This window comes from Plecotus auritus, assembly GCF_963455305.1.
Source record: "Plecotus auritus genome assembly, chromosome: 5".
NCBI lineage: Eukaryota > Metazoa > Chordata > Mammalia > Chiroptera > Vespertilionidae > Plecotus > Plecotus auritus.
In genome coordinates, this window is record NC_137776.1 from 50559461 (window position 1) to 50847818 (window position 288358).

Below are 288358 nucleotides of genomic sequence, written 5' to 3' on the forward strand. Positions count from 1 at the left end.
ACAAATTAATTGTTTATAATGCACTCTGGTGTAGTGCTAGAAAGCTTTCACAGCAAGTGAGACTGCATTCTGGGAGCTTCTCTTTTCATCCGAATTAATTCATTGACCCAAATGGGTCTTATCACTTCATAAGTCCAAAAATAAAATGACACCTTCACTGCAGAGATTTGAAATTGGACACTATATTAGGTCTTTTATAACTAAAAACAAAACTTCAATCTTTAATGAAGCTTCTTTGAAATAGCTGACTACATGGATAATTCTTTAACGACACCTTCCCCCACTTCCCTGCCCTTTTAGATTTGTTTTTTATGAGACTTCTTGAGTACTAAAAGTTAATAGCCTTTGTCATTGATTTCTTTTTTTTTTAATATATTTTATTGATTTTTTACAGAGAGGAAGGAAGAGGGATAGATAGTCAGAAACATCGATGAGAGAGAAACATCGATCAGCTGCCTCCTGCACACCCCCTACTGGGGATGTGCCCGCAGCCAAGGTACATGCCCTTGACCAGAATCGAACCTGGGACCTTTCAGTCCACAGGCTGATGCTCTATCCACTGAGCCAAACCGGTTTTGGCTGTCATTGATTTCTTATCCCAATAGTCACATACTTAGTTCTTGGGCCAGAGAAGTATTTTTGAACAAAGGTTTACAGATTTTTGAGGAAACTTTGGAAGATCTAAGGGCATTAATTGCTCCACTCTCAGCTGTGGAGACCTCAGCTATAAATATAAATACAATCCAGCTTGTCTCTAGCTCAACTAAGTAATAGATAGATGCCTCTAGTCATAGAGCTCTACCCTGTTCATCCTTCTTGAAAATTCAAAAAGGGTAGACCTTTTCTGAGGTTATTATACTTCATGAAGGATGCAGTGGGGTTGATGAATGGTGGTAAGAAAAGAAGCATGGAAATAATGAAAAATGTGGGGTCATTAATAGAATGGACTCTGGGAAAGACAGAAGACTCCTTGACAGAAAGAGAAGGGTGGGTATCTTGGAGTTCTCTGAGGACTTACATAGTGGAGCCATCAATAATAACTGAGACTTACTAATCCTCACAAAAACTGTATGGGATAAACACTATTATTAGTCCCATTTTGCAGATACTGAGTCACTGGGAGGTTACCACCCAAGGCGGTGTTGCCAAAGTCACACAGCTAGGAGAGTAAGAGTTGGGACTCAGGCAATGTAGTTTTTAATTGTGATGGTTGCCTGTGTAGGCGCAGGAGCTTTATTTTTGGGAGGCTCTGGAAGGAGAACTTGCTGAAAATACTCTTTTTATAACATCAGAAAGGCTCCCCTGTGCAGCGCTGCCTGCCCAGCCAAGCTTGCCCATGAAACGCCTTACACTTTGAATATGTACAAAAGCAACAGTAAGAGCTAAACATTTCCTTTTTAAACCTCCCCTGTGGTTTATGAAGTAAAACAGTTACCTTAATCATCTCAGGGTCCAAGGGTAGGAACTTCGCTTTTTCCTAAGAGATTGTAATCTGGGAAGGTTCTTAGCTAAGAAAACACCTTTGCAAATGGGTAAAAAATTGACTACCTAGTGACCATCAATCCAGGGCGCTCAGGACCTTTGGATTACTGACACAGTTCATCTATTTTGGCAGTCATATAGGATTTCTGGAGACTGGCACATTTTTGTTAGCTGCCTTTTAAGTCACCATCCATGCAGATGTAGACTTGACATATTAAAATATAGTTTTAAAATGCTGATGTTTCTTTGGGTAGAGTGACACATCCAAGAACAAATCATGCAAGTTCATATCCATTTTATTCAAATCACCAATGGTGTGGCTACTGACCAATGCAATCAAGTGTCTCCTATTTCTCAGACTATGCAATTTCTTTTTTTTTTTTTTTTTAAATATATTTTATTGATATTTTACAGAGAGGAAGGGAGAGGGATAGAGAGCTAGAAACATCGATGAGAGAGAAACATCGATCAGCTGCCTCCTGCACACCCCCCACTGGGGATGTGCCCGCAACCACAGTACATGCCCTTGACCGGAATCGAACCTGGGACCCTTGAGTCCGCAGGCCGACGCTCTATCCACTGAGCCAAACCGGTTTCGGCGATGCAATTTCTTAACACACTTTGCGCTAATAGTTTTTGCAATGCACCGAATTCCAGATGAGAGTGTTAAGAATTAAAGTGTTACAATATTTAGCTTTTGATGTTTGTGATTATTAATGATTTTTAGCATGTAATAAAGAGGGGACATCCACCGGGGTATTCACATTTTTTGCTTCTAATAATGCCTTTTGATAGTACAGTTGGGGTGTCTTATCCCCAGAGCCCTTTCCAGCTTATACTTTCCCTTCTCCTTTCTCTGTGAAACTCTTGCCTTGGTTAACAACCTTCTTTTCTGAATTGTCACTTATTGAAACCCTTCCTATCCTTCAAGGACCAGTTTGAAAGCTGCTTCCTCCATGATGCCTTCTTTGGTCTCCCTGCTCTCCTTCGCAGCCTCCCAGCACTCAACATTGGCTGAGCATCACTCACATGGTACTTGGCCCAGCCTGCCTGAGTTCACAGTTATAGCCATATGCATTCCACTTCACTTTCTAGATCAGAGGTTGGCAAACTCTTTCTGTAAGTGGCCAGATAGTAATTATTTTAGGCTGTGTGGGCTGCATTGTCTCTGTCATGACTCCTCAGTTCTGCTCTTCTAGTAGGAAAGCAGCCATAATCAGTACTTCAATGGATTAGTATAGCTGTGTTCAGATAAAACTTGAATTCTGGGCAAGGAAATTTATTTTTAGTATTAATTTTTATTTATTGATTTTAGAGAAGAAGGGAGAGCGAGTGAGAGGGAGAACATGAGAAAGGGAGAGAGAGAGAGAGGGAATGAGAAATATTCATTCGTTATTTCACTTATTTATGCACTCATTGATTGATTCTTGTATGTGCCCTGACTGGGCATCGAACTGCGACCTTGGTGTATTGGGACAATGCTCTAACCAGTCAGGCTGGGCACTGAAATTTGAATTTCACATGTTTACATGTCATGAAATGCTATTCTTCTTTGGATTTTTTTTCCAACCATGTAAAATTATAAAAACTATCCTTAGCTTGTAGGCTGTACAAAAAAATAGGCAGCTGGTGCATTTGGTCTGCAGTTTGCCAAACTCTGTTCAAGATTAGTAGTCCCTGGAAGGTAAGGACCACGTAATTCCACACTCTGTTCTAGGAATCTAGGAGGGAAGGTGGGGGAGGGTGAGTGGATGGGAAGTAATCAACCAAGGACCTTGTATGCATATATACATGGCCCATGGCCACAGAAAATGGGGCGGTGAGGGCCTGGGGTGGGGGTAGGTTAGGTAGGGAGAAGGGTAGGGTGGGTTGAGGGGGTGGGGGAGTAGGCAGGGGTCAATGTGGGAAAAAAGGGGACACATGTAATACTTCCAACAATAAAGAATTATTAAAAAAAAAGAACATTAGACAACTTTGTGTCTATTTCATACACTTGCTATAAAACATTTTAATAGCCAAGTCAACGTTACTTGTGGAATTAATGTGATGTGAAAAAAAGACATAGCTGCATGCTTAAAAAAATCAGAAAACTTAAGTGGTTTCTGACCATTTTATTTATTTTCTTATTCTTTTAGCTTTAAAAAAAATTGGAGGAAAAAAGCGATGGATTTGCCCTGGCCGGTTTGGCTCAGTAGAGTGTTGACCTGCAGACTGAAGGGTCCCGGGTTCGATTCCCTTGTTTAGTTATGTAAGGGCATGTACCTTGGTGTGGGCACATCCCCAGTAGGGGGTGTGCAGGAGGCAGCTGATTGATGTTTCTCTCTCATCGATGTTTCTAACTCTCTATCCCTCTCCCTTCCTCTCTGTAAAAAAATCAATAAAATATATTTTAAAAAATGATGGATTTGCTTGTGCAACTTTAAAAAATATATACATATTTAATTTATTTTAGAGAGAAAGGGAAAGGGAGAGATCAATAGAAATATCAATGATGAGAGAATCATTGATTGGCTGCCTCCTGCATGCCCCCAACTGGGGATTGAGCCTGCAACCTAGACATGTGCTCTGACCTGTAACCCAGGCATGTACCCTGACCAGGAATCGAACCGTGACCTCCTGGTTCATAGGTCAACACTCAACCGCAAGCCACACTGGCCAGGCTGATTGTGCAACTTTACATAAGCAGAGTCAACTCATTGAAATGCTGTTGTCATGAAAGGGCCTAATGCGTAATGTGGCAAACCCTTTAGCTGAAGGTTTACACAAAAAACCCTCCTGAGTTAATTTGGGGTATAAACGTTTTAAATTACATATTTACTTTTGAAAGTTGAGTAAATAGGGGTTTTATCAGTTTTCAGGAAAAAAAGGAAGAAATCTGGAAGCCCCAAAGGAGGACAAAAGCATGGGATGATCTGGAGGAACTTTTCAGTCTATGTTGATTGCCAAATAGATTTTCCCATGATAAGAAAGTAGAGTAAAGCTGGCTCTCTATTGTTGACTTCCATTTCTCTTTCTCTTATTGTCAAATGTTTATTTTTTATCATTTACATTTTTGTAAATTACCCTCCTGGTAAGTCTAGTACCCACCTGGCACCATGCCTAGTTATTACAATGTTATTGACTAGATTTACAGGAGGGGGATCATTTTGTAAATTATATAAATGTCTAATCACTGTGCTGTACACCTGAAACTAATATAAAATAGTATTGAATGTCAACTGTAAATCAGGTTCTGGCCATGTCACTTGCTTGTTGGTGACTTTAGAAAATTTCCCAAATGTTCCGTCAACATAAGGACATTCAAACTTGTAAAGAATTTGTATGAGCTTATTTGAACCAACTGTTAATGTCTGCCAGGGAGAAAGATCTCAAATGCTCTGGAGAATAGCAGTTTGAGGTTTCATTTATGATTATGTGCTCTCTTGAGGGTGGTCGCGCTTTAGAAGGAGGGGTCTGAAAGGGGGTATTTCAAAGTTGTGTTAACCTAGATGCACAGAAACAATGGACAGGGCTTTGGTTAAGGCAAATATAAGCCTTTTACTAAAGAAGTTATAGGCTTGGGGCATGACTTTCCACTATGATCTACCCAGTTAGGAATTTATGATCAGATCACTGTGAGGTTACTTTTCATAGAACCCAGTTCTTAAGCTATGAAGAATAAGGTAGGTCATCAAAAAAACTTCGGAAACTGTCTTATGGCCAATAATAGTAACTTAATTGTTTTTTTTTCCCCTCTTTTCATAAAGATAACATGTGTTCATTGTGGATAATTTAAGCAATATAGAAAACCTACAAAAACTATCCCAAATTCTACCATTTGGTGCTAAGCACTCTTAATGATTCAGTGATCATTCTTTCAAGTAGAATTCATTCTCAGTCTTGATCTTATGCCTCTCTCTCTCTCTCTTTCTCTACACACACACACACACACACACACAAACATCCTTTAACAAAACAGCACATGCTACTCTGCAAACTGATTTCATAAACATTTTATGAAGATAAAAATGTTTAGTATTTCCAATAGGCTAATATTTTGAATGTCTAGTAACTAAAGTGATATGGCAGTGAAATTAGAGTCAAATTATAAGTAAGAGGGTTTATGAAAGGCAAATGAAGTTTTTTTTTTTAATTCATAAGGTCCTAGTTCTCATACTTTTTCTTTTCTGTTATAATTGAGGCAATTAGTTAGTTATTGGTTGACATAACTAAACGAGTTAGGACAATAGAGAGAAGATTTCCCATGACTGGTTAGTGAAGACAGGAGCCCAGATGAAAACCAGCCCACTCTGAGGCAGCAGCAGCAAAGGCTCTCAGGTATGGAAAATATCCTTATCTTTCTCCATCTACTGGAAGGGGCAGTGCTGGAAGAAAAGAATTTGCAAGTCTCTCTTCTAGAACCTCAATTTCCTTTTTCTTTTTAGATCCTCACCCAAGGATATGTTATTTTAAATTGATTTTTAGAGAGAGGGGGAGAGAGAGAAAGAAAGAAAGAAACATCAATGTGAGGGAGAAACATTGATCAGCTGCCTCATATACTAGTACACGCCCCCACCAGGGATTGAACCCACAACCTAGATAGGTGCCATGACCAGGAATCAAACCCACACCTCTTGGTGTACAGGTGGATACTCCAACCAACTGAGCCACCTAGCTAGGGCTCTAATATTCCAATTTGAAAAATAGTAAGGACTTTTATCATAGAGTCACATAAGTAGTAAATCAATCTTAAAAAATGAAATTTGTAGCTACTGGTCAAAAAGTGTTCCACCAACTTACCCAAAATTCTCATGGTCAGTGAAATCAGATGGCAGCAGAATCAATGCCTTCCAAACATTGCTAATGGTAGGTTGTATTTTGATTTTTATCCTAATTTTGAAAAGTTTCCTATTTAACCTAATTTCCTTTTAGGCTGAGATATTTCTAGGCTTCAATATTATTTTTATAAGTTGTCACCTTTATGTTGATAGAATGTACAAATTCTGAAGTATTGCTACATTTTAATTTAAACTGTAATATATCATCCAAATGTTATCTTGCAAGATATTCAAATATAGTGAATTTTTCTTTTTGTGATGTATTTGTTACTAAAGAGGTTCCTGTAACAGTAAGGTGCCCTGCAATCATTAGTCAGAACATATTATGCTCTCAACTGGAAATTAGAATTTTGGAAAACTTATTATCTGTGACTGGAAGCTTGATAGCTTAACAATACATAAAGACTTTGTTTGGATGAGTTTTGTGGTAATATTAGTCAATGTAATTTTAAAAATTTCTTTTTTTTAAAAAAATACATTTTATTGATTTTTCACAGAGAGGAAGGGAGAGGGATAGAGACTTAGAAACATCGATGAGAGAGAAACATCGATCAGCTGCCTCCTGCACACTCCCCACTGGGGATGTGCCCGCAACCAAGGTACATCCCCTTGACCGGAATCGAACCTGGGACCCTTCAGTCCGCAGGCTGACGCTCTATCCACTGAGCCAAACCGGCTAGGGCTAAAAATTTCTTAATAAATGTATCAACTTTTAGAAAAACTACAGAACTGTGAACTAATATTTTCCAAGAGACCAGTGAATAATATTACAAAATTCATTCAAAGTGATAGACCAATGGATTTTAATATAACTGAAGATGAAAAGTTCATTGATATGGTTTCAGATTCCATATTATAATTAATCTTGAAGAAACTACAGATTTTTGAGTTTTGGTGTAGTATCAGGGAATAGTCTCAACTATACAAAAAAAAATTAAAATATAAAACAACTGTTTAAAGACATTGGAGAGCAACAAGTCATCTAGCAGTTGAGAGACCAAGATAGGAAGGGAAAACATCGAAGTAAGCCCGAAATTCTCTGCTACTTTTCTTCTCAAGGCATTTTCAATTTGTAAACTGCCCTGAACTAAGATGTCTAATGGAAACTGGATGATAAAATGTTAAAAAAATTAATCATAGCTTTTGGTAGTATCCTGGTGTTAGTGAGATAAACATTGGCGTTTAGGCCACCAAGAAGGAGGAATGACTACATCTTGTAGTAGAAATACACCAGATGAACCTGGAACATCTTGTAGTGCCAGAAAGTAAGGAAGTGCTTAAAACAAAGACAAAAACAAACCCCCCCACAATGATGGCTGTATGCCAAAGAGACCTAGGAGCCAACTGAAAGAGCTCCCAATGACCAAAGCTAGAACCACTTGAGCAATAAATTCAGTAGTATTGAGTTATAATCCAAACTATAAAATAAATATATATTATTCCATATTGATATAAATAAATTATTGAATAAATAAATAAATAGGGGTGAATAGTTAAATCTATCCATGAAGAAGCATTCCCCCACTTCACCCTCAGGAGATGGGGTATAAAACTTCCTACTCCTTAAGTGTGGGTTGGCCATAATGACTTTGTTTTAAAGGCCTGGGGTGGGGCATGAGCTGGGTGGAGGGGGGCAATGAGGGGAAAAAAGGAAGGACATCTGTAATACTCTCAACAATAAAGATAAATTAAAAACAAAAGAGTACAGAATGAGAAGGAGGAAAGGAATGACTACTATGGATAAATTTGACAAACAATACTTCAGCCAGGTGATCAAGATTAACATCGACATGGTAAGTCATGTTGATGGTATGCACTCTTGATAAAATGTGAGGAAAATGGCCCTTTATCTTTGTAGTCTTGCCCCCAGGACCCATAACTCCATTCTAATCATCAGAAAACATCAGACAAATCTCAATTAAGGGGTATTATTCAAAATACCTGACTAGTACTCTTCAAAACAGTCAAAGTCACCTAACAGTCAAAGTCATCAAAATACCTGACCAGTATTCTTCAAAACAGTCAGTCACAAAAACAAAAACAATGCCTGAGAAACTGTGACAACCAGGAAGAGCCAAAGGAGGCATGATGACTACATGTAATGTAGTATTCTGGATGGGATCTGGGAACAGAAAAAGCACATTAGGTAAAACTAAGGAAATGTGAATAAGGTATGGACTTTAGTTCATAATAATGTATCAATAATGACTAATTAATTACAAATGTATCATAGTAATGTAAGTTGTTAATAATATGTGAAAAGGTGTGTGGGATATGTGGGAGCTCTTTGTACTGTCCTTGCAATTTTTATGTAAATCTACTCTATAATTAAAATGATTATTTAAAAAAGAATTTTGAAAGTACAAAGTTTATTGGAGGAGATATGAATGTGGCCAGTATCCTAATGAAGGTTAGTGTTTGGTGGGATGGGGTTATGGAAAAGAAAGAGGCCTCTGGGAGAGTTGGAGGAAATTTTACCACAAAGGAGAAAACATTTGACCTGAGGCTTGAAGAAAAAATAGCAGTTGGTCCACCAGAGAGAAGAAGGGAAAGAAGTACTCTTCCTGTTTAGCTTGCATTTACTTAAATGTCACTAAAGCATGAGAGCTGATATGCCTCCTCTCCATGCTTCTTGGCATGCCCATGTTAATGTCTGTTCCTCCTGAATGGATTCTAATCTATGGAATTATAGTCCTTTGTCCAATGGATTGCCCAGTTATTAGGAAAATGAAATGAGCAGAAGTGTTTTTTAACTGGATTTTATGATACTATTCTTGATCTAAAGGTCTGAAATCCAATGTAAAGATTTTGTTGTCACAAATCAGCGTTTCTTGACCTTGAACTAGTGAAATGATGGCAGTTAATTTCTTGTGGTGGTGGTGGTGGGGGTTGTCCTGTTCAGTGTAGGATGTTTAGCAGCATCCCTGGACTCTACCCCCTAGATGACAATAGAACCCCCATCCCCAACCATCAAAAAGGTCTCCAACTATTGACAAATGTCCCCAGGGAACAGAGATATACTGATCCTTTTAAAACTTAGATTGTTTTTTTGTTTTTTTTTTCATGTGTGTGTTGGATATTGAGGAATCCTTACAATTTTTAAAAAATATTGTTGGCAGTATATGTCCCCTTTCCCCCCCAATGACCTCTCTCACCCCCCCTCTCTACCCCCAGGTCTTCACCATCCTATTATCTGTGTCTATGGGTTATACATATATGCATATGAGTTCCTTGTTTGATCGCTTCCCTCTAGCCCCCCTCCCCTGCCTTCCCTCTGAGATTTGACAGTCTGTTGGATGTTTCCATGTCTCTGGGTCTATAGGTCCTAAAGGCAAGTACTGCTAAGGAAAAGTTAAAACTTTAAAATACCCTGAGTATGTTTTCCATAGTGTATAAGATCTCAAGATCTCAGAATAACTTGCATCTTGTAAGGTCTGATTTGAAAGCAATGCCAGAAACCAAATGCAGAGTTTATGCCTGCCTTAGGCCCACCTGCCTCCCAAGGATCGAATCTTTAAGTCATTGTATCTCTTTATTTTTTTAAAATATCTTTATTGGTTTCAGAGAGGAAGGGAGAGGGAGGAAGGGAGGGAGGGAGGGAGGGAGAGAGGGAGAGAGGGAGAGAGGGAGGGAGAGAGAGAGAGAGAGAGAGAGAGAGAGAGAGAGAGAGAGAGAAACATTAATGATGAGAGAGAATCATTGATTGGCTGCCTCCTGCATGCCCCACACTGGGAGTTGAGCCCACAACCCAGGCATGTGCCCTGACTGGGAATGGAACCATGACCTCCTGATTCATAGGTCAACACTCAACCACTGAGCCACGTGGGCTGGGCTAAGTCATTGTATCTTTAAGTCATAAGAATTTCAGGAAAGTCCTAATTTTATTGAATTTTTTTTCCAATCAGTGAGACTTGTTTGATTTCCTATTGTTTTTTTAAACCTCTGCCAAGACTTTTCATATGACTATATTTGCCTATCAGGAGGATTTCCTTGTCATAGTATATCTGGTGTCTCCATTTTTGGTTTGGAAAAGATGGCTGCTGCACTGATTGTCCCTTTAGATCTTAGCCCTGGCTATGCACCAAGAAGAGGCAGCTGGCTCATGACTCAGGACCTACCTGGTCTTGAAGCTGGCGAGTCAAAATAAATACAATGTTCTTCCCTTGTGGATTGCATTGTTACTACATCAGAAGTGTACTGGGGCTGGTTGGTCGGTGAGATACCTTGATGTCTTTTATTTTTACTTATTTAATTTTTTTAAAAAATAATTCTTTATTGTTGAAAGTATTACATATGTTCCCCCCCTCCCCACCTCCCCTCATCTACCCCTCCCACGCCTTTACGACACTATTATCTGTGTCCATGGGCTATGCATATATGCATATAAATTCCCTGGTTAATCTCTTCCTCCCCCACTCCCCTCCCCCACCTTCCCTCTGAAATTCATCAGTCTGTTCCATAGTTCTATGTTTCTGGATCTAGTTTGTCAGATACCTTGATGTATTTTGGCACTTTTTTTGATGGTTTCAGTCTGGCTCTGTTTTGTAAGGGGCAGAGATCCACACAAGCTTGTTCAAGCAAAAGGAGGATTATTGGTTGGATATTCTAGGTTAGGAACTAGACCTAGAGCATGATCAGGAATTTAGGCAGCCCCATGAACCTCTGCCTGTCTCTCCCCTAATCTTACCCTCAAAGTCGGGAAAGTAGATGGTATGTTTGAGGAACTAAGTGGAGGACAGTATGTCTAGACTGTCATATGAGAGTCAAAAGATGGCCATGGGCCAGATTGTGCAAGAGCTCGTAGACCATGCTAAAACCTTTGAATTTTATTTCAGGAATAATGGGAACACTGTTGGAGTGTTACAGCCAAGTGACTGATATGGTCAGCATGACTCCCCCAAATTGTTCTGACAGCAGAGGGAGAAGCTTTGTGGAGGCCAGGGGAAGACAAGTGTGACAAGCGTTGGGTGAGGGGAATAAAGAAAGCTATGAGGGCATATAGAAGGGCTGCCTGGCTGGCCAGGTCTCAGAGGAGCCCATCCAGCTAAATAAAACACTGCAGAATTGCTGCCTAATTCATAGCAACCGTGAGTAAGAATTCTGATGAAGATCAGGCCAAAGATTGGCTTGAGCAGTTGAGATGTATGTTAAACTTGGCTAATTGAGGACACTGAAATGCCTGAATTAGAAAAAAGGATACTCAATGACACTGAGTTCTTAAGACACCAAAAACCATGTGAGAATACAAGCACCTACTGGCCTGAAACACCTGAAAGGCCAGAAGAGGAAGTCCTGGAGAGCTTGAAAAAAGTTGAAGATGTAATCCAAGGAGAACATGCCAACCAATCAGACATGAGAAGGCTGGTTACCTAGGGCAACTATGCCAGGCTGTATTACCACCTGGGCAGGCTGGCAGAAGCCCAGATCTACCTGAGAAGGTGGAGAACACTTGCAGGAAGTTTGCCACTCCCTCCTGCTATAGAATGGAGTGTCCTGAAGTGGACTATGAGGAAGAATGGTGGGTCTTGCTGAAATGTGGAGATGAACAGGTCAGGGCTCTGGAAGTGGTCCTGAAAACCCTGAATTCAGCATTGGGTATGCAATCACCACCTATGGTCTGGTCAGCTTTAACAAAGTATCACAGATTAGTGCGACTTTTTCTGCACCTCCTTAAAAAGGCCATCAGGCTAAATCCAGAAGATGCATATATTAAGGCTCTCCTCACCCTGAAGTTTCAGTTTGTAGGGCAAGAAGCTGAAGGAGAAAAGTACATTGAAGAAGCATGGAACAAGTCCTAGCAGACCTATATCTTTCAATATGTGGTCAAGTTTTTTTTTTTTTTTTAAAGACTCCTAGATAAAGCTCATTGGTTCTTAAAAACAGCCTTGCAGGCAACACCCTTCTCTGCCTTCCTGCATCACCAGATAGGGCTTTGCTATATATATATTTTTTAATGTTTTTCTTTATTCCTGAATTATTTTGATACATTTCTGATTTAATTATAAGTTTTTTCTTTTTTTTTTAAATATATTTTATTGATTTTTTACAGAGAGGAAGGGAGAGGGATAGAGAGTTAGAAACATCGATGAGAGAGAAGCATCGATCAGCTGCCTCCTGCACACCTCCTACTGGGGATGTGCCTGCAACCAAGGTACATGCCCTTGACCAGAATCGAACCTGGGACCCTTCAGTCCCCAGGCCGACGCTCTATCCACTGAGCCAAACCAGCTAGGGCAGGGCTTTGCTATAGATCACAAGTTTTTCAAATATAGAAAGCTACAAACTGGCAGTCTAGAGGACAGGATAGAGAACATGTTGACAGAATGACAGGACTAACTGGAGCTCATTTTGAATTTGCTCTGGAGGAAACTCCCACATTTGACATGGCTTATATACTCCTGGTAGATAATGTACATAGAAGCAGGCAACTATAGAAATGCTGAAGACACTTATCAAAAAGTGTTATGCATAAAATCCCTTGAGGAAGAAAAACTGCAAGAGATATATTTCTACTATGGATGGTTTCAGGAATTTCAAAGGAAATCTGAAGCCGATGCAATTATCCATTATTTAAAAGCACTAAAAATAGAAGAGGCATCATTAGCAAAGGATAAAAGTATCATTTATTTGGAGAAATGAATTAGATGAAGAAAGCTTGAGCATCTTGGGATCATGTATAAATTGAAAGGAGAAATGATGAAAGCACTGGAGAATTATGAGTGGGCCTTGAGGCTGGCTGCTCACTCTGAGAACTCTGAGGGACATGCTTGTTAGGGCTGAAATATAGACCACTGTCACATTTCACTTGATTTTAGGTTAACATGTACTAATAATCTTTTCTGCTTATTGCTTTCAGAAGCATATGAAATCCACAGTGAATTATGATGATGTAATTTTTGAACAGTCACTTAAACTTGGTAAAATATTAATTGTATTCAGAAAATAATGGACAGCACTGGCTGGTGTGCCTCAGTGGATAGAGTGTCGGCCGGTGGATTGAAAGGTTGTGGGTTCCATTCTAGTCAAGGGCTAGTACTTTGGTTGTAGGCTCAGCCCTGGTTGGGATACATGCAGGAGGCAACCAATGGATGTGTCTCTCTCACACTGATGTTTCTCTCTGTCTCTCCCACTCCCTTCCACTCTCTAAAAATCAATGCAAAAAATATATTTGGGTTAGGATTAACAAAAATAACAAATAAAATCAATGAAAATATATCCTCAGGTTTAGGATTAATTAAAAAAAAACAGTGAATATATATGTCTTTGTGGGTGAGAGAGGAGGAGGAGGACAAAAGGAGGAGAGGAGGAGGAGGAGGAGGAGGAGGAGGAAGAGAGAAATTATTTCTCTGTGAATGCTATATAATAGAAATAACAGTTTTCCCCCCAGTAGATTTGTAGCAAATAAAACACTATATTTACATTAAAAGAAGAGGTGGGAGCTTGGGAAGAGATTAACCAAATAACTTGTACACATACACTGAGTGGCCAGATTATTATGATCTCTGAATGCATAATAATCTGGCCACTCAGTGTATATCCTATATAATAAAAGGCTAATATGCAAATTGTCCCCTTGACCAGGAGTTCAACCAGCAGGCAGGCCGGCCAACCGCCCATGTCCCCTCCCACTGGCTAGGCTGGCCGGACCCCACCCATGCACAAATTCATGCACCGGGCCTCTAATACACACACACACACACACACACACACACACACACACACACACACACACATATACACTGAGTGGCCAGATTATTATGCATTCAGAGATCATAATAATCTGGCCACTCAGTGTATATGCATAACCAATGGACACAGACAATAGTTTGGTGAAGGCCTTGGGTGGGGGTGGTTTCGGGCTAGAAGGGGTCAAAGGGGAAAAAAAGGGGATATTTGTAATACTTTTAACAATAAAGATTTTTAAAAAGGGGCCTCATAATTCAGAATGGGGAATTAGGGAAGACTTCCTGGAAGAAGAGACATTTTAGACGAGACTGGAAAGTTGAATAAGAGTTAACTAGATGAAGGAAAGTTTTAGGAGGGGAAGAATGTTCTAGACCCATGGTCGGCAAACTGTGGCTCGTGAGCCACATGCGGCTCTTTGGCCCCTTGAGTGTGGCTCTTCCACAAAATACCACGGCCTGGGCGAGTTTATTTTGAAGAAGTGGCATTAGAAGAAGTTTAAGTTTAAAAAATTTGTCTCTCAAAAGAAATGTCAATAGTTGTACTGTTGATATTTGGCTCTGTTGACTAATGAGTTTGCCGACCACTGTTGTAGACAGTAAGAATAATAAGAACAAACACTGGGAGATGAGAGGAACTGTCCCCATGGAACTTATGATTTAATGCAAAGTTTCACAAACTTAAAAAATAATTTCATTTTACTATAATTTCAAGCTTACAGAAAAGTTGCAAGAAACTCCCACATACTCTGCCCATTTGTTTCCTCTTTCTCCCTAAAACACACACACACACACACACACACTCTCTGTCTCCCTCCCCCCTCTCACACACACACTTTCCACACCCCCTGAATTATTTGAGAATAAGTTGCAAAAATCATGTTCCTGAACCCCTTAATAGTATTTCCTAGGAACAAGGACATTCTCTTACAATCAATATCAGACAATTTAATATTATGGTACTATTATCCAAATTATAGTCCATATTGAAAATGCTACTTATTTTCCCCAAAATGTCATTAGAGCTTTATTTTCCCCAGTCCAAGTCCAACCCAAGGCCATGGGTTACATTTAGTTGTCTCATCTCTAAAAAGTTTCTCAGCCGCCGAAACCGGTTTGGCTCAGTGGATAGAGCGTCGGCCTGTGGACTGAAGGGTCCCGGGTTCGATTCCGGTCAAGGGCATGTACCTTGGTTGTGGGCACATCCCCAGTAGGAGGTGTGCAGGAGGCAGCTGATGAGTGTGCAGGAGGCAGCTGATCGATGCTTCTCTCTCATCGATGTTTCTAACTCTCTATCCCTCTCCTTTCCTCTCTGTAAAATATCAATAAAATATATTTAAAAAAAATAAATGTTTAAAAAAAATAAAAAGTTTCTCAGCCTTCTTGTCTTTCATGACCTTGCCAGTTTTGAAGAGTACAGGTTGATTATTTATAGAATGGCCCTCAGTTTATGATTGTCTAATGCTTTCTCATGATTAGATTCAGGTTATGCATTTTTGTCAGGAATACCATGTGGTTTCTGTTGTGTTTACCGCATTTCTGAAATCTTGATGCTTTAACATCTGCCCTACGTGCATATGCTGGACACACCTTGTTCTGGGCAACCTGACAAAATGTCTGAGTCCCCTTGCCTTGACCTTTTGACTCCCTCATTGTCTCCCCATGGGAATTCTCTCCAGGGAGTGATTTTCAAAGACAAAACTAGCTAATTCTAAACCTGCTTACCCTGTCTGCCTATTCCTTCCCTCTGAAACCATAGTGGAGGTGCTTGTCCACAGTTCCCCCCTTTCTCTCTCCGAGTGAAGATTTCAGTGGTTCATGGTGTGACCTGTAGTCCCTCTCTTGGGATCTGTGATGCTTTCAATGGCAATTGTCTCCTGATCTGTTGACCTTCCCATACCTAAATAATAATAAAATCTATTAAAACATCTGCCAGCTTCTATTTTTATTGTTTTATATTTTTTAGAACATTAAATACCTTTATTATATGATCTAAGATAGGAGGGAGGGAGGTTTGTTTGCGTTTCCAAGCCTTGAATTTCCTCAGCTAGAACTCCATCCAGCCCCTTGCCCTGTAGCACAGAGCCATCTGCCCCACCACATTGGCCTGGTGTTGGAGCCATGCACGCAAGATGCTTGCCCTGCTGGAATTGCTCCTCTAGGAGACTGCTGATTTTGGCAGTCTTTCTCCTTTCATCATATTTCTTCTGACTTTTCTTTGATTGCTTTTTGTTTAAAATCTCTTCCTCCTCAGAAGTCAGCTTGGCTCCCTTCTTGGGGCCCAGGGGCTGTGATAGCAAGACTCATAGCACTATGGATATGGTATGCTGTCAATGAGTACAATGCAGTTCTTTACTAGGGTCTTGTGCGGACCAGTTTGTTATTGGATGCGCTGTAGATAACACCAGTAATCTTTGTTTTGCATGTAAAATATTCTGAGCCCAAGGAGAAATTGTCTATGTCCAGCCTCAAGGCATGGTGCTTCCTGTTGCCTCCCTGCAAGCGTGTATGTGTGGCAGGAGCTAATCTGACTGTGGGCAGCAGGACACCCTCCTTGCCCATATTTTGCTTCTTAGGGTAGGACTTTCTCTTGTCCCCAGTCTTGCAGTGCTTGTCAGTTGTCCAGAGAGATACCCACAACTGCAAAGAGCATTGTTTCAATTAATAAGTAACTTGTGGGGAGATACTTCAAACTTTTTAAAAAACACATTTTCATTGATTTTAGGGAGAGAGGAAGAGAGAGTGGAGAGACACACACACACACACACACACACACACACACACAGAGAGAGAGAGAGAGAGAGAGAGAGAGAGAGAGAGAGAGAGAGAGGAACCTCGATGGGCTGCCTCATGCACGCTCCTTACTGAGATCCAGCCTGCAACCTGACATGTGCCCTGTCAGGGAATTGAACCTGGTGACCTTTGGTGCATGGGACTATGCTCAACTAAGCCACACTGGTCAGGGCGTTCAGACTATTTTTTTATTTTTATTTTTTACCTAGATGGATAATAAGAAATATATTTTATATGGTGACACATACATGTACATTTATCTGAAACAAGAGTTTAGTGAAACAATACATATCCTTTTCATATGAAAGTTATTTTAGTTCCTATTCTATTTCATTTGAAAATAATTCTGTATGACTTACTAAATTGATTTCATAACCCTCTAATAGGTAATGACTTTTGTTTGAAAGCACTAGTCTGATGGAAATATCACTTTGAATCATTTGCTTGCAGAATGGAAAATAGATGGAGAGATGTGTGTGTGTGTGTGGTGTGTGGTGTGTGTGCGTGTGTGTGTGTGTTGCTCAAGCAGGTGCATGCAAAACTGACAGCCAGCAGCCCATTATAAGGCTCTTGCCATAATTCAGATCAGAGAGGTTGGTGACTACAGATAGAGAGGTTGAGAGAAGTGGGTGGGTTTGAGAGAAAAATGAGTGGATTAATGAATGTGAGTTAACAGAATTTCTGGGTAGAATTAATAGAAAAACTGAAGTTGGATTTTAGTCAAGGAGATTTTGCAACTTCATTACCATTGCAGAAAGCAGAAATTGGCCCAGGATAGGGAAAAATGCTCTGAAAATATTTCCGTTGATATGCATAAGTAAAATAATACAGTGAAAACTCTATCAAGGATGTCAATTAACATGAATTTACTAGAATAAATTTCACTTTCAGCACTTTCTTCTCTCTTTTGGCTAACCACTCTGTCAGGTCTTACATACACCCATGCAGAGAGACATGTGGAAAATAAAGATATTACACTTTCGCATTATATAGAAACAATGCTGGCCTAAATCACAACTGCGCTAACCAGGGCTTTCTCAGATGCTGATCTTTAGATTTAATCCTCCAAATTCAGCAACTAGCCTTCTCACCTGTGGACACCGGAGATAACACTCGCATGGTGCGGGCTGCAAAAGATGCCTGTTTTCAATGGCACGAGTTTGAGAAAATATTTTTTTTCCTCGTGGAAAAGAGTATGAATGTGTGAGTTTACATACACAGTGTTGGAAAGGATGGACCTCGTTGTTAGTCGTCTCTTATCCCCAACCTTTATCTCCTCCCCTCCCTCCCGTCTTCCCTCCATTCTTCCCCCTTCCCCGGCGTTATTCTGGGATTAACGGCGGGGTCGGCCCAGTACACAAACGCAGCTGGCTCCGGTGGTCAGCCCGAGCCCCGCTGCGCAACCACGTCAGGAATTCCAGTAAGTTGGCAACACAGGAGCACAAAGACAACAACAATGAGGAAAACCCTTCAGTGCAGAAAGGAATGTTTGGAGCCCCGGCGGCTACAGTGAAAAGACGTACGCGCGCGCACACACAAACTCGCGGCCGCGCTCAAGCTCTCGCATCCACGTGCGCCCACGCGGGTCCTGGGAGCGACCCCCCTTCCGCGCATGCGGCCCCCGCCGGCCCGTGGACCCAGGCGCGCGCCTCCCCCGCGCCCGCCCGCCGCCGCCGCTCTTTGTAACCCGCGGGTGCGGGGACGCTCATTGACTATGCAGCAGCCCCCGAGAGCGCTGGATTGGCCTGACCCCGGCGCGGTCTCGTACCATCGCCCCGGCCGCCCGGAACCGGCATAAATCACCCGCGGAGACCAAAGCGCAGCTTTGCGCCCCCTCGCAGTTTCCCTCCTCCCACCCGACTCGTCCCCCTCGCTTCCCGGCCCCCACTACCCCCGGTCCCCAGTCCTGCCTCCTCCTCGGAGCAGCACTGCGCTAAACAGTGCTGCGAGCCTGGGAACGTTTCAGGGACTTTGAGCAGGGAACTCTGGATTTCCAAATTCAGACACTTCGAAAAGAAAGCCACGAACTCTCTCCGGCCCTTTCTCACATCCTACTCTTTTGAAATCTTAGTTTTCTCTTTCTTGTCTATTTGCCCCTCTCTGTGTGTTTCAAAAAATATTACCTATCGCCGCCCCTCTTCCTCCACCACCACCCGCAGCTCCGCAAAGCTTCACCAACCTCCCAAGCCCACGGAAGGTACACGATCCGAGCTATTGGGAGGAGCAGAGCCCCAGATGATCCGTGCTCTGGAGAGAAAGGGTGGCATTAACTGCCAGGTTCTTGCCCCTGGGGAGGGTGAGGTGGAGGGACCCTGCCCGGGGATTTCGTGGAAACAGGGCTGCCGCCACGGTCACTGCCCCTTTAGCTGACAGAAAGGGCTCCTCACTCTTTGGACCAGGACCCAGTGCCTGGGGCCATGGGGCGTAGTTGGCCCAGAGACCGGGGCCGGAGATCCTGGGGCGATCCTAGGCCCGGAAACATCCCCTCCTCACACAGGGCTCCCAGGGCCAGGAACTAGGTTGCACCAGCCCTTCTTTTTTTCTGTCGCCTCTGCTGTCGCGTACCGAGTGAGGAGGATGCTCTGAGGGTGAGTGCAAGGTTCACTTGAGTGCCCTTGGGGGTCGCCCTCCCACCCGCCAACCAGTCTAATGCTGCCCAAAGAAGGGAGCCGCGGGTTTCTCTGAACCTCTTATGTGTTTCTCCTTGCTATACCAGGGACGCCAGCACGATGGAGAAGATGTTCATTCTTTTCACTTTGCTTCGAAATGAACAGACTTGTAAGAAGCGCCGTCTAGCTGTGGCACCTGTAGCTCTGGTACTTAGGAAAAACTAAACAAGGATCCAACCTCCTCCCCAACCTGGATTCAACCCCCTCCAGAAACACACAGAGCACCCCATCTCAGCGCCTCAACGTTCTGGGGGAAACCAGGGTGTCCTAGAGGACGTAGGAATTGCAGACCGGAGAATGGCCCCAGATCTCTCCAGCAGGCTCTTGACTGCTTCCCTTCCTTCTCTTATTCTTCTTCCTTTTCTTAGACCGTGTCGGTAGCACATTTCAGAGGCAAATCTTGCGGAGAGGCCGTGCCGCCGTGTAAGTGTGTCGGTGTGAGTCTTCGCATGTGAGTGCGTGACTGTGAGGAGTCTGTGAGCGTATGAATGGAGGCGTGTAGCGGTGAAGTGTGTGTGCACGTGGACTGAGGAGTGTGTGCGCGCGCGCGAGTGTGTGAGGCTGCGTGAGTTTGATAGTGAGCGTGTGCAACGGTGTGAGTGTGAGGCTGTATGAGTACGTGTGTGTGTGCGCATATGTTCGAGTCCCACTCCTCCCAGAGCTGCAAAGTGCAGGGGGCGGGCCGGGCGGCAGGGGGCCTGCCCCGCCGGATTCCCGCATGCTAGTTCCGGGGCGGTCTGGTCTAAAGGGCTTTATGCTCTGTCTGGAGGGTGGGGACTGGCGCGGGTAGAAAAACGGGACGCCCTGGGCGGGCCAGTTTCCTGCCACTTGGAGCCCGCCGAGGTGCGGGTCTCACCGAGCGCTCGCAAGCGGAGGCGCAGCTGCAGCGCGCGACGCGCGCCCACCTCCCGGGGAAGGAACGGCGAGGCCGAGGCCGAGAGCCGTCGGCGGGATGGAGCGCGGGGCGGCGGTGGCGTGCACGCTGCTGCTGGCTTTCGCCGCCTGCCTGGTGCCGGCCAGCGGCCAAGGTAAGCGCCTGCCAGGCGGAGCTCTGCTCGGGGCGCCGGACTTCCCTGGCGGTGGCCGGCGGGCGGAGGGGAGCGAGGCAGGGGGTGGAGGGTTGTGGGGAGTGGGCGGCAGGACAGGGCGGCGGCTCCCCATGGGGCGCTCAGGTTGCCCAGAGAGGGGCGAGTGGGAACCCCCTTCCTTGGCCCGCTTTGGAACTGAGCAGCCACAAACTTGAGAAAGCAGTCCCGCTGGTTTGGGTGACAGCGCACCCCACGGGAATCCCGTCTTTGTTCCCACGGGAGTTTGTCCCGACCCTTCTGGAAAGCACTTTGAGATTGGACCCCGGAGAACGGAGGTCGCCCCCGCGAGTGCGCAGCCTGCTCCCGCCATGGACTTATTCTATTCGGCGCTGCGCGGTCCTCGGCGCTGCTCTGTGCGGTTTTCCACCTGCAGCGCCCCGCCGGGGAGATCCCTTCGCGCGCCCGGGCTGCGGGCTAGAGTACCCCCTCCTTTCACCAGGGAAACTTGGTCCCGCGGTGACCCCCAAGAGACCGCATCTTGATACAGGTCGTTTACGAGCCAAGATAAGGCCGGGAGGCGGGATTGGCTGAGAGTGCGGCAGATATACTGGAGCATTTTCTTGCAGGGTTTTCCTTTCCAAACCGGTGGTGGGAGCTTTTGTGTTGATGAATGGGGCGCGTCTGCGCGGCCAGAGTTTTGAGGGCTGGAATGGGGAAAGTTTCTGGTTTGAGCGTCTTAAACTTCTCCCAAGTTGTCGGACAGTTTACGTTTTTACAGACACAGAGGCAGAGAAAGAGAGAGATAGAATAAAAACAGTAAGAGGGGAAGAGGAGAGAGAAGACAAGCAAGTAGAGAGGATAATGGAGAGAAGAAGGGGAGAGAGAGCTTGAAGATAGAGGGAGAGGGAAAGAGGGAGAAGGAGGGAGGGAGGAAGAGAGGAGAGGAGAGGAGAGGAGAGGAGAGGAGAGGAGAGGAGAGGAGAGGAGAGGAGAGAGAGAGAGAGAGAGAGAGAGAGGACACCAGGGATGAATGGGAAGGGCTAGGAGGAGGCTGGGGAACCCGCGAGCTCTCTCCTTGGCTTTGCGTTGCTAGGTAGCAGCCAGGAGCCGCGTGTGACCGACCACCAGACAGACAGCGGACGCTGCTGCCTCCACGGGAACTAATCTGTCTGTGGGGATGGGAGAGACCCCTCTCCCTATTTCCCCTCATGTTCCTTCTCGTTGGACAACTTAATTGCCCTACAATGAAAATGAAACCCCTATTGTTGTAGGATTAGCGAAAGCAATAAATTGATTTTCCTGGATCACGTATTGGGGGTTGACGGATGGGGAGTGTAGAAGCCCCCATTTATGGTGGAGCGGGAGGGGGGGCTTGTGGATGGGCCGTGACATGTATTCAAATGGTTAATCTGCTTTTTTCCCCTCACTTCTTAACTTAAGCTCCTTAGAATCAACTAAGTAATTATACAGCAACTCCTAGCAGTGCCCATTTCAGACTTCCTGGGAAGAAGATTGGAAAGGCCAGCAAATCCCACCGGTCTTGTAAAAATCTTTAGAAAGGGAGGAGAGGCAGGAGGAGACTGTTAATTCTTACTTTGAACACCTTTTCTGGGTCGGTAACACAGAGAGGATTTATTATTGTAGAGGGTTTGCACCCCCTCCGAGGCACTTAGGGTTATATATATCCCATGTCCAAAATATAGCCATAGGATTTACTATATGTCCCTGTCAGTGCCTGGCAAAAGGAAACCTTGTCTGGATTCATCTGGGATACATTTGGATAACCAAACATAAATTCTCTCACCTCCATTGGTAGTTTAGTTATCAAATAATCGGTACTTACTCTTCTTGGTAGTTTAGATCTCTCTCTCTCTCTTTCTCTCTCTCTCTCTCTCTCTCTCTCTCTCTCTCTCTCTCTCTATATATATATATATATATATATATATATAATAACATATCTATGTGGCAGGTTTTGTTCTAAGTAATTTATACTTATTGACTCATTTAATCTTCATAGTACCCCTTTGAAGTAAGCACTCTTACTCTCCCTGTTTTACTGAGGGGAAATGGAGGCACAGAGCAATTAAGTAACTGGCCCAAGATCGCACTGCTAGAAATTGACAGAGCTGTGGGGCAAATCCAAGAGATTCTGACTCCAGAGGCTATAATTTAACTGCTATAGGATGGCCTTCTCCTTGTTTCTGTTTCTTCTCTCTTGTACTAAAAATGTTATGCTCTCTAAGTTATTATCGATGTGTGAGATTACTAAAGAAGCTGAGGGGCATTTTGTATGTCTTTGCCATGTATGATAATATCCACTTGCTGCTCTATATCTGGATATTTTTTTCAGCAATCCTTTCCAGGTTTCTATGACCCAAATCCAAGTATCCTCACTCCTAGTCTTAACTACTTGATCATTTTTACTTGCTTGTTCTCTAAATGTCCTCAACCTTGAAGATTAAAGAGATTTTTAGATTCCTGTTATATTGATTCTAACTGATTACATTGTAGATGCCCTTATGCTAGCACCACATTTTAAGTAAGATCTTACTGCAAACTTTGCATTATTAAAAATTAGAAAAGAACTCTGAGTATTTTATGCTTATTCTTTTAAAATTATAGTATATCTGTAGCTTAAAATTATTTGCATTTTCCTCATATTTTGTATAGTGCTTTTTTTTTTTTTAAAGTCCTCACCCAAGCATATTTTTTTTCCATCGATTTTTAGAGGGAATGAAAGGGAGGGAGGGGGAGAGAGAGAAACATCGATGTGAGAGAGACACATTGATTGGTTGTCTCCCAAATGCAGGATGAACCTGCAACCCAGTGCTCGTGACCAGGAATCAACCACTGAGCCATGCCGGCCAGGGCTGTATAATGCTTTTTAAGAAAAAAACTTGGGAAAGCCTGAACTCTGGTGTCAAGCTGCCAAGCAATGACTTTGTCATTTTCTAGCTGTGTGACCTTGGGGAAGCTACTTCATTTTGCATGGTTCAGCGTGATTATCTGCAAAATTTATATGATAAGAGCCCTAGCTGGTTTTGCTTAGTGGTTAGAGCATCAGACTGGACTGAAGGGTCCCGGGTTTGATTCCAGTCAGGGGCACATGCCCAGGTTGTGGGCTTGACCCCCAGCAGGGGGCGTAAAGGAGGCAGCCGATCAATGATTCTCTCTCATCATTGATGTTTCTATCTCCCCTCTCCCTTCCTCTCTGAAATCAATACAAAAATATTTTTTAAAAATTGATATAAGTTATTCTGTGGCATTTTATCAACCTAAAGAGATGAAAGTACTTTGAGTGGTGTAAGGTCTAAGGCATGTAGACATTGATCATAAACTAGAAATTATATTTATTTATTATATTGACCAGGATTTAAAGTAATGTATTCTTTTATTTACTATTCATATTCCCAGTTTCCAAATGCACACAGGAAAGTCTTTAAGTATTTTTCACTAACATTTCTTTGAGGAATTCCCAGATCCAAGGATTTGATTTGAAACTTTTTGAGACAATGGTATTGATCTTTAACTAAATTATATTCTTTTACCCAATAAAAATTTGGTTATACCCTTTATAGTTAGTATCAGCTTTTATGACAATTCCATCTTCCAGTGACATTTATATGTTTAAAAAGGTTGTGGGGCCAATAACAAACATGCAACCTTTGGATTCCATCACATCTCATACCTCTGATACATTGCTGCTGCTTTTATTTCACAACAGTTGGCTTCTCTTTCTCTGCTTGAAGTTCTTCTTTGCCTGTCTTTATTGGGTGTCTGCTTAAACTCCCTTAAATCATGTTTTAATAGAAACTTACACTGTTATAGCTGGAAGCAATCTTAGATATTAACTGATCTACTTGCATTTTTATAGGTTAGTAAACCCTGGAGGGTAGGGAGGGGACTGAAAACAGTGAAAGGAAGGGTAGGTTAAATGTTTTGCCCTCAGGGCTGGTGGCCTTCAGTAGAGCTAAAATCTGATCTCAAGGTTCCTCATTTTGTTTTTCCACTTGACAATGTTTATATACCTGTTCTTTGAATATCCCCAGCCTGGGTTTGGTTCTGACTTATCAGGTGAAACAAAATATGTTGAAAAAATAACCTTGGTGAATCTTCTTTTCTTTGTTTATTTTATTTTAAATCTTTATTGTTGAGAGTATTAGTTATGTCCCTCCCCATTGCCTCCCTCCACCCGGTTCCCGCCCCGGCTTTTCTCTTACTGATGTTAAGATTCTCTCTTTGTCTTTAACCCATTTTAATTATGATGTGTCTTAGTGTGGGCCTCTTTGGGGTCCTATCTTTAAAAAAATATATATATTTATATTGATTTCAGAGAGGAAGGAAGAGGGAGAGAGAGATAGAAACATCAATGATGAGAGAGAATCATTGATTGGCTGCCTCCTGAACGCTCCCCACTAGGGATCGAGCCTGAAACCTAGGCATGTGCCCTTGACAGGAATTGAACCCGGGACCCTTCAGTCCGCAGGCCAACGCCCTATCCACTGAGCCAAACTGGCTAGGACGTGGGGTCCTCTTGTTTGGGACTCTGTGCTTCCTGGATTGTAAGTCTATTTCTTCCATTAGGTAGGGGAAGTTTTCTGTCATTAATTTTTCAAATAGTTTTCAATATCTTGCTCTTTCTCTTCTCCTTCTGGCACTCCGATAATGCAAATGTTGGTATGCTTGAAGTTATCCCAGAGGCTCCTTACACTCTTTTCATATTTTTGGATTCTTTTTTTCTTTTTGCTGTTCTTATTGGGTGTTTTTTGCTTCCATGTATTCCAAATCGTTGCTTTGATTCTCGAAATCCTCTATTCTATTGTTGAATCCTTGTGAATTGTTCTTTATTTCAGTTAGTGTATGCTTAATTTCTGACTAGTTGTTTTTCATGTCTTTGAAATTCTCCCTAAGATCCTTGAAAGTCTAAGTCCATTGAAGCTCTCATTAAGTCTCTTGAAGCTCTCAGTAAGATCCTTGAGTAACCTTATAACCATTGTTTTAAATGCTGTATCCAGTAGTTTGCTTCCATTTCTTTCATTTGTGACAGATTTCTTTGTCTCTGAATTTTGGCTGCTTCACTGTGTTTGTTTCTATGTATTAGATAGAGCTTCTCTATGTCTTCTGGAATTGGTAGAGTGGCCTTGTGTATTAGGTGTCCTGTAGGGCCTAGTGGCTCAGCCTCCCCAGTCATCTGAGCTGGGCACCTAGGTACACATCTGTGTCTTGTTGTAGTTGAGCCTTGATTGCTGTTGGCATCACTGGGAGAAACTGACCTCCAGGCCAATTGGCTGTGAGGACCAGCTGCAACTACAGTGGAAGAGCAGCTGTGCAGGAGACACCCCTATGGAGCAGGACTTGCTTCAGTGGGGCTTTAGTGCTCACTGAGTCTGCCCCTTGAGTGTGTCGCTTGTGGATGTGTAGAGTTGTAATCTGGTATGGTCTGAAGCTGTTCCCTTGGTGAATCTCCTTAAAAAAAAATGGAATGAGTCACTTGTCCCAAGCCTAAGAGGAAAACTATGATAGATTAATGCAGCTATGAATCATGTGCTCTTAGCTTGGTCCAGAACTTATACTGTGACAATGCTCCAACTTTCAAAGACCACGCTTCCAGATCCACTTTTCAAAATCTTTGGCCATCAAAGCCAATTTCTGAAGATTTCTGGATTCATAGTGCAGGCTGCTACATGACTGGTTTTTAGTCTTATTCAAGATAATAGGTCATGATTAATCGTGTCCATGTTCTCTAGGCAGGCACTCTAAGAACACTGAGGTTTAAAACATGTTTAATTTTAAAAATGTATCATAATTTAAAATAATGATGTCAAGAACCTAGACACATTTCCTTTGTGAATAGAAGCACATTGTAATGTTGGCTTTGGAGTTTCTGTTAAGTCCTAGTAACTAGAAGAAGGTATGTAGGAAGTAGAGGTCCGGTTGGCATGGCACAATGGTTGAGCGTCACCTATGAACCAAGAGGTCATGGTTTGATTCCCTGTCAGGGCACATGCCATGTTTGCAGGCTCATCCCCAGTAGGGGGCGTGCAGGAGGCAGCTGATCAATGATTTTCTCATCATTAATGTTTCTATCTCTCCCTCTCCCAAATCAATTAAAAATATTAAAAAAAAAAAAGCTGACAATGGGCTGGACAGTTATCACATTCTGACCAATTGTTATCACATTCCTCCATAAAGAAAGCAATATAGTAAGCACCTAACTGTAGATGTTTCCCTACAAGAACTATACCATTCCTATACCTTCAAGGTTGTTTTTTTTTTTTTTTAAAAAAAAGAAGTAGAGGGTGCTTACAAAAGTTAATTGAATTGAAAGGAAAAAGATTCTCATGGCTGACTGCATGATATAGAACAACTAGAAAGGTACTAATTGTGAAGCTCTGTTCTAATATGGGGAAAATAAGTTTGGAGCCTTTGTTGGTGTAACTCAAATAGTTGTATCATATCTTATTAACTTTATTAATAAACTTGAGTTTTAAAAAATGTCATCAGTGTGGCATTCCACAACATTTATTAAGTGTCTCTAGTGTGTTAGGGAGTCAGTAGTATAAATACTAGAGAAAGGTTAAGGAGGATGAGAAATGAAAAAGTGGCCTAGATTTCATACTTATATTAAACTGCAACTTTGTATTTAAGATTCTCAGTCATTCACTAGTTTCTAATAAACATGGGCAGGATTTCATCAACATTAAAAAGATTTGACATGTAGAATTATACACCTGAAACCTCTATATAATTTTATTAACCAATGTTATCCCAATAAATTTAATTAAAAAAGATTTTACATGTTTCAGCCATAGTTTTGGGCTTCTTCTTCTTTTTTTTTTTTAATATATTTTATTGATATTTTACAGAGAGGAAGGGAGAGGGATAGAGAGTTAGAAACATCGATGAGAGAGAAACATCGATCAGCTGCCTCCTGCACACCTCCCACTGGGGATGTGCCTGCAACCAAGGTACATGCCCTTGACCGGAATCGAACCCGGGACTCTTCAGTCTGCAGGCCGACGCTCTATCCACTGAGCCAAACCGGTTTCGGCTGGGCTGCTTCTTTAAAATGATCAGATTGGTAGTTGTTTTGAAATGAGACATTTATTTGATGCCTCATATGTTCCATAAGGGCCTGTGCAAATGTTTCCTAAGTGATTTATCAACAATCTCAGCACTGCGGCATCCCAGTGGGAGAAGAGTGAGATTTTGGGGTTAGATCTGGGTTTGACTCCTGACTGCCACTTACTACCTTGGAAATTCAGTAAAACATATATTTTAATTTTTTACAAGTAGTCGTTTGAATGATGCACTTGTGTATGTTGACATGCTATTTTAGTGGCTACAACAACTTCACATATTAATCTGGACTCATGTTTATAAATGACAGAAACCTAAGTTAAAGTACTTGAAACCAAAAAGGAAGTTTATTGAAATACATAATTGAAAAGATAGGGCTATTAGGTGGAACCTTATGGGATTGCTGTGATTCTAGATTATAAATAGTCAAATATTGGCAATTTCATTTGGTTCAATGTATTATAAAATGCAGGCCCAGCCTGTATCATACTGATCTGGTTTCTCTATTTCCTGGTTATGAGATGACTCTGTTTTCAAATGTGTTCCCTCTGGTGTTACAAGATGATTGTCTGTGGCTCCTGGAGCCTCACAGCCTTTCATGTCATGTTTTCTAGGAAAGAACAAGAGTTTTTGTCTTAATTATTCCCAGCAACATTATTAGTTGCATCTTAGGGGTTCTGCTTAGGTCGTTGGAGAATCAGTCATCCTATCCAGCGACATGAAGTGTGTCCATGGCTTAGGCTTGGGTCACATGCTTGGTCCCTGAATTCAAGGACTAAGGATGGACCCCAGAGGAAAACTGGGGTAAAGCTACCAAGAGAATGGTAAATAGATATTGGTATGCAAAAACAACAAGTGTCTAGGTGTGCTCTCCCTCCAGGGAGCACACCTGTGCCATTCCCTCCCCTCTCCCTTTTCCCCACAGGCACCATCCCCTAAGCTCTAAGGGAGCCCATGAGACTTGCAACCAGGGAAGTAATGAGCAGCAGCAGCTTATCCTGGGCTAACCCCCTGAACCTGTCTCCAAGGCTCATTTCCCCCCCTTTTCTCTGACTTCTCAGTGAGCTAAGGCAGCCCAGCCTAGGCTCTCCTGTTGCTTCTTTTAAGCCCTTCCTTGTTTCACTCTCCTAAGTATATTTTTACTGTGGCCAATAAATTCTTGCTTGCTTTTCTTCTCTTTTTTTAAAAAATATATTTTTATTGATTTCAGAGAGGAACGAAGAGGGAGAGATAGATAGAAACATCAATGATGAGACAAAATCATTGATCAGCTGCCTCAAAACCATTGAGCCGGCATCCCAGGCATGTGCTCTGACTGGCAATTAAACTGTGACCTCCTGGTTCATAGGTCAACACTTAACCACTGAGCCATGCTGGCAGGGTTTGCTTGCTTTTCTAAACACAACAACAACAACAACAAAAAACACACAAAGAAAACAAATGTCTAGAACACCTTAACAGATAAAACAAACATGTTATTTGAATTTTATATAAAGACAGACTTGAAAAGGCCATAGACATTTTTGAAAAATCTGTTAAAAAATTTTTTTAATTGATTTAAGAGAGGAAGAGAACCAGTGATCAGCTGCCTCCTGCACACCCCTACTGGGTGGGGATGGAGCCTGCAACCTGCCATGTGTTCCAACTGGGAATAGAACACTGATATCCTGGTTCATAGGTTGACACTCAACCACTGAGCCATACCAGCCAGGCTAAAATATGTTTTGATTGCTTTTAGAGAGAGAGGAAGGGAGAGGGAGGAAGAGGGAGGGAGGGAGGGAGAAGGGAGAGAGAGGAGAGAGAGAAAGAGAGAGAGTGTGAGAGAGAGATAGAGAAAGAGAAACATCAGTGTGAGAGAGAAACATGGATCAGTTGATCCAGACCGAACCTGCAAGCTGGGCACGTACCCTAACAGGGAATTGAACCAGTGACCTTTTGGTGCATGGAGAACACTTAACCAACCTTACACTAGGCAGGGCAAAATTATTAGCAATTAGAAATTACTCAAGAGCAGGCAGTCCTGGTATAGCTCAATAAATTGAAGGGGGAAAAGTATTGGAAACATTAAGACAAAAGACATGGTGCTTATGTTCATGTGATCAGGTTGCAACTTTAAGTTTATAAGGAAAACAGGAGAAAGGAGGAATTCTAGAAGGTTTATTTGTAGCATAGAGGGTTCTTATTTGAAGTAGACCTTTGTGATGGACAGGAAAGTTCTGGAAATTGAGCTGAGAGATCAGAATACAGGTGCTCTTGAATCTATTGTATGATTTCATTTTTTAGTGAATCCTAGGCCCTTGCTATTTCTCCTGCATACTCTACTTCACTCCCCTGTTTATATTCCTAATACTTTGTCCCTTTTCCGGGCACTAGACCTCAGCTATGAGATGGAGTAGAGAGAAGGGTTTGGAGACATTAAGATGCTTCTATGAAGACAGAATACATCTTGGTGCAAACCCAAGAGTCCCTAGCATTTACCCTAGAGATTTTTTTCCAAATATGGTAGAACAGGTATCTTTCACACATTCCAGGATTAATTCAGAAATGCCCAATACATACACTCTATGCTGATTGTTATTCTGTTTTAATTTATATCTGTTTCTTATAGTATGTGCTGGGAAACTAGAACATCATTCCAAAAGTGAGATGGTTAACTGGTATATTAGGATATTTCTGACTTAGGACAATGCCAAGGCATAATGCAAGAAAATGTAAGTCTCTCTGAGAAAATGTCAGGTTAGACAGTGCGAAGTTTCATGTTGAAATTCCTAAGCTTTTGGTCATTAACCCTCAGGTCATGCCTGACCCCTAAGGTGATTGGAAACAGTGAGAAATGAATGAAAGGAGGAAATGTGATTACCATTCTGTTCACTGAAAAGTTAAACCACTGTTACCATGGACACAATGGCTTGTTTATTGTCCAGATTTTGAAATCAAAGTTTGTAAGACACTAGCAGCCGTGGGCAAACTACGGCCCGCGGGCCGGATCTGGCTGTTCTATCCGGTTCTCTTGCTCTCCACTCCGCTCCTTTACTTTGAATTTATATTAGTTCACACAAACACTCCATCCATGCTTTTGTTCCGTCCCTCCGGTCCAGTTTAAGAACCCATTGTGGCCCTCGAGTCAAAAAGTTTGCCCACCCCTGCACTAGAGGTTTCCTTTAAGTTTATGTACTATCAACCAATAACACATGAAGGTTCTTAGTAACTTTACTCACTGATCTACTGACTCACATTTCAACATATAGGCAGTCCTCGGGTTACTTCGGACTCGACGTACGTTGTTTCGTGGTTACGTCGCCATCTCACATTTATTTATGTACATATGTGCTTTATGTTTTTTATTATTTATTTACCACAAGTGAAGGTCAGGAATTGTTATCTTTTAAAAAATTTTCACTGTTTCACTTCATTACTGCTATGTATGTGCTCCATGTGAGTGACGTAGGTGCTTACGTAGGTGGGTTCTGACTTATGGCGAAAATCGCATTACCTCGCGCCGTAGGAACGGATCTCTGACTTAACCCGAGGACCTACTGTATTTATTTTTGAGGCTCCAATGGGTTTTGAGAAAACCTGAAAACGGGGAACAAGTAGCTACAATTCTAAGTTCTGTTATGCTAGACTTTCTTGGGTTCTTATATAAAAACATCCTGTCTTAGAGTGTCAGAGATCTGCTTGTCACTTTGGGCCCAATTCTTTGGTTTTTAATCTCATTAACAAGGAGAAGCTTTTCCGAGTAAAGGTCAAAAATAAAAAAAGAATTTATTTCATAGGGAAATTCTCAAATAAAGTTAAATTTAAGAATGAAAAGTGTTTTCTCTGAAATATGTCAATCATACCTGCATTATAACCTTACTAAAAAGGAAAATCCTACTTGTACTTCCACACCAATTTAATTTCAATGTGGGGAAGGGTGTGGAGGATACTTTTGTTGAAAGAAACAAGAAATAGAAAACCCACGGCAAAGTGGCTTAAACAATCCAGGGTATTTATTGGCTCATGTAAGTAAAACTTCTGAGGCAGTGAGGGGTTCAGGTGAGGTGCAGTCAGGGCTCCAGTTCTCTTTCTTTGTGTTTTCCTTGACTCTACTCCCCTCTAGGTTTCAGTTTTGTTTTCAGTCTGATTTTCCATATTGTCATTATAGCTGCCAGGTCAAATGGGGCTACATGTTTGTTTAATCCAGGGGCAATTTAACTTTGAGAAGATTTCAGTTATGTTCTCAAAAACGTTCTTTCATCACAACCTATAGAATATTATAATTGCTATGGACCTTAGATAGAAGTCAGCTAGCTCCCCAAACTTGGCATATCATCAAAATTACCTGGGGAGCTTTAAAAAGTATATAGATTCTTAGGCCAAAACCTATACTTATAAAATCAGCAGTATGGGATTTTTTTCTTTTAAGCTTTTCCAGAAGATTCTGAGGGCCAGACAGTTTGGGAACAATATTCTAGATAACCTATCATTTTTATTTTTGTAAACTGAAACTCAGAGATGAAATAACGTGGCACAGTAAATTCCTTACAGTGGCATTGAATTATACTGTTAAATCAGTTCTTTCTTTCTTTTTTAAATATTGATTCCAGAGAGGAAGGGAGAGGGAGAAAGAGATAGAAACATCAATGATGAGAGAGAATCATTAATTGGCTGCCTCCTGCATGCCCCACACTGGGGATCAAGCCCGCAACCCAGGCATGTGCCTTGATGGGTAATCAAACCTCAATCTCAACCACTGAGCCACACTGACCAGGCAGTTCTTTCTTTTGGTTGTTGACATTACAAGGTAGTTACAGTAACAAGGAAAACTACTTTTCTACATTTGAGGTTGATATAAAGTACTGGCCTCATTCCTGGCCAGCTCCTTTCTTGGCCAAGATGACAATCCTTCCTTTAGCCACTGTTCATGTCTTAATTGTATGTTTTGCTCTTCGTTGACTCCACTTGAGACTTATAGTCTGTTGATACTACCATCTCTACATTGTCCTTCAAATTTCTCATTTATTTACTTCCTCAGCTTATGTTTTATGGCCCATCATTAATATCACTTCCATGTCTACACCCTCAGCAATCTGGCCCTTGATCTTTCTTTGTTGTGCTCTGTAAAAGCCCACTACTGCTTAAATCTAATTCTCCATATCTGTATTGTTGTAGCTAAATGTGGCAGGAAAAAAACACAAGACTATGCTGACTCATCTCACTTTAAATTCATGAACCTAATCTCAAATGTAGGGACTGATATCTGACTAGGCCACTCACTCTCCTACTTCTCTTTTTTTCAAACCTCCATTACCACCTGCTCAGATGATGTTGCTTCCTATAAATGTGACAAAATAGAAGCAATTGAAGAGAACTCTACAATCCTAACTCGGCCATCATCACCTGTACTTCAGCCTACACCCATAGTCTCTTGTCTTACAAAATCTTCTTATACCCACGTGTTCTTCTGGCTATTACTCTATTTTCTCTGTTCCTCTTTATAGCAAAATTCTGTGGCATTTTTGTCTATATCCACTGTGATTTCTCTCTATCAATTTTTCTCAAGTCACACCATTCAAGTCCCCATCCACCTGACATATTTATTTTGCCAAGATCACTGATGACCTCCATGTTGTTAAATCCAATGACCCATTCTTGGCTCTTGAATTACTTACCTGTTCAGCAGCATAAGACACAATGTATCCTGCCTTCTTCCAAGAAACACTTATTTTGGCTTCTCAGAAACCACATTCTCCTGGTTTCCTTCCTTGTTGGCTTCTCCTTGGTATTTCCTTGGAAACTCATGCTTGTTCCTGTCCATCTCCCTGACTACTTTTCATCTCTAGCTATACTACTAATGCGGTAGCCTTATCCTCTCATGGCTTTAAGTACTATCTATGCAGACAACTTCCAAATTTATAAATTTAATCCACACCATTACCCTAAACTCCAGACCCAATATGCAACTGCTGATCTATACTAATAAAAGAGTAATATGCTAATTAGACTGGGTGACCTTCTGGAGACCTTCCGGACGTCCTTCTGGACAAAGCTGGGGGCTTGGCCGGCCTGCAAACTGCCCCCAAATGGCCCTCAGCCCCTTGCCCTGGCTGGCCATGCCCCCCAGTGGGGACCCTTACCCGACGGGGGTGTGGCCAGCCTGTAAACCACCCCAGGCCGGCCCTCCCCGCAAGGGGACCTCCACCCTGATCTGGGACCCCCTTCAGGGCAGACCAGCCAGCCCCCACCTGTGCACCAGGCCTCTATACTAATAAAAGGGTAATATGCTAATTAGACTGGGAGACCTTCCGGGAGACCTTCCCAGACGTCCTTCCAGACAAAGCCATGGTGGTGGGGCCAAGGCAGAGGCAGTTAGGGGCGATCAGGCCAGGAGGGGAGGGCAGTTGGAGGTGAGCAGGCTGGCAGTAGGGGGCAGTTGGGGGCAATCAGGTCGGCAGGGGGGGAAGTTGGGGGCAAGAAGGCTGGCGGGGGGGAGCAGTTGGGGGTGATCAGGCTGGCAAGGGGGGCAGTTGGCGAGAAGGCCGGCAGTGGGGGCAGTTGGAGGCTAGCAGGCTGGCAGGCAGGTAGGTGAGCGGTTAGGAGCCAGTGGTCCCGGATTGCGAGAGGGATGTCCCGACTTCCAGTTTAGGCCCGATCCCAAGGGGTCCCAGATTGGAGAGGGTGCGGGCCGGGCTGAGGGACACCCCTCCCTCCTGTGCATGAATTTTGGGCACTGGGCCACTAGTCCTATATAATAAAAGCCTAGTATGCTAATTGTCCGGTCATCTGTTCAATCAATCAAAGCATAATATGCTAATGATATGCTAAGGCCACTCAACCGCTCACTATGACATGCACTGACCACTAGGAGGCAGACAGTTGACCAGTCGACCAGTTGCTATGATGTGCACTGACCACCAGGGGGCAGATGCTCCAACCTGTAGGTTAGCTTGCTGCTAGGGTCTGGCCGATCGCGACTGAGCAAGACAGGCTGGACACACCCTGGGGCCCTTCCGTGGTCTTTCCCCAGCTGGCCAACCTCCTGCGCCCCTCTCCAGCCCCGATTGTGCACCAGTAGGGTCCACCTGGCCTGTGCCCTCTTGCAATCCGGGACCCTAAGGGGATATCGCAGAGCTGATTTTGGCCCAATCCCGCAGGCCAGGCAGAGGGACCCCACTGGTGCATGAATTTGTGCACTGGGCCTCTAGTTTGATATAACCACCTGGCTGTCCAATAGTCATCTCAGACTTATGTCCAAAACTGAACTCATCTCCACTAGTGCCTCAAACTTGCTTTCCACATAGACTTCCCCATCCTAATAAATGGCTGCTCCAGCCTTGCTCAGACTCCAAACCTTGGACTCTGCTTTGTCTCCTCTTTTTTTTCTTTTATATCTCATATTCAAATCCATTGGAAAAATCTCATATTTAAATCTTAAAAATATATCTAGAGTTCAGTCACTTTTCACCATTTTAACTTTTACTACACTGATCCAAGTCACTGTCATCTCTTACCTGGGTTATTGCAATAGCTTTTTTACAGACCATCCTGTTTTTCTTACACTTATCCAAGTCACACTCACCTCTTACCTGGATTATTGCAATAGTTTCCTTCTGTCCCCTCTATCTACTTAAAAATAAAAATCTTTATTGATTTTGGAGAGGAGGGGACAGGGAGAAAGAGATAGAAACATCAATGAGAGAGAATCATTGATCGGCTGCCTCCTGCATGCCCCCCTACTGGGGATCAAACCCGCAACCTGGGCATGTGCCCTGACCATCAATTGAACAGTGACCTCCTGGTTCATAGGTTGACACTCAACCACTGAGTCACACCGGCAGGGCTCCTTCTTTCTACTTTCAATATCCTTTTAGAACATCAGTCAGATCATGTCACTCCTCTGCTCAAAAACTCAATTGGTTTCTGTCACATACAAATTCGGTTGTCCAGAAATAGACATTGCAATGGAGTTTAGAGTGCAGATGTATGTTAATTAAGATTAATGTTCACAAAGGAAAAGGGAGGGAGCAGAGATGGGCAGAAGGTGAACTATGACAAGGCCTTAGTCAACATAGTGGGGATCTATGGAGCAGGAGTTGGCTGTGAGAGTGTTCTGGGTTAGGCCTTCCTTAGTTACTAGATGTGGCCTGTCCTAGGAAGAGCATGAGCTTGAGAAGGTGCCTTTCTACACTGATGTGCACTCCAAAAGAACTGAGTGCATGTAGAAAGTCCTTGAAGAAGACATTGGATGTGTGTCCTGTAGCTTCCCATCTCATAGAGTCACAGTATACAGTAAGTCCTTACAATGGTCCAAAGGATCCTAACCAACTGGCCTCTTATCATCTCCCTGACCTTATCTCCACTCACATTGCTCCCAGTGGTTCTCAACCTTTCTAATGCCGCGACCCTTTAATACAGTTCCTCATGTTGTGACCCCCAACCATAAAATTATTTTCGTTGCTACTTCATAACTGTAATTTTGCTACTGTTATGAATCGTAATGTAAATATCTGTGTTTTCCGATGGTCTTAGGCGAGCCACAGGTTGAGAACCGCTGCTGTAGAACCTGAGACCATCGGAAAACACAGATATTTACATTACGATTCATAACAGTAGCAAAATTACAGTTATTACAGTCGCGGCATTAGAAAGGTTGAGGACCACTGCTCTATGCAGTGATATCCTTGCTCCCCACCCCCCGCAACATGGTGAGAACCTTAAATGCCTTTATACTTGCTTTCTCTCTTCCTGAGAGCTCTTGCCTCAGATTATGCATTACTTGCTTCTTGCCTTCCATAGGTCACCTTCTCAGTGTGTCCTTCTGATTCTTTCCTGATTTATATTTTCCATTGCACTTTGCTTATTTATTCACTTCTGTCTTTCAATCCCTAAAATGTAAAGTTCACCATGGCAGGGGTTTTTATCCTTTTTATTCATTGCTTTATCCTCAGTGTCCAGAATAGGGCTAAATAAGTACAGGGGTAGGCAAAAGTAAGTACACTGTGCCACTGCAACATTCTTTTGAGTTAATAAAGCCATTGTAACAATAACCTGAATGTCCTTTTCCATACGAACAACTGTAAACCTACTTTTGCCCACCCCAGTATATAAGAAGAATGAATGGATAGATGCCACCAGGAATGCTAAAACTAAGAAGGGGCATTCTTGGTTTATCACCATGTCTCTGGTATTGCCAGCCCTTCATTCCCCCCAGGCTCCTGGAGGCCCCATCAAGACCTGATAGAGGAAAAAGAACATTGCAGTCTCTATCAAAACAAGTGGCTTAGCAACGCTGTTTCTCTTCATTTGACTTTCCCCTTTCCTCTGCCTCACTGCCCCCAACTACTGCTGATTCCCAAGGCATTTGAGAGTAACTGATTCTGTGTCAGTCTTTTTTGCTTCCATCCCAGACACCTGGTTACCCAGTGAGAATCCCGTGTACGTACAGAATGAGTCATTTTGCTATTTTTAGCATAGATTTGTTACAGTAGCTTTTACTAAAAGATAAGTCAAAGTTTTTGGAAGTTATGGTAGTGGACTGTCATTCTGTATTTAAACAGAACACAGAAGAAAGCTGTCTGAAACCATGGCACAGTGAAAACAGCCTTGTTCAGACAAAAAGCCCTCTTTGAAGAGGGGAATGGTTTCTCCATTCAGGGAGGTGGCATGGCCTATGGTGGAAAGAACATGTCAAGTTCATGGATCTTGTTCCTGATGAATGAAGGAAAAATGGGCCTAACTAAAGAGGGCCTGAAACTGCTGAAAAATGCCCAGGGCTGCTTGTCCCCTGGATACAGTCTTTTTCACTTTAGATCCCGTTCTTTCAAGGACTCCATATACAACCATGACCAAAGAGGCCAGAGGCAGATGAATGGCTAGGTTATATTTATGTATAGATAAGTTGAGGGAATGAGCTAGAATAATGAAGGCTAAATTTTTTTGGAGCGCTTTCCATATGCCTAACACAGTCCTAAGTGTTTTACAGGTATTATTAGTTTACTTGCTTTTTCATTAACAATCAAATTTTATGAGTAAAGGGCCAAGGCAAAGAAAGGTAAGGTAATTTGCCCAAAGCTATCCAGTAACTAAGTGGTGGAATCAAGACTTGAACCCAGAGCCCTTATTCTTCCATGCTATCACTGTGGATAAGTAGGAGCAAGTGGAAGATAATGCCTCTATCAAACAAAGCCTCGTTTAGTGAGGCTCATATTATAACAAGGTAACTTCATTTTAGAGGTTGGTACCTTTGCAACCCTACTCTTGGACATGTTTGTGCTCCTTTTTGCAGTTATTCATTCATTCAATACATATTGCTTGAGACCTTCTCATGCCCCAGACATGATGTAATCAGGCACAATAAAGGATAGAGAGATTCTTGTGACATAGGCCTGTCCAAAACAGTTTATTGTTTAGAAGAGTACATTTCTTTTTTAACTCAGTTTTGCCTCCGTACTCTTTAGGTACTGAACGAGTCCTGTCTGCTGGCTTTCTCCTATATCATCATTTCATTATTTGGGAATGTCCTCTTCTCTATGATGACATGTTTTAGTTCAAAAGATCCCTCAGTCAGAGTTCTATTCTATCTTCCCAATAGAGATGACAGAGATTTTTAAAGGTTGTTGTTTAGTTGTTTTTTTTTTTAATATGTTTTTAGTGATTTCAGAAAGAGGAAGGGAGAGGGACAGAGAACTAGAAACATCAGTGATGAGAGAGAATCATCGATCGGCTGCCTCCTGCATGTCCCCTACTGGGGATCAAGCCCACAACTTGGGCATGTCCCCTGACCAGGAATCAAACTGTGATCTCCTGATTCATGGGTTGACGCTCAACCATTGAGCCACACTGTCTGGGCTGGGCTGTTGTTTAGTATTCATGAAAAAATTCCCACCAAGTTCTCTTATTCAAAGCCCTAGAAGAAAGGAATCAACAACCAAGTGAGAACTGAGTCTCTATGTCTGAGGAGGCTGCTCTTGTAGAGATGGAGAAGGCATTTGCCCATGGGCTAGATGTGCTGAAGGATCTTTTGGGCTCCAAGCAACTCTGACCCTCTTCAAAGATGTCTGCTCTGCCACCATTAAAGCCCGTCTTGAAACTCTGGTTAAAATACAGAAATATTTACCCCAGTTGGTAAAGTAGTTGAGATGCTAATGCACAGTAAATGTTTGCCAAAGGAAGGTTCAGAAAGAATGAAACCCAAAGCTGGTATGTTTTCATGAGGAATGAAAGGAGGGAAGAAGGTACCAGAGGTGAGAAGTAGTCTTAATAGGGAGCCAACTTCATCTTTTAATTATTTTGCCTAAATCAGTTTTTCAGGGAGGGGGGGCGGTGGGAGGGTATTATTGCTTGTGTTTTTTCTTAGGATGGCTTTATGGAGAGTTTCTGCTGTGAATCTGTCAAACGGATCTCAAAGATAGAACTACTTACCTTCTAGTCTGGCTGTCCTCTCTCTAGTTAACTCAGTTGAAATAGGACTGTTAGAACAAAAGGAGAGATTGACCTTAAAAGCTATAAAGTTGCAAGACTCTGTCAATCATTCCTTAGGGATTCATCAGTGCAAGGTAAGATTGAGAGGAGGATTTTAGATTTAATGTACATGGAAGTTATAATTTTTCTAGACCATAATGATGACTCTTGATAGGAAATCCTGGTTTTTCCTAAGTTAGCATAAAAAAAGAATTTGCAAATGAACAAAGTAAAACACACATATTCCAAGCCAATTGCTAAATAGTTAATTTCTATGTACCAAAACTTGGATTTTTTTTCCCCAATTCACTTCTGACATAAAAATTTACTTCTTCCCTAATATTTGGTGCAGTGAGGTGTTGAAAGAATTTGCTAAGTAATCATTGGAAGCTGAGATTCTAGTGAAAAACAAAGTGCACGGTTTAAAAATTGAATGTACTAACTGGAAGACGGCAAAAGTTAGATGCCTCTTGCTGTAAATAATTAAACCCAGCAGAGCAGACAAGAGAAAACATGGGACCCTGAGCTAAGTAGGGCTTGAGCTAAGAAGGATGCATAGTGTATCCTGTAAGGGAAATCAAGGAGGTCTTTAATAGTTGTTGCTGATTGTGAATATGTGCAACAAAATCCCACTGTAATCCAGATTTATTTTTCAAGCATTTTGCTGTGATTTTGAAGGAGCAGAAAATGAAGGGAAGTGAAAAGGTGTTTTATTAAGGCCCCAGCACTCTTTTCCTGTAGGAGGTCTAAGCATTTGTCACAGTGACCTGGACTTTGGTTCTCTCCAGAGCCTTCTTGAACGGTGGGTACATGAGTAGATTAAAGACAAATGGCTCTATTTTTCTTGCAGAGAAGCAGTGGATCTACTAACTAATTGAGAACTGGATGGACATGAGACACATAGGATATATTCTTTGTGATTTTCTACAATAGGACTGGTTTTCTTAGGACACCCCTCCCCTTTTTGAGCTGGGGGCAAGTGGTTGGTCTTAATTTTTCTATCTGTAAAAAGGAATAAGATTTTATAGTTTGAATAGGGATGGGCTTTGAATATTGACATGAGTGAAGTGTTTTATTCTTATTTAAAAAAGTAATTCAGACTAAAATAGACTTTGCATGTGTATAGTTCTATACATTTTAATACCTGTATACGTTTCTGTAACCACCACCACAATCAGGATTAGAACAGTTCAAGCACTTTCCCCAAATTCCTTTATGCTATTCTTTTGTAGTCACACCCTGCAAACCGTAGGTTTTAATTTTTTTTTTTTTAAAAACACACTTTCTCATATGAAAGTCTCAATTACCTTTTGTTTGTTCATTTTTTATTCAATAAGTGTTCCTAGATCATTTTTGAACTAATTCAAAATGACATGGATGGTAAGCCTGCAAAGCTGTTTTTTTTTTTAAAAAAAATCATAATGGAGAAAAAGGCTCTGGAAAGATGGCAGCTCTTTTAGTATAGCCACACACAAAAAAAGATTTCCCAAACTCGGCTCATTGCTAGATTGGAATCTGTAAAGAAAACACACTCAAGAAATCTCCCTTGAAGAGGAGGACAGAGGTTTATTTTTTATTTGATGATTTACCCCTTGACACTTTGTAAATGATGAGTTGATGTTTTCAAAGAAGATTAAGTCAGTGTGGTTAATTAACTGGTAATCGGGTGACTTAAATCAATTAACTTCTTGTTAACAATTTCCATCAATTTTGTAAATAAATGACTAAATCGGTAAATTCTACTCTTAGATTAAAGGTTATTTCCTGATTTATTTTATTGATGTCAAATTAGAGATTTTTCTCCTTCTCATCTCATTCCCTCCCTGATAACTTTTCTCGGCAAATGAGAACTCTTAAACCAGCTACAGGTTGAGAGGAACACACAAAGGTAACTTTTTGTTGTTGTTAATTCTCACCTGAGGATATTTTTTCCATTGATTTTTAGAGAGAGTGGAAGAGAGAGGAGAGGGAAAGACAGAGAGAAACATTTGATATGAGAGAAACATATTGATTGGTTGCCTCCTGCATGAGCCCCAACCAGGGCCTGGGCCAGGGAGGAGCCTGCAACCAAGGTACGTGCCCTTGACCTGAATCAAATCTGGGACCTTTTGGTCCACAGGCCTACACTCTATCCACTGAGCCAAATTGGCTAGGGCTTAGGCTCCAATGATGTTAGGCTCTACAGCAGCCTAAGGCTCTCGCGAGCCACAGGTTGAGAACCACTAGCAGGGTCGCCTAAGACCATCGGAAAACACAGATATTTACATTACGATTCATAACAGTAGCAAAATTACAGTTATGAAGTAGCAACGAAAATAATTTTATGGTTGGGGGTCACCACAACATGAGGAACTGTATTAAAGGGTCATGGCATTAGAAAGGTTCAGAACCACTGCTCTAGGATGAGCTTTTAAGTTTTAAAATGTTTTATTTTATTTTTTCTAAGTTAAAACTGAATGAAGATATAATAAAAAAAATGAAACAATTTGGCTGTTAGCTGAAAATAAACTTGTGGATACTTTCAGTACCCTAGAGGGATAATAAAAAAATATTGGGGCATATTGATTGCATTAGTCTGTAAAGCTTGCCTATAATTTTAAAATACCATAAAATATACAACTAAATTTTTTTATTTTTTAGAATCCTTATAAATGAAAATTTTCTGCTTACATGATTTTATTATGTCTTGGTCTCCAATGAGACATGTGAGCAGGCACATTATAAACTTTTCTCCCATGTCCTCAAATCTGCCATTGAATTTTCTTAAAGGCATTGAACCCTTGGGGGATTTGCATTGTAGGAAGGTGATATAGGGAATATTTGATGTCTTGAATAATTTCTGAAGAGTTAGTACATTTAAAAATTTACAAAAGTTCTATGCTAAAATCACTCACATTTTATAAAGGAAAAATTCTTAGTTTTCTGGAAGGTATAGAAAGTGGCTTAAATTATGGGAATGAACTGTAGCCAGTGATATAGATTTAAATCTCCAGCTACCAAGCCAAACTTTGGGCTCTTCCTTCTATTATAGAAATTCTGGCTATGCTCCCATGCCCCTATTGCTTCTTCTTCATCTGCCCAAGAATCTTCAGTCTCAAGGATCTACCTACCCTGGAAACAGTTAACTTGTGGCTGAACCCTTTCTGGTGTTGGTATACCCCCTGGTATTAGAGCTTTGAGATTTAGCTTGGTCACTTTTCAGATATGTACCTTTGGGCCACTTGACCTCTCTGAGCTTCAGTTTTCTGGACTGTACAGTGAGCTTTAGTAATTTCTACCCCTCAGGTTCCTGGGAATATTTAAAGGACACTGTGAACATACAGTAAACATTTGGCCCCACAGGGAACCTGGTGCTAAATCATTCATAGTTGACCAGCTCTTAGTTAGGTCAGTGCAGCAGAGCAGCCACCATGCTGTGGTCTTTTGAAATACAGGAATCACTTGTCAAATTCTCTATCCATAGAACTTGCTGGGGGAAAAAAACATAGCTTTTTTTTTTTTTTTAAGGAGGTGAAATTATTTGACAAGGGAGCATTAGAAGACAGGCCTTGAAATGTACCATTATAATCCAAGAACATTTGGTCATTACCCTCTCAGGTCTTAAAGACACAGATCTGAAATATGTTACAGAAAATTTCAAACTTCTTAATGGACTTAGTGTTTTCATTTCATGTGTCCTGTGCATGCTTTCTGTAAACTGGGTCCTATGCAGAGTTTACTGATGACGTTTCTAAATCAGAACAAGAATGATGAAAGCATGGGTCTAAGTAGAACTCAGGTGTGTCTCTGGTCAAGGAGAAGGATTTCTAGAAAGAAGAGTACATGCAAAGATGGACAATGATGTTTTTTATTTCTCTCTTATAACATTCCTTATTTCATGAAATAGGAGAAAGGTCAGTGAGAAGCTCAACAGGTGAGAAATCTATCAAACTAGATTTTGTTAATAATGACAGTAAATATTATCATTGATATGTTTACTCTACAAACATTAACTGAGAGCCTATAGTGACTGGAGAACTGCAGACTCAGAGATGAATAAGGTAGGTAAATAAGCATTGTGCTACAAGGTGTTAGAATGGAAGGTCAGGAAAAGGAGTGATGAAGTCATGTAGGCCTGAGGGGCTAAGAGCCAAGGAAGACTGCACAGATTTGGCATTGGAACTGAGTGTTGAGGGAGGATGTGTCAGCAGGAGATGAAGCTGGGAGAGGGGATTCTGGTTAGACTGTGGGGGACTTTGTATGTCAAGTTAAGAAGTTTAGTGCCTTTGAAGAATATAAGCTGGGAAGTGCAATGATCTGACTTCTATTTACTAAAGGTAATGCTCACTGCAATGAGGAAAATCAGGTCAACCAGATGAATTGGAGAATTACTGTAATTATCTGAGTGACAGATGATGAGGGTTGAACTAAACTTGTGGACCTGGAGGTGACCAGAAGGGGAGAGAGTCACCATGGAATGTAGAGAAAACTTTTATTTGTTGCTCTTTTTGATAATTCCATTATTTGTTCCATTAGTTGATATGTTTTATTTATGGGAATATTAGAAATATCTTTTCAATGTACATGTTATTTATATTCATAAATACATGATGATATTTATGAATCCTCTTGTCTGAAAAAGTTCTAGCTTATTGGCCATCTGGGCACGGTATGTGATGTTTTCTTTGGTTTGGCTCATTGATCCCTAGTTGGTGCAGCTCCCTTAGGGAGTATCTGGAAGTGTGTAGGGGTATTTTTGGTTGTTGTTGTTGTCATGATGCCTCAGTGTCACTGTTAGCATGTAAGAGGGCAGAGGACAGGGATGGTAAACCCGCTGCAATACACAGGACAGTTCCACACTACAAGGAATTGTCCAATCCCAAATGCCAATAGTTTCTCCGCGAGAGCCCATCTTGGTTGATAGGGAGTGGACAAAGATGCAGGGAGGAATAATACTGGTAGTAAGAGCTGACATTTTCCTGAAACTTACTACATGCCTCTGATATAGTCCCCATAGTCATAGAGTTTAATGCTTGTGGCAGTCCAGGGAGGTAAATGCTATTACTGTCTCCATTTTACAAATGAGTAAACTGAGGCAGGGTAGGAGGTTTGGCTCTGGATCTTGTGCACTGAACTCTAATGCTCTATTTTTTCCACATTTTACTTTATTGATTCTGTAACTTTTGAACCCATACTCAATTTAATAAAATAAATCCATCAATTATAAGAGGAAAAGGAGAAATACATTTGTGTTGTATACTTATAGTTTATTACATTTCAAAATATACATATTGGAAACATTTCTTCCAGTTTAGTAGGATATTGGAAAAATTTCTCCTCCAAGTGTTTTTGAAAATATGAAAAATGTTTGATGACATTTGTTTAAAATTAGAGTGGCTTTATGGATTGGGAGAAATTCGTATTTGATGATAAAACAACTGGTGCTCTGTAAATGTCTGGTGAATTGAATTGACTCCATGGTGGCTTTAGAGGGGTTATGATCTTGCAAATTTGTTTCTCACTTCGCATAAAAGGGAATCTGCCGCAAGCACGATCTTCATAATTTGTAGGCGTGTATCAGTGATATTGGATGAAGAATGTGGCCCTTTATTGGACATGCCTTATACTTTCCTGCTTCTGTGCCAGTTACAGTTTGTTCCTCGGCCAGGCATACCTTCCCTTCAGACCCACATGCTGTAGCGTAAGTGTACCTTCCTCCACAGGGCCTTTCTTGATCTCCACTGAATATTATCTGAACCTCTCTTATAGCACTTCTCATCATACCATGAATTATAATTATTTATGTATGTACTTTATCTCTTCCTCTAGAATAGGACCATTGATGCTAAGAGTTATGCCTGCCTCCTCTTATATTCTATGTCTGGCACAGAGCCCTGAATGAGCTGGAACTCAATAAATCTTTTGTTAAAAAAAAAAAAGAAATCTTTTGTTAATGGAAAGGTTAAAAAAGGTTAAAGAACTACATGAATTGTAGTAAAGTAACTCCATCATTTAAGGGAGGTGATAGGCACATTCTAATCTGGACTGGTGTTGTAGAGAGTGTTTTGTTGGGCTTGTATGAGATAGACATTTGTTTCTCTCTTATAGAACCAGCAGTAGAAGGCTACTTGGTAGTTCCATGGTATCATCAGGGAACCAGGCACTTATCTTGCTACTCTGCTATTCTCTGCTGGTGGCTTCTATCCCTAACTTCACCTCATTGTCCAAAATAACTTTTATAGCCATAACTATCTCCGCGCCAGGCTAGGTAGTAGGAATGGAGGAGGAAAAAGAAGGATGTGCCATCTCTCTTTCAAAAAGACTTCCTGAAAGTCCTACATAACACTACTGCTTGCATTTCATCTTATTGATGACTACACTTAACTGAAGTCTGGGAAATGTAGCCTTTTATAAACATACTAGAGGCCCGGAGCACAAAATTCGTGCACGGGGAGGGGGGGTCCCCTCAGCCCAGCCTGCACCCTCTCCAATCCGGGACCCCTCAGGGGATGTCCGACTGCTGGTTTTAGGCCCGATCCTGAAAATTGGGCCTAAACCGGCAGTCGGACATCCCTCTCACAATCCTGGACTGCTGACTCCTAATCGCTCACCTGCCTGCCTGCCTGCCTGGTTGCCCCTAACTGCCCCCCCCCCGCCCACCAGCCTGATCGCCCCTCACTGCCTCTGTGTGCTGGCGTGATTACCCCTAACTGCCCCCCCCCCTCTGCCGGCCTGGCCTTCCCTAACTGCCCCCCCACCGCTGGCCTGGTCACTCCTTACTGCCCTCCCTTGCCAGCCTGGTCACTCCCAACTGCCCCCCTCTGCTGGCCTGGTCACCCCTAACTGCCCCCCCCCCCCATCAGCATGGTTGCCCCACACAGCCTGCTGTTCAGTAATTTGGTCGTCCCTCACTAACCCCCCTGCCTGGTCATAGGCAGCCATCTTGTGAAGGCATGAGGGTTAATTTGCATATTACCTCTTTATTATATAGGATTGTTCACCTGAATAAAATTGGGATTCTGTTTCTGAAGAGGAAGGGGGGATGAAAATTGAGGTAGGCTGCTGTGGTCTTGACCAGGTGATACTGGGCATTTGTTCAGCTTTGAGGACCACTTTTTTGGGAGAGACATAGACATTTTGAAATGAATTTGGAAGAGAGAAACAAGGATGATGAGAGAACTGGAAATCATGTTATGGGAGGAATGATGGAAAAACTGGGGATTTTTGTTTGGAGGAGAATCAGGGGAACAATGGCTAGCTCTCTCTTTAAATATTCAAAGGACCATCCTATGGAAGAAAGATAAAACCTATTTTTAATGATTCTAAGGATAGGAAGGAAATTGTAGGCACATAGCATGCACCAAAAGAATGTTGGAATTAGACTTTAAGTTCTCTTTCAACTTTATAGTAAAGACCTTTTATAGTAGAGATGTGTACCATATATATGCATCTGTGAGTCTTTGATTTTGGGTTTATAAATACTGCTGATTCTCTGGTTCTTTATATCAGAACTAGAGGCCTGGTGCATGAAATTTGTGCTGAGGTGGTGGGGGGGGGGGTCGTCCCTCAGCCCGGCCTGCACCCTCTCCAATCAGGGACCCCTCAGGGGATGTCCGACTGCCAGCCCACAGGGATCAGGCCTAAACCGGCAGTTGGACATCCCTCTCGCAATCCGGGACCTCTGGCTCCTAACCGCTCACCCGCCTGCCTGCCTGATCGCCCCTAACCCATCTGCTTGCCAGCCTGATCGGCCCTAACTGCCCTCCCCTGCTGGCCTGATCGCCCCTAACCACCTCTGCCTTGGCCCCCACCACCGTGGCTTTGTCCGGAAGGTGTCCGGTCTATCCGGTCTAATTAGCATATTACCCTTTTATTAGCATAGATTCCCCTTTGTTAATGGTTGCTATGGTGGTGATACTGTTAGAAGTTTATATTTTGAAAAGCTCAGGACTTTTCCTTTCGTGAGAGGTGGTCTCTGTTTCCTTCATGCTTAGTCTTTTTCAAAAGGTCAAGTCAAAACAGTTTCTACACTTAAGGGGAACTTAGAAGTCTTAGGTTGTAGATACTAATATCAGAGTTTAGTAATTCCATATCGTCTAATTCAGAATCCAATAAATATTGCCACTGTCAACTTCTTTGGACTAAGATATCTGTGTTTAGGCAACTGGTTAATTTAATTTTGTTAAATATGAATTCATTTTTTTTTTTAAAAAGAGATCTTTATTTTATTTGTTTTTGTTAATCCTCACTCGAGGATATTTTTCCATTTTTTTTAGAGAGAGTGGAAGGGCTGGGGAGAGACAGAGTGAGAGACATCAGTTGGTTGTCTCCTATATGCACCCCAACCACGCACAGTGATAAAGACTGCAACCACCGAGGTGTATGCCTTTGACTAGAATTGCATCCAGGACCCTTCAGTCCACAGGCTGACACTATCCACTGAGCCAAACTGATTAGGGCTATTACAAGCATTTTAAACACTCCTGAAATGTAAGTGTTGAATGCATCTTAAAGATATTATCAAACGGAGAAATAAACTAGCAAAGAGTTAATTTATTTCACCAAGTAGTGATGTATTTTTGAAAGTGCATGAAAACCTGCCTATTTTTGTGAATTAAGTTTTATTATTCTTTTTTGCTCACTTTTATTTTGAATATAGATATTTTTGTCTCTTGTGAACCTGGGATTTAAGAAATATTTACTTAGGGAGAGAGTATAATTTAAAATAAAAGTATAATGTAGTAATAAGATAATATAAAATTTATGTATTGAGTCAACTTTATTTTGGCAGGGGAAAGGATCAGCTATCATTCTAATTAGGTTAATTTAGAAAGATTCTTTTTTTTTTTTTTAATATATTTTATTGATTTTTTTACAGAGAGGAAAGGGAGAGGATAGATAGCTAGAAACATCGATGAGAGAGATACATCGATCAGCTGCCTCCTGCACACCCCCCACTGGGGATGTGCCCGCAACCAAGGTACATGCCCTTGACCGGAATCGAACCCGGGACCCTTCAGTCCGCAGGCCGATGCTCTATCCACTGAGCCAAACCGGTTCCGGCTAGAAAGATTCTTAAACTGGGTTGCAGATTATGAATATAGAAGTGCCGGAGTATAAGCAAATACAGCATTGGGCAAAAGCAGGTTTACAGTTGTTCGTATAGAAAAAGACATGCAGTACGGAATAGATAGTCAATAATATTGTAATAACTATGTATGGTGCCAGGTAGGTAACTGAAATAGTAGGAGGAAAACTTGGTAAAGTATATGATTGTCTAACCGCTATGCTGTACATGTGAAACTAATACAAAATAATGTTAATGCAAACTGTAATTGAAAAATAAAATTGAATAAAAAGATAAAAAATAGTGAAAAAGATATTTAGGTTATGGTTATTATAAGAACCTTATTAATTCAAAAGAATGTCACAATGCACCTGTGAACTTATTTTTCCCCTGTATATATGAAACAGAAAAAAAAAAAAAAAACCACTAAAAAATTCAAAGGAAGACAATATGTAGAGTTTAAAGTATCAGAAAACACTTGGCCAACAATAGTAACAATAGCTCTCATTGGTTGAACACTTACTCATGTACCAGGCCCATAGTCCTTATTCTATCTTCATATTAATCTTATGAATAGGAGCCCTTATTATTTCCGTATTTAGATGGGGAAACTGAGGCATGAAAATGAAACATGCCTGCCATAGTATTAGTAAGAGGTGGAGCTAGGGTTTGAACCCAGGCTGCATGACTCCAGGGGCTTACCTCTGGAAAGATGCTTGGCTTCTAAGCAGTCTTCGCTTTCCCCTTCCTTACCTTCCCACCCCAATTTTAGAGCAGCTGTATCAAGCATACAGCCACCTGGTTATTCAGACTTTATTTCTTAACCTTCTGTGGAAAAACTGTTGGCTTTTAGACATGCTGGGCTGAATGGAAGAATGGAAATATAGACTCTTAGACTTGATATGTTTTCCTAAAGTGCACCATGTACACACACACACACACACACTGGGAAGAAATGGAGAATCTTGTATTTCCAGTGGAAGGAGTTCTTGGCTATAAATAGTAGAGTAAGGGGGTTCAGTTTACAAAAGAACCCAAACTACCATGTTTCAGTAAGTTGTGTTCATTTGTTACTTGTTTTTTCTAGGCCTTTGAAATCATTGCTTTTGCAATATTGCCGCAGGGCCTTTTTCTTCAGCATAGATTAATCTAAGACAAATTACATTGATCCAGAGATGTCTCCAAGTTCTCCTGGAAAGCCCTTAACTGGCCTGTGCTTATATGGAAAAATGCTGCTAAAGAGGTTTCTGGTATCAGCAAAGATGCCTAGTACAGGTCCCACCACCTATGTGGTACGGTATCAGGAGCTCTGATAAGATATGGTATCCACCTAAAATCTGCCCCATGAAGTTGGCGAGGAAGGTATTTGGGCACTAAAGAATGCCTAAAATGCCACAGTGAGAAGATTCATTCTTTTGAGGGCTTCCTCTTTTCTGCTGAAAGTGCAAATCCATGGAAGGGCTTTAAAAATCCCTTAAACGTTGCTGTAAATTCACTGGGAGCAGATTTTGAAGGTCATTCATTGTCAATTCAGGCTAGGTAGAAAGCCACGAAAACTCCAGCCACAATATAGGTAGGAATCCAAGGGAGAGGGAAGGAAAGGATTTTTAGACAAAGGTGGAGAAATGAAGCAGAGGTAGGACCATTGAAGTAGATAAGACCCTAATCGCCTCATTCCTGGGCTATCAGAAGAGCCTTTTAAGTTTAAGTTGCCTTCCCCTCTTTGTAACTTTACCCACAAAATGTAGTGAAGTGTTGAGTGGTCTTAATAAACAGTGAACATAACCCTTCTTGGAAAACTGGATTCACTTAGTTTCTGGCAGGAAATGGGATGATTGTATTTGCTTACTTGAGGAGAGCCACATTGCTTTGGTCTGGTAGTGTCCTAACGGTTGTTATTCTACCTCCTTAAGAGCACACAGATAAAACTTCAACATATGTTTGTTGGGTTGAATTGAGTTTGGAGCCTCTGCTCTGTGAGGTCGAGACTTGTTAGGAGGCTCGTTTGGTCTCTCTGTTACCAGGAAGCCTAGGGCTGGGATTATGGCAATGGGATATTTTATTCTTCCTTTTGGAACAGTTAGATGTCTAGGTTTACATAAATCCATTCTCATTCAATCAGAAAGAAGGTAACAACTTAAAATGATCAAGTTTTCCTGTGGTTGTGTTGTAAAGGCATTATCACAAATAATTCTAGTCAAAGAATGTTTATAGCATTTTTCTATCTATAAGAGAAAGTTTAGAGAACTAGGTTAATGAATATCTTATCACTTCTGGGAAGAATTTGAACTTTCATTCTTTGGAACCTAGGACCTGCAGAGTTTCTGAACTTTCTAAATGGAAAACTTATAAAGCTTAGTTTCAGTTGATTAAAATCCTGATTTTCTTCATGTCCCCAGTTCTCTGCCATATGTTGCGGCATGAGCTGAGGTCAATAGGAATCCTTTTATAACTATAGAAAGGTAACTATGTCCAAGTTTAATGTGCAGTGTAAGGATTTAAGGTCTACTCTGGGAAAACCTGTATATTTATTTTCAATTATTTTTTTTTGTGTTGAAATTATACACTTACAATATTCCACATAAAAACTCCAGAGGATCATCTGAGATTGAGTGATTTAAAATAGACAAAAATGTAAAAATGCTCATTGTAGGAAAATAGAAAAATGCATGAAGAAGATAAAAGAAACCAATAGGCTTGGTTTTGGCTCTAGCTTGACCTCTGTTTCTTGGAATAAATCTTGATGTCTAGTCTTGCTGTTGATTCCAGACTGGGCCAATATATACTTGTTCATGGCCAGGAGGCAACACAACCACCACACATTCTTGTTCTCAATTCTGAGCCTCCTAGGAGCAAAGTGGCTCCTAAAAGAAAGGTTTTGGAAATGGGAACTAAACAGTTCTTATTTGGTGAAGGTATTGATCCTTGAGTATTTTATTTCCTAGAATGTTAGAATTGGATGAGGGGTGGGAATGCCCAGGAGGGAACTGCTCTTTATGGAGGGATTGCTGAATTCAGGCATTGTGCTAAATCCTCACCAGAACCCGATTTTGCAGGTCAGAAATTTTGCAGGTAAGGAAATTGCATACCAGAGAGTTTAAATCCAAATTCACCAAGCTGAGTCAGTTAAGCAACAAATATTTGTTGACTGAAGATTCAATGGGAATAAGAGGAACAGCTCCTGTCCTCATGGAACTTAGAGTTTAGTTTGATTTGGGGATGGTCAATGCTATTGCAAAGGTTGAAACTGATGAGCCTCTTGGCTCTTAATCTGGTATTTTCTCCATTAGTATTTTATTACTAGAGGCCTGATGCACGAAATTCGTGCAAGGGGCTCGGCCTCCGCCACCGGGGCTGCCGCCTCTGCCTCGGCTCTCGAAGCCCCACCTTCATCCAGAAGGTAGTGTGGTCTAATTAGCACATTATGCTTTTATTATATAGGAGAATAGGATTTTTTGTTTTAAAAATCTTTATTGTTGAAAGTATTATATATGACCCCTTTCTTCCCCTTTGACCTCTTCTAGTGGGCCCCCATTTCCCAACTCTTCCATTAGTATTTTATTTTATTTTATTTTATTTTATTTTATTTTTTTTACATTTTTATTTTTTTTTTATTTTATTTTTTTTTTCAAATTTTTATTAAGGTATTATATGTGTACATATCTTACCATTGCCCCCCACCCCCATAGTATTTTATTTTAACTCTTATAAAAAAGTCTGAATTTATTACTAAAAGGAATTAATTTAATTATTATAATATCTAAGGTCCCACTCATTTATTCATTGTCTAATTCAGAACTGTCACCCAATTTTCAGAATTGAGACAGCCACTGAAAACTATTTTTGGCCAAATTCTTAATGTGATTGCCTTTTTAAAAAGTGTAACACAGGTAAAATTTCAGTAAGCAATGGTTTTAATTATTTGTGTCAATTATTAGAGATTTTATTGTATGTACTTCCTAGTACAGTTTATTACTGAAACCATTACTTTTTTTCCATAAAATTCTAAGATTTTATTTTAATAAGATGTTTAAAAATTTTTACTATCATTATTTAAAATACAGATTAGGCAATATCTTAGGAAATATACTCTACCCTTTTTCTTCTTGCTTCTGACAATCCATTGCTAATGAATTCATAACTCTATTTAACCTGCCATTAATATTGGGACATTATAAGTTCACCATATATAGTCAGAAGCTCAAACACCATTTCATTACACATAGATATCAGTTGATGACAATATAATGTTGTTGATTCTATGTCAACAAACTATTGAGTTGTTTCAAGTCATCACAATCACATTGTAACATGAAGTGATGACATTTATGGAGCCTGGAAGTGATTTGGAGACCTATAAATGCTGTTTGAGCCCAGGCAAAACAAACCAGGGCAAAGGACACCTGGTGTGACAGATAACCTGCTGTAACTTGGCATGTTCTGAAGTTCTCTTTGGGTCAATCTGTTAAAATCAATATAAGAGGAGACACAAGAAATTCAGTATCATTCTACCTTGAAAATCTTTGCAAATATAATAGTTCCTATTTTATAGATTCCCAAGTTAACAAAGTCAGCTTTACCTTTGACTCTGTATAGGGAAACTAAAATCATGATGTTATGTTAGCAAATTGCTTATAATAAAAATAACAAATTTTGATTTGTAGAATCAGATGTTCTCTTGTAGCTTTTTTTTGGGGGGGGGAGGGCAGTGTGCAGAGTACTCTCCACTTCAGGGTAATGCTGGATATAAATGTAATATTTTGCATAATATGGGGGAGGGGGGAAGCAGTCTCATTCTTCATTGAATTAGCAGAGAATGACCTGAACTTATAAATAGGCTCCCAAGGATTTGGGGCTGACTTCTTAGAGTCTTCGTGCAGGTCAGCATGGAAAATGACTGTTGAATTGTTGAATTGTTTTTAGACTTTAAACAGCAGGGTCCCTTATAAAAGTCCACAAATCATCAAGATCTCAAGACTTTATCTTTTGGAACTCATCTTGGCCTCACCCATATATCCTAATGCATCACATATTGTTCATTTATTGAGGGTCATCTGGGTACTAGGAGGTACTGTGCTAGGCACTGGGATTACAGAAGTGTTTATTCCTGCCTTAGGAGCTTAAGGTTTAGAATAATGTTCTGTTCATGGTAGAATCATAATAAATTACTGTCACCTACTATCACTCTTCTTTTGGTTATTTAATTGCATCTGCTTCTTCTGTTCTCTAGATCATGTCATGGTTGGAGAATAGAGTTTCTGCTTATAACACCCTTTCTGAGATATAACTTGTCACTAGAGGAAAAAAATACAAAAACACTTTCTAAAACACCAGCAAAACCAGCTCTTTAAAAAAGTAATGACAATACATTTTTATTAAAAATGTTGACTTTAGTTTACCAGATGGTTAATTATCAGTACTTATTATCCAAGAACAGGCTTTTAAACTAAATAACTAAATAACATGCAGTAAGAGAAGAGGAATATAGCAAGGTATTTGCACAATTTAGCCAAGAATTACGAATGATTTAGCCTATGACTAGAGAATTACCAAATCTACCAGTTGGGAGTCAGTTTCTTCTCCTTTTGCTGCTGCTGTTATAATTTCCAGGATCAAGCCATTGTTTATTTGATAATTTGATGTTAATCTGCTTGTTAAGCTGACCCAAAAAGATTCTTGAAGCTTTAACACATCTGCATTAATTTGATTTATGGTTCAACACTTGGGTCTAATTAATCAGAAAAACCCTGGTTTGATGCTGTCTATAAATGCTGTTTCGGTTAATAGTGGGTCTGTCACTCCATTTATAAACCTCAAGCATGAAAGCTGCCTACATGGAGATGCATATAGTTGCTTATTTCTCACAAGTGTCTCTCTTTCTTTTTTGAGTGTTTGATTTCATTTAACCATTTTCCAATATTTATATTGCTAATTAAGAAGCCATGTAGGAATACTTGGGGCAATTTGGGCTAGAAATAAGTTCTTTAAAAGGGGGTGATTTATAGTTTTGGTATAAGTGTGTTAAATCATTAAGTGCTGAAGGGCATTTTACTCTTTTCTTAAGTAGTCTGATTCATTGGGTCCTTATTTACTGAGCAGGCAGACTCTCTTAAGTTTTCTTCTGTTTGGATAGTGTTCTTTTCAACATCCTACATAAGTATAGCTCTTTGGCCATTAAAGAAGTAAATAACCAGTTAGACCCTTGGGAGGAGTGGTGACTAAGGCCTTATTTTTCTTCCATGCGGAGGAGGAGTTCATCTATAGTAACCTCAGCACACTTAGCTGATAGAGAAAGCACTGCGTGAATTATTGGGGGGAAGTAGCAATAAAGACTAATACATTTCAGTGTTTGGGTATTTGCTGACAGGAAGTTTTCATTGCTGAGCATTTTTGGTAAAAACTTGGGAAATTTTTTTGAATGTTTTAGGCACTTACATATATATCTGTGTATACACACACACACACACACATATATATATATATATATATGTATATATATATATATATATGTAGTGAGTGTATGTGGTAGGGGTAGGGAGAGGACATTTGAAGAAATTATTTTTTGTTCTGGTAATTATACAGATGCAGAAAGGTTGCACCATAAAGCAGGTGTGTTTAGGACTTTGTTTTTCATAGCAGCAATCCTTTATGTTAATGAGGAACTGCTTGAGGATTTTAGATTTGCTTTTTTTTCCCTGGTGTGAGGTGCCCCCACCCCCCTCCGCCTCAACTCTGCCTCCCCCCGCCACCCCCCTCCCCAGTGGGGAAGCCTGTGGACGGACTGTGGAACATTCCAGGGTGAAACAGGCCTCCCTGGAACTTAGATTCTTTATCACACTCCCAGGGGAGTTCATTTCAAGTTGCTGGTACTAGAAGCTGCAGCCTGATATTGCCCAATCCCAGGCCCTCTTATTGATGGGTGGGAGGGAGTGGGATTGCTGTTTAAAAATTTTTATTATCTTTAGAAGGGAAGAATTTATTATAGGGGTTTTCTTAGATGATCTGTTTCATGTGGATTAAGACATTTTGAGCTCTGAATGTCCAAGCTGCTTAGAGGTTCTAAGTTGTTTTCAAATAGGGGTAGTACTGCCACTCTCTAGGGGGTGTTTGGACATGTATAGGGTTGTTACAGTGACTAGGGGATGGGCACTACTGGAATCCCATATGTGGGGGCCAGGGACACTATACATCTTGCTTTGCCCAGGGCAATTGAATAATTGCTTGACACTGGTTGTAGGGGTAAGAGGTACTCAATGAAAAATAAGTGGATGTAAGAGACTATGGGGAAGAGGAGAAAGGTAGGTAGCTAGTGTTTAGATGAAAATGGAGAAGAGTAGCTCAATCAGAAAAGGTGGAAACTTAATTTCCCACTTCTCAGAATTGAGGGTCTACTTTGATAGTGCATCACATTATTCTGCTGGCTTTTGACCATTGAAAAGACACTTTAAAATTAAGCAATTATTTAAGCAATTTTTGAGATCAACTGACTATTTTGCGGGTTGACTGAATTATGTAGGCTGCATGTTCAGTCACATTCAGCTTGGAGAGGACGGTGAGGAAAGGACAAGAGGAACTTTTGGTGGCATCTCTGGACCATGTTGGCCATTTGTCATGCAAGTGGAGTGGCTTTGGATTAGGCCTGGGACAACTAGAGGGGCTGCAAGGTGAAGCCCATCTCTGCTAGCAGCCTGTTAGTGAGCTGCCCACCAGCCTGCTCACTGAGCTCATGCTCTGGGCAAGATTCTGGAGAATGAAGTGGAACCCAAATTCTTCTCATGGCCAAATTCTGTATCCTAGTCCAGGCTTGCACCTGCCCAGAGGGGACCTTTAGTTTTAACACAGTTACTGGCACTAGTGATTTCTAAGAAACCTCACTAAGGTTTCTCTATTTGATCATGTCATTCTTTTTTTTAAAATATATTTTTATTGATTTCAGAGAGGAAGGGAGAAGAAGAGAGAGATAGAAACATCAATGATGAAAGAGTCATTGATCAGCTGCCTCCTGCCCGCCCCCTAATGGGGATCGAGCTCACAACCCGGGCATGTGCTCTTGACCAGAATCGAACACGAGACCCTTCAGTCTGCAGGCCAATGCTCTATCCACTGAGCAAAACTGGCTAGGGCTGATCATGTCATTCCTTTGCTTGGTATTCAAGAACCTCTCTTTTCCATCTCCCCAGCCTTGTTGTCTACCACTCTACAAGAGGTTTTCTGTGCTTTATCCATGGAGGCCTGGTCATTAGGTCTTCACCCATGTTAAGCTTCTCTCAAGTTGTTTGAGCCCTACACACTGCCTGGTCCTTCCTGCTCATCCCCAACACTCCAGTGCAGTGCCGCTTTCCTTCATGAAGGCTCCTCTGATCACTCTAGCTGTGATGTTAATTTTTTTCTCCCCAAGACCAGTTGGTTCTTAATTGTCTCTGCTGCTTATGTGGAACCAAAGCATCTGTTGTCATTTTGCAGAGCTTTGAAGTCAGACTGCCTAGATGTGAATTCCTGATCCACTGTCTACTAGCTGTGAGATTTGATCAAACCTCAGTTTCCTCATCTATGAGATGGGGCTATCAATATTATCTCACAGAGTTGTTGTGAAGACAACCAAGATAATATATAGAAAGCATTTAAATACTTCTGGCACATAGAAATTCTGGGTGATTGAAAGGTGTCATTTGTTTTGTGGGAAGTGGGATGAAAACGAGCGTAGATCCTGGAATCACACAGGTCCTATTCTGAATTAGACTCTGACATTTTCTACCTCTGTGACCTTGGGGGAAACTTATTAATGTCTCTGAGGTTCAATTTTTCCTTCTATTAAATAAGTACAAATCCCTCTTCATAATATGTCTAAGAGGGTTTAATGGATGTGTATAAAGCCTTACACATAGCAAGGGCTCAATAAATAGCAGTTATTGTTGTTGCAAGGTTATTTAATTTATAATGCATGAATAAATTTATAAACTCTATGAAAAGGACTATATCTTAGCTTTCTTTATTTCTTCCACAAAACCTACAACAATGTTTTGCACTTAGTAGATATGACTTTTTTGTGGCTTTATTGAATCTGAATAATATTCTTTTGTTCCTTTTTATTTTTTATTGCACTTAAATGATGTGTGTACATGATCACTCATCAATTGGCTTGTAGGTTTTGCTTCCAAGTCATTGATTTCTTGAAATGTCCTCTTACTATTGATTTGCTCTATCAAAACATCAGGGATCTGAAACAATAATTTGGAAAGAGCAGTCAATTCAGTGGTTTGCAAACTGGGTTAACACACACACACACACACACACACACACACACACACGAATTCTGGCCACCTATTTAGTGGTCTGTTATAAAACCAGGCAGCAAAAATACTGCACAGAAAGAGAGGGTAGGTTGGTTTGCTGAGCATGGCTTGTTTCAGTTCCATCAACTGAGTCCTTGACAGTTCCATCAGTTGACATTAGGCAGAGCAGGGTCTTCCACACAATTTGTTACCCGTGGCTGTCATGGCTGCAGTGTAAAGTTTTGGAAATAAGCGAGCAACTAAATCTTCAAAAGAGGACTGGCCTTGCTAGTGTGCATAAGGTGTGAGAATTATAGTGAACCATCACCCAACTTATAAACATCAGAAGTATGTCTGTCAATATCAAGGGAATAAAAATAAAGTACAGAAAAAGTGAAGTAAAATTATGGATGAATTAAGGAATTGCCTGTTAAAACTTATTTGTCTCTTTGAGTTCAATGAAGTGGTACTATTAAAATGTCATGTAGTATTTTTTTAACATGTATTTTTGTTGATTTCAGAGAGGAAGGGAGAGGGAGAAAGACATAGAAACATTAATTATGAGAGAGAATCACCGATTGGCTGCCTCCTGGTGGGTATTGAGCCTGCAACCTGGGTATGTGCCCTGACTAAGAATAGAACCGTGACTTCCTGCTTCATAGTTTGACACTCAACCACTGAGCCATGCCAGTTGGGCTCATGTAGTTTTTAAAAAGAGTACCAAGTGTCTGGAAGGACCAGCACATATTAAGAGGATCTATCAGGAAAATAAGATTTGCCGTATAAATGACCTTACTCTGTTAACTTTTGGCAATGTTCTCTTGACTAACTTGCCGTACTCTCCTAAGAAGAGAATTCATGAGCCAGAAGAGAAACTTACAAGGCAAGGGTAAAATAATGAGATAGTTATTAATGTGACTCAATGTTTTTCTCCTTTTGCAAACTTCTGAATATTCTTATTTTAAATTATTCCAGATTTCATTTTTGGTATAATTTTAAAACAGTAAGTTCCAATTTGAAGTCTCATTATTTGCCTTGGTGGTTTTATATATCTCTGATATATAATCATCCCAAGAGACTGAATTTTATAAAGAAGAATCTTTATTACCTGATGAATATGTGTTGACTATTTCCTGTGTGCCCAGAGCTAGAGGCTGTACAATATACAGAAGTGGTGTTTTCAATCCACTGCTCCTCCCCATCCTGGAAAAACACACGACTTATTCCCTCCTCTAGGCACTACCTGTTACTCTAATATCTTATCTTAGCACATTCTTAGTCCAACTCTTAGACCAGAAAGCTTGTGATATTCTATTTATAAAGAACGAATTACTTTTGTTTTTTTTCTGCAGCTTGGGACTCTGTAAAGTTCGGAAAATAAGTTTATCCTTATATCTAATATAATTCTTTTTGAAGAGCTAGAACCACTCCCCTCCCCTTTTAATTTCTCTGAATCGCTTTTGATTGTTGCAAATTTTCCTAAGAATTTTTACGTGCAGCCCTGATCAGTTTGGCTCAGTGGATAGAGCGTCAGCCTGCGGACTGAAGGGTCCCGGGTTCGATTCCGGTCAAGGGCATGTACCTTGGTTGCGGGCACATCCCCAGTGGGAGGTGTGCAGGAGGAAGCTGATCGATGTTTCTCTCTCATCGATGTTTCTAACTCTCTATCCCTCTCCCTTCCTCTCTATAAAAAAAAAAATCAATAAAATATATTAAAAAAAAAAAGAATTTTTACGTGCAACATTTGCTGCCAGGTAGATTACTAGTCTCCAATTGGATTATATGAGCATATGCTATGGATTCCATAACAGCCCAATTAATGAACTCAATTAATGTTGATAAATTTTTATACTGATTCTTTTTTTTAAAAAATATATTTTATTGATTTTTTACAGAGAGGAAGGGAGAGGGATAGAGAGTTAGAAACATTGATGAGAGAGAAACATCGATCAGCTGCCTCCTGCAGACCCCCTACTGGGGATGTGCCCACAACCAAGGTACATGCCCTTGACCGGAATCGAACCCGGGACCCTTTAGTCCGCAGGCCGACGTTCTATCCACTGAGCCACACTGGTCAGGGCTATTCTTGAGTTTGGTAGAGTGTGTGTGTGTGTGTGTGTGTGTGTGTGTGTGTGTGTGTGTGAAAGGAAACATAGAACAGTGGTCAATATAGCACTGATACTGGAACAGAACTATAAGGTCCAAATCCTTGCTTTGTACATATTTTCTGTTTGTTCTTGGGCAAGTTACTGCACTGCTCTATGCCTCAATTTCTTTTTGTTCAGAATAATGGTAGCTATTTCATAGGGTTGTTATGAAGATGAAATGATAACATTGGCAAAGTGCTTAGATCAGTGTATGCATTTAAGTACCACATATGCATTTTTTCTCATGTTTGCACCATCTATTTTTATTCTTGGGAAAGGTTAGTACTGGGGAGATATGGTGTCCATTTGCTTCTAAAGGTTCTTCGTCAACAGCTGCCTGGTTCTTAACAAAAGTTTTTCTCTCCCAGCATGCATTATGATGTTTTCTTCCTTATATTTTATTAGAGGAAAAATATTTAAAGCTATTGTTTGCAAAATTACCCAAAACTGGTTTGGTTGAATGTGGATGTTTAGAGACCATTTGCTGAAAAAAGTTTTAAATTTTGCTCTACTTAGATTTTTTTCTTCCATAAAGTTTGTTTGGTTCCAGTGTATGAAATCCACCCCCACTTCCATTGTTTTTTGCACTTCAAGTTATTGAACTGTAAAGCGTAGATAATGTCTAATAACTTCTAGAGAGGTTTTAAGTAAAGGCTACTTATTTAAAATAAAGCACTCAGAAAATAAAGTGCATACTTGAAATTAGGGGCACCTGCAACTGTTTATCAGGCCAGATCTAGATCTATTCACCAGCAGTTTTTAAAAAATATACATTTTTAATTGATTTCAGAGATGTGGGGAGAGAGAGAGATAGAAACATCAATGATGAGAGAGAGTAATTGATTGGCTGCCTCCTGCATGGCCCCCTACTTAGAATTGAGCCTGCAAACCGGGCATGTGCCCTAACCGGGAATCAAACTGTGGTCTGGTTCATAGGTCAATTAAACACTGAGCTACACTGGCCAGGCCACCAACAGTTTTTAAAAATTTTTTATTGAATTTATTGGGGAGACATTGGTTAATAAAATTGTATAGGTTTCAGGTATAAAATTCTAAAATACGTCACCTGTATTTTGTATTGTATGTTCACCACCCAAAGTCACGTCTGCTTCCATCACTATATACCACCACCACTTTACTCTCTTCTACCTCCCCAAACTTCTTTCCCTCTGGTATTCATCATACTGTTGTTTGTTTCTCCAGCAGTTTGTTTTTTAAAACAGTACATGCTACCTTTATAATAGAATGAATGACAGGCTTCTGACACTAGTGGAGCATATTGGTTGATTGCCAAGAGACTACCCAGCATTGATAGAGTATTAATCATTTGGGAGTTATAACAGGCATGGAAGTTAATATTAAAAAAGTGAATTTGACAAATGATTTATCATGGATATTTTGATAAATTGAGTAAATTGACTTTGATATATTACTTTAGATAACTATTTGGGAGGTCAAATGTAAACGGCACTAATTATAGAGTTAGTTAATTGCAAAATTTCCCCTATTGGGTTACATTTTATGTGATTGATTTTAAATAACTGGCTTTGAAGTTCCTTAAAAATAAGTTTTGGGTGTCTATTTTGTGTGTATGTGTTTATGATGAGTTTAATTTTGTAGTTTAGCAAAAAACAAAAACAAAAAAACAAAATCCACCACTAACAACAAAAAAAAACCAGACCTCAAAATCTGACTTGAGTTGCTTAAGAAATACTGTTCTACTGTTAAATAGCAGAATGAGGAGCTAAATCAATGTTTGCTGTTTTAAGCCATTAAATCCTTGGGATGATTTTTTACATAGCAAAAGCCATCTGATTACACAAGCATACTTAACATTTCTAAAAATAAACTTGAATTTGAGGAAAAAGAAGAAATATTTCTAAGTATATGTATTTTCAAGACAGGCAATATATTGCTCTGAATTTTCTTCTGAATACTTAGTTTCTAAGTTTATGCTTTTCCTTTTTCCATACCAATATTAAGCTCTTTGTAAGTGGACTGACCTTTGGATTGTTATAATTCTTCAACCTGAAGTTATTAGATATTAAGGGAAACAAATGTACTGAACTTTCAAATGTAATATGTTGGATTACTAACAATAGACCTAATTGATAAAAGTGATTTAATATATGTTGTGTTAATAGCTAAACCTCCAAAGCCCCTAATCTCCCATGGAAATATTGCTTTGTAGAATAAAATCCAGTGAGAAGTTCTGGGATTCCAGAGTGAATTTGTACATTCCTTAGGGGCATTTTTGCAAGGGAGGTTGTTGTGCTTTAAAGGTAGTTGATAAGAGACCTGCACCACCAACCCCAGACCTGCACCACCAACCACCATCATGCATTAGTCTATAGAAGGTATTTGCGTGTACGTATTCCTGTACCACTCGGTACCACCATTTAGCCAAGGGAAGTTTCTGACCATTTGCAGCATACATTATAAATCAGGATGTCACTAACAGACAATCAGATTTGAACATTCCATGAACAAAGTAGCCTATATCCCCTAGGAATAGATCACTTAACTATGTTTATGTCATGGTGTTGATATGCCTGCATTTGCACAAGTCAGGATAGCACATTGTTTATTTATTTTAGGAGTAGGCAATTGATCTGTATATTTACCTAATTTGGGGTTAATGAGCCAAAAATTGAAATGGGTAATTTAGCATGATTGCTTAAGTACATGGGGAAAATACAATTTTTCTTCTAAATCCCAAATTACTTCTCTCCCACCTTGGGTTTGTGAAAGACTAATTTTGAGTCTTCTCCAAGTTTTGCTTGTGTTGGCTACACTCTTTAAAAAATTTTCTACTTGGCACATAATGCATGAGGAGATTACTGGTCAGATATTTGGGGAAGCTCAGAGGATTTCCAATTGCCAAATTAGTCCCCTGGGGAGACCCAGGAAAATCACAGGATATATTGGTTAAATGAAATGAACTTGTTTAAGTTACACTCTCTCTGGTATCAACATGGGATAATCACTGCCACTTGGAAATGTGGCAACTTTTGGTGCCAAGTTTGTGCAGTCTGGTTGGCTGCAGAAATATTTTTGTATGTTTTTTTAAAAACTTTTTTTGTAGAGATGAGATTATAGACCTGGCATCTTACAAATTCCTTAAACAAAAAGCTCTTAATCTGAATCTAAGAATGAGGGGACCATAAATTGCTCTAAATGATATAGTAAGAAGGCACTTTAATAAAAATATAGGGTGGAGAACTGAAAGAGGTACAGTGAAGCAATGAAAAGTTACTCATGATGTTTGATGTTATCAATCAAAGATAACCACTGTCAATACTGATCTTTTTTATGCTTCTTGCCCCCATCCATATATGACTCTGGTATAGGCAAAATTTCTCATCTTTGTCTTTGCTACATTATATTACAAATATTTCTTCTAATAATTTAACAGTCCTTCATACTCATTTTAATGAGTTCCTAAAATATCAGTATATAGATATTTTCCTATCATTGGACATTTAGGAGGTTTTCAGTTTTCTTTATTATAAATAATCAAGTGATACAAATCTCTAGTTCCTTAGAAAAAATACCTAGAAGTAAAAGTACTAAGTTACAGGATAAGCACTTTAAAAAAGCAAGATACATGTTGTTGAATTGCTTTCCAGATATACTGTAATCATCAGCCATGTATAAAAATGATCTTCCTGCAGATCCTAAGACCGACGATATAATCATTATAAAAATGTTTTTCTAATTCTATAAGATAACATATTCCTTTGATTACTAATTAGTGAATGATTTTTCATCATTATTAAAAAAATCTGTATTTCTTCTGTGAAATATCTGTGTGGCATAGTTTTTTTTTTTTTTTAAACTGGTTTCCTGTTGTTTGTGGGATTACAGAATGTACTATTGAGCATTTTGGCAGTGAGCATTTTCGCTGTGAAGATGGGCATTGCATTCCTGTATCCTGGAGGTGTGATGGGGCCAAAGACTGTTTGGATGACTCTGATGAAATTGGTTGCCGGAAGTGGGTGTGGCTACTCTAAGAAACACAAGTCCTTCATGGTGATTTCAGCTGTAACAAAAGGATTGTGTCTTTAGTGATAGATACAGGACTTGGTGCAAGTCTGTTGAGATCTGTGTGGTTGAATAGAAAACTGATGGTATTAATAATTGTCTAACTCCCCCTTGAAAAAGGGGCTCAATTCACATCAGTTTCTATTTTACCTTTTATCATGTGACCTTGATATGGAAACCAATTTGGAAGTGGTTTTCTGAAGCCAGTATGTGACTATTTCAGATTATTCACTCTGGAAATTTTGTGCTCCAATAAGAACAAACATAAACAATGCTACCTGAACTATGGTGATTTGTAACTCCAGGAGTCTGTTTTAATATAAAGGATGTAGTATAATGTGTGTGAATTATCATAAAGAGATCACAGAAGTGGCTAGTGTGATTTTATGTTTTAAAAAATTTATTTAAAAACATGATAATATTGTAAACCCCCAAATTAACTAGTGATAAAATCACTTCCTAGTACACATGTATTTCTTCCTTTAGTTCTCAGCAATATTCTGAGGTAAATTTCATATTAGAAAACTGAGGCTTAGAGAAGTAAGTCATGTTCCCCAGTTGGTGCACCAATCCAATCTTTATATCCATTGCTTTCCCAAAATGCCACAGGCGATCAATCACATTCCTGCATTTTCATTCATTCTGATAGGTGTGCAGAGAAGGGTTATCAATCCCAAAACTAGGAAAGCGGGTGAAAAAGTAATTTTGTTTTGAAATGTTGACCATACTATGGCACAACAGAACAGTCAAACTTTGGGGTAATGTTTGGATGACAGTGCATTTGAAAATGGGAGGAAGAGTGGGAAGTGCTTCTCAAACTTTCATGCATAAATGGATTAAAGTACAGATTTGGATTCCATATGATTGAGGTGGGAGTAGAGATTTCGTATTTCTTACAAACTCCTAGGTTATGCTGATGCTGCTGGTCTGTGAACCATACTTTGAGCAAGAGAGCAGTTCTATTTGTAGAGATGTGATCATGTGCTATTTGTTTGCCTCTTCTGGGCTTACTGAGTTCATTTTATGTTAAACCCAAAGAGCAATAAGAGTGTATTCTGAAATAAAGGAATAAATGAACAGTTAAACCAACAACTCTTCAGAGGTTGTTATTATATTTTAGTGATGATAACAGTGATGATAACAATACCAATGACAATAGTGATAGCAACAAACATTATATGGTGCTTTCACATACATATTTAACTTGGTTTTCTTTTCTTCTTTAAATAAATCTTTATTGTTCAGATTATTACAATTGTTCCTCTTTTTTCCCCTCAGAGCTTCCCTCCACCCGGTTCCCACCCCACCCTCTGCGCTTACTCCCCTCCCCCGGCACTGTCCTCATCCATAGGTGTATGATTTTTGTCCAGTCTCTTCCCGCACCCCCCACACCCCTTTCCCCTAGAGAATTGTCAGTCCACTCCCTTTCTATGCCCCTGATTCTATTATATTCACCAGTTTATTCTGTTCATCAGATTTTTTATTCACTTGATTTTTAGATTCACTTGTTGATAGATATGTATTTGTTGTTCATAATTTTTATCTTTACCTTTTTCTTCTTCCTCTTCTTAAAGAATACCTTTCAGCATTTCATATAATACTGGTTTGCTGGTGATGAACTCCTTTAGCTTTTTCTTATCTGTGAAGCTCTTTATCTGCCCTTCAGTTCTGAATGATAGCTTTGCTGGGTAGAGTAATCTTGGTTGTAGGTTCTTGCTATTCATCACTTTGAAAATTTCTTGCCACTCCCGTCTGGCCTGCATAGTTTCTGTTGAGAAATCAGCTGACAGTCGTATGGGTGCTCCCTTGTAGGTAATTAACTGTTTTTCTCTTGCTGCTTTTAATATTCTCTCTTGGTCTTTTGCTCTTGGCATTTTAATTATGATGTGTCTTGGTGTGGTCCTCTTTGGATTCCTTTTGTTTGGGGTTCTGTGCGCTTCGTGGACTTGTAAGTCTATTTCTTTCACCAGGTGGGGGAAGTTTTTGTTCATTATTTCTTCAAATAGGTTTTCAGTATCTTGCTCTCTCTCTTCTTCTGGCACCCCCATAATTCTGATGTTGGTATGCTTGAAGTTGTCCCAGAGCCTCCTTACACTATCTTCATATTTTTGGATTCTTTTTTCTTTTCTGGTTGAGTGTTTTTTGCTTCTTTGTATTTCAAATCTTTGACTTGAGTCTTGCGATCCTCTAGTCTGTTGGATCTCTGTATAATATTTTTTATTTCAATCAGTGTATGATTAATTTCTAGTTGGTCCTTTTTCATATCCTTGAGGGTCTCGCTAAATTTATTGGCCTTTTCTAGAAAATTCTTGAAAAACCTATAACCGTGCTTTTGAACTCTATATCCAGTCGTTTGCTTTCCTCCATTTCTTTCATTTGTGGCCTGTTTCTTTGTCTCTGCATTTTGGCTGCTTCCCTGAGTTGATAGAGTAGCTTTGTGTGCCAGGTGTCCTATAGGGCCCAGTGGCTCAGCCTCCCCAGTTACCTGAGGTGGACACTCTTGGTGCACCCCTTTGTGGGCTGTGTGCACAGTCTTGTTGTAGTTAAGCCTTGATTATTGTTGGTATCACTGGGAGGAATTGACCTCCAGGCCAATTGGCTGTGAGGATCAGCTGTGTTTATTCTGGGAGAACTTCTGTGCTGGAGACACCCTTATGAGACAAGACTTGCAAAAGCCTCTGTGCTCAGCTTGGATGGGGCAGAGTCTCAGGGCAGAGCAGCCAGCAATGGCTTCCCGTCAGCCCTGCCTTAAGAGGACCCTGGGTCTCAGTATCCCGCGGTAATCGCTGCAAGCACCTCTGAGAGAAAGCCGCCCTCGCGTTCCGCCCACTGCCAGACAGTCCAGTCTCTCCCCGAATGAGTCTGGGTCCCCAGAGTCTCGCCCGGAACTGGAGTTTAGAGCCATCAGGAGCTTTTGTCTCCCTCCCGCTTGAAAAAGCCAGCTGCATACTCAGTTGCCAGCCGTCTCCGCACTCACGGGCCTCGGTACCTCTGCCTTCCGCAGTTCCTCTGAGTCTCAGTGTGCTTTTCTCTTTCCTGACAGTCCAGTTTCTCCCCGAATGAGTCTGGGTCCCCAGAGTCTCACCCAGAACTGGAGTTCAGAGCCGTCGGGAACTTTTGTCTCCCTCCTGGTTGAGAAAGCCAGCCGCATACTCAGTTGCCAGCCCTTTCCACGCACGTGTGCACGCGCCTTGGTATCTCTGCCTTCTGCAGCTCCTGAGTCTCAGTGTGCTTTTCTCTTTTCTTCTAGTTGTAGAATTTCCACTCAGCCAGCCTTCCTGTGGTTCTGGATGATGTCCGTTTTGTCTTTTAGTTGTAGTTTTGAAATTGTTGTGCGAGGCAGCAGTTTAGGTGTTTACCTATGCCGCCATCTTGGTTTCTCTCTTAATTTGGTTTTCAATAGCAAACCATGAGATAGATAAGTATAGCTTCCATTTTAGCTGCATACATTGTGGCTCAGAGAACCTGCCAAAGATCCTAAAGCAAGTAAATCGTAAAAATAATAGTTATGTGACTGTGTCTTTTTATCCAAATTTCAAGAGTTTTCCAATTCATCATGATGCTTTACTATTATAAAACATTTCAGATAATTTAATAATAAAAATTTTGTTTAATATTTTTTTGGTCATATCTTTTTATGTATGTGCATTTGGCTGTTTTATTTTCTGTATTTTTATATTGCCTTGGATCATCAGTTTGCTGTGATGCTATTGCTGAGATTGATAGTGAACTCTGACTGGAGTTCACACACTCTAATATAGGGTTGTTTACTATTTGCCATCAAATGTATTGAGCAGGAGTTGATATATAGGCTTTTGAAATAAGCATTGCTTGTTGGTATAATAGGGTGGTTGTTTGACATAATGAGTCTTTTTCTGGTTTGTTTTAGCTGCTGCTACTTGCCAGCCAGGCTATTTCCAGTGTCAGAGTAAAGAGCTATGTATCCCTAACTCCTGGGTTTGTGACAATGAGCAGGACTGTGAGGATGGCTCAGATGAACATCAGCATTGCCGTAAGTGTTTATGGAGGAATCTTGTTTTGGTCCTTTGGACACCTAAAACCTTACCTGATACAAATACAAAACATAATGGGACGATTCTTTGTAAATGCTGAGTTGAGCCTTACACAACAATGGAACCTATGCCAGCATTCTTGCTCAGATTGGATGATATTGAAAGTGTGAATGTGCTGAAGAATTATAAATATACCCTGGCGGTTTGGAAATGGATAGATAGGTTCCTAGTCTTTAATTTGGATTATGTTACACTCAAGAAAGAAATGAAGCATTTATTGGTATCTATGGGTGGGGTATTCATTTGTGTGGTTGGCATTTGGATGGTCCTTTTGATCCAGCAGCACACCCTGCTTTCAAACCTTCCACCTCCTCTGCCCCAGTATCGAACTATCTTAATTTCAATTGAGTGGAGCAAGTAGGTAGGTCTGTTGGAGGCATTATTGGTGGCTGTTCCAGTGACTGCTGCCAAAGCCACTGCGGGATGAACTACCATGACAAAGAAAGTAACAGCAGTTATTAGTAACTGCTGCATTTCTGGGCACTGTAAGGGTTCAGGGCAGTACTTGTGTGGTTCACTTGGGCATACCACACAGAGTCCTAACCTTTTGCTTCTGTGCTTGCTGCCGGAATGCTCATTTCTATATGCTCCTTCCTTTCTTTTGGCTTAGCTAACTGCTGCTTCTCTTAAAGACCCAGGTAAGGTGTTCCTCCTCAAGGAAGCTATCCCTGTTCACATTCCATCCCAGAGTGAATTAGGCACCCCTCTCTGATGCTTTCGTAATTCTTTGTGTACCTATAATCCACTTTCATCATTGTTTTCTAATTATTTCTTAAAGTTCTCCCTCCCCCACCCCCCCAAAGCTATGAGCTACTTGAGGGTAGGGATTGTGCCTTAATCATCTTGATGTTCCAATTGTTGGTGCCCCTTTTGACCTATAATAGGCTCTCAGTAGATGTTTGTGTAATGACAACTAGGTGAATCCAAGCACTAGATTGGTTGATGAAACTACATAATTTTAATTCATCATTTCTCTACATTTGAATGAACTTATTTTTTAAAATATATTTTATTAATTTTTTACAGAGAGAAAGGGAGAGGGATAGAGAGTTAGAAACATCGATGAGAGAGAAACATTGATCAGTTGCCTCCTGCACATGCCCGAAAACAAGGTACATGCCCTTGACCAGAATCAAACCTGGGACCCTTGAGATCGCAGGCCAACTCTCTATCCACTGAGCCAAACCAGTTAGGGCATTTGAATGAACTTTTAATTGCTCCATTGTAAACCCTTTGAAATCTTAAGCACCAAATATAGAATGATTTGGGCTTCAGTTTAATTAAGAAGAAAGTCAAGATAATTAAAATAATATTAGCACTATGTTTTTTAGAGAGAATATCTATTTTTTAAATATGTTTTTATTGATTTCAGAGAAAGGAAGGGAGAAGAGGAGAGAGATAGAAACATCCACGATGAGCTGCCTCCTGGGAATCAAGCCTACAACCCAGGATTGTGCCCTGAAGGGGAATCAAACCATGACCTCTTGCTTCATAGGTTGATGCTCAACCACTGAGTCGCACCAGCTGGGCTGCACTAGATTTCATTTTTTCATATTTTGTTTGATTACCCATAACTGCCCTGGCTTGTGTGGCTCACTTGGTTGGGCATCATCAAGTGCACCAAAAGGTTGTTGGTTCAATTCCTGGTCAAGGCACATGCCTGGGTTGTGGGCTCCATTCCCAGTAGGGGAGGTGCAGGAGGCAGCTGACTGATGTTCTTCTCTCATTGATGTTTCTCTCTTCTCCTTTCCTCTCTCTCTAAAAAAATCAATAAAATATTCTTAAAAAAAGAAGAAAAGACAACCCATCACTTGCTTTTTCAGGAAAAAAAAGAAAGCTCTTTAATTTTATGTGGAAATTGGCAATATATACTTAAATACTACCACTCAGGAAATACTAGTATTAAGCTTTTCAATCTTATTCACATGAAATTGTGGGCAGAATTCAGAATTTATTTATTTATTTATTTAAAAATATATATTTTATTGATTTTTTACAGAGAGGAAGGGAGAGGGAGAGAGAGTTGGAAACATCAAAAAGAGAGAAACATGGATCAGTTGCCTCCTGCACACCTCCTACTGGGGATGTGTCCGCAACCAAGGTACATGCCCTTGACTGGAATTGAACCCAGGCCCTTTCAGTCCGCAGGCCGACGCTCTATCCACTGAGCCAAACTGGTGAGGGCCAGAATTCAGAATTTAAATGACTTCTAGAAAATTTGATATATTATACCTTTACTAATAGAAGTAAAAATTTAACCTACAGATATAAGGTACTCGGAGAAGATATGAAATCATACTGCCAAAGTGTCAGAAATAGGTTGACTGGAAAAATTTTGTTTGCTATTTGAGTCTTACATATTTGTAATGAAACTATTTCATTAAACAGAAAGAAGGGACAAGAGATGATCAATTAAGGATAGTAATTTTTGTTAAATTTTTTACATAATATTTATGACATGGTAATCTTCATGTGTTTGAATTTTTAAGTACTGACTCTAAAGCTGTCATTGTTCATTTATTTTTTAGAAAGTTTTTTTTGGTATGTCTTGATGGCATATCCCTTAATAGATGTATAATTTTATTGAAAACCAAATTTTGATGAACTTAAGTGTCTTTACAATAATATAAAAGCATAGGAAATGAAAAATTGTAGGGGACATTTATTCTTCCATTTGATTATATTATTTTAGCAGATCACATTATTCCCTGAATGCTTTTCTTTTTATGTGGAAATTAAAAAAATCTCATGATATTTGCTGAGACTTGCAGAATAGCTTTCACATGATACTTGAGGCATTAATATTCAGATTTTCTGAAGGCAAGTTTGATAAAATGATGTCCTGCTTTTACTTACCCTAATCAACATAGAATAAAATGTAAACTAGCTTAAATTATTTTCCTTCTCTATAAAACTGACACTTGTTCTATGTGGAATCTAATGAACAAAAAATAGATACAGAGACAGAAGCATTGAACAGACTATCAAACCCCAGAGGGAAGGCAAGGGAGGGTGAGCAGGTGGGAAGAGATCAACCAATGAACTTGTATGTATATATGCATAACCCATGGACACAGACAATAGGGTGGTAAAGGCCTGGGGAGAGGGTAGGGGTGGGCTGGGAGAGGTCAATGGGGGAAAAAGGGGATATAAGTAATACTTCCAACAATAAAAATAAAACAAAAACAAAAACAAAAAATACCTCCTGACACATGTGCAATACAGAAAACTCATGTAATAGAGAAAACTCAATAAAATTACCATAGGTATTCCTACCATTCAGAAATATCCCCTGTTAAGCCTTTGGCATATTTCCCTCTGGTTTAAACAAGATTTCAATGAGGGGAACCTTACCAATCTTTGATTAATACCTGTAACTGCAAAATTTGTTTTTTAAAAATATATTTATTGATTTCAGAGAGAGGAAGGGAGAGGGAGAGAGAGATGGAAACATCAATGATGAGAGAGAATCATAGATTGGCTGCCTCTTGTATGCCCTCTGCTAGGGATCAAGCCTGCAACCTGGGCATGTGCCCTGACCTGGAATTGAACCATGACTTCCTGGTTCATGGGTCAACATTCAACCACTGAGCCATACTGGCTGGGCCAAAATACTTATTTTTTATTTATCTTCTTTATCATACGGCTCATTAATCTATATTGTGTTCTCAAAACATGTTGATAAAATAACTGTCTACACTAACATGCTTGAGTGTTGATATGATTCTATGGACATTTTGATAGTATCCTGATAATAATACTTTTGCTTTTGTATTGTAAACACCCTTCCTTGGGTTAGCTGGGTGCATACATTACCTTGTGACCCTGTGAATTTTATGTTTAATGTATGCTCTACTTGCCTTTGTTTTAAAAAATGTCAGTGTGTTGGTCTGTGTTTGGCAGTAATTATAAAGTAACATTTTTTTTCCCGTCACAGCTGGGAGTACATGCTCAAGTCATCAGATGACATGCTCCAGTGGTGAATGTATTCCAAAAGAATACAGGTGTGACCACGTCAGAGACTGCTCAGATGGAACTGACGAGAAAGACTGCAGTGAGTCCCTTTCAGTCTTTGCACTGTATTTGGTTTCACATTTCCCCTTTGGCATTTTATGCAACTTGTTAGATTTGTTGATGGACAGAAATGCCTACAATATGCCTCTTGTTATTGAAATCTCTTGGCAGATTCTTTTGTGGATTAGAGGTGATGTTCTGATAGAAATCCATTTTTATGAAAACCTTCTAAGTGTGTCCTGCCTTAGTACATAAATTTTCTGTATTTTTAAATTAAGAAACTTTCAACATTAACATATAATCCTGAAAGGTCATTGAATATATTGAGTACAGGGGCCAGTTTGGTCAATTATAACTTTTATTACATTACTATGGTAAATTTGTAGGCCAACTGTCTCGTTAGTCATTAGTTTTGTGCTCTATGGACTCAAATTTTTTTTATCAGATTACTTTTTGACAAATGTTATATATATTTGGCTTTCCCTATAATGATAGAATACTATATCAGTTTGTAACTGATCACAACAAGATCAGGCATATCAATCACAGAATTCTGTGTATAATGTTTAAATATTATAATAACCAAAATAAGAGAGTGCAATCATGGTGCATAAGGCACTACTTACAAATAAGTAAAGAGTAATCTGCCTCTCTTGAGGTTTATATAGAACTAGAGGCCTGGTGCATGAAATTTGTGCACTCGTGTGTGTGTGTGTGTGTGTGGGGGGGGGGGTCCCTCAGACTGGTTTGCACCCGTTCACAGTCTGGGAGTCCTCAGGGAATGTCCGACTGCCGGTTTAGGCCTGCTCCTTGCAGTAGGACATCCTTAGCACTGCTGCAGAGGCGCTGTGAGCCCGGCTCAGGGCTTCTGGCTGAGTGGCACTCCCAGATCATCAGGGAGCAGCTCCTGCGTTGAGCATCTGCCCCCTGGTGGTCAATGCACCTCATAGAGACTGGTTGTTCTGCCGTTTGGTCTATTTGCATATTAAGCCTTTTATTATATAGGACTAGAGGCCCAGTGCACGAAATTCGGGATCCCTGCGGGATCGGGCCTAAACTGGCAGTCGGGAAATCTGGGACCACTGGCTCCTAACCACTTGCCTACCTGCCTGCCTGATTGCCCTTAACCACTTGCCTGCCTGCCTCATTGCTCCTAACCACTCACCTGCCTGCCTGATAACCCCTAACCACCTCTGTTTGTCTGCCTGATTGTCCCTAACTGCTCGTCTGTCTGCCTGATCACCCATAACCGCCTCTGCCTGCCTGCCTGATCACCCCTAACTGCTCCCCTGCCTGCCTGATCGCCCCTAACCACCTCTGCCTCGGCCCCTGACACTGCGGCTTTGTCCGGAAGGATGTCTGGAAGGTTGTTTGGCTGTCCGGTCTAATTATCATATTATGCTTTTATTATTATAGATTGTTAGAATACAGGAATATAGGAATTTTTCTACTGTGTCAGTCCGATGTTTCATCAAACTCAGTCTGAAAAGCTCTTACAAGTCTATCATTTATGAATTTATCCAGAACTTTCTTTTCTTTTTATATGTTTTCTCTTGACACTTTTTATACATTTCTCCTTTTGGCATATTGCAATTTAGAAGTTTACTATGCGCTTCCATTGTTTTTTCTTACTAAGGTACTTCCTTTATTTTGCTCTTAAATTTAAGTTTCAAACTTTAGAGAGTTATTATAAAGTCAATATTTGAATAATTGGTAGACAAATTTTATGTACATTAGAAACCTTGATCATAACCTTCTTAGTTATCATGGCTCCATCTGAACATAGGAATTTTAGCCTATTTTCATGGGACATCTCCTCTATTGTTTGAGAATTTTGATAAAAGAAATACTTATACATATGAAAAGGAGAGGCCTGGACCCAAACAGGCCCAGATTCATGCTGCAGAACACATCATATCACACTACATTTTAAAAAACGACACCTTTCCTCCAATGCTTTGTTCTTTGTATGTTATTTTCTTTGAGAGGAGTCTATGCTATTTGTCTTTGTATCTCCATTTCTTAGCTGAGTTCCTGGCACAGTTCTGTTCTGGTATATTTTCTAATTAAGTGTTCTCTTTTGAAAGAGATTATGTTGCCCCTTGTTTGGGTCTCCCTTCACGTTAGACATTTTGCAGAGAATTTAGACTTTTAGAGATGATAGGGTGTTTCTGGATGTCATGAAAGAGCAAGTCCATGAGTCAAGGACTTTTTGTTAAGCAAACAATAGGTCCTTTATTGAGGCAAGTGAAGAAAATATTTTGGTTAATAATAACGGTAAATCATATAAAGTTATGTGCCATTTAATGATGAGGATATGTTCTGAGAAATGTGTTGTTAGGTGATTTCGTTGTGCAAACATAATAGAATATACTTATACATACCCATAGGGTATAGCCTACTGCACGTTTAGACTGTGTGATATATAGCCTATTGCTCTTAGGCTACAACCCTGTACAGCATATTACTGTACAAATAACACAAGATTAATTCAAGCACAAAAGAAAATAATGTACTCAAGAGACACAAGGTATGTGAGGCAGCTGTTTGTGTAACATAACATACTGTCTTACAGCAAATTTTTTTTAAAGTACCAAGAGTACACTCTAAAATAATGATGGCAAAGTATAGTACAGTAAATACATAAGCCATTAACATAGTCATTTATTATCATTATCAAGAATTATGTAATGTCCATAATTGTATATACTACACCTTTCTATTACTGACAGTGCAGTAGGTTTGTTTACACCAGCATTACCACAAACACGTGAATAATGCATTTCACTAACTTTAGGATGGCTACAATGTCACTAGGCGATAGACATTTTTTCAGCTCCATCATAATCTCATGAGACCTGTGTTATGTGCAGTCTGTCATTGACCAAAATGTCATTATACGGCACATGACTATATTATATTTTGGAGTATTTTGTAAAACATTATATAAATTTCAGTTATTATTATTAGGTTTCTCAACAAAGACAACACAGCAGGTATTATTATACTTTCTTATGAACAAAGAAACTAAAAACTGTGAAGTGTCACGTGTCCTGTTCAAGGTAGTATGATGTGTGGCAGAGCTAGTGCTCAACCCATCTTCTGGTTCCAAGTCTGGTAATTATTCTTCATGAAGGTCCTTTTTCACAGAAGGAGAAAGTTCTACCTTGTGCAAGTTTAAGAGAGAACCAGAGGCCGGTGCCACCAGCCAACAGTCCGTGTCTTTATTCCTTATTTACAAGTGGATAAAAATGAGTGCTTTATTGCAAATGCAATGGGAATGAAGGAAATGCTACTTCAGGGAAAAGAAAAGGCCATCGAAACAGATTGTTTGGATTTATTCCATGTGAATAATCTGCATCCAAGTCTAAAGTCACCAGTACAACTGCCTGACGACTTTGCCAATGGAACTTCCGGCAAAAAGCTGGCAGGGTACAGTGTGCAGGCAGCTGTTATAGAAAGGAATGAAGGAAAGGAAGTGAGTTTTATAAAATATCTGCACAGGAGTTTTTAATCAAGTTTTTGTTTGTATTTTTTTTTTAAGCACAAGTAACTGGTGAAAGGAGGATTTGTTAAGGAAAGAGAACCAGATTTATAGCTCATTGTTTCTGGAATTATACAAGTCATGAACCCTTCAGGGTTCGTGGCCCTAAAATGAACCTCACACATGTAAGGGGGTTTTACAATGAGGTACTATTTTCTATTCCTCTCTACTTTGTTTGTTTATTATGTGTTAGTGATGGAGGAGTGTGAAAAAAATTCTAACAAATAAGAGGAAATTAAGAAAAGAATCCTCATACTTCCTGGTTAGTGCTTTGATCTCCTGGCCACAGCCAGATTCGAACAGGAAGGAAATGAATGACCTAGATTGGATAGAAGTCTTTAGAAAGTGCCAGTATAGGGGCAGGATTGCCTCATTTTGTTTTCCCTCTTGGAGCTCTTGTGTGAAGTGGTAAAGGGAATTGCTGCTCACCAAGCACCAATTACTGTCTTAGGCAACTTTTACACCAGGACTACAAGGCAGATGTGATGGCCATCTCCATTTTACAGAGATTGTGAAGATTGTCAAGAAGCAAGGGTAGAGGAGGTGGGACTTTAATGTTAGTCTTCTAAACCCTATGCCCAGGCTCTCAGAATGTTTTTCTTTAGAAATGGAAGTTTACAAACTATTTTTGTCTGATCGTTACTTAGCTCTTTTATTATTTAAAAAGTTATTGTTTAAAACTTATGAAAGATTTTTAACATAATCAAAAGCAGGATGAATTATATAATGAATCTCTTTGTACTTATCGTTATTATGTTAATTATCAACTCATGGTTAATTTTGTCTTACCTGTAGCTCTTTCTTCTTTTCCACTTTATTTTGAAGCAGTGTTTATCTCCAAAATATAAGGACTAAAACACAGCCACAATATCACGATCTCACCTAAAAGTTAACAGCTGTTCTTTCAAAGAATCAGATAACCAGTTAATGCTTAAAATTTCTCAGTGATTTTGTTATTATAGTGCAATTGTTTAAATCCGAATCCAAATAAAGTCTATCTGTTGGAGTTAGTTGCTGTCTTAAAATTTGTAAGTTTCCCTTCCATTTTTGTTTTTTAATCCTTGCAATTTATTTGTTTATGAAACCAAGTCAGTTGTCCTGGAGTTTCCCACAATCTGGGTTTTGCTCATGTATCCCTTGATGTCATTTAACATGTTCTTCTGTCTCCTGTATTTTTTGGAAGTTGGTAGCTAGATCTGGAGCAAGGGTTCTTGGCCTTGGCACTAATGGCATGTGGGCCCAGGTAATTCTTTTTTTTTTTTTTTTTTTTTTTTTAAATATATTTTATTGATATTTCACAGAGAGGAAGGGAGAGGGATAGAGAGCTAGAAACATCGATGAGAGAGAAACATCGATCAGCTGCCTCCTGCACACCCCCTACTGGGGATGTGCCCGCAACCAAGGTACGTGCCCTTGACCGGAATCGAACCCGGGACCCTTCAGTCCCCAGGCCAACGCTCTATCCACGGAGCCAAACCGGTTTCGGCCCAGGTAATTCTTTATTGTGGGGAGCTATCTAGTGCATTATAGAAAGTCTAACAGTATCTCTGGCTTCTACACTAGAAGCCGGCTAACCCCCAAACCAAAAACGTTGTGACAACCCAAAATGTCTCCAGACAATGCCAAATGTCCTCTAATGCAAAATGTCTTCCCTTTCCTTGCTCTAGTTCAGAATAGCATTAGTGTAGAGGCTTGAACAGATGATGCAAGGATTTTGTGTGTGTGTGTGTGTGTGTGTGTGTGTGTGTAACATACTTTGTATATAAGGCATACATTTTCAATAGTAGTGAAATTGGCAGCCATTGATGATCTTCGTTGAGATCCATTAGTCATGGAGGTACTTGCTATTTCAATTTATTGATTGATTTTAAAAAATATATTTTTACTGATTTCAGAGAGGAAGAAAGAGGGAGAGAGAGATAGAAACATCAATGATGAGAGAGAATTGTTGATCAGCTGCCTCCTGCATGCCCTCTACTGGGGATCAAGCCAACAACCCAGGCATGTGCCCTTGACTGGAATCGAACCTGGGACCCTTCAGTCTGCAGGGCAATGCCCTATCCACTGAGCCAAACCATTTAGGGCTATTGATTGATTTTAATGAGGGAGGGTGGGATGGAGGGGGGGAGGGAGGGAGGGAGGGAGGGAGGGAGGGAGGGAGAGAGAGAGAGAGAGAGAGAGAGAGAGAGAGAGAGAGAGAGAGAGAGAGAGAGAAAGAGAAAGAGAGAAATAAAAAGAAAGAGAGAAAGATAAAGAAAGGGAAAGAAAGGAGAGAGAGAGAGAAACACTAATTTGTTGCTCTACTTATTTATGCATTCATTGTTATTTCTTGTATGTACCCTGACCAGGGATTGAACCTGCATCCTTGATGTATCGAGATGATGCTCTAACCAACTGAACTACCTGGCCAGGGCCTATTTAACTATTTTAAGTGCCACTTCAATTATATAGCAGCTATTTATTAGTAGTTTAAAATTAGAATGTTCCTACATGGTCAAGGATTAAATGAAGCTTGACTAGAAATCATTTTGTGAGATATAACACTTTATTCTGTTGTTTCTGTAGTCATGATGTATAGGAATCAATACTTGAGGACAAAATTAGAATCAGCTTATGAATATGTTTTATATTTTTCTATTTCTCAGAAATAGGTTTTCTATAGGAATGGGTCTTAATACATTACTAGTAAGCACGTAGAAACCACTTAAATATAGTAATGGATATTAGAAAAGCTCCAAGAAGGACTAATTCTTTACCCCAATTATTTGAAAGGATCAGGAAGCTTGTTTCTGTAGTTCATAGTCTTGCCTGTCAGGTCAAACCCCTAGGTCAGTGGTCGGCAAACTGCGGCTTGCGAGCCACATGCGGCTCTTTGGCCCCTTGAGTGTGGCTCTTCCACAAAATACCACGTGCAGGCGTGCATGTACAGTGCGATTGAAACTTCGTGGCCCATGCGCAGAAGTCGGTTTTCGGCTCTCAAAAGAAATTTCAATTGTTGTACTGTTGATATTTGGCTCTGTTGACTAATGAGTTTGCCGACCACTGCCCTAGGTTATAGTCCCCACCTTTTCAAGCTTATAAGGTCAAATCATAGAGTTCCAAAACTGAGCACCTTGTGTCCATTCCAGGCATTCCTTTTACAGAACAAAGAATGATGTGTAAGAGTCCTCCCAGGGAGGCAAGGAGAGGGGAGGTAAGAGAATGGGTGAGATGGTGAGGAAGGCAAGGGTATTAAGCTCCCAATAAAAAGATTATCCTTGAAGTAAGTTTGGTGTAGGATAAATGTTTCTTATTGTGTTTGGTCTTTTTGTCTGCTATATTTTTGGTTATTTTTTGAGAACTATTTCTGAATATATATAATCTGTGAAATAGGCTAAAGCTCATTTTCCCCTAAGTTATTTTACTCTTCAGTCTGGCCATCTGTAAAATGGTACCTGCTATTAAACAAATTCTCAATTAAAATTTTTTTAAGGAGCAGAGAGATTCAAACTGCAGTCCATTTACTTCTAATGGGATTAGCGTCAAGGAAAACCACTCATGCAGAGTCTAAGATAAACATCTGAACAATGCAGCAATTATGCGTCATTCCATTAATATATTTTAGTGACTTTCGGTTGCTCAAAAATAGTACATTTTCCCCTCTTTTAAGTAAACAGATTATTTTGCTTTTATCAAGTACCATTTTAGAATGATTTCAGTGTAAAACTATTGCTAATTATCATTGGTTTGTAGCACTTCTCTTTTGTTACTTAGGAATGCCAAAGAAAGGGTAAAATCCCTGCTACAATGAAGGCTTTCTTGCTGCTAATCAGCAGTATTTGGTCTGCCTGTAACTGGGGCTGCTTTGTCCCTTAAGTTTTATTTCTATTGACTTTCTGTTCTTTAGAATTTAAACATTTTCCTTTATATATCTAACTGCTGAAACTCTACCCAGGGGAACAGTTGGAGGGAATAGAGAGGATGGTTAAAGTCACTCTGTGGACTGTGACGGCTCGTGAAAAACATATTTGTTCTTCAAACTCAGTTCCACATGTAAGCAAACTGCCCAGCGAGTCCTGCTCTTACCATCCTCTCTCTACTCGAGGCGAGAAAGCAGAAGCAAAGACTGACCCCATCTTACATATCACGTCACAGGTGTACTTTTTTAAAAAAATATATTTTTTATTTTTATTAAATATATTCTTTATTGATTTCAGAGAGGAAGGGAGAGGAAGAGAGAGATATAAACATCTATGATGAGAGAGAATCATTGATCTGCTGCCTCCTGCACGCCCCCTGCTGGGTATCGAGCCCGCAACCTGGGCATGTGCCCTGACCGGGAATCGAACCTGGGACCCTTTAGTCTGCAGGCCGACGCTCTATCCGCTGAGACAAACCGGCTAGGCAGGGCCACAGGTGTACCTTTTTAACATTCTTACTGTTGAGATGGGATTCAGAGCCCTGACACCTTGAAGAAAGAAGAAGTTCGACTGAGTCTCCATCATTCAAGCACATTATAAATATCTCCCACCCAAGATCTCTCTCAGCTATTGCCCAATTTCTTTGCTCTCTTCTCCAATAAGGTTACATAGGGTTGTCTTTAATCAGTCTCCATTTCCTCTCCTGCTTTCCTGCTTGAACTCACTGAAAACAGTCCTTCATCTCCACTGGTCTCCTGAAAACATTCTCATCAATGCCACCATTGACCTTCATTTTGCTAAATCTTATGGTTCTTGTTCAAATATCACCTTATCAGAGAGCTACTCACTGTCACTCGTTATCATTCTACCCTGCTATATTTCCATAAGTGTAAATTCAAAGTAAAATATAAGTTCCATGAGAGTAGGGACTTTATTCATCCCTTTATCTCTCCCTAGTATTCCTATAGGTATGCAATAGTTATTCATTGAATGAAATATATTTTTTTAAAAAGCTGTAGGAATTTCTACTTCACCTGTCAGGCACATTTCTAGTTTAGGTCTAAGATCAGATCAGTGTGGGTAGAGACCAAAATGGGATTTGGGACTTAAGACCCAGTAGTTCAAGGAGAGCAGAGCAAGGAAAACTAGATAACCTGTTTCCATTTTTTACTTCAGTTTCCTGATAGCTGCTCAGACTAAACTTGATGTCAGTCCAATCTACTAGCCCTCAGGATGACTATATTTTCTTTCTCTTTCCAAGACATTGAATGGCTGTTTCCTTTTTATGAATCTTATTATGTGTATGCTTTTTATTGAAAACAAATTCAAATTATTTTGAGGAAGAAGCAGGAAATGCCTCTCTGTTCTCTTATATACTGCTGCATTCCATAGGTACTAATCTGTGACGATATTCACATCAGGGGCTTGAATTTGGGCCTGAGATGGGGGTGGGCAGATAGGAGAGGAGGTGAGTCTCCTGCGATCTTGTGTTTTTGTTTTTATTTTTATTTTTTTTTAATTGACTTTCTTTTTTGTCCTGGTACTCCAAGAAAACTCTTATTTCCTAGCCCAGAGTTTCCTGGAATTCCTAAATTATACCCGATTGAAGTCATTAGTAGAATATGCCATAACTTGTTGAAATCTAGAATTGGCCTCACTTCTCCAGACTTCCCAAAGTGGAATGGGAAACTGAATGGAAGAAAGAAAAACTTTTCCCCCTTGGGTTACTTCTCTTTCTTTTTCATATTATCTTTTGAAGAGTTTCTATTTACTTTCATTCAATTTCATTCTTCTGTAATTTTTTGCTTCTTTCTTTTACTTTGAAGCTTATTAGCAGTCCTATCTATTGTAGGATCATGCATTGTGGAGCCAAATTGCCTCCAGACTGAGTTTTGGTTCTCCAAGTTACCACTTGTATGACCTTTTTCTTTCTTTTTTTATTTTTTATTTATTTTTTATTTTTTATTTTTTAAATAAATCTTTATTCAGATTTTTACAATTATTTCTCCTTTTTCCCCCCATAGTTCCCCTCCACCCAGTTCCCACCCCACCTTCTGCCCTTACCTCCCCCTCACTGTCCTCATCCATAGGTGTATGATTTTTGTCCAGTCACTTCATGAACCCCCCAAACCCCCTTCCCCCTGAGAATTATCAGTCCACTCCCTTTATATGCCCCTGATTCTATTATATTCACCAGATTATTCTGTTCCTCAGGTTTTTAATTCACTTGATTTTTAGGTTCACTTGTTGATAGATATGTATTTGTTGTTCATAATTTTTCTCTATACTTTTTTCTTCTTCCTCTTCTTTAAGAATACCTTTCAGCATTTCATATAATACTGGTTTGCTGGTGATGAACTCCTTTAGCTTTTTCTTATCTGTGAAGCTCTTTATCTGCCCTTCAATTCTGAATGATAGCTTTGCTGGGTAGAGTAATCTTGGTTGTAGGTTCTTGCTATTCATCACATTGAAAATTTCTTGCCAATCCTGTCTGGCCTGCATAGTTTCTGTTGAGAAATCAGCTGACAGTCGTATGGGTGCTCCCTTGTAGGTAACTAACTGTTTTTCTCTTGCTGCTTTTAATATTCTCTCTTTGTCTTTTGCTCTTGGCATTTTAATTATGATGTGTCTTGGTGTGGTCCTCTTTGGATTCCTTTTGTTTGGGGTTCTGTGCGCTTTGTGGACTTGTAAGTCTATTTCTTTCACCAGGTGGGGGAAGTTTTCTGTCATTATTTCTTCAAATAGGTTTTCAGTATCTTGCTCTCTCTCTTCTTCTGGCACCCCCATAATTCTGATGTTGGTACGCTTGAAGTTGTCCCAGAGTTTTCTTACACTATCTTCAACTTTTTGGATTTTTTTTTTTTGCTTTTTGCTTTTTTGGTTGAGTATTTTTTGCTTCTTTGTATTTCAATTCTTTGACTTGATTTTTGTGTTCCTCTAGTCTGTTGTTGGGTCTCTGTATAATGTTTTTTATTTCAGTCAGTGTATGTTTAATTTCTAGTTGGTCCTTTTTCATATCTTCGAGGGTCTCGTTATATTTTTCGGCCTTTTCTAGGATATTCTTAAAAAGCCTTATAACCGTGGTTTTGAATTCTATATCCAGTCGTTTGTTTTCCTCCATTTCTTTCGTTTGTGATCTGATTCTTTGACGCCGCATTTTCATTGCTTCCCTGAGTTGGTAAGGTAGATTTGTGTGCTAGGTTTCCAATATGGCCCAGGGGGTCTGCCTCCCCAGTTAACCTGAGGTGGACACTCTTGGTGCACCCCTTTGTGGACTGTGTGTACAGCCTTGTTGTAATTAAGTCTTGATTGTTGTTGGTATCACTGGGAGGAATTGACCTCCAGGCCAGTTGGCTGTAAGGATCAGCTGTGTCTATGCTGGGAGAAGTTCGGTGCTGGAGACAGCCTTATAGGATTAGACTTGCCAAATTGCAATAGCCTTTGTGATCAGCTTGGATGGGGTGGAGTCTCAGTCTTGGCTTCCTGTCAGCCTTACCCTTGTGCGCATGTGCACGCCTTCAGACCTCTGCCTTCCCGGCTCCCGAGTCTCCGCTGGAGAGTCCAGACTCTCCCCACAAGAGTGTGGGTCCCCAGGGGCTCGCCTGGAACTGGGGTTCACTGCAGTCAGAACTGGGGCTCAGTGCAGTCAGGAGCCTCTGACTCCCTTCCACTAGGGAAAGCCTGTGGCAACCTCCGCAGCCTTTGTGCGCACTGGCATGCACCGCGCTTTCCGTCCTCCGCCTTCCCCGGTTCCCGAGTCTCCGCCCGAGAGTCCAGACTCCCCCCGTAAGAGCGTGGGTCCCCAGGGGCTCGCCCGGAACTGGGGTTCAATGCAGTCAGAACTGGGGTTCAGTGCGGTCAGGGGCTTCCTTCCCCCTTCCGCCAGAGAAAGTCAGCCAGGCTCTCAGCCGCCCTTCCTCTCTGCGTGCACAAAGACCCTTTGCCGTACCTCCAATTCTCTGTGAGCTTTTCTCTTTCCTTCTATTTGTAGAATTTTCACTCAGCCAGCTTTCCTGTGGTTCTGGATGGTGTCCGTTCTGTCCTTTAGTTGTAGTTTTGAAATTGTTGTGCGAGGCAGCAGTTTAGGTGCTTACTTATGCCGCCATCTTGGTTTCTCCCCTGTATGACATTTTTCAAATTACATAACCTCTCTGTACCTCAGAGAGTCACATATATGAAATCTATGAAACATAAATCTATAAAATGGGAGTAATAATAGTATCAACCTCATAGGGTTGTTATAGACTGAGATGAGTTCATACATATTGAGTAGTTCTGGGTTTTTGGCACATAGTGTCCAGTATATGCTATTGATTATTATTATTGTTAGTGCTTATTTAACTTTGTAGGTAGTACTTGCAACTAAGTGCTGGTGGTCAAACTAGTAAACTTTTTCTGGCAAATCATTACTTTGGATTAGCCTGCCGAGTAACTTAAAAAGGATGACTCGAGAACCTTGAAAAGTCCTAGGTGTCTGGGCAGAGGGTGTATCAGTAACTTCTTGTTTTCCTTTAAATCTTGGAGTAAATTTCATAATCTACCTTTAAGGTGCCTTCTCTTTCTTTATAATCAGTTTATCTTATTTTCTATGTTCTTCTGGCCATTCTGTCAAGTTCTGACAATAGAATGTATTTACAGCCTTCCTGTCAAGATAATAAAGAGTGGTGCCTAATATTTGCATCTTACTCTGCTGTGAGTGATTTCCATCCTAGGAGGTCTGGGAGGTCCTCAAACCACATCTTCCTCCTTGATTGTATAAACAGAACTATAGCATGGAACTTTCTTGCTTCAAACCGAATCATTAGCAGAGAAAAAATTTAAAAAATCTTAAAGCGCAGATGTCCTATGTATATTTAGGGGCAACTCCTAATTTTGGGGGAACATACCTGTACATGTGTCATTCAGAATTTGGGGGAAGTAAGGAAGGGAGAGGGCAAGGGTGGTGTGAGCAAGGGTGCGCCATGGCGTCCTTGCTTTTTTGTGTCAGGTAAACTTCAGAGATGTGGGGCTTAGTTAATACTTGTCAATCTTTCCATTAAGACAAAAGTTAGGATGAATTTCTGTAGTGTTCTTGTATATCAACTCCTCTCTTGTACTTGCCCTTAAAATCCTGCAGGACATTTAAGCTACATGATGGCTTTGCTCCATAGAAGAAACTTTACAAGACTAGACTCAGACTTTTCAAGCAAATAAACCAAAAAATAAGATTTTAGATATCCCCCAATCCCAAAGTTATGTGACTTCTTATTTCCTGGGGTAGATTGAAACTCATTAATTAATATCTTTAGCAATAAAAATCTGTAAGGTAGAATCAGTTCATTTCTTACTTTGCTCAGTGTGAACAATTTGGACTTGTTCCCTCTGTTCAGGTCTCCAAAGGGGGAAGTACCTTGGAAAAGAGATTTCCAAATATTTTCAGTGTTGAATGGAGTCAGGTAGCTCTGTGCAGTCTTTCCTATATGCCTTCACTTAACTATGCACAGAAGAGACCAGAAGGTGGGCAGGGGTTGAGGCAGGTCCTAATCTGACTGAGGAAGATTTGTTATCAGCAAGGATGGAGACAAGAAAGCTGTTTGTTCCTCGTTCTGAGTGTCAAACTACTGACCTCTGACCATCACCATGCTCTCCCTGATGACATCAAGCTGGCCTGTTGTTTGTTGGGGGGAGGATGAGCCATGTCAGCAAACTTTTAGTCATGTCAGTGGATACTGTTTTAGTTCTTCCCTTTTCAGTTTTATGGCAGTGATTCCTGAAAAGCAGGATGGGGAGAACAAGAGATCTGCCCAGCGTATTTACCCCCAGATCCTTCATATCTACAGTAATCGCTTTAAGAGCTAGTTACAATCCAAGCATAAATAAATTTCCCTCCTGACAGATATCTTATCTATTGCAAAGAGCTGAATTTTCTGAGATTCCTCTCCTGCTTGCTGCTGCCCTTAAAAGGTTAGATAACATACTAACTCTACAAGCTATCCAGCACACAGGAGAAAGGGAATTGCTTGCCTGACTCAACTGGTCTCTTGCATCTCTTGAAGGGAGAATTAATAAACAAAGTTGGGTGACCCTTTGAAGGCACACTTACAATGCATACCATGGCAATGATAAAAAGACAGCAGTAACCCAAAGCACTAGCTGATTCTTGGATTATTAAGAAATAAAATTCAGAAAAAAATTAAAATGTTAATCAGTTATTTTAAAATACCTTTCACTTTAATACATGGTTGACTACATGTAACTTTGGCAATTTAGATATTTAAAGACACTTAATAGACTAGTTTTTGAACTTCTGGAGATGAGAATATTTGGGCTTATTCCTTCAATGTACACAAAATGGAAAAAGATTACTTCAGACTTCATCCTTTTTTAAAAGTACGACTTGTTAACACTAGACAAGTTTAATATAGCTTCAGCAGAGAATTTTGTGTACTGCGCGTGCTTGAAGGAGACTTTGGGACTATCCAAAGAATCATCTGAAGAATCTGTCTATGTCTGTGAAACCCCAAATAGGCTTTTTAATGCAAAATTGAAACTCAAAGTGAGACTGTGCTCTCTGTTCTTTGAGATCCTAACTAAGACATACATTTTCCTTAATTAAAAAGAAATCTGAAGACAACCAAAATCATTATGAAAACAATCTTTTATGGAAAAAAAGTCAAACCAAATGGAAAAAAGTCAAACCAAGAAAGGTATCATATTTGTGAGAAGGAGGTTAAAAAGAAATCTGAAGACAACCAAAATCATTATGAAAACAATCTTTTATGGAAAAAAAGTCAAACCAAATGGAAAAAAGTCAAACCAAAAAAGGTATCATATTTGTGAGAAGGAGGTTATAAAAAGTCATAAAAGGCAGAATTTCAAAATATTTTTAATAGCTTTTTAAATAAAAAGTTCACTGTGATAACTCAATAGCAATAGCGAGCATTTCTTGAGCACATTAAGGACCCACTCCCTGTGTTGGGGACTCTAAAGTGAGTTAGACAGGATCCTTGTTCTCAGAGGATTTTCTTATGTCACAGGGGAAACAGATAAACAGCCAACAGAATGAAGCCAGGGATCATAAAAAAATACATGTTCCAAGTTGGGGATGCACAGTGGAGAGACTGACAGCATGTTATTCCTGCAAGGGATATCCTGATTATTCCACTGCACCGTAGAAAACCAGAGTTAAGCATCTGGTTAATAGCAGTGAGGTGACCATATGTACATAACGTGCTAATGATTTTTCATGCTTATAGAGCACATTACTCTTTTCAAATTACTAGACATTGTCTTGAGGTTCTTTATCACGTGAAGTAAATTATCTAAATGCATGGATAAGGAAGTGTTGACGCAGAGAGGATAGGCAGCTTTGAGTAAGAGTACGTAGCTACTGGGTGGTACTCCAGGCCCCAGGTCTTCTGACTTCTAGGCCTGTTTTCTTTCTATGATTCTCCAGCAAAAGAAACAGCCCTTCACTTACCAAAGCATGTGGGGAGATACATTAGTTTCCCGAGATGCTATTTGTATCATGTAAAAGAAGGTTTCATTTTGAAATAAGTTAGATTCGTTCTCATTCTCCATCTCTGAGATCACAAGCAGTTGAGTTCTTCAGGGGAGACTACCCTGGGCTCCCAGACCCCCTTACTATGCACACTCACAGCTCTCTCTACTTCCTACATTAGCACATAACCCAGTTTGTAATTTGCTATTTGTGTCATTATTTGATCAGTGTATTTTTCTCCTATCCAACCACAATCTCCATGAGGCCAACTGTAATCTCCATGACTGTTGTTTACCAATATATGCTCAGCACTTAATGTTAGCATATAGTAGTCACTCAAGCAGTGTTTGTTATAGGAATGGCTTAATGTAAGGTTTTTAAACTATTTCTATTCCTTTAGGATACCCAACATGTGAGCAGCTTACTTGTGCCAACGGAGCCTGCTATAACACTAGTCAGAGATGTGATAAGAAAGTTGACTGCAGAGACTTCTCTGATGAAAGCAACTGCAGTAAGTAATGTACCCAAGATGTTCTGAAGTTGGTTTCTATTGGCCAGTTATGCATATCTCTTCTCCAGTTCGTGTTCAATGAATTCATATTGGAAGCTTGAAGTCAGCCATGGTCGGAGTATTTACATCATGGAAACTAGCAAACAATATAATTCAGGGTCTTTTTTTTTGTCCCTGGAGAACTAGTTTTTAGACATTTACGAGCAATACTACTGAATAATAAGAATTTCTTTTTAAACGTGAGACAGAGTCTTCCAATGAGATTAAATGGCTACAGTGGAATTGAAATTCTCTCTTTTCTTTCCCTTCTTAACCTCGTGTCCCAGCTGAAGGATGTTCCCACAACCAGTTTCAGTGTGGCAGTGGGGAGTGCCTCTCTCACGACTACGTCTGTGACCACATCCCAGATTGTAAAGACGGCAGCGATGAACATTCTTGCAGTACGGTGATTTCCTTATGCCAGTCCTGTTGTTAGGAGTGGTTCCCCCCCCTCCCCTCCCCGCAACATCCTACCAATGTATCACTCTTTTCAAACAAAAAGGTCACTATGTCTGATGGCAGATGGAGCCAGAAGTTCATTTAGGGCCCATGGCATGAACCTCAGCAGTGTTACTGGACCTGGGCTCCTTTATCTGCCAAGGATCTGTGTAGAGTTGAAGGATTGCTGATGGACAGTTTGCATTCTTTCCTTAGGCTACAAGGGTACAGGGTGTACTGTATCACTGGACTCTCAGGTTACCCAGACCTCAGGAATGGGTCTGATAACGTGGATAGTCCAGTGGGAAAAAGGAGAAGAAGGTCCCGAATAGCAATGGTCCTCACTTTCCTCTTTACTTTGAAGTTCTTATCGCATTGAAATTGGAGGGTCAGAAGAGTTTTATTGTGATGCAGGGGGCTTTCATTGTTTCCACTTTCCTACTCTGATCCTACTTTTCCTTCCATGCTGTTGCTTGCAATGCAAGCCATCTCTTTCTTATTGTTGCCACCTATGGACTCACTTTATTGGAATATATAGCTTGAAGTCTGAGAGTGTTTTACTAATTCCAATAAATTGCCAGCTTTTTGTGGTCATTTATTTACTAAAATCTATGATTTTTCTTCACACCCATTTTGATGAATTGGTATCCATGCCGTGGGGGTAATCCAGTATTTTCAATATCACCCTAATTTTCTATGAGCCATGCCTGATTTCCTTTCTGGTGCCTTGGCTTATTTTAGAGACCATATTAAAGAAGAACGTGACATCATGGAGAATCATTTGGTCCTAAGTAGCAATTCCAGTGCTTGTGGTAAAGTAGGAGAATGTTAGATATTGGCATGTCTATAGCATCTTTATTAGTTTGTATTCTCTGTTCTGTGTTAACCTATAGCATACTGTCCTATTTTTAATCTTGAGAAACATCGACCAGCACCTGAGTTCACCTCCTGGACCCAGAGCTGCTCTTTGCTCCTTCTTTTCCTCATTTTCCTCCTTCTCTTCATTTTTGTCAAGATACTTAATTAAATTGATAAAGACATTTCAGTTTCTAGGAGCTCTGCCAGGCGTCCTCAAACTATGGCCTGCGGGCCACATGCGGCCCGCCGAGGACATTTATCCAGCCTGCCGGGTGCCGCTGCCTGTCCTGCTTAGCAGCCGACTCGTCCCGGGCCTGCAGTGCGCATAAGAATTTGTTCATAGTTTTTTTTTTTTTTAAACTATAGTCCGGCCCTCCAGCGGTCTGAGGGACAGTGAACTGGCCCCCTGTTTAAAAAGTTTGAGGACCCCTGGGTGGGGTGAGCATTGTGAATTTTTCTGAGTGCTTGTGTCTTTGGAGTACAGCTGTGGTTTGTTTCCAGACTATGAGACCTGCAGAGGCAATCAGTTCACGTGCCCCAATGGCCACTGCATTAATCAAAACTGGGTTTGTGATGGAGACGACGACTGCGCAGATAATGGAGATGAAGATGGATGTGGTAAGAGATTCTGATTGAAAAGTGTTTTCTGAAAGTGTTTCCAGAACTTGTTTTTCCGATTTTCCTTGTTGAAAGTTATCTGTGTGTCAAGCACGTCTCAGGATTGTCTGGGATTTAAGGGACTTAATGGGTGGGGAAGCAAGAGACTCCACTAACAGGACCCAGAACTCAGATATAGCATAAATTGTAATTTCCTCCCTTCTACTATTAAGGCAATATAGTAGGGTAGTCTCTCCCCCTTCTATAGCTTACTCTTTCACTTTAAGACTGCTTATTTTAACTAGATTTATATAGCACAGGAGTAGGATGGAGAAGGAGGGAAAACGGGGAAATGTGATTTGTCTTTGACCTAACCTTTAAAAATGACTTTGAATCTTGGTAAAAGTCCAGTTCAGTTTTGTTGTGTTTTTAAATTCTGATTTGCAAATAATGAGTGCGTGACATCCAGTGGTGGAAGAGAGGCCACAGAGGCACCATGAGAGATGGAGCCAGGGGTTGGTATTTGCAGGAGGGGCTGCTCTCCAGGGAAGCATTCAGAGATTCTATGAGAAGGAAATTGCCAATAATAATCACTCTCTTCACTCTGCAATACCTCTAATAGTTTAGAATTTACTAACACCCACACCATAAAGCAAGTTACTTATACTGTGCCAGCCCCAGATATAGCAGGAGTGATGCTTGTTCTGGACACATCCACTCGTGTCACAGTTCGGTGTCCCAACGAGTAGTCTTCCTACATTTGAGTTATAGTTTTTCTTACACTGTTGATGTTTCACTCACGAAACAAACAACCAAAATAACAAAATAAAAACTCAGAAATCCTGGTGTTACCTTAATAGCCTCTCTTCTGTAATTTACGATTTAAGTAACTGAATCTTCCTTTAGGGGTTATTCATCTAGTTTGTTGATAATCCAGATCCATACCTGCAATTTGCTTTTATAACCTGGTTGGGGGGCTGCCTCCCCCAGAAAGAGTGAAACTTAAATAATTCCATTTTGCCACTCTTTAGAAGCTCAAGAAAAGTTCAACAGTAGAATTAGGAACTATATAGGCCATTTGTGACTTCTACCTGATCTAGTAGTATATCCTCTCTCAACCATGGGTTAAAATAAAAATAACTGGCTCCATTTTTCATGTGGTTGTAACTTTCTTTCTTTTTTCCCTCTCCACAGAAAGCAGTCCTCATCATTTTCATAAATGTTACCCAGGTGAATGGGCTTGTCCAAAGTCTGGAAAATGCATCCCAATTACAAAAGTCTGTGATGGAATTTTAGATTGTCCATCAGGGGAAGATGAAGGCAATGCCACTGCGCTACGGCGTTGTGGTGAGTATGGAAATTTATCTGGGGATCTTTCAGATAAATATGCTTCAGTTTTTTTTAATGACAGAATCCCAAATATAGAGAATATCAGTTGGTGTTTGCATAACAAGCTATTTCAAGACTTATTTCTCACAGTTCTGTGTGTTGCCTGGAGAGTTCTTCTGACCTAGACCAGCTCACTCCCTTGTCAGGATGTTGCGATAAAAGCTCTGGCTAGTCCAGGCTTGTTTACATGGTGGTAGAAAGGGCAAACCCTAGTGCACAAGCTCTTTTTTAAGCCTCTGCGTATATCATGTTTTATTGGCCAAAGCAAGTCACTTGGCCAAGTACAGTGTCAATGGATTGAAGAAATAGGCTCCACCTCTTGATAGGAGGTGCTTCAAATATCTGTAGCTTTTTTTCTTCTTCTACCCAGGCACAATGTTTTTAATAGCAATTTTAATGACTTTAAAGGAGATTTTATTCCCTCGCGTATAATTATGAAAAAAGTCTTGTCTGGTTATTTTCAAAAAAGAAGTTTCTGGTTCCTGGGATATATACTTGAGTTAGTTGTTTTTCTTCTTTTTCTGTTGCTATAGAATATTCACCCCACCATCAACTCGTGAACTCTGGACAGCTGACTGTCCTGTAAGAGAATAACAATATATGACCTTGATTTTATCAATGGTGCATTCTAAAGTATCCAGTATTTGCCTAGAAGCAACTATGTACCTGTAACCCTAAGGCCTCTTTTTTTTTTCTCCTTGAAAAAGACATGTAATGTTTAAATATGCTGGTACATGGCATTCTCCCCCTCTTCACACCACCCATTTTATTTAGAGGCCCTTTTTGAAAAGCTTTAAAAATTAGTAAGAGATATAATCATAATGCAAAACAAAAATAAATAGTACAAAATAAAAAATAGAAAATAGAAAATAAAATCGACAGAAAGAAAGTACTCACCTGAAATCCTACTACTTGAAGCTAGCTAGCCACAGTTAATGTTTTTGGTGTTATTTTCAATTCTGTCACTTGGGAATTCTTGACCCTTTGTATTATGTAGACAAAGATAGATTTATGACCTGATTTTCCCATAAACAGCTCTTATGATGACCTATACATAGTTATAACTTTAAAAATAACTTCTTAAAAATATGAATTGAACTTTTGTACCACAAATTGCAGTTAGGCTTCTTGAATGGTGACAGATTTTCTGTGCTTTGACTACATGGTTACTTAGCTTTTACATTTGAAAGAACCAGTACTTACTTCATAGGTAAATAACTCTTGTTCAGAAATGACCACTCATTTATATTTTCTTCAAAAATTTAATATAATTTTTTTCCATCACCATGAGATGACCATTCAGTTAACAAAGTGTTTTTCTTTGTTTAGATGTGACTTTGTGTCCTTACTTGAGCTGTGAGTATCAATGCCACATGGCACCATTTGGAGGGGCGTGTTATTGTCCTCCAGGTTATGTTGTGGACCAAAATAACACCCGAAAATGTGTCGGTAAGTGACAGGTGGGAACACGTGGTCTTTAGTCACAGTGCTTGCCACACTGATGAGGTCTATGATCTTTGACAAAAAAGAGTTTGTGCTTGTGGGTAGGAGTGATGGTCTGTATAACAAAGAGCAACAGTCCTCCCAGAACACCTGAACAATATGGAGTTTTGTTTTTTTTTAAATATATTTTTATTGATTTCAGAGAGGAAGGGAGAGGGAGAGAGAGATAGAAACATCAATGATGAGAGAGAATCACTGTTCAGCTGCCTCCTGCACGCCCCCTACTGGGGATCGAGCCCAAAACCCAGGCATGTCCCCTTGGCCAGAATCAAACCTGGGACACTTCAGTCCACAGGTCGATGCTGTATCTACTGAACCAAACCGGCTAGGGCACAATATGGAGTTTTAACTCTTGAGTTTTTGTGAGGTGCACAAGTCAAAACAGTGGTGAGTCAGTTGACTGGCTACATGGATACCTGTCTACTGCCTGATGATGGAAATAGTTTTTGTATTTTCTTTTTAAAAATTTGGACGCAGGGTTGCTACAGCCATATTGGTTATTAAATACTGAAATACTTCCATGCGGTTGGTATATAGCTGTTGCCTTCAACTCCATGATGTACCCTACCCTGCTCCCCTGGCCTCTTCTCTAGTATGCTCAAATCTCTCCCGGACCCAGCAACTAGAGAGTGGCATACAGCAAAAGATCAAGACGTCACTGCTGCACGGACCACACTGGCCCATGCTCTGCTGGTTGTTAATCCCATTGGTTTTTACCTCTACTTAAAGCTAACGTTCAACAAGAACAAACTTGCCCGGCCGGTGTGGCTCAGTGGTTGAGCATTGACCTATGAACCAGGTTGTTACAGTTCAATTCCAGTCAGGGCATATGCCCAGGTTGCAACTTGATCCCCAGTGGTGTGTGTGTGTGTGTGTGTGTGTGTGTGTGTGTGTGTGCAGTAGGTGGCCAATCAATGATTCTCTCTCATCATTGATGTTTCTCTCTCTCCTTCTCCTTTCCTCTCTGAAATAAACAAAAACATTAAAAAAAAAAAGAAAGAAAGAACAAAGTCTATCATGTTGCTTCCAGCTGATGGCTGGTATTGAACGAGGCACCAGTGATTAGGATGGGTTCTTATGATGGGAAAAGTAGACATGGCCAAGTCATTGATTTTCAGGTTTTCAGGATTTAAACATGACTTTTTAAATGCTCTGATTTCTTTTCCTTCTTTCTAATCTTTGATATTTGAATAAATGTAGTAGTAGCAGAAAGTGACCATAGAGGTTTAATGAAAAAATTTTGTTTTTGCTGGTGTTGGGAAAAGGCATCTGGAAGGCAACTGAAATGATTCATTAAAATTAGTTTTCTCAGGATATTTGTGTTCATTTGGTATTCCTTAGAAATTTGAGATTCTTCAGGGCTTTCTGGATAAAAACAAACATGGCATACATAAGAAATACTTCTATAAAAGTGTCTCTTCTGAAGTAATTTCTAAAATATTCATATAATTTGGTCCAAAAAGCTGAAGTTGGATAAACCCAATGAAGTTATTCAGTCTTTAGTCTCAGCTCATGGTCTCCAACTTAATTATTCTTTAATAATTATGGCTAATCTGAATAACTACTCATAGCCAGAAAAACTTTTAAAGCTAGAAATAAACTCTGGTTTAACAAATTAAACTTGGAAGCTTGAGAAAGTCTATTCCTCAGTGTTATTGAGAACTGTATTAATGGGGCCAATTTACCTGTTATATGCCAAAAACACACGGGACTTTTTTGTTTTTTGGTCTGGTGAAACAATCCAATTGAGGTTGTCCTTGTGATGTTCAAAGTGGGGAATTTTAGGTTTCTAATATCACGGACCGTGTCCCAAAGTTTGCCCATGATCTGATTGCTCCCTTAACTATATTCAACAAGACATTTTAAGATCAAGTGCTTTATGTAGGTCAGTTCGAGAGATCCTGAAGACTTAGAGATTACTCAATTATTTAAGAACCCCCCAAATTTCTAATAATTTCAAAACACTTTATAAATAAACCATTATGACTTTCAGCTGGCATTAATTGAGATTGCAGAATGCTTTTTGTGTTTTATCATTACACTGGGGATGCACTTAAATTTAAAAATATTTTTGACACGAATGTCCTCCTTTGTTGGGTAGCTAACTGACTTTGGAACTCTTGCCTGTGCTCCCTGGCATTGCTGTGAGGCAGCTCATCCGTAAGTGTAGGCTGCTCCTTTGTCTTTGGCAAATGTCAGCTTCTCCACCCCCCTTGACTGCCACCCAGCTGCCAGTCCGATTTCCAGTCTCACAGTTGTCCAGGCATTGCCTCTTTCTCTTAGTAGAAAAGGAATACCAATAGAAATATCAGAAGCCACATTCTCAGTATTACATCAGCTTTTCTCTTTTTTTTCCTTTCTCAATCCCCAAAGAGGAGTTGGGGCTAGATTGCCTTGCAGGTGGAACTTGATAGGCCTTATATCTTTTCAGTAAAAATGACTTACTCTTTCAGAATCCATAGTTCAGTCTTGTGATCCCCACAACCTGTTCTCAGGCTTCTTTTTCTCATGGAGTCCAGATAACACAATTTCCAACATCTTTCCCTAAGATCTAAGTCCGTGATAAACTTTGGGTTATATTTTCAAGTGTCTAGGACTTCTTATATGCCAGAAATCTAGGCCACTTCAATTTTTTTTTTTTTTGCAGCCATTAAGAAATGAAAAACCATCAGAGCATGGTTTTTATATTGAACCTAATTAGTGAATGTAATACAGAAAATTGCAATATGATACACAAGATAATTTCAGGATTTATAGGAAGCCTTCAGTTCATAGCACACTAGAAGCAGTGTGGTCTGATTCGGGGGCACTGGTTTTAAGTTCCATGATGAACATCTTTCATTTCCTTCAGTATGTGCCTGGGACTTTAGTACAGATAACCTCATTTGGTGATCAGCTCAGAAGTCTACATTTGAGAGCCTTTGTGAATGTGAGCCCCTGCCACCTGCAGAGACCTTTTCTGTGACCTATCCTGTCCTTCGAGAATGTATCTGTTGCCCTTGAGTTTTGAAGCTGAGTTAACATTTATTTCAAAGAAGACTATATGTTGCACTCTTTGTAAAGAGAACTCATTAGTTTCAACACATTATGAAACCAGTTAACAGTTATTTCAGCTGAGCTTTTAGAAGATTTGCTTTGGTTTGCTCTTTTTAAAATGATTTTTAATTTTTATTTATTTTAAATTTATTTTTATTTTATTTTTTAATCTTTATTGTTGAGATTATTACAGATGTCCCTCACCCCCCCCCCCCCGCCCCCCCGCCTCATTGCCCCTCTCTCCCGATTCCCGCCCTGTCCTAGGCCTTCGCCACCCTATTGTCCTAGGCCTTCGGCACCCCATAGGTAATGCATATATGCATATAAGATCTTTGTTTAATCTCGTCCCACTCCCTGACCCCCCTTCCCTCTGAGAATCATCAGTCTGTCCCATTTCCATGCCTCTGATTCTATTTTATTCACCAGTTTATTCTGTTCATTAGATTCTTATTCCGCTTATTTTGATTTTTAGATTCAATTGTTGATAGGTATGAATTTGTTGTCACTTTGTTGTTCATAATTTTTTATCTTTACCTTTTTCTTCTTCCTCTTCGTAAAGAATACACTTCAATATTAATATAATACTGGTTTAGTGGTGATGAACTCTTTTAGATCTTTCTTGTCTGTGAAGCACTTTATCTGACCTTCAATTCTAAATGATAGCTTTGTTGGATAGAGTAATCTTGATTGTAGGTCCTTGCTATTCATCACTTTGAATATTTTTTGCCACTTCCTTCTGGCCTGCATAGTTTCTGTTGAGAAATCAGCTGACAATCGTATGGGTGCTCCCTTGTAGGTAACTAACTGTTTTTCTCTTGCTGCTTTAAAGATTCTCTTTGTCTTTTGCCCTTGGCATTTTAATCATGATGTGTCTCAGTGTGGTCCTCTTTGGAATCCTCTTGTTTGGGACTCTCTGTGCTTTCTGGACTTGTAAGTCTATTTCTTTCACCAGGTAGGGGAAGTTTTCTGTCATTATTTCTTCAAATAGGTTTTTAATATCTTGCTCTTTCTCTTTTTTCTGGCACCCCCATAATGCGGTGAATCCTTGTATATTATTTTTTATTTCAGTCAGCGTGTGCTTAATTTCTGATTGTTTCTTTTCCATTTTTTTGGAGATTTCTAGTAGATTCTTGAGCAACCTTATAACCGTGGTTTTGAACTCTATATCCAATATTTTGCTTTCTTCCATTTCTTTCATTTGTGACATGGTTCTTTGTCTCCATATTTTGACTGCTTCCCTGTGTTTGTTTCTTCGTATTAGGTAGAACTACTATGTCTGCTTGAGTTGGTAGAGTGTCCTTGTGTAGTAGGTGTCCTGTAGGGCCCAGTGGTTCAGCCTCCCCATTCACCTGAACTGGGAGCTCTAGGTGCACCCCTTTATGGGCTGTGAGCACAGTCTTGTTATAGTTGAGACTTGATTGTTGTTGGTGTTCTGGGAGGAATTGACCTCCAGGCCAATTGGCTCTGAGGACCAGCTGTGACTACAGTGGGAGAGCTGTTGTGCAGGAGACACCTCTACGGAGCTGGACTTGCTTCAGTGGGGCTTTGGTGCTCTTTGAGTCTTCCCCTCGAGTGTGTTGCTTATGGATTTGTAGAGTTGTAATCTTGTATGGTCTGACACTGAACAATGGGTACACTGGCTCTTGGGTCTCTAGGGAGGTGCAAAATCAGCCACTGCCTGGGGCCACCCAGCAGGATCTACAGAGAGATCTTCAGATTCCTCCTCTTCGTATCGGATTTGGAAGTGCCCAAATGAGGCCCAGCTATGAAGCAAGGCAGGCTGGTGCTGGTGCCAGGTCTTGGGCCTTTTATTGATAGGTTTGGAGCTCCCTGACCCAGCTGCAGCTTGTTTGACAGATTTTAGCCTGAGCAAGGACAGGCATTCATATGCAAAAGCTGCTGCACACAGCTTGGGTGGGGTTGTAAATGGATGAGGTGGGGTCTTAGGGAATAGTCAGGGTGGAGTAAACAGAAATGACTGTCAGTCAGCCCTGTGACCTGGTAGGTCCCGCATAGGAACAATGATTCCTGTGGGCACGTCTGTCAGGGAGAAAGCTGTCCCCGAGTTCCTGCCCCAATAATTCAGTTCCTCCTTGTGTGTGTCTCCTGGAGCCTCACCCTGGTGCTGGAGCGCAGAGGAAGCATACCTTATATAAGTTCAGTTTGTAGTGCCGGCCTTTTAAGGGAAACAGCTGTGTCTCCAGCAGCCTTTGTGTCACTGAGCCCCAATCCGCATTGGTTTTTACAGCCTGTAGTTCTTACTGCCCGTAGCCACTTCTTTTCCCAGGTCTGGGATCCTGGGCTGGGAGTCTGGTGTGGGGCTGGGAGCCCTTGCTTCTCTGGGCGGCCTCTGCAGAGATGACCTCCCTCTCGATTAAAAACGCGGCACATGTGGGTGCCAGTCCAGCCCGTTCCATGCCTCCCCACCTCCTATCAGTCTCATTATACTTTCTTCTTTACTTCTCCAGTTGTAGGTCCAGCTTTCAAGCGGTTCTGGATGATGGTTGTTCTATATTTTAGTTGTAATTTTGATGTGGTTGTGGGAGGTGGTGAGTATAGGCATTTACCTATGTCGCCATCTTCAAATCCTTCTGGTTTGTTCTTTCATGCATTTTAATTTGACAAATACTCTCTGTATGGCTGTCATCCTCTGTGTGGCTGACTCATTACAGAGGCACCAGGTGTTGAAAACCTATGCAACGTTTATCATCTTAGAATTGGCTCCCCAGTGAATGCCTCAGTCATGATCAAAAATACAATTGAATAACCCTGACACGGAATCCATTCATCTGCCGCTGGTAGTCTTTACCTGGTGGTGTGCTGAGGCAGTTACAGGATTATTGTTTCTGATTGACAGGAGAGGCTATTTGTTGATGGAATGACATCGTGGTGCAGAGTTAGGGCAGAAAGGTCATTCAGCATGGTGGGATTTCACACAGCCACAAGGATTACAGCGTTTCCAAGGATTTTTGAATTATTTTCAAACTAGTATTTGTTAGTTGGAAGGGACAAAGAATAAAAAGGAAAGAAAAGTAACAGGGTGGGAGGTGGATATTGTAAAGCAATGTTAGTTTTTTATATAGTTTTCACTGCCTATCCTATGCTCGTGAAAATACTTAAGTCTAGCTCTAGCCGGTTTGGCTCAGTGGATAGAGCATTGGCCTGGGGACTGAAGTGTCCCGGGTTTGATTCTGGCCAAGTGCATGTACTGTGGTTGCAGGCTCCTCCCCGCACTGGTCAGGGCACATGAAGGAGGCAACCAATTGGTGTGTTTCACTTACATCGATGTTTCTCTCTGTCTTTCCCTCTCCCTCCACTCTCTCTAAAAATCAATGGAAAAATATCCTCAGGTGAGGATTAAAAAAAAAATACTTAAGTCTACTTTCTTGCCTTTAGGTTTAATTGAATATGGATATTAATTAGCCTTTATTTTTCTGCAAATGGAGAATATAGTTTTGTGTCACTAAAAGTGACAGGGATTTATACACACATGATAGGAGGGGTATTTGCACCCCCAAATTCTAGTTATGTCTTTTCTACTTTTGATTTTCTCCAAGGTGACTTCAGACCCTTAAGCATAGTCTCATCTGTCTTACATTCCAGACGAGGTCATGACACTCTAGAAGTTTGAGGGTGAATGTCCTGTACTTTCATTCCTACTGAGGCGAAGCCTCAGATGCTGTTTTCTCAGGGCGGAGGGGAGGGCACTGAAGAGATAGATCAATGAAGGCTTTTTTATTTAGTCATATGTCCTTTTATCTTGTCATGTTCAAATTGGATCAATTTTTTTTTATTAGTTACAATCCTTGGAAAGAAAAATATTCTGGCGCATGTTGTTATATTTGACAAAACTAGGACCGTTAGTTTATTCCCATGACTTTCTTGATAAGGAGTCACAAGATAGTGGGCCATCAGCAGGTGTGGTAGAATCCAATTCAAAACTCTTGCTATAAATATAATCAGATCCAGAAATCTAGATGATTCTAGACTTGAGGTTACGCAACCTTTTGGTATATAGGGTGGCACTCCACAACCAACTGAGCCACCCAGCCAGGGTTTGAATCACTGTTTTACACAGTGGGACTACGATGGCATTGAACAGAGCTCTATCATGTAATGGACTTTCAATAAACAGTGATTAAATGAATGAGTAATAAGTTAATGAAAAGCAGAAGAGAAGTACTTTTCATGTCAAAATAATTTTAATTTCATTTTGGTCATGATTTAAAAAATAGTTTTATTGATTTTAGAAAGGAAGGGAGAGGGAGAAAGAGATAGAAACTTCAATGATGAGAGAAAATCATTGATCAGCTGCCTCCTGCACACCCTCTAATGGGTATGCAACCCAGGTCAGGCATGTGCCCTGACGGGGAATCAAACCTTGACTTCCTGGTTCATATGTCGACACTCAACCATTGAACCAGAGTAGCCAGGATGATTTTTAAAAAAAATATATTTTATTGATTTTTTACAGAGAGGAAGGGAGAAGGATAGAGAATTAGAAACATTGATGAGAGAGAAACATCAATCAGCTGCCTCCTGCACACCTCCTACTGGGGATGTGCCCGCAACCAAGGTACATGCCCTTGACCGGAATCAAACCTGGGACCTTTCAGTCTGCAGGCCAACACTCTATCCACTCAGCCAAACCAGTTAGGGCTGATTTTTTTTTTTTTAAATATATTTTATTGATTTTTTACAGAGAGGAAGGGAGAAGGATAGAGAGTTAGAAACATCGATGAGAGAGAAACATCGATCAGCTGCCTCCCGCACACCTCGCACCGGAGATGCGCCCGCAACCAAGGTACATGCCCTTGACCGGAATCGAACCCAGGACCCTTCAGTCCGCAGGCTGATGCTCTATCCACTGAGCCAAACCGGTTTCGGCAGGGCTGATTTTTGACATTAGAAGAGATCTTTCCAAATAGTTTATTGCCATCACAGATTTATGTCTTATTGAGGGGCTGCATATAAGGCAGGTCTTACTTTTTTGAAGTAGCACTATCCAATAGAACTTTCTGCTTTGATGGAGATGTTCCATGTCTGTGCTCTCCAGTATGGTAACCACTAATCATAAGTGACTATTGAGCACTTAAAATGTTGCAGGTTATTTTATTTAATCTAAGTAAAAATCTAAGAAGCCTTAGAAAGCTAGTGGCTACCATATAATAAAGGACAGTTTTAAAGGGAGGCATTTACATAAAAATTCAGATATTTTATAAACCAATATTAATAAATGAAATGCAATTCCACAGGACTAGGAACCCAGGCGGCATTGTGCATCTTCATGTAGATTTTTAAAACTTATTTAAATGCTGTTGGGTTTTCCTCACCCTACAGATGCCTGCTCTGAATTCCTATTTTTATTGTATGTCTAGATTCTGTGCTAACTTCAGAGGGTGTTTATTTAGACAGGGTCGTCACCATATTCCGTTACAGCTTGTCCAAGATTTTTTTTCAGAGGGCAATCAAGAAATGTTGGTAAACATCATTGCCAATGTTTATTTCCCATATGGCAGATTTTGATGATTGCCAGGTGTGGGGAGTTTGTGACCAGATGTGTGAAGACCGAGTAGGCCATCACCAGTGCCACTGTGCAGAAGGCTATATCTTGGAGCATGAGCGGCATTGCAAAGCCAATACTTCCTGTGAGTAAAAGAAGGACACTTGTATCTCCGAACACTATACTTGTGACTAATATCCTCCTTCTAGAGCAGATGACAAAAGAAATAACAGCATTTATGCAGATGGCAGGATTAATCATCACAAATCAAGAGTGGAGCCTGCTGCCGGAAGAATGGGTCAACATGAATTTCCACTTTGATTATTAGGGACTAATTTGTGAATTAATGATGTTCATTAATAGTTTTTTTATTTTATTGGTTGCTTGTTCACTTTGGGCTTGGACTATTATGTCACCCACCACATTTAATTGTGGAATAAATTTTATGCCTACATTTGACCTACTTGAGCATCTATATTTTAATTAGTCTACCTACCACAAATGTAGGTGACAGGTATATATAGAAATAATTTTGGCATTGTTTATGCAAAATTTAGGGATGGTTCAAAATGGACTTGCTAAATTTGGATTACAGTTTGTGAGAATGCCCTGTTTCTGAGTGTTTTGTTGGAATCAATCTAAGAGTACTATAGTAGAGAAAAATCTTGGGGAAAATCTGTTAAAAAAGATAACTCTCCCAAAGCATTTTTTTCACTATGAATTTCTGGGTGAGAAGATTTCAACTTTACTCTTTTTCCCAGTCTCCCCACCCCCCACTTGATTTTGAAGTGCCTTTGGTGGCCTTCTGAAACTTAATTATCTGCTCACATGATTGATGAATGGCTAGTTATTTTTGAGTAGAAATACTTCTTTTGCTGTGCATTAATTTTTAGGTACAGCTGATTTTTAAAAAATTCATTTTTGAATAGATAATATATTCATATACTAAACATTTTAATTACAAGAAGTAATTAAAGTAAATAGTAAAATATCTTCTTCATCTGTTCCCCTATGCCCAGTTTTCATTTCCACTTTCCCATGGATAATCATTGTTTATTTCAATACTAGGGATTCTTAAATGCATAAGTAAGAATATACAAAAATAGATATTTAACCCTATTTTTACATATATAATAGTAAGCTACACAGTTTTGTATCTTGCTAATGTTACATAATATATTTTCAAGAGTTTTTCATATCAATGCAGAGAGCTTTCTCATTCTAGTAGTAGCATAATGGTGACCTAATATTCCATTGTTTTGGATGTACATAATTTATTTAACTAGTCCCCTACTGATGGACTTTTATATCAATTTTTTAAAGCTGAAAGCACTTTTTAAGCTGAAAGAATATTTAAAATTAAATTTATTGGGTTGACATTAGTTAATAAGATTATGTAAGTTTCAAGTGTACATTTCTATGACACATGATCTGCCTATTGTATTGTGGGTCCACCACCCAAGTCAAGTCATCTTCTATCACCATGTGTATAACCCCCTTTACCCCACGCCCTTCCCTCTGGTAACCACCATAACTGTTTGTGTCTATGAGGTTTTTTTTTGTTGTTGTTTTCCTTTGCTATTGTAAATAGGACCATGATGTATAATCTTATTTGTTTTGCATGTTTGTGGGTATATAAATATAGAAGATTTAGCTCCATCATTGCCATGTGATTTCCCAGTAATTCTTAAAATGAGTCTGTATTTTACATAATCTAAAATTGCACCTGGGATAAAATTGAAAAAATATGATATAATCCCCTCAGTTTAATTGAAAGTGCATTGGACTAGCAGTCAGGACACTTGAATTCTTGGCAGACTCTGTTCCTAATATACTGTGACTTTGGACACTTCCTTAATAATCTTTGTTCCTCAGTTTTCCCATCTGTAAAATGGATAGAGTGACACCTATATGTCTGCCTCAGAAGTTTATTTTAAAATAAGAAATACATAGAAGAACATATTTGAAACAGCAGAAAAGCATATTAATTATAAGTTACATCATCATCTTTGTTCATTTGAAGGAGTGATAATGCCTTCCATTTTCACATTTAGCTGGTGAGGCCTCTGTTATCTTCTCCAATGGTCGAGATTTGCTAATTGGTGACATTCATGGAAGATCCTTTGAGGTCCTGGTAGAATCTCAAAATCGTGGAGTGGCTGTGGGTGTGGATTTTCACTATCACCTACAAAGAGTCTTTTGGACTGACACCGTGCTAGATAAGGTAAATAGAAATTTCAGGAGCATAGCTTGGGAGCTGATAGAACCCCAAGCACAAAGTGTTGATAGCTTTTTACTTTGGGGGGAGAAGAGGGAAAAGTTTCTTTGTTTTCTAACAAAAAAGGCCCTTGAGATATTTTATGTTAATCAGCACCTTTTTCCATGCTATACTATTACATGGGAACTTTAAACAAAGCAGTCTATTATATGGATTAGCCTTGAGCAACTTTTAATTTTATTCGAAATGGAGTCCAAAAGCCTAATTAAAAGAAATAGTAGACATTCTTTCAAAACTGGGTAGATGTTTGGTAGTAATTTTTGAAACTTGATCATTTAAAATGTAAAAAGTACTCTGCTATCCCATATGATAAAAATCAGATTTTGCCTTCATCTTCTAAATGGAATCATAATCGAGGGTTGGGTAACAAATATTGAGAGTATTTTGACTAACAGCCAAATTTTCATTATACTGACTTATCTGGAAAGTGTGATGGATTTAACTTCAACTTTGAGTAATGTGGTGGCGATTTTTAAAACAAATTTTAGACTCCTAAAGAGTTACATGGAATTTTATTTCTCTCTCTTACATTTCCTTGTACCATTAATAAAATTCTAATTCAATTAAGTTGTATAGAATTTTTAAGAGGTATAATAATCTTGGTTTTTCTTTCAGGTTTTTTCAGTTAATATTAATGGTTTAGATATCCAAGAAGTTATCAATGTTTCTATTGATGATCCCGAGAATCTGGCTGTGGACTGGGTCAATAATAAACTTTATATGGTGGAGACCAAGGTCAACCGTATAGATATGGCCAATTTGGATGGAAGCCACCGGGTTATCCTTATAACGGAAAACTTGGGGCATCCTAGAGGAATTGCCCTGGACCCAACTGTTGGGTAAGTGATGTGAAGGTGTACTGCTTCCAGTATTTTTGGAGTTTTGTCTCTTTCCCTGTATGTAAGACATCCATTGGACTAACTGAAGGTTAATTCTGATTTCTTTTTAGGTTCTGTGCTCTAGAACCCATGTTTACTTTATATTTCTGTTCATAGAAGCTGTAAAGGAGTTGGCTAAGTAGAACCTCCTTTGGGGATATATAATCCAAAAACATGGAATACTAAAAATGTGATGTTTTAGGGTGTATGAAGTTTATTCTTCTTCTTCTTTTTTTTTTTTAATCTTTATTGATTTCAGAGAGGAAGGGAGAGGGAAAGAGAGATAGAAACATCAATGATGAGAGAGAATCATTGATTGGCTGCCTTCTGCACGTCCCCCAATGGGGATCAAGCACGCAACCCAGGCATGTGCCCTTTACCAGAATCGAACCTGGGACCCTTCAGTCTGCAGGCTGATGCTCTATCTACTGAGCCAAACCAGCTAGGGCATGAATTTTGTTCTTAATGTTTGCCATATTCGCTTGGCTGAGAGATTGGACTCTGTTCTGACTCAATCTAATAATATTGTTACAACTAAATATTACTTTTGTTTCACTATTAAGATGATCACTCTAGCACGATTGGCCGTAGAATTGGAAGTTTTTTAAATTGGGGAAATACGATCTGAACTATCCCTTTTAGTGTTTTTCTTTTGTTTTGTTTTGTTACAGACTGGGGTTGGGATGTCATTGTTAATAACGCAGTATAAGTTGTTTAGTGTAGATCAACCCAGTAAGACCGATAATGCTTACTTTTCTCCAGGTATACATCCAAATATTCCTGATCTCCACATTTGAGAACAGTTATAGAAAATGTAGCTTTCTCTTAGGTTTTTCTCAGCTGTCTTAGGAACCTTGAATAAACTTGAGGTTACTAAAGTGTTGGTGAATGGTGATTATTCATTCCTACTTCTTGATATCTTGCTGTTCTTCCTTGAATAGGGATATATTCTATAGACTAATCCTTGGACTGGGGAATGAAAAAGGAAAATGGCTTGATAGCTATTTTAAAATGTATTTGTAAGCTTTCCTGGGTATAAAAAATAGAAGTGAAAAAGCCAGGGGACAGGGGAGAAAGTTAGGAGGGTGGATATAAATTTTTAGGCTACCATATTAGTGCATTTTAGTTGTTATTTGGAATTGTTGCCTCTCCTGATTGGCCTTCTTATTCTCTGATTTTCAATGCTTTTTAATTTCTGTGTTTTATACCCCCAGTTCTCTAATCAGCTGGAGGAAATTTCCATTGATGTAAACAAAATTAAAAAAAATATTTCAGATAAGCTTGTACAATAACTGACTCTTTTTCTTTTATAGATATTTATTTTTCTCAGATTTGGACAGTCTTTCTGGGGGACCTACGGTGGAAAGGGCTTTCATGGATGGCACTAACCGTAAAGATTTGGTTAAAACAAAGCTGGGATGGCCTGCTGGGATAACTCTGGATCTGGTGTTAAAGCGTGTTTACTGGGTTGACTCCCGGTTTGATTACATTGAGACTGTAACTTATGATGGAACTCAAAGGTAAGAAGTACTTTTTATAACTTTATGAGTTTAGGGAAAGTACTTATGGAAAGGGATACCAAAGGACCATACTTAAAAATATTGGTTTTGGTTGACATTATAGCTTGAATGACCTTTGTGTTGACATTCGCATGGTGACCTGCTCTTAGTTTTAACTTCTTTTGTGTTCCATAGTACAGTCATTAAGTATTGCCTAGAACATTGTTCTTTGATTTCTCCTCCCAACCCCTCTTTCACTCTTTATGCACATTGTTTTCATTAACTCCTGAGTTTACTTATATCCAGGAACATTATACTCTGGGTCCCTTATGGTTGATTTTGAAAGATAACTTTGTCTTTAAGCTTTCTAACATCCCCCCAATAAATAAATACTTATTTATTTAACATTTTCTGGTGGAAAATAATTGGATTTTACTTGGCCCTTGTATATATTTCAAATTTCAAAGAGAAATTCTGACTCGTATTTTTACCTGATATACTTCAAAGATACTTATATAAACAATATTTGAACATAGAATATGGCATATATTTTTCTTCATCTTATTAGTCTGATTAGAACTAACTATATATTATTTAAATTTTTAACTATTTTAGATCCTTTTCTTTTGGTATTTTCAAAAATTGGTCTTAAACTTGCCAAGATAAATTACTTTGTGCATTCAGCTAATAAATTGACCAGTTAAAATTATGACTGGATTTTATTGCCTTCTCAATGAAAGGCATATTATAGTTTTGTTTTCTCCTTTATATCTTTCATAAGGATGGTATCACAGTTTGCCAGTGGATTATAAGTGCTTAGAACAGTCTCTACTTGGTTAAATCAAGTGATTGGACATTAAGGCTATGACTTTTTATCATTGAAACTGTTACCTATAGTGAGAGTATGAATAAATTGAATGAAAAAATATTTGTTAACCTGGTAAGTCATATAAGAGCAGTTGAAAAATGCCCTATTTTTTCTCTTTCACAGCATTATATTATATAATCCAAATATTTTTACGCTAAGGTTAAACTAAAACATAAAAGATAAGATGTGAGTAGTTTGCTGGCTGTGAGGAAACATCAAAGAGATAATAAAGTACAGCTGAAGTCATAAAGTCATTGCCTCTTGCTTTGCCAGCAGGTGGCATTCAGGGTTCCGGAATGTGCTAACTGAAAAAGAAAACCATTCTCCAATCTTAACGTACCATGTCGTTACTGAATGTTTCAAAGTGTGTGCTAACTTGCCACCTTAGATTTCTTCTTTTTTCTCTCTCCTATAGTATTTCCATTGTTAGTATCTTCAAGTCTTTGAGTTCTGTTGTGCTTTTCAGTTTTCAGGGACTGCTCAGATTTTTCTTTGTCTCATATGCCAAAAGAAAACAAACAAACAAAAAAGAATGAGTTTTTCCTTGGGTTATTTTCCACTTCACTTTTTAAAATATGGCCTAACTGAATTAATCATTCATGTGGATGTTGTCCTGACAGGCACTGTTTGGCACCTTTCACTTCTGTTTTCTCCTCATTTAAATAACTCTGGGCATGCTGTGCCTCTATTACAAGTATGATCAATTGAGAGTTGCATCAAGCAGAGCCTTAGAGTGGTATAGCACTGTTTTTTGCTCTCACCAGACTAGTGGTGGGGAACGATAGGCCTTCGGGCCGTATAAGGCTCGAGAAATCATTTGGCCTGCCCTGCTGAGGCTCTAGGGGTGAGTTAATTAAATATTTGACTAAATATAGTAGGCTAACTTTTAAGTTGATAATTTTGTATGGCCCTCGAATGATGTTATAAATATCTAAATGGCTCCTGGCAGAAGAAAGGTTGCCCACCCCAGCACTAGATTGATATCAAGAACAGGGCTGTGTGTTTGCTGTGGGTGGAACTCTCCCACTCAGTGACCTGCACCCTAAGTGCTGAGGAATGGTCAGTGGTCCAGTGTGAAGTCAATGTAGAAGACATCTTCTACCACACTTCCGATCTCTGTTACACTCTTTCACCTATGGACTTCAAAATGACATGTCACATCTTAGCCCTTTTCTTTGTGGGGCACCTTAAAAGAATGAAGAACAAGTGTGAAAATGGTAATTTCTCAAAAAAAAAAAATCTAGTACAAGTTAGGATTGGGCCTGGAATTTAAGTTTCAAGGGTCTTTTCCAAGAGACATGACAATCCTTTTATCAAATGTAGATGAAAATATATCTATTTTATCTATAAATTCTATATATGTAATAAGAAATTTAACCTTTTATGCATTAGCTTGAACTAATTTGACTTTTAATCAAAATAAAGCAACACAAAAAATTGTATGCTATGTATCTTTTGTAACAGGAAGACTGTGCTTCATGGAGGCTCACGCATTCCTCATCCCTTTGGAATAAGCTTGTTTGAAGATAGTGTATTCTTTACAGATTGGACAAAGATGGCTGTAATGAAGGCAAACAAGTTCACTGAGACCAACCCACAAGTGTACTACCAGTCTTCCCTGAGGCCCTTTGGAGTGACTGTTTTCCACTCCCTCAGGCAGCCCCATGGTAAGCCACACAGCAATAGAAACCATTAGGTACTGGCCTTGGAAGAAAGGTTTTCTCAAAGCTATGAAGTTAATGATTGGGGATCGCATGAGATTTGGATGGTATTCTCAAATATATGAATGGTTACCTAGAGAGTTAAATCTTTTGAAATTGACTCTGCGGGGAACTTAAAGATTAATTTAACAGGTATTTATTGTCACTGTAATGTGTCAGATCCTGGCTAGATCCTGGGGTGATAGCAGGAAACAAACCAAACCAAAAATAACTATCTTCATTGTACTGGGAGGAATCGTGTAATTCAAACCTCTAATATTACGTTGAGGAAACCGAGTCCCAGAAGAAGATAATGACATGCCGAAGTGCTCACTTTAGGTATTATCAGAGCCATTTCCCCTTCTTCCCTGTTGTACATGTAAGACACCTGTCCTTTAGTTTGCATTAGGTCTGCCACAGGCAAATTGGATTTGGTGACTCTGTCTGGTCACTTATTTTTAAAAATATTTTTTATATAGGCACTCTTTAGTCTCTTATAGTAAGTTTTGTTTGTGTTTCACGGTTTTAGATTGACATGACTATCTGGACTATATACAGTTCCTGTATTTGCTTATATATCAAATAAAAGAAATATGAAAAATTAAATTATGATTATAGAAAGCTTAATATTAGTGAACAGTCATTCAGAGAATGACATTTTACTTTAAAACTCTTTGTGTTAGAAGAAGAAAAAGATAAAGATAAAAATTATGAACAAATACGTATCTATCAACAAGTGAATCTAAAAACCAAGGGAATAAAAAATCTGATGAACAGTATTAACTGGTGAATATAATAGAATCAGGGGCATAGAAAGGGAATGGACTGACAGTTCTTGGGGGAAAAAGGGAGTGGGGGGTGCGGTAAGAGACTGGACAAAAAGCGTACGTACACCTATGGATGAGGACAGTGACGGGGAGGTAAGGGCAGAGGGTGGGGTAGGAACCTGGTGGAGGGGAGCTATGGGGGGAGAAAAAAGAGGAACAATTGTAATAATCTGAACAATAAAGATTTATTAAATTAAAAAAAAAAAAAACTCTTTGTGTTAAGTGACGGATCTCGAATCTCACCTAAACCGCCACTCTTTCCACTTTGAGTCAGATATTTGATTCCACCTGTTTGAAGGAGAAAGACTATAATTAGGTTGATTTTTTTTTTTTAAAAAAGAAACCATCCACTAGAACCAAAACATTCAAATGAATATCCTTCAATGTAGTTCTCCTTGGAAAACATACACTTTATATTAAAATACATACTGTATCTGAAAACATTTCTGAAATTTCTATTTGGAATAGTCAGTTCATGAGCCTTTGACCAAATATATTGCCCAATTTTATCATTCAACTTATTTCTATTATTTGCCTCAGAATGCTATCTGGCTGTTGTTTCTCCAAATCAATCCACCTGAGATGATAAAGAGACTATTTTAAGGAATAAGTCAAAGGCCAAGAAGACAATTTCAAAAGCACATGTAACATTTTTAGCTGTGGCAGCATTGTGTACAGTGAGCTTCCCAAGGTCCTTGTGTTTGAGGGCAGTTTTTGGAAGTATAAACTGGTTTGTTGTAAACTTGCAGGGTTTTGGAGTCAGATCTGAATTTAGTATAGCTGGTGGGCCACTGAATAACCTTGGGCAAGTTGTTCTATCCTTTGGAGACTTGATTTCCTCTTCTGTGGAATTGGGGTACTACTATTTACCTTTTAGAGTCATTGATTGTGAGTTGGTTTACTTACAGAGTAAGCATCCAGTGAGTTATAGATATCTTATGAATGGTAAAATAACACTTAAGGTATTTTTTGGGGGGTTGGGGGTAGGGGGAGGCAGTTATTTTCCAATCATTGAGGCTAGCAGACACAATTATTGGGGAAAAGGAACCTCCCAAATTATCCAGTTGCAGGAATCTTGTTGTTGTTTTTTTTTTTTTTTTTTTTTTTTTTTTTGCCACCACTACATTGAGAGTAGATGGGAGAGAAGTGAAATTGAGAGGGCCAGTGCATCTAGGGGTGAGTGTATATAGTAGCTACCAGTAGCAATGTCTCTGAATTTTAAAGCCATTATTCTATTTCATCTACAGGGCACAAAAGTGGCTTCATGTGTCTGGGATAATTACACATTTCTAACTGAGATTTTACCCTGTGCATTTTTTCCTCCAGCCAGCAATCCATGTGGTGATAACAATGGAGGCTGCGAACAGGTCTGTGTCCTCAGCCACAGAACCGACAATGACGGCCTGGGTTACCGCTGCAAGTGCACCTTTGGCTTCAACCTGGATGTGGATGGCCACCGCTGTGTTGGTAAGAAATTGGTTTGGACTGTCTTTTTGGAAGGTGGCACAGGGCTATGTGCTGCCCTTGGACTTGGGCCATCTCCCTATCATACTATTTTACTTTCTGTAGCCCACAGGACGTCTTCCTCGGCAGGCATCTCTCCCCTTTATACACAGAGCTGTGTTTGAGCAACATGTCTATCTCTTGGGATTAGCCTTTAATTCCACGTCTAGGGTTTCCTGGGGCTCCCTTTCTCCTTTGTCTCCTTCCCAAAATCTTTGTCTACCTTTTTCACTACCTTTTTCACCCGCTACTGGGGATCAAGCCCACAACTCAGGCATGTGCCCCGACAGGGAATAGAACCGTGACTTCCAGATTCATTGGTCGATAATCAACCACTGAGCCATGATAGCCGGGCTGCAGATTTATTTTTTATGTTTATTTCAGAATTATAAAATGTGCTTTATGGATGTATAAGTAATTTGTATGTAATTCAGAGAGGGTAAGAACCATGCTGTGGCTGACCACGCTGTGTCCTCCTTCCCATAGCTGTTAAGCAATTCCTGATCTTTTCATCTGAAGTGGCTGTGCGAGGGATACCATTCACCATCTCTACCCAGGAGGATGTCATGGTTCCAGTTACAGGAAATCCTTCTTTCTTTGTTGGAATTGATTTTGATGCCCAGGAGAAAACACTCTTTTTTTCAGATACATCAGTAGACATGATTTATAAACAAAAGATCGATGGAACAGGTGAGAATTCTGCTTTCAATAATAAGGCTAATAAATATAATTTGCTTAGTAAAATTTTGCATTCACTTCTCAAGCAGCATCCTTTACTAAAGGACCTTCCATGTCTTTGATTGCCATCTATGTTGGAATTACAAATCAGTGTGGGGAGACTTCTGATGGGGCATTTACTGAATGTTTTCTCCCCTAACCTGGGGAATGAGGGCAAGGTCTGGGAAGGCTTCTTCTTGCAGGTGCTGATAAAAATCTCCACCCAAGCTTTCTGAGGTTCAGATTCATAATGCCAATTGCCTTTTGGGCATCCCACAACCACCTCAAAACCAATATATCTACACAGACACCTTTATCCCATTTCTCTCCTGCCTCAGGAACATGACAGCTTCACCTTTTCCATTTTCCCCCTATTCCTTCCACTCTTTTAGCTTTTCTGATTAACTCATTAACCTCCAGCCATGCTCTGGAACATGTGAAATTCTTTCTCTCTCTCTCTTCCAGTCCTTGCTTTCCTATAGCCCCCCAATTCACCACTTCCTTTGGGAAACTTCTCCACACTTCCACCTTGCCATATGCTTCATTCAGAGACTGCTCTCATACCATTCTGTTCATACCTCCATCACAGCACCCACTCGGATTAATTGCATCCCTCCCTCTCTCTCTCACTTCATTATAAATACCTTGAAGGCAGTGTCCCCACTTCTCTATGACTCAATTTCCTCATCTGTACAATAGTATGTGGGCCAGTTCTTGGCGCAAAGTAAGTGCTCAATATAAGCTATTATCAGTAGTACTATTAGCAATATTGTGTTTTCTAAATCTGTTCTGGTGGAATGTTTTACAATTTTCTGGAAAATGAGTGGAGAAAGCACAAGAGTTGTATTTCCTACTTTGAAAGAAAGAGGTGAGATTATTTACCCTGATTTAGATTTTCTATGGTGAGAAAAGGGAAAAGAGGGGAAAAGGCATAAAAATATCACAAAGAGGAAAGTGGTCTTTTTTCTTTTCTTTTTTTCCCCGCCTGTACCTAGTTCTGATTTCCTTTCTGGTATCTTTGCTGGTCTTTTCCAAAGTTGGCAACTCTGTGGCTATGAAAGGCTGTTGATGAGAGGGCTGGGCGGTCATACCTCAGAGATATCCCCCAGTCGTACCTGGCAGTGTCGGCTTATCAGAGCTGTCTGAGGGTGGTGTTTGTGTGGATGTGAACTCAGGTATCTCTTCTTCAGATGTTCTGCAATGAGAAATTTTTTTTCCCCTCGAACAAGGGAGGAAACCCAAGCCATATCATTCCTGGTTCTATGTATCAGAATTATATCCATTCTTTGAGAGCTAAACTTTTGGGCATGGATATATTCTAGGTTCATCTCATGTTGTAGCTCAGTTTCTTTTTTAAAAAAGAATTTTGAATGTTACTGAAATGTGCTCCAACTCTGACATGAAATTTATATATGCAGTAGTAGGGAAATGTATGTCTAAAGTATGCTTAGTTTAAACCATGTCCATATTTTAACTTACAGGAAGAGAAATTCTCACAGCTAACAGGGTGGAAAGTGTTGAAAGTTTGACTTTTGACTGGATTTCAAAGAATCTCTATTGGACAGACCTTTCTTATAGGAGCGTGAGTGTCATGAGGCTAGCTGATAAATCGAGACGCGAAATAATCCGGAATTTAAATAACCCACGATCAATCGTAGTTCATCCTATTGCTGGGTAAGCGCGTTCGTGTTTTCCCGAGAGCTTGAAACTGAATAGCTTTTAAAGTTAATGAAAAGTGATGTTATAGGGATTTGGCAAGTTCAGCAAATATAAGATTAACTATATAAATTGAAATCACCTTAAATTTTATCCGTTTAAGTAATCACCTCCTTCAAAAAACTTTCTTAGTTTCGGCTTCCCTCGTCTTAATAGAAGTGGTTGTTTTTCTCCCACAGTTGCAGCGGACCAAACAACGTGATACAGGTTCATTAGGGAAGGAATGAATATGCAGCAGAACTAAGCAATCGCAGTTGAAAAGCCAATGATAAAAAAACACCCCCTCTTAGTTATCTTGACTCTTATCTTTAGAATATGTTCTCTTAACCCTTAACCTTTAGCTCCACCTCAAGGATTTTTTTGAGAAAAAGGCAGTTCAGACAAAATTGGCCCCTTACTTTAAGACAGGGAGGTCCAGAATTCCAAGAAAACTCACCCAAGTTCACCTGATGCAGAGCAAGGAGCTGGTGGGGTGCCATGGCCCCTGCTGGTACCTAGCATGGGTCTGGGTCTGCAAGGTGGTCCTGGGTGGCCCTGCTTGGAATCCTGCCACACTACACCACAATAAGACCATCCCAGTCCCAGCACCAGTTGTATTTGAATGGAACAACAGAAGAAAAAAAGACTGATAATTCACTAAAGGCTTGTTCACTTGGCACATAGTAAGCACTGTACATGTATAATGTCATCTAATCCGAAAGCTAGTTTGTGAGTGGGGTATATATAATACCTGTTTTAGAGATAATTAATCTGAGGCTCAGAGAGATAAAGTAACCTGCCCAGGAACCCACACTTAAAAAAAAAAAAAAAAAAAATATATATATATATATATTTAAAGATTTCAGAGAGGAAGGGGGGGAAGAGAGAGAGAGAGAGAGAGAGAGAGAGAGAGAGAGAGAGAGAGAGAGAGAGAGAGAGGACAAGATCTCATTGATTGGCTGCCTCCTGCACGCCTCCTACTGTGATCGAATCTGCAACCTGTGCATGTGCCCTGACGGGAATTGTGGTTCATAGGTCAATGCTCAACCATGGTGAGGGTTCCACACTTTTTAAGCAACAGGTAATATTTAAATTCCAGGTCTGTTTGACTGGAAAGCCTATGTGTAACAGTTCTGTATGCAGTCTCTAGAATATTTTATATTTTAATTTTCTCCTTAAGAAATAAATATAAGAAAACTGATACTATTGATATGAAATTTTATTACCCTATACAGAGTTAAATAGTTTATTTTTGAATGAATTTATGTTAAAGTAAAACTTTGGGATTTGGTTTTGAAAAGCTGTTATATTCCTTTCTTAATGACTCCATTGAAATAATATGAAGTCATATTTCAGAAAAGACTAATTTTGATTCCTAATGCTCTTATGAAAGAAAAAATCCCCCTCCCCCATCCAAGACTTATCTTTTTGCTGCTCCTCAGAATAAAAAGAGACATCTTGAGTAAGATAATGTTTAAGAGTCATGTCGATTTGGATGTGTTCATCAGGGATGAAATGCTTTCCTACAAATTAATCTGTTCCTTGTGGAAGATGACTGAAGAGTGATGTAGTAGATCCAGGATGTTAAATCCAGAGAGAAAATAATTTCCTTGCTCACAGCTTATATTTCATTTGAACAACATGGAATATTTAAAATGTAACCTGAATTGTGTCTTTTTAAAAAATCTACTTGGTGACAATAATTGTAGGTTCTATGTCTAGTACAGTGGCTCTGCTCTGGATGTCCATTTCATATTATTTGTATTTGTGAATTTGGTTATATATTGAAAACTGAACCTTTAATTAAGAATTAGATCAGTTGTATACTAAATATGCTTAATAAACGATACATCCCCCCCTCCATGTAAGCCCGATAAAGAAAATGAAATTATTTGTAGCAAGTCCCTGGAGAATCTGTGCTTGTGCTAAATCTTTCTAAGGTATGTAATATGTCCCAGTGTTAACATCTTTGATTTATCACTGCTTTTTCTAGGTATATATTCTTCACTGATTGGTTCCGTCCCGCTAAAATCATGAGAGCATGGGGTGATGGATCTAACCTTTTGCCTATAGTAAATACTACTCTTGGATGGCCCAATGGATTGGCCATTGATTGGGGGTAAGTAGGAATCATCCCAAATTACTGAGTTCCCATCTACTGAGGAACGCCTAAGAGACAATATGTGAAAATATGATGGAGTGAAGAAACTGGTACTACTTGCCCTCATGTATTTTTACATCATTGATTGGCAATGGGAGAAGGACTTGGAATGCTCTAACAACTTAAAAGACACAAACACAGTAAGCCAGTTTCTGCTGGGACAAAAACTACCACATTCATGAATATTCTGAGGAAATTGCTAGAGGAGCAGAATGATAAGACCTTGTGGAAGGTCAGTATGGAGGAGACAAGGCCTAAATAAACCTCATTAGAAGTAGGACAGGGATTTGATGAAATGGAGGTCATGTGTAATTGTTAGAGGGAGCATCTTGAGGCTAGGAAATCTTTGGTGTCAATCAAATGTATATTTGTCTATATTTAGTCTGGGAGAATTTTTTTTTTTTTTTTTTTTAAATATATTTTATTGATTTTTTACAGAGAAGAGGGAAGAGTGATAGATAGTCAGAAACATCGATGAGAGAGAAACATCGATCAGCTGCCTCTTGCACACCTCCTACTGGGGATGTGCCCGCAACCAAGTTACATGCCCTTGACCAGAATCGAACCTGGGACCCCCCGGTCCGCAGGCTGACGCTCTATCCACTGAGCCAAACTGGTTTTGGCAGTCTGGGAGAATTTTTGAAGTAGAATTTTTGAAGTAGGTATAGTAGATATAGGAAAAAGTGACAGGGCAAATAAGCTTACAGATATGCCAAAGTAGTTTATAGGATAAAAAAAGGAAGAAACTTTTCAAACATAATTAGCTACCAATATTTTTCTTCATTTATTTATTTAACAAAGAGAAAAATTCCTAACTCGACAACATTTCAAGTTTTCTAAGACACTTAATTGAAAATCACTTCATAAAAGTAGCTGTATCTTTTTTTGCAGGAGGGGTGGGGGTGGAGGGATGCATAAAACTTGAATTTTTAATGAGTATAATTTGTTTTAAAAATGTTTATTAGATGTGTCAACTGAACATACTGTTTTTGAATACCCTCATTTCCTATTTTCTGGATAACTATTAACTAAATACGTTATTATTTTAGTGCTTTACGATTGTACTGGGTAGATGCCTTATTTGACAAAATTGAGCACAGCACCTTTGATGGTATAGACAGACGAGTCCTGGGCCATATACAGCAGATGACACATCCATTTGGACTTACCGTCTTTCAAGGTGTGTTTTGAAGTGATAAAAGTGTGTGCTGTTTTTTATCCTTCGCAAGTTGTAATAGTAGACTCATGCTCATTTAGCAATCTCATAATTCTGGTAAATCTCACTTTAGAATACAAAAATGAAAATGGTGCTATTATGTATAGACAAAATGCTTGTTTTTTTGATTGAATATTTCACTTTTAGAATATATTTTTTGTTTAAAATACTGTTAGATAATAATATTGACAACTTGTATGGGTATAGCACATTATAGAATACACGTACTATACAATTTAACATACCAAGTGCTCTATTATATAAATATTAAACAAATAAATAGTAAATTACGGCCTTCATCATTTTGAAGACTAAAACATCAAGAGCTGCAGTAACATTGTATCATTTCATTCTCTGATGGTTGCAAGAACCTCTTTAGAATTTTTGTGGAAAAACTATTATATATATATTCATCAACTGTATACTCACTGAATAACTGAAGCTTTTTAGTCACAAAATTGGGTAACATCATCTTTGTTATATAGAAATGTTAGGATATGGCTTACGAAGAATATAATATAGCAAGACGTAGTTTTTTTTTTTTTTTTTTTCCTTTTCTAAATAATGCTACTGGTAAAGATTGCTGGGAGCATGGAGTTTGGGAAACTATAGCAACAGTGATCACACTAATGTATCAGTTTTCCTTCTCTCAGCTTTTCTCTTTTTTTACATATTTATTGTTGAAAGTATTACATATGTCCCCTTTATTTCCCCCCATTGACCTTCTTTTTTAAAAAAAAATTTTTTTGTGTGTGTTTTGTTTTTTGTTAACCCTCACCCTAGTATGTTTTTCCCATTGCTTTTTAGAGAGAGTGGAAGGGAGGGAGGAAGGGGTAAAGAGAGAGAGAGAAAAACATTGATATAAGAGAGACACATTGATTGGTTGCCTTCTGCATGCAGGATTGAACCTGCAACCCAGGTACATGCCCTTGACTGGGAATCAAACCCATGACCCTTCCATGAATGGGCCAGTGCTCTAACCAAAGAGCAACACTAGCCAGGGCCCAACTCCACTCTTGAGTGTAGTAGGCATGCAATTTTGAGTTGAGTTGCTGGGAATAAGAATGTAGCTTGGCACATAAAACAGGAGAATTGTTTAGTCTTGAAGACATGGTTCTGTGAATAATTGTATAGCTTCAACGGCCAGGCCAAGAGGGTGAGGAGAGACTAAAATCTACCCCAGTTTTGTTTGACAAGTCATAAGTAGTCCAGTTTGGGGGAGATGCCCTTTTGTGATCAACCAAAAGCCTTACCCATAATGCTAGTTGTGTCCCTGGTTGAAACCTCCTACTCTGAATAATTAGCACAGTGCTTTATAAAAAACTAGACACTGACTATAAATCAAAGACTTTCTCACATGCATATAGTGTGGAATGAATAGCTAGTAAATATATTGCGTATTCCATCCTGCTGTCTGTTTATCTGTGGAGGAGTGCATGGTGCTTAAAAGTATTTAAGCAAAGCTTTTATGAGATTTTTGATGTGTCAATTATATCTACCCCCCCATAGATTCACTCCCTTTTCAATAATGATGTCAGTCACATGCTATTTGCTATCACACAGGAACATTATGAAAATGTTAAATTTTATCTGCTCTTTGCTGGAATGTTCTGGGATTGAATAAAAATGCAGTTGCAGTGACTTTTGGTTTCATCAGTGTGAAAAAAATTTGAGTGCAAACCCATGAGAGCCCAGCATTCTCAAAATAATAATAATAATAATAATAATAATAATAATAATAGTTTCTTCCAACACTGCCCTTATGGAAATTTCTTTTATTGTGCAGCTCTGGAAATTATACATCTTTCTAACAAAGTCTAGATTTGCTTGACTGTCATACCACACAGGACTAAAAGGTTTATTGGATTCCTTGTCTATTTAAGTGTAGTAAAATTTCTTCATGAGTGGGGGGACTGAGATTGCTAGTCAGTCCAGATAATATTTAGTGAGTCCAGGGACTGATGAGTCATTGATTAGACCATAGGTAAGGGAAAACTGGTCTAATGATAAAATTTGTGACATCTCAGTCATTATCTGGTTAGTTGGAACTTTTAGTTAGTTATGCTGCTGTTAAAGAGAAAATCCACTTTGATTTAATTCTTGTTAGAAACCATCAAAATGTGTATGTTTACTTTTCTGCTTTGGTTGCGTAAAGTGAATATGATTAAATTTTTGATGTTAAGAATCTTACATGGTTTTTATCTTACTACTAGTAGCTCTGCGCATGAATCAATGCATCAGCAGCTCTCTGCGGAGCCTGGCCACTCCACGCCTGCTGCCCAGAGGCTCTCTGTGGCCCAGAGGCCCATCCGCAGCCGGGCGTGTAAAGCTTGCCTCATTGCCGCGGTGACAAAACAAGCATTCCCCCAGGCCACTCATGCTGCCTGCTCTCAGCAGCCGCCCCCCTGGGACTGGGGGACTCTGGCAGGGCTGAGAGGACTGGGTGCCGCCATCTTGTGGCTATGGGCGCTTCCATCTTTGTGACGGAGTGATGGTTAATTTGCATACCACCCTTTTATTAGATAGGATTTTGAGTTTCTTGAACATTGATGTGGTTGTAAATATAGGCACACTTCTGTGGATAATTTTTATTGACCCCAAACATATCTTGAAAGTCTCTTTTTGGACTAGACCTGTACTTTTCCTTTTCAACAGTTTTTTATTAAAACTGAGTTTAAAATGTTTTTTAAAAAAATATATTTAAAAATATATTAAAATATATTTATAAAGTATATCCCACTAAGACATGGGATATGGAATTTTTGACCTGGAAGGAAGCTTAGAGATGATTTATAGTCTATTGCCTTAATTTTCCAAGGAAAATGAGCCTTAACACAGTTAAGTATTTGCCTAGCAGCACTGATCAGGTTAGTACTTTAGTTGGGTAATAACTCAGTCTTATGGGGCACCCTCCAATGTTCTCTAGAAGAATCCTGAGGTTTCTTAATGTTTTACTTTCACCCATTGAAGTCTAAACCTAACTGCTATTAAATGCCATCACAATACTCCATCCATGTCTGCCTGAATATGAACCCTAGTACTAATAAACATACAGGCTCATTAAGAGTCCTTTTTAGAGAGTAACAAGTCATGGAAAATGACTACTCAAACATATTTCAGGTATTTATGGGAGGAGCTTCTGACATTTGCAAGAAACATTACAAAACTATTGCATATTTTTAACTGATTTAAAAGTGAGCTGTGACAAAAATACTAATCACCCATGTTTCTTCTTAGACTATGTATTTTTTACTGACTGGAGACTGGGTGCTATTGTTCGAGTCAGGAAAACGGATGGTGGAGAGATGACAGTTATCCGAAGTGGCATCAGTAATATAATGCATGTGAAATCATATGATGACAATATCCAGATTGGTGAGTGAGATTGCCATGCTCTTTTACATGCATGTATTTAATACAGCAGCTCCTTTTTTCTTTAAGTACTTATTACTTAATATAGATATTGATAGTTTTATATTCCTATCACCCAGATAGTTTAATACTGTAAGACTTACTTAAAAAAAAAAATCTCTGTTCAACTCTTGCTAATTCTAAAAGTGTTGCTGGAAGAAATACATTTTAGCACTTTTCTGTTTTCATATTGGATATTATATTTGGCATGCTGATTTCCAAGAGGAAGGTACTTTTTGGTATTGGGTCTGAAAAGTTTTCTTTCCCATTTGTTTTTCTTCACAAACCATACCTGTGATCAACCTAATGGAAATGTGATTAACTCACTATCTCTGGATATTGCTTTTTCAGGTTCTAACTATTGTAATCGACCCACCCACCCAAATGGCGACTGCAGCCACTTCTGCTTCCCAGTGCCAAATTTCCAGCGGGTGTGTGGTTGCCCCTATGGAATGAGCCTGACTTCTAATCACTTGACCTGCGTGGAAGACCCGTCCCATGAACCGCCCATGGAGCAATGTGGCTCCTTTTCCTTCCCGTGTAACAACGGCAGATGTGTGCCCAGCTATTACCGCTGTGATGGCATTGATGACTGTCATGATAACAGTGATGAGCATCTATGTGGCACGTTTAGTAAGTAGCTTATAGGCTGGAGATAATTTCTGGGATGAATAGAAAGAAGTGGGCTTAACAAGAAAACATGGGTTATCTCTAAGGGAAAAAGTATTTTGAAAGATTTCAGATTTTAGGAAGCTGAACAATAAATATCATTCATAGACAATGTTGCAAATGATTTCTCACATCGATTTGGACTATCTTCAGTAAAATATATATTTTTGACATTGGCTGTTGGGCCAGTGCAGTCTTTCCATGTTGTCAAGCTCCTCAAAATGTCAAATCAAAACAAACTAGATAGAATCTTTAGTGTCTGAGATAATGTAATCACAGAATAGGACTTATACTAATAGCTTTTGAAAATCTCATGGGCTGTATTTCACCCTTCCCCCTCCTTTGGTATAAAATGAATTAGGAATGAAATGGTGCTCTTTATTTTTGTATTTTATGGTAATCTAGTTTATAAATTTTGGAGTTTAATAAATGGCATGGCAACATACAAAAGTATTCCATTAAAAAATAAAAGATAGTGGACAGTTGAAATCTCAGTTTCTACCAAGGTGAGATTAATAGTAATAATAACTTGTGTCCTTTTAGAGAAAAAAGAAGAGTGACATTTGAAAGTGAACATGCCCATTTGTACATTTTTCTGAAATTTCTAAAATTTTCTTCCTTTTGTTTATTATTTTCCTCTTTCTAAAAGTGCAGGTTTTTACCGGAACATTTTATTAATTTGCATTTTTCAAATGATACACTGTCAAGCTTTCTGTAGACTGAGATTTTTGTGTGTGTGTGTTTGTCTTCCATAAACAATCTTTATTTTATATATTTTTGGTTTTGATCTTCAACACCATGCAATGTGTACACTGAATTTGAAACTGTTACTGGAGGAGGAAATAAGCTAAAAGTAAAGGACGGGCCTTAAAGTCACACTTTATATGCTTTAATACTGGGCAGGTTCCTAAAAGTCTCATAGCCTCAGTTTCCTCATCTGTAAAATGCAGATAATTATGTGTACATCACTGTATTCTTGTGAGGATTAAGAGAGAGAAAAAAATATAAAGCATGTAGAAAAGTGCCTGGAATATGATCATTGTTAAGTAAATGCCAGATGATGGTGATGATGAGGAGGAGGAGGGAAAGGAAAAGGAACATTTGAATGACGCACATTTCTCCTTATTTTGTATAATGCTCCTATTGGAAAAGGAGAAGAATTGGGCCTTTACAAGGCAAGAACTCATATAAAAGACTGTAAAATCAAGTGTCTTCATGATCAGTTTGTTTCTGTTACAGATAATTCCTGTTCACCGTCAGCGTTCACCTGTGCCCACGGAGGAGAGTGCATCCCTGCACACTGGCACTGTGACAGGCACAGTGACTGTGTGGATGGCAGTGATGAGCAGGACTGCCCCACCCATGAACTCACTTCCTGCCCTGCATCTTACTTCACCTGTGATAATCACCACTGCATCTCGTGGAACTGGGTCTGTGACACAGATAATGATTGTGGGGATGGATCTGATGAGAAGCACTGCAGTAAGTTTTGAATGGATTTCTCTTGGTTGATTGATCATCCTAGTAAATAGATTTAAACCATCAGTAGGCCTTGCCCACTTTCCTCTAAGGCTCACACAATTTTCGTTGTATCTTAGCTACTGTTATTCCATCTGTCGATCCTTCTATTAAAAGGCTATAGAACAAACATATGGGAGGCGTAGCCTCCCCCTAAATATTGAGTGTTTTTGGAAGCAAAATGAGGACTGTCTCTGATGTCTAACACCCAGATAGAAACTGAAAAAGATCTCTCAACTAACTATTCAGATATTTAAAACAAATTTGTTTCCCCCCCCCCCCTAAATCATATAAACATATCCAGATATTTTATTCTTATTTTTCTTTTCATTTGATACTGAAGAAGGCAATAGAATATAGAGGTACAGAACATTTAAATTACCACTAATCTTACCCATCTGCTAATTTTATCTTGCCAGTTCTAATTTTCTTTAGGTTGTCATGTCTTTGGTAATAGTTTAAGGTGGAGTAAATTTCCCTGGACTAAATTCTACTTTTGGTTGCATGACTAGGCAAGTCACTTTCCTTCTGGAATAGATGAGCTTTAAGATCCCTCTGGCTCTCACATTTTATAAGTCTACTAGAGGCCCGATGCACGAATTTCGTAGCCGCTCGCAGCCTTGGCCGGCCCTCGTATCCCTGGCTTCGTCCGGACGGTTGTCCTGCTGTTCGGTCTAATTACCATATTAGCTCTTTATTATGTCGGATATTTAATGCAACTTCATCAGTGGATGGACAGCCAGCACACTTGATTCTAAGGCTGGGTCTCTTCAGCAAAGCAGACCCTGGATTTTTAAAATTGTTCTGATTACCAGCCATGGGCAAACTACGGCCCGCGTGCCGGATCCGGCCTGTTCCGCTGTTCTATCTGGCCCGCGGAGCCGAAAGAGCGGAGGGTTCTCTTGCTCTCCCCTCCGCTCCTTTACTTTGAATTTATATTAGTTCACACAAACACTCCATCCATGCTTTTGTTCCGGCCCTCCGGTCCAGTTTAAGAACCCATTGTGGCCCTCGAGTCGAAAAGTTTGCCCACCCCTGGATTAGACTCTGGATTAAATCCAGTCATCATGATCAGTCTATATACTATTGCTACTAAGCATGAAGGTCAGGCTAATGAATGCTGCCTAGTTGGGCTCCATTGCTTAGCTTTGGTGGAGTCCTGGACTTAACTAGTAATCAGTTCAAACCCCGATGCTAACTTTCTAAGTGTGGTCTACTTTTCAGGGTGTAATCACTGTTTTTGACTTTGCCCACGATATTTTTTTTATAGCCTAGTTTATTTATTTATTTATTATGATTACTATTTAAATTTATCTTTATTGTTGAAAATATTATAGGTGTCTCCCTTTTTTCCCCATTGATCCCCTCCACCCTGCTTCTGCCCCCTCCCCAGGCCTTCACTGCACTATTGTCTGTGTCGATTGATTATGAATATTTGCATAATTTCTTTAGTTAATTCCCCTCCCCTCCTGTCCCTTCCCTCTGAGATTCACCCATAGTCTTTTTATTCCTTTTTAAAAAAACTGTCCTAATTTTGAGTGCTCTTGCTGGTCTGACTTTGGCAATGTGGCTAAGTTGAAGGAATTTTGAACACATGTACAATTAAAATAACATCTATTTCTTTAGCGTTTTTCAATTTGGCTCTGCTACACGTTGAACAAGAAATAAACTTTTATTTGGTTTTAATTTTGGATGATATTAGACTTTACAGCGACATGCCTGCCTAGTCAGTTTCATTGCCCTGACCATCGGTGTATTGACCTGGTTTATGTCTGTGATGGGGACAAGGACTGTGTTGACGGATCTGATGAGAATGGTTGTGGTAAGGGGATTGCTATCTTTTTATTCATGCTGTTTAGAAAAATCCCAATCTCATTGAGCTGATTTCTAATGCTTTCTTTTCTTTCATTCTTAGTAATTAATTGCACTGCTTCTCAATTCAAATGTGCCAGTGAGAATAAGTGTATTAGCAATGTATATCATTGTGATGGTGTTTTTGACTGCAGTGACCACTCTGATGAGAAAGACTGTCGTAAGTACCGTAGACCCAGCATGTTTCAGATAAAGGAATCATTTCATTCAATCAGCATTGATATTACCACAGATTTTCTCTAGCTCAGTCAAACTGGAGGGAAGGCAGTCTGAATTACAAAGTATTGTCAAAGGAATGCAGTATTAAACAAGTAATGAAGTTGCCAACACATTACCAAGTAATGATTTATGATTTGTGAATTAGTTGTATAAATGGGAACTTTCACATAGTTTTTTAGGTAGTTTAACTATTTCTTAGATATTTTTGTTTTTACTACTAAGTTTTCCTAGGCCATCCCAAATTAGTGTGTCTCAAATTTTTGAGACTTAGCATATAAAAAGGTGTTTTAATGGTTTCTTTAAAATCTCAATATAGAGGTCAGATCATGGTATGGATGTGATATGGAGCAGAATTAGATACTGACTCTAATGAATTTATTCTTTCAGTGGTTTTTGGTTGAATATCTGCTAAGATATATTTGTTAAGTATTTGTAGAGTCTAGTAAGAGTAATTATAGAAAGTAAGAGATAATAAAGCAAGGTGGTCAGTTACAAGGGCCTTAGAAATAATACAGATAAAATTCTATGAAGGCTCAGAGAATAGAAATTCCTTCTGCTCAGAGGGTTCAAGGAGAACTTCGTGGAATATAAATTAATAGACCTATAATCTACAAAGAAACTTATAATGAACAGGGTTTGCAATTGCCTGCTTTTTGTGTTACATGGATTTTAAACTTGTAAAAAATTGTCAGTGAAGTAGTCATTTGTTTGAATAATGGTATTCTTTTTGAATAATGGTATTTTGGACCATAAAAAGTAGGTTTCTATCAATTCTACTCAATCAGAAAAGAAGTGCTTAAATCTATGGATAAAAAGAAAAGTTAAATAAAAGGGTTACATGCTTTATAGGTGTGCACCACACCCAGAAATTCTTAGTCACTGATTTTCCTATGTCACATTGAAAACACAGACTTCTGTGATGATCTGAGGTTCCAGTTCCAGGTACTAATGACTTGTTGTTGCCTTTCTAGGTTCCTCGGGGGTTGCGGGGGATTAGGGCTTACTTCTGTGAAATAGGGAGACAGTTCTTATCTATCTCTCAAGAATTACTTGATGAACAGTGGAAACTTTGCAAAGAATTAAGGGCTTACTGTCACCTTTTGCTTAATGTGTGCTGGTTTAATTGGATACAGCTCATTTGAGGAACAATTATGACATCCAAATGTATTATTGAACACATGAAAGTCAAAGTAACCATAGCTAATTAAGTGCAATTGAAATGCTCTCATGATTCTTTAATAAAGAGACAGCTGTATTTTATGATTTATTCTGTAATTGAATGAACATAAGAAATGCAGGAAATAGAATGTTCTTTTGACTGAGGGATTTATCTTCTATTCAAGAGCTGTGCATCATGTTCTTCGTTGTCTGATCAACAAATCAGACACATAAAGATTTCTATTTACCACAATATTGGAGAATACACTATGTGTATCATTTTTACATTTTAATATTTATTTTAGTCATTATTATAAAACTATCCTTGATCCAAAACTGTTTCCTATAGGGATTATATAAAAGGAATTATAAATTGCATTCACAAGCCTATCTTCTCCATGCTTTTCTTTTAGAAACCAGGCCTCCTGGTATGTGCCACCAAGATGAATTTCAGTGCCAATCAGATGGTCTCTGCATCCCAGGGCTCTGGGAGTGTGATGGGCACCCAGACTGCATCCATGGATCTGATGAGCACAATGGCTGTGTGCTCAAGACCTGCTCCCCATCCCATTTCCTTTGTGCCAATGGAAACTGCATCCACAGAGAGTGGGTCTGTGATGGGGACAATGACTGCAGGGATATGAGTGACGAGAAGGACTGCCCTACTCAAGCCTTTCACTGTCCCAATTGGCAATGGCAGTGCGCTGGCCATAGCATCTGTGTGAATCTGAGTGCAGTATGTGATGGCGTCTCTGACTGCCCCAATGGGACAGATGAATCCCCACTTTGCAGTAAGTTCCCATTTTACTGGCCATAAAGTTCATTCTGACCAGCGGCCTGCTGTGCATCACCATTGTCATAATCACCATGTAGCTTTTTGAGGAAGGGATTTCGGTTCCTCTCTGAGTTCAAATCTGTGTAGGGATAAGCATTGTGATTCAAATAAATCATCACTGGATAATATTTCTCATTAAATCCTTTGCACTTGGTTCTGTGTTTGTACTTCTTTTTTTATGTAATCATTTTAAAAAATAAGACTAACTGAGGCCATTAGATTCTCTAATTAAATTTGGTTCTATTGGTAACGGACTCAAAAGTTTCTAACTTTAATATTTTCTAATTTCAATCAGAACTTGCCACAAAACAAATGAAGTCCAGGGATTTGTGTTTGCTGTGATTAGAATTCTGTGATTGGCATGTGATCCTAATTACTGTCCTTTCTTTCTTCCCTCTTTAATCAATGCTCACTCTCAGATGAACCTCAGCCAGGTATGACTGCAAAGTATTTATTTTTATGATTTTACGTGTTGTGTTTGTGCTGAAAATGTTCTAATCAATTTGACTTACTTCCCCTTCTAGTGCATGTTTTGTACCATCACTCTTATAATAAGTTACATGGAAATAGAGGGCATTTGCACCCCCAGGCATGTGAGCTATGTTTGGGTGGCTTCAGGCATTGCTGTTTTGGCCCTGAAACGAAAGAATGTTTGTGGACCTGTGCTCTCTAGTGTTCCAGCTGCCTTTCCCCTTCCATTTATTCACTTTCATAAACCTTCCATCCCTTGCTCATAATGTCAGTCTTATCTTCTATTTCTATATGGGTAGAAGAATAACAGAAAGCAAATGAGAAGTAATTTAGGTGTCTTTGCATGCTTGATCAATAACAGTTGTGTTTCTTGATGTCACCAATATTTCCCCAAGTTTCTCACATTGGACTAAATGGAATTATAATAGAGGGGTGTAGCGAAGAAAATGGTCCAAGTCCAATAGATGTGAAGAATAATAAATCCTTAGGTCTATCAGAGCAGACACTGACTAGCCTGTGGAATTCATCCAAGTGAGTGCTGCTCTCAGCTCTTACCTGGGTATTATGTTGAAGGTAGTCTTAGACTATATGACAAATAGTTGCAGCAGGGTGAACCAAAGAAGCAAAGATTCTTCACTTTTCCCCTTTTTTATTCTCTTTCTTTATTCTAGACCAGGAGAGCTGCTCAAATTTAAATGCTGGTTGTACTCACCAGTGTGTTCAAGGGCCCTTTGGGGCTCAATGCCTATGTCCATTGGGATACCTGCTTGCTAATGATTCTAAGACCTGTGAAGACATAGATGAATGTGATAATCCAGGCTTTTGTAGCCAGCATTGTTACAACACAAGAGGTTCTTTTCGGTGCTGGTGTGATAAAGAATACATGTTAGACACTGATGGGAAGACTTGCAAAGTTACAGGTAATGACTGAACTTGAAAGTGAACTAACTCCAGTTAACAACATACCCCAAAGCTTAAGATCAAATGTTGTATGTAGATATTTGGAAATGTTGATTAGAAGTCAAATGATGGATCTTGTACTTTGGAAAATAGAGGTCAAAACATATACAGCAGAAAATGATTTTAAAAAATTATTTAGAATAATATCAAAATGTTTTTTACATTATTTAAAAATGATTTCTGTATTTAAATATCTTTATATAATAAGCATAATGCATTCAATTTTCCCAATATTAGTTCAATTTCTATTATGTGAAAGTGATTACACTATATATTAGGATATTAATTTAGCTGCTTTAAATGACCAAATAAAGGAGGCTAAAACAAAGTAGAGGGGATATTGTGAGATAATCAGAAGTCTCTGACACAGCTGAATGCCTTTGGAAAAATTAATTGACATGATTCCTGCTTTCAAGAAGCCTATAATTTAGGAAAGAAGATAAGCAAAGTATGGAAGTAACTAAGAATAGGATGAATGCAAGTATAGTTCACTCCATATTGATATTTAGAAAATATAATTAAAGGAAGAAAAATATTTTGGGAAAAGCTTACTTTAAACACTTGTGATAATCAGCTAACTATGTAGGCAAGGCATGGAAAGATTAAAAAAATTTTTATAGAGATTTTTGTTTTTCCCCATTACTATAGTTTGGAATTACATCTTCCTCTGTTACCAAAAGTATTACATCAAATATTTGAGATGCTTTAGCTTTGTTTTCTTCCAGAATCAGTGACATTTTTGCATTTTCTTCTTTGACAGCATCTGAAAGTCTTCTATTACTTGTGGCAAGTCAGAACCAAATTATTGCTGACAATATCACCTCCCAGGTCCACAATATCTATGCACTTATCGAGGGTGGTTCTCACATTGTAGCTGTTGATTTTGACTCTATCAGTGGTCGTGTCTTTTGGTCTGATGGAACTCAGGGCAAAATCTGGAGTGCATTTCAAAATGGAACAGACAGAAAAGTAGTAAGTACATTTCTACTGACGTTTGGCCTAATTCCACTGTTGTGGGTCTATTTGCTATTACTCTCCATTGAGAGAAGATCCTACTGCGTACTGGGTAGCTCTCATATTCCCCTTTGGCTGATATTGTACCCAAGAATCCTGGACATTCATTACTCCAAATCTATGCGTGTTTTAGATAAGGAAGTGGTCTCTGAAGGCAGATCCATTATTTTGAATTCCAGGTCACATGATGTAAAGACTTCACAAAATCTCTGAGGTTCCCTTTGCAATTTTTTTTCTGGTGTATGAGAGCAGAAGGAAGCACCAAGGGAGTTAAGAGGTTGCTTTTCATAGTTTTAATTTAATTATGTTTTTTAGTCTATTTCTCAATTTGTTTCTTGACCTTTGATGGTTTTGTTTCCTCTGCCCCTTAGAACTTTATTTTATAATCATTAGCACTTAATCAAGATGTTACTTTTGGTACATTGGCATTATAAATTTTCATAGGATTGCCAATTTAGGGAATAGATAGAGCTTTTGTTAATTGAAAACACTTTGAAACCAAAATGAAACCACACACTAATCCAATCAATTCTACAAAATCCTGTATGTTTTTCCTATAAAAATGTAGTGTTGATTAGGTAGTTATCTACATGGGAAGACAAAATTTTATAATGCTCACAAGCAAGTTAGATGCCGTATTCCAGATTTTCATGTTATCACTCATTCCCTTTAGAATTCACTCTTTATTCACTTTTGTCTTTAGGTACTTGACAGTGGCATCACCATGACTGAAAGTCTTGTGGTAGATTGGGTGGGTCGCAATCTTTACTGGACAGACTATACTCTGCAGACAATTGAAGTCTCTAAACTGGATGGGAGCCACAGGACTGTGCTGATTAGTGAAAATGTAACAATGCCGAGGGGACTAGCATTAGATCCCAGACTTAGGTAAGACTTTTTTTTTTTAATGATCTTGCCTTGACATGATTATCATGAGGGAAAAATAACAGGAGCATGATGTCACTGATATGCATTATCATAAAATTTAAAATAATCTGTTGTTTAAACATCTCTATAGAAGTGGTAGGCATCCAACTGGTTGTTGCTATCATTTCTTTATTTGAATAGTGTGGCCATAAAGTACACAAGGGCAATTGATTGTTCACTTTCAGACTGCATTGATTTATTAGCTTGGCAATACAATTATTGACACGATTGTTGTAGAATTATATAATTAAGTTTCTAATGACTGTATACAGTAATATGCAATAGATAGGACAACTTGCTGTAACTTTGATACCTCATGGTTTCATTAAAAAAAATAATAAAAGCCAGATTTTTCTGCTTTGGTTTCATGTTGTTTCCTAGAGTTGCCTTTTATGTAATACAAGGGAGAAAATTTTTGCCTGTTGTTCCTAAAGGGAAGAAAAAGAAATTCTCCCACATGCTTAGAAACCTCTGCAGGCCTCCCCTCTTGAATTTGCTTAGATTCTCTAACTTATATTCTTGTCTGCAGGATGACGAGTTGGGCAAATTATGTTCAGTGTGTTACAGACTTCTAGATATTGCAGAGATTAAACACCAGTGAAATTTATGATGAATCTCTGATGAGAAATAAATTTACCCTCTTAGACATGACAGGGGAGAAAAATCAAGGGCAGATGGATTTTTCTAGATCAAATATTTGTGGATTGTACAGAAACATGAATTGGCATTGAGACATTTCAGAGTCATAATATACTGCATGCTTTATGAACATTATAAAAAACACCTAGGTGGCTTGTGGTTGCATCATGATTACAGTTTTCCTTTGCAACGCTCAGAGGAAAGAATAAGCTCTGTGCATATATTCTGAACTGGAGATTAGTTATTTTAAGTAGAGTGTATATAGGATGTCCTATTACTTAAGATGACAGTTATTTTTCTATGTTGAAATATGTCCTCTCCGATTGGTAACTAGTTTCTTTTCACAGTGAACATCTGATGTTCTGGTCTGACTGGGGCCATCACCCTCGTATTGAGCGAGCCAGCATGGACGGCAGTTCGCGCACTGTTATTATCCAAGACAAGATTTTATGGCCCAATGGCTTAACTATTGACTACCCCAACAGATTGCTCTACTTCTTGGATGCCTATCTTGATTACTTAGATTTTTGTGATTATGATGGACAACATCGGAGACAGGTGATAGCCAGTGATTTGGTAAGTTGGTAGTGAGGGGAAAAAACCCCGGAAACCATAACAGTGACTGAGTGGAAAGCAGACAGAATAACAAGAATACGAAGAACTTAATTTTTGTGTTATAGACATTGCATGCTCAATCCAGGGAATATTAACAGGAATAAGGGCCAATCCATCTTTTCTTTTTTTACTAACTGAAAATATGTATTTTTATTTTAGTTCATGGTCAGATTGCTTGTGTAATTTAGTTGATCTGTAGGTGCTAATCTGTTGCTTCTGTACCTTTAAAAGTGTTAAACAAATATTAACAATTTACTTATATTTATATTCCCAATTAATCATAGCCTGTTATGTGCTTTGTATTTTTATTTAGGAAATTCTGTGGATTTTATTATCACAAGTTATGGTAAAATACAGAAAATGTGTTTTTTTCCAAAGAACTATTAATGACTTCTATTTAAGATTGTCGTTATTTACAGTTTTGTGACTTGAAGAGACCCTGGAAGGGCCTCCCCACCTTCAGAAAATATGCATCTAAGCTGTATCAGATTTATGTACATCTGTGAGTGGCAGAACAAGACGGTGGGAATAGCACTGGAGGAGAGATGATAATGGGGTAGTAGGGACCCCAGACCTGGCACTTCATTTTCTGTGCGTCAGTTTTGCTTTCATTTGTAAATGGGTGCCCAGTGTAATTACCAGAGTAAAAATGAAGACTAAATGACATGCATGAGAAAGGATTTTGAGTGGTATAGTGGGAGATAGGTCAAGCAGTATATTTTTGGTCTGTCTCTTGAACAGTGACTTCCCTGTGTTTTTATTAAACAACTAGAGGCCCAATGCACAAAATTCATGCAAGGGTAGGCCTTTGCAGCCCTGGATGCCGGGGCCCTCGTGGCCGTGGCCCTGGCTGCCTTGTGGCCCTGCCCCCCGCCCACACCTGCCTTGGCCTGGCAATGCCGGCTTCTGCTGCCACACAACCCTGGTTCTCTGGTTCCGCGGAGCCCCTGATCGATCTCCCTGCAGAGGGTGGCCTGGGCCTCCCTCTTTGGGGCGATTGTGGAGCCCTCCCCCGCTTCCTATTGACCGCCCCCCCAGCCCCTGGCCTGGGCCTCCCTCTGCAGGGCGATCGTGGGGTGATGGTGGGCCTCCTACCAATCACATCTCACCTGCCTTGGCTGGCCTGGCGCCAGTGCATGTCATAGCGTGGTCGCCTGGAAGGTCGTTCTGCTGTTCGTTCTTTTGGTTGATTTGCATATTATGATTTTATTATTATAGATTACATGCTAAAGGAAACCATCTATTCAGCATCTTTTCCTATTTTGTTCCCCTTGGTTTTTATTTCTGGGCGAGATCTCATTGTTCTCTTATGCCTCGCAGATTCTGCGGCATCCCTATGCCCTAACCGTCTTTGAAGATTCGGTGTACTGGACTGACCGAGCAACTGAGCAGGTCACTCAAGCCAACAAGTGGCATGGAGGGCAACAGTCTGTTGTCATTTATAATGTGCACCAGCCTCTTGGGATTGTTGCGGTTCATCCTGCAAAACAGCCAAATGGTAAATGAGAGACAATCGAGAGAGACAGAGAAACACTCTGCCTGAAAATAGCTTGGAAAACACTTATTCTGGAAATGTAAAATGCACAGCGTTGTAGACACATTTGTTTGGGCAATGAATTTTCCTTTCCACTTTACCTACTACCCTTGGACTAACATTTCCATTACTTTTATTTAACTTGGAAAATTCAAATCTTGTATGTAACAACAGCTGGTCTAAATTGTATCATTTTATTTAGCAATTGGGTACTGCTTCTGTGAATTTTCTGAGTCTCAATTTCCTAGGCTGACAAATACAGCATAGACCAGATACATAGTCCCTTTTGTCACTCCACCTATTTTTTGGACTTATTTATTATGGCACCATTGCCCTGTAGGTGCTCTGCTGTGGCTACCCCATCTTGCTAGAGTGCCTGGTGTAGGTGGAGAGGTGATTTAAAAATTTGACTTTGGTAGTGTGAGGAAGGAATAAGTCACTTAATCTTCTCTCCTCATAACTCTGCAGTAGATTCTCATCACATTCAGAATCTGGCCCTTGTTATCTCCCTGGTCTCTTCTCCCACGTACTTACTCTTACCACATTGGACTTCATTACATTTCATTGTGTCCTGAAGCAAACCAGGCAACTTCCCACCTCTGAACTTTTTGCAGAGTTTATGCCTGCCTTAGGCCCACCTGCCTCCCAGGGATCGTATCTTTAAGTCATTGTATCTTTTTTTTTTTTTTTTTTTTTTTAATATCTTTACTGGTTTCAGAGAGGAAGGGAGAGGGAGAGAGAGAGAGAGAGACATCAATGATGAGAGAAATCTTTGATTGGCTGCCTCCTACATGCCCACACTGGGAATTGAGCCCACAACCTGACCTGGAATGAAACCATGACCTCCTGGTTCATAGGTTAATGCTCAACCATTGAGCCATGCCGGTCGGGCCCCACTCTGAACTTTTGCACTAGCTCTTCCCCCTGCCTGGAATATCTCTCCTAGATTTCCGCATCAGTTGCCCCTTCATGCAATTTAGGATTCTATCAAATGCTCCTGCTGGCTCTCAATCACCCTACCTAAATTAGCCTTTCCTTCTCATAGTCATTTTGCTATTTATCCTCATATTCTAAAATCACACAATTTATTTATATTTTTAACTTAAATTATATATATATATATATATATATATATATATATATATATATATATTGATTTTTAGAGAAAGAGGGAGAGGGATAGAGAGATAGAAACATCAATGAGAGAGAAACATCATTGATCGGCTGCCTCCTTCATGCCCTCTACTGGGGATGAAGCCCGAAACCTGGGCATGTGCCCTGAGTAGGAATCTGTGATCTCTTTGTTCCTAAGTCAACGCTCAAGCACCGAACCACACTGGTTTGGCACTCACAATTTATTATTTATTTATTATGAATTTATTGGGGTGACATTGCTTAATAAAATTATACAGATTTCAGGTGTATAATTCTCTAATATATCATCTGCATATTGTATTGTGTGTTCACCCAAAGTCAAGTTTCCTTCCATCACCATTTATTCTCCTTTTACTCTCTTCTACCTCCTGAAATCACACAATTTATGAGTTTAGTTCTGTCTCCTTTGCTAGAATATCTGTCCCATGTTTACAGTATTCCCAGTGTGTGGAATGGTGTTTGGTATATAGTGAACACTTAACATTGTAGAGCGAATGAATGGATTAATAGATCTGACAAGGTATGCAATAAGAACATGTAAGGTATAGAGAACATCCTGTGAGCTTGGGATACACACGGGATCACTCTTGTCAAGGAGCAGAGACACATAAAAATGTCATCATTAGAAAAATAAAAAGATCATTATCTAAACAAATTTGGTAAACAGTGAGTAAATGTAAAGGCCACATCGGGACACACACCTTTTTAGGTCAGGCAAGGAGACAATAATATTTAGCATCATATTTCCATATTTAGCTCGGGATTACTCAGTGGCTGTTTGTTCATAATCCGGTATTGACAGGATTGATCTGTAACCTTGGGCAAGTCACTCCTCCTTCTTTGCCTCTTATGAATTTTATGATGAAAGCTGGGTGTTAGGGAAGGGCAAAAGAATCAAGGAAAAACCCCAAACCAACAGAGGTAACTTTATGTACTTGTGACTTCAAATACTAGGGGCCGCTGAGGGACAATAATAGTGTGACAGTGCACGTTTAAAAATGTACTTATTTAAACTGAGATATAATTTGACATGTATTAGTTTTAGGTATACAACATGATTTGAAATATGTATATATTGTGAAATGATCATGACAATAAGTTTAGTGAATATCCATCATCACACAAGTTACAAAAACATTTTTGTGATGAAACTTTTAAGATCTACTCTCAGCAATTTTCAAATATGTACAGTATTGTTAACTATAGTCATCGTGCTGTGTATTACGTCCTCAAAATTAATGTGTCTTATCATTGGAAGCTAATACTTTTGACCACCTTCACCATTTCACTCACCCCAACCCTCTGATTCTGGCAACCACCAATCTGTTTTCTCTGATTTCATTTTTATTTATTTACCTGTAAGTGAGATTATATAGTATTTATCTTTTCTGACTTATTTCACTTAGCATAATGCCATCAAGGTCCATCCGTGTTGTTGTAAATGGCAGGGTTTCCTTTATGGCTGAATGATATTCCATTGTGTATGTGTATGTATAAATATGTCACATTTTATTTGTCCATTCTGTACACTTCTATGTGGGATTTTTCCATTCAGCAATGTTTACTTCTCTTTCTATTGCAGATATAAATTCCTGTGCCTCTGCCCCCTGCAGCCACCTATGCCTGCTTTCTTCAAAGAGGCCACAGCTTTACTCCTGTGCTTGTCCCTCTGGATGGAGTCTCTCTCATGATTCCGTGACTTGCCTGAGAGGTAGGTACAGTATGCCCTTTTAGTGTGCCCTGAAGGTGGCCTTGCCATAGTCTGTGTAAAGCAGTGTAAGCTCTAAACCACTTGCTGATAGAGTGTGTGCTGCATTCCCTTTGATTCAGCAGTATCTGGGGCGTGCATGTGTATGGGGCGACTTAATTGAGTACTCAGTTGTTATATAGTTTTTGAATATAAAGCTAATATTATGTGTGCATGTGATTCAACAGTCCTAGCCTCACATTTTCTCTTACCTGGTTACAGTTAGACAAGCTATGGTAATGGAAAGTTCCAAATTCTGCACTTAAGTCAAAATTCTTCTTTTTTAAAAAATTTCTTTTTCTTTTCCTTTTATTGAATTAATTGGGGTGACACTAGTTAACAAAATTATACAGGTTTCAGTTGCACAATTTCACAACACATCATCTGTACACTGTCTTGTGTGTTTACCACCCCAAGTCAAGTTTGTTCCCATCCCTATTTATCCCCCCAGTACCCCCTCCATTGTCCATCCCCCCAGCTATAACTATGCCCCTGTCCATGTCCATGAGTTTCCTCTTTTTTTCTCAATCCCCCCACTTCTCCACACAACCCACAACCCCTACCCCCAACAGCTGTCAACCTGCTCTCTATATATACGTTTGTCTCTGTTTTGCTTATTAGTTCATTAGATTCCACCTATGAATGAAATCATATGGTACTTGTCTTGACATCGCTGTATGGCTTAATTTTTCAGGACCTTGATCTGATTTTTATTCTCATAACCAATAGCCCAATGATGAGTGTTGTAGCCTAGGTCTTCCACTCCAGTTTCAATACCTTTACTATTATTATCTGATACTCTAAGAATATGTTTCCACTGTATGAAATGTTTTAAGTGATTATTTGAGCAATGTAATCTTTATCTAATCCTAGATATTTTACTGGGTTGATTGAAGAATATGTGAAGGGTTATATTAAGTACTTTAGGGAGTAAGAAAGGAAGGAAAAGATGTAGTCAATCTACAAAAGAGATTTCTTCTGAAATATGTACTTGATCTATTTAAAAAATACATTATTATTGATTTCAGAGAGGAAGGGAGAAGGAGAGAGAAATAGAAACATCAATGATGAGAATCATTGATCGGTTGCCTGCTGTACACCCCCTACTGGGGATGGAGCCCGCAACCCAGGCATGTGCTCTTGACTGGATTGGAACCCAGGACCCTTCAGTTCGCAGGCCAACACTCTATCCACTGAGCCAAACCAGCTAGGGCTATAATAAATTATTTAAAAAAAATCATTTGCCTTTGCTTAAAAATCTAAAATGTTATAAATTCAAGTTTCTTTCATTTCTCAGTGAAGAGGAGTGAATGTGTTTTCCTACTCATAAAAATGGCTGTACATAAGTTCAAACTGAATGTTTAATGTTAAAAAATTCCTAAAGTAAGAGAAACTAGAGTCCTAGTCTAGAGGGAGATTTAGTTTTCAAATGCAAAATATATGCTGAATCTAGGAAATTTATGGTGTTTACATATTATGCAAATGTAGGCTTATTCCATGTAATGTTTTCCAATGATACTTTCCTGATGACAGATTTTAATTATTGGTAACTCTTACAAAGGGATTGGCATTTGCAATTTTTCTTCAGACTTATTATGAAGCTAATCTTTGCTGACATTGTTTAATTTAGTGTGTCCTCATCGTCTTTCAGCAGAAGATTAAACTGGGCTATAGACATTTTGGATACAAAGCATTCTTTCACCACAGATTCTTGAACTGTGCACTGGGGATTGGTGTAATCAGTATTACTATATGATGGTGATTGATAAATGTCAATTCTAAATAGTACCTTTGGTTGTTTCACAAAAATTCCACTAGTGGTTTTACTGTGGGCTGAGTTTAGTGAGGTGGAAAATTTTCAGTTTCCCAAATGGTTTCTCTGGACCACTTGGATAACTGAGTGTCAATGTGTGTTAAAAGTTACACATTTTTTCAACAAGAAGCTTAGAGGACTTGTTAACAATTGTAGATGAAAACATTTTACTTGACTTACATGTTCACTAGCCTTTACAATAGTGTTTACTTGGTGTCTGACATATCTTTGGAAATGCTTAAGTGATAAGGTTAAGGGAAAAAGGTTACTGGTCAAGGGCATGTACTTGGGTTGCAGGCTCATTCCCCGCCCCAGTTGGGGCACGTGTGGGAAGCAACCAGTTCATGTAAGACATCCATGTTTTTTTTGTCTCTCTCTCCCCCACTCTCTACCTTCTACTCTCCTTTAAAAAAAAAAATCAATGGAAAAATATTCTAGGGTGAGGATTAACAACAACAACAATATATAAAAGTGTCAAGACAATCCTGCTGAGATATAAAGCTTCTCAGATTATCAAAATAATGAAACATGAAAATTATGTCTTATATATGTCTTCATAACACAAAACTCAAATTCCTGAGTTTTCCTCTTCTTGGAGGAATTTGTATATATAAAAGCCTAAGCCACTGAAGGATCAAATGACTGGTTGACCGGTCGCTATGATGGGCACTGACCACCAGGGGGCAGACACTCAACACAGGAGTTGCCCCCTGGTGATCAGTGCACTCCCACAGTGGGAGTGCCGCTCAGCTGACTGATGGGCACCAGACATAGGGCTCACGGCTGGTGAGCGCAGCTGCAGCAGTGCAAGCCTCTTTCCATTGGGACTGACTGGGTGCAATCCCTTGGCAGCGGTGCCGGGATGAGCTGAGCGGGAGCGGCAGGTGATGTTGGATGGCTGCTTTTGGCCCAATCCCCGCAGGCAATGCCGAGGGACCCCACTGGTGCACAAGTCCTTGCACTGTGCCTCTAGTGATAAAATAAAACTCACTCTTGAATTTCATTCATTTAGATTTTTTTTTTTTTAAAATAATGGGACTATAGCTAAGATAAGATTATCTTTGAAAAAGTACTTCATTGTATTAAGAAGGCTAAGTGAACTGATAGTTTGAGTAAAATATTATGAGGATGTTTAAGTTTCAATGTACAGATACTTTTTGAGAGCTTTAGAAGATACTGTTTATGTATTCACTTATGCACCCACACATTTATTCATTTATGTGGTCATTCATGTAGTTAAATATTTATTAGGCAGCTATTATATACCAGACCCTGGGGACATAATAGTGAGTAAATCAGACATAGTCACTGCTGTTTGGGATATAATATCTACTGTGCATTATATTTATTGCTGCAATGCTGCAATTATATTTTATTCCATAAGATGGTAACAATCCACTGCCTTTCATTATTCTAAGTGTCTGGGAAGAGTGGTATATAATTTTGACTGATACTCTACTATTTTCACAGATGATCAACCTTTCTTAATAACTGTAAGACGCAGTGTAATTTTTGGAATCTCCCTTCATCCTGAGGTGAAGAGCAATGATGCTATGGTTCCTATATCAGGGATACAGAACGGTTATGATGTTGAATTTGATGACTCAGAGGAATTCATCTATTGGGTTGAGAATCCAGTAAGTTTTGAAAATCTGTAACTTGTTCTCACAGAGCCTGCACTGATACCGCCTTATAGGCAAACCGTTTGCTGGGTGGATAAAAGGGCAATGATCCAGAAATACTAAATTACCACTAAGTTATTTTTTGACTCAGTGAGGGCTGTAAATGGGAGGTTGTCCTGGAGCAAAGATCAGAAAACACTTTAGGTTTAGAATAATAAGCACACTTAAGCTATTGGGCATTTTCTATTCATGCAGCAAGCACTTATTAAGTGCTTACTGTTTGCCCTGCACTGAACTATCTGGTTCCAACTGCAGAATACATGCCTAGCAGCAGCAGTCACAGAGATTGTTCTTAAGGAGCTTTAAGCCCGTAGAAGATATTAGACTAACATAACAATGATCATAACTCAAGACAAAAGGCAGGAGCTCCCTAGGATTCCAGGAAAGCATTTGCTGACTGCTGGGGTCTTCATTCAGATCTTTGCCTCGAGGATAAAAAGGAAACTTCTCCAATCGCTTTCCCATTGTGCCCCCTCGGGGAAGGGGCAAAGAGAATACAAATGAGAAAGCGAGTGTTTGCTATTCATCTCCACTGTGCAAATCATACTTCTGGCTTCCTGATTCTCACCTGTGACTTGGGTTATTTTTATGACTCTGGCCCGTGGCAATTAACGAATAAATCTCTGTAGCCAGTATCAGAGATAGTCTGAATGGTGAGCCTGTGTATTCCCGTGACACACTTAAAAATCAGTGTTTTCAAAGTGTGGCTGGCATTAGCATGGTACACAGTGAGGCCACCCAATGCTGCTGAACCTTGGCCTCTTCTCCAAGTCTGAGGAGTTTAAAGAAACATGGCAGCTGGCAGTAGCCACAGTGAAGGAAGTATTTTCATGGAGAAGACGTGGCCTTCAATTCTCCATGTCTTTCTCTCTAGGGTGAAATTCACAGAGTGAAGACAGATGGCACCAACAGGACTGTGTTTGTTCCTTTGTCTAGTTTGGGCTCCTCTATGAGCCTGGCCTTAGACTGGATATCAAGAAACCTTTATTACACCAATCCTGGAACTCAGTCAATTGAGGTAATGATTCCATAATACTCTGTACACAAACACTAGTTTCTGATTCACTTAAAATCTATTCTCAGGAAACACTTTCATGGAATTTTGAAATTATTTTTAAGCAGAAACAAAAGTGAAGGGATATTTGTATCAAAGCTAAGGAGGAAAACCAACTTAAAAATACATTTTTGAAACTTTTTACTGACCTATTTTGTTTCCTCCTAACTATCAATACTAACTTGTTTCTGTTAGGAGGATTTGAGATATTTTATAAAACTATATAAAACAATAAATAAAAAATTATGTAAGAATTCAGCATAAAAGAAAGATTATAATAGCAGGGAATTTTCACTATCTCTTCTCATCAAATCTTCAATGCTATTTTAATAGTAAACCTAATTTATAGGTTACCTCTGTTCTAAGATGGAAATCTTTCTATGGCTCCAATATAGTTTTTCTAACAGTGAAACAGAAAGTAGAAACTTGATTCTGATTCCTTTGATACTCTCTACTCTGCGATAACTGTTCTTTTTTCTTCTAATTCCCAGAAGAAATTCTAGATGGGTTGCAGGTATGAAATCACATGAAGTAGATCAGAAGTAACTTGACTAGTATTGGTTTTCTCCACTCTGGGACAAAGTTGAAACATGTGGGGGATTATTAATTTATAATAATTTTGAAAGTGAAAATTCCTAAAGCAAAGGGAGGATCTTGTGAGAGGGCCAATTAGCAGGGCTGTGTAGAGTGACAATCACTGCTCTGGATTAGGCACGAGCTAGTAAGGTCATTCTCTTTGGGACATTCAGAAAGAAAAATACTACAGATGAGGAAGGCACACAGCAACCAAGTGGCTAATTTATAGCAGATAGGAGGAGCTCACCTCAGACAGTGCTTTACAGTTTACAAAGGTCTTCCACAAACATCATCTCATTTAATCTTCACAACATTCCCAAGTGCAGGCAAGTGTAGTAACATTTCACATTGAGAGGGACATTTGCAATATGCACAAACATTAATCCCCCAGAATTTATCAAACGGGGTAAGAATCATCAACTCTTAACATGAGGGGATACTTGGAGGTTCATCTGTTTCAAGCCCTTCATTGTTTCTGCCCCCCCCCCCCCCAATATATTTTTATTGATTTCAGAGAGGAAGGGAAAGGGAGAGAGATAGAAATATTAATAATGAGAGAGAATCATTGATCAGCTGCCTCCTGCACACCCCTTACTGGGGATTGAGCCCACGACCAGGGCATGTGCCCTTGACTGAAATTGAACCCGGAACCCTTCAGTCCACGGGCTGACGCTCTATCCACGGTGCCAAACCAGCTAGGGCAAGCCTTTCGTTTTTAAAATAACAACCTGAAGTCCATAGAAGTTAAGAATTTGGCTTAACTGGGCAGTGTTCTAACTTTGCCCTGTTACAAATCACAACTCCAGCAATTGGTCCGATTTTAACCCCCTTTGTCGGTGACAGAAGATATTTGTTCATATTGTCAACTGAAAATACCACCTTCCATCAAAACAGGGGCAAATTTTATAGCCCATGGCCCTTAATATGGAACTTACATCTCTCTAGACTACACTCAGTGCAAAGCTATCTTAATTCCAAATGACAGTCTGCTCTTATTCTATCTCTTGGTCTCTTGCCTTGTAAATGGGGGATACTTTTCCATGAGCAGGAAGTATGTCTCCTCTATCAGTGTTAGGTAGAATGAGAGGTACCAGTTGAATAGCTGAGTGTGACCGCGCACATGTATATATGTATGGGTAAGGCTGCTTTATTCATATAAACCTGAAGTTTGTAATTGTTCCCCAATGCAGTGAGGTACTGAGGAAAGACTATTTGCTCTGGAATCTAAAGACCTGGCTTTGAGCTTGGCTTGCTTGCTCATTCATTCAACAAACACAAGTAAATGGTTTCTATGGATCAGTCCCATGGTTAGTTCTGGACATTCAAAGATAAATAAAACATTTTTTTTTCTGCTTTTGAATACTTCACACATCTGAGTCCTAGACACATAAGTACCTTTGCTCCAGTATGGTAAGTTCTGTATGGTACGAGCAGTGAATATAAAGTGCTGTGTGGTTGGTGGCAGAGGTTATTGTTGAGTTGAGTCTTAAAGGATGACCAATATTTATTTCTGTCAAATGAAGAAGTAGGAAGAGGCAGCCAAGATAGAGAAAAACACTTTATTCAAAACCCTGAGATATGAAGATGCATTTTGTGACTGGGGAGTGCAGTGTGTTTCCTCTACTCACAGGCTGTTTGACTTTGGGAAAATTACTTAACTTCTCTGAACCTCTCTTTCCTTATCTGTAAAATGGGGTTAGTAGCTCATTAAGTAAATGTACTTCATGACATTAAGGTGGCCTATGAAGACAGTGCCCTAATTCCCTCAAGTCACAAATATATTTAGAATATCCATAAAGACCCCTGCCAATAATGATTCGAAGGTAAATTGCCTTTCTAGTGTTTTTATTGTTTTTCTCCTTTGGTGCTATCAACTGTGCCTCTTCCAGGAGAATGTTAGCTTGCTTAAGAAAACAAGAATAGTGTTCATTGTTTACCCAAACAATATCCGTTTCAGCACAAGAGTTAATTCAGGTTCAAGTCCCATTTCAGGGTAAAAGAGAAACATTTGAGAAACTTTTCCACTAGGGGTAGCTGTAAGCCCATTCACTAATAGCAATTTTGTAGCTGGAAAGTGAAGCTGACAGAATGGCTTGACATATTCCACAAAACTGTAAGCCTAGGAAAAGGAGAGAAATTATAGTAGAAAGAGGCAAACTGAAAAGAGAAAAATTATCTTAGTCCAAGTAGGAGAGAAAGAAAGTTATCAGAGAAGAGAAAATTTTAGAGAGGAGAGAGAGAGAGAGAGAGAAAAGGGTGTGTGTGTGTAGGGGTTGGGGGGAGAAAGAGGGAGAGAAATACATGTAGAGACAGAGAGAGAAACATAAACACAGATATACAAATAACTATTTGCACTGAAAAACAATTTTATAGAAAGACCTTCATGCAAATCAACAGACATTTTCTAATTTCTTACTAGTTGTTTCTACCCTCAGACTATCTCAGGTGCCTATTAAAATAGCCTTGCTTCTAGAAAAACTGCTTCTAGTCCAGTAATCCATATTTCTCTCTGATGCCAGGGTTCTTTAGCATTGTGATTATTACATAATAGCAATAATAATTAAAAATAGCATTGGGAAAGACACTAAATCTTTTAGGCCTCTTTTTCTATAATATGAGCATACTAGGATTAGCCTGAGGATTATCCAATAATGTTTAATATAATGCCTGGTGCATACTAAGTGCCCAATAAGTGAACCACTACAAAAACAGGAAACATTTATTAAACACACTTGTGCCAGTTACCATGTTGTGTTACCTCATTGTTCTGTGAGCTCTGTGTACAAGGTGCCATTGTCATCCATATTGTAATGACAAAGAAACTAAGTTTAAATAAATTTACTTGCCTCAGGTCATACAGTCAGAGCTGGCAGGGCAGGGATTTGAACTCCTGTATTTTAACTTAAACTTTTAGTTAAACTTGGAACAGAATTCACTTTAACTCTGAGTGAATTCACACTGTGTTTGTAGTGATGGGCTACTGGGTGCTATGGCCTAGTTACTGGGATGCATGAGAGCTGTGGGATTCCCATTTGTCTTCCAGAATTTTCTTTTTCTGAAGGCGGTTTTTGTAGTTTCTTTCTAGCATTGATTCTTTTCCCCCATTTGAGTCTGTTGTTTCTTCATATACATTTCCCCTCCTAAAATTTAGGTGAATTGAAAATAGTAATTTGAGAGGTGATTTTACTTTTCTTGCTCTCATTTTCTATTGAGAGGATTTTCTTTGAGCCCAGAAATGCAATTTCTGAACCTCCTCCATTACCTCCCATTTGTCCCTAATCATGCTTTGGAATTATTTGTGTCTTAAGTTCTCCTTCATCTCAGCTTTCTTTGTTTTCCCCTTATGAAATTCAGTTCTAATAAGTGACGTTATGCTCTAGGTTTTGACACTCAGGGGAGATGTCAGATATAGGAAAACATTGATTACCAACGATGGGACAGCTCTTGGAGTTGGTTTTCCAGTTGGCATAACTGTTGATCCTGCTAACGGGTGAGTGTCAATAAACGGCACGTGCCTTCTATACAGCACCATTCTTGTAAATATTATGATCTGATAAAATGGAAGATTTCAGACCTAGGACATTTTCTGATTTCATATGCCAATATTTGAAAAATATAGATCTCAGTGAGGAAGAGAAATAGCTCTGTGGTATCTTTAATGTGAAGGATATAATATATATTTTGTTCTGTGTTCTTCAAATTAATAACATTGGACTGAAAATTAATTCCAAACAAGCAATAATTTCAGGGATTTAAAAATAGAATTATAAGAATGAGCAATACATTCCGATTGTGAGTGAATGTTGAAAACTTTAAGGGGTTAGATAACATTTGAAAAAGACCTTGTAGGAAGAGAAGGCTCCTAGTAGGTGGAGAATGGGTTGTAATTGTGGAGTGATACTTGAAGCCAACTGAGCATTGAAGGTGCAGAAGCGTGGGGGTGGTATTTAGAGTGCTTGTGCAGAGAGCTGGAGTTGAAGACTTAGAGCAGGGGGCAGTTCACCAGATGGGAGATATAGCAGATAAAGACTTTTGGGGACAAATCTTGGAGAGCTTTCATGTCGTGCTGAGGAGTTGCACTTGCTTCTTTAGAGAAATAAGGAGCCAGCAGGGAATTTGGAGGAAGGGAGTGATGGAACCAAGTCTGTATTTCAGAAAGATTGGTCAGGATTGGAGTGGAAAGAGGACAGGAGCAGGGAGAACAGGATAAAATGGAATTAGTGATATGGACTAGAGTCCTCTGGTCTCTTTGATTAGTTATTTCATTTTATACTATATTATAAGCTAGAATAATAAATTATAAATAAGAGCATTGACTTTTTAAAAAAAAACAGTTAAAACATCCCACAGGTATTTTGATTTTCTGCTTGATAGCAGATTCTCAGTCCTGGAAGGGAACTGAAGAAGCAATTTGTATTAGCTCTCTGCTTCAAGTAAGGATGATGAGCAAATCAATCTCAATTTTAAAGGGTACTAAAAGCAAAAATTCTATTCTATGATTGCTGACTTGCCCTAGTTTTCAGTTATCCTTTCTAGACAAAGGACCACTTTAGATTTCAAGTTCTACTTTTGAAACGCAAACACATGTATTATTCATTCATCAAACATTTTTATTCATCAAACTCCCATTATTGTGTGGTCTATTATTTAGGATCAGTTAACTATTGAAACAAACTCCAAAATGTATAATGGCTCAAAGAAAATAGAAGTTTATTTGTCTTTCATTTGGGCAGTGGAGTTTGGGTAGAAAGTGGGAGAACCTCTATTCTATACAGTCATTCAGGGACCCAGGCTGATCAGGTCTTCATTTGGAGACTGTCAAGGTCATCCTGGGTGTTGAAATCTTTTGAACAGGAAAAGGAAGAGCATTCAGGAATGTGCTGGGTAGTATTTATGAGCCACGCCTACAAGGAGTACATATTACTTCTGCTCACATTCCTTCTGCTAGAATTCAGTTATATGGCAAGGAAGCCAGCTTTTAACCAATAAAGAAGAGGAAGACACTGATTTTGACAAGTGAAAGCAGTCTCTGCCAAGGTCAGGGTTATATACAAAGATTATTAAAGACATAATCTATAATTTAGTAACTTCAAGCATTTATAGCTTGGTAAATTGGATAAGTCCTGTGCTTAAATACCAATATACCCAGGTGTATATATGATTAAAAGCCATAAGAGAGACCAAAAAAAAAAAAAATTGGGATGATAGTTCTGCAGAGAGAAATTTTCAGCTTGATGGAAGTGATGCTATTTGTATTGGCTCTTAAAAGATACATAGAATTTCACCCGGTAGAGCTGACTTTGAAGATATCTTCCATTCTATGAAGGAAGGAAAGTCAAGAGCAGGGGCAGAAAAGGGAGGGCATGTTGAGATTACTAAGAGAAGCCCAGTTGGATTGGGAGGCAATGATTTTGTCAGGGGAATTGGGAAAAGAAATAGGATAGAGAATCACGGTATAATGTTTTGGATGCTCAGTAAAGAGAAAAATCTTCAGAAGGTTATGGTCAATGTTATTGAATCAGGTGTTGCAGAAAATGATTTCTGTGGATGATCACTAATAAAGGGTTGAGGCAATTATAGAGTTGCTGGTGACATGTGACAGAGGGTGTTCACTGGAAATATAAAGGAGCTAAACAATGAAAATGGTGAGGAAGTGCAACTACTCGTTTTAGGAGTTTAGTATTGAAAAATTAGAAAAAGATGAACAAGTGTAGGTCAAAATGTAACCGGAAAAAATTTTTAGAATAGGGAAACCTGAGCATATTTTTAAGAGCAGATGAAAAGTCAGTGATGAAATAATTGAGAGTGAAAATTATGGGCCAGGAATTAGAGTAGAAATTACCTTGGAAGAATTGATAAGGAGAACATGATACAGTGAGCTAGGGATGATTGTTCTCAGCTAAGATTAGGTAGCTTAAATTTTAGTGAACTCAGAATTCACAAGAGTTTTGTAACTTTGTTCAGCAAACTTTTGAAAATCTGGAATGAGAGAGGAGAAATAAAATAATGACAGGAATGCAGGGTTGGTGTTTAGCAAGGTAAGCACAATGGGAGATCAAGAGAATAAATAAGAGTATTATCTAAATGGTTACAGATAAGGTCCAGACATAGAAGGACTGGAGGTTTGGGAGTTCAAGCAAGTTTTAAGGGCAAAGAAGCTTCAATGGGAGAAATAAAATAGGAGCAGGGGTGCGATGGGAGAGTTTGTCAAAGCAGAGAATTTCAGAGTTTGAGAAGTTAGAGGGAGAGAAGTTTAGACTTGAAGATGAGGTTCATGGGATGATTATAATGGATTGGTAGTGGAAGCTGTGTGCAAATAAAGATGATTGGAATTAAGAAGGGTAAGAACGTATGAGAAAAGAGTGAAGAGGATTGTCTATTGTGGCTATGGCAGAAGAGATAGAAAGAAATTAAAGCTTGGATTCAATTCTAGAAGTATGTCTTCAGTGGAAACCAGTCCTTCATATATTTTGATAAACTTTCGTATATCATGGATTTGGCACGGAGTCTAGTTCATTGTGAAATGGAAAGGTAGGAAAAAGTTGTATATCCTGATATCAGCATGCCAGTGGGATTCCATTCTCAAAAAAGTATTATTTTTTCTTCTATTGTTTTGCATTTTTCATCAAAGGAATCAGATTAGATATGAAAGTAGATGGTCTTGTGAAAGATGATGATTTGGAGAGTTAAATAAGAAGCCTGAGAGGAGCAGGGAGGTACTCGACAACTTTCACATTAGCTTTGTCCTTCCCTGTGTACTGGGCAATATGCGATTCTTTGAAAGTGATTGACTGTTGAAGTAGGCTCCTTCTCAGTCATAAACCTTCCACCTACCTGACAAAGCTAAAGGATCACCCACTAATGGTGGATGATATCCCCCTGGATAAGAGAATATTTAAAATGGCCTCTGCCCCAGTTATAGCTAGGAGATGGATAGACATTGATTCTGGTTAAGTACTCCTCCACATTGTGTTTTTTTTAAAAAAAATACTGATGTATCAGGCTTCCTCCACTAAATTATGTGCATCTTGAGGAAAAGAAATATACATTTTAATTTAAATATTAAAGTTGGAGATGCCATTCACTCTAATCCACCATCTATTTCATTAATGTTGGTGTTTTTCATGGTTGTAGGAAACTGTACTGGTCAGACCAAGGAACTGACAGTGGAGTTCCTGCGAAGATTGCAAGTGCTCACATGGATGGCACATCTCCAAAGACCCTCTTCACTGGAGACCTGGAACACCTGGAGTTTCTAACTCTTGATATCGAGGATCAGAAACTCTACTGGGCGGTCACCAGCAGGGGAGTGGTATGAGCATCCTTTTAGTCTGTTGGTCTTCCTTGCTGAGCTCATGAAGCTGATACTGATTATTCTGAACTGTCTGGAATGTGTGCAGTGATGAGAAAGCTCTTGTCACATGCTATGATTTCTGCATATAACTTAGCATGACCCACACAGCATTCACCATCTCCATCCTTCCCATTTCTACTTCTGCTCTGCCCTTCTGAATGTGTGAGCTTGTTGGTGGTGTGACTCTCCATCCTTTCTCCCAGGCTAGAACCTCCTATTTCTCCTTCACTCTAATAACCATGTCCATCCTTAATCATTACAAAATCCTTGTCCTCTGCCTCTTTTCTCAGGTCCATCCTTTTTCTGCCCCCTCCCCCATTCTGAGCCACTTCTCTCTAGCCTTGACTAGACCATGTCCCTCATTACCGGACCTGCTTTCATGATGGAGACATGTTGTCTTCATAAAACCACAACAAATAGGTTTGCTAACTGCTCAGCCTAGAACGCCAGCCTAGAGAAGTAGCTCCAAACACTTCAGCTGAATTGGTCAGCTAATCTGCTCCAGATTACTCCTTCAACAGATCCCCTCCAGCCCGATTCCCTGTGCTCTAGCCCTCTGGAGCTTGTGTCAGTTCTTAAGGCACAACCTGCTTTTGCAACTGCTGGGTTCCCATGTCCAGTGAGGCAGTGGGCCAGACCTTGTTTGTCTTTCTTATCAGTACTCAGTTCAGATCCTGGCACAGAGGAAGCACTTGAGACAAGTTTTTGGAATGAAATTATACCAGCTATGTCTACAGTTTGTTCTTCCAGAAGCAACCACTTGTCATTTTCCAGAAGGAACTTCATTCTTGGCACATTTTTTAGTTTACCAACTCGTTTTGACTGAGGGTTGTTACCTGTTCTGCTCTACCAACACTGCCCTTTGCCCAACCAGTCTTGCTATCTTCTATGACTGTATGGATCACGTTTCCTATCCCCATTGCAGAAATTATTGATGATGTTAAATGCAGAGTCAGTCAACTCCTGTGTAATGGCCCATTGTTGGATTTATTTAAGGATACAGTGATTGTGCATCTTTGACCAGAATATCACATTTAGGGATGAAAGAGGTTTTGTACCCATTTCTTCACCATGCCACCTGAGAAAATTGATTGGCTTATTTGAACTCCAGCTTTATTATCAATGAAATGGGCACAGTGACATTTGCCTGACCAACTGCTTAGTATAGTTGTGGCTATCAAATCAGAAAATAGATATGAAAAATTTCTGTAAAGTACGAGTTCTGTAAACAGTACAGAGTCAGATATATTAGTTTTAAAAGTTTCTCTCATTTTACTATGAATCAGTTAATAAGAAAATTCTGATCTTTTAGATTGAAAGGGGAAACGTGGATGGCACCAGTCGAATGGTCCTGGTAAACTATCTTTCCCACCCCTGGGGAATTGCTGTCTACGGTTCCTTCCTCTATTATACAGATGAGCATTATGAGGTCATTGAAAGAGTTGACAAGGCCACTGGTGCTAACAAAGTAGTCTTGCGAGATAATACTCCAAATCTGAGGGGACTTCGAGTTTACCACAGACGCAGTAAGTATTTGTCACTGAAACATACACATCCATGGATGTACAATGTATATTCACATACACACACACAGACCAATGTACATGCACATGCATGCAAATTGAAATTACCCCAAATATTTTAAAAATAATAACCATGTCTTAAGTATGGCTAAGTGTCTGAGACTAATCTGTCATCTGAAAGGCCAGATTGACTTCAGAGTGAGCTCATTCCCATTTCTTCCCCCATCACTTTAAACTCCTTACTTTGCTTTTGCTTCACAGCACTTGCTGACATATTATCGATTGGTTCATTGCCTGAGTTTTTCATTAGAATATAACTTCCATAAGGACAGTTACTTTGTTTGTCTTCTTTCATGCTCTCTACCCTGTAACTAGAAGAGTTCTGGCATATTGCTTGGTATGTATTAATTGGATGACTGCTGGGAAAGTGTTAAAAGGATAGAATTCTTAATTTTAAAAGGAATACTTTTAGATGTTGCCTACTTCAACATATTTTTTCCCAGAAATAATCTAACTTGTTTTGCCCCTTTAAATTAGGATCTAAAGATTATTTTTATAGTTTTGACATATTTTATAGCTTTTAGTCTCTGACCAAAGATTATCAAACAATTTGCTGTTCTATTACCTTGGTTGTCACTGGTATATTTATTGCATGTGGAAAAAACCTTTTAACACTCTTATTTAATATATTTTATAACAAATGCCTATCACATTGTTGATCATATATTTAAATGAATATAATTTCAAATGCTAGTACATAGGCCAAGAGGGCAAAAAAAAAAAAAAAAAAGATTAGAATTTATGTACTGATCACCCTAATTCTTTTTTTTCTTTTATTAATTTCTTTATTGATTAAGGTATCACATATTTGTCCTCATCCCCCCGTTCCCATCCCAAACCCTTCCCCATGCATGCCCCCACCCCCCTGTTGTCCGTGACCACTGGTTAGGCTTATATGCATGCATACAAGTCCTTTGGTTGATCTCTCCCCCTCACCCCCACCCTCCCCTACCTTCCCTCTGAGGTTTGACAGTCTGATCGATGCTTCCCTGTCTCTGGGTCTGTTTTTGTTCATCAGTTTATGTTGTTTATTATTTCCCCTAGATGAGTGAGATCATGTGATACTAGAAATACACTTATAAGAACCGAAAATGAGACAAGCAATAATGGTTATGCTGTGATCACCCTAATTCTTGCATGATTTGTTGTTTTTCCAGAAGCAATCACTTGTCATTTAATACAATTAACTGATGCTCCAGTCTCTATTACACAGTAACAACCATGGTCCTGTTATCATACCTTTAGGTATTAGTTGTATAAGCTCTAGTTTTTCTACTGTTGTTTTTTAAGTTGTGAACTCAGATACCATATTTAAAAAAAATTGATCTTAATTGTTGAAAGTATTACAGATGTCCCCCTTTTCCCCATTAACCCCTTCCACCTGCCCTCCCCCCACCCCCAAGCCTTCACCACACTATTGTCTGTGACCATTGGGTTATGTATATATGCATATAAGTTCTTTGGTTAATCTCTCCCCACCCCCCATATTTTGTTATTAATTTTTATAATGAATTATTTGGTCACCCAATTTTAAAAGTTTGAGATGGAGAGGCAAGTAGGTAGGGTCATTGATTTTTTATTTCATTCAGGCTCTGCTGGATCCTCAAATGGCTGTAGCAACAATGTGAATGCCTGTCAGCAGATGTGCCTGCCTGTACCAGGAGGACTCTTCTCGTGCGCCTGTGCCACTGGCTTTAAACTCAATCCTGATCATCAGACCTGCTCTCCGTACAGCTCTTTCATTGTTGTTTCCATGCTGTCTGCAATCAGAGGCTTTAGCTTGGACCTGTCTGATCATTCAGAAGCCATAGTGCCAGTGGCAGGCCAAGGTATGTCGAGTACAGTATAAGTAAGATTTGACTCCATCTGGTGCCATATGGAAATCTTTGGTGCTGCAAAGCATTTTTCCACTTTTGGGTTCAGCATATAATGAATCTTGTCTTTCTTTCCCTTTAAATAAACTGGTTCAGCCTCAAGTGTTTCTCAAATTTTAGAGTGCATCAGAATTGGATGGCTTTTAAAACACAGATCTGGACCATAACCACAGATTTTCTGATTCAGTAATCTGGGGTAGGGCTACAGAATCTGCATTTCTAACAAGTTCCCAGGGCATGCTGATGTTACTGGTCCATGGACCACAGTGAGAATGACAGTCTTAGAACAATATAGAATGTAGCATACATAAGATTGCAAGAAGTACTACAGAGTTGGTGGTCAGAAGAACTGGACCTATTTCTGAGTATTAATGGAGATTTAGGATAGAATATATACTATTATTTAGAATGATAATGAAATATCATTATCAATATATATTTGATGACTTGAAATAAATGAGCTGAAAGTGTTAGTCTCTCCTTAATAACTATATTTTTGCAGCACTTTAGGCTTATATACGGTGAATGTATAAAATGATCACTTGCTTCCGAGGTGACCTCAGAGGTTTCTAGATGTATGCTACCAAAAGAGGAACTAAGTTTTTAGTAGCATCAGAAGGAGTGTGTCACAGGCTAATGATATAAATAAAAAGTAGAAATGGAAGACAAATGATGAAGGGAATGAACGTTTGGAGAAATGGTGATAAGAGATAGAAAAGCATACGATGAAGGTGTCTGGCACCACACATACTCCTGCTTCATGACCATGTTCACATGTTCTCCTGACACATCTTTGTTTTCTCACATTTAAAAAGTAATGCATCCAAGTTACTATCTTGTAAAGATATTATAAAATCAATTTTTTCCTCCCAACTTTTCATTTTGAAAAAATTCAAGTGCAGAGAAGTTGAAAGGTACAGTTAAACATTCTTATGCTCTTACCTAGATTCAATAATTGTGACCACATTTGAGCTCTCAATTTGTGTGTGGTTGTGGGGCAAACGTAGGTTTACAGTTGTTCATATGGGAAAGAATACAATAATTAATAAATGATGCAAGAATAATTTGTTTCATGAACTCACAACTGTAAACCTACGTTTGCCCCACCCTGTACGGACATTGTCATCAATATTCATATTTATATTTCTGTATAGCTGTTATGTTGCAGCCAAGATCTAATCAAGATTCATGCATTATATTTGGAATGTCTTTTTAGTTTCTTTTGATCTGTCGTAGTTGCCCGTGATTTTTTTTTTTTAAGTGACAGACTGGTTGACTTTTAGAGGATTTGTCTCATTATTTCCTTCTGTTGTCACTTAACCTGTTATTCAATTTCACTTTGCATTTCTCATGAAATGAAAGTTAGATCTAATTGTTTGATTAGATTGGAGTTGAATACATTTGGCAAGAATACTTCATAGGTGATGCTATGTACTTGATACAGAATCTTATTAAGAAGAAAAAAAAAAGATTGTTCTTCTCTTAGGGATACTTAAACTTGATCCCTTGGTTAAGGTAGTCACCATAAAATCCCTACCTTTTAAAGGTATATTTTTCCCTTTGTAATTTGTATGAAATTTTTGGCATCACACTTTAGCACTCTGTGAATATTTTGCTTCACAAGTGCCTTCTACCCATTGGTTTTAGTACTTATTGATGATCCTTGTCTGAAATGAATATTTAATTAGGATTGCAAAATGGTAATTTTCTTATTCTAGCATTTCTTCTACATTTATAAGATAATATTCTTCTAGGAGAGCTATCCTATTTTTATTTTTTTAATTCAACGTGTTATAAATTATTTGACATAATTACTCTTCTGAGGCTCCAGTTGATCCATGTTGACCAGGGAGAACCTCTTGAATTGGCTGCCTGTATTCTTTTTCTTTCTTTCTTTTATTTTAACATGTTTTTATTAATATCAAAGAGAGGAAGGGAGAGGGAGAAAGGGATAGAAACATCAATGATGAGAGAGAATCATTGATTGGCTGCTTCTTGCACACCCCCCACTGGGGATCAAGACTGCAACCCCTGACCTTCTGGTTCATAGGTTGATGCTCAACCACTGAGCACACTGGCTGGTCAGCCTGCCTGTGTTCTTTGACATGAGGCCATTAGTATTTGAGTGCTTCCTTGCTTCTTAAGATGTTCCAGGCTCACCTCATTCATACCTTCCCACTCCAAAACTATAATCAGCCATTTCTCCAGGAGCCAGTGCTTCTTATTGTAAGAAATGTGAGAAACCAGCATCTGGATGGTAGGTTTGCTTATTGAAACTGGGAATCAAATAGTTTTATTTTGTAATGGGGGCAGAGTCAGAGGGGTTGGGAATGAGGGTTTGTGGGGAAGGGCAGACATTTATTTTGTAATGGGGGCAGAGCAGGGGGTTGGGAATGAGGGTTTGTGGGGAAGGGCAGACATTTAAAAGTTCTTCTTTCAGCTAGAGTCTTGTTTAATGATCTTTTCTTAAACATTCCAGGACGAAATGCACTGCATGTGGATGTTGATGTATCTTCTGGCTTTATTTATTGGTGTGATTTTAGCATCTCTGAGAAATCTTATAATGCAATCCGTAGAATCAAACCCAATGGGTCTAATTTTACAAACATCATTACACAAGGGATAGGAGAAAATGGAGTGCGGGGTATTGCAGTGGACTGGGTAGCAGGTAAGCTATATACTGATTTTATTGAAAAACATTTTTATATTTGTATCTCTATTACCTTCTTTTATTCTAGAAAGTTTAGTCTAACATTATTCATGCTACAGATATGTTTTTCTGATACTAAAATATAATCTAAACCATGAAATGGCAAGTATTTATTTTATAGCTGATAAATTTTAGTTGCCAAATTATTAATTGCTTCCTCTTGTTAATTTATAAAATCCTCGTTGATTGGGTACTTTCTCTATTGTAATTCTATTGAAATGCCTGACCCAGTATTACATTAATAGTTGCACTGTTTCATGAGCTTAACTTTGAAATACTACTAATTTTTAATGGTACACTGAGAATAAAATGTATTAAATGTGTTATAATTTTTAGAATAATGCCATTCTATAAAAATAGGTATCACTGAGTGTTATCCAGCTTGATAAGTAGATATCACATAGAAATATTAAAATCTATTATAAAAATCTAGGTACTATAGTAAGAGTTTATTGCAAATAGTAAATATGGTAGTATGGTTAGTTAAGGCTTTAATTGGGTTCCTAAATCTCATTCTTGATTATGAATTTTCTACGTTACTTTGTGTATATAGTTAAAGCAGGGGTCAGGAGTCTGTGGCCTATGGGCCAAATGCAGCACACTGTCTATTGTAAGTTCAGTTTTACTGGAACACAGCTATGCCCATTCGTTTATGTGTTGTTTATGGCTGCTTTCATGTCACAGTGGCAGAGTTGAGTGTTTGTGAAAGAACCATATACTCTGCAAAGCCAGAATTATTTATTATTAACAAGTCTTTTTAGTAAGGCTTGCCAACCCTGGATTGACAGATTGGAATATATTTATAGTCCAGTTAGAGATAGGTCATGAAAGGAGTAAGATCAGTAGCTGCATATTGGCCTGATTTCTCTAGAACAGGTTTGAGTCAGATATAGGAACAAAGTAGATTTGCCTTGGTAGATAGTTTAACAAGACTTTCAACTACATGGAATCCATTAGGAATCACTCTCCATTATACTGTCTTAACATCATGGTTTTTTTATTATTGATTTTAGAGAAAGGAAGGGAGAGACAGAGAGGGATAGAAACTTTAATGATGAGAGAGAACCATTGATTGGCTGACTCCTGCAGACCCCACACTGGGGATTGAGCCGGCAACCCAGGCATGTGCCCTGACCAGGAATCGAACCGTGACCTCCTGGTTCATAGGTCAATGCTCAACCACTGAACCACACCAGCTGGGCCATCATGGTCTTTTTCTTCTTGCATTTACATTAATGCACTTTTGTTTCGGTGGCTTTAGAAGAAAATATCTATGCTACTTAGAAAGACTAGGAAAAGACCTCATGTTAATGCTAAGCACATGGGGCATTGATAACATTGATCAACCACCTGATGACTGTCCCTCTTTACTTCTTTTCATCATGTTGAAGTAGAAGGTATACCATGATGATGTATATTTAGAGTCTTTGAAGATTCAGGTGTTAACCAGTCAGGTAGGAAAGGAAGGACATTCTTGGAAATACACCTTTTTTAAAAAAATTGATGAGAGAGAAATGTTGATTTATTGGGCAACTTATTCATGCATTCTTTAGTTGCTTCTTGTATGTGCCCTAACTGGGGATTGAACACACAACCTTGGCATATCAGGATGAATGCTCTAACCAACTGAACTACCCAGCCAGGGCAAAAATATATCTTTCAGTAGAAAGTGGGTTCTGACCTTTGATGGGAATTCTAATGTGCTTTAGAAGCTGAAGATAGGCACATTCTCTTTATATTTGAAGCATCAATCTCTTTAGATCCTGAGTAAATAATCATTTTTCTAAGTCTAAACTGAGATATTTATTATCTTAGAAAAGACAATATATACTGAGCCAAACTTCAACCTTACATATTTTTGTTTTAAATTTGGTTTTCCATTCATCAATATGTTCTTTCATTTTTTTTTCCTTCAGAAAATCTTTATTTCATAAATGCTTTTGAGTCTGAATCACTGATAGAAGTTCTGCGGATCAATACCACCTACCGCCGTGTTCTCCTTAGAGTCATAGTGGATATGCCCAGGGATATTGTTGTAGACCCCAAGAACAGATACCTCTTCTGGGCTGACTATGGACAAAACCCGAAGATTGAACGTGCTTTTCTTGACTGTACAAATCGGACTGTGCTTGTATCAGAGGGCATTGTCACGCCACGGGGCTTAGCAGTGGATCATAGCAATGGCTATGTTTATTGGGTTGATGATACTTTAGATGCAATTTCAAGGATCGATATTGAGGGAAAGGAATTGAAAGTGATTCGTTATGGCAGTCGTTACCCAACTCCTTATGCCATCACAGTTTTTGGAAATTCTATCATATGGGTAGATAGAAACTTAAAAAAAATCTTCCAAGCTAGCAAGGAACCAGGGAACACAGAACCGCCAGCAGTGATAAGGGACAATATCGATTGGCTAAGAGATGTGACCGTCTTTGACCAGAGTGTCCAACCCCGGTCACCAACAGAGGTCAACAACAACCCTTGCTTGGAAAATAATGGTGGATGCCCCCATCTCTGCTTTGCTCTGCCTGGGTTGCATACTCCTAACTGTAGCTGTGTGTTTGGAACCCTGGACCATGATGGGAAAAGCTGCGTCATTCCCAAAGAAAATTTCCTCATCTTTGCCTTGGAGAATTCCTTGGGAAGCTTACACTTGGATCCTGAAGATCATAGCCTACCTTTCCAAGCAGTAAGTGTGGAAGGACATGTCATGGCCCTGGACTATGACAGCATCGATAACAGAATTTACTTTACACAAAATTTAGAAGCTAGCCATGGCCAGATTTCATATATAAACCTTAATTCAGGGATCAGTTCTCCCACTGTCGTTGTTTCAGGTAAGAGCACTCCAGGCAGGTGTAGCCTACCTTGGACACAGAACAATACACATGGATGACCTGGTAATTCTAAAATACATATTGTGTGTTTGTTGGTGTATCTCCAGATATAGGGACTACTGATGGCATTGCTTTTGACTGGATCAATAGAAGAATTTATTACAGTGACTACACCAACCAGACAATTAACTCCATGGCTGAGGATGGGTCTCAGCGTGCTGTGATAGCCCACGTTACAAAACCAAGAGCAGTTGTGTTAGATCCTTGCGGAGGGTATGCCATCATCTTCTTTATTATATTTCTGTTTGCTTACTTCTGAAGGGAGAGGGGCCTGACATTATTTTATGTTCATAGAGGGCCAACATTTTTTGGGCTTGTAACACTAGGTAACTAGGGTGAAAGAGCATGAGTGACTCTACCTGGGAAGGAGCTCACTCTGATGCTAGAAATTTTGGCAGCATACTCCCAATGCTCAGGACATCCCTTTTGGGCAAATTGTGTGGGTGGGAATGGAGTAGGGTTACATTTGCCTTATTAATGTCACCTTGAAGTTGAAGATGGCATACATTCTTTTTCAAGTAAAGATTATGAGGTTCCTTGTGATGAATTAATTATGACTCCCTTTGGATGACTAGGTATATCTACTGGAGTTCCTGGGGCACTAATGCCAAAATCGAGAGAGCCACAGTGGGAGGCAACTTCCGGGAACCTGTTGTGAACAGCAGCCTGGTCTGGCCCTGTGGGCTCACTGTGGACCATGAGGAAGACCTTCTCTACTGGGCAGATGCTAGTTTGTATGTGTCTTTGGTTATTTATGTAGATGGGGATTCTTCTTCACACTTACAATGGAATGCTTAATGGAATGAAAATATAAAATGCCAAATAGACATAGCCAAATGTAGAATCACAGTTTTAGGAACTATATTCTAGATTGGTGAATGTATCTGTGAAAATTTATCTATGTTATGAGATTGAATAATTATGAACTAAAAGGCATCCAAAGATGCATTACTAGATGAATTATGTAATCACTCAATTTATAATTTACCAGACCCATGTGATTTCCATTAAATATGCATGACATTTAAATGCATACTGATATGAAGTTTTCTCTGGGCTTTAGTGTTTAATGTCTTATAAAAATGTTTTTCTTTAGTCTTGACTTCAGTTATCTTCTCAAATAGGTTCTTTCATAATGTTTTCATTAGATACTTTTGTCAACTCTAATTTTATATGTAACTTTTCCAAGTATCCTTGAAATTACTCACATTCCCATCATCCTAATGGAATAGCTGAAGAGATGAGATGATTTTGTTTATTACTGCTGGTATCTGCATGTCAGGAATCTTCATTTCTCTTGACTGTTTTCTTATGTTTTTGGCCCTGAGACACTCCATACCTGACAACCTGATCTTTTCTTCATTTTTCTCATTTGAAACAAAATAGTGATGTTTTGTGTCTAAATTTGGATTATTCCTGGTAAATACGTCAAGATACTCAGTAAATGACAAATCAAAAAATTTATTTAGGGAGTTGGAAGGGAAATGTAATTAACATTTTATTGAGTGACTACTGTGTGCTAAACATTGAGTTCTATGCTTTACATATATTATTTTACAATATTCTCCCATTATTAATGGCAGCCTGGTCCTTTTTATAGGATTACTTGTAGATTATATTTGGAAATTAATTATTTATACAGACCATTGTTTGATAAAGCAAATTAAGACCTCTCATTACCAGAAGAAACATTTCCTGTGGCATATGCTCCACTTGGAAAGTCAAAGGTGTAAAGCAATGGTTAGGCCCAGGCATTGCACTGCCAATTGAGGAACTAACTCTTTCTGGATTCCAGCATTTTCTTTTTTTTTTTTTTAAACTTTGTTTTAGGCGCAAGATTGAACGCAGCACTCTAAAGGGCACGGAGCGTGAGGTCATTGTCATCACAATCTTGCGTCCTTTTGGCTTGACTATCAATGGCCAGTATATTTACTGGACTGACTGGTCCACAAGAAAAATTTACCGAGCTAACAAATACGATGGATCGGGCCAGACTGCAATGACCACGAGTTTTCCATTCCGGCTTATGAGTGTTCGTGTTGTTGTGAAGGACCACCCTCAGCAGTGTAGCAATCCTTGCGACCAGTTTAACGGGGGCTGCAGCCACGTTTGTGCACCTGGTAAGGCATTGCCCATGAAGATAGACTCGAGGAGAGTAATAATAATGATGACAACTTAGGGAAAGCTGAAGGAATATTCAGCTCCAAAAGGAGAATGAAATCCAAATTCTTGATTTCAGGGTAATTAAAAAAAATAGATTTGGGGGTTTGTATGTTGAGAGGAAGACTTTGACAGTTTTTTTTTCTTTTCTATTTGATATGGAGCCCTCTTATGAAGGCATTTTTGATTCAAGCTTGATGGAGGTAGAAATAAAGTTGGGGGTCTGGGATTTAATTCTTCCACTTAGGAGGTACTAGCTATAGTTTGAAATATTTCTGATGCTATGTATGATGTGCTTCCTAGTGGGTTTTATAGAGAACAACACATTTACAGGAAGATGTGCCTTTGGAGACCAATGTTTTGAGATTTTCTGAGGAGGCAGAATCATTGCAATAGTTTCAGTGTAGATGAGAAGTTTATAAAGATTAGGGTGAATTAGCCACATTTATTAATTGGTGGTTGCTCTTCTTAGAAAAATGACTCAGAATATCAGTGAAAGGTTGATGGGAGCAGTTTCCGTGGCTTGTTTTATAGCACCTTTAATATAGAACTATTGCTAAGTGCTTTTCTGGAAGAGAAACTATGAATGTTTGTGACACAAATCTTTTGCTTTTTCTGGGCCTACCTTTCTTCAGGTCCAAATGGTGCCGAGTGCCAGTGTCCACAGGAGGGCCACTGGTATCTGGCCAACAATAATAAGCACTGCATTGTGGACAATGGTGTACGGTGTGTTGGTTCCAATTTTACCTGTCTCAATGGGCGCTGCATCCAGGAGCAGTGGAAATGTGACAACAGCAATGATTGTGGTGACGGCAGTGATGAGCTGGAAAGCGTGTGTGGTGAGTTGGGCCATTGGAGCTTTTGTTAGGAGCTCGCCTTGTCTTTATGTCAAGTATTTGTTACAGAATCCTGCTGTGTGTGAATAGGTTTGCAATTTGTGCCTCGGGCATCCTGTGAGAACTGAAAAGCATTTACTCTGAGAATCCATTTCTGCTAAATCACATTTAAACTGATATATGTGCCATGGATTAGCTTCATTAGGAAGCCCCTCTGTAGTGATTAAAAGCAAAGGTGCTGAATTAAAATCCTGGCTATGCCATTTACACAATCTCAATAGCCTTGGGAAAATTGCTTAACCTCTCTGAGCCTCAGATATCTCATCTGTAAAATGGAGCTCTTACTAGGATTCTTGTGAGATTGAAGAGAAACAATATGAAAAAACACATGAGGCTGGATGCATGTTAAGTATGACTTAGCATAGAACTAAGGGCTCCGATAGGTGATTGTTATCATTTTATTAATTTAAATAGCAGAAGGATGATTAATTCAATAATTATATTGAAATCATCTGAGTGGGTAAGACATAGAAGACTGTCTTAGGAAATTTTGAGGTTAGTTACCTTTTTCTAGTACATTGTAGGAGCTAAGAGTTTTATTTTTCCCAAAGAAACTGTACTTACATGCTTTTCTGTGATTGAAATAACTTAAATTGAGATGATAGAGAAATGTAGTGACTTTGCCATTTGCTTAAAATACTTCATTTGTTAAAACCATTTTGCTTAATCAAACTAATTAAAAGTGTTATCTCACTTTGCATGCAGTCCATTTTGTAGCCGTTTTTGCCTTGGAAGGTAAACTCTAAGTGTCTGTTCTATTTGATTGTATCTGTTGAGAAATTAGGATGATGCTTTAATCAAGAGGTTTCCTCAATGTTTTTTTTCCTCCTCTTAGCTTTTCACACCTGCCATTCAACAGCCTTCACTTGTGACAATGGGAAATGTGTCCCATATCATTATCGCTGTGATCACTACAATGACTGTGGTGACAACAGTGATGAGGAAGGGTGCCTGTTCAGTGCGTGTAATGCCACCACAGAATTTACTTGCCACAATAAAAGGTGCATACCTCTTCAGTTTGTCTGCAATGGTATAAACAACTGCCATGATAATGATACTTCAGATGAGAAAAATTGCCGTAAGTTCACCTTAAGTACTTATTGTGCTTTGGGATCTGAAATCTTGGATCACGGGGGATGATATTTTTATATGAAAACAAGGGCTTTCTTAAAAAAAACACAAAACAACCCACAAAGAATTAAGAATGATCTATTCTGGAGATCAAACCATCATTCCTTATCAATATATAGCTTTTCATAGGCACATATTACTCCATTGTGTGGATATGCCATAGTTTCTTTAACCAAGCTTTGGGACTCTTGGTCGTGCTGTTAAATAATGAAAATGATTACAAGGCAAGCCTATCCTCTCCATCTTGCAGTACCAGCTGGGACTATCTCTTTTTACACTAGAATCTGTGGTGTAACATAAGTATCACGGATCATGCCTGTGGAATAGCTTTGAAAAAGCCTCCCTTCTGGTGGTTTGAATACTGCAATTGACCCATTAACATGGACATTCTTTATGGGACACGTGTGGTGGATATGTTCCAAATGTGTATCTGGTTGTCTTTTTCAAGCCGATCGCACTTGCCAGCCTGGATTCACAAAGTGTCACAGTACAAATATTTGTATTCCTCATCATTACTTGTGTGACGGAGACAATGACTGTGGAGATATGAGTGACGAAAACCCCACTTTTTGCGGTAATAGAAGACTGCTTCTCTTTCTGTGGTTCTGGGGATGCATGTCTTGAGCTAATACCCAGATACATGGCCTGGGTGCTTGGGCTCATTTCAATTTGTCATCTCTAATTGACATTGTAAGTAGATGCAGTAGGCAATTACTTCAGGATGTGATTGGAGGGGCCTAAGAAGCCCCTTCTCTCTGTTCCCTGGCTGAAGGCCCAACTCCAAATATATCCTCCAGAGACCTGCTTTGATACGTAACCTTCCACAAATGCAAAGCCATTTCTCCTCGAGTTGAAAGCCTTTTGTCTGTAGGAACTCCAGGCAGAATTTGCACATTCAGCCCTTACATTTACGCTTAATATGATTATAATGAGCATTAGTAACTGAAAGAATTTTTCTAATTTTAATTTGTAGCTCAAATGAAAAGCACTTTCTTAAATTAAGCTTGATAACTTTGAGACTATTAATGTAAATAGATACATGAGTTAATAATTCAGTAATTGTCATCAGGCCAGACTACAGTTCAAGAGCAGGAGTCAGTTGTAGTAACAGCAGCAAGAAGCAGTAGAATTCAGGATGCAGCCATCAAATAGAGACATGCAGATTGGAGCTACTGCTGACCTTTTGGGGACCTCTGCTTCCTTATTAGTATATTTTTCCCCTGGCAAATTATAAGATACTAGTAGCCCTGCACATGAATCCATGAGCCAGTAGCTCTCTGCAGGGCCTGGCCACACCACACCTGCTGCCCAGAGGCTCTCCACAGCCCAGAGGCCCATCCGCGGCCGGACGTGGAACGCTTGCCTCGCCACCAGGGCAACAACGCAAGTGTTCCCCCCCCCCCCCCCCCGCCCCCGCACTGCTCCGTGCCCACTGCTCAGAGGCCCTCCGCAACCAGGATGGAATGCTTGCCTCGTTGCTGTGGCGATGAAGCAAGCATTCTGCCAGGCCACTCACGCGGCCCGCTCTCAGCGGCCACCCCTCTGGGACTGGGGGACTCCAGTGGGGCTGAGAGGACTGGGCGCCGCCATCTTTGTGACGGAGTGATGGTTAATTTGCATATTACCCTTTTATTAGATATTATAAGATATAATGGGCCAAAGCAAGGAAGCCTTGTAGATCAGAAGAATGACAAGACTTGATTCTGGTTTATACCCACATAACAATCTAGAAAATACATTTGACCAGAGCTACCTAAGGTTAGTTGAAAAAAGAACCAACATTCAAACATAAGCAGAATCATTTTACTCAGATAAAGGCCCCATATACCAAGATGAATAAGAGCAGAACTTTGCTAACTCTCTAGAATGATGGTCTAACATGGCTAAAGGTTGTGTATGGGTGAGCTCAGGTATGGTCATATTGCTGTTTTTGCTTTTAATGATTATTTCAATAGAATTTAACTTTATATTACAACAGAAAACAGAAACAAGTCGTCTCTTACATAATTTGTGATTTCATGTATCAAAGGGATAGTTATTTGGTCTTTCTAACAAATATAATTTATTTGGGGATTTATGGAATCCAGGAAAAATATTCCAGAAAATTGGGCAGTATGTTTGCCTTCTCTCCCCCCTACCCTCCATCCCCATGGAAAGTGCACATACAAAATCCCATTTCCTAGGCCTTGGTCTCCTTTCTTGGCAACTCTTTATTCAGTTGAGACATATAGGCAGATTAAGATTGATGGGAACAAGCTGGTGTTTTGCTCATGGGTTTTATCTTCTTTCTCTTCTCCTACAGCCAGTCACTCCTGTAGCAGCAGTGAGTTTCACTGCACATCTGGACCCTGTATTCCTCACCATTGGTATTGTGATCAAGAAAGAGATTGTCTTGATGGCTCTGATGAACCTGCCACTTGTGGTAAGAAAGTAGGCAAGCACGAAAAGCACTATGATGCAGCTAGAGAAACTCTCCCAGCTACTCTAAACACAAATGACAGTTGTGGCTGCTGAATGTTCCCACGTCCTGCCCCTGCTCTCAACTGAGATGCTGCAACCACTCAGCAGACATTCATTAAAAATGTGTTAGTGCAGTGCATGGTGTGGGCTGCTGATCAGGATATGGAGGCTGCTGATTAACGCTGATAAAATGAGATTATGTTGGTGATGCACCTAATATGGTGCCTGGCTTGGAGAGCTTATTAATTTTAATTGACTCTGAATTGGAATTTCTGAATTTGGCTGTGTTCTGACCCATATGACTGTGGGAGGATACAAAAGTGATTGGAATCATCACATAGATGGGCAAGGGGTATATTATGGTCACATATTCTCTTCTTCTTCTGCCCATGTACCAGCTTATGGTAAGGTCTCATAGCCATCTGAGCTTTCTAAGAAGTTTCAGGGACCCTCTTGTTTTCCTAGAGGTGTTTGTGCTTGTTTACTGCTTGGAGGTTGCTGTTTACTTTTGCAAATTCCAATCTATATGCACATTTTTAAACATAATTGTAAAAATACAGAGATTCAATATTTTACATTGATTTTTTAAAATCTGTCAAATCATATTGTTATATAGCAGTCAGAAAACTGCCCACAGGCCAACCTCCTGTCTTTATAGAAGTTTTATTAGAATGTGGTCATATATTGTCTATGACTTCTTTTCTGCTACAATGGAGTGTCAAGTGGATGAGGCACAGAACATATGGCCTATAAGCCTAAAGTATTTACTAGCTGGTTAAGAGAAAGTTTGTGACCCTTGTTATGTTGTCTTTATACTCTTTTTTAATGGCCCTATAATATTCCACTGATTATCACTGAGTTAATCGCCTCTATTTTAAGCATTTAGATTGCTTACATTTTTCCTCTATTATAAATATCACTGCAAGCTGTAGCCAGTTTGGCTCAGTGATAGAACATCGGCCTGTGGACTGAAGGGTCCCAGGTTTGATTCCTGTCAAGGGCACATGCCCAAGTTGTGGGCGGCTTCATCCCCAGTGGGAGGTGTGCAGGAGGTAGCTAATAAATGATTCTCTCTCATCATAGGTGTTTTTATCTCTCTCCTTTTCTTTCTGAAATCAATAAAAATATGTTTTAAAAAATATCACCGCAGTAAATACCATTATATATAAAACTTTTTATTTTGTAGATATTTTCTTAGGACCATTCACATAGTTTTGTAGCTGAATTAAGAGGATTTTCTATTCCTATATTTTCTCTCAGGTTTAAATTTTGTGGCTAATAGTTGGAGAGTGGTTACTTGAAATTCTTTGCCAAGTTCTTTTTCCCAACACTGAAAGTTTTGTAGGAAACAAAGGGCACATAGTGTTTTGAGGATCCATAAATAAAATAATGAGGAGTTCCATATTAATGGAAACCAAAGTCATAGTAATAGCAATTTGTACCAACTGCCTGACATTTAAATAAATACATTCTCATATCATGCAGTAGTGTTATTTTAAAGAAATAATAAGATGTATAAAAAAAGTAAATTCACATTCTGTAATTATCTGTGCCATGTAAATTTATTAGACCAGCCAAAAGAACCAATAAAGGTAGAGAAAATTTTCTTTCTCTCCCACAATATTCATTCCAGCATTATTTTTCAAAGTGAAACCAATGAAAACTACCTAAATATCCATCAGCTAGGAAAGAGATAAAAGACACAGGGAACATCCATACTTGAGAGTAATATTCAACAATGCAAAGAAATGAGGTAGATCTATATGTGCTACATGGTGACAAGATGTTGTTAAGCTAAAAAAAAAAAAAAAAAAAAAAAAAAAAGTAGGGCAAATTTCAGAAAAATGAATATAGTAAGATCCCATTTGTGTTTTTAAAACTACCTATCAGGATGTGTAGGTAAATGTAAGATGTCACCCACCCTTAATAGTGATTATCTCTGGAGAGGAAGAGTACTGAAGAAGGGTGAAGAAATGTGAATCTTACTTTTTTATATACATCTTATTATTTATTTAAAGTAACACCACTGCATACCTATGTATGGGAACCCCATATACTCGAGAGATTCAGATACCCACAAATATGAGAGGTTCAGAGACAGAAAGTAAAAATGAGGTATATATGGTATTCTGAGCTAAGGATGAGAGGGAAAGTTTCTTGGAGCTTCAGAGGGGAGGAAAGTCATTCACAGAATGATAAGAAGGGCATTTATGCAGTAATCAGAAATTTGCTCTGCCCTATGGATAGGTCATAAAATGTTATTTCTGGTGATAACTCTTATTATGGCCAAGGCCCCCAATTTATGTTGTTTAAGGGAGAAGTAAAAGTTTTTTCTTGAGCCCCTATGGTCTTAATTGCCTTCAGCTCAAAATAATCCCCATGCCAAAGAAGCACATCTTAGGCCTGTTCTGAACCCCTTCGACATTCCTTTTAGAAACCTCTTTGTGTGAATGTGGGAAGATTCTTATGGGCTAGCTTTCTAGATGTGGTATTGCTGTGTCAAAGGAGATGTCTCTACAAAAGGTTGTTTTAATTTACACTAATTTTTACAAGCTTATAAAAGGTCATTTCTTCTTACTGTTATTTTTGTGCTGTATTTTAAATAAAATTAAGTTTTCTTTTGTCCGAGGCTAATTTTGTGGGGTTCTTGGTTTACGAGTCTAGGATAACTTCGTTAGTTGCATAGGCACATGTGGGCATATGATTAAAGAATTTGAATCAGTGTTCTAGACCCGTGCTATAGCAGCTTTCTTTCATGGTTACTGGACTGAAAATTGTTCTTTTCACCAAGGGTGCTTTTTATTTTTGTCTTTAGTGTACCCTGAGTCAACTTGCTTGAGTGATGAGTTCAAGTGTGACAGTGGGAGGTGCATCCAAACAGAATGGATCTGTGATGGTGATAATGACTGTGGGGACATGAGCGATGAGGATGAAAGACACCACTGTGGTAAGTGCAACCAATGAGTTCTGCAAAGTCACATTCCAGGGAAACTCACTAGATATGATTTTTCTGTCCTCAGAGAATGTGATTGTCCTCTTTAGCTGAGTACACACTGATAGAAAGTTATCTTTATTTTCTAACTGTGGAATTCTTTGATATCATTTACTTAAATGCTTTTATAAAGATGAAAAATGATTTTAAATTTTATTTTCTTACTTTTCCATTTAGCTGAGGGAAATAATGTCCTACATTTCTAGAACAGATTAAGAGAATTCTGTTGACCACACTTAAAATTAATAGCAGCTTTTACTGTGTAGCAATTAATGATGTCTCCAGTTTCATCTATTTCCTTAGAGCAGTGATTTTCAATCTTTCATCTCATGGCATACCTAAACTACTAAAATTCAACTGACCTGACAAAAAAGTAGGCCTAATTTTGATTCATTCACACTGGATGGCTATTGTTGTATTGGCTCTTGCCATTTTAAAATTTGACAATCTAAGGCAGCCGTGGGCAAACTATGGCCCGCGGAGCCGAAAGAGCGGAGGGTTCTCTTGCTCTCCCCTCCACTCCTTTACTTTGAATTTATATTAGTTCACACAAACACTCCATCCATGCTTTTGTTCCGGCCCTCCGGTCCAGTTTAAGAACCCATTGTGGCCCTCGAGTCAAAAAGTTTGCCCACCCCTAGATTCTAAGGGAAAAGAGGTCAGTGCCCCTGACCAAATAGTCAGGTGTGGTGTATTTTAAAATTCTTTCGGCACACCAGTGTGCCATGGCACACCAGTTGAAAATAGCTGCCTTAGGACTATTGAACAGACTATGGAATACCATTTTCCATTACCAATAGAGCATCACTAACTCTTAGCTAACGTGTCTTAGAAAAGTGTCTTTCCATGGTAGAACAATAAAACAATGGCTCCCTGATGTTTACATTTGATCATAACTTCATGTCAGTGACTTTGGTGGTTCATAGTTCCACAAATACTCCATTCACTGAAATGGGTGGTTGGAGCTGCACAAACATGGATTACAACATGTGCTTTTCTCCCAACTCCCTTCACCAAGACCCCCTTACTTTTGTCTCCCATTCACCCACAATAAGACTAAGTAAAACAGCTGTTCTTTTATATGGAGGCATTAATGCTATAGCAGCCTTTCCTAACCTCTTTCCTAACAGGGTCATGGCTTCTGATACTCTTGTTCCTCCTATATACTCTAATTCTACTTCAAGTGATAGCTATAATGTAGTTTAAAAAGCAATACATTTGGAGAAAAAAAGACCTAGGTTTGAAGCCCTAGCTAGCTCTTTGGAAAGTTCTATGGCTTTGAGCCATCTAGTTAACCATTTTGAGTTTCAATTTTCTCATCTGTAGAATTCACATAAAAATACCTATCTCACATTGTGTTTGTGTGGTTATGCTTTGTAAAGTAAAAATTTTACCAAATGTAAGACATTGTTTTGGTATCCATTTAACAAAATGGAAGTCTTTTTCTGTATCCCTAAGGGAAAAATATGGTTTTAATTTTATGGAAAACTGATATTTTTATTATGTTTACTCATTCTGAAAAAAAAAAAAAAATCCAAGGTCCAAAGCAATTAAAATGGCATTTTGGAGGTATTTTTATTATAATCTGTTATTAGCATAGCAATGTGATTTATTGGCCTTTTTTTCCTCCCAATTTCCTTTCATCCCTTAGACTATTAAGTAACATAAAATAAGAGAAATAATGGTTTGGAGAGGATTTGGCTGCTAGAATGAGCTCTCATGTAGTTTCTGATCTGTGTGTGCTTTGTTTCAGAGAGTCACAGATGCTCAGACTCTGAGTTTTTCTGTGTAAACAGCGTGCCTCCAGCCAATAGGTGCATTCCCCAGTCTTGGGTGTGTGATGGCGACGAAGACTGTTTTGATGGCTTTGATGAGCGGCAGAACTGCACCCGGGGGTCTTGTTCTGGAAATGATTTCATCTGTAATGATGGACGGTGTATCCCGGACTCCTACAGGTGAATTGGGGATTAAAAATTTCCCCGGAAACCTAAAACATCCATGGGGATAGAGCTGACTTATCCATTAGGCATGGTGGCTTCAGTACCTAGGGCCTGTGGTACTTTCAGTGGTCTATGAAAATGTTTAGATTTCTTATAAAATCAGAAGGAAAAACAGGGACATTTTAAGTCAAGGAAAGTATTTTAATATATAATATTAATATACATATCTGCCTTTATACCAATGTTGTTATTAAATATAACTTTAAGTATTTTATGAAGGAAAGGGCTCATGAAAATGCAAGTGCTTAGGGCTCATGAAAGACATGATGTGACCTTGCACAGGGGCCTGGGAGATGAATGAAGTGGGCTTGATATAAGAAAACTGTTTCCTTAAAGCAGGTGACCCTCTTGGTTTTTCATTTGGAATAGAGGCATGGGGGTAAGAAATGGTTCACTTCCTCCTTTGCTATGAGAACAATGACATTTTCAAGTTGGATGATAAATGGAGCTTGGCCCTTGGGCTCAGACAGGAAGAGACAGGTGAGGTGAACTAGAGCACATGCTTCAGCATTCAGTATCTTGCAGGCGCGGCAGGAGAACCAAACCTTCTATGCTCTTTTTTTTTTTTTTTTTAAGAGAAGTTGGAAATCTGGAATTTTATATGAAATATTCAGATTTTTTCAATGCTGAAAACAAGTTTTAAACTTATAACACTGTGTCAATCAAACAGACTCCGCTCACAGCCTACCAGTTTGGGGGAAGCTCTCCTATAATCTTATGGTGTTTGATTTCTCATTATTTTCTTCAAAATGAGCCATTCAAAAACTTTCTATTTTTTTTTTTTTTTTTTTTTTTTTTTTTTTTTAGTGCCTTAAGATCTCATTATCCTCACTTAGCAACTTTCTAGATAGTGAGGGAAATAGAGAAGAAATATGATATACAGGTTTCAATCCTGATGGACTAGGAGAATAGTAAGAACATGAAAATAAAATAGCAGAGTCCAGGAGGGACTTTGCTCAAGATGGATGGTAAGTTTGATGTATTAGGATTTCCTGAGGTGAAAATATTTGGCATTCAGACACATGGAACTGAAACTAAGAAGAGATATTGCACATGTATATTGAGAGAACAAGATCTGTCAGCTCACAGCCTGCTAGGAAAGGAGACGGGAAAGATATATGAAGCTGCCCAAGGTCAGAGCCGCAGAGCTCCTGGGACTGTTTGCTTAGGGGCAAGCAGCCCTGGACTAGAGCAGGGCGCAGAACCGTGTGCTCATGATGATGGTGCCGAGGAAGCCTGAGAAAGTTAAGTCATCCTGTGGAGGATGTGAAAGGAGCAGGGACTTGACATTATGACTAAAAATAGTAGTGATTAAGAGGTAGATAAAAGTTGTCTAAGAAGTGTCCTCTTGTGGGATGATGCATCCCCCCAGGGAAGCCAATACGGGTGTTGCGGAGAGGTGGCGGTTTGAATATTGACAACCTGAAAATGTTCAGGAGACAGAGCTGTCTCCTTTCTTTAGTGAACTTGCATTTAAATCTGCTTTGTGTATATTTAACTTATATGGATGTGATCTTCAGATGCTGTCTTTGTGCAAGGAAGTGAATAATCTTTATATTTTCTCCCTATTTGCTCAAGATTTATGTTGTAGTGATATTTGGTTCTTCTGAATCTAATTAATATTTAATACCGTCAGTCTTGGATATATTCTGAAAACCTAGGCATAGGGTGTAGGGAATAGAATTATATCAGTTCTTAAATTATTCTAGGTTATTTCACTTCCTTTCTGGGCTTTCTGAGCTCTACCTTCATTATTACAATAAACTAGCATCTGACTTACCTGCCCTACCAGACTACTGATTTCATTCGTCTTTTCTTCCTTCCTTCCTCTTTCTCTCCCTCTTTTTTTTTTCTCCCCTGAGCCTTCTGAGTTGCTTTTGACAAGGGCTATGGTAGAAGAGAAAAGGTTCTATTTGTCTGGAAACTTGAGCTATAAGGGTCTTAAATAGCTCTAAATTTGGTTGCCTGGAGTGCCAGTAGCCTCTACTAAGCACACTGTGAATGCGCACGTTTTTGCTTGCTTGTCAGAATGTCTACCTCCCCATTTGGCACAGTGGTCATATTTCCTATTGACTTTTTCTCTTGACTCAGTACCAACGTTGCTGAAGAACCTAGATAAGACTGAGTTGTGAGTAGCTCGCTGGAATACTGACATGCAATTGTGTCTAAAAACCTGATGATTTGCTTGCCTAAGCAACTTACTTTTTCCTTTTGAATTGCATCTAAACAAGAGGAAGAAAGCATTGGTATCTTAAATGAGTTGGAAATGAGTTAAGTAGCTCCCAGGAGACCAAATGGGGTTGAGCTAGCTTGCATTGATTGCAGCTTTCTTTACAGTTACACGTTCACATTTTGGGAAAAATCACATTGGCAGTGCCCTAGGTTTGTGGATGGGAGTGCTGATTAGAAGACCTGTCCATACATCCATTGTAAAATTGACCGCATTCAGCTTTGATACCTTAACGTCTCGTAATGCTCTGCTTCCAACTCCTATGCCCTCCATAGTATGTTCTTTTATGAATTGTCAAACATTAGTTTTGCCTATCTTTATTCAAGATGCTTTTATACTTATGATGAGTTTTGTTACTGTTAGCAGGACCCCCTTCAGTAATTATGATTTTCATGGGATCTTGGAACAATGTAGAGGAGAAAGAATAGTCTGGATCACAGAGTTGTAGGCAATTTCATTGTCTTCATGATGCCTAGGAATGTTGGGTCCCAAAATAGCTTCTAGAAGTATGAAATGCTTTTTTCCTTTGACAATAGTCCATGCTAACCTACTAGTTTTTCTTCTTTTCTGTAGTCATTACCATTCTCATCTCATGGTAGGTGGCAGGGGTATTACAATGAAAGATGGAAGTAACATGACTGCTAATGCAAACATTACTTCAATTGGAAGATAGGTGTTCTTAGAGGACACATCTAATAATACCATAATTTATAATATACTAGAGGCCCAGTTCACGAAATTCATGCATGGGTAGGGTCCCTAGGCCTGGCCGGCGATCAGGGCCAATCTGTGGGACGACTGGTGGGGTCATCGGGGGGCCCCTGCTAGCACCCACCTTGGCTGGCTGGGGCCTGCAGGCTGGAGGTAGCTCCTGTGTTGAGCATCTGCCCCCTGGTGGTCAGTGCATGTCATAGCAACTGGTTGTTCCGCCCATTGTTCTGCGGTTCGGTCGATTTGCATATTAGGCTTTTATTATAAAGGATAGCACTCATCCTATGAGTATCTACTTGAGTGTCAGCACTTCTAGCATATGGCTACCCAGGATATTTCTTATGCCCATAAGCTGTCTCATTATCTGATGAATGTATATTTTGAACACCAAAATTATAAAAGTTGTATTTAATTAATTTATCAGCTGGGGAAAATGAATGCAATTTTAAAAATAGCTCTAGGCCCACATTTCCAATGGTAGCAACCAGCATCTGGGGAAGTTGTATAGAGTGCTAACTATTATATTCCTCAATTGCTGGAGATTGGTGGGTGATGAAGATTCTGGTAGAGGGAGATTAATGACATTGGGGATGTTGTTATTGAAATGGTTGACCTGGTATTCAGGTAGAAGAAATAGTTGAGACTTGTCAACCTCTGCAAGAGTTGTACTGGGTCTCATAACAGGTGTGACCGGCACAATGACTGTGGTGACTACAGTGATGAGAGGAACTGCTTATACCCCACCTGCAATCAGAATCAGTTTACCTGTCAGAATGGGTTCTGCATTTATAAAACCTACGTCTGTGATGGGGTTAATGACTGTAGAGATGATTCTGACGAGCTGGAGCACTTGTGCCATGTCCCTGAAACCACATGCCCCCCTCATCAGTTCAAGTGTGATAATGGGAATTGCATCGAGATGATAAAAGTCTGCAACCACCTAGATGACTGTTTAGACAACAGTGATGAGAAAGGATGTGGTGAGTATAACAGAAGGTTTGGGAAAAGGAAAATGGGGAGACTGAATATAGATTCTCAACTCTTTATGACTTATTAGGACTTGCCTGACTAGTTCTTGTCTATCAAAGGCAAGGATTACTCAGTACATAAGGTTAGTGCACACATGTTTCTGGACTTATTGGTCAGTTAGGCAGTTCATTACAGAGAATAGAAGATGAGCACAGTCAGACCATCAGTACCTAATAGCACTGATTCTCTTTGAACCCTTGGAATGACCTGCTGCCTGAATTTGCCCCTCTGCTGGGATTTCTTAGCCTGTTCTTCATCTTCATCCTCAGGTGATTGAAGGGGTGAGTTTTAGCCTCCCCCTCACCCCAACCCCCACAAGTCAACTACTTTAGAATTTATAAAATATAAGATTGACAAGAGCACACTCTCCTCCCTGTGTAGATAGTTTTTTTGTTAGTTTGGCCATGTGTCACAGGCAAAAGGCACACCCAAAGGAGTGCTGGGTGGCTCATCCCATGAGAGCCAAATGTGTGCATCTCTTCCCAGATACCTGTTCAGTGCTGTCACATCAGTAGCCTGAAATTGGCCATGGCATGAGTAGCCACATCACTGAAATGGAAGATGCTACATAACAGTATAGGATTCAAAGTCAAACTTAAGCTTGTTAGTTATATTAGTTGTTAAAATAATTGGTCAAGTGATTAAGTTGGAGAGGAAATTGAAAAAAAACTAATCTATGGCCTTGAGAAATCCTGTATTGTCTGTCTACATTTAGCATGATTAAGAATTGGTACTTCACAGTGGAAATGTTGACTTTGTGCCATCATGGTGAATCCACTGTTGACATTTTATCTTCTCTAATAACTTTCTTTTACCTCAGGCATTAACGAATGCAATGACCCTACACTCAGTGTTTGCGACCAAAACTGCACAGACACCTTAACCAGTTTCTATTGTTCTTGTCGTCCTGGTTACAAGCTTATGTCTGACAAGAGGACTTGTAGTGATATTGATGAATGCAAGGAGACGCCCTTTGTTTGTAGCCAGAAGTGTGAGAACACAATGGGCTCTTATATCTGTAAGTGTGCCCCAGGCTACATCCGAGAACCAGATGGAAAGAGCTGCCGGCAGAACAGTAACATCGAGCCCTATCTCATATTCAGCAACCGTTATTATTTGAGAAACCTAACTATAGATGGCTCCTTTTACACCCTCATCTTGCAAGGACTGGGCAATGCTGTGGCACTGGATTTTGACCGAGTAGAAAAGAGATTATACTGGATTGATATAGAGAAAAACATCATTGAGAGAATGTTTCTGAATAAGACAAACAGGGAGACAATCATGAAGCACAAACTACCAGGTGTAGAAAGCCTGGCTGTAGACTGGGTTGCCAGGTAAGAAAACAGGAGTTTTTTAAAAGTTAAAAAGAAATTGTTTTTAAACATTTCGAACTATGTTTTCATTTTAACAGGGAGTTGATCTTTTTCAACTTGGTTAATATGTGGATACATTTAATGCCTCTGCATATTTTTTTTTTTCCTGTTGTGTACCTACTACTTAAATGGGATACCACAGAACCTTAAATCTAGTGATTTTAAAAATGTATGCTATCATTTTTGGGGGAGGGGCATCACAAATGAGAAAGGTGCTCTGTTATTCCTGGCCACTCAGTTAACTAGAGATGATGTTAAAGGATGACTCATGCACTCACTGGTAATTTCAGTCACTGTGGAGCGGACCAGACCCTGGGGGTCCTGAGCAGCCCTGCTGTCCTGAGTTCACAGTCTGGCTTACCACAGTAGTCATTCCCAGCCTGGGCTGATTACAAAATAGCAGAAGGCTAACATGAAACTTTTGTTTTAAGATAGTCCTTCTAGAAACTGAGGATCTTTAAGGTAAGCTAGGGATATTTTATTAAACTTTATAGAATCAACAACACTTCTTTACACCTCTATTGAATGTTGAATCTGTCAGATACTCGGCAGTGTAAAGTAGTTGGCTTTGTGGTTAACAGATTTGAGCAGGACCATATCTGCTAATGTTATGTTACAGTCAGCCCAGTCTTACCGAGGACTCTTCCACTTCTTCTCTATTTGACGACCTCAAGGGTAAAGATCCTAAAATGGGGATGAGGGAGTTTGCTCCCTACTTCTACCTAAGTAGTAGCTGGCCTGCCATAGGTGCTCAATAAGTGCCTGCTGAATAATTAGTAAAATATTGACTATGAATATGTGTATTTTATAGCCCTACTAGGTGTAAAAAAAGCATAGCAATTAATGATTTGCAGGAATAGAACTAAGTATTAAGAAAGTAAAGCCAGAATCCTTGTGTGAGGTGTGGCCTCAGAATTTCCTATGTGACATCATCTTAAAGGGGGAATTGTAGCACATATTTCATCTTTCATTACCCCATTGTAGGAAGGCCAACTTTTCCTTCTTGCCCTTGTTTGCCTGGGGAAAAGTGCCTCCTAATAATTGTATGTGTGATTCTAGGGTAGCTTGGATAGGAAGTTGGGTTGTTAACTGCACTGTTTCACAAACAAAATGTCTGCATGAGTAACTCCAGGCTCTCCATTTCAGAAAACTTTATTGGGTGGATGCCTACCTGAAGTGCATCTCTGTCTCCGACCTTGATGGTCGATACCACCGCAGGCTGGTCGAACACTGTTTGGATGCCAACAACACTTTCTGCTTTGATAATCCCAGAGGAATTGTCCTTCACCCTCAATATGGGTATTGTCTCCCTGTAATCTTGGGCTCTTCTTTCATGCCCTTATTCTGCCTCTGTTATCTCAAGGCCAGTGTCTTGCTGGGATTTGTCTCCTGCTTTTTCTACCTGGTAAATGGTTTAGTAGCATGGCTTATTCAAATAATATTCATGAGCTATTCTATTTTCATTGTCATGACTCTCACTTTTCAAGTCATATTTTGGCTGCATGCAAAAAAATGGTAAAAAAAAAAAAATAACCCGCCTTTACTGGACTTTCCCTTCCAAGTCCACTGAAATCCCCAGTTAATCATGTTCATTCTTGAGCATTATCTGTATATCATCCCCCTTTAGATTATTTTCTATTAGTTCTCTTTCCTTTCTGAGAGGCTTTTTAGAATGTAAACTTTATTTATCTAATTGGAAAAGAGCCATGTCTTTTGGCTATTGACTTCTTTTGGCTTCAGGAACTGACCCTTTGTGTTTGCTCCAACAGGTATGTCTACTGGGGAGACTGGACCCGCAGAGCATACATTGGGAGAGTAGGCATGGATGGAATCAATAAATCTGTAATTATCTCTACCAAGATAGCGTGGCCCAATGGCCTCACCATTGATTACACCAATGATCGACTCTATTGGGCAGATGCTCACCTGGGTTACATTGAGTACGTATTCAGAAAATAATAAAGCAAACTGGGTAACTGTTTATGCCAAACACCAGGGCTTGTGTTGCCAGGCAGTTTCTAATTGGCCTGTGAATTGAAGGTCACTCTGAGATCACTTCTATCTAAAACTGCCCATAGGCAATTCATTGAGCTCTGTGGTATGATGCAATAGAAAACAGAGTGAACTTGGAAGTCATACAGATCAGGTTTTTGTCCTGGTGCTTTCACTTATTGTTTTCTTTTTTTTTTTTTAATATCTAAAAAAGTGGAACTAGTAATCTCTCCTCTATGATAGTCAGCTTAGTGATCAATCTATCTTAATTTCCTTATCCCTTTATTTTTCTCTTCCCTCCCAAATACATAATTAATACATTTTTGCATGTGCAAACAGAAAAAGAACAAAGTGTTAAAAAGATTTTCCCTAAAATAACTTTGATGCATTCATTTATAAGTAAATTGATGTGTTTTATATAGAGGTAGAATTTGTTAACGTTTACTCAATGTGATAATGCATTCAAATCATTCTAGTAAAAGCAATTAAAAAGTGTTAAATATTATACTGTTCAATGAAAAATACTCATTGTAAAAAGGGTAATATCCTTTCTTAACCAACCAGTACATGTTTATTTTGGGGCATTGTTAGTTATGTTCTAGGTGGACTGTAGTAATGTCTTCTGGATAAACATTTATGAACAGGTACCCAGATACATTCAACAGCCTGTTACATTCAAAAGCATAGAATTATCATTAACCCAATAGAGTTATTTTAAAGGACTTTAAAGATTTTTGTTGTTCCGTTCAATTTATTTTACTGCCAAAGTCAGTGTAGATATGTTTGAAGTTCTCTCATTCCATGTTCTCTTGGGAACATGCCACTGAGAAGGAAAGAATACTTGGCACACATTCTAGTGCTCTATCCTGTGCTCATGGCAGACATAGTTAATCAATCCCATAGTTAATCATAGTTAATTGGGACATTTCCCTACAATTCTCCCCTTTTGACACATGAGATGAAGACTCTCTGGCACCCTTATCCTGGAAAGCAGAGGACACTGAATTGTTTTGATAGGCTATGCCACTAGCCTCTGCTTCTCCCTAACACCTGTTTTGAGCTCAGTCCCTTGGAATTAGTTTAGTTGTAAATATGTTTAGGGTCAGTAGGAAAGGACTTGTAGGTTATTCTTAGTCCTTTAGGACTTGTAGATTATTCTTGGTCTTGAACACTTGGAGGTTTATTTTAAGGAGCATTAAATGCATAAAGGAATTTTCTAGCTACTTAATATTCTGCTCCCTTTTTGATAAAATTTGTGTAGCTGGATTCTAAAATTCAGGCAGTAGGTTACTGCCTAAAAGTTCAATATTAATATCAGGCTCTGTGATCTGGGAATTAATGAATCTTTAATATCCATGTAGTCATTTTGACTTGATCAACTCTTGGAGGGGTAGCAATGCCTGTGTTCAGAAGTACATTTCATGGACTACATAAGTAAACACATTTTTATGGAACATACAATCCATTCTTGTACATGTTGGGATGTGCTATCACATCCCTTTTGGAGAAGTGTCTATTCGATCCTTTGCCCACAGATAGTGACTAAGTTGTGGTCATTTATCTGAAGTCTTATCAATAGAGGCCAAGGAAGTCTTCAAGTTTTTTTATAAGTTACCATCAATCATATTTCTGACATCACATGGCTAACATGATCAAGTTTCTTAGTTGCTAGCTCATTTCACCCCCTGTTTGAGTTTTTAGAGTTAGCTCCAAAATTTAAAAATACTTAATATCAATGTTCTGACAAACTTGCCCTAGCTGGTTTGGCTCAGTGGACAGAGCCTGCAGACTGAAGGATCCCCAGTTTGATTCTAGTCAAGGGCACATGCCCAGGTTGCAGGCTTGATCCCCAGTAGGAGGCGTGCAGGAGGTAGCCAATTGATTATTCTCTCTCATCATTGATGTTTCTATCGCTCTCTCCCTCCTTTCCTTTTTGAAGTCAATAAAAATATGTTAAAAAATTATCCTGACAGACTCAGAGAAATGAATGAGATGGAACTAAGAGGACCTAGATATTTGGCTGTGGTTGCTCTGTGACATCTTGAAATCAGAGGACCTCCTCTGGAGGTTTATTATCTGAAATAGTATTCATTAAAAGTGCCCAGGGAATGAATAATAATAATATGTGCTGCCAGTATATGCATAGTTAACCTTGCAGGCCTATAATTTAATTCAGCTAGTATATGCTGCTCAGGTTGTACTGAGAACCCAGCTGTCTTTTAGAACGGCTTCTCCCCCAAAATGTTCACGAGAAGGCAAAATTCCAGTTCAGTATTGTTATCCTTTGATTTCCTTCAATGACTTATGAAACAAAACCGGTTTTCGTCCCAGGATATCAAAAGGATGCTTACTGAAGATCATACAATAGCTGAACTAGCTGTATGTGCAGGAAAACAGCTGTGGTTAGGAGTTTGTGATGATTTAAACTTCTCTGGCTATTCCTATTTAAAAGGCATCGCCTTTTCAACTTTTACATCTTTAGTTCAGTCAAAATATCCTTTATTTACTTATTTTTTGTTTTAATTAAAGAAAAGGAGTTTTAGGGAGGATCTGAACTTCAGTTACCTCTAGAAGATAGAATTTATTGGTTAATTTGTCAATTTCTCCATTCTTTTTTTTTAAAAAAATATGTTTTTATTGATTTTTTATAGAGAGGAAGGACGAGGAATAGAGAGTTAGAAACATCAATGAGAGAGAAACATCGATCAGCTGCCTCCAGCACACCCCGTACTGGGGATGTGACCACAACCAAGGTACATGCCCTTGACTGGAATCTAACCTGGGACCTTTCAGTCCGCAGGCCAATGCTCTATCCACTGAGCCAAACCGGATAGGACCAATTTCTCTATTGAAGGCATTAGAAGAGAGGAATTATCTTCACTGAGTGACTTTTGTTCCAAATTATACTTTTATTGATTTCAGAGAAAAACGGAGAGGGAGAGATCAAAACATCAGTGATGAGAGAGAATCATTGATTGACTGCCTCTTGCATGCCCCCTACTTGGGGATTGAACCTACAACCCAGGCATGTGCCCCCACCAGAAATAAAACCTGTGACCTTCTGGTTCATAACTCCATGCTCAACTACTGAGCCACACGGAATGACCCTTTTGAGTGAGTTTCTTTTCCTACCCCAGGTACTCTGATTTGGAGGGCCAAAATCGACACACTGTGTATGATGGAACCCTATCTCACCCTTTTGCTATTACCATTTTTGAAGACACTATTTATTGGACAGATTGGAATACAAGGACAGTTGAAAAGGGAAACAAGTATGATGGATCAGATAGGATGATGCTGGTGAACACAACACATAGACCATATGACATCCATGTATATCATCCATATAGGCAGCCAATCGGTGAGTAGATGATCCAAAAGTTTGACACAGTTGTTTTAGGTTCTTGTGCATGACATTCTTGTTTATTTCATCATAAACCTCATGATTTATAAAGGGAATGGTGTTACTTGTTAATGTTTTCTACAGAACATATGTTGAAAGCTGAGGGTATGGAATATCTTTGGAGTTTATTCTCCTCCTGAAAAGGCTGCTTATAACTCTTTTTCTTAACAGTGGTTCTATCCCTAAAAATCAATCTGGGTTTTTGTGTATAGTGAGAATTAACAGTTGTTATATTGCCATATTTACTTTATCAATTTTGGTTAGATACTGAAGTATTTTAAAGTGAATTAAAAATATTGTCACATTTCAGTCTTAAATACTTAAGGAAACACTTCAAAAAAATAAGGACATTTCCTATATAAACACAATAAATTCTAATACCTAAGAGATGTGTTATAATTATATAGATGTAGTTATAACAATAATTCCTTAATATTAAGATTGATCTATTGAAATGATTGATCTAAAAGAAGTGTTTAAAAGAAAATTATAAAACATCATATTAAATGTCTATTTGCATATGCCATTTGTGTATTCTGTATTTTATGTATGTTTTGCTTGTCTTCTAGAAGGTCAAAATGTCGAGAAAAACACATTTCAGTGTATCATGAGTTATTGTTTTTATTTATTTGTGAACTTATTTTCCCCTTCATGCAATTAAAGTCATTATATGATTTACAGATAGTCTAGCAAAAGTCTGGAGTATATTTTGGGGGTACAATGGATTTTATGAGCCTGCATGGTTGTTGTGTTTTGCTAAAACATTTGATAAACTTGGAAATAAGAATTGGCAAAATAAAGATACTCAGTATTTCTTTCTAGAAGTTAATATTCTTCATATTATTTTTTTCAAACTAGTCTTTATTTCCAAGTGGCAACCCAGAAAATTAGTAAAGATGCTGCTTAGTTTACCGATCCACCTCATCCTTGGCCATACTTCTGTTGCCTATATCCTTAAGAATGAAAGAATATAGCATCTGCTGGAAATTAAAACTTTAACTTAGGTTCTGGATATATGAATATAAGCTAAGTTCCCTATCTACTCTCCAAAGACTACTGCAAAATACCAGTCTCACTTCTGGTAGCACACAAATCAGTTTTTTCAATGCACAGGGTTGCTTATGCAGCTCTCTCATCTGTCTTATTTACAAACTTGTGGAAAAAGCATGAAACTAGGATAATGATTTTTCTTACTAAGAGGTGATGAGTTTGATGAAGTGGGTAATCAGCTCATTTGTGTTTGATAGCCTTTCTCAGTGAATGAACATATTTATTTTCTTCCTTCTTTCACTAGTGAATAATCCCTGTGGTACCAACAATGGTGGCTGTTCTCATCTCTGCCTCATCCAAGCAGGAGGGAATGGATTCACCTGCGAGTGTCCAGATGACTTTAAGACCATCCAGATGGTTGACAGCACGCACTGCTTGCCCATGTGCTCTAGCACCCAGTTCCTCTGTGCTAACAATGAAAAGTAAGGCTTGGATACACATTGAACTTTAAGGCTCCAGGGGATGGGACTTATCAAATGAATCAAGATTTTGGCTAATTAATGTGGTTCATTTAGAACACACCAAGACTCACCACAGTCTCTAATTTCAGATAATTTCTTCCATGAATGGAAGGAACTTATTAACCAGTGCAAGTTTTTATATCTGTAGAAAGGAAACAAACTAAGTTATTGTGTTTATTTTTTATTTTTTATTTCTAATAAATTGTCCTAAGTGTCAGGGCCAACGTATAGTAGATATGTGTATACTGAAAAATACTCTAAAAGTGATAGAAGTTCTCTCGTCTTTTTCATAAATACTGGCCTAGCTTCTTAGCTAACTCTACCAGAGGATCCAGGGTTATAAATGCAAACTCATTTTTGATCATGTGTTTGCTGTGAAACATGGCCACAGATTATTTTCCTAACAATGGCCACAGGCCATTGATCACTTGGGACTGAGTCAGAGAGTGGGGTGAGGACAGGTGTTAATGTAAATCATAGCATCTAAGATTATTTTGATGATTAAATAAGATATCTTAGATTAAGAATATACCTATCATGACTTAGGCTCTCAACAAATGTTAGCAACCAGTATCCAATGTCTTTTATATTACCAGGCAGACAATTCCAGACCATCCCTGATACCAGAACCACAGTTCCAAATACATACTCCACTGTTTGTTGTGACAGAATTTAATCATCATACTCAAAGGATTTTTTCAGCATGTATCTGAATCTTAACAAACCTGTTCTATCTCATCTAGTTATGTTTTCTCTGAAAATATACCACAGTAACCAAGATTTAACTGATTCTCTTCTCAGGCCATGAGAGAACTCATGCGTGTCATTACTTGGAATTCAGTTTTGCCTCTTCTCTCCAGATAACCATTGCTCACTCCTCTACCCACCCGCTCCCAGGGCTTTGCTAAGAGAAGTGGTATATTTTCTCCGTGCAGGTGTATTCCTATCTGGTGGAAATGTGACGGACAGAAAGACTGCTTGGATGGTTCCGATGAACCCCCCACTTGCCCACCGCGCTACTGCCAGCTATCACAGTTCCAGTGCAGGGATGGCAATTGCACCAGCCCATACTTCCTATGTGACACTCACCAAAACTGCCCTGATGGGTCTGATGAAGACCTCGTTCTTTGCGGTGTGTTGAATTGCTTTATGCCTTCTTTGCTCATTTCTATAGTTGATTGTATACAAATGGATTTTCTGAATGTCATAACCTTTTATTCTATATATATATATATATATATATATATATATATATATATATACATACACACACACACACATATATATATAAATAAATATATTTTAAATATTTTATTGATTTTTTACAGAGAGGAAGGGAGAGGGATAGAGAGTTAGAAACATCGATGAGAGAGAAACATCGATCAGCTGCCTCCTGCACACCTCCTACTGGGGATGTGCCCGCAACCAAGGTACATGCCCTTGACTGGAATCGAACCTGGGACCTTTCAGTCTGCAAGCCGACGCTCTTTCCACTGAGCCAAACCGGTTAGGGCTTTAAATATATTTTTATTAATTACAAAGAGGAAGGGAGAGGGAGAGAGAGATAGAAACATCAATGATGAGAGAGAATCATTGATTGGCTGCCTCCTGCATGCCCCACTCTGGGGATTGAGCCTGCAACCTGGGCATTGTGCCCTTGACCAGAATTGAACCCGGGACCTCCTGGTTCATAGGTCAATGCTCAACCACTGAGCCATGCCTGGCCAGGCAATGTCATAAACCTTTTAAAAACCAGTCCAATGTCCCAGGAGAAAACTCCACCCTATATCTATTTTTATAGAGGTTTTTTTTAGAATTCTTAAGGGCTATACAAGGCAAATAGTTGAGGTAGATAGTAAGTTGACTGTATTGGTGATTCTTTACCATATGCTATACATAGAATCTTCTTCAACAGCTAACGGTGAGGGGGAAACGAGGGTTTTCCACCCCCTATTAATCAGGAATCTCAGTTGTAATGTTTATTTATGTTTCCATTTTTAAAAAGGAAAAAAAAATAAAATTACAAAAAACCCCTCCAATCTAATAACAACATAACAATAGCAACAAACACAAAGTTTTTGTATGTTTTTAAAACAAAAACTTCGAAAAACATTATCCATTAGGACAACAGGGACTTGAGAAGATGAAGTTAGTAGGCCATCAGTGATTCAGTCCTTATCCCCTAATTCTGCATGCAAGAAAAAAATATTTAATAATTTAGGAGACAGTATTGCCCATGTAGTAGTACTGTTGGTAATAAGTGCATTAGTACATAATTCCTCTAAAAATAAATAGAGTTCTCCAGGATCTATCAGTGTAAAGTTGTAGCATCTATTCCTGACACCCTCCAAGCTGATAACCAAATGCTCTTGCCTGTAGAGCACCACAAATGTGAGTCCAATGAATGGCAGTGTGCCAACAAACGTTGCATCCCAGAAGCCTGGCAGTGTGACTCGGTGAATGACTGCGGGGATGACTCAGATGAAGACAGTTCCCATTGTGCCAGCAGGACCTGTCATTCTGGTTATTTCAAGTGTGCTAATGGCCGCTGCATCCCTCAGACCTGGAAGTGTGATGTAGACAATGACTGTGGAGACTACTCAGATGAGCCCGTGCATGAATGCAGTAAGTGCCTGTGGGAGGGGCATGGCTTGACCAGGGGCACAAAACAAGGAGAACCTCTGTGTAGATTGAGAGAAGATATTGAGCTTCCTGTTTCACCCCTGTGGGACACCCTTCTTGGCTTTCTCTGCTCTCTCTGGCACTGCAAGACAAAGAATAGCCAACTATGTGGCCTGCAGGTTGAGCCAGACTCCTGTTTCTGAACGTGGTGATTTCTCCTCTTGATACATTGAATGTCTATCTGTTCAGAATATGATAATGAGAACTTAACTTTTGTATATCTGGTACTTTCTCATTTGAGCCTCTGAGAAATATATCAAGTCAGGAACGTGGTTGTTACCAATTCCCATTTTACAGATGAGGAAACAGGTTCACATTTAATGGATGGTCATTTTTTTTATTTCGTGGCAGAGCTGACACTTCAACCCCAGTTTTATTTGGCTCTATCCACTGAGCCAAACCAGCTAGGGCTCAACCCCAGTTTTTTGTTTGTTTGTTTGTTTTAAAACCAGGTTGTTGTTGTTGTTGTTGTTTTTAATTTCAGAGAGGGAGAGAGAGATAGAAACATCAATGATGAGAGAGAATCATTGATTGGCTGCCTCCTGCACGCCCCCCACTGGGGACTGAGCCCACAACCCAGGCATGTGCCCTTGACCGGAATCGAACCTGGGACCCTTCAGTCCGCAGGCTGATGCTCTATCCATTGATCCAAACCCGCCAGGGCTCAACCCCAGTTTTTAAATTTCAAACCTAGTCCTTTTTCTTGCCACAAAGGAAACACAAATGAATAATAATAAGAGAAAACTTCCTTCCTTGGTGAACAGATCACACCTAAAACAGACACGTTACCAGAGTCAATTTAGTTGGTGATGATGATACTCATTAATTAGCCCCACTTCCTAAATGTGACAGTGGAAGGTATCGTTTGGTGCCATTTCCCAGCAGTACTGAGACTTCAGTTTTGACATTGCTTCTTCCTCTTTTCAGTGAGCCCTGCCTATCGGTGTGACAACCATACGGAATTCAGCTGTAAAACAAACTACCGCTGTATCCCAAAGTTGGCTGTGTGCAATGGTGTTGATGACTGCAGGGACAACAGCGATGAGCAAGGCTGTGGTAGGAGGGGCTGCAGGGAAGTGGGGAGGGACAAGAAAATGTAAGTGTCCAGTGCTATTATCAGGAGATGAGAGCGTATTTCCCACTTAATCTTTCCTTTGTTTACACGTGGAAAAAGGCTATCTATTGATTCTTCTAATAACATGTTACATTTTTGTAGCATTTTACAGGGTTATTGGCAGAGTTTAATTTATAGCATCTTAAATGAAATCTTATCCCAAAGGATGCTATAATTAGGAAAGGCGTTATTAAGATACTAAGGGCCCAGTGCACGAATTCATGCACCTTGAAAGGAACTGTGGGCTGAGAGGCTGCGGTGGTCACAGGGGTGGGTCTTGGCCCATCCTCTGCGCCCCTGCCTGGCCCCTCCTGCCATGGCCCCTGGTCCCCTGTCTATAGGAAGCCCCACTCCCGCCACCACCACTCCCACACACTGGCCCCACTCGTACCCACAGACATGGAGCGATTGGGTCTGGCACCAGCAGCAGGTGCAAGCAGGGCCAGCACCATCAGCAGGTGCAAGCAGCAGTGGCTGCCCTGATTGCCCTTCAGGAGCAGGGGGAGGTGGAGAAGCCCTGAGGGGTGATCAGGGCTGGTGCTGGCAGCAGGTGCAAGCACCTGCGGGACCGTGGTGTGTGGGAGCAAAGAATTTTCAGTAACCACCAGAGGCTTTCCCCAGGACAGCGACTGGCGCCCTGCCTTTGTCTGGCATCCCCATTCACCTGCTCCACCATCCCGGCGCAGCTGATGCCCATCATGTTCCACATTCTACTGCCTGTTGCTGATGCCCGCCATGTTCCGCGTGCATCCCCTGGTGGTCAGAGCACATCATAGTGACCAGTTGTTCAGTTGTTCTGCCGTTCAGTTTATTTGCATATTGGGGTTTTTTATATATAGATTAGGAACTTTTAAAACTTTTTCTAAATTGAACCCTTATTTACACTTGATAAGTTTAAATTGTTGTCTACTCTTTTAGATTGGTTGAAATTGATGAGGCTAGAGAAAAGATTTAGCATCTACATGTAAAAGGGTATTTCAAAGTCAGTGTTTCTTATTTTAAGATTTTTATATTCTGAATTTCAGTGTCATCTATTGGTCAGCTGTAGTCACTCTGGCAACAAGAAATAACTTATGGACAAAAGCCAAATGAATTAATGGAATTTGTGAAGATTAGGCATATTCTCTAACTTAAAACCAAAGTGACTATGAGTGTGTGTTAGATTAGTTTGAAGAACAGTTAAGAAGGGAATGGGTTATTTTAATAAAATTGAATCTAATCAAGTGAAGACAATGTGATAGAAATGTTCTGTTTGCTGGTGGCACCACTTACTCTTCCATTGTAGGCCTTTGTTGCAAATTACAAGCCAGATACCAATTCATTTTGCAGAAACTGAACTGTTTCTACAAAGGAGAACGGGTATAGTTTCAAGTGGTAGGATAGGTTCAGGTTAGCCAAAAGAGGATTACTGACAGTGAGTGTTGCTGGCAGTCCTCCCTCTGGGAGCTTTGAGAATATGGTAGCAAATTCTTGAACTCTCCTAAGAAAGCCATCACTCCTTTGGCATTTCTTGACCATTGGCTTCTGAAGTCTTTGCAATGACTGTGCTTTGCAGAGGAGATGACGTGCAAACCTGTGGGGTTTTTCCGTTGTAATAATCACCTATGCATCCCTCTTCGCTGGAAATGTGATGGGCATGATGACTGTGGAGATCACTCAGATGAAGAAAACTGTGGTGAGTATTCAGGGTTCTATCATCTTTATGTGACAACAGAGCTGTGATGTCTGCTTTTTTATCCATAATTCAACTGTCTATGCCATTGGTCCTTACCTTCTGCTAACTGGTACATTTCTACTTTGTCTTTAACTAAGGATATAAGTATCTCCTGAGATGCTTATAATCAAACTTTGGGATGAGGATGTTTATCTGAGTATATCTTTTGTTTGTTGAATTTATTTACACCCAACTTTTTTTCTAAAAAGAACTTCAGGTGACTTATAATAAAGGGCAAATATAATATGATAAATAGAATAGAAATTAAAAAATAAAGACCAAGAGAAATACCATATTTCAAAGATCTTGGTCCCAAATGGCCTTAATAGCAGAGGAAATGGAACTTGTGTTTTAGATGGTCATCTTATCTGGAATAGTGACTATGTTAGGCCTAATGATTAAATAAGAGGTCAGGTTTTGGTTCCTCTCTCCCAGTGAAGGTTCTGACAGTAAGAAATTAGATAGGAAGGATAAGGAAATGAAACCAAACATCTGGGTCACACCAAACTAGATAGAATAGTTAGATGTGTTTTGAAGACAGTTTTAGTGAGACCCTTCCCTGAACATACACCATCGACTCATGATATATGTCGATTTCAGATTGACTGATATGAAATACATTCTAACTTTAGTCACCCTATGGAAGTAAGAAGTGATCATTATTTGCCATAGGCAATTGAGAATATCAGTATACTGATTACACCACAAATATCAATTGGCCATAAACTTCTTATACAAAAGGGCATCCAATTGGCATCTTCTTGTTTGTAAGAAAGTTTATGTTGAATCTTATAGGAAGTTATCTAGAATTTCATGAAATAAAAGTTTATCTTTAGATTAAATCACCTCTTACAGATTTAAAATTGGGTGGGAGATCTATTTTTGGAGAATGGATATTCTGTCCAAGCAGACCTCTGTGACTTGAGACCCCAGAGAGCTTTGGGCACCTAGGGCTCTTAAGCCTTCTCACCAGCCTGTGCTGAGTGTGATTCCTGGTACCCACTGATGGCCATGTGGTTTTCCTTTTCAGTCCCTCGGGAGTGCTCAGAGAGTGAGTTTCGGTGTGACGATCAGAGATGCATTCCCTCTCGATGGATATGTGACTTTAACAATGACTGTGGAGACAACTCGGATGAGCGGGACTGTGGTAACTGTCACAGCTCTCTGGGTGGCTTTCTGTAGAGTGTTGTACTAAAGTCAGCACATTTGACAGAAGTAGGGACTTCAAATGACTATTTTTAAGGTTTTTAGAGTAAAATGATTTTTGTGTAACTTAGGTAATATGTAAACCTTAGCATTACATAGAACCTTCTGCTCTGTTTTTCTATGCTTTATTTTTAACTTATAGTAGTTAAATAATAATGGGGGGGGAGATTTTTTATTTTATTATTTTTTACAAATATATTTTTATTGATTTCGGAGAGGAAGGGAGAGGAAGAGAGAGATAGAAACATCAATGATGAGAGAGAATCATTGATTGGCTGCCTCTTGCACACCCCCCACTGGAGATCAAGCCTGCAACCCGGGCATGTGCCCTTGATCAGACCCTTCAGCCCACAGGCTAATGCTCTATCCACTGAGCCAAACTGGCTAGGGCAGCAAGAGATTTTTTAAAAAATCTTATTTTAACTTAAACATTTCCTAGGAGCAGACTTTAATCTGCATCAGCCTAATAAACAAATAAAAACATTGGTTCCTACTATTCCCCAGCAAGTGGCCCTAAAGGGAATAGTACTGTAGCTCTCTGGTATGGAAGGCAGAGCATTTGAATAGGAATCAGAAACCCCATGTAATTTTCATAGCTCTTTACCGAGTAAGGGTTGGGCCTGAGAAAAGTCAGCAAACATTAAAAGTTGGGGAATTTAGATTGATGAGGAAAAATTTAAGGGATAGAAGAGAGATAGGTACTTCCATCTCCCCTCCCCCTCCCCCCCTTTGAATGGGGGGAAGTGTGAGCTTTGAGAGTTTATTCATTGTTTATTCTAAAGTTGTGGGTTTGCTGGGAGCCAGTGACAGGGTGTGGATTGGAATGCTATTGAGTTCTTACTACTCCCCCTGGAGCTAATACCTGTCTGAGAATGCCAAGGCCTTCTGGGAATGACAGTCTTTTCTCTTCAGAGATGCGGACCTGCCATCCAGGATACTTTCAGTGTAAGAGTGGACATTGTGTGCCTGACGATCTGCAGTGTGATGGAATCAGTGACTGTTTGGATGCCTCTGATGAAGCTGTTTGTCGTAAGTTCCTCTACACCTGTGGCACTGCTTATATGAATTGTACAGATATGACAGTTAGACCCCACCTCTTCATCAGCCAGTACTTCGTAGATTAAAAGGCCATAGGTATTTTCTACTCAGCACTCACTGGTAATTATCAGTTCACCTGGGATTTGAGTCCCCATATCCATATATATTCACAGTAGTCATTCAAGGCATTAATAATATTTTAAATAGAGAATATATTAAGTATCTGTGCTACCAAAAGTATTTATAATTATCAGTTATTATACAAATCACTAATTGGGTAAAAAATTGCAGGTAAAAAAAGAATATTCGAACAATGACTAAACGGGTATAGAGAACTTGGATTACTGAATTTATGGTGTTAAAGTTTTTCTGAATTGTATGATAGAAAAGTTATTTAAAAATGTAATGCCAATATGATTGATCATTCACATTTTACTCTTAATAAATCACTGAATAAACAATAACTGTTGATGAATATTCATGATAAGTATCATTGATGATGAGGTTGTCGTAAAACCTGCTTTCAAAGAGACTAACTACATAAATGCATCAGGGGTAGAGCTGAGGTTCTGCCCTTGTCTCTAAAGAAAAAGTCCAGTGCGAGCCACAGAATGACTCATGTCATTGGAAATTTGGCTTGGACAACTGTCCTTCAGAAATATTTCATCAGAATTTCAGGCAGTTCAAGGCCCCAGTATATCTGGATGAGGAAGGAAGAGCAGATGATAATGGAAAGAGCTAAAGGAGCAATAGCAGGTCAGCTTTCCAAAGCTAGTAACTCCTAATAATTTGAATATGTGTCTTCCCACCAACAGCTACTCGCTTTCCCAATGGTACATACTGCCCAGCTGTTATGTTCGAATGTAAAAATCACGTCTGTATTCAGTCATCTTGGATATGTGATGGTGACAACGACTGTGGCGATGGTTCCGATGAAGAACTTCATCTGTGCTGTAAGAGGGAGGGAAATGGAGTGCACAGGAGCAGTGTTGTCTGGAAACCTGTTTCTGATGTGGAGCATGTGCTCATGGAGGCAGTTGTATAATTTTGAGTACGGGACACATGATCTGTTTCACTGTGATTTCACTTGGCCTTCCTGTTTAGTTCTCTACTTGGAACATGAGAAAGTTGGCCAAACATCCATGGTTTTAAACATTTTATGGCCTTAAAACATAATTTCTTATAAAGAAGTCTTAGTTAGAAACCCATTGTGCATAACTGGAGGCAGATCTGTTGTGGCTGGAGTCTGGTAGGGGTGTTGTACCTCTCCTGCTCCATGCTACTTTTGGTGCCCCTCAAAGCATCTCTTCCAAACCCCTAGAGCTTCATAGAACACAATAGGCAATTTTAAGACTAGCTCATCTTTAAAGTCACTTTTCTTCATAATAGTTCAAGGCCATCTAATTCCCTTCTGTTGTATGTTGCATATTTATGTTTTAAACCAGTGAATTGGGTTCACATCAGAATCACTTGGGAAGAAGTGTTTTAAAATCACATGCTCGGGCCCCACCCCAGGCTTGGACCTAATGATCCAGAAACTCCAAGGATGGGGCTTGGGCAGATGTCTATTTTAAAAGCTCCTTAGCTTTTACTGTAATCCCCTTGTAGAGAACTACTGATTTTAACAAAGTGAATGAAAACAGGTTTTGTGTGTGTGTGTGTGTGTGTGTGTGTGTGTGTGTGTGTGTGTGTGTGTTTTATCATTTTACTACATGTTTGGAGTCACTGGAGAGACTCTAAGGCAATAGTTCTCAAAGTTACCTCCCTGTACTAGGAGAGTCCATTATATCTCTTGGGAACATGTTAGAAATGCAAAGTCATGGGCCCACCCCAGACCTGCCTCACCCAGTCTCTGACAGTAGGGCCTACCAATCTCCGCATTTAATAAACCCTACAAAGGATTCTGAAGCAAGCTTAGGATTAAGAATTTTGTGTAAGTAAAAGCCCTTAACACAGGAGAAGGCACCTCTAGAAACACTCCTGCTGAAACTCTTGATTAGCTCCTAGCCTGACTCCACTGCACTTTGCTTCTGGAGTTCATATCATCTTTACCATTGGTTTCTTTAGCCCAGGAATTTGACTCTGGAAAATGATGTATCAGAATATTTCCTTTCCTTCAGAGAACTGTAATTAGCATACATTATATTTTCACAGTGGCATCCCTACATTTTTCTTGCCACCTTTTTTTTTCTTTTTAAAAAAACATATTTTTATTTATTTCAGAGAGGAAGGGAGAGGGAGAGAGACATAGAAACATCAATGATGAGAGAATCATTGATCAGCTGCCTCCTGCATGCCCCATACTGACCTTGCAACCCAGGCATGTGCCCTGACTGGGAAGTCGAATCGTGACCTCCTGGTTCATTGGTCGAAGCTCAACCACTGAGTCACACCGGGTAGGCACTATCTATTTTCTTGTTAGTAACTAATCATGTTTTGTTTTGTTTTAACTTAATGAATCTTGAAAAATACCTTAAGCACATGTAGCTTTCAAAGAATAAGTACTTAGGAAGCTGCTTCTCTATATAAGATAAAGTGCCCGTAGCTAGTAAAATTAAATTTTGGAGAGGTGGAGACACAGCCACATTAAAAAGTGACCAACACTATTTTATTGTGTTGCACTTGCCTTTCATAGCAAATAATTCTATTAACTGTACTTCTAAGAACCAGCTCTTGGATCTGACCTCCCTCTCCCCCACAAAACCAACATCATTATAAGTCTCTCCTCTTGCTCCTTGTGTGTGGTACAAAGGAAGAAGGGAATCAAACAGCCCAAGTCCTCCATGTGAAAGGAGAACACACATGTGTGTTGAGTTCACTGACTTCCTGGTACATGCATAGAGGACCATGCTCCTGTACCAAATAAGTAAGAGATCTGGGTTCTACCCTTGGGTTCTGCATAGGTACACCAGCATCAGCTGGTGGTCTGACTCTGGATAACAAAATGAGTCCAGGTTGGAATGTGAGATTTCAACTTCAAATGTAATCAATGAGGGAATTCAGGAAGGTGAGTCCATCATTGTGTAAAACCTCATGCTCTGGAGGCTCAATGACAACTGATGTCAGAGTGACAAGCAATGGCCTCCTGACTGAGACTAAGAGCTCATGCATGTATAGTCCTGCTGCCCTCCAGCCTCATGGCCACCACTGTCCTCACTCTGTGCTCCATCCACAGAGACCTTTTATTCAGGCCCCAAACCTACCATGCTCTTTCCTGACTCAGAATCTTCCCTTGTGAATACCTCTTCTGACCCCTTATCCCCAAGATATATCAGGTACCGCCAGTAGATGCTTTCATAGCATATCTCCTTTGTGGCTCTGTCACAGTTGTAGTTGAATGGTTAATTTGTAAAGACCATTTCTCTGCTAGAATGAAAGTTCCATGAGGACAAGGACTGTGGCTTTCTTGTTTCCCATGGACTCTGATGTCTAGCACAGCACTGTGGTATATACCAGATACTCAAGATATACCAATATTTGTCTATTGGTGAATTGAATGAACAAATGAATGGCTGAATCAAGCAAGCGTGGTGCAGACATAGGGGCATTTTAGATATTGACATTATGTTCTACTCTTAACCTGTATTTTTATTTTTCCGTCTTTTGTTTTAGTGAGTGTTCCCTGTGAGTCACCACACCGTTTCCGGTGTGACAACAATCGCTGTATTTATAGTCACGAGATGTGCAACCATAATGATGACTGTGGAGATGGAAGTGATGAGAAAGAGGAAAACTGTAAGTCAGAGGAAAGAAGGGAAAACTAAGGACCCAAAATTGTCTGCAGTCTTCAAAATGGGATTTCAGTTTGTTCTGTAGAGGCTTGAGCTGCACCTATGACTGCAGATCTCTGCCGACATAATTGTTTATACCAGACCTTGTAAACATGCATTACTCAGATGCAACCCTCCCCCACTTATTTCTTTCTCATTTGAGTGAGCTGTTGGCAAGTCCCTTATAATTTTTGTCTTTGTTTGAATATTCAGTTCATATTTCTCTCAAGAAAATGCAAACAAACACGAAATACTGGTTGAGTCACACTTCACAGATTAATGGTTTATTTTTTTTTAAAAAAGATGAGGCTTGGTCACTCTTCAGGCTAGAGTTATTAATTGTTAATCTATGACTGAACTTATCAATGCGAAGCTGAAAAGATGGTGTGAAATATGGCAACACTGGTGTTAGCTTGTCTAATGTTCTTTAAAATGAAAATTTATTGCTCAGAAGAGAAAAATGATGGATTGTTTTAAAATAGAAGTTTCAAGCTGGCTGAATTTAATGTTTTTAATATTAAAAAAATCTGTGCTTTTACATTTTGAGAATGTTTTAAAATCTATCCATTGAACAGGAGAGTTGATTAATTATCTGGGCAATTTAATTTATATAGGAAAACGTCAGTGAGGAAAATTATTTCCCCTGACTCCAGGTACTTTTTTCCTAAAAGAATATCTTCTGGGAAAATTTATACAAATGCCTAATTTTTCTATTTTCTGGCCCTTGTATTAATGTGGCCTTAGAATGCTCATGGCCAGCTTGCATCCCAGAGAGGACTCTGACACTATTGCCAAGTTCACTTGTATTCCCTGTTTTTGGCAAAGATGAACATGTGGTTATAACATTGTTGACATGTTTATTTGAGGCATAGCACAAAAGGATGAAAACTTGAAGCTAAAACATTTTTTTTTTTTTTTTTTTTTTTTTTACAATTTGACCACCTTTTCTTGTCCTACTTTCCCTACTACAAATGTCATTTTTTAATGAAGCAAGACATCTGTAGCATGTGGTCAAGTCCAAGAGTGGAAAAAAGAGGTAGTAAATACTTATTCTCCCCAAGGAGCAGGACATCAGTCAGATGAATCACTGCTAGCCATCACTCTAAGCAACATTTCAATGGCTTCAAATAGCAGGGGGTTATTTTTCACTCATGTGAAGTGTGATGAAGGTCAGGCAACCCTCCTTCATGCAGTCAATATGCCATCTGGTTGCTGGGACAGGAGAGAGAACTGGAGGAGGCACACAGGTTCTTAGTTTCCTGTGTCTGGAAGTGACAGATACCCCTTGTGTTCACAGTCCTTTGGCTGGAACTGCAAAGGAGACTAGGAAACACAGGGAAGTGCATGAATATTTAGTGAACACCAATTATTTCTACCATAATGTGTCCTTGTGCCACTAAAAATCCCTTTTTGCTTTTCTTCCTGCACATGGAGAACACCCTTAACCACTCCCCAAGGGATGTAACTCATGGTCCCACCAATAACTGAAATCCAGGAGCTCTGGGTACTGGGCAGTAGTCATGCCACCAATTTTGGATGTGATTCCTTTTGGTCTGGAGACCCATAAACTAATAGACCAACTTTATTTGTTCCCTCACTGCCTTCCCCCCAATAGACAATGCTAGAAAAGGGGCAGCATAATAGAAATAAATATTCACATCGGGGAAGAAAGAATTAGAAACTCATTGTAGTCACCAGTCCTAAGAATTCTGAAAAGCCACTGGGCTAAGGTGACACTTTGGCCCAGTACAGTCCTGATTTATGCCTGGTGGAATTAAGAGTGCCCCTTTCACTCCCAAAAGCACACTGACTTGGAGAGCAAATTACTTGATTACCCTCTGAGGACATTATGAGGGCTCCCACTATGGAAATGAAGGAGGTTCATTGATGAGTCATAGCTGTGCTCTGGAAGGAGCACCTGTGTCCACTGCTTCTTACTGACTCTGCCTCCACCCTTCGGGAGGGTTTCCTTGTCTATTGTCCTCTTCAAACGAAGAGGGAGTGGAAATATGCCCTCCTTAGGGGCTGCACAGCTTTCTCAGCCCACTCCCTGGTTATAGAAGGTTCGGGGCCCAAGAGATTTTTAAGTCTCAATCATGGTATTTTGTTTTATTTGGTCATGTATTTCTCTCGGAAACTGAGCAGGCTTTGGATCTACCAGTATTTGCCAATAACCTCACTCAGTGTTTCTTATGAGACATAGTTCTTGAATCTGCTTTGTTTCTTTGCTTTGTTTCCCTCATGCACCTTTGCCTCAACTGTTTGTCAGTTACATTCAGGCCATTGTGGAAAATGAATGGGCAGTCATTTAATCCAACCAAGGTTTTACTGGGCCTTTGTGTCTCAAAGCCTTTTAAACTTTAGACTCTTACTGTTTGGGATATAAAAGCAATTAGCTTTCCCCATACTCCAAATTTCTGGACTTTTCTTTCTTTCAATTCTGCTTGTAAATCAACTACTTCTTCCCTGAGCTTATTTCTTTCATATACTGCCTTGCCAGACTCAGGTAATGGCAAGCAGTGTATATCACTAACCCTCTGTTTTCCAACCTTTCCCGAGTCTGACAAGTGCAGCTAGCACGTGGTCTGCCTTCCAGTGTTTCCAAGGTGACAGCCTTACTAATGCTTTGCCATTGCATAACCCAGGTCTCCATCTCTCCTGCCTCCAACATCAGTGTCCTCATTGCTTGCCTCCTGATTGTGAAGCCAAGACCAGATAGTTGGTTTTTGTTAATAGGCTGCCTCAAACACCTGGCTTTCCAAGGGGGCCGGGGGTGGGGAGTGGGGGGCACATGAGCTTTTAATTGCTTCAGCCCAGGATGACACATGTCACTTCCAACTCAGAATCTATTGACCAAAACTAGTCACATGGTCCTAACATAATTGCAAGGGAGACTGGGAAATGTCGGGAAGCAGGAGCTTATTTGGTGAGCAGCCACCGTCCCTGCCACAGAGGGAAGTCTATTGTTTCATAGAAGAAAAAGTTTTGACTTTAATTTGTTCCTCAATTACAGGTGTAGGTCCGACCCTGAGACCTTGTGCAGAAGATGAATTTAAGTGCAGCAACAAGCAATGCATTTCACAGCACCTTGCATGCGATGATGTTGATGACTGTGGTGACCAGTCTGATGAAACAGGTTGCAGTAAGTAAAGACTTATTTTCATATTTCATTGTGTCGATTCAGGTTTACCTAGTGAAAGCATGAATAACATAAAGTAGATGATAGCCGCGTGCTTCTCTTTAATTGACTTTGTGCACTGAGCTGCATTCAAGCCCACAGCCGCCTGTTACTGAGCACTTACTCTATACCAGACACAGTGCTACACGCTACATGTGCTATCTCATTTCATTCTTTTTTTTTCATTCCTTTTTTTTAATATATATAAATACATTTTATTGATTTTTTTACAGAGAGGAAGGGAGAGGGAGAGAGAGTTAGAAACTTAGATGTGAGAGAAACATCAATCAGCTGCCTCCTGCACACCCCCTACTGGGGATGTGCCTGCAACTAAGGTACATGCCCTTGACCAGAATTGAACCTGGGACCCTTGAGTCTGCAGGCTGACTCTCTATCCACTGAGCCAAACCGGTCAGAGCTCATTTCATTCTTTTAACAATCCTATGAGCTCTCTCTCCTTCTCCCTCTCCTTACAAATAAGAAGCCCAGCTTTGAGGTTAAATAAAGTGGCCATGTCTTTCTCTCAGTAAGAGGTTGAGCTAGGCTTTGAACCAACTCCGATCTACCTATCTGCAGAGTTCTTCTTTTCTTAAAATATATTTTTACTGATTTCAGAGAGGGAGTGGAAAGAGAAATAGAAACATCAATGATGAAAGGGTCATCAATCGGCTGCCTCCTGCACACCCCCTACTAGGGATCTAGCCTGCAACCCGGGCATATGCCCTTGACCAGAATCGAACCCGGGATCCTTCAGTTCGCAGGCCATGAAGCTCTATCCACTGAGCCAAACCGTCTAGGGCTGCAGAGTACTTCTTCCCAGTTCACTGGGTGCCTCTCACATGCATATTTTGTTTGTCTTCACTTTTTTTTTTCATTTTAAGCCAAATGCAGTATCCTTGGCATTTAGGGGAAAAGCTTCTAAGGGTAGTTGGTAAAGATGAGAATGTAACAGGGGACCTTGGAAGGAAACATTTATTTTTATTTTTAAATTAGAGGGAGAAGTTTGTGTGGGAAAAAGATGGTGAACACAATCAAGGGATGGTTCTGTCTCAATAGTGTCATGGAAATGTTCAAATGTTATGTTAATAATTCACACTTTTGTAGTCCTTTATAGTTTTTAGGAAATGCTTTCACATATATTATTTAATTTGTCACTCAAGTTAGCCCCATTGGGTCGCTGCTATTATGTCTCTCTATATAATAAGGCTCAGAGAGCATAGGTAACGTGCTTGAAGTCACACAGAGTGACAGAGGCAGAACCTGAACTGTCCCGTGACTCCAGGCTAAGAGAGCTGCCCTTGAGTTCCTCTGCCACTCGCTGTGCCCCTTTGGGCAACTATTGACTTCTCCAGGCCTTGGTTTCTTTGTCTTTTTCTTTTTTTAAATCCTTACCTGAGGATATTTTTCCATTGATTTTTTTAGAGAGAGTGGAAGGGAAGGGGTGAGACAGAGAGAAACACCTATATAAGAGAGATACTTTGATTGATTGCCTCCCGCATGACCCTAACCAGGATTGGGGGCCTGTAACTGAGGTTCGTGCCCTTGACTGGAATTGAACCTGGACCCTTCAGTCCATAGGCCAATGCTCTCTCCATTGAGCCAAACCAGCTTGGTTTCTTTAGAGGGAAAAGGAGAGAGTTCTTCAAACTCTAGGAGCCTGTAACTTAGCGCCACAAGCTTCAACTTCTTGGGCTTTAATCACATTTTCCTGAGGCATCCCAGAGACTTCTTGGCGGCTTTGCTCCTATGTTGAGCAAAGGGGGATGGGTAACCTGCCATACCAAGTTGACTTGCCCTTTATTTCATGTACTTTCTCAGTGGGGTTTGGAGTTTTTTTGTTTTTGTTTTTTTATATTGTGAAATACTTGATTATGTACATTTAAAAAGCATGAACATGACAGGATTTGCAAGGGAGCAATTGATTCGGAATTTTTTAACCTCCTGGAGCTCCTAATCATTTTGGAGCTGGGAGGAGATTACAGAGTCTAATAATGCACATGAGACTTAGAGAGCTTATGTGATAGGGTCAAGGGTATCTATGTTAATAAAAATAGGTCACATTTATTTAGCAATGTAGAGGAGGCATCAGTATCTGTTTTATAGAAATTTAAAAGATAATAAGGGAATACAACTAATTCAACAACTTAGGTTAAATGGACAAATTCTTGGAAAGACAGAAAATACGGAAACTGACTCCAGAGGAAATAGAAAATCTAAAAAGACTTATTTATCAATGTGTATTTATTAAGAGTTCAGACTTTATTATAAGGCTTTCATGTGTACAGCTTTGAAGTATGAACTCCAAGGGCAGCATTCCATTGAATGCCATTGTGCTTTATTTTGTGGCTATTTTTCTTTTTTTGAAACTCCATGATTTTAGTTTATTTAAACCACATATATAGTCACTGTACCCTAAGGGACTCTGAGAAGTGATGAAGTTCACCTCTTTGCCTACTGTAGAAGACAGATAAAAATCTATTTGAGTGTATAAAAAAGATGCCGTACATTTATACTATGGAATACGAGGCAGCTGTATAAAAGAGGGACCTCTTACTCTTTGAGACAGCATGAAGGGAACTGGAGAATATTATGCTAAGTGAATTAAGCAAATCAAAGAAAGACAAGTATCACATGATCTCACTCATATATAGAATTTAATGAACAAAATAAGCTGATGAACAAAATAGATCCAGAGACATAGAAGCATGGAACAGACTGATGAATCTCAGAGGGAAGGTGAGGGTGGTGGGAGCTGGGGGAGGAAGTAGAGAGAGATTAACCAAAGCACTTACATGCATATATGCATAACCCATCAACACAGGCAATAGTGTGGTGAAGGCCTGGGGTAGGGAGGTAGACATGGGATGGAGGGGGGTCAACGGTGAAAGAAAAGGGGGCATCTGTAATACTTTCAACAATAAAGATAAAATTTTAAATAATCTATTTGGATTTGAAAGAATTGAGGCAGGAGATACCACAGTCTCTTCGACTAAAATATTAAGCCTGTGATGAAGACACATTTCATTTCAGAAATAGATGAAGCTTGAATCCTTTATGGAGAAAATCACCTTTCCCATCCCTAGCCTCCCCAAACCCCGTTATCACTCACTATGTTTATCTTTGTCAGCTTCCCTGTAAGACCTAGGTCTGGAGGTAGATTAAGACTCAGGATAAAACAAGAAAACTGATAAGAATGACAAGAATGAAAGCCAGGTAGCTTGGACAGATACTGGCAGAGATAAGAACTGGGGACAATGATGAGCAACAAAGTATCCTGAGTAGAGTCCGAACTATTAAAAGGCTATCCTGGAGGATCTGGGCCCCCGAACACCAGGAATACTGAGTCATTCATATAGGCCCTACAAAGATAAATTATTAGATGATTATTTTTATTATGGAAGTTATAAAATCCAGAAAATATATTAACAATCAAAAGTAAAAATCACGTGACTCACATCATTAAGAGAGAACTAATCTCTAAATTTATTGTCCTTTTGTGTACATGTGCAAAAAAGTATTTCTTAATATTTAAAAAATTTAAAGAAGTATTTTATACTAAATAGTATTACAATATTTTTCTCCATTTTTACTATAGATATTTCCCATGTCAAAGTGTCATTTGAAACCATGAATTTTAATGATTACATTGCAATCCATTTTGTAGAGAATCATAAATAATAAACATTGATTCTAAAATGCATGTTTAGTTTCACTGTTAATATCTCTGAAACCAGGATACATCTTACAATTGATAGCATGCCATAGTATTGTGTAAGTTCCAGATCTTTTCTATTTTAGTGTTACATAAAATTATGGTGCATTAGAGGTGCCTTAGATTTGATAAAATACAGTATACCATAATTTATTCCCTATTGTTAAATGAACATTCAAGTTGCCTTCAAAATTTTCTCATTATAAATAATGTAATCCTTAAACATAAATCATAGTGCATATGTTTTTTCCTTCTTGAGAGAAAAATTTATTTAAGTGGAATAACTGGGTAAAAGTATGAATATTTTGAAATCCTTGATATATACATATTGCAAAATTCCTCTCCATGTATACCAATTTATTGTTCTATTGGCAGTGGTATGACTTATGACTAACATATGCATTTTATTGTGTTCTGGCCAACACTTATTTAGCAATGGATATTTGTGATTGGTCTGGTTTATACCTTCCATTCGTAATATTGTGATTTTGTTTTTCAGATAAAGGAAAAGAAAGATCATGTGCTGAAAATCTATGTGAACAAAATTGTACCCAATTAAGTGAAGGAGGATTTATCTGCTCCTGTAGACCTGGGTTCAAAGCCAGTATTTCAGACAGAAACTCCTGTGATGGTAGAATATATTTCCTCCAATTCCTATTAGGAGAACCTTATCCTTTTTCTGTTCTTCACTGATTCTCTACTATTAAACCACCGTTTAATTCCTTGAATGGGACTAAACTCATTGTTCTGGCTCATTAAAGTACTCAGGTGCAACAATAATTTTACTGTTAGGGGTGGTGATCTGTTCTAAATCTGGTTATAAGTTATAAATTAATTAAATATATATAGCCATAGATGACAAATATTAAGATCTGTTTTCCTCATTAAATTTTGGGGTTGTGAGAAAACACACAAATGCAGGGATCCAAGTGCTTTTTGTCTATGCTATCTTATCAGTGCCTAGCAGGGTGCTAGGCAGATAGCTCATCTTCAGTGAAATTGATATGATTTATGAATGCTTCAGTGATGATGGCTGTTTATTATATCACTATGTGAGATCAAATTATTTTTAACAAGCACAAGTCTTAATTTTTTACCTTAAGTTAAACAACATATTTACACACACACTTATGCCAGACATGAATGAATTTAAAGGTATAGTCAGAAGATAGCTCTTCAAGCTATTAAGTTATGAGTATGATTTTAAGTGTCTTTTATTATTTGAATTTACTCTTTCTATCACATGAAGTGCCATACTCAGATGATTGGAAGAGTCCTTTTGGAAGCTGAAGCTTAAGAACTCAATTGAAAAACCAAATCAATTACTCCCATTTCTCTTGGCAGAAGGGGAAGTGGTGATGACAACATATCCTTCCCCAAAGGGAAATGTTTGTTCTGCTTTGGTTAAAACCCTGTCTTCATTGCTTACCAGCTTTGAAACTTTGGGTTTAATAACAATCCATACCTCATAGAGTCTTTCTGGATGATTAAATAGGAGGAGAAATATAGAAAGTATTCTACAAACGTTGGTATCTGCTTGTTTTCATCTGCAGTCTTTTTAGTCCTCATTGTTTGTGAATATGGATTTAAACAGAAGCAGGGTTTCTAAAGAATGGATGGGAGCAGATGTTGCATATTTGGTTTTATTTTGCCTACAGACATCAACGAGTGTGAGCAATTTGCAACGTGTCCACAGAACTGCCAAAATACTAAAGGAAGTTATGAGTGTTACTGTGCCGAAGGCTTCAGGTCCTTTAGTGGCATCCATGGACATCGGTGTGAAGCTGATGGTATGATGGGTTCATGTCGGGATTGATTGATTTCAATATACCAGAAAATAAATTTTAGACTTAAAGTCTTATTTTTAATTCGTCAGTGACTTCTCTTTCAACACCCATCCTGTCTCCTCTCCTCTTTCCTCCCTTGCTAGATTAAAACAAAAATTACAATTTCCCAACAAATAATTAGGGATTCAGACAAGAGTCAGGTGTCACTTTTTATTCTGGACTTAGGCTCTTGTCAACCTTGATAAAAACTTCAGAAGGTAGAAAAGATGTCACCTTCCAGAAGATTCAAACAATAAAAGCATTCTTATAGGATGGTCAATAATATAAGGAAATTAATGAAGCTCTCCAACTTCCACTCCACTGAGATCAATGTTTGAGGCCCTGTAATTCAAGATGGATCACACAAAAAAGTCACATTCAATTGAGGAACATCAAAGACACCTTGTTGACATATCCCTATTTTTATTGTTCATGGACTAGTGATCACAGACAGAGAGAATGTGCCAGAAAACCTGGCACATTCAAAATTTCAATCATTACTTCTGCATTTTAGTTAATTCAAGTATCTGAGAACCAGTCTCACAAAAAGCAGTAACAAGTACTATATAGAAATGTACAAAAGAGAAAGATTATTAGGTTAGAAATATTATAGCCCAAATTTTCAGGGGTCTGATTGAAATCAGCATATCCCATTTAAGGGGTACAGGATTTCATGATCTTACGGATTTGAATTTAAAGTTTGTACTAAGGTTTAAGGAACTTGATAAAAAAAAAGTGGTATTTTACTTTGAAAATTAAAGGTAAAATGACTGTTTAATTTCTTCATACAAGTTGGGCTTTTATTGTATACATTTGACTAGCATACTTAAGTGTTTTACCCTCTAAACATTTTTGACACTGAATGAAAACTAGGGCAAAGGCATTTGAACAGTTGGTCTGGTAATTAAGCAGCAAATTTAAAAAGTGGTTCAATCTGCCGAAACCGGTTTGGCTCAGTGGATAGAGCGTCGGCCTGCGGACTGAATGGTCCCGGGTTCGATTCCGGTCAAGGGCATGTACCTTGGTTGCGGGCACATCCCCAGTGGGAGGTGTGCAGGAGGCAGCTGATCGATGTTTCTCTCTCATCGATGTTTCTAGCTCTCTATCCCTCTCCCTTCCTCTCTGTAAAATATCAATAAAATATATAAAAAATATATATATAAATAAAAAAAAATAAAAAGTGGTTCAATCTTTTAAGGAAATGGCTGAAATAAATTAGAATATTCATATAAAACATAATAATGTCAAGATAGGAAATTTATAAAATAAACTTCCAAAAGTTACTTAAATTAAGTTTGATTGACATTAGACAAGTATATAAAATAAAATATTTTAGACACTGCAACTCAGGATGGGTCACCATTAAAATAGCTGCTTTAGGTAAAAAAAAAAAATTTTTTTTAATCAAGAACAAGCTGGGTTTTTTTGTTATTTTGTCATCAACTAGGAGCTAAATTGAGTCATGGAGCTGATTACCTGTTAAAAAAATCATAAAATCTGTCAGTAAAGAGTTAGGAATGAGGACTTCCTGGTAAACTTTTAGTAAGACTATACATAATGGTATTTCTTCTGTGAGACTGAATATCTACCATCTTGTCTGTTTTATTGCTGGTAAATAAAGAAAAAAAAATAGTGGAAAAGAGGACACTTCCTAGGGAGTCTCAGTCTTGCCTTGCTCTAAACTGTTGTCCACTGAGGACAAAGAATAAAGAATGGATAATGCCCCTAATAGAAATGCTAGCTTTCCACCTGAATGGAGATAAGAATGTCTGCAGTCATGGATTTTGCAACCCAGTTGGATAGCTCTATCCAACTTGATTAGCAGAGATAGATTCCTATACCTCAATTTTTTTTAAAGGGGGGAGGATACCTGCTATTTTATAACCTACTATATATATTATATAAATTTCAAGTAGATATCAAACAGATAAAGCAACCCTTCATTTGTTTGTAGGTGACCCCCCTTTGTTGCTACTTCCTGAAAACGTGCGAATTCGAAAATATAATCTGTCATCTGAGAAGTATGCAGATTATCTTGAAGAACAAGAACATATTCAGGCTGTCGATTATGATTGGGATCCCGAGGGCATAGCTCTCAGTGAGTATGAACTTTGGCATTTGTCATTGATATTAATGGAATTAATTGGCTTATAAGGTGTTGAACCTTGGGGAATTTATTTGTAATGAGTCAATTTTGTTGCGTGAGTGGAAGCAGAAGCTTATTCTATCCAGCATGCTCCAGATACCTTAGCCTGGCCATAGGTCCCAGCCAACCTTTCCCAAGTTCTCACTGAACCTTTTTCCATCCCTGGGGATTATCCTTTCAGTACCATTTATAGCCCTTTGTTTAATATCACCTTGTCTTTGCTCACGTAGATCTTGTTCGTCCCCTCTGTTATACACTTGGAAGATTTCTACTGAAACTTCAAAGACCCAATTCAGATGTCACCTCCTCTGTGACAACTTCCATAATCCCTCCTAGCACAGCTTTGTGATTGGTCACCCCTGAGCCAGTAACATTTTATACATGCTTTTCCTAAAGCACGGGTTACATTGAGCTATAGTTATTTGTCCACATATTTTTTCCCCAACCTCTTTCTTAACCATGTGCTCTCTGGAACCAGAGGTTGAATCTAATTTATGTCTACATGCCTATTATCTGACCAAACATCTAGTATCTGACCAAACATCTAGTAAAGAATACATGGTAGGTGCTCAAAAATTTAATTTAATAATGAAAAATTGATTAATGCTTATGTGGAGCCTTTCATGTCTCTGAATGGTGTGTGGGACATGGTCATGGGGCGGCAGTCAGGAAACATGCCTTCTATGCCTGTCTCCCTCATCTAATAGCTTTGTGACCTTAAATAATTGTAACAGTTCTCTGGATCGCCATTTCTTACCTGTAAAGTAAGAGCAGAAATCTCATTCTGCCTGCCTGCCTCTGAGAGTTGTGTTGAAGATCAAATGAGATCATAGATATGAATATGCTTTGTAAACTACCAATAACTGGGCAATGTATGATTTATTATTATGTTTTCACACAGTTATGCAATACAATAAGCTTTTTAAGACTAGTATATACCTAGGAAAGTATATGCTTTAAAAGTCACAATTGTCCTATGCTTTTCAAAATGCCTGCTGCCTGCTATCTTTTAGTCTGTACATAAAATAAGACTTCACATCTGCATGGCTTCTTGATTGTCACTGTTACTTTGTTTGATTTCAAACTCTCAACAGCCTGCCCCTGGTTTATCTATTTATTCTATTTTGAAAACTAGAACTTCATCCTAATGAGAGTAAATAGGCTCTTTGCTGAAATGTATTTTAATGAATTACCTTTAAATAAAAACGGTTAAGTCTGTATTAGTGTTATCAATTGAAGCATGTGTAGCTAATAGCTATGCAAGTATGAGAGGTTTTGAGGTTTGATCATATGGGTATAATTGAATTATTACTAATATAGGACCAATGAGGAGGTATAGATGTCAATAAATGAACTGTATTTCATCTAACTAGACCCCAAGTCCTGTCTTACCTGATGTTCTTAACATGAAACTGATGTGTGTGTCTTGCCTCTGTAGGTGTCATATATTACACTGTGCTAGGGCATGGCTCTAATTTTGGTGCTATCAAACGTGCCTACATCCCCAACTTTGAATCTGGCAGTAACAACCATGTGCAGATAATTGACCTGGGCCTAAAATACATAATGCAGCCAGATGGATTAGCAGTGGACTGGGTTGGAAGGTAAGTTTAGTGTACATTCCCCTCTTGCCCATTCTATTTACCTGGTCAGAGCTCCTTCCTGCTCTCCTGGGCACGTGAGTTAAGCTGGACCCGGATATGGGTACACTCAGCCACTGGTGCAGCTGGGGAATGCCTGTGCTTGCTCTAGCCCCAGCAACCACCTCTGCTTACACCAATGTGTCCTATAAATATTATAAGTTACTTTATACTAGAGGCCTGGTGCATAGATTCATGCACCTGTGGGGTCCCTCAGCCTGGTCTGCGGGGATCAGGCTAAAACCGGCTCTCCAACATCCCCTGATGGGTCCCAGATTGCAAGAGGGTGCAGGCCAGGCCAAGAGACCCCACTGGTGCAGGATCGGGCCGGGGAGGAACCGCAGGAGGGCTCCAGGGCATGTCCAGCCCTTTTCTCCCAGTCCGATCAGCAGGACCCCAACAGCAAGCTAACCTACTGGTTGGAGTATCTGCCCCCCTGGTTGTCAGTGCGCGTCATAGAGACTGGTCAAATGGTCGGACACTTAGCATATTAGGCTTTTATTATATAGGATGTGCCATGAAAGAGTCTGGGAAAGAACGAAGGTGAAGACTATATTTATATCTAGGAGAACATTCTTGCCAACAGGGTTCTGGATCCAAAAATTAACTTGTATGGCAGAACTGTTCATTTTGTGAAGAAATGGGACATACTCACAATTCTCCCAGCAAAGCAGTTGGGATGAAACATTTTTCTCCATGGTAATTATTTCAGGGAGGAACAATCCACACCTTGTGTTTTGGGCAAGCTGTATTGTCTAAACAGACTGGAAATTTGACTTTGCTGTAATCTTTGGGTTGTTTGTGAATAGAGATATCGGCTCCATTGTCCTCTTTTAGATTTTCTAGAACCCCAGGGAGCAGAGCCACACATTTTGGATGATCTCTAAGGAAGAACTTTTTTTTAAAAAAAAAAAAAAAATATATATATTTTATTGATTTTTTACAGAGAGGAAGGGAGAAGGATAGAGAGCCAGAAACATCAATGAGAGAGAAACATCAATCAGCTGCCTCCTGCACACCCCCTACTGGGGATGTGCCCGCAACCAAGGTACATGCCCTTGACCGGAATCGAATCTGGGACCCTTCAGTCTGCAGGCCGACGCTCTAGCCACTGAGCCAAACTGGTTAGGGCACTAAGGAAGAACTTTTAAGCAGGTCTATCATAAGGTAGATGCAGGAGATGCAAACTGATGTGGAAAAGTCAGAAAGCTCCTTCTTCATGGAAGAGCCTTGCACTGGAGTGACATTGGTGGCAAAGCGGGAACATTAGAACCAGAGCTCAGGCATTCATAGAATCCCCTGTGTCCTTGAAAGTGAACTAACAGTGGGAAAATGTTTGCAAGGGAAAGCTCAGGCTTGCTGCCCTCTGGGAGAATGGAGAGTCACTTGTCATATTAATTAATTTTTACCTTTAAACAACTTGTCTGGTGTTCCTGGAAGATTTCAACATCTCTGAAGTTAATGAGGTCCCCACTGTGCCTGCAGGCTAAAAGGAGATACTTTTTCTAGCATGTTCTGCCATGAATCAAGGCCTCAGAGAATCAGGAACTTGAAACTCTTGACTTCCAACACTTCCTCCTCAAAACCAAGCAGGCAATGCCAGATCTGTTTTCCTGTTTGAAGTTTTATTTCTTTCTCAGCCTTAATGAATGAGTGAATTAAGAAACAGATGGAAATCTTTCCGCCTGGGAGAGACTGAGACCTGCAAGTCTTAGGAATAGAAAAAGGGCAGGATGGCCTCAGTCTTAGGGATGGAAGAAGGGAAGGATTGCCACAAATTTAAGGATGGAAGGGCAGGATGGCCTGGCTGAGTTTGTTATTTTGAAAGGTTATTTCCACTCATCCTTGGAAATGATGCCAGATTCCTACTGATTCCAATGGGGTTCTTTACTGAGGAGGAAGCCGATTCGTGGGCAATCAGAATGAAAGGGCCATCCCAAAATTGCTTAAAGCTTCTACCTGGAAGTACATGTCTCATAAGAATGCCAGATGTGAGGTCCATCTTCATTTGATCCTGGCAGATTCAGCTGCTTTGATTGATCAAGCAGGAGTTCCCCCCTTCCATCTCTTCTCCCTTTTAACCTTCCACAGATGTCCCCTTGGCAATCCCTAGTGGGGGAGACTATGCCCAGGTCACTAGCATCTGAGTAGCTGTCGTGCCAGCTGGGATTTCCAAACTAAATGTTCTCACCCTCAGAATCCTAGAAGTGACAAGTCTAGACTTTTTGGTTGTTTAACTGTGTCCCTTTAAATTCAGGCATATTTACTGGTCGGATGCCAGGAGTCAACGGATTGAGGTGGCTAAACTTGATGGAAGGTACAGAAAGTGGCTGATTACCACCCAACTAGATCAACCAGCTGCAGTGGTTGTGAATCCCAAACTAGGGTAAGTACTTGAAGGAACATTTAATGTTCTAGATATTTTCTACTTGGTTTCTCAAAAAAAATTTACATGTTTGATTATTTTTTCCTAATTGCACTAAAATTGTCTTTTGACTTTTTTGGAGTGACATCTATGACTATTTTCAAGAATTATAATATGCCCAAAAGATCATTTAGGACCAACCAGGCTTCAGAACGATGCTGTGTAAGGGGAAGACCTCTGTCCACATATTTTCCAGACCCCAGTTAATCTAAATTCCATACATTCCTCAAAAGAATTTAAGGATGGATGTATACCTGATGATTGGTTTAGACTAGAGACTGCAAAGTGGTGGCTGGTGAGCTAATATGGCCCATAAGCATATTTGACTTACTGAGTTGCTCACATTTTTAAAGTTTTAAAAATCTGTATTTGGTACTTGAAAATCAGAAGTGATAACACTAGGTAGGTATGCCTTCCTTGATGTAGTGTTGCCTGGAATTTTTAGACAGGACTTTGTCTGCCCTTCACTTCATGTTTATAACTGCTCTGCTCCATGCATTTATCTGGCCTGCCTGATCCTTCCTAGGGATTTGAAGTGGCACAATCCCTGGTCTACTCAATTCTTTCATAATTAAGTCTTAGTTGGATGCAAAATAATACCTTTTAAAAGAGTTTGATTGTAACCTCCCAAGGGTAGGAATCTGTGTTTGATCTCTGAGACATCCCAAACACAGAATAGTACCTCTCGCACAGAGGCATTCAATAAATGTTTTTTGAAGAAGGAACAGTTTTTTTAATGATGTATATATTTTAAAGGGTCTGGGTATATATCGTTGGGCAGGGCTGCCCAGTTTCTATTGAGAAGGTGCAGTTTTCAGGAAGGAGAGATCACAGATGCCCCGGCTGCCCCTTTTCTCTCTGTCTTCTCAACTAAAGTATAAAAACAGCATTGCTTAGCACTAGGGCTCTAAGAAAAACAGTTGACCTTCCTGTGGGAAGTCCATGCTCCACTTCAGGGGAGAAGCCTCACTAGATGAAATGCTACAATGAGGGGACTTTCTGTTACAGGCTTATGTACTGGACGGACTGGGGCAAGGAACCGAAAATCGAGTCAGCCTGGATGGATGGGCAGCATCGGAGCATCCTGGTCCGTGAGGACCTCGGTTGGCCTACCGGTCTTTCTATTGATTATTTGAACAATGACCGGATCTACTGGAGCGACTTCAAGGAGAAAACGATTGAAACCATAAAATATGATGGGACTGATAGGAGAATTGTTGCCAGTGCAGGTTAGAAATAGTTTGAATTTAATGTTCAGTAATCAATTAATATCTTTCCAATCTCTTTGCCTATTTTCTCAGAAAGGAACCCTGATTTTAAGAAGTGGTTTATGTTAATTCTTAAATATCACTTTCCCCAGCTCTCCGCTGCTGATTTAAATGCAAATGAACTCCTTAGCAATGCTGTAATTAAGTTCTTTTTGTTCTTTTTACATAATTTTTAAAAAATGCTCTCAGCAGCAGATATTAAAATATTTGAGGTTCCAGTAGAGTTACCTTGAGAGAGGAGGCGGTCCTGTGGAACGGGGTAACCCATGTCTAACCACTTTAGACACATTTGTTCTTATCATGCTGGATTGTGCATTTTACACAACTGGAAACACCTAGAAGGAGACAAACATTTTGCTTTCTTATCCAGATTGTCGAACTGCAGGAATCCAGCACATACCAGGTTTTCCCGATAAGCTGTGTCTTGTTTTCAAGGAAAAAAATTCTCTGCCATACAAATTGTTTTCCAAAAGTAAAATAAAATCAGCAACTTGAAAGTGAGCAAGTCCCCTACCACTGGGGTTAGCCATTGGGCATTCATCTAGTTTAATTTTCGTTATCTTGATCTCCCAGGGGAGCATACTTCTGTGGTCTCGTGTACATAAAATCTGCCTGACTGTTCTGTATTGTCAGGCATTGCGTTAGTGATTAATTCACACAGAATGAAGGCTGACACGGAGGCGGGGTTAGGTTCTCTTTCCAGTAACCTGTTTTTTTTTTTCTTCCTGTGGGTAAGCAGCAGTGGACCCTTACAGTCTTGACATCTTTGAAGGCCAGGTATACTGGGTATCGAAGGATAAGGGAGAAGTATGGACACAAGATAAATTTGGGCAAGACAAGAAAGAGAAAATGATGACTGTGAGCCCTTGGCTCACTCAAGTTCGAGTCCTTCATCAACATAGATACAATCAGTCAGGTAACCACTAACCTTGGAATACGATGTTCCTTATTCTTTCAAATTAATGGCTGTAGTGCTGGAAAATATAATGGATTATAATAGGTTGCTCTCTGGTGCATGAAAGGTGTGTGTGTGTGTGTGTGTGTGTGTGTGTGTGTGTGTGTGTTCATTGGAGGTTGGATGAAGTTATATATGCCACCAGCAGATATGAAGTAACAATATTTCAGTCCTTGGAGTTATGGGTATGTATTTCCAGCCACAGCATCCAGCAGGCATCAGACCCCTGCTAACAATGAGTTGCCTTAACAAGTCACAGTGTGGGTTTCCTGGACATCGTCAGTTTGACCTATTCCTTGCAACTAGGCTAGTTGAGTTATCCTGGGCTGTGTGAGCCTTAGTCTGAGATTGTCAGGCAGGTGCACTTCTACCCCTCCCCCCTTATCTTATTTTCTTAGTTCTGGTTTCCACTTCATCAGGTTAGCTGTGTCTAATTCATTGTAAGATGAAAGGGAAGGGACATTTTTGAAGTGAGGAAAGGACATAGATTCTTAAATTCTAAACGTCAGATTCTCGTGTCACATAAGGTAACTGAGGATAGGAGAGCTTCAGTAACTCATATGCCCAAGTTGCACAACCAACAGATGCATTTTAAACTTAGAAATGATTTTAAAATTCCATTGAACCTAGAGCTCAATGTCTTTCCGTTCAAGCTGTGATCAGTATACCTCGATCCAGGTTGAATTCTGTCATGGGGAGACCTTTGATTAGTTGTTTCCCTTCCCATCCCTGTATGTGAAACAAAGGTGGAGCGTGAGGTCCCCTTAAGTTCACTGACCCTCTGAGACCCCGAATCAGACTTAACAAATTGGAACTCAGAGATAAACCTCCCAGGAGATGCCACTGGTGGCACATACGCTTTCTGAGTCTTCACTGCCTTGTGTTGCTGATAGTGATTGCTGGTTCTCCAACCCATTTCCAAAACACCCCAGCTCTCCTGTCCTAACCGCTCCTGCAGCTCTCACACTGGATGGTTTCAAAGGCAGAGCACCGTTTATCTGGTGAGCCTCTGGCCCCTGTGGAAAAGGCTGCCCAGGAATCAGGCAGAGGAGAGTCCCTGAAGGAAAAGCATCACAGTCAGCTCAGGCTCTGGCCCGCTTTGCAAAGTGCTGAGTGTGCTGTGTAAGCCAGAGACCCAGCTCAGCTGTGCCAGATTAGATTTGCTCTGGACCCATAGTTCTAGTTTAGCATGCATTAGACTCATCTAGAAAGCTTATTGAACATATTGCTGTGCCCCACCCACAGAAATTCTGATTTAATATGCTTGAGGTGGCCTAAGAAGTTTGCATTTGTAACAAGTTGCCAACTGATGCTAAAGTTGCTGGTTCCAGGACCCCATTTTGAGAATCCCTGCTCCAGGCCCTGCTCACAGTGTGGGCCATGGGCCAGTAGCATTGGTATCCTGTGGGAGCTGGCAAGAAATGCAGGCTCTCAGGCCCTGCCCAGCCCTTTGGAGTCAGATTCCCCAGGCGCTTTGTATTACATTAAAATTTGAAAGCTCTGCTCTAGAGAGCTGAAGAAATGGTAATGGAATAGGTTCTAAATGAGGTTTTTGGAATGTGCCTTTTTATTTTATTTATCACCATGTAAAGTCTATGGTTATATTTTAGGTGACAGAGAATCAGGATCACAGAATGTCAGTGTGAGAAGGAATTTAGAGGTCATCTAATCCTTTGATAAATCATAATATATGCTAAGGTAGAATTTAGATGACTCTGTAATTACGTGAGGGACTTTTTAATAGTGATAATGGAGCTCTATCCCAGACCAATGTAAATATAAATTTCTGTGACTGGGCCACCATCCTTGTGAATAGCTCCCATCTGATTCTGATAATCACAGCTCGAATTCCCCTGTCTTACAAATAAGGAAACTGAAGCCCAGAAGGAAGTTCTCCTTGGAGGTTGAGGGTGGAAATCACAGTATATGCTTTGGATGGACCACACATTCTGACCTACCCAAATGTGGGCAATGGTAAATCTTGCAGTAATATTGGAGTCTTAGTGGTTTTTTTGAACTATCTCAAATTGCTTAGCACTGATTAGTTTTTGAGGTCATGCAGTGGTCAGGCACCTGTCTGTCAAACCTGCTAGGGCAAAGAGATAGTGATGCCAATAGAAAATGTGAGTGGTGCAGAAATAGGGTGGAGGGCACAGGGAGGGACTGTGCCACTTTGGTGGGTGGCAGTGTAAATGAGGGTGATAGCCAGGTGGCACATGGCCTAGAGGTGCTGGGATATCAACTGTCAGGGCCACAACTCAGTCGATGGGTATATCCTTGGTTGGGTTAATCATTTCTGCCTCAGAACCTAACTGTGGTTCTCATCTGCTTTTCAGTGCCCAACCGCTGTAAGAATGTCTGCAGCCATCTCTGCCTCCTGAGACCCGCAGGATACAGCTGTGCCTGTCCCCAAGGTGCCACCTTTTTGGAGGGGAGCATGACTGAGTGTGATGCAGGTAGGGGACTGCCTGGACAGCCTCAGGGGCCTGGGAGAGCCGTTCTGCCTTCTTTAGGAGATTCCCTATTCGTGCTTCACCTCCTTCAGGAGCCTGAAGAATCCTGTGTATTAGGTCCATTGCAGAATGGAGAGGTGATGGCTAGGAGGAGGGATGAGAGATGGAGGAACTGTGTTCCGATGATTTCTGAGAATTATTTGCTAAGAACTTCAGAGATAGGTTCAGTGCCCATAAATCTACAGTTGTGTTGTTTTGCAAAGACATTTTGAAAACGGAATTTTCTATATGGCCTTCTTTCCCTTCCCACCCTATCCTGGATGACTACACTCCTGAATCCATTCAGCCTTACCCGGGTTCCTTTAGGTGGAGGGCCAGGTTCCTGAAGTGGGGGTTGGGGGCTTATAGAGGGGAAGGCTGCTTTCCTCACATGCTCATTTCTAAGTTTTGACAATTGCAAAGGACCACATTATAAAATATACCTGTGCTGTTGGGAGATAGAGGATAGAAGCCAGAGTAGGAAATGCTATGGATAATCTATGCATGGCAAGACATTTTTTCAATGATTCCTAAATTAAGGAGCTAATAACCGATGGGGAATAACTAGTGTCTATAACTAGTATCCAAACTTAATAACTTCTTTTAAAAAAATCATATTGCTTTTGTTCACTAGTGGCCCATTTGATGGCTCACATCCCCCAGTTTTAGACAATGGGGGGTGAAGAGGATTAAGGCACTACCTTGTGACTCTTCCCAACCAGGCTGAAACGTTGGCAGGTTATAGAATGAACTCAGGGTAAAGAAACTGCTTCCCTCTGCCTCCCTTCCCCTATCCCAGTGCTAGTGGGGAAATATTGGCAAGACTATACTATTTTGTAATATTTTGAACAAAATGACAAAGCTTTTGAGACTTGTTCTATGCTGTAGATGGGTGTTCTGACATTTATTACAATCTCACATTGAAGGAGTGATGTGTAGGTTGTCACTTCATCTACTACTTTGCTCATTTACATGTATTGCCAAGTGGATTATATTAAGATTCTCATTTAAAAGAACTTGAACCAAAGGTAGCACGTTAATGATGGTAGTCATTTGTATGTGGCCTTGGTTTGGTATATTAATCAATTTATTTGATAAATATTTACTGAGTGCCTACTATGTGCTAAGCACTATTCTAAGGGTTGGAGATAGTGAACAAAACAGACACATTCCCTGCTCTTGTTAAGTTTATATTCTAACAGGACAATAAATAGAGAATCCCATAAATATATGATGTCAGGTGGTGAAAGGAGAAAACTAAAGCAGGGTAAGAGGGGTAAGGTTGGGGTGGGAGTGGGATAGAGAGTTCCAGAAGGCCTCTCTGATAAAGGGTCCTTTGAGTAGAGACTCAAATTGAGGAACTGTGCCAGAAGGGCATTTGAATAAACACACAGTACTTATTGAGTATCTTCTAAGTATTACACATGGACACACCAGTGACCCATCAGGCACATCCAGGGAGTACTTAGGACCTGAGCTGGAGCAGGGACCCAGAGCAAGGGCAGTTTTGGAAGACTTAAAAAATGAGGTCTCTAACCAGCTGTCTGTCAAGCATCTCCATGTCTGTATCTATGTGTCTGCTTATTGGTTGATGGCTCGCTGATACTTTGGAGCCTTTAGTTGAAGTTTGGAGGTATAATTGAACTCTTGATCTTAATGGGGTTCACAGAGGAAAATTATGAATACTTCAAATGAGAAGGGAATTCCTAAGAGATTTTTTTTTTTTTTTTACCGTAGTTCCTTTGAACTATTAATGTATGTTCTGGGGTCTAATTGTTTTTGAGGGAAATTATATAAATTGCCTCCCTTTCCCACCAAATGTATGTTACTCTCCAAGACCTTATTATTGACAAGGAAATTCATCTGACTGAAGGGGAAGGGAAGGTTTTGATAGGGAGAGTAATTAGATGCCCTGCCCCAACCACCCCACCCCCACCCTGGGCTGGAAGCAGGATTGCCTGGTGTGGGTGCTTTGCTGAGTATGGCCGACTAACACGTGCATGGCTTTCCCTTTCTGCAGCCGTGGACAATCCTATCACCATGCCCCCCCCATGCAGGTGTATGCACGGAGGAAATTGCTATTTTGATGAGAATGACCTCCCCAAATGCAAGTAAGTCTGAATGTTGAGGTCTGAGCTGTAGGATTTGCTTTTGGGGTAATTCAAGACCTTAAAGAAGCCAGAAAAACAAGGATAGGAACCTTGCCAGTTCACTAATTATCCCATCTTAACCAGCTTGCCCTCCCTTGGGGAATCCACAGAGAACTAAGGCAGTGCTTCTGAAACTGTATGGCACCTAAGGACCACCTGGGGTCTGGATCAAATGCCCCATCTATCTTATTCACAGGGATTCCACATTTCTAATAAGCTCCCAGGAGGTGCCACAGAATTGTGGGCCACCCTTGCGGGGAGAAAGGAGTTAGAGAAATGACAACTACCACATTCTCCTACTCATCTGGTCTTATTAATTACAACTGGATAATGGGAGAGGCGCTGCTCAGCAGAGCTGCTTCAAGACTAGGCATACACGAGGAGCAGAGACTGAGCTCAAGACTTGGGAAGGAGAGAATTGTTGAGAAAGCTGTAACACAGAACAAGATAAATAGGGGTCTTTAAGAGTAATGAAATCACATCAAAGGCAAGAACACAATAATGGTTTCCATTTTTACTCTTTGAGGAAAAGTCTGATGGATTAGAGAAGACGCCAATAGGTTTATTTGATGAGGTTGACCTTGTAGATGCTACAGCTGTTGCATTGAAAGTAAATTTCCAAAGTCAGATTACTGTTCATCCTGCTCTTCATCTCTTGGCAGAATAAATGGAAGTCATGCGGGATATATTGCTCAACATATAATTTACTCAGTCAATTGCAATAGATGCCTAAGAAGGCAACATCTTGTGAACAATTCTTCTTTTCCTTTCAGGTGTCCTAGTGGCTACATGGGAAATTACTGTGAAATAGGGCTTTTGAAAGGCATTTCTCCAGGAACAAGTAAGTTTGAAGAATATGAGCTATCTGGAAATACTTCACAGTGCCTAAATTGAGTGCTATTTCTATTCTGTGTGACCCAGTCTTTGAAGAATAGATGGTGCTAGTCCCCAGCTTCTACAGCTAAGACTGGCTCTTCTCCTTCCCATGTTAATGTGTTTGCTTCTTCTCCCCTCCTCGATGGCAGCAATGGCCGTGCTGTTGACAGTCATCCTGATCATCATCATTGGAGCTCTGGCAGCATTAGGATTTTTCCACTACAGGAAAACTGGCTCCCTTCTGCCCTCCCTGCCCAAGCTGCCAAGGTCAGTTTCATTATGTGGAACATTGATTTTAGAAGCTTGTGTGATGGGACCACGCGAAAACAACGAACTTAGTTGTGTGTTGTTTTTTTAAAGTAAAAAAAGTACAATACATAGCTCACCTGTTCTGCAGAAACAAAAAGGAGGGAACTTAAAGCAGTCACTTCAAATCACAACTTCTTAATCAAGTGCTTCAAAGAAACCTGAATGCAAATCACATTTTCTAGTCCAAGTGGTTATGCCTACTGGTGGGCATTCAGGTTAGGTGGAGAGAAGTCGGCTGTGTGACGGGCGAGGCTGGCCCTCTATTAGATCTCAAGCTTTGACACTTCCAGGGAGCTAAGGGGATGCACTAGAGTGGGAACCCCGAACTGTCTTCCTTTTAGTAAGACTTAGCAATATGGGGGAAAGGGTACTATTGCAAAAGGTTTGTTAAAAAAAACAATAACACTATTTCGATGACTTCTTTTCTCAGCTTAAGCAGTCTTGTCAAATCCTCTGAAACTGGGAATGGGGTGACCTTCAGATCAGGGGCCGATGTTAATATGGATATTGGAGTGTCTGGTTTTGGGCCTGAGTCTGCTATTGACAGAGCAATGGTGATGGTGAGTATGGTTTCAAAATGACTGTGTGAAGGTTCTCATTTTTACTGTTTTAGAAAAGAAGCACTTATAAAGAATAAAATTAAGCTAGAAAACAAAACAAAATTGTATGTCTCTCAGAAGAAACTCTTCACTATACATACAAGCTAGGAAACATTAGGTTTGTTGCAGAAATGTGCCAAAAAATGGTAATAAAGTTGAAACTTTTTTGCTCTGTGCCACACTATTGAATTGGAATCCTAAGTAGTCTTAATTAAGTTTAATTAGAATCTCAAGCAGATTTTTGGGAGAGGAGGGGAAATAGAGCATGATATTCTCTTCTTATTTGATGACCTTTGTATTTTTAAAGGAAGGAATAAGGAACTATATGTTCCCTGGTGTTGTTTATTTTCCCACCAATGGATAGTGAAGGAATAAACAGTGATTTTAGAGTCAGCAGTTGGTTGCAATAATAACTCTGCTGCCTTCTAAATATGTATTAATAGGCATAGAGCTTGACCTCTCTGTACAATGGGTGCAATAATACCTGCCTCCATCTGTATAAAATGCCTCCTGTGAGGACCAAATGGATATTTCATGAGTGGGCTAGTACAGGTTAATCAGTATAGGGAAAGCAATTTCAGCATTCTGCCTTTCCTCCAAGCTTTCATTTTTGCCCCTGCCTAAAAGCACAAAATTATCTCTTCTTTCTTCTTTCCCTGTCCTTCATCTCTACTTTGCTCTTTTTCCACCACCCACCCTTTTCTCTGTTGTTCAAACACAATCCCCAGTGATAAGGTGCCTAGACATAGGAAGAGTGTTTCCATTTTCTTGAGCGGACTGGTTAGTGCATTATGTTACTTTACATCAGCAATTTTCATCCCGTGTGTGCAAGAATTTTTAAAACATGCCATACTTGACAATTTAGTCGGGCACTGACCTCGTTTCCCTTAGTTGGTCAAATAAAAAAAAATGACAACAGCCAACCCAATAATAGCCATTTGATGTGAATGAATCAAAATTATATCTATTTTTTGGCAGTTCAGCAAAAATATCTATTTTTCGGTGTGCTGCAGGATTTTAGTAATTCGTTTATGTGTGCCATGAGATGAAAAAGGTTGAAAATCTCTGCTTTACATAATGGTTTGCTGGGAGCAGGTCTTGTATCTCTGCTGGGGTTTATTTATTTACGTATTTTCACCATTTTGGGGTAAATTTGACATAGCATCTAGCAAGCCTCTAGGCATGAGGAGAACACCTTCCTGTATGTGTGAATCAGGTCAGTATGGCATAACCTTTTTTCCTTTACCAGAGTGATCACTTTACCATGGAGATGGGGAAGCAGCCCATAGTCTTTGAAAACCCAATGTATGCAACCCGGGACAGTGCTGTCAAAGAGGCTCCGCAAGCCCAGGTGAGCCCTCACACTGGGCCTTTCTTTCAGGTGCTACGACTACTGGACCTTGTTCTTTTGAGTAATGAATGCGCCCCTAGGGGTCTCACCTTCCTCAGATGGAAGGAAGCATGTGGTCCAACCCTCAGCTACACTATCTGAGGTAACAAGACTGACCCAAGGACATGAGACCTGAATAAAACCAGAATCCTGTTTTGTTGTACAGTTGTTGATATTTGGCAACCATTCTGGGGGTGCTGACCAAGAACCTTGTCATTTTGAAAAAAAAAATGTTTTTATTGATTTTTAGAGAGAGGGAGAGAAACATTGATGAGAGAGAAACATCCATTGGCTGCCTCCAGCACACTGGGGATTAAGCTCAAAACCCAGGCATGTGCCTGACCAGAATCAAACCGGCAACCTCTTGGTGCATGGGACAACACCCAACCAACTGAGCCATACCGGCCTGCCGAGAACCTTTTTATTCTGAGCTGTCAAAGCAAGAGGATTCACTCTGAATCCATTCAGAGGCTTGGTAAACACAGTGCCTGACTCACGAGGCTCCCTATAAATATTATGATTGACAGGTCATCATGCAGAGATTTGGGCTGTACTCTCTGGGTTCTTACTGGTATCACAAAGGTGTGATTTGAGGCGACCTCCCTATGCTTGCCTTTCTCATACTTTTCTGAAAAGTAAAAACGTCTCCAAAGCCGAGAGGCAGATACTGACATTTCTTCGGTGAAGCCCCACTGCTCACTTATCTTGCAGAGGAGCAGGGAGATGAGACAGTGTATGCATGAAGTGAAAAACTTTTCATTAGGTCAATAGCCCCAACACCACTTCCAGTGCCTGTCCGCGGTTAGCCTGTGCTTCCTTTGTCAAAACCACTGTGGCCTAAGTGAAATACAGTTTTAGTGTTAACACATAAACTTCTTTTGTAATCACAAGATAATGGTATATTTTAACACAAGATAGAAATGTTTATTTTATGAATAGCTTTCTTAAGTTCAGAAATATTTGAATCTTTTTTTTAAATTTCTTTATTGATTAAGGTATTACATATGTGTCCTTATTCCCCCATTACTCCCTACCTCCCATTCATGCCCCCACCCCCCTGTTGTCTGTGTCCATTGATTAGGCTTACATGAATGCATATAAGTCCTTTGGTTGATCTCTCCTCCTTAACCCCACCCTCCCCTACCTTCCCTGAGGGTTTTTTTTTTTATTGTTATGAACTTTATTTTTTTATTTTTTCTTTATTGATTAAGGTATTACATATATATCCTTATCTCCCCATTGATCCCCACCCCACTCATGCCCTCAGCCCCCTTGTGTCTGTGTCCATTGGTTGGGCTTATATGCATGCATACAAGTCCTTTGGTTGATCTCTCCCCTTCCCCCCACTCTCGCCTACCTTCCCTCTGAGGTTTGACGATCTGATCGATGCTTCTCTGTCTCTGGATCTGTTTTTGTTCATCAGTTTATGTTGTTCATTATATTCCACAAATAAGTGAGATCATGTGATATTTATCTTTCTCTGGCTTATTTCACTTAGCATAATGCTCTCCAGTTCCATCCATGCTGTTGTGAATGGTAAGAATTCCTTCTTTTTTACTGAAGCGCAGTATTCTGTTGTATAGATGTACCACAGTTTTTAAATCCACTCATCTGCTGATGGGCACTTAGGCTGTTTCCAAATCTTAATTATGGTAAATTGTGCTCCTATGAACATAGGGCTGCATATATCCTTTCTGATTCGTGTTTCTAGTTTCTTGGGATATATTCCTAGAAGTGGGATCACTGGGTCAAATGGGAGCTCCATTTTCAGTTTTTTGAGGAAACTCCATACTGTTCTCCTCAGTGGCTGCAGCAGTCTGCATTCCCACCAGCAGTGCACGAGGATTCCTTTTTCTCTGCATCCTTGCCAGCACTTGTCATTTCTTGATTTGTTTTTGTGGTTTTTTTTTAGCTAATTTTATTTTTTATTTATTTTTTTAAAATTTCTTTATTGATTAAGGTGTTACATATGTGTCCTTCTTCCCCCATTACCCCACCATCCCCCCCACTCATGCCCTCAACCCCCTGTTGTCTGTGTCCATTGGTTAGGCCCATATGCATGCATACAAGTCCTTTGGTTGATCTCTCCCCCTTACCCCTACCCTCCCCTACCTTCCCTCCAAGGTTTGATGGTCTGGTCGATGTTTCTCTGTCTCTGAAACTATTTTTGTTCATCAGTTTATGTTGTTCATTATATTCCACAAATAAGTGAGATCATGTGATACTTATCTTTCTCTGACTGGCTTATTTCACTTAGCATAATGTTCTCCATCTCCATCCATGTTGTTGCAAATGGTAGGAATTCCTTCTTTTTTTAGCGCAGCGTAGTATTCCATTGTGTAGATGTACCACAGTTTTTAAATCCACTCATCTGCTGATGGGCACTTAGGCTGTTTCCAAATCTTAGCTATGGTGAATTGTGCTGCTATGAACATAGGGGTGCATATATCCTTTCTGATTCGTGTTTCTAGTTTCTTGGGATATATTCCTAGAAGTGGGATCACTGGGTCAAATGGGAGTTCCATTTTTAGTTTTTTGAGGAAACTCCATACTGTTCTCCACAGTGGCTGCACCAGTCTGCATTCCCACCAGCAGTGCACGAGGGTTCCTTTTTCTCCGCATCCTCTCCAGCACTTGTCATTTGTTGATTTGTTGATGATAGCCATTCTGACAGGTGTGAGATGGTACCGCATTATTGTTTTGATTTGCATCTCTCGGATGATTAGTGACTTTGAGCATGTTTTCATATGTCTCTTTGCCTTCCTTCTGTCTTCTTTCAAAAAGTGTCTATTTAGATCAGTTGCCCATTTTTTGATTGGGTTGTTTATCTTCTTTTTGTTAAGCTGCATGAGTTCCCTGTAAATGTTGGAGATTAAACACTTATTGTTGATATCATTGGCAAATATGTTCTCCCATGCAGTGGGCTTTCTTGTTGTTTTATTGATGGTCTCCTTTGCTGTGCAAAAGCTTTTTATTTTGATGTAGTCCCATTTGTTTATTTTCTCTTTAGTTTCCATTGCCCTAGGAGCAGTATCAGTGAAGAAATTGCTTCGGCATATGTCAGAGATTTTTCTGGCGGTGGATTTCTCTAGTATTTTTATGGTTTCTCGTCATATGTTTAAGTCCTTGATCCATTTTGAGTTTATTTTTGTGTATGGTGTAAGTTGGTGGTCTAGTTTCATTTTTTTGCTTGTATCTGTCCAATTTTCCCACCACCATTTATTGAAGAGACTGTCTTGACACCATTGTATGTTCATGCCTCCTTTGTCAAATATTAATTGAGCATAGTGATTTGGGTAGGTATCTGGGTTCTCTATTCTATTCCATTGATCTATATGTCTGTTCTTGTGCCAGTACCCGGCAGTTTTGAGAACAGTGGCTTTGTAATACAGCTTAAAATCTGGTATTGAGATCCCACCTACTTTGTTCTTCTTTCTCAGGATTGTTGTGGCTACTTGGGGTCTTTTTTTATTCCAGATGAATTTTTGGAGAGTTCTTTCTAGGTCTGTGAAATATGCTCTGCCAATCCATGAACATGGTATGTTCTTCCATCTGTTTACATCTTCCTCTATCTCTTTTTCCAGTGTCCTGTAGTTTTCTGCGTATAGGTCTTCTACTTCCTTAGTTAAGTTTATTCCTAGGTATCTTAATTTTTTTTGGTGCGATGGTAAATGGGATTGCTTTTTTAGTCTCTCTTTCTGTAAGTTCATTATTGGTGTATAGAAATGCCATAGATTTCTTGGCATTAATTTTGTATCCTGCTACATTGCCGAATTCATTTATTAAGTCTAATAATATTTTGATGGAGTCTTTAGGGTTTTCTATGTACAGTATCATGTCATCTGCAAATAAGGACAGCTTTACTTCTTTTCCAATTTGGATGCCTTTTATTTCTTTTTCTTGTCTAATTGCAATAGCTAGTACTTCCAGTACTATGTTGAACAGGAGTGGTGAGAGTGGGCATCCCTGTCTTGTTCCTGTTCTTAGGGGAAATGGTTTTAGTTTTTGCCCATTGAGTATGATGTTAGCTGTGGGTTTATCATATATAGCTTTTATTATGTTGAGGTATGATCCTTCTATTCCCACCTTGTTGAGAGTTTTTATCAAGAAAGGGTGTTGGATTTTGTCAAATGCTTTTTCTGCATCAATTGATATGACTACGTGATTTTTATCTCTCAATTTGTTTATGTGATGTATCACGTTTATTGATTTGCGGATATTGTGCCATCCTTGCATTCCTGGGATAAATCCTACTTGGTCATGTTGTATGATCTTTCTGATGTACTGCTGGATCCGATTTGCTAGAATTTTGTTGAGGATTTTGGCATCTATGTTCATGAGGGATATTGTCCTGTAATTCTCTTTCATTGTGTTGTCTTTATCTGGTTTTGGTATTAGGATGATGCCGGCTTCATAGAAGGAGCTTGGAAGTGTTCCTTCCTCTTGAATTTTTTGGAATAGTCTGAGGAGGATAGGTTTTAGTTCTTCCTTGAATGTTTGGTAAAACTCCCCTGTGAAGCTGTCTGGCCCTGGGCTTTTGTTTGCTGGAAGCTTTTTGATGATTGCTTCAATTTCTTCCATAGTTATTGGCCTATTGAGATGTTTAGATTCTTCCTGATTGAGTTTTGGAAGGTTATATTTTTCTAGGAATATGTCCATTTCCTCCAGGTTGTCCAGTTTGTTGGAATAGAGTTGTTTATAGTATTTTTTAACAATCCTTTGTATTTCGGTGGGGTCTGTTGTTATTTCACCTCTTTCATTTCTGATTTTGTTTATTTGGGTCCTCTCTCTTTGCTTCTTGGTGAGCCTGGCTAGAGGTTCTTCAATCTTGTTTATCCTTTCAAAGAACCAGCTCTTGGTTTTGTTGATCTTTTGTGTTGTTTTTTTGGTCTCAATGTCATTTGTCTCCACTCTGATCTTTATTATTTCCTTCCTTCTACTTACCCTGGGATTTTCTTGTTGCTCTCTTTCTAACTCTTCGAGTTGTAGGGTTAGGTAATTTATTACCATTGTTTCTTGTTTTTTGCAGTAGACTTGTAGAGCTATGAACTTCCCTCTAAAGATTACTTTCGCTGTGTCCTATAGATTTTGGATTGTTGTGTTTTCATTGTCATCTGTTGCCATGATGTTTTTTTATTTCTTCCTTGATCTTCCTGGTAACCCAGTCATTGTATAATAGCATGCTGTTTAGTCTCCATATGTTTGATTTTTTTGGATTGTTTTTATTGTAGTTGATTTCCAGTTTTATGCCACTGTGATCTGAGAAGATGCTTGATATGATTTCTATCTTCTTGAATTTGAATAGACTTTGCCTATGACCCAACATATGGTCTATCTTTGAAAATGACCCATGTGCACTTGAGAAGAATGTATATTCTGTGGATTTGGGGTGCAATGTTCTGAAGATGTCAATTAATTCCATCTGTTCTAGTGAGTCATTTAGGATTGATGTTTCTTTGCTGATTTCTTGTTTAGAGGATTTGTCCAATGGTGATATTGGGGTATTAAAGTCTCCTACTATGATTGTATTGCTGTCAATCTCTCCTTTGATATCCTCCAGGTTTTTTTTTAATGTATTTGGGTGCTCCTGTATTGGGTGGGTATATGTTTACCAGAGTTATTTCTTCTTGTTGGATTGCTCCCTTTAGCACTATGAAGTGGCCTTCCTTATCTCTTGTTATGTCCTTCACTTTGAGATCTAATTTGTCAGATATAAGTATTGCTACCCCAGCTTTTTTTTCATTTCCATTTGCCTGAAAAACCTTTTTCCATCCCTTCACCCTCAGTCTGTGTGTGTCTTTTTTTCTGAGGTGGGTTTCTTGTAGACAGCAGATATATGGGTTGTGTTTTCTTATCCAATCTGTTACCCTATGTCTTTTGATTGGGCATTTAATCTGTTTACATTTAAAGTTATTATTGATAGGTACTTATTTGTCGCCATTTTTATTCTTTACCCCTGTGTTCCTTCTTCGCTTCCTATTCTTTTTTTTTTACAGCAGACCCTTTAGCATTTCTTGCATTGCTGGTTTGGTGGTAATAAATTCCCTTAGTCCTTTTTTGTGTGTGAAGCTCCTGATTTCACGTTCAATTTTGATCGATAGCCTTGCTGGTTACAGTATTCTTGGATTCAGACCCTTCCTTTGCATGACTTTGTATATTTCATTCCATTCCCTTCTGGCCTGATGAGTTTCTGCTGAGAAATCAGTTGCTAGTCTGGTTCCTTTGTAGGTCACTTTCTGTCTCTCTTGCTGCTTTTAAGATTCTTACTTTGTTGTTGGTGTTTGCCAGTTTAATTATAATGTGCCTTGACTTCGGTCTTTTGGGGTTCATTTTGCTTGGGACGCTGTGAGCTTCTTGGATTTGTGTGGGTTTTTTCTTCCCTATATCAGGGAAGTTTTCTATCATTATTTCTTCAAACAGGTTTTCTATTCCTTGCTCAGTTTCCTCTCCTTCTGGAACCCTTATTATGCGGATGTTGTTTTGTTTCGTGTTGTCCCAAAGTTCCCTTAGGCTCTTCTCCTGCTTTTTAACTTTTTTTTTTCTAGAAGCTACTCTACTTGGGTACTTTTTCCTACCTTTTCTTCTAGCTCACTGATGCGGTCCTCTGCTTCTTCTAGTCTACTCTTGATGCTTTCTATTGAGTTCTTTACAGCAGCGATGTCATTTTTCATTTCTTCTTGGTTCTTCTTCATTTCCTCTTGGTTCTTACTCATATTGTCGAATTTGTCTTCCATTCTTTTCAGCCACCTTATGACCATTTCTCTGAATTTTTTCTCTGGCAGGTTGCTTGCCTCCATTTCGTTTACTTCCTTTTCTGGTGATGCCTGCTTTTCTTTCATATGCAGGCTGTTTCTTTGTCTCCCCATGGTCTCTCTTCTCCGGGTGTCTGGTTATGTATTTCTCTCTCTCCTTATCCCAAGCGAAATCTGACCTTTCTGTGCTGGAGTGTAGAGCTCCTCTGAATCTGCGTGTTTGCACCAATTGGGGACTGGTGCTCTGGTGTTCGCAGCTGTTCGGTGGGTGCCACAGTTGTAGATTTTCTGACTTCAGATAACATCCACTTTCCCCTTCAAGGTGGCACAGTCTCCGCATCTAAGCCAGTGGCTCCAGGAGGGAACCCAGCAGCAGTGAGGGTTGCCCAGTCAGGAGACCCCCGTCCAGCAGTCCCCCACCTTCTCCTGGAGTATAGCTGTCCCTTAACTCTTCAACAGACACTCTCCATGCGACCCTCAGCCGTTCTTTCTATCTGCTCCCTGACAAGGCTTGGGACACGTCTGTCTATTCTGCCGCCATTTTTCGACTCAGAAATATTTGAATCTTGAAAGCATTTCACCTAATCCTCTGGTAGCCAGATAGCAAAACTTTGGTTGCATGATAAGATCAATATAATATTTAATTTGGCATTTTCACTTGAAATAAAATGAGGCCATGTTTACAAACACATACCCAAATTCTAGAAGAAATGAAGGGATGAATGTAAAAATATAGGAAAAGGAGGGAATTTCTATCCTGTAATTTATTGATTATATATATATCCATGGTAATTTAGGCTTAAGAGGGAATGTCTAGAGGAGTATTAATTCCATTATACCTCATTTAAAAAATGCAACCCCTGGTAGTTACAGAATAGTCACAGAGATGTAAATTGCAGCACAGGGAATATAGTCAATAGTATCATAATAACTATGTGTGGGGCCAGATGGGTACTTGAAACATCAGGAGGACCACTCTATAAAGGACATGATTTTTTAAACCACTATGCCATACATCTGAAACTAATACAGAAAAATATTGAATGTAAACTGTAATCAATAAACTAAAAAAAAAATAAAAATAAAAATTTAACCCCTGTTAAGCAGTCTGCTGAAATTATTAATTTTATTCTAAATATCCAAAGGTAAGATTCTTAGTTTACCAGTGGGTTTGGTAATAATTCATGCTGTTCTCCCAGGATTTTGGCTGCCAATGAACAACCAGAGTATCTTTTACCCAAAAAATATGGTCCACAGTGGGAAGAAGGGGGCATGGAGAAAATAATGGAAATTGCTGTTACTAAGTGAGAGTGTGACCAGTGGTGGATGTATTTGCCTCGCAGGATTAAGGCATGAGATAGATGACTTAGTGGCTGGTGCTCCTGACTCTGGGGAAATAGGAAGGATATTTATTCCTAGGCTCCAAGGTCAGCCTCATATAATAAAATTGGTGCCTGACCATGCCTGTGGGCAAAACAGAACCAAGGACTTGATAAGAAACTTTACAGCAAAATTTCTTTCAAAACTCAATAATGGCCTCTAATGTTTACACAGGTGACTGCATCTGAAAATGTGGAGAACAAGAACTATGAATGTCCTGTAAACCCTTCTGAGATGGCTCCAGACACAAAGCCAACTTCCCCAAGTGCTGAAGGAACTCAGGTAATGGGCTACCCTCTGAAAAGACGTGGGATTTGGAGAGGACTTTGGAATTGCTGGGTTTATTTATCTTGGGTAAACTAGGGAGACCCCAATAGGCTCATAGAGCCCAAGATTTGTAGGCAGTTAATAAAGATAATTTTTAAGAAATTATAAGTTGAACATTTTCCCACCAAATAAATCTACATTCTAACGTTGAGATGGGAATGATGTTCTTTGTGACATGGGAGATCACGCAGGAGAGAAGGGCAACAGACTTCTGGGTCCAGCATATTCAGACCAGAGGCATTTAATTTGAGAGAATGACTGAATATGAATAAAGAGCTCCCTGGGTCAAGGATACATACATAGAGAAGACCCTTTCCTTTCCTGTGTAATGCAGTTTTTCTAAATGTGTATATTCCCTTAATAATGTATGTTGTTCTTAGTTCTATTACTGTCACCTATGTTCACCACTAGGTGGCACTAACTTATACCCTCTTCATCAATCTGTCCACTGTCCAACCATTATTGTCCTCATTGTGCCAGACACAGTGTTTAATACTGGAGATTAAAAGAAAACAAACAAACCTCTATATAGAGATTCCTTACCATTCCTATCGTCCCTTGAAATTTTTAGATTATTTGGTCTACAGAGAGAAATTCAATAAATTAATTTATGCAAAACTTTTTAAAAATATTTTTTTATTGATTTCAGAGAGGAAGGGAGATAGAGAGATAGGAACATCCATGATGAGAGAGAATCATTGATCGGCGGCCTCCTGTACATCCACTACTGGGGATCGAGCCCACAACCCTGGCATGTGCTCTTGACTGGAATCAAACCTGGGACCTTCAGTCCACAGGCTGACGCTGTATCCACTGAACCAAACTAGCCAGGGCTTTATGTAAAACTTTGTGTCACTAGTTTTCGTGGACACATAAGAAGGTATCTGAGCTCTAGCTGTTTGATTCTGGTCAAACTCTTTTACCTCTGAGCACTAGAGTCCTTAATGTTTCCCCTTGAGGGCACTATTGGCATATTGGTTGGGATGATTCTTTGTGGTATGAAACTATTTTATGCATTTCGGGGCATTTTAAAATTCCTGGCTCCTGTCCACTAAGTATCATCGTGTGTCCCACAATGCACTGTGATCCCAGGCTGAAAACAATAGGATCCGGATGTCTCAGTTCTAAGGTTCTATGTCCTCTTCTGTGAAGTAACCAAAGAAACACAAGTCTAAGGGTAGTTAGAAATCTTATCACTTTATATAATCCTTATTTCTCAGTACTTCAAACGTTTGTTCTGCTTGCTCAGGTCAAAATAAAGATAGTAGAGGCACTTGGTTAGTATCACCCTAGGTCAGTGGTTGGCAAACCGTGGCTTGCGAGCCATATGAGGCTCTTTGGCCCCTTGAGCGTGGCTCTTCCACAAAATACCATGGTCTGGGCGAGTCTATTTTGAAGAAGTGGTGTTAGAAGAAGTTTAAGTTTAAAAAATTTGGCTCTCAAATTTCAATCATTGTACAGTTGATATTTGGCTCTGTTGACGAATGAGTTTGCCCTAGGTTGACATTAATGTACCAAAGAGGCTCACAAATTTATCTTTCATCAATAAATCTGCTTAAGTGAGTCAAAGAACATGAACTCCTATAACTAAGTTCTGTCATTTTCTAAAAGTCGAGTTGACCTGCATTGGATTTCCCAAGGAGATAAAAATGAAAATCACCACATTTCTTTGATTAGTAATTGCTTAATTCTAGGTAGTCATTCTATACTGAAGCAATGACTTTTAACAGTTTGGGCCTTTCCCATTTAAGCGTAACTTTCCAGAGGGCGGACTCTGACATGAATGTCTTTACCCTTAGTGGTGGCCATGTGTAAAAGAGGTCCACACTTAAATGTGGGTTAAAGGGAATGGTCTAATAAAAGAGTAATATGCAAATTAACTATCACTCCACTACACCCACAAGCCATGCCCACCAGCCAATTAGGAACGAGTATGCAAATTAACCCAACCAAGATGGCTGCAGCCACGGAGAGAGCAGGAGGCTTGGATTTCCCCAGCAATGGAGGAAGCCAAGCTTTCCACACCCTGGCCAGCCCAGGCCACCACTCAAGGCTACAAAGTTTCAATTATAGAAGATAAATAAATCCCAACAAAAATGGCGACAGCCATGGAGCTGGAGAAAGCTGGAGGCTTGGATTGCCCCCAGCAATGGAGGAAGCCAAGCTTTCTGCACACCCTGGCCTGCTTTGGCCTCCGCTCAAGGCTACAAAGTTTCAATTATAGAAGATAAATAAATCCCAGATCCCAGGGCCTCTGCTTGGGTCGCCAGGGGGCATGGCTGACCTGCAAACCACCATAGGCCCCTTGTCCAGGCCACCCCACGCCCCAAGGGAATCCCTACCCTGATCCGGGACACCCTTCAGGGCAAACCAGCTGGCCCCCACCCGTGCACCAGGCCTCTATCTAATAAAAGAGTAATATGCAAATTGGCCATCACTCCAACACACAAGATGGCTTCCCCCATGTGGACACAAGATGGCCGCCACAAGATGGGCAGCAGGGGAGGGCAGTTGGGAGGGACCAGGCCTGCAGGGAAGGGCAGTTGGGGGGGACAAGGCCTGTAGGGGAGAGCAGTTGGGGGGATCAGGCCTGCAGGGGAGGGCAGTTAGGGGCAAACAGGCTGGCAGGGGAGCAGTTAGGCATCAATCAGGCTGGCAGGGGAGTGGTTAGGGGGTGATCAGGCTGGCAGGCAGAAGTAGTTAGGGGCAATCAGGAAGGCAGGCAGGCCGGCAGTTGGGAGCCAGCAATCCTGGATTGTGAGAGGGATGTCCGACTGCCCGTTTAGGCCCAATGATTGCTTAAACGGGCAGTCGGACATCCCTCGAGGGGTCCCAGATTGGAGAGGGTGCAGGCTGGGCTGAGGGACACACACCCTCGTGCTTGAATTTCATGCACCAGGCCTCTAGTAAAGATAATAAAGAGCACCTGGCTCACAGAATTTTTGGGAAGATTAAACAAAAACTTGCAGAACTCTTGCAATTCCCTGACACATAGCAAGCTCTCAGTAAATGTTAGTTGTGTTTGTTATCCCTGTAATTACTATGATTACAGGAGGAAATGATGAGGGAAGAAGGGATATGCTTGATTTGACCAGGGATCAAGATATTTTATGAAATGAGAGTTACAATCTGGCTTTTTCTTTAAAATTTCAGCAGCCCCAGAAGAAACCTTTTCCCTATCTCTATCAAAGCTTCTAGATATTATAGGCACACATCCTATGAACTATAAAGTTCAAACCAAGGAAGTGTTTTAAAATTATTCAATGAAAAGAGCCCAGAGAGTTTCAGTTACTGTTCAGGGACCTTTGGAAGAAGAATTGAACAATTTACCACATGGACCAGGTCACATGGTCCTAGCTCCCAAATTGCTTATTGCTTCAGTGGGAAGAAATGTTAAAACCTAGACGGGGGAGAGAAGGGGGTAGGAGGGTGGAGGGAACCCATAAAAAAATTACTGAAGGTTTTCTGATTCCTCTTTTTCATTTAGGCAACAAAGTGGAATATCTTCAAACGAAAACTGAAACAAACTACCAACTTTGAAAATCCAATCTACGCAGAGGTAATTTTTAACAATTTTTCTTAGCACAGGCATTCCTTCTTAGCAATAATCACTTGCTTGGCTAAATTGGACATACAATCGGAATATTCTGAGCAAACTGGCAAAGATCCGTCTTCTTTACACAAAACTGTTTCTGGTCAGGTTGGGGGAGTAAATGGCTAATTCGTGTTTCCTTGTGGTCTCAGATGGAGAATGAGAAAAAGGAAAGTGCTGCTGGGACTCCACCTCCATCCCCTTCACCCCCTGCGAAAGTGCATGCGAAACGAACCCCAGCTCCTGCCTATACCGCTACAGAAGACACTTTTAAAGACACAGCAACCCTTGTTAAAGAAGACTCCGAGATGTAGCTGTGCTACAGTTATTTAGGGAATAATTAGAAACACACGTTTGCACATATATTTTTTACAAACAGATAAAAATTGTTAACATTCAGTACTTTATTAAAAAATATATTTTTTCCCTGTTCACCTGTAGATGGAAATGTCTGTGGAAACTATGCCTTGTGTGTCTTATTATTTTTTTTTTTTACTTAATGCCATCTCATATTTTTACAAATAATTATCACAATGTACTATATGTATATCTTTGCACTGAAGCTCTATCTAAAGGTAATGCTATGAATATATTGTACATTTGTAAATTTGGGAAAGATGATCACAACATTAAATTTGCTAAGGAAACTACCTGCTGAATTGGTCGGCGGTCATCACAGAAAATGATCCAATGAGGAGAGGATTGGACTTGCGGTCCTTAGCCATGTCTAAGAAGGGGCTCCACTCCTATTCACTGTAGAATTGCCCAGGAAGGGAATCCCGGCCCCATCATTAGGTCCATTTTTACACATCAGCACCTAATGTTCAATATCACAGGTAACCTGATTAATGGGTACATTGGCAGAGAGCACTGTGTGTTGCACAGACCTCTGCATTTGACTGTAGTCACCTCAGATAATGCAAGAGGTGGAAAGAGCGATTCCATTCCACCCTTCTGTGTATTTGCATTGTCTAACCAGAACAGTCTGTTTCACGTTATCTCACTAGTCACCAAGACAACATTTTTATTTGTCACATCTGTGAAAAAAGTCCCATTCATTAAGCACAAGAGAGTCTGTGTCTAATTGAATGACCTGTTTCACTTGATGGACCACAGGGTGACTCATGTCCTGGCCTGGCTTCTCAGGTGGTCACCTCCCTAGACTCTGGAGCTCAGTAGCTGAATTATTAAAACCAAATCTGTGACTTCATAAAGTAAGGTGTGAAACAACCACTGGCTAAGCAAAGCCTCAGCTGGGTTTTTGTTTCTATGTGTGAAAATATCATTATAATGACTATTTATTTCCTAAGTTGAACATGAATAGAAAGGGAAAATGTTCTTATTGAGCCTTTTTTTAAGGTTCTTTGGCTAAACCATACATTTCTATCAGAATGCACTGTAGAGTTCAGCTCTGCCCTTGAGTGATGGGTCTAGTCTCTACAACCAGAACAATGGCAGGAATATTCCATTGTCATAAGGAGCATTCCTGATTCTCTGTGCTAATATTGCACATTTTAAAAACAATGAATGAATGGACGGATGGATGAATGAATGAAACATGTACTACTGATTATTTTATTCCTGAGCTCTCAGAATATTTGTTGCTCACATTTTGAGTGCTCATTGTAATTACTTTGAAATGTATTTTGATTAGAAAGGCAAATGGAAATGATGCTGCTGAAAATTTTCTAATAAATGTGTATTTTATCAGACTTCTCTTGTGTGATTCTTAAGCCTGGGCCTATGAATCTTGTGTTTTGCTGTGCAGAGAGCTTGGGGCTTTGAGTGCTAGGGAACCTGGAAAGGGTCCAGGCAGAAGCAGAGGGACTGAGCATTCAGCCACAATGGGCCTGGCGGGGGGACTAGGGAAGAAGAGCAAGCTAACCTGTCTCCCTCCCAGAGCAAGCCCATGCCCTTCCCTGTCCTTACCTCTTCTCCTCTCCCTCCTGGCCCCAGTCACGTTACCATTAGCTTCCTCACGCCCAAGCTCCAAGCGCCCTTCCTTTACCTCTAGAACTTGTTTCCTAAGCCTATTTCTTCTAGGAATTACTTTTTCTACCTCTGTAATTTACCTAATAGGAGTTCTCTTACAAAAAAAAAAAAAAAAAAAAAAAAAATTAAGCCAACCTAAAGGATACTTCCTCTAGGTTCCCACCTGGACTCTCTGAGTGGGCAGCCCCTTTAATTGCCTTTCAAAGTAATTAAAGTTCCACCGCTCTTTTTCCTTCCTTAAACTCTAGGCCGGGAACCAGGTTCCCCATTTTGTATCTAACTGTGTTCCAGAGTTTAGCATTAAGTACCCACTGCTGAGGGTCAGATGGTCACAGCTGGAGAGGGTTTGGTCCAGAACTGGGATTCCGCTTCAGTGGGTGCTTTTTGATGTCCTAACTCAGGGGTGAGGGCTGTATCAGGAACGGAATACCAAGAGTGAAAGGGAGCCAAGAGAACCTGTTCTTGAAAATGCTGGCAATCCCCAGCTTTCCTATTTGTCTTGGACTTTAAGTTCAATAAGAAATTATTCTGGAGAATTTTATTTTCTGAGAGTGAGTTTCCTGCTTAAGTTCATTTCTGGGGCAGCTTCCTAGTCTTAAAACCTTTCCTAACTCTTATCAAAACTTCAGTGACTTGGAGGCTATTGAGGGCAGAGAAATGGATTCTGGCCCACATGCATTACTATCTTGCCTTCAGTTAACACGAATGCAAATTAATAAAAGCCCTTGGAGGAGAGGGCTTCGCTCACATGAGGGACCTCCTGTGCTAGACTGGCTTTGGAGTGCTCCTTCCCAGGTTAGGTGCTGGCTTCTCCAGCTAGGAAGGGCCAAGCCAGCCCAGACTAGCTGTGCCACCAGCATTAACTTTTTCGTTGCATGAGTCGTTAGCATTTACATAACAAACCAATGCCTTGCCTTATTCTGTAGAGAAATAAATCTGCCAGGACAGGCTGACTACTAGTGGTCTGCCTCCTGCTGTGTCTGATTATGCAAGATGCTGGTTCCCGGGAAACAAAAGAGGCAGACAAATGTGAGTTTTTTTGAGCTCTGCTTCAAAACGGAGGGTGGAATCAAACAGCTCAGTTAGCTAACCTATCCTAATTTTTATTTGTAATTTCCTGGGTCACCTCTCCTTAATCAAGTGGATGCATGTCCTCTTTCTGTACTCCCACGGACCTTCCAAGCTCACCTCCATTCTAGTCTTGTCACACATTATTATCGTCCTTCCAGAATCTCTCTCCTACCCTGTGTAAATATATCGGGGACAATGGCTAGCTTCCACTCCTGTATCCATAGCCCCTAATATTGCACCTGCCACTTAATAGATGCTGAATAAACATTAGCTCAGCAAATAAATACAGTCACTCACTGATTAACAATGAGGATATATTCTGAGAAATTCATTGTCAGGTGATTTCCTCATTGTATGAACGTCACATAAAGCACTTACACAAACCTAGATGGTCTAGCCCAGTGGTCGGCAAACTCATAAGTCAACAGAGCCAAATATCAACAGTACAATTGAAATTTCTTTTGAGAGCCAAATTTTTTAAACTTAAACTTCTTCTAATGCCACTTCTTCAAAATAGACTCGCCCCGGCCGTGGTATTTTGTGGAAGAGCCACATTAAAGGGGCCAAAGAGCCGCATGTGGCTCGCGAGCCGCAGTTTGCCGACCACAGGTATAGCCTGTTGCTCCTATTCTACAAGTCTGTTACTATACAAATGTGAAGTTAAATTAAAACAAGAGAAAATGATGCAATAAGGAGGCACAGTGAAGATGTATGAGGTGGCTACTGTTTTATGGCAAACTTTTTTTTAATAAGTAGAGTATATTTAAAATGATAAAAGGTAGTATAATAAATATATAAATCAGTAACAGAGTCATTTATTATTATTACCAACTATTAGGTACTGTCCATAATTGTATGTGCTATACTTTTATATGACTGGCAGCACAGATTTGATTACACCAGCATCATCACAAACACGTAGTAATGCATTGTGCTGTGATGGCTACAATGTCACCAGGCCATAGGAATGTTTCAGCTTTATTATAATCTTCTGGGACAACGTCATTATGTGGCTCATGACTGTAAAAGAAGTACTTTACAACTAAGGCAAGAAAGAAATCCTCTCAATGAATCTGGAGCCTGCAGGGAAAGAGGGATGATGTCATGGGCACCCACCTCACAGGGTGTCTCAGAGGCGTTAATGCATGTGATGCTGTGCTGGTCACCATAGGTACCATTGACACTTACAGCTTGACTTTTTTCTTCTAAGCTCCTGGGACTTATAAAGGCTTTTGATTGACTAAGATGGTCAAATGTTGTTTAAAAGACATCTGAAGAGTTAATATCACACCATTCCAGAAAGATTCCTGAGAAGAAGGGAGACATTACTAAAAGTCCACCTGGGTGTAGGTAGCGAAGCTCCTTCTTCCGTGTCACTTAATCCCTAAAACTTACCAGTGATCCTGTCCAGGCAGGGCTGCTGAGAGCCACTCCTGAAACCACGCTGGGTTCTGGCCTTTTGAGCCCAGGCTCTGGTAGCTGGTGTCCACCCAACAGTCAGTGCGTGCTGTTCTGTACACAGTACAGGGAGCCCTCACTTAACCTCATGGGAAAATTCCTGCAAACTATGACCTTAAGCAAAACAACTTATAACGAAACCAATTTTACCATAGGCTTGATAGACACAAGAGTTAAATTCCTATGGTATATATCTGCTCACAAAAAAACATGGTCAAGCACTAAATAAAGACCCCAAACACTTCTAATATTCTAATATTAGACATTAAAATGTGTGCTATCTATACACGTAAGAAAGATTCATAAAAACAAGTGAGGTAATGATTTTCCAGTTCAGGATCACAGAACATGGCAGTAGCAAGCATCTAGGTAATGCACAAGAATGTAAGCTCCATGAGGACAGTGACTTTTTTCATTTGTGCTATAGTCCTAGTGCTCATTGTTCTTGGTTCACAAATCCTGCTGAATAAATTATGTAGTATACCACTTAGTCCAGGGCCTGGAGCTCCGCCATTGTTGCTTTCCCACCTGGGAGGGTCAAAGCACAGCCAGCCTCATACTTGATCAAGAGTTGATTTTGCTGCCTTCCTTCTACAATTCAGAGAGAGGGCTCAGATTTATCTTGCTGGTGGGTGGGTCCTCTCTGCAGAGGGTCTGTGGGGTGGAGTGGCAGGTCTAATGTTGGTGCCTGCAGATTACTCTGGAGTAGGCCAGGCTGGGTGGGGGGACTAACTGAGGGATTTCAAATAGCAGGAGTGCCAGAATGCTTGACGGGGGCCATTAGGTCCTCGGGGAGGGGTGCATAGAAGAGGTGGCAGGAAGCCAAAGATACAACGTGCTTGGTTTGTTTTAGGAACTTTCCCAGGACCAGCCCTGTACGCAAGAAAGGAGAAAGATGTTTTCCTTTTTTTTCTTCTTTTATATTCCCCTCCCTCTTGATCGTGTGACTTCTGTAGCCAAATCACAGCTGACTACATTAGTTGTACAGCTGAGCCACACTTGGTTCAATGGCTCTTGCTAGCTGGACAGGGACCCAAACCTCCAGATGACACATTGTTTCCATGAGAAATTTACTTTCAGTTCCAAACATATGATTAATGGGATAGGTCTCAGAAAGAAGCCCTTTCTGTACCCTGTCCTGGATTAGTCCAGACAAATTAGGACTTGATTTGGGTGGTGGGCATTGGGAGTTCTGTTTGCATAATAAAGACTTGGCAGGCCCCCAGGGAGAGTGGAGGCAGATCTGACAGTCAGCCCTGTGGCAGGAAATTTGATAAATTGGAGGGTGCAAACATTCTAGAAAGTGTTCTGGTAGGAGAAGATCTCAGCTTGAAGAGAGAATGAGACTACACCAGCTTGTCCATAGGCTAGCTGAGTTCAGCAGCAAGGAACATCTTGAGAGTGGCCATCTAAGTGTTCATATTCTCTCCCAGCCAGGCTCCTAAGGGGCCCAGGGCACAGGCCTGGGGAAAGACATTAAATGGCAGGGAAGGCTAGGAAAGATGTGCAACACGATGGGTGTTCAAGAAACCCAGAGAAGGAAGTCCTTTTTTAGGGATCCCATTAAAGATTGATCATGCTAGTGGCGGGGTCCTCTCACCTGGGAGAGCAGATACTGGGGCCATATCAGGGTTGGGGAGGGTGCGGGGGATGATGGACCATGACCAGATCACTCTTCAGCAGTGGAGGACTAACCTGGTCACCGCAGGGATGAGGGTTGCTGAGAGAGGAGACATAGGTCCCTACAGTCTCCGGGTTGCCTGAAGGACCTAGCCTCACCCACCCCGCTTGAGTGTAACCTTCTTGGCTCCTTTCAGACTGGAGCTATTCTTATAAAGAGATTTCTGGAACACACAACTTTTAAAATGTGGGGATTTACCCATCTGAAATGTGGGGATTTCAGTGTAAGGTCTCCTCCCACTTTCCCTCTAATGAGGAAGAAACAGGAAGACTATGAGGAGCAGGTCAGATGGGCAAACATGTTAATGGACCAAACAGGTTACATAAAGCAGGACTGTGTCCTGCTGGTTCCCTGCCTCCCCTCCTTAGCTGCAGCAAACTGATTTGACGACGTTTCACCCAAAGGGCAGCCCGATCGCTTCCCACCGCCTCCTTCCCCTCTTCCTGCCCTCAGTAAGAATGCTAGGAACTGTTGCCAAAGGGAAAAAGACATGGGGCACTGGGGGCTGACCCAGTGAGCAGAACTCCCAACGTGCTGTGTGGACCTTGTGTTTCTCTAGAGCAGTGGTTCTCAACCTTTTTAATGCGCGACCCTTTAATACAGTTCCTCATGTTGTGGAGACCCCCAACCATAAAATTATTTTCGTTGCTACTTCATTACTGTAATTTTGCTACTGTTATGAATCGTAATGTAAATATCTGTGTTTTCCGATGGGCTTAGGCAACCCTGCTAGTGGTTCTCAATCTGTGGGTCGCGACAGGTTGTGACCCACAGGTTGAGAACCACTGCTGTAGAGCATCCCAGTTCCTTTGACAGATTATAAAATATTAAATTATCTTTAAAAAGCATGCTAGCACGCCCCAATTAATCCCAATGACGAAGGCTGAGGGGGAAACTGCATGAGGGAAGTTAAAATGTCAGTCCTAAGCCTAAAATTAGCAAGTGGTTTCGACCCCGCCCACACCCTTGCACCCACCCCATCAAGGAGACTTGCCAGAAAAAAAGCCACTGTGTCCACAGCCCAGTGGAAGCTCTGAGGCCCTGAGGTGACTCAGTTGATCTTCAGGGAGAGACAAAAGGACACAGGCGAAGGGCACGTCCCCTCATTCGGGAGTTAACTGTGGCCTGGAGATCCTCTTGTGCCAGTGCTGCCCTCCGCGCTGACCCTCTGTGCCCTGAGAAGGTCATGCGTGGTCCCTGGGCTCACTTTTCCCGTCGAAAACATGTGACTCCTAATACCTGTCCCGATCTCAATAAGGAGATAAAAATCCAAGAAACATTAAAAGGTGTTGAAGGCTCAGGGAAGGCTTCTGGGAAGGGTGGTGCCTAAGAAGCAGCAGGTGCATATTGTTTGTGCTTCATACCGAAGTCAAGGTCAGAGAGCAAAACCAGGAGGGGAATCTGGGGCTGGGAGCTGGAGAATGTTGTTGGAAGGGTGTGTGTGGGTTGGGGACATGCCGCTAAGCTTCTGCCAACCAGCCTGGGGCCTGGGAAGGTTTCTATTTCATTCCTATTGGTATGATGGTCACGTTCCATCTGACAGCAAGGCCACCTCGTCCCCGTTCTGCTCTAGCAGATAAAGTACAGTCTTGGCCCCATCTCCAGCCCTACCTTTCATGACTATCCTTACGGCAAGGGTTGAAATCCCCCACTTACCAATATCAAGGCAAAGAAATGTCCCAAATGCCAATTCCTCTCAAAGGGTGCCAGGAACTTTGAATATGGGTGTAATTCGTCTTCTAAACAAGCATTTTTTGTTTCTTTAGCATTCAGCTGTTTGTATTGGCCTTGGTTTGACCGTTGATTCAGGCCTCATTTAAACATGCCCCTTTCTCCACGGGCAGGGTGGATCAGTCCATCAGTACCTGCTGTGTGCCTGCACCTGTCCTCAGTGTGGTAGGGACAGGGGAGCCTTACCACTCGTTCTTGCCTTGGGAAAGCAGTGGGTAACGATGCAAACTTCTTTTTCATAATTATGGTTAGCCAGCACATTCCCCAAACTCACTGTCGCATCTTGTTATAGAGACGCGCCTGCCTCTGAGGAGCCTCCCTCCAAGCCCATCTCAGGGGAGGGGACAAACAAAGAAGGCGTATGGAAGCCAAAGTGATTATTGGGACCAGAGTGACAGGATGGAGAGGCTGTAAGGAAATGATACGCACAATTAGCGGCCTGGCAAGTTTACAGACATTACTCATTAAGCCTCCCCATGATTTCCCTGGATACGTTGATGGGGGCTTTGTAGCAAACTTTAGCTTTTATACATCTTAGTAGCAGTGAAAATGGAGCAAGGAAGGCTGATTGACAGAACTGAGTGGTGCCCATTTATCCATCCCGCAGCTTTTGTTAGAGGGGAGGTGGCAATGTCTTTAGCACTTAGTGGCCCCATCTCCTCATTGAGACCCCAGCCGTCTTTCTCTCTCTTCTGAAAAGTGCTTTGGCTCCAGCACAAGAAGGTCAGTGGGAGAAACGAAGTGAAGGTCAGACCACTTTTTCTTTCTCCTCTATTTTTTTGTTAGTCATGGTTAGTGGCTGAATTTTTAAAAAGATCCAAAGGCATGAAGTGGGAGACTTGAGTATTCTTATTTGCATATTCATGTCAAACCTGTGTTGCCAGCACTCGGGGATTTCACAGGGTGTTGCCAAGAGCCCAGCTTAGAAAGGCCTCAGCATGTGGGGGGCACCTGGGGCCTCTGCAGGGGGCTTTGCTGGGTGAGGACACCCTGCCACTCCCATTCTCTCCGCGGCTCTCTGGGCTCCTCTGGGTGGAATGCACAACAGCTTCTCCAAGTGGCTGGCTTCACCCATCCACTCTCCTTTCTCAGACGTGTAAGCACAGCGAGCGATGGCCACAGGAGATGGGCAAGACTTTGGAGATGGGGGTACTTTTCCTTTTGTGCCTCGGAGTATTTTTTATCTTTTATTTATTTATTTATTTTATTTATTTTTTTAAAAAATATTTTATTGATTTTTTACAGAGAGGAAAGGAGAGGGAGAAAGAGTTAGAAACATTGATGAGAGAGAAACATCGATCAGCTGCCTCCTGCACATCCTCTACTGGGGATGTGCCCACAACCAAGGTATATGCCCTTGACTGGAATCGAACCTGGGACCTTTCAGTCCGCAGGCCGACGCTCTATCCACTGAGCCAAACCAGTCAGGGTTTGATCTCCTTTTTGAAAAGTTACATTTATCATTGGCTGCTTGTGATCCATATTATACTGGCTTATCCTTTTTACAAAATATATTTTTTATTGATTTCAGAGAGGAAGGGAGAGGGAGAGATAGAAACATCAATGATGAGAGAGAATCATTGATTGGCTGCCTCCTGCATGCCTCTTACTGGGGATCCAGCCCGCAACCTGCGCATGTGCCCTTGGCCTGAACCAAACCCGGGACCCTTCAGTCCGCCCACGCTCTGTTCCTTGAGCCAAACCGGCCAGGGCGCACTGGCTTATCCTTGAGACTAGCAGTAGCGGGGCTGGGAGGAGGATGGTTTTCTATGAGACCGAGGGATCTGTTCTTACATAGTGTTCTCATAGCACTGAACTAGGGGCATGTTGGATTCAGATGGTCTAAAGGAAGAATTCTCCAATTAGGAAAAGCTATTGATCAAAGACACGAGTGTGTTGCAAAACATAGTAGATTTTGATCCATTAGAAATGATACTTCTTAGACGTAGAGGGATAGATTATGTTCCTTCCCAATAAGATAAACAGGAACTGCAGGACCCTTCTTGGGAATACCAGGGATTTTGTGAGCACCAGGCGCCCCCTGGTGTCCAAGTGGCAGACTGGGTTTACATGCTTTAATTCTGACCAAAACAGCGCAGGGGCGGAGGGCTCATCTCAATTTCATTTGTGCTGGGACCAGGGAGGTTGCGGGGAGTGACAGAGGAAAGAGGGAGCCGGCTTCAGAATGTGGCTTATCCAGTCCCCTGGATACTATCCTGCACCCAGACCCCTAGGAGTAAAAGCCTACAGTGCCCATGGTTCCTCATTCCTATCACCACACGGAGACCAGGCCCATATTGTGGAGAGAGGTTGGATTTGGGAATTAAAGATACTAACGCTCAATCTCTAGTTTAGCCACTAACAGTGTGACCTTGCACCAAGCACTTACTTTTTTTTTTTTTTTAATATATTTTTATTGATTTCAGAGAGGAAGGGAGAGACAGAAACATCAATGATGAGAATCATTGATCGGCTGCCTCCTGCACGCCCCCCACTGGGGATTGAGCCCACAACCTGTGCATGTGCACTTGACTGGAATCGAACCTGGGACCCTTCAGTCTGCAGGCCGACGCTCTATCCACTGATCCAAACCGGCCAGGGCACACCAAGCACTTACTCTTCAGGATAGCGGCACCTTCACCATGCGGCGGGAATAAGGTGTTTCCCGGTTCCTGTGTGGATGAGACAACGTGGGAAGTGCCTCTCAGTAAATCCTAATCCTCTTTGTCTCTTCCCTGCCCCTCATCCCACATTTGAGACAGCTTCCTAGATTCCATTCCCTCGACACACAACGACATCGGCTGGCTTCGTGAATGTTCTATTTCTGTCTATAAAAATATTATAAAGATTTGTGAGGTTTTATGGATTTCTTTTTTTTTTTTTTTTTTTTTTTTTTTTTTGCTGGTTTCATTGATTTTAAATAGTAAATCCCCCTCAAACTTGACCCTGAAATAGCTCACGTAACCATTTGCAGCTGAGATGTGGCCATTTGCTCTTTGACAATTATGAGGAACTGCTGAGATTGCAAGCCTGCGCTGTCTTCGGTCAAATGAGGTGATGCACTTGCTAATGGGCTGCCTGGAGTTGCCAGCAGACTCTCCTACAGCGACAGCTCTCCCCTTGCTGCTATAGTGCCTCTGGCTTCACTAAAAGTCATGAGTAGATTTTCCTAGTAACTCACTCTGATGTAACATCAAAATATTTTCCTAACAGGTTTCAAATCAGGTTAGTTTTTACCTTTCTCTTATTTTTATTTGGGGCAGCTTTCTATCATAGAAGAGTTCAGATGGATTAGAAGGCTCTTCTACACTGGGCAGTGTTCTCAGTGGTTAGAGCACCAGGCACCAAAGGGTTGTGGGTTCGATTTCTGGTCAAGGGCACATACCTGGGTTCCAGGTTTGATCCTTGGCCCCAATCAGGGTGTGTGACTGTGTCTCTCTCACGTGGATATTTCTCTCTCTTTCTTTCCCTCCCTTCCCTTCTTTCTAAAAATCAATGGGGAAAAAATATCCTTGGGTGAGAATGAACAAAAACAAAAACAAAAACAAAAAAAGAAGAAGGAGAAGAAGAAGAAGAAGAAGAAGAAGAAGAAGAAGAAGAAGAAGAAGAAGAAGAAGAAGAAGAAGAAAAAGAAAGAAAAGAGAAAGGACTCTTCTGCCCTCCAGTTTTACTAAGGAGGGTGGAAAGAGGAATCAGTGGTAAGCCTAGAATATGGTAGAGTTAAACGCGGAAATATTTTACTGATTCACTTCTTTTACTGTAGCCTTAACTACTTAAAAGAAAGGGGAGTGAATTAGAACACATGAATAGATCACTTTGAAAATGTGCCTGGTGTGTGGGAAAAGGGGCAGCAGGGCACCCTCTGGTGTCTGATGCACCAGCACTGAATTCCAGGTCAGTCAGATGTGTGTGTTGTGTGTGTGTCGGTGTCTGTGAGTGTCTTTGGGCATGACACTCAACCTCTCCCAAGTCCCTAGTTTTCTCTTCTGTAATATGAGGCATCATAATAGTGCCTACCATATGGTTGCTGAGGAAATGATATCTGATAACGCATTGTGGCGCACATTCACATAAAAAGTGCTCAATAAATGTATGTCTACTATTAGTCATTCATATTTTCTTCACTAACTTATCTTGGGTTCACAATGTACCTTTTGCAAGTTTCCTTGGCAATTTACAGAAGTAAAGGTGGCCTTACTTCCTGCTGCAATTGAGGAGCGGCTGCTACTTTAACCACCTAAGGATGAGATGTAGAGGGAGGTCTTAAGCAATCTTGCCACAGGACATTCTGCCAGCCCTCCACTTGGCTCTGAAAACAGAAGGTGCTGAGGAAAGGCTTTTCTCCTAACTTAGAGCGAAATACATGCTGTTAGGAAACATGCCAGTACTTACACAAGCAGTCATCTTTCCATGTTCTCTTCTGCTAGCACACTGCTTCTAGGAGCTGAGGGTTGTCCCAAATGGGGTGCCCCTGGTTTGCTCTTAGTTTGGGTTCAAATGGAGACATTTGTAATTACGTGCCATAAGTCAGGTTCTCCAAGCAATGTTTCATTTGTCATCCCCAGGCACTGCTTTGTCACCTAAAGAAGGACCAGAACCTCTCATTATGTTACCCCTTTTATTTATTCCGCAGTGTTTAAGCCCAAGTTCAACACCCAACCACAGTATTTCCTGCCACTGCATTTCATTGCACCTTACTAGAAAAGTACAAGAGGAAATACTGCTATGTCATTATCTTGATGAAAAGTGAAGATTTCAGCAAGTTTGCGGTAGCACAAAAGCAAGCAAGACCAGACCCAGCGTCACCAAAGATTTTGTATGAGAACCAAGATGGTTATGGTGGTTACCTTTGATAATGATAGTCTTCACAAACACTATATGGAACACCACATGAATATACTTCACTGATAAAAAATATACAACTTCTTATTGCTGAGACTTAGATGTTCTAAAAATACATACTCACCGAGCTGGCTTCTGTTGCTGGTGGCTGCCTGTAGGAGGCTGTCCAAAGTAGGCGCTATGGTCCTCACTGCTACCCCCCAGCTCTAGGCACTGGGTAAGTTGAGTTACCTATCTGAGCTCTGGTTTTCTTTGTAACCATTTTGTAATGTTGTTTGAGAATTAAAATGAGGTAATCATATATACATAGCAATTAACACAGTACCATACATGTGGTAGTTGCTCAGTATTTGGTATATTTGGTGATATCATCATCATCATTATCATTTCTGTAGCCCTTGAGGGACGATGATGTTGGGCTCTTAGATTTTTATTTAGTCATTCTCTGGGGTCAGTCTTCCTTCTATAGAATAGAACTCTCTTATCTTTCTCACCACAGGGGAAGCCTATTTCCTTGCTCTGACAGATAATCTTGTCAAGTCTCCCTTTCAGGGTCTCTATGCCCTTTTCTTTAAAATGAGAAGATGGGTCAAAGATCTGAACGGCCTTGCAACTCTGTCACTCTTGACTTTAACACCTTCAAGTAACTGAAGGCCCTGTCAAGCCAGTCCTTCACCTCAGACTTGGTCCCTTTTTTAAAAAATAAAAAAAATATTTTTATTGATTTCAGAGAGTCAGGGAGAGGGAGAGAATCATTGATTGTCTGTCTTCTGCACGCCCCCCACTGGGGATGAAGCCCACAACCTGGCCATGTGCTCTTGACTGGAATCAAACCTGGGGCCCTTCAGTCCGCAGGCTGATGCTTTATCCATTGAGCCAAACCAGCTAGGGCTCAGACTTGGTCCTTTGTAATGACAGCACCTCAGGTCAGTCTCTCCACACAGTGGGTGCTGAGGAAAATTGTGACCAGCCGAAGTTCTGTGTGGCTGTTCTTCTGCTTTTTATCACTGAGTGCTCTCTTGGAGGTCTAATCCCTTCTTATCATACTAAACTTATAAAATTAAGAACAAAAATTTCTCTAGTCCTTGTCTTTGGCCAATCCATTTCAAGTACCAGGCCAAGATAGGGCTGACCTACAGCTAAGTTCTGCCATGTACCTAAGCTAATTTAAAAAGGTGCCAACAAAATGAAAATAACAATAGCTAACATTTATTGAGCACTCAGCTTTGACGTGAATTCATTAATTCTTATACCGTCTGAAGTAGGCACTCTTGTTATCCCCAGTCTACAGATGAGAAAACGAAGGTTTACAGAAATTAAGTGACCTGCCAATGGTGAAGCCAATGCTAAGGGAAGAAATGAGGTTTGACTCCAGCAACTTGATCCAAGAGTCTTTTGTTCTTAACCACTCGTGAATCAATTCTAGACAGATATATCACAATTTTTAAAAGGCAGTCATCTGGGAAAGATGCTTAGAAGCAAGAAGGTGGACTAGACAAGCTCCTAAGGATTGCTTTTACTCCATGATTCTGCCAAGCCAATGCCACATAAGTCTCCCCTTCCCTGTGCTGACCCTGGGGCTACCTCTGAGCCCAGACTGAAGTTTTTCTCAAGTTCATCTTGATGTCTATTATCTCCCACTTGAGCATTCATTCTCTCCTTTCTCCTTGCCAAAGGCTAAGACAAGCTTTCAAAGGCTTGAGGAAATAAAATGTCAGGCCTTGTGTCTTCCTCAGGCTTTAGAGACTGGAAATTCTACGTATACTAGGATGTGTCATATTTGAGGAGAGCCTCTTGCCCCAAACATAGAAACTTAGGTTTGTGAGAATTTTCAAATGTCACTCAAGTCAGCCACCCTGACCTGATATTGCTTGAGTCCCTTCCCAGCATCTCCATCCCTGGGAAGGAAAAGGGCTGTCCTTCTTGTGCTTGCCCACCAGCTGTGCTTGCCATTCTGTCAAGTTCTTACTGGCTAAAGAACACCTCCTTAAATGGTGCTAAACTTGAACTCTATGTAACTTCCATCCATGACTCTGGTCAAGGACACCATTCTATGCCACCTGGGATGAGTTGAATTCTTGTGAGGCCCCTTCAAGTGGGCTGCCCTGTCTCCCATCAGGCTCTTCTTCCAAGTAAATGACTGCAGAGTCTTTAGTTCTATTGCAGCTAACCTGATCTTCAGATAACCTTGATCTTCTGGCCACCCTCTCTGGAATGTCTGGCTACATGAGAGTGAGCTTCCCAGCGGCAATGGCAAAAGTTTACCATGCTCTGAGCAGTTGCAAGTGCACATAACCATCACCAACCTTGCTCTATATGTTGCTAGTTTAAAATTTAAACCAAGATCAAAGCATCATTTACTTTCTTTTTTTTTCCTTGCAGGGACAGGGTCGGGGGTTGGCAGTTACATCATAGCATTGCATCACTCTGTTGACTCACTTAGAGTGACTATTGCATAAAATATCTCAGTCATTTCCACGATGTGGCTCTGAATCCCATGCTTGCTTTTTTTTTGGGAGCCACAGCAAAGCCCTGGGTTTCCCCCTCTATCATTCCATCTTGTTAATCCATGGTTAGAACTCACAGAAACATTTTAGATCCAGATTCTATCACCTCATGTATTCCCCTGGTGGGTTTACAAACCTGCCTTTGTGTCTTCATTTAAATCAATGACAACAAGTGCTCCTCTCAAGGACAGAACTCAGTCAGATTCCATTCCACTTTGGAGGTGAAGTGGCTGGTGGGAGCAGGGGTTCCCAAGAAAGACCTGAGTGCTGAGAGTTTCCTGACCAGACACTTTTATTTATTTCATTCAGAATGTACGTTGGAATTTGTAAAGTATGGAGATACCTGTTTACATTTCTGCTCATGAAGAAACGCCCTATTTGTTAAAAGGGTGTTAGCAGCAAGAGGCGGAAAGTGAGTAGGAAAATGAGAAGTGCCTATACACCCTGGTTATCATTTTTCTCAAGGGTCCAAGAGCATGCAGACGCTGACTGGGGATCACTGGCCAGGAGGTTTGTCTTATGCTTTCAACACTCAGAATTTCAGAGGTTTTCATTTAGGATGGCTCCACACCCTGAATGAAATTTAAGAAAGCATTTTGGGTTTTAAAACCCACTAATTTTTCTTTCCTTCCCTTCCTTCCTCGCTTCTCCCCTCCCTCATCCTCATAAACTGTGGCTGAGTTTAAGTTGTCACAATTGATTTATAGATATTAAAGCTTTTCATTTCGAGAATATTTAGCTATTTCCTCCACCAATGAGACTGTAATCTCTCATGCTCTTGAGAATTATTGAGATTAATAGTATGGAAAAGATACCAAATAGATCATTTTTTCTTACAAGTTTTCCTCATTAAATATGGGCTGGGTTGCCCAAAGAAGTTATGGAATTTCTGGGGAGATTTTAAATTGAAGAGATTTTCTTCAGCCTGGATGGCTTGGCCATGTCCTGTCCACAGACAGAGAAATGGATAAAATGATCCCTGAAGCTCTTCATTCTGTGACCACTGGGTCCCAGACGGCTCACCTTGGAGGGAGGCTCCGTCACAGTGTTTCTGGACTAGCAGGTCACAAGAAATCACTATGGCAACACTGAATAGTCTCTGAGGAACCATAGGTAAGGAGTCCCTGTAGAAGTACTCAAAGGCTTAAGGAAGCTACAGGATTTTAAATGAACTGACACATTGATGGCACAGCTAATGAGGTTGGCAAGCTTGAACTTAAGTGATAGATTGTCAGAAAGGTTGATATATGTTGATTTCTGAATTCATTCAACAAATATTTATTGGACACTGATCTATGTGCCAAGTGTGTTAGGCAAGGGAATACAAAAATAAGCAAAGCATCATGGTTCCTGATTTTGTGGAACTTAACATCTGATAGGGGTGACTAATATAAACTAACTAACCACACAAATAATTTCAGACTTGGTAAGTGTAAATTGCAGGACACAGTGGAATGTATAATATGGGAACCTAGCTGGGATGAAAAGGTGGTGGTCAGAATTTGGAATTTTCTGGGCTTCTCTAAGGAAGAGGATGAGGAAACTAGACAAGTAGGTAAAATTGGAACATTCCAGGGAGGATCATGGGCAAAGACCTGAGGTGGCAAAATGAGGAGAGCAGCCTAAAATGAGGCTAGTGAGGCCCTAGCTGGTTTGGCTCAGTGGATAGAGCGTCAGCCTGTAGACTGAAGGGTCCCGGGTTCAATTCTGGCCAGGGGCACATGCCTGAGTTGAGGGCTCGGTCCCCAGTGGGGGGCAGGCAGGAGGCAGTCAATCAATGATTCTCTCTCATCATTGATGTTTCTATCTCTCTCCCTCTTCCTTCTCTAAAATCAATAAAATATGTTAAAAAAAAAATAAAGTGAGGCTAGTGAGGAGTGCTAGGGCAATGTAGTGCATAGTATGCATTTTAGTCGTTAGCCAAAGTGCAATGGGAACACATTGGAGGGTTTCAGAAAGTGGTGGCGAGGAGAAGAGTAGAATGATCAGATTTCAATTTTGAACAATTCTGACTGTGAGGGAAAATCATTGAAGGTACACAGGGATGAATATGCTACATTGAGATAAGAGATGGAATCTTGAACAGATGATTGCACTGAAGGTGATGAGAAGTAGAGGGACTTGAGATCTCCTTAGGAGATAAAATTAACAGTGTTGGTGCTGGACTGGGTAAGTGTATTTGGGGCAAAGGAGCTAGAGACTGCAGATCTGTTTACATTGTGGGTGTCCAGATAATAGGACACTGGTGGATTTTTAGATCAGATCAGAAGGAGAGTCCAGGAGATTACCCTGGTTCCTCCAAAATAAATGAGGAGGGATCCCCCAAGCTAGAGGTGGTAGAAGACAGCATCTCCGTTCATCCTGGTCTTGGGTTCCTGGAGAAGCTCCTCCAAGGCATCCTGAGTAGTGCTTCCAGCCTTTGGATGGTAGTAAGCTCCGTGAAGGAAGGGACCATATCCACTGTGTTTCATACTGTGCTTAGCAGAATTCCCAGCACATGTGTCTCCAAAAATATTATAGAGAAAAATAATTTTCCCAAGAGCACAGAGAACACAAGCAATGGCAAGATGGAGAGAAGTCTAGGAACGCACACCTCAGACTCCTGTGCAGCGACTTTCTGATGTCCCTTCCACCTCCCTCTCTGGTCTTGTGCTTCTGTTGAGACTTATGTCTTTATACTCCAAATATCCACCTTTTCATTTAGTTTTATTTTATTTATTTATTTATTTTTAAAAATATATTTTATTGATTTTTTACAGAGAGGAAGGGAGAGAGATAGTTAGAAACATCGATGAGAGAGAAACATTGATCAGCTGCCTCCTGCACACCTCCTACTGGGGATGTGCCCGCAACCAAGGTACATGCCCTTGACTGGAATCGAACCTGGGACCTTTCAGTTTGCAGGCCAACGCTCTATCCACTAAGCCAAACCAGTTAGGGCTCATTTAGTTTTAAAAGCTTTGAAAGTTGTTGGGTGAAAATATTTGGTTTTATTTTGAGGTGCTATCATATTTGGAAGCTTTCATTTAAGTAGAACTTTTCTTTGGTTAGATGAAACAGGGAGTTACCAATTGTAACTACTGGGAGAAATGAACAAAGAAAGCAGGTCCAGGCAAAACAAAGGATATAACACTATTAGGTAGGCCCCCAAACAGGACTAGAATGGTTGAAATTCAGCAAAGCAGGATCTCTCAGGTTCTAAAAGTCTTGGCAGCCCTGGAGCCCTGGAAGGTCAGAGAGCAGCAGGCCAGACATTTTTAAAGCAGTAAAATGAAGCCAAAGTCTGGGAATTCAAGGTGAGAAGGAGCCCCAGCAAACAACATTGATGAACTTCAATGGGTCGCCTAACCCATAGGTGGTTAATGTAATCAGAAGATTTCAGAGATAAACAGATGAACTGTCTTTTGGGCCAGGGCCAAGCTGGGGATGACTTCACAGGTAGGTAGTGACAATAGGTTAGCTAACTTTGCCTGAGAATTCTTCTACCTGATCTTGCTGTGTTTTTCTTCATTTTCATGCAAAAATGATGAGTATATCTTCCTTCAAAATCATGACATATGTATCCAGGTGGGCTGATACCATTGGTAATTTGATTTTTCAAAGTCATAGATATGTTGTACACTTGAAAGGAGGACATTGCGTCATAGGCAGATGTGTCCAGAAGGTAAATGATAATAGACAGAATTACTGATATATTTAAATGGTCATGATTTTAAGCTGCAGATTTAAATATTCTCTTCATAATAAGTGGTGTGTGTGTGTGTGTGTGTGTGTGTGTGTGTGTGTGTTAGATAATTTCTCTGGCTCTTTCACTCTATATGATTCTGCAACAAATGTTGAATTCTGACATTTCATGCATTTCTATGTATACGTTCAGCAAAACTTTGTGAGTGATATGGATATTAGGATCTGGGGAAGCATCCATTTAGAGAACCATTTTTTTGGATGGTGTGTGGGTCTAGGGTCAATCCAATTCAGAACCATAAATATGAGCAAGGAGCAGAGCTGCTCACACTGTAGCTATAAAAAGAGTCATTAATTTAGTTGTATATGTTCATGGGGCTTCAGAGACCATTCAAATGCAGATTTCCAACCACCTCAGGTGTAAATTACATCAGGTATCTTTAGTCTTGTTCTATTTACAATCACCAGAATAAACATACATATTCCCTACATTTTTGTTCTTTTTGAAATGGTTGGTTCTCTGTTGTTACCACTTCTCTTCCAGACAGCTGTGTGTGCATCGGTGCTCACGGTGGCCTTGAATGGGCTGTTCATCCTCCCTATTCCCCTCTAGGATAGGAAGGCTTACCTTGGAATCTCCCTGACTCCACTTTTATACCCATTTCTGTTTTTCAGTCCTCTATTCCTTTTCCTTCCCTCCTACTTCCAGACCTCCCTAGTGTTTGTCTACTGCCCTTTAGCTTATACCAGTCACGTAACACTTCATAATCCTTCTTCTCCTGCCCCATCAAAGCTTACAGAACGGAGTTCCAGTCCTTCAGAGTATTATTCTCAGTAAGATAACAGAACACATCTAACCCACTTATGAAATAGTCTCTTTATCTCTGAACATTTTGATAAGGGACATATATTAAACATTCAGGAATGGGAGTGGGGAGTATAGGTTAAGCTGCGGTAGAGATCATTTTGGATGGGGAAACCTTTTAATTTCTCTTACATCAGACCAAACAGGCAAAGCCTAAATATTGGGGAGGTACCATTCCTGCCCTTCTTTGTGATATACCATCCCTGCCCTTCTTTTCAAGGAAGCCTTGAGAAGGGACTCTGGGACATCACCAGGGATGGTGGGATCTCCTCATTTATCAAAAGAAGCATGATCTAAATGAGTCCAGGTTGGACTAGGTAAGGAATAAAATTAAAAAGGAGGTATGTCCTTGATATCAGCCAAACTCATAGCCCGCAGCAGACATTTGTGGTTAGCTGAGTCACACTGCCTTGGGATTAGCCAGCTCTACTTTCTGTTTCAACAATAAAAAGTCTTGCAACACTGTTGGCATGTGAGACAGAGGTATCCAGAAAGTCTTGGCATCTTTTCCAGCAGCATAACGGGTCTTAGGGAAGAGACTTGTGAGAGCATGGTCCATGCACTCCACCACCAGGGAGAGGTCCACGTTCACAAAGGATACAGTACCCCTCAGTTTGTCCATACCTGTAAAAAGAGAAAAAGTGTATTTACTCTTTGGCGAAAGGGAAAAGGAGTCTGTAGAAGTAAGGGTACAAAGGGAAAGATGCATTAGTGGGAATTTTGAAATTGCCATATAATCGAGCCCATTGTGATGGGTTTCTATCTATTTATCAGAAAATAATGCAGCAATGCTTTCTCTAGACTGCTGGCTCTCAAAATTGAGTGGATAGCAGAATTTCCTAGAGGGCTTGTTAAGGCCCAGATTGGTGGGTCCCACCTTCAGCAGGTGTAAGGTGGGGCCCAAGAATTTGCATTTCTATCAAGTTTCCAGGTGATGCTGATGACACTGGTCCAGAGACCAAACTTGGAGAGGCACTACTTTAAAGCAATGAGGGAAACAAGCTTCATAAAGTATATGAGGCTCCTGAGCCCAGGGAGTTATGGGTTTGATTTTAGGTTTGTTTTGAGGGAGTACTTTGTTTACAGGAAATGTGGGAATGCATGTGCACTTAAGCATGTGTGTGCATGCACTCATGTGTCATGTGCCTCTATAATCCAGTGAATAAAGAGAGAATCATCACTCCAAAGCCCTGACTCAGGAAGCTGAAGAGACCCTGCTCCTCAGGTAAGCGAAGTGTTTGAGTAATGAGCTAAGATACTTTTGAAGAGACTGGTGTGTCATCAAGGGATTGGTAATGACTTGGAACATTCCTCCTGTGTTCTTTTTGTTGTTGTTGTTGTTGTTGTTAATCCTCACTCAAGGATATTTTTCCATTGATTTGTAGAAAGAGTGGAAGGGAAGGGGAGAGGTAGAGAGGGGAACATCGATGTAAGAGAGACATATGGATTGGTTGCCTCGCACATGCATCCTGGGCCAGGGATCGAGCCTTCAACTGAACAGAATCAAACCCAGGACCCTTTAGTCTGTGTGTTGATGCTTTATCCATTGAGCAAAACCAGCTAGGGCTTCCTGTGCTCTTAAAACATACCTGAGGTCCTGGCTGGTTTGGCTTAGTGGATAGAGCATTGGCCGAAGGACCGAAGGGTCCCAGGTTCAATTCCAGTCAAGGGCACATGCCCAGGTTGCGGGTTCAGTCGTCAGCCGGGCCTGCAGGAGGCAGCTGATTGATTATTCTTTCTCATCATTGATGTTCCTCTCTCCCTCTCTGAAATAATAAAAATATTTTAAAAGAAAAAAAACATACCTGAGTTGTGTCTTTTCAAAAGAAATCTATTTTTTAAATCTTCCTTTCAACTTCAGGCCCTAGTAGCCACAAGTTGATCAAAGAGTCTAAATGAGGGTACCTAATAAGCCTTAGTGGTTATTTTAAATTCCCATTACTCCAGCCTGGGAAACGAAGAAAGGTGATCTTAAATTTGTGTTCTGCTTCGGAACAGTGAGTCTGGCTGGTCTCCAAATCCTGACTTGAAATCTCTAAAAAGAGCAACCAGTGTAACATTGGGCCCAAGCCATGCAGTACTTCTGAGACAGGACATTTGAACCAGGGGCTAGTGCAAACATAATTTTGAGATGGAAGTTGGTGATATACTCATAAACATTTATAAAGTATCAATGTTAGTATCAAGTAGAGAGAACACTTTTAAAAGAGTGTTTTTTTTTTTCTGAATCTACTTAGAACCTTCAGAGTTGGTGAATGAGGAATAGTATTTATTGGCAGTGGGCTTAAATCTATAGTGACATGTCAGCACTGGGAGGTTTTCAGACCAGAAGTTATAGTTGGTATTTAGGGTGTCCCCCAAAGATGTGCATATATATATGCACATATATATATATATGTATATATATATACAGCTGATAATTCACTTAATTTTCACTCCTTTTCAGTATTAACTGATTTGAAATAATGGGTGAAGCCAGACTAAACTTTGAACAAAGAAAATATATCCTAAAGTTCTGCTAGACTTTTTTCTTTATGGGGATACATAAAAGATAAAGTTTATGGTACAAAACTGTCGAAGAATCAAGGCAACAGTCGAAGAATCAAAGGCACATAAATACTGAACAAAAAGGTTCTTGATGTTTTCCATTCCATTGCTTCGAGTTATCAGTGATGCCTGGATCAGAATGGTCATTAGTATGAAAACAGGCATTGACAAAAAAAATTATTCATTTCTGCAGATTATTTTAAATTTTGAAAATGAACTGTATGTTAATAAACACTGACTTTATAATAATTAAAAGTGCATTTTCATTTTTGGGGACACCCTGTATATGTGTATATGTTTGCATCTGTGTGGGCGTGTGTGTGTATGTGTGTATGTATAGTGGGTGGGGTGGTTGAGGGAGTCAGTCATTCTAAAAACCTCCCTAGGTGGATCTGCCTTGGTCTTTGCTCCACCTTGTGAACTACTGGCCTTGAACCTTACCACAGTTGGCTGTCTTACCAAGCCCATTGATGAAGAGGCTAGATTACAGCTTGGAGGAGTAGAGTGACACAAAGTTAGGTGGGGCAGGGCCAGGAAATTTGAGGTGGAGGTGCAATCCTGATACAGGAACTTCGACCAGCTCCTTAATGCCTGTTGACATTATAGTATGGTGCAAAGGTAGGCTACCTGTGTTCAAATCTAGTACTTCCACTTACAACTCGGCAACTTTGGGCAACATACTTCTCTGTTTCTATAACATTAAGGTGGTATCTATTTCATACGTATTATTTGGGCATTTTATTTATTTACTTTTTATTTAAGCATTTTAAATGAAAGCTCATGTAAAGCTCTTATAGTGGGGACAAGTACACAGTAAATGTTCACTATATGTTAATCATCATATCTAATCTTTATTATTATTCCTCCATCCCTGACTCAATCTCTGGACTTACTTACTTCTTCTATCTCCACTCCCCAGGCATTCCTGCTCCAGAAAGTTTTTACCCAAATAATTCCTTGAATACTTTAGGCTTTATTCAAACCTGACCTGTCCCATAAAGGTTTCTTAGCCAGCATTTTTTTTTCTTGGTCTGAATTCCTTGGGCAATTAGAGACCACACCATCTAGCACCCTTCTGGACTATTGGGTTATGTCTAAGATGTAAAGAATTGATTTTCTTCATGCTGTACAGTCTCATTGTTTTATAGTCTTTTTTGGTTACTTTTTGTTTTCAACTAGATTATAAGCTAGTTAAGGGTAAGAATCGAAGTCTTTATATTTTGGAACCTCCATAAATCCTGGAACAATGTTGAATGATTGATAGGTAGAGGAGTTTTGTGTAGAGGTGAAGACCAGGACGAGTTGTATTGCCTTGGGTAGGCCATTTCACCTTCCCAAGCCTCTGCTTACTATTCCTATAGTGCTTTCGTGTTTGTTTGTTTTTTGCAGGGTAAATGATACACATAATTTATAAAGTGCTCAGTATAGAACTTGGCACTTAGTAAATGCTCAGAGGAGCAAGAGATGACACTGGAATTAGTAGGAATACCTGATCCATATTTAAGATCCCTATTACTATGAGAACCTCATTTTTTAATATATTTTTGAGTCTCCTGCATAGGACAGTGAATCCCAGAGGACCCTGGGTCCATCCTCAAAACTCACATTTTTCAATGTAACCTTCTCCGTATTGGTGTTTGATATCTGGAGACAGGTCCTTCCAAATGGCAAATTTCTTCTCAGCAGTCTTTACTGGATCTGATAATCCTGTTTTGAATAATCCTGGTTCGATGCAAGAGACGTGCACACCAAAAGCTTTCATGTCCCGTCTGTGTAAAAAAAACCACCAAACCATTGATGATGTTTAGTGGAGGTTCATTTGGAAAATGTTTGTGACATTTTCTTGTGAAACTTTTCACAGGGTCACAGAATCAGGTGCATTGGAAAGGAGCATCTTATTCTACCCTCTCAGTTTGCAGATCTGAAGGTCAGGGTGGTGAAGTGAGGGCTGGTTTAGTGACAGAACAGGACAGGGACCTGGATAGACCCACCCCCAGCCCAGTGTTCCCCCTGAGCCTCCTCTCATTGAATTGACAAGCATTTGGGCTGAGGACAGGTTTATTTTCAGTATGTAGGGTACTTTATGGTGAAATTGACTGATGACTGCTCTGGCTGGACAAGTTTACCTCCATTCTAGGAACGTGAGGAAACTGCAGCATGAATGAGGATATGCCGAGGGACACAATATGAGTTGACTAACCTGTTCCTTAGGCAACTCAGCAAGCTCTTTCATCATCTCACTGCAGAAAACATAAACCTATGCATTTACCAGGCAACAGGGTTTTGGCAAAATCATGGTCCTCGTTTCTTTAAAGCAACCCAATGTATAGCAAACCATTATGTGAATAATTATTTCCTATATTTAATTTATATTTCTATCAGGAGTATATGAGGAAGTAATTATTCATTTTACAAAAGACTCTATCAACCTTAAGACTTACTAAGAACTTTACCAATAACCTCAAAATGCGATTTAATTGATCTTACATTTCGCTTTCTAGCAACACACCTATTGTTTAGTTTGAAGTATCTTTTACAAAAATGCAAATTAGCTTATTTTAAATTGTTTGAAGGGTATGTTGCTTGCATTGAAATAAAAAAGATATTTTTCAACCTGATTGTATTTTTCTCGCCTATCTTCTGATCTCCTTTGGGTTTGGAAAGGGACAGTGCTACAGGGGTGTATGGGAAGAATGTCCTCCCCATCCACTCATAAAAATAACATCCTTGAGGGACAAATGGCTTTAAGTCATCCAACTAACCTTACCAGGTGAGTAAAACTAGTAGGAAACCAGTATGTTGCTGAGCAAATACAGCTTTAAAGAGCCCCAACCCTTTCCCAATAGGACAACTGCCCCCAAACCCTCCTGGAGCTGCCACTGGACTGTGGTCTGCACGCACAACACCATTTCCAATACTAGTTACACGACTTAGAAACACATAAACACTCTCTACTGATTAATTTCAGGCATAGCACAGCTGCGTTGCAATCCCACAAACCCTTCAGTTGAAATATCTTTTTAAAATTAAGTATGTCTCTAAGTGTACTAACATTTTATTATGACACTGTTGCTGAGAGAGTGGAACTAAAGGGCAATCAAGCAGACTAATGGAGGTCTCCATGGCCTTGCTACTCAAAGTGTAATCTCTCAACCATGGGTAGCACTTGGGTGCTTGTTATAAATGCAGAAACCCAGGACCCACCCCAGACCCACTGAATCAGAACCTGCATTTTGAAAAGTTCAAGGCGATTCATATGCACATTAACATTGAAGAAGCATTGTTCTGACATTGTCTTGTGTGTTTATTTCCTGGAAGAATCAAACCTGGCAACCTAATCAAATGGCAAAATGGAGTTGCTCTCTCTATTAATCTCTGTAGAATAATCTAACCTTTTATTAGTAAGCTACACTTAGATCCATGATGTAGATCATAACTCTAACATGTACCTGCAACTAGTTGAATAGATAAATGGTTGAACTGAAGAAAAGACTGTATGTAATTTCATCTTTTCTCTTGCCTATTATAGCACACTCAACTGGATACTTTCCACTTGCTCCACTAGTCCTCTCCACTCCTGTGTCTGCACTCCACGCTCGGAGGCCTGCCTGTATTAACTATATTTTAGCTTCTGTTTGGTTCAGTCAATTGGGAGCACCAGAGGAAGATCAGAGGAAGCAATGGGAAGAGGTTGGGCTAGTTACTACTCCTGTGATGTTGACACTGGTTAATTTTATCCCGCAACTGAAGGTGACCGCCTCTATGCATCCAGGTTTTGGAAACTGCCCTTTCTTCTCCCTTCAGTCTTGTGGGTAGAGATGCCTTGGCTGTCATTAATTCATTGGATATTACACTACCCTTTGGGATTTCACTATATGACTCCCATGCTTGCCAATAATCCTTGAAGTAAACTCTGCTCCATTTACCCAGTTTTAATGTGCCTCCATTTCCTACCAGAAACTTAATTGATACAACTTCTTGCAACTTAGGGGCTTTGAACTGAAAGTGACAGCTTCTGGTTCCAAGTAAGATAGATTACTTCCCCCATCTCTCCCACTGAATGCAGCTACAAAACCTGGACAGAATGCATGGAGCAGCTATTTAACAGCTCTAAAATGCAGATGTTAGTAGGCGAGGGAGAGAAGAAGACCATGTTTTGAAGTGCCACTGAACCACTAGAAAAATACTTATTTGTTGGGCTCAATAGCAGAATGGAAATGAAGGAAAGTCAGTGCACTTAAAGATAGATCATTAGAAATATCTGAACAGCAGAGAGAAAAACAATGGAAAAAGTCAAAAGGACATTAGGGATCTGTGGGACAACCCAAAAGTTCTAATGTTTGTGTTACAGAGACTTAGAAGGAGAAGAAAGACTGGATTACAAAACAAAAGTTTTAAAAAATTAATAGCTGAAAACTCCCCAAATTGGCAAAATACATAAACCTACAGATTCAAGAAGCCCAGTAAATCTCAATCATTATAAACCCAAAGAAATCCATGCTTGGGGCACTGAGTTAGGGCATTTATTTTTTAAATTGGTACTTTGTTTTGAACTCAGGGTTTCTCTGATAACACATAACAAAATGATGTGATAAGCCAACCATGTCAAACTCGTGGCCTGTGGGCCCCATGTGGCCCACAATGAATATTTTTGTGGCCCAGCCAATATAATGGTATGTAAGAAACGTTTTAATAAAAATTTTATAACTTACCTATTTTTACAATATCCTGTTATACATAATTATTAATAATGAACTACAACGTTCGCTAATGACTCATTACTATAACTGTGTTGCATTCATTTCTCTTACGCGCTTACGCGCAGGCGCACCATTTCTCTCCACTAATACTGGCAGCGAATATTTTAGCAGCCAATGGCCACGTCATTAGTCTTGGACTGACTTGTTTGGTGTGCGCAACAGGAAATATTTCACTTTCGGAGAACAAGAAAAATAGGTTTATTTGGGTTACACTTATTAATTTGTGCAGTTATTCAGTGTCTGGCAAGCTAATGCTCAAGAAAATATTAATTTTTATTAAAATGTTATATTATTTTATGTTAATGATTACTAATTTATTTCAGCCCTTTGTATTCAGCATGTCTCTATTGAAAAAAACCTACTTTCTTTTTGCAAACCACATAAACTTAAACCTTGTTTACTTGGCCCATGTTAGCCTTTGAGTTTGACATGCTTGTGATAAGCTATATATTGGGAATAATTTAAAGCACTAAATAGAATGTCTGGTACATAATAAACATTCAATAAATGTTAGCCGCTATTATTTCTTAACATAGTATTTGCTTTACCTTAAACTGTCATTGAAGGCTTCTACTGCGTATTTGGATGGTGTATAGCCTCCTCCACCAAATGCAAGACGACCCCCGATGCTGGAGACATTGATGACCCTCCCTCGAGCTTTTTTGACCAAGGGAAGCATATTTAAGGTCACATCGATGAGTCCGAACAGGTTCACTTCTACGGGTTCTCTGTAGTCCTTCACTGTCAGCCAGTCGGTTGGAGCCAGCACGCCAAGAACACCAGCATTATTGATCAGACCCCAGAGCCCTAGAACAGAGAGGAAGGAAAGGAGATGTGGTAGAAGCATCCTTAATGGAAATATAGCCTCTGCTTTTCACAATGGTGCCATTTCCTCCCCTAGTCATACTCTTGCTTTGAAATACTCTACCGTTTTTGGGAAGTGACAGCAAAAGGGTGGGAGGCTGAATTGAAATAGTTGAACTTCTGTTACTGGAAGCCAGTATCACAGTTATTCTATTTTCTGGTTTTGAATGTCAACTGCTGACACTCAGTGGGACTTTTGCTTTTTAATCTCAGATATAGAGTAAATTGGTCTATTTTTCTACCTTTCTAGAAGGAAAGGCCAGAGCATATTGATAAACTGTTTATGTGGCTGAAGAACAACATCCATCTATTTCACATTTATTTTTTGGTAAAATATCCCATCATTCACTTGGCTTATTTATGTTGGGAAACATTTATTATATGCAAAGGTGTTTGGAATTCAAGCTTTAAAAATTATGTGGAGTCTATCAAAGCATTGGTTTTGAGGAATAGACTCTCAACTATATGATGAAGATGTGATAGAGAAAAACATTTGTGTGTGTTTTTTTCCTTTGTGGACCCATTAAATATCTTCATCCATGAGAATATTTCAAACTTCATTCAAGCTAATAAAAGTCCTCGAGTTCAGAATGCTGCCATTTTAGCAGAATGAGGCCCAATGGCTCACTACTCTACCATGACTATCAAAGACACCTATACTGAAATTCTGAGGCCATTTTCTACGTTGGCCATTGAAAATGTATAAGCTCTGGAACCATTTTGCAGTGGGAAGAAGATTTCAGGTATCCAGATGACAATTTGGGGATTGTTCCCATATTCTCCTGTAGATTTTAACCCCAAGTTCCTTTGCTGTATATGTGGCTAGAGTAGCATTTCACTAGAGAAGGCCAGGAAAAGTTCAATGTCCATTTCAGTTCTAAATTCACCAGTGGGTCTTAAGACTGAGGATAACTTGAGCTGTGTTTCTCATGTACACCATTAAAGGCTATCCTAAGATTTCTCCAATCTTCTCCAGTGTACAGCGGGCATTTAAGAGACATTTTCTTGAAAGGCCATTTACTATCCAAGCACATTTTACTAGCTTTAGTTACTTTGCAACACCCCTTCCATTCTTCCCAGCCCCAAGTCATTCACCTTTTTCTCCAACGTGGTCTTTCACCCACTGGGCAGTCCTCTTGACATTCTCTGGGTCAGTCACGTCCAGAAGCACAGTGTGAAGCCTCTCGGAGGTTTCCGCCTTTAATGCTGTTGAGCCCACTTCAGTCAGACAGGCAGCAATCACACGAAATCCTTTTTTATCAAAAGTCCTGGCCGCCAAGTTTCCAAAGCCCGAGTCACACCCCGTAATGAAAATATACTTATCAGTGATGTCTGCAATCTTTGGTTGTCTTGTACTAGTATAGTTCCATAGAAAACCACAAAGGATGAGGAGGGCTAACACCCATAAGAACATTGTTTTCCTGTATACACAAGATTACTTCTTTCTTGAATAATAAAATAAGATGTTGTCCTGAGTGCACAAAATTAGAAAGAAAATTCAAATTAGGACCATCAAAGCATCAGACCCAGGACTGATGAACTTGAGGTATTTTAATACATTTGAGTGGATAAATAGTTTAAAAAATAACTCATTTGGTTAGGAAAATGGCCATTTAGGTGCTAAACCACTTCTCTAAAGTAATGCAAAAATTAACCAAGTAATAGTAAGAAAAAGTAAGTGGGAGAGAGAGAGAGAGAGAGAGAGAGAGAGAGAGAGAGAGAGAGAGAGAGAGAGAGAACTCTGAGACAACTCAGTGCAGACAGTGTTGAAGTGCAAGGCCACCAATGAGTTCACCGAGAAAGGGTGAGATGAATAGGAAGAGATTGAAAGAGAGATGATGGCCAAGGGCACAGAATCCCAAACCAGAATCAGTAATCCTCAGATTCTGACCTCTCTGGATTCCAGCTTCCTGGGAGAAAAAAGATCACATGTTCAGAGGACAAAGCCGAGCCAATTCATACTTTAAAACTGTGAGGCTTTGACCATAGATGCAAGAGACTGACCTGGAAAACTAATTTTTGTCAGGACTGGAGACAACCTCGGGCCTAAAATAAATTAGGCAGAAAGAAGTCTGTATCTGCATTTCCCTTGAGCATAAATCACTTTAAAATTTTTTTTAAAGAAAATTTTATTATTTCATGAACACTTACTGTAGCAATTCAGAATTCTCACAATTATTTTTAGGTTAAGAATAAATGTTAAAGAAACAGTACTATAGGAATTTTATAGTCTTGACCATTTAAATGTATATGCCACCTTAAAAGGTCCACTAAATATTGTACAGGGTTTGTCTATCTATAATAATAAAAGTGTAATATGCTAATTAGACCGAACAGCCAAACGACCTTCCAGGCGACCTCCCAGATGAAGCCGGGGCTGCAAGGGCCAAGCCCCTTGCACGAGTTTCATGCACAGGCCTCTAGTAAAATAATAGCTGTGGATGAATGAGGCATTGTATCATTAAAAACAAGTATAATATTAATTTGGAAGTATAATATCAAAACTATCACAGGAAAATATCTCAGACTATCTTAGGATATAAAGTTCTATATACAATACAGTGTTATTTACAAAGACAGCAACCCTATTACTTTTACTGTGGATAATGATGTCTGGGGAAGAGCAAGCCATCTGGTAGGAGGAAATGAATAAGAACAGTAGGGCTTTGCCTACTTGCCTCAGGTCTGTGCATCAAGGCAGTCCAGGCCTCCTACCTCATAGCTATAAAGCAGCCCAAAGGAAGATTATCAGGTCCCACCCCACATAGGAGCAGCCCATGGCCTGTATTGGCTTTCTCTGCTTATGGAAGGAAGAGAGGCCACAGAGAACATCCCATGTGAGAAAGAACTTATTCCTTCCCCCATGGAGCCTCAGAAAGTTTCCTCACTTTGCCGTAGGTCCACACACACACCTTTATCCTTGACCTGGAAACACCCTTAGACTCAAGAGAGGCCTTAAGTACCTCATAGAGGACAATGGATAGATAGGCCCTGAGTTCAAGTTCAGAGTTCATAGATGCTTCTGGAATCATGGCTGCTCACAGACACTGTGTTCAAAAAGTACTTGCAAGGCCAAGAAATTTTATAAATTTTGTTTGGGCTTTTTAATATCTATATTAAATATAATAATATTTAATATGATTATATATATATATTCTAGCTTTTCCTTTGAATCATTTTTTTAAAATTGCTCTTTTTTATAGCTTATAAAAGTGACTTGTGCTCATGGTAAAAAATATTTAGCAAATGCAGAAAAAAAAAGAAAGTAATGATTATCACATTTGACTCTTAATATTTTGTGGGTTTTTTCCTAGTTTTTTTCCTTTGTATATAAATATTCTCCCCAAAATAAAGATCTTAAACACACACAGAGAGATAAAATTAAACATACACACACTTATGTGCACACATACAGACTATTTTATTTCTACTGCTTTATAAGGAACGGATCATTTCAGATAAAAGATAACTCAATGTAATATATCTTCTAAACTTCTCAAGGAAATTTTACGTTCTGCTTTCACTTTTTCCCCCTGACAAAAGATTTACAGCTAAAGAAAGAAAGAATAAAAAAACTGTTAATTGATAAAAATTAGTCAGAGGTAAATATTAACATTCTAGAGGCCCAGTGCATGAATTCGTTGCATGGGTGGGGTCCAGCTGGTCCAGCCCCAATTGGGGCAGATCAGGGCAGGGTGTGTCAGAAGGAGGGGACAGCGGGAAGTTGGCCAGCTGGTCCACCCTGATCAGGGCTCAATCAGGGCTGGGCCAGCTTGGGGGAGGGGCTGTGGGCAATTGGCTGAAGGGCACCGCCCCCAATGGGGTGGGGGCCCGATTGGGGGCGGGGCTGGCTGTGGGGAGGGTCTGTGGGTGGTGGGCTGGCTGGCCCTGCCCTCAGATGGGGTGGGGGGGCCAATCAGGGATCAGTGGCCGGTGGAGGGGCTGAAGGAGGTTGGCTGGCTAGCCCCACACCTGATTGGTGTGGGGGGGCTGATTGGGGGTGGGGCTGGCTGTGGGGAGGGGCTGTGGGCAGTGGGCTGGCTGGTCCCACCCCCAAATAAGGTGGGCGGCCCGATCAGGGGCCAGAAGCCTGGGGGAGGGGCCATGGGTGCTTGGCCAGGTGGCCCTGCCCCTGATGGGAGTGGCAGGCCCATCAGGGGCGGGACTGGCTGGGGGGAGGGGCCGCAGGCAGTTGGCTGGACGGCCCTGCCCCTGATTAGGGTTGGGGGACGCTGATCTGGGGTGGGGCTGGGTGGGGGGAAGGGCAGCAGGAGGTTGGCCTCTGGCCCCACCCACTGACTAGCTGGTTTGCTGGCTGCAGTGGGCATTATAGCAACCAGTCGTTTTGGTTGTTATGGCATTCTGGTTGCTGGCTTTATATATATATATATATATATATATATATATATATATATATATATATATATATATGGACTAGAGGCCCAATGCACGAAATTCATGCAAGGGGCTTGGCCCTCGCAGCCACGGCTGCTGTGGCCCTCGCAGCCTGGGTCCGGACAGTTGTCCACATGATCATTCTGCTGTTTGGTCTAATTAGCATATTATCTATTATATAGGATGGTAGGTTTGGTCCTAGCTGGTTTTGCTCAGTGGATAGAGCATCGGCCTGTGGATTGAAGGGTCCCAGGTTTGATTCCAGTCAAGGGAATGTACCTTGGTTGCAGTGTGTGCGGGAGGCAACCAATCAATGCGTCTCTCTCACATGGATATTTCTCTCTGTCTCTCCCCTTCCCCTTCACTCTCTCTAAAAATCAATGGAAAAATCTCCAATGGTGAGGATTAACAACTACAACAAAAAGGTAGGTTTGGGCAAACTAGTTGATTCTTGTGGTATGGCTATGATTATTTCTAAAGCAGTCCAGTGTTTAGACTATACTGACTTAATAATTTGGTGTAGTTTCCCCAAATCTTTCCTGTGTAGGAGTTACTGATTTGTTGCAAATCACTGTCCACGTAGCAGGATTTCCCCTTCTCAAATATATAAATACATTAAAATGTATAATCTGGGGGTGGGGGTGTAACTAAAATTATATACGTAGACATTTTAAAGAAATTTTATATTTATAAATTCAACTAGTGTAGTGTTTTGCTTAAGTCTGGCTTTGGTAAATAATTATCGAATAACTAAATATAGTATTGAATATTTCCTGAATGGAATCTGTAGGCTTCATTGCAATTCAAATCCCATGGAAATTATTTGAAAAAGGCAAATGCTCACACAGGTTAATGTGTCCTGGAGCAGAGAGTGATACTTTTTGTATTGTCCTGTTTTGCCAGACAAAAGCATAAGGGGAGAAACAAAAAAAGCAATGGCTTACCTTTCTGAAGCTTTCTACACTGAATGTTTACGTTGAACTTATTTGATCCTCTCAACAACCTTGTGAGTTAGACGGGGCACATTATTTGCCTCATTTTACAGAAGAACTAATATTCCAATTAATAAATGTAAAAAGAAAGATGGAATTAGAAAACCACCATTTTTTTTCAGGCAAGAATGTTCAATGGATGCTAAAACTAGTGGGTGAAACTCTGATGAGAAAAAAATAATTATAGAATTTGAAAGAATCTCCCCATAAGATGCATACTAACTTAAAAAAAAAGAGTAATAGTAATTTTACAGTGGAGAAATCCAACAGACAACCACCTGAATCAACTTACATGTAAAAGTGCAGTGTAGAAGGTTTCACAAAGGTAAGCCATTGTTTTACTGTTACTCCCCTTATGCTTGCCCCTGGAAAACATGACAACACAGAGTCTCCACTCTCTGCTCTAGGAGACATTAAACCCCAGGGGCATTTGCCTTTTTCAAATAATTTCCATGGGATTTGAATTGCAATGAAGCCTACAGATTCCATTCAGGGAACACAGTCAATATTGGGTTATTCAAAGATTATTTATCAAGGTCACACTTAAGCAAAACACTACACTAGTTGAATTTATAAATATAAAAATTCCTTAAAATCTCTACATATGAAATAAAAATTAATACTACTGGTTATGGGACAAACCAAGGTCATGTGCCTCCTGGTATGGCACACTCTTCAAAACCCTCTAAGTCATGAAGGCAAAGAAAGATAGGAATACAGCTGTATCAGTCTGAGTGTGATCGTAAAACGAGAGTCACTATAACAATTATAGAAACAAGAAGTGTAATATGGGAATCAGGGATTTCATGATTACAGTGGTTGTGGGGGAGTGAAGGCCTGGAAGGATGAAGCTGAGAGATCAGGAACAGTTACTAGTGATGTCAGCCTGAAGCCCTGGAGCATGGAGAAGCTGCAGCTTGCAGGGAAGTTGAGAAACTGCTACCGCCATGACCATGAGGCAGGAGCTCATAAAGCGGCCTGCAAAGCCACCGTGTCTTAACACGGCAGCTTCTCAAGAGCATGGCTTCCACTTCACCTCCTTTATTCTGATCTCTAATAATGAACTTTGTATTATTATTTTTTTAAAAAAAGAAAGACTTAGAACTGTTCCAGATGCCACATTGAAAAGGAAGCAGAGCACATTTATGCATAACCAGAAGCTAATCATGCACAGACATATCTTTCAGTTCTACTTAATGCATAGCCTGTACTCTTCAAAAACATCAAAGTCATGAAGGAAAATAAAGACTGAGGACTGTTCTAGATAAATGAAGACTAAAGCGATGTGACAACCCAATACAACATGTGATCCTGGACCGAAAATCTTTGTTTTTCTTTCACCAAAAAGAACATTATCAGGTCAGCTAGTGAAATTTGAGTGAGATCTCTAGATCTGATAAATAATATTGCATTAATATTAGTTTTTCAATTTTGATGATTTACTATGATTATTTTGAAAGTGTCCTGTTTTTTAGGAAACACACACTGAAATATATGAAGATTAAAAAGCACTGTATCTTCAATTTACACTCAAGCAATTTAGAAAATAATAAGAATATGTACACAAATAAACATATAAAACACATATATATTTACATAAAGAAAGAATGAGAATAAAAATGTGATTAAATGTTAATATTTAGAAAATCTAGGCAGAACTTTTCATAAGTTCTAAATTATTTCAAAATAAAAGGTTGAAAATTTGGCAAGGGAAAATAAAACATTTTTCTAAGAAAAGGCTTCATTGAATTGCTTTGTGTCTCATGCACAAAATAGGTAAGAACTCTAGGACTTCAGTATCTAATGACTTTGTGCACCAAGTTTTCTGCCTTCTACTTTCTGGTAAGTCTACCTCCACACCTTCTGGAGAAAAATAAAAACTCAAACCAAAGCAATCAGCCTCTCCCCTCCCATACCCTCCCCTTCCTTCTCCTGTCTTCTTTTCTTTTCCCTCCCTTTCCCTTCTCATCCTTTCCATCTCCCTCTCAACCTACTCCTTACCTAACCAAACCCATTTTTATCTGGTAACAAGAAGACAGAGAGGAACTTTTTAGTTGTTAAAAATGGGCTCACATTAAATTGTGTTGTCAGGCCCTGGTCAGGTAGCTCAGTTGGTTATAACGTTGTTCCAATATGCCAAGGTTGTGGGTTTAATCCCCAGTTAGGGTACATAAAAAAAGAAACCAATGAATACAGAAATGAGTGGAAAAACAAGTTGATCTCTCTCTCTCTCTCTCTCTCTCTCTCTCTCTCTCTCTCTCTCTCTGTCATCAATCAATCAATAAGAAAAAAGAGAAAGAAATTGCGTTGTCTTTATGAGGTTCACCTCTGGGCAAAGGTTCATTTCAGATGCTAGTGTCCCAGCCTGCAGCCTGCAGCCTGCATCCAAGGGACTGCCAACTTGACCTAGAGTTTTGCAAAGCCTGTCCTTAACTCAAATATTATTGTTCAAAAATACTGGTTCTTTCTCAGTCCCTAAGGTTCACATTCCTTTAGGACCTCGGTCGGCAAACTGTGGCTTGCGAGCCACATGCAGCTCTTTGGCCCCTTGAGTGTGGCTCTTCCACAAAATACCACGGCCTGGGTGAGTCTATTTTGAAGAAGTGGCGTTAGAAGAAGTTTAAGTTTAAAAAATTTGGCTCTCAAAAGAAATTTCAATCATTGTACTGTTGATATGTGGCTCTGTTGACTAATGAGTTTGCCGACCACTGCTCTAGGTCATTGGACCAAGTCAGCCAAAAACTATCTTTGACCTCTAATAGTATTTTAGCCACGATGCCACCTCTGAGCAGCAGCCCTTGGTCAGAGTCATTGGGAACATGACCTGTACACAGAAGCCAATTGATGGCCCATTGGTTCATTGAGCACCGAGAAGTAAATGAGTAACAATGACTAACAGGGCTGCCTCAACCATACCCTGCTCCACATGGCTCCCTAATCCCAGCAATTCAGAGACTCAGGACACTGACCTTAGTTGCTTGGGTTGCTTCCTTATTTTTCTATCTTCCAATTTATCTCACAGAAAACTGCTAAATAGAGGTACAAATCTCTTGGTTCAAGGGAATAAGCACCTCGGTCTGTAACAGTTCTCTTAGCACCCAGTGGCTGTGAGCCTAGGTGCTGGGCAAGTTTGGGAACAAAGTAAGAGAAAGCAGATCTGCAGCCCCCAGGCCGCAGTGCCTGAGGACAGGTGTAGTACTAAGTGTGCATCCTCTGATGAAATGGCCATGGAGATTTTTCTGAAGCCAAAATAAACACTAGCCACTTCACTAGTAAAAATCTGGGCAGCAAGGACTGGCACCATGCACGCACATGCGCACACACACACACACACACACACACACACACACACACACACTGGTGCAGGTTAGCTCAGGCCTCAGAATCTGACGAGCTGAAGTTCAGTCCCAGTTGCTCTATCATCAGAAGGTCTTTGGGCAAATTATCATTTCTCAGACTCTACTTTCCTATCTATAAATAGAGATAATAGCTACCTTGGAGAGTACCTGGTAAAATAAGATGACTAAATGCCTGCTACACAGGAAGGCCTTTATGGTGATGTCAGGATCAGTGGCTTTCACTGTGTGAAGGGTCTGCTGTATGTGCTGCTCATATCTAGGCACAGGTTTCCCAACCTCAACACGTTGGATATTTTGGCCTAGAAATTACTTGTCCTGTATATTGCAGGATGTTTACTAGTAGTAGCACCTTCAACCTCTACTCATTCAATGCCAGTAGCCCCCTCTGCCTAGTTGTGACAACCAAAAATATCTCCAGACATTGCCATGTGCCCTGGGGGTCAAAATCACCCCAAGTTGAGAACCACTGGCCTAGAGCTTCCTCACCTTGGGGGTCCAGAACTTCATAGCATCCAGAACTACTTTTCTGGAAACTCAGTCATTAATTCCTTGGTAATGCCATATTGATGAGAGTTTATTTTTTAATGGCCTTACAGAAAAGTTTTGTTACTTATAAATGTTACTCATATCCTGCTGCTGAAAGTATTAATTTCTAGGATTAAAATAAAAGCCCTTTTGCCATCAGGAGGATAGGAAGCAGTGAACAAAACCAAATTAGCACAGGACACTATTTTTGAATTTAGAAGTTACTAAATTAGTACTCACTGCATTTGTGAAGCCTACATTCTGGCTGAAGCTTTTGAGTTTGGGCCACTATAGACTCCTCTGAGGGTGCCCTGCAGATGGGTGGCCTGTTGACTCTACAGAGTTCAGAATATGCTCCTAGACAACCCATGGTCCTTGGGCTCTACAGGTGACCGCTTCAGATAGGAATGATAGAAATGGCTATAATTTACAGAAAGCTTACCATGTTCTAGGCCCTCTGCTAAGATCTATAAATATTGATCTCATTTAAACCTTATAATAAAATTATCTCAGTTTTATAGATGAGGAAACAAATTCAGAAATGCAGGTTAATTGCCTTAAGATACAGCTTTAGTGCTGTTTCTGGAACTGATCTCTAGGCCATTCTACTCCACCATCACGCTTTCATCCTCTGCTCCGCTCCCCTCTGGATTCCCAACTCTGGAAGTCTGGCAGTGTGTACACTTTTCTATATGGCCAGTGCCTTTTGTGATACTTGGCATTATCTAAATACATGCTGTGGAAGGAAAGAGAGGAAGGAAAGAAAGAAGTTTCCACTCTAACCCCAGAATTAGTGATAATTGGATTAATCTTTGAGCCCTCCCAATGATCAGGGAATAATTAATAATAATAATAATAATAATATTCACACTTCCAATTAGATAACTTCAAAAATTTTTGAAAAGTGTTCAAGTAATATTTATGTCATTTAATTGTCAAACTAGCTCTGTGAGCCAAGTAGGGTAGGTATCATAGGTAAGGTTATTTGCCAGAGAATGGCTAGAACTAAAGCTTCCATCTCTGAACTAAACTACAAAATGAGAAGGAAGAACTATAAAGAGATGGACACATTATTAGTTAACAGGAAGAATGAAGATACTTTATTAAAATTCTCTACCATGCCACAAAGATGCAAAAGGAACAGAGAAAGGAGAAGTAATTTTCTCTTTCATTTGCCATGCAAAGTGCTTAAGAGTAACCACCTGACAGCAGATATAGGAAAATATTGCAACTTGATTGCTGTCCGCCCTCCGCGCTCACTTCTGCTTCTTCTAACTTTCTCTTTCTGGCTTTCTTTTCCTAGCAGAACATCTAAAATAAGATCCTTTGATATCACTTCCTTTATTCATCTTCCTCTGCCCTTTAAAAATAAATGACACACACAAGAATGGAAAATAATGTCTCAATGGCATTATGAAGTATACTTTTTATACGAAGCATTGAATTCTTTCTACACCCCTTGATTTTATTTCCACATAGCTCCACAGAGGACTTTGTTTTAGAAAGCAGTACTAAAGCTGTCAACACTGAGAGGAATTTATAGCATCTTTATTTACCTTTAATTTATTGTATTCGTGGCCTAACTTGAATCAACAATTAAGTTATTTATCTACATTCAATAGGGAGCATTTAGCAATAGCTTTCTAAAATACTCTCTTTTTGAGATTTTCTTGCACAGGCTTTCTTAATACTGACAGCAGTCTAGACATGTCAGTCTCTTGAACATTTAAATATTGTAAACCTGGGTTAACTTACACTGGAATTCATTTTTGGGTTGACCTTTTCATTGAAGTAAGAAATTCTGTGTTTTTTAAAATCCAAGTAACCTTTCACAGATTTCTGATGTATTTTTATTTAATAATTAAACACACACACACACACACACACACACACACACATTTGGGCCAAATGACACAAACTAAATGACTAATGAATTATGTTTCTGCGGGAAAAAAATGTTTAAGTTAGGCACCAGAAATCTAAATAAAAATTTAAGATGTAGCCAAGGGATTCTACATGGAATATGCTTACATTAAGCAACAAATGCTCCTTTGAGGATCTATTAAAATAACAGTAATAATGATTATGATGCTACTGATGATGGTGTTGATCCCTCACTCAGTGGGATGAAGAAGCTCCTGCACCCAGTACATTTCCCTTGCATCCTGCTTCCTGCAGGAGAGAGGGGCTCGAGGTACCCTGAGTGCCCTTTGTGCAGGGGTGGGGGTGAGGGGACAGTGAGGTGCGGAGAGGTAGTTCTTCCTCTGCAGACTCATTCAGTCTCCGCGCAGAGGTGTGCCAGCCGCTCTCAGTGTAGAAGACCTGCTGGATTTATGCTTGGCATTTTTAGTTCTAAGGATAAAAGTACCTCTGATTTTCTTTTGCCTCCTCTCAAAACTCTTAACTTATATTCACCATCACACCCATAATTACTAATTAATTATTCCAAGTCCCTCCTAGGCTTATTACTTTGTCAGTATGCCTCCTGACAGTACCAGCAGGTTAAGAATTATTGTCATAGCCATGGTTCCTTTACTTATGGTCACTAAATAAAAATTGCTAACTGGAAGAGATTATGTATTGTAAATATTATACTTGATAGTTACCAAGTATAATTTCTATATTCAAAGAAAGCTTAGAATATAGAGAGAATGCTATAGATAGATGCAGAAAGTGTGTTCAAATATTCAATATATTTCTTTTAATCACTGTTATCTTCAAGCAGAAGAAAAGATCTGAGTTTTTAAAGATGATATCTTAGGAAAGTGGAATTTGTTGTAAGAGTTTTAAGACCAATTTCCATTTTCCCCATTTGAAATATATGTAATAATAATTTTTTTCTTACATTTGAACATTGAGGTTTGTTCTAAAAAGTGGGCACAGTTTTCAAATCTCAAAAATACAATGCAAAGATGATATAACATTTCAATTTCATTTTATGCAGCAATTAGCCAAGGATATTTTTAGAGCACCTAATATATGCCAAAGGATACTAAGATAAACATAGTCCGTATCCTTGAACAAATAGTATAGCAGGACATTTCAGAGCCATTTGTACAACCCCAAACTGATTTTTAATTTCAATGTGTTTTATTTAAACTCTTTCCCCAACTGCTAAAATCAGCCCATGGAGAGAAAGCATCACAGCACCGTTTGAATCAGAAAGCCTTAAACAAGGGCTGCCAGGATTAAATAGCAACAAAACCACTAACCCAACTTTCTCCTTTAAAAGAAGTCCAAGTGAAAACATCAACCACAGCATCCTATAAAAATGAAGAGAAAAATCTGAAGCAGGTTTATTGCTGTCAGCCCGAGATCCAGGAGTCCAATGTGCACTGGGAGTCCTGCTGACCCAGCAGGCATTCGCACCAGTTTAGTGTGTGTGTGCACATTCGTCTATGGACGTCTGATAACAGATAGATACACATCAGCCCTGCAGCTGGAAGCAAATGTGTTGTTCCAGTAAGAAACTCAACTAAGAGTCCTATTTTTTTGGAGCCCCTCCTCATTGCAGTTTCACAGGTGGTACTGAATAGTCCCTGAGAAAATAACTAGACATAAATTTAATTGTAACTCTAGGGAGCTCAAGAATATTCAAGGAGAAACTGCGGAGCTCAAGGCTAGGTCCAGGTGACACTGAGATCACTTCTGTTGTGAGATAGACACAGGACTGCCTCCCAACATGTTAATTTTTTTCTTTTTATAGTAACAGTTAACCACAACATGAAAGACAACTTGACTAATTCTGTAATCAAAGACAGTTTGAAGGTTGACATGAGCAATGAAGGAATAAATGACAAAGCTGAGCCATGTGTTACCTTTTTAAAGATGACCTGGGAGTGGAAGCAGCTGTGGACTTGCTGGGCTGATTGCGATCTGTCGTCTGTGCTGGGGAAGGAAGAGCTGTGTCACTCTGGCTGGGCTGATCCTCTGGAAGTGGAGGTGCTCTGAGTACCTACATATGTAAGAAAGCGTCAGGCTCCCTCCTCACTCTGTGAGTCACCCTGGTTGTGACACTTGATGATGACTAAGTCTTTCTTCTATCGATGAAGTAAGCCAAGAAGCTGTGGGTCATGTGTTTCCAAAAGACAGTATCTTTAGCAAATTAACTTAAGCAACTTTCAGAAGGGACTTAAAAATGACCAATAACATTCCTTTAACTGTGAGGACAATTACCTGGCCAAATTCAGCAGCTGAAATACTATATCATTGAAGCATTTTGTAAACTGCCTGGCACCAGGCTTGGGTTGTGATTATTGTTCATGATCTCTAGGTTGTTTGTTGTTTGTCTTCCTTTCTTTCTGTTACTGTGCCTTTACTGATTTAGTACTCTTTCGGTCCTAGGAGAGTTGGTAGGGGAAATGAGTCTCTGATTATTATTTTTTAACCACTTTTATTAAAACCATTGGTGAACAAGGAGACCAAAACAATGTAAGGAAATGAGGCTTTGCATTTATTTTGAGTCTTACTTTATGAGTGTTTTAAAGTGTGACAGGAAGATCTTACTGAAGTGGTCACGGGAACTGAGATCGCTGAGAATAGGAAAGGATGCCCCCTCTCTCCCCAGAGCTGATCTGTTTCAGAGTGCATTATAACTGACCAGGCATATCCTGAAAAGTATTGAGGCTACAGGTGATGAGGGGGAAGACATGCTGCTAATATGCGCCACCCCTCCAGCCTTGCACCTCCCCCTTAGGCACGCAGGCAGATGGATGGGTATAAACTCCATTGAAACTGCTTAGTTTCAGTTTCCTAATATACTAGTTTATGGTTATACATATCACATTCCCCAGGCTTCTTCTGTGTTCCTTCTTTTAAACATGCAACTTATTAAGATTTAGTTGGGGTGAGTGGATGAATAAACATTTCTGTCTAGGTTAAGTCTAGACATTGCTATTATCCTATAAATTAAGTGGGGGATCTTTTTTTTTTTTTCTCCACAAGAACAAAACAAGACTGAAATTTCATTTCCTCAGGTAAAGATTAGGGTACCAAAAATGTGCCAAATATACTTTTCCCCTTTAACATCCCATAAGTCAAAGTAAGACTTAAAGAGAAAACCTTTTAGAGAAATAATACATTGACTTAAATCCGTATGAGGAAAGGTATAAATGATTAATATTGAACCCTTCTTGTGAGCAAGTTATTGTCACTGAGGGGTGGAGAGAGTTGCAGGCACCTGGATGGCCATGAAGTAGAGAAGGACAAAGGATAAAGAAAAGGCTATATAAGTTTTGCTGATTCAATACTCTAGTCTAGTGTAGGTCTGTTTTAAAAACATCCCAATATGGACGAAAAAGGGGCCACATGCTAAACCTGACAAACTCAGGAGAGAGCAAGATGGTGGGCCTTACAAACTCAGAGACTGAAGTAACCACATAGGATGGTCTGAACATAAAAATTCCTAACTAAAAGCAGGTCACGGTGTGTAGTCACGTCCTAGGCATGTGGCTTCCTTAACAAAGGTCAATCTTTATCCTGAGTGAGCCTGTCTATTGTCCTTTTGCATCTGAGATAGGGGTGGGGAACTTCCGGCCTGCTGGCCCTATAAAGCCCCAGAAATCATTAATGTCTGGCCCTGCCAAGGTATTAGGGGTGAGTTAATTAAATGTTGGACCAAATACAGCAAGCTAATTTTTGAATGGATAATTTTGTATGGCCTTCAAATGATGTCATAAATATCCAAATGGTCCTTGGCAGAAAAAAGGCCCCCCACCCCTGATCTAAGATAACATACCTTTGAAATATCAGAGTAATCTCCTTTTCTAGACACCTCAGGGTACAACCTCCCTACCCTAGCACCAGACCCCAGGAATCCTCATTGTTATCTTGTTCCCAGAATAACAACTCTACTAGTATATGCTGTAAATGCTAATTATTAATATTACCCTGTAACCACCAAGGTAAAAGAAACCTGTGTCACGCTAGCCAACCGGTTTGGCTTAGTGGATAGAGTGTCCGCTCCCCCCACCTTAGACTGAAGGGTTTCGGGTTCGATTCTGGTCAAGGGCATGTACCTCAGTTGCAGGCTCAATCCCTGCTTTAGTCAGGTGGGTGCAGGAGGCAACCAATCGATGTGTCTTTCTCACATCAATGTTTCTCTCTCTGTCTACCCCTCCCTTCCACTCTCTCTAAAAATCAATGGAAAAAGAAACTCGGGTAAGGATTAACAACAACAAACAAGAACTGTATGTCTCTCCATCTTATTTTTTATCCAGTCCCAGAGATATCCCCCGATTTGGTCTCCTGCCCCCTTAATCTACCACCAATGGCTTTCATGCAACCCTTCTTACCTCTCCTCCTTTGATTCTAACATATAAAGTAAGCTGCAAAACTGCCATTCTCTCCATCTGTTGAGATTTTGCCTCCTGGCATTTGTTGTCAGTTTGGCTTAAAAACACTCATAAAAATTCTGTACAGGTTTAGAAGTTTCTTACATCAATACCAAATAGACTTTTTAAAAAAAAGATGTTTTGACTGATTTGTATATTGAGAACTAGAATTCTTCCTATGTCTGGATCCCTCAATTCCAGTGGACCCAGGTTTTTAAGAGTTCAGTTTCAGTAGCCCTGGCACCAGGGTTGGAACTGTGGACGAAAGGGGCCACATGCTGACCTGACAAGCTCAGGGGAGGCCTGCATGACAGTCTTGCAAACTCAGAGACCTAAAGTAACCACAAAGGATGGTCTGAAATTAAACTTTAACTGAACGCAGTTATGGTGGGCAGTTACATCCTAGGCCAGTATCTTCCCTGACAAAGATCAACTTAGATCTTTACTGAACCCATTTGCCTTTTGCCTCTAAGATAACATATCTGTGAGATGTCTGGGTAACTTGTAACTTCCCTTTTTCTGAAGCCCCTGGGGCACAACCAAATGTGGTGGGTGCCAGGACAGATACCACAAATTCCTTCATTATCATGTTAATTGTTCCTGCACTCACCTAAGTATGTGTCCATCATTTTACTTTTTATCCAATCCCAGGGGTTTCCCACGGCTTTGCTTCATCCCACCTTTTTAATCTATCACCAATGAATTTCATGTAACCCACCTATGTCCCTCCTTTGATTGCAATGTATAAATACAAACGTAACCCACCATTCTCCGGAGCATTATCTCAATGCCTTGAGGTTCTGCTTCCCGGCATATGTCGACAGTTTGGCTCAAATAAACTCACAAAATTCTTTACAGGTTTCAAAGGTTTTTTATGTTAACAGAACATTTGCTCTCCTTGTTAAATGATCTCATTTAATGGAATCATTTGCCGGCATATGTCGACAGTTTGGCTCAAATAAACTCACAAAATTCTTTACAGGTTTCAAAGTTTTTTTATGTTAACAGAACATTTGCTCTCCTTGTTAAATGATCTCAGTTAATGGAATCATTTGCCAGCAGCACTTTATCAGGACTGTAACTATATCTGCCTTCAAATTCACCTCTTAAGTGCTAAATTTTCTTTCATTCCATTCTGTAATAAGGCAACCTATGAAAGTGCTATTTTGTTCAGAACTCACCCTACATTAGACTTCTGGTCATCCAAGGTGATGTAAAAAATCCAGAACTGAATTGCCATACTATTTTTTTCCTAATTCCTTTTTAAAACAGAAGATTGCACAGTGGATTTCATTTAAATATAAATGTAAATGTTGACAATTGGATGGTAACTATAGAGGGGTCAGGCTAGATACTACAAAACACTGAACACATGACTCTCCTTTTCCTTCTAAATTCATAGGTCCTCATATTTCCTTCCAAAGGTGCCTTCTCCACCCTTTTCAGACACCATAATACAAAGAGAATATCCAGATTCATGGCTGTCTCAGATGATATGCATTAGGCCTCTCAGAGGACATACATTTTGTAACTGCACAGGGCTGAACATGGAGCAGGCCACAGATAATTCTGAAATGGGAGTCGAATGGAGAAAAGCACTTCCAGCAGGAGTGTGGCTGGTGTTACTCTTGTAAGGGTGGTGGGGAGCCAAGGCTGTTATGGAGTGTGCATGTTGACCTCCCTCTTCCTGGCATAATAATAGAATCCTCTCTCCAAGGTCACCCTCAGTGGAGTGCATTTCTCTGAATAACTATGAACTGGTACTAGGACTATGTATTTTTATTAAAATTTTTTGTTGTGCCGAAACCGGTTTGGCTCAGTGGATAGAGCGTCGGCCTGTGGACTGAAGGGTCCCAGGTTCGATTCCGGTCAAGGGCATGTACCTTGGTTGCGGGCACATCCCCAGTGGGGGGTGTGCAGGAGGCAGCTGATCGATGTTTCTCTCTCATCGATGTTTCTAGCTCTCTATCCCTCTCCCTTCCTCTCTGTAAAATATCAATAAAATATATTTAAAAAAATTTTTTTGTTGTATTTTTAAAATGTTTAAATTACCGTTTACATTCAATATTATTTTGTATTAGTTTCAGTTGTACAGCATAATGGTTAGCCACTCATATACTTTACAAATATTTTCAATACCCAAGAGGCACCACACGTAGTTATTACAATATTAATGACTATATTCCCCATGCTATACTTTATATCTTCATGACTATTTTGTAACTTCCAATCTGTACTTCTCAATCCCTTCACCTTTTTCATCTGGTTCCCCAAACCCTCTCCCCTTGGCAATCATCACTCTGTTCTCTGTATCTGAGTCAGTTTCTGTTTTGTTTGTTTGTTTATACTGTTCTTTAGATTCCACCTATAAGCGAAATCATGTGGTATTTGACTTTATATTTTTAAAAGTGCCTTTTGTAATTTCTATCTCCTCCCTTTATCAACAGAACAGCTCTTTTATTTCCACTATAGAAGTCTCCCTTGCTACACCAACAATACCTTTGACACTGGAGCAGAGCAGGTGAATTGCAAATGATGCTCATGAATGCATAGCTAGGCTTGGTCAAAACTAGGAGCTTTGTTACTCATTTGGCATTTCCTGACTCTCCCAACTGTAAAATGAAGCTGGGCTAATCTTTTGTTCCTCTACTGTAAGATTGTTGGAAATACTATTAGTGACTGAGTCATGGGAACATTTGGTAGATTCTTTGAAGAAAGATTTTTCTTATTTGCAGGACACACAACCTTTTAGCTTACTCAAACAAGAGATCTTAGTTTAAAAGGTAGGGTGAGGAGTATTGTATTGGAGAGCATTGTCCTGAAAAGGAGCGAGAGAGATGGGTGAGAAGGAAGGTAAAGGACCAGAAACACTAGGGATGCCTGGAAACAGGGAGACTTGCAAGAAATAAGATTGGAGACTTAATAAGAAAAATGTGACTCTCACAGAGGAGAGTGTTAGGATCCCCGAAGAAGGAACACAAGAGGCCCAAAGGGGTAAAGAATTATAAATTTATTAGGTCATCTGGAGACCAGATGGTCTGAGTCCCCAAATGGCACCAGCACCCAGGGATGGGGAGTCAGAAGTGTTAAAGGACTCTAGACAGGCTTTTTCAGTGGGCAACTCTCTGGGTGGTCCCACTCCTGGGAGGGTCCCGAGGGGAAGGATAATGGTCTTAGCAAGTGGAATGTGGTCTAAGCGAAAGGGAATGTCGGTTGTGAAGTGGTCTAAAGGTTAGTTCCCAGGGGAAGGGGTATCGATTCAATCATTTGATCAGACCTATTTGATCAGGAGGGAGGTGGATGCTCCTTTTGGTGTGACTGTTGTGGGTGGAAAACAGGCTCTTCCACAGGATCTGAAGAAAAGCTTTTCAAGGATCTATGCACAGGAGATTGTAGTCTCATGGAAAGATTTATTCGGAATGTCTGCCCCTGCACTTCCAATGTTCTATTTGTCTCCGTCCCACCATGGAAAAAGTCTAATCTCATCTTCAGCAAGGCCAAGACAAAGGCCAGTGCCCAGATTTTCTGCTTCATATTCCTTTGGAGCCCAGTCAGTCTTCTGTGGGTTCCAGGTGACCACTAGACTGGCATGGTCCTGTGCTCTGGGGGTAAGAGAGTGTACACGATCAAAAGGGCCAGTACAGGCCATTGAGTGAAGGAGAGGGAGAGGGAGAGGGAGAGGGAGAGGGAGAGGGAGAGGGAGAGGGAGAGGGAGAGGGAGAGGGAGAGGGAGAGGGAGAGGGAGAGGGAGAGGGAGAGGGAGAGATGAGAGGAGGAGAGGAGGAGAGGGGGAGAGGGGAGAGGGGAGAGGGGGAGAGGGGAAGTGGAGGAGAGGGGGAGAGGGAGAGGGAGAACTCTTTGTCTCCTGGGATTATAACCAGGAACTTTTTCAAAATAGCCAATCAAATTCCCAAACAGGTTTGACTGACAGTCCTCTATGGTTAAGTACAATTTTGACTTTACTGTACATGTGCTTATCTCCCTGGGAGGGGAGGGGTGTTAATCCTTGGTGAGCAATGCTCTGATCCCCTGGAGAGCATGTGAAGCTGTAACTTCCTGGTGAAGCAAACAGGCTCAGTGTCCCCAGCTGACCATGCTCAACAATCTCTGGCTTCACTTGTTCTCTTCCTTTTAATCACTAGCTAATGATGGTAACTTGACCATCACATGTACAGCATTAAAAAAAAAAAAAAAAAAAAGTTGCCCTACCGGTTTGGCTCAGTGGATAAGGCATCAGAATGCAGACCAAAGGGTTCGGGGTTGGATTCCCGTCAAGGGCACGCACCTGGGTTGCAGGCTCATCCCTGGCTCAGGCCCTGGTTGGAGCGCAACCACTCAATGTGTTTCTCTCACATTGATGTTTCTCTGTCTTTCCCTCTTCCACTCTCTCTCTCTCTAAAAAAAAACCACACACATTGCCGAAACTGGTTTGGCTCAGTGGATAGAGAGTCGGCCTGTGGACTGAAGGGTCCCAGGTTCGATTCCGGTCAAGGGCATGTACCTTGGTTGCGGGCACATCCCCAGTGGGAGGTGTACAGGAGGCAGCTGATCGATGTTTCTCTCTCATCGATGTTTCTAGCTCTCTATCCCTCTCCCTTCCTCTCTGTAAAATATCAATAAAATATATTTAAACACGCACACACACACACACACACACACACACACACACACAAAAAAAACAATGTAAAAATATCCTCAAGTGAGGATTTTAAAAAATAACAATAATAAAATAAAAATCAGAAATTAAAAAAAAAGTTCCTTGGCCTAAGAATGATTTTCTTGCTAAATTTCCTGTTTTCTTCTAATCTAAAACATCTTTTTTCCTAGAATTCTAGCTTAGATAATAAAGAATCTAATGAAACTAAGAGCAGCTGCTACATCCGATTGTGTAATGTGCAAGTACTATCCTGTAGGAAAGAACACACTGGATCCATAAGATGGAGAGCATTAGAGATAACTCAGCAGTCTGAGATAACTGTCTTCAGACCATGTTGGTGGGTATTCTGAACTGTTTATTCTGTGCCAGGTCTGTGTTAGGCTCATGAGATACAAAGATGAATAAATAGGGACTTTTCTATTGAGAAATCACTCGTTAAGGAACCTCATGGAGCTTTTCCTTCTCCTTGAATGACTCCCACTTCTTGCTGGCTCCCAACTTGTGACTCTCATTGTGACTATTTTTCTACCCTTGAGACTGTGTTAGATTATGTGGGGAAGGGTGATCTCATCTTTATCTGTGAATCTCCACAGCCTTTTTCTGAAAGCTATCTGGGAACATCTATTAAAAAAATAATATATTACTTTTGTATCCAGCAATCCCACTCCTGGAAAGCCAACCTATTAAAACAAAAGCCAATACATCTGTATATATGAACTAGATGTGCCAACAAGAACCGGGAACAGAGTTGTTGTCACTGGAAGTGTTGTAGGCAGTGGAACGGCACCAGATGTTAGACTGGTGGGGTTGGACCAGAACTGGGTTCAGCAACCTCAGTACTTGAGTTCTGGCTAAGAAAGAATTCAGAGCCAAGATGGAAACTATAAGATAACATTTATTTGTAAAATCACTGAGGTAGAAGAAGTAATGTGTAGAAGAAATGGGCTTAGGAAACAAGGTTTAGAGGTAAAGGAAGGGCCCTTGGAGCTGGGGAGTGAGGAAAGTAATGGTAGGTGCCTGGGAAAGGGAAGAGAAAGGCTGGGGCATGCTCCTGGGAGGGAGAGCGCCCTGGGTCCTGGGTTTTAAGGGATTTCATTGTAGAGAGTTTAGGGGAGGTCCCACAGGAAGATCTTAATGGAATATTCAGTAGCATTCCAGGTGTGTCCTTTCAGGGTCTAGGGCTCTACTGATTGATTGGTTGGTGCTAGGGCAGCAGGTCATTATCGAATGCAGCTGGTTCTGAGGTCAGCCTCGGTGTCATTGGTCTGGTTTTGCTGCTTTTCTAAGCCTGGAGCTGAGGCCTAGATGTTTTATCTCTAGGGAGGAAGGGTCAGGGGGTCTAAACTGAATTACCAAGGATATGCTAGGGGAGAAAAGGTCACCATGGGTATGAGGTCCCACCTTACAATTGTTCTTTGTTAAGCACCCAGGGCTTTCCACCTGGTGACCTCTGTACCTGGCCCATTGTCCTTGCTCTGCTCATGCCTGTCTAACTTCCTACCACAAGGGTACGTACCTAGGTTGTGGGTTTGATCCCTGGTTGGGACATGTATGGGAGGCAACTGATTGATGTTTCTCTTTCTCTCTCTCTCTCTCTCTCTCTCTCTCCTTTTCTCTCTTTAAAAATCAATTTTAAAAAATCCTCAGGTGAGGCTTAAAAAAAAAAAAGAGCCTTTATTGTTTAGGTTAATTACTGAAAGATTAATGGATGAAATAATATGATGGCTGGAAATTGTTTTAAAATCTACAGGTGTGGCAGGAGAGGATGCAGGTGTGGCTGAGCCAGGATTAGCCATGGATGTATGGTGGGGCTGGTGAAGGGTACATGGGAGATCACAATTCTAATCTACTTTTATGTATGTTTGAAATATTCTATTATAAAAAGTTTAAAACATGATATAACTACACATTGTTATTTATATGTAAGATGGGTATTATTTGTTTGAAAGCAAACTGCCTGTACACTAAGCTGAGTGCCAAACATCACATTCTAGAAATCGCCATGTTGTTAACGAAACTTACCAAAAATAAAAGGGGTGTTGTCATAATACCCTGCTGAAGTTGGTCGGCTGGAGCACAGACAACGTCTCATAGTGAAGTAGATCTGCCCTAATGCAGGTTAACTTCCCAGCTATCAGTGGCCCTCCAGTGCAGTGCCAAACATTTGTTAAGTAAATGTCCCATATGAACGTTGCGCCTTATATTTACTATGTACCAGGAGCTGGCAGCTTTCTAAATGTTATTGCAGACATTTTCTGATATTAATAAATATTCTTTTGTTAAATGATTTTTAGAAAGTTTTATTATATTCTACCATATGGGTTTGCTTGTCTAACCTCTTATAATTGAGCATTTAGACTGCTTCTAATTTTCCATTATCATGAAAAATACTTTGAAGAACATGTTTAAATGAACGTCTTTGCATACCTCTGATTGTTTACTTAGAATACATTCCTAAAGTTTATACTATTTAAGCATCTTTATCTGGTTGAAGTTGGTAGTAAATTGTTTCAGCAATGGACAAGCCCCCTCCCTAACCATTCCCTTGTGTGTAGTCCCTTCCCATATTGAATCTGGGTTTGGCCACATGGCTTGTTTCAGAAAATGGGGCACTGGCAGAAGTGATGCAAGGACAGGCTAAAAAAACTGCCTTTTGTAATGCTGCCACCATAGGAAGTCTGGGCTAGGTTGCTGGAGTCCTGTGGCACAGCCATTTGCCAGCACAAACCACCAAACGTGAGTGTAGGGGAGCAGAATTTGCCACCAAAAATATGTCTCTTAGGCATAGGGTTATTGTAGCCTGGTCATTTTTAAGAAACAGTGGACATAAGAGAAGCTCTGAAAATTAAGTAGAAGTTTAAGCAAAGGTAGGTGGATATCCAATTGTTCCAGCATCCTTCATTGAAAAGGCCATAGTTTTTCTCCATTGAAAACTCTGAAAATCAGGTTTTCCTCTTTCTAGAATCTCTTGTGTGATTTTTTCTTTTTTGCTGTGGGTTGTGGTTGGTTGTTGAATGACTTTTCTAAGCTATTTTAGTGAAGAATGTATTTTTTGGTTGATCCCTACAATCTCTATTTCTTTTGCTTAGTAGTCAGCTAGTTTGATATTTTCTTAAATGGCATAGGAAATTTAGCTCTAATTAGCTGTAAGGATCTCAGCAGTGGTGCAGCCTTGGGCAAACTACGGCCCACGGGCCGGATCCGGCTGTTCTATCCGGTTTTCTTGCTCTCCCCTCCGCTCCTTTACTTTGAATTTATATTAGTTCACACAAACACTCCATCCATACTTTTGTTCCGGCCCTCCAGTCCAGTTTAAGAACCCATTGTGGCCCTCGAGTCAAAAAGTTTGCCCACCCCTGGGTTAGAGAAACCAGCTCAACCTTAAGGTCATGCAAAATGTGGCTAATCCAGGCTTTAAGTCACAGCAACATGTCTCACACCAGAGCCTTTTTAGCGGTTAACCATGGCTCCGGGATAGAAAGTTTGTCACCCAGAAGGGCTGACTGAGTTAACTACAGATATTTTATAAGAAAGAGGGCCAACAAGTAGAAATGTGGAGGGGGAAAAGGTTTCCTGTTTTAATAGATTTGAATTGGCAGTGACACACCAGGAGTCAGGGGGAGGGAGGGAAGTCAGTAGTCACTTAGGTGGGGAATCACTCAGAGAAACCACGAGAAGTCATTGTAATCAAGATTTGAGATGAATCATTGAAGAGTCATTTAGACTGTTTCTTCCTCTTTTTTTCTTACTTTCTTGTGTTATTTTCTGAATTCCTTATGATCATATCTTCAGAATATCTAAAATTGTGTGTGTATGCGTGTGTCTTTCGATATGTGTTTTCCTATACCCCCTCAAAAAGTAATAATGCAATGTAGTTTCCGGAGCTATCTAGGAATGATAAGGATATCAGATAGCATATATCTAGTTGCACAGTAAAGAATATCCTAGTAAAGATGCCTTAAGTAATAAAAGCAATTATTTCACATTATATGAAATCTGGAAGCATTTCGTTTCAAGGTCGGTTCAGTAGCTCAGTCATATCATCAAAGCTGAGGCTCTTTCCACCTCTCCACCCTGCTATCCTCAGCATGTGGCTCTTCATTTTTCAGTATGTCACCTCATAGTCACCAGAAATAAGTCCTTAAATTCTGACTTGGAGGCAAATACTATAACTTAGAATATGATACATGATGTGTTTGCTTTTGCTTCACACACACACACACACACACACACACACACACACACACACACACACCACATTCATTAATACTAAAAATAAAGACATAGCCCTGGCTGGATGGCTCAGTACAGCAAAAAGGTTGTGGGTTCTATCCCAGTCCAGGCACATATGGGAGGCAACCAATTGATGTTTCTCTCTCTCTCTCTCTCTCTCTCTCTCTCTCTCTCTCTCTCTCTCTCTCTCTCCATATCCTCAGGTGAGGATTAAAAAAATAAAAATAAAGGCATATATAACAGCCCAGAAGAAAATAAACACCAGAACTATCATTAGTTGATATGCCCATAATAACATGTGAGCGTCTGAAATGAATTCCTGAGAATGCAGGCAACCACACTTCCATACCCAATAAGAAGATAAGGATGTGGGAAATCAGCCAAGGTTGGATGGGCTGTGGTCTAAAGATAAGGATGAGTAATTGCATCCTGGGAGAGGTAAGTGTGGGCTCCCACAGGAGGTCTGGTGAAACTCTTGGGCTGAACTGAGAAAGAGTCCTCAGTGTAATGGCAGCCCACATCTTTATCAGACCAGGCTGCCAACCTCAGTTTGTTTGTTTGTTTGTTTGTTTATTCATTTTATCCTACCTAAGTTTGAGGTTTGATGCTCATGACCAGGATCCCCTAGTTAATCACTCTTTTTTTTTAATATATTTTTTTATTGATATTTTACAGAGAGGAAGGGAGAGGGATAGAGAGCTAGAAACATCGATGAGAGAGAAACATCGATCAGCTGCCTCCTGCACACCTCCCACCAGGGATGTGCCCGCAACCAATGTACATGCCCTCGACCGGAATCGAACCCGGGACCCCTGAGTCCACAGGCCGACGCTCTATCCACTGAGCCAAACCAGTTTCGGCGTTAATCACTCTTAATTATTATTATTAAAAATTGTGACATTCCCAAGGGAGAAGCAATGAATTAGTGAATCAGGTCTAGATAGCTGACTACTTTATTTTTTATTTTTATTTTTTTAAAAATATATTTTATTGATTTTTTACAGAGAGGAAAGGAGAGGGATAGAGAGTTAGAAACATCGATGAGAGAGAAACATCGATCAGCTGCCTCCGGCACACCTCCTACTGGGGATGTGCCTGCAACCAAGGTACATGCCCTTGACCGGAATCGAACCTGGGACCCTTCAGTCCGCAGGCCGACGCTCTATCCACTGAGCAAAACCGGTTAGGGCTAGCTGACTACTTTAGAGCAGAGTTTCACAAGTTATGTCTCATGATGTATTAAGGAGTCACCCAGAGTTAGCAAGAGTGGAAGTGGGGAGTTCTGAATAGCCAGTTGCAACATTGCAATAAAAGTAATATGGCTCCCTTCATCTTTTCCCCTCAAAGTTAAAAATTTTAGTTTACCAACATCCATCTGGATTGAAAAGCTTATATAGATAACTGGATTTTGGATTTATGGGGCTTTGGGATTGTTGTCTAAAGACATGATTGACTAATTTGGTGAAACTGATTTACTGTTGCAAAGGTAGGTTGTATTAGGAATGAATTGCCTTGCTTTAGGCTAAAGAGTAATAGATACCACTCACACCTTAAAAATATAACTACTTAGCATTGATCACCATGACCTAGGCTTGACTATTAATATCCCAACAAAGGAATGGTTTCCAAGACTGATGCATCACCTTAAGAAGCTGAGGCATGAATGCTCAATCCGCCCAAAGGTTCAGGCAGGCTTGCCGCTTTCCAGTGAGAAATGAGTTAATTTGACAGTTCAGATGTCTACTCAACACCATAGGCACAACCACTTATTAATAAATTTTATTCTGTTTTTCTTCTTTTTTATTTAGTTCACCTATTCCTCTCCCTTCTCCAATTACTGATATTCCCTTATAAATTTTTCTTTTAGTATTTGACATGATGTGTGCAATGATGAGCCTTTAGGAATAGATAAGAACTACACTAAAAATATGAGAAAATATTTGCTTATGAGTGAAGTCTAGTCTGTGCCAGTTTTCTTCACTAGAGAGGTAAACAAAAACGGAAATGCTGACCACGTGTTGAGTGCTGAAGTAGATAAGTAAGATCAATGTATACATATCATTTAGATAATTGTAAATTACAACTTGTTAAGAGTGTGATTAAATGGTCTTATTTCTATAGAGGGAACAGAAACATCTAAAATATATATTGAAGTTACTCAACTCACTACTTTCAACTTTTGTCCCTATGATCATCTTGAAGAAACCATGCTTTGAAGACCATGATAAATTTTGTATGTGTCAAATGTTTCACTCTAAATAGCCCAACAAGTGGTGCTTGGAGGAGTTCCAGGAGCCAAGGCCATGACATAGGGTGGGGACAGACTGTACACTGAGCAAAGGGGATCTTGTGCTCTTTCCACTGCTCCATTCTACCTCCCTCTGAATTGAGCTAAACTACAGAAATTGTATCCTTCTACACATTTTGCTTTAAAAACACAAAACTACCCAAGGAAGCTTTAATTTAGACATCTTTTTCGGCCGCAAAACACAGCCAATTATATTATGTCAATCTGGCTTTTTACAACTTACATTGATTTCCATGGTGGTGATGATCAAGCTAAAGAGTCTATCATTGGTGTACATGTGCAAGACTTCCCCTGAACTGGAGTTCCAGTCATAGACTGACTGGGACTCATTCTACTGGCGTTGAAAACCCTTCTTTGTCTGTCTTCACTTATGTTTTACTTATTTGTTTATTGCTTACTCCTTGCCCCACTAGAGTGTAAATTACAGAGGGCAGGGATTCTCATTTGTTTTGATCTTTCCTGCATCCCAGAGGTTAGAACAGTTTTGGCACATAGTAAGCACTCAAAAAGTAGTTGTTTTAATAGGAGGACAGCAGGAAATGTAACCTTATCCATTTTCAGACCATAAATCGTAAAGAAAACTTGCCCACTGCTGAAACAAATTAGGAGTGATTAACTCGATACTCTCTTCCCTAAGGCCTGTCAGGGGCCAGACTGAAGGAGAAAAGGAAGACACCATTAACCCTCCAAAGGGCTCAGGATAGGTTGCTGCTTTGTCCTTACTTTTCTCACCTACAAGATGAGGTGGTCGGAGAAGAAAAACAACATGTCCTTGAATAACATCATTTCACCCAATGTCATTTCATTACAAAGTTGATGAGGAGGAAAAAATTGATTCCCAGACAGGGCCTCTGTCTGTGTGGAATTTGCACGTTCTCCCATGTCTGCATTTTCTCTGGGGACTCTGGTTGCCTCCCACACCTCAAAGATGAGTATGTGAGGTGAATGGGTGTGTCTCCATTGTCCCAGACTGAGTGAGTGTATGTGTGTGTAGGGTGTGTGTGTGGTCCTGTTCAAGGGGGCTCTTTCCTGATGGCCTGGGCTGCTGAGAGAGGCTCTGGCCACCGTGACACCGAACTGGGGATAAGTGGGTTGGAAAATAATGTTTTTATTCATCTTTCTTAAATGTATGTGGAGCTCACATTTATTTCAATGTTTAGGCGATGTTTTTATGACCAGAAATATACCCTAGGAACTTCACTCTTATTTGTATCAATTAGTCTATGGTAAAATTGGTTTCATTATACATTGGTTCACTTAAAGTCGCTGTTTTCAAGAACCTATTGACGATGTTAAGTGAGGACTTACTGTATCTGCAAAGTTTCCAGCTCTAAAACTCTATGCTTCATCTTCCCCTAGGTCTACATGCCACACAAAGGAAGTCTTAGGGTGCTCGGACCAGCAAGATGCTCCACTCTGGTTCTGAAGTGACAGTTTTCTCCTTAGCATTTTCACCTTTTAACAGTTGTCAATAACTGCCATAACAAAGATAGCAAAATTCTATTGAGAATTTTCTCCCAATCAAATTTACAATCCTGCCGCTGTGCTTCCTTTTTGGTTTTATAAAGCAAAGTTCTTTTTTCTGGGTCTAAATTGGTGTCAAATACCAATTGGTGTCAAATAGGATATTATTACATTTATGTCACCTCACAAGTCATTTCATTCCAGGACTGCTCAAACTAGGTCAGATAGGGAACATAAAGAAATCTTCCTTTGCTTTGCTGACCTTGATATCTTGAGCTTTTAAAATATAAATATAAAGAATTTGGGGCTAAATAATAAACTATCATATATCTACATTCCAGTAGAGACAAACAGTAGTGGGATGCTAACTTTTCTTTTTTCTTTTCTTTTCTTTTTTTTTCAGAGAGGAAGGGAAGGGGAGAGAAAAATAGAAATATCAATGAGAGAGAATCATTGGTCAACTGCCTCCCACCACACCCCTCACTGGGGATCAAGCCCAGAACCTGGGCATGTGCCCTGACAGGGAATCAAACCATGACCTTCTGGTTCATAGGTTGACGCTCAACCACTGAGCCACACTGGCTGGTCTGGATGCTAAATTTTAAATAAAATTTTTAAATTGAGAAGATGTATACTTATTGTTGAAATTGACCTGATTTTCTGCAAACTGAGAAGAACTGGCCTACTGACTGCATTTCAAAGCACAAGTGGATGAATGTTAGCATCGGGTGGTCAGGAGCATAGGCTCTGGACCTGTTAGTTAGATGCCCTTGGGTGGCTTATTTAACTGCTCTGTGCTTCAGTTTCCTCAATAATAGCATCTAACTTGTAGGGTTATTGAGAAGCCTAAATAAGGTAGAACAAATAAAACTTCAACTGAGCCAGGCACCCAACATGGGCTTGACCACTGTTGGCTGTTTCATCACGGAAGGCCATAATAAGACACACTTAGGCAAGGGTTAACTCAGGCAGGGAGAGAGATTGAAAAAATAAGAGCATTTTGAGAAAATGTAGGGATTAACAAAAAAAGAAGAGGAACAGATATGGGCAACACAAGACCATTGGATAAGTTATATGTGTTTATTTGACTTACATTTCTGTTAATTTGAACCTTTTAAAAAATCATTAACCTACTCACACAGGACTGCATCTGTAGCTGAAGTAGGGCTTGAGGTTATTGACTATTCAGGCCAGGTGCAAGGGTCATTGGAGCAAAAGCTGTTTCAGGTGTTATTTTAGGTTATCGGTCTCCTAGAAAATCTGGGGACCTGCAACCTAAGGATTTTCCAAGAATAATCTTTCTAAACTGAGGGATAAAGTTTAAAGATTTTGTTGTTGTTTTGTTTTGCCTTATTACGTTTTTAAATAACGTTTCAAAAATAAGGATCTATGAAAAGAAGAGTCAGATATAGCCAGAATCACAGTACTCTCCCCTGAGACTCCCTTGCCTGCAACTCGCCTCTCTTTCCCAGGCAAATCAACACTTTCCATAGCCCGTTGACCCCTCAGAGCATTTCCCCAGCACACTCTGTGTTTGGGGTTATTACTTTGAGCATGTTCAACCTTTTCTCAGATGTCACTGAACTGTGCTTAGGCTGGCCTTCTGGGCATTGACCCTTAAGCAAATAGATAATGTTCCCGAAAAAGTTTGAATTCTGTTGAATGCTTTATAATGAACACCAAAGTTGGAAAAACCCTTTGACTCTCCACAGTGGAGTTCATTGTTTCTTCTGGCTTCCTCAAGTTCACTTTCACAGGTAAGTGACTTATAATTTCTACAGCATTTGAGGCCTATGTTTTCTGCAAGTTCATTTCCTCTAAAGTTCACTGTGTGGGGCATTGTGTTTTTTATTTACTAAAGGGTGGCCTCTTGTCATGCGATAAATAATATGACTTGCAGAATAATGAATGATATCATAATATTATATACAATACAGATGACTCCTAATTTGTAGCAATGCTATTTTATGAATCAATTCTCTTGAGAATTTGTGGTGTATGGAGATGTGTTGTACAAATGAGTGAATAGCTTGAATAATCTACCAAAAATGAAAAATGCCAGTGAAGTTTCTTAACTTGGCTTTATGAAAGCATAATTCTGTTTGCACTGATAACCACAAATTCTACCCCAGAAAGCTGGTGCTGGTTTAATAAAGAACTATACCGACTTACCTTTTTTTCCCCAACACCATGCTCATTTCCTCATTCTCCCAGTTTTTAATAATTTATCAGGGTCCTCAAACTTTTTAAATAGGAGGCCAGTTCACTGTCCCTCAGACCATTGGAGGGCCGGACTATAGTTTAAAAAAAAACTATGAAAAAATTCCTATGCGCACTGCGGGCCCGGGACGAGTCGGCTGCTAAGCAGGACAGGCAGCGGCACCCGGCGGGCCGGATAAATGTCCTCGGTGGGCCGCATGTGGCCCGCGGGCGGTAGTTTGAGGACCCCTGATTAGATACTGAAAAATATGAGCTCTGGATACCTGGCTAAAGGGGGAAAAGTTGGTTTCTAGAATCTAATTTTAGTTCTTATGTTACCCTAGCTAGTAGAAATTACATGTTGCTGATGATCTGAATGCACAGATCAAATATCATACACATTTAAGACTGAGAATTAAGTGCGCTTTTTCTAAATGTTCTGAGGAAGGAATAGCTTTCTAGACATTTTAGAGACACATTAAAATGATTGTACCTTAGACTCTTAATATTGGGATCTAATAGTGATTATTATTAAACTTTTAAAGTATTGATTTATGTACAGGCTCTTGTTTAACAGAGGTTCTTTCTATGTGCAGGTACCCGCCAACCTACCCCCAGTAACAGCTCCAGACTTAGTTACTCCTGGGCTCGCTCTGTAACGCTGTAATGATCTCTGAAGCCTCCATTTCCCTGCTGAGGAGTAACTCTTTACACACCCCTTCCCCACTTGATTGTAAGCCCCTTGAATAATTTGAGTCCTACCACTAAGAGTAGTGGTGACAAATATTTGCTGATGAATGCTGGGAGTGAATTAGGAAGTAATTTAGGAAAAAAAATTGCCCACTCTGGTTTTAAAAGACACTGAAATTGCTAAAAAATGCCTGAGTTCCACTGTAGGAATAAGTATTAGAATGCTATGTTGCTTTGTGAAGATGAAAGGGCTATGCATGGAGAGACCAAGGAAAGCTGGGAGTAACTGCACTGTTAAATTCCACTTTCTTGAGGAGCTATTCCTTAGTCCTCCATCTCAGCTGTGACTCTGGGAAGAAAGGATGTTTGTGTGTCCCTTGAGGATGCCTGTGTATTCCTTTCCCCTCTGGGCTGTAAGGGCCCCATTTTTATTCCATCTCTGGACAGTGTCTCCCACATTGTTGACACACACCATCATCCCACAACCTACAAGATAACAATTTTCTTGCTTCTTAGTATAAGTTAATACTTCTTCTCTTCTTTAATGATCCTTGGGAAAAATAAACCATTTGTTAGGTTTGATGATAACACAGGAGTCCTACCTACATTCCTCAATGGCAGCAGTGAAAGATGTTTTAAAGGCTATTTATTTATTTATTTGGTTAATCCTCACTAGAGGATATTTTTCTATTGATTTTTAGAGTGGAAGAGACAGAGAAACATCGATGTGAGAGAAACACATCAATTAGTTGCCT

At 40.0% G+C, this 288358-nt stretch overlaps 3 protein-coding genes and 1 pseudogene across 5 annotated transcripts in view; 3 read left to right on the forward strand and 1 right to left on the reverse strand.

Moving 5' to 3' along the window:
• Positions 1–11069: 11069 nt before the first annotated feature.
• On the forward strand, positions 11070–12253 carry LOC308248218 (interferon-induced protein with tetratricopeptide repeats 1B-like; annotated as a pseudogene). Its single transcript has 2 exons — positions 11070–11169; positions 11382–12253. The product of its transcript is annotated as an interferon-induced protein with tetratricopeptide repeats 1B-like (transcript).
• An 8142-nt stretch (positions 12254–20395) lies between these two features.
• On the forward strand, positions 20396–230158 carry LRP2 (LDL receptor related protein 2; the record flags this gene model as incomplete). Its single annotated transcript, XM_080669070.1, has 79 exons — positions 20396–20471; positions 63326–63448; positions 67392–67514; positions 71513–71629; positions 86913–87023; positions 87350–87463; positions 88860–88976; positions 90150–90302; positions 91674–91793; positions 100403–100531; positions 102441–102610; positions 103280–103503; positions 104856–105062; positions 107374–107576; positions 109763–109903; positions 110426–110629; positions 112138–112330; positions 114345–114470; positions 115562–115692; positions 118966–119103; positions 119491–119772; positions 121048–121290; positions 123029–123148; positions 123242–123358; positions 124989–125366; positions 126553–126801; positions 127602–127813; positions 128559–128743; positions 129769–129997; positions 131357–131534; positions 134308–134436; positions 137756–137922; positions 138842–138985; positions 142978–143087; positions 146732–146909; positions 148264–148477; positions 150124–150363; positions 152888–153076; positions 155035–155955; positions 156063–156228; positions 156591–156749; positions 157846–158135; positions 158811–159014; positions 159907–160149; positions 160651–160776; positions 162505–162624; positions 165478–165609; positions 167408–167609; positions 171280–171575; positions 172445–172961; positions 174147–174299; positions 174770–174940; positions 178130–178353; positions 179690–179867; positions 180842–181038; positions 182286–182531; positions 183516–183644; positions 185258–185377; positions 186447–186563; positions 187535–187651; positions 188476–188613; positions 191273–191395; positions 194444–194572; positions 198820–198951; positions 199979–200110; positions 202101–202244; positions 203731–203896; positions 206190–206318; positions 207366–207586; positions 208365–208541; positions 210917–211036; positions 213093–213183; positions 213996–214063; positions 214248–214365; positions 214838–214967; positions 216256–216357; positions 224703–224810; positions 228343–228414; positions 228600–230158. The coding sequence occupies 79 exons, from the start codon at positions 20396–20398 to the stop codon at positions 228759–228761; spliced, it is 13974 nt and encodes a 4657-aa protein (XP_080525196.1). The 3' UTR covers positions 228762–230158.
• An 18113-nt stretch (positions 230159–248271) lies between these two features.
• Positions 248272–269673, reverse strand: DHRS9 (dehydrogenase/reductase 9). Its single transcript, XM_080669336.1, has 5 exons — positions 269539–269673; positions 257545–257920; positions 256134–256392; positions 252431–252594; positions 248272–248902 (listed from the first exon to the last, which is right to left on the reverse strand). Exons 2-5 carry the CDS (start codon positions 257861–257863, stop codon positions 248679–248681), a joined length of 966 nt encoding a protein of 321 aa, XP_080525462.1. The 5' UTR covers positions 257864–257920; positions 269539–269673; the 3' UTR covers positions 248272–248678.
• A 16612-nt stretch (positions 269674–286285) lies between these two features.
• Positions 286286–288358, forward strand: part of ABCB11 (ATP binding cassette subfamily B member 11) — a 101633-nt gene continuing 99560 nt past the window's right edge. Inside the window, exons 1-2 of one of the 2 annotated variants that reach the window (XM_080671398.1) lie at positions 286324–286471; positions 288305–288358. The exon at positions 288305–288358 is cut by the window's right edge and continues 45 nt beyond it. The gene's annotated coding sequence lies outside the window, so the exon portion shown is untranslated. Of the gene's footprint in view, positions 286472–288304 lie in introns of both variants that reach the window. The other variant, XM_080671399.1, reaches the window with a different exon arrangement.

What these genes read in the sequence shown, in the direction of transcription:
- DHRS9 (XM_080669336.1), bottom strand. Translation starts at nt 257,863, where the DNA reads ATGTTCTTATGGGTGTTAGCCCTCCTCATCCTTTGTGGTTTTCTATGG. An exon ending in GCCTTCAATGACAGTTTAAG is followed by an intron (nt 252,595 to 256,133) that starts GTAAAGCAAATA and finishes TTTTTTACACAG; the next exon opens with ACGGGACATGAAAGCTTTTG. An exon ending in AGAAGGTTACATTGAAAAAT is followed by an intron (nt 248,903 to 252,430) that starts GTGAGTTTTGAG and finishes CTCTTTTTACAG; the next exon opens with GTATGGACAAACTGAGGGGT.